This window comes from Pteronotus mesoamericanus, unplaced genomic scaffold, assembly GCF_021234165.1.
Source record: "Pteronotus mesoamericanus isolate MK-2021 breed Mesoamerican mustached bat unplaced genomic scaffold, CSHL_Meso_final scaffold_21, whole genome shotgun sequence".
Classification (NCBI taxonomy): domain Eukaryota; kingdom Metazoa; phylum Chordata; class Mammalia; order Chiroptera; family Mormoopidae; genus Pteronotus; species Pteronotus mesoamericanus.
In genome coordinates, this window is record NW_026555310.1 from 23,597,974 (window position 1) to 23,886,331 (window position 288,358).

Sequence of the window (288,358 nt, forward strand, 5' to 3'; positions counted from 1 at the left end):
GTCACTTGGAGGCAGGAGACTTCATCAGATGGAAATGGCCTGTACAATCTTTATTGTACTAGAGGTTACATGGGTATATATATTTGCCCAAATCACCCCTAACTATACATTTAAAATGGGTATATTTTATATAAATTATAGCCTGCTAATAGTGCATCTAAAAAAATCTAAATGGTTAAAAAAAATGCAGCTTCCTTGGATACACTGAAGATTTAGTTAATCATAAATCTGGGATGCTGGGGCTCAAGAATTTACATTAAAACAAAACATAATCCTCACAGGATTCTGTTGATCAGCTAGGTTTAAGACATGCAGATAGTTTAGGAAACATGACAAGTCAGGGACATTTTAAAATTTGATCTTAAACAGTATATTCTTTGAGTTTCACCATTTTACAAAGCTAAGTGCACTCTGTCCTTGAGCGCCCCGACCTTCATTGTTCTCTCAGCTTCAACCTGATTACCCTCTAGCCCTTGCTCCTTTCTGCCCCCAACCCTCCTGTTTATATCCTTATTATTGTTTCCAGGTTTTTACCTTCTTGTTTCTTTTGAATTAATTTCACTTTTCTAAGAAGAGATAAAGGGACCATAGCTCCTACCTTCTTTCCACAAAATACACATGCTGATTCCCTCTTTGGTTCATCCACAGGAACCCTATGAGAACCAATCATTATTTGAAAGCAATCACAGACCTCTTTTGAGTTTTCCAGAACATATTGGCCATAGACTTTTCAAACCTAAGGATTTTGGGGAAGTGTAGACTAATGCTATTATTTTTGAAAACAGGACTACTTTTGCCCTGGCTGTTATGACCCAGTGGACTGAGCACTGGCCTGTGGACCGAAGGGTTGCCAGTTCAATTCCCTGTTAGGGCACATGCCTGGATAGTGGGCCAGGTCCTCAGTTCAGGGTACGCGAGAGGCAACCAATTGGTGTGTCTCACACATCAATGTCTCTCTCCTCCTTTTTCTCCTGCCCTTCCCTCTCTCTGAGAATAAATAAAATAAAAAAAAATTACATTACAATATACGGCTAGTTTTGATTGAAAAATGTAACTCTGCAAATTATCTATTACAAGGCCTTAAGTTACTTAGGAACCATCTCATCAGCAGCTCAACAAAGACAATCGCTTGAAACTCCAAGAGCAGCTTGTCTTATGCAGCCACTGCTGAGACTTCCCTGGGGATGACACATTCACAGTATCAAGTTTTACCAGACCAATTCATAAATAACTTTCTACTGGGCGTTCTCACCCAATGACTTCTCTTTGGCACGCTGATCTGTCTTTCTTCAGCATCAGATTCTTTATGATTTGAACCGAGTCTGTTCCTTAAACAATTATCACCTGGCTTCATCGACCGAGCTTTGTCAAACAAGTGAGGATATGCTGGAGCCTGTCTTCTTAGAAAGACAAGTGAAATGTAACAGACTGCAAATGACTGTACTTTCCAAAATGACTTATAGTTTTCTCCTTATTCTTAGTTTTGAATCGACCTTGAAAGTTTCATGGCTAAGCTATAGTGGTCAGAGGGGTGCGGGGCAGGGGGCAGGAGGCCTCATCAAGTAGATTTTAATTGATTAAAGAAGACCCAGAATTAACTTTACCATGTATATCAGGTTTTTCTGTATACATGTATACAAATACATGTATAGTATACACATGTATTTTTAGCAAAATGGAATCCTGTGGAAAATATTTTATAATCTACCCTTTTCACTAAATACACAGTGAGCAAGATTAACCACACCACAGTTAAGCAGCTGCATACAGTGGATATTCTCTTAATTTAGTTTATCAATTCCCTACTGGTGGACATACAGGTTGTGGGCTATTTTTTGCAGATTGGTTCACTCAACACCCACTTCAACTCCCTCCTCACATCCCTACAAGCTGGAAAGATAAACACTTGCCTTCCCAGACACTGTGACAGGTCAGGTGGCCATGTCGTTTGGTTCTGGCCAATCAGACAGAGGGGAGCAGGTGGTAATGCCTCTTGGGCTTCCTGCTCTCCATCGGTGGCACTGCCCGAGGGACGGCGGTCCCTGCCGAGGGCAGAGCAGGAGGAGGGCATCGCGACTCAAGGCAGCGCTGGCCTCCCTCCCACCGTCAGGACTTCTTACTGTGTAAGATAAATAGACCCCTTATTTGAACTATTAACAAAACAAACTACAAAGAGACTCACCAGATAATTTTTTAAGATACATTTCTAAAATTGCCAGAGTATGCATTCCTAATGCTTTTGAAACGTTTTTTAATTGAACCTCCCACCAATTGGATATGAATATACCCTTCTCTATAGCCTATCACTTAGAAAAACAAACCAACCAAGCTTTATTGAGGTATAATTGATACATGTGAAGGACTGCACACATTAAATATGCAGTTTGATGAGTTTGGACAGAAGCAAACACCTATGACACTAACACCACAAGCAATGTGATAGGTGTCTGACCCTTCCCGGAGTGTCCCTGTGTCCCTTTGTGGGTGTAAGAACAGTTAACATGAGACCTACCGCCTTTTTTCCCACCTTTACTGAGACAGCTGACATTATGTAAGTAGACCTCTTAACAAATTTTGAAGTGCCTAATACCATAGTGCATTATTACATTTTTTTTGGCATCATTTCCCAACTGATGGGTTAAAAATGGATTTCATTAATTTGTGTATCTTTGCCACTGACAATGAGCACCTGTCTGAATGTTTAGTAAAAGCTTATTATTTCTTTCGGAAATTCAAGTTGACCAGAGACCCTTCTAGAGGCAGTTGCTTCCCTCATCTTTGCTTGTGGGCAGTTTTGACGGATATGGCTAGAGGCCGATTTGTTTAAAATCCTAGCATCTCTATCACCTCCCTGTCTCTCTGCAGTAGGGTGTGACAGGAAGGCGCTCTGTCTCAGGCCTGCCCTTTGGCAGTCTCCAGATGCCTTCACAATCCAACACACTTGGCGAAGATCTAGGTGAGTTATCTATTTCAAAAAAAAAAAAAAAAAAAGCTGGGGATCTTTGAGCACCTGCTACTCACAGCACATCCTGCAGAAGTTTCTAGACAGCTTTAGTTGCTACTTCAAATACAAAGGAATTAGTTTTTCATTTTCTGATGCTGGGTAGAGCTGGACAGCTAATAGGCAGAATACAGCAATTTCTTATAAATAACACATTTCAAATAAGATAATTTGAATGATGACATGGATATTTTCTATGGGTGCTACTCCATTTTGACATGGAATAATGTACCACTTACTCATTTTAATTGATGTTTTTGTAGTCACTCCAGCCTCATGAGAATAGGGAAGTCTAAACTGGGCATGAAGGCTAGATACAAAATCCAAATACACCCAGTGATCGAGGAAGGGCCAAGGGGGTGTGGAAGCCGACACAGAAAAACAGAGCCTCAGCCTTTCTAGACCTCTGCATGTCTGGACACTGCCTTTCTGAAGTATTTCCTGTGAATGTGTCACAGCCCACAGGACCTAAGAGGGACCCACAGGCTCTGGATGGCATTCAGACATTGGGACTTCCAGTTCAAGGAGCAGACACTATGATTTGCAGGCAGTAAGAGCAAGCAGCATTTTATTGGGAAGATGAGCTGATATCTTTCATTTGCCCCTCTGAATCTGCTATTTTTCAGCTGCACCATCATAGGAGGCTGACCAGTATGAACTATTTGGGGGGCAGGGCATGCTGTTTTCAAACTTGTGGGTCTCAGGATTCTCAAATGTCTAACAACTATTGACTAAGTAGCTTGTTTTATGGATTATATGTATCGGTATTTAATGTAGTAGAAATCAGAGAAGTATTAACATATTTACTCATTCATCTAAAAATAACAGTAATAGATCCACTACATGTTGCAATAAACAACATACTTATGAATAAAAAAGCTTTGCTTTCCATTTCTGTAAATCTTGACTGTCTGAATTAACAAAGCAACTAGATTTTCCCATCTGCTTCTGCATTCAAGCTGTTAAAAATATCACAGGTGAGACGGCCTTTAGGAAAAACCACTATTCGCTATTTAGAATGAAAGTGAAAAAGGCAAATAACATCTTAGTATTGTTATGAAGATAATTTTGACTTCAAGGATTTCATGAAAAGGTCTTGGAAACCCCAAAGAGTTCCCAGCCACATCCACAACTCCTGTGACCTCTGAATCCCAGAGTTCAGCTAGTGGGGGCCTGAGCAAGAAACTGGAGTGATAGGACAGTGCAGAACATTTATTCTCTGGCTAATCCCTGCCAGGCTGCTGAGACCAGGTCTGGCTTTGTGTCTTGAAAAGATTAAGGGCTTCTCTCCAGCAACTCTCTTCTATGGATTCCAGTTCCTTCTCCCCACGTCCCTTTGGGCAACAGGGTGAAACATCTGAACTGTTCCATTTTCTTCCTTAGTTCTTCTATATTCTGTGCAGACCTTTGCGAATAAACACTTGTGTTTATTTTATATCATCACACCTAATTTTATATCATCACACATAAATGAAACAAAAATTCAGCAAACACCACAGCCTTATTCTATGCCAGTGGTACTCAAAGTGTGGCCCTCAGAGCATCAGCATTAGTACAGTATTATATTACCTGGGAACTTGTTAGAATCATATGTTTGGACCACACTCCAGACTGATCAAGTCAGAAATTCTAGGGCTGGGGCCCAGCAATCTGTGTTTTAAAGCAAGCCTCTCGGGTGATTTCAATGCATGCTAAACTGGGGTCCAGATTGAAAACAAACACTGCTCAAACACCTTAATTAATGAGTGTCCACTAAGCTTAGAAACTATGGTTAAATTTAGTACCTTAGAGTTTAGTAATAACTATTATTAGACCAATTTTTGATATGTAGAAAAAATTATACAAAGAGTGTAAGTACCTTGGCCTAAGAACACAGCTAGTCAGAGCTGCTAAGTGGCAGAGCTAGATTCCAACCCAGGCAATCTAGTGCCAGAGTCTGTGCTCCCAATCACTTCGTAAGAAGACCCCAGAGCAGCAAGAAGGGTCTGCAGGGACTTGGGTTTCCTAGCAACAGACTTGGTGGATAATTGCCCGTTCCCTTTCCCAGCACTGGAAGAGCTGACGGGGAGCCCCTTCTTGGGAAGAGCTGAAATGGTGAGTCCTCACTCGAGGAGACTGGGAAGGCTTTTCAGAACCTGGTTAACAGAGGGTATTAAGGGATTTTCTAGTAGATTGTGAGGCCCTGAGCTTGTGAGTTCAGAGCCTCACGAGCTCAGGGTTTTCCATCCTGTGCTTCAGTGTGTTGTCCCAGGCTTGAATTACATGAAACAGCTTTGCTGTTTTCCTGCTGTGCCTCTGACCTAGTCTTTCACCATATGGTTTATGTTGACTTTTCATTGTAAATTATTTCAAAATTAAATTAAAAAAATTTAAATTTATAAGTTACACTTGAAAATGTAAAATTCCTGCTTTTCTAATACAAACCATACACTTCAAAGAATTCTGGGAAACTCGTTCCAAGTTACCTTAGCATAATGAGAAATAATTTGTTCCTGCATTAAGTGAATCAATTTATTCCTCATACCTGCATAGCATTGTTTAAATTTGTCCAGTAGTGTGTTCCTTGGTCATGGTGCTAAATCTATATAAAAACCTTTATATGATTAAAGTGATAAGCATGCATAAATCAATAAACTTGGAAATATTTTAATGGACAAATACTCTAGGGCTGCATTCTTCCAATTAGTACCCTGGAACATTTCCAGGGTATGTCAGCAAGGAGGATTCTGTTGGACTCAGCACCTAGATTGTTGCCACCCACATGAACTCCTGCGTAAAAGATTTCCCCCAAGCTCCTGAGGTCAAGGCACACCTTTCACATTAGCTCTTTTCTCCTTTACGCATAAAAAAATTTCTCTCAATCTTGTTCTTAGACCTTAGGGTATAAAATCCTGCAGAATGGTGAACAAGTGAATGACTGCAATGGCTGAGTAACAAGATTTCACAGAAATAGGTGGAATTGGAAATAACTTTAACATACCATGCTTTGTTGTGATAAAGTATAGTGGGGGAAATAAAAGTGAAATGTAAGTTCAAGGAGAAAATAAATGATGTAAAATATCATGTATTAAAAAAGCTTGTTTGCCTCTTTTAAAAATGGATAAGTATCAAAACAGTATTTAGATTCTGTTGGTTGTTTTCAAAAACTGTTGTAACAGCTTTATTTTAAAAAGTTAATATTTAGGGAAGGAGGGAGGTGGGGACTATTTGAAAGAAGGTGAATGATTAGCCGAAGAGCATATATGAAGGACCCATGGACAGGGACAATGATGTGGGGACGGACTATGCAAGGACCAGGCTGGCTGAACGGAGGGGGGTGAAGGGGGAAAAACTTGGGACAACTATAACGGCATAAACAATAAAACATAAAAAAGGTCAGTATTTACAGCATGCTAAAAATTGCTCCATTTTCAAGTATTTTAACTTACGAAAAATTGTAGATGTCAAATTGAAAATGCACAATGGGGTATTTAATGTCTAAAAATACTTAGCAAGAAAGTTCACAGATCTCTTGTTTATGGTTATCTGTTTAATTTTTAACCACCGTAGAAGTATGACTGTCAACCTTCTATAAATTGGGGGCTGGGAAACATGGGGGACTTGCATGTGCTGACCAAGTGAAGAACTTAACAGGGCACGCAGTAAACGCCCGTGCCTGCTCCCACACCTGAGGGGGCCCCGGGGGCATTTCCCAACTTGGAGTAATCACCCTCCTTACCATGAGCCTCTCAGTTTCCTGGGCTCTGCGCACCTCTCTGAGAAGGAAGGGGGAGCTGGGTAGGGGAGGTTTAGGTAAGATAACAGTACTGATCTAGTTCAAATTTTTGAAGAACTAGGAGCCCCTTTTATTATATCCTGTAACAGCCCCAGAGCTTTCTAAAGTGGGTTTAAAAAAAATTGTGTTTATTGCTGATGGGGAGGGGGAGAGGGGAGCGGGGGAGAGAGAGAGAGACAGACAGACAGACGTCGTTTTTGTTGTTCCACTTATTTATGCATTCATCATTGCTTCTTTTATGTGCCCTGACCAGGGTTCAAACCTGCAACCTTGGCATTATCAGGACGACGCTCTACCCAGCTAAGCTAGCTGGCCAGGGCTGGCTCTCCGAATGTTGACAAGAATTACAACTCCTTTATACTGCTTTTTCCAAACTCCCCAGGCTCCCAGGTGTCCCAGTGTGGGACATGTGTCTTTCTTGAAATACTTAAAAGAAAATCTGTGCTTCATAAAACCAAAGCAAAACACAAACAATCAAACATAAAGACAAAAGCCCCACAAAAAACACGAAACAAAACCCTAAGAAGAGCAACTTTCCCCAACACACTGACAACAAATCTGTAATAATAAGCGTATCATAACTAAAGGGAAAAAAATAATCTGTTGACTATTTACTTTGAGAAAACCATTGTGTGTCATCTTTAGCTAAAGGGGATATGTGAAAACATGCTTATATGGACACAGGGCTAAACACTATCCCCCCATGCAACCTCTTTTCATTCGCCTCCCCCCATACAGACTGTAGTATTTGCATTTCTTTTTGAGTGTTTCTGTTTGGAGAGGATGAATTTTTATACATCTGCAGTTTGAATTAAATCTAAATCCTCTTTAATATAGCATGAAAAAAAAAAAAAAAGGGAAGACTGACCACTGCCAACTGAGTTTCAGCCATTTTATATAGGAATCCAAAAGCGTCAAATTTCCTTGTACTCTGGGAACAATATACAGCATGAACAAAAGGTTATAGAGGGAAGAAAATGTAATTGATTCTGAAGAGCGTGAACATCTGCAAAGAATGAATTGTAAGAGAAAATGATCTCTGAGGGTCCTGCTTATGATGAAACAGTTTCTAGTTACTTGTGTGAGAGAAATAACCCTCGCCTCTCCACAAGCCCCTCAAAAGCTAAACCACGAAGCCAAGTGAGACCATGGATGCTTGAAGCTAGTTTCCACAACATGGGAACAAACAGAAACAGGTATGGAAGAGCACACCGAACTAAATTTACTCAGTGGTGCTGAAGCGACGGCCTTAGAAGACAAGTCAGAAAGACTGTATTCTGGTCCAAATTCTGCATTAAATGAAATGTGATTGTAGCCAAATCAATTTCTCTCTCTGGGCCTCAAAGTTCATCAGCTTGACATGGGAGGGTTGGACTAGATGACAGAAAAGGTCCTTTTATGATGTTCTTTCTCTTTAATAAGATTAACATACTCTGTTTCTTCTTTTAGAAGTTTCTTGGGCCTCAGGCTTTCCATTTTAGATGGAAAGAGTAAAAATTCTAACACAAGTTATTTAAGAACATCAACATTTATTTAACATGATAAAAAAAGAAATGAGATATGAACATTTGCATTTAAACAATAGTAAGTAGCCTTTAATACTTACATTACATGTGCTCATTGTATAATATATACACAATGAACATAATTACATTTGTACACAAACTAAGTACTGGATTTGAAAACCTGCTTATTGCTGTACACATCTATTCCAATGAAGTATAAGCCCAGTACTTCAAAATACCCACATTTTAAATTGTTTTTCAAGAAACAGTAAGCGATAACATTTGTGTTTAAGCTGACAAGAGTGTGGCAGTAACTGCTGACACTGCAATCTGACTGAGAAATAATTATAGCAGAAAGCGGGACATACTTCACTTAGCAATAATAAAATGGCACATTTTAAATATATAAAATTTTTACAAATCAAGTGTGAAACAAAGCATTGCAGTAGCCAAAATGGGAAGGAGAAGAAAAAAGAAAACAAGCTTCATTGGAAAGAACTAAAATGATGTACTGAAAAGAAAAAAGAAGTAACTCCACCTAGACCTCAGAAACACCGAAATCTGGAAATCAGCAACCAAGGGAGCGCTGGCTGTGGACTGCACAGTGAAAAGCGCCTTGACCTCTGTGCTCTGAAATCATAGCAGCGAGCTGGCGTCAGGACAACAACCTGGAGATTAGGGAGTGTACATATGGGCCATTAAAGCTGTTTTGGAATAAACATTTTCCAGAAGTGATAAAATGATGCTCTGTGGCCAAAAGCATCAGAACTATGAATTTCATAGATTTAAAATATACTGTACAATATCTTCTCACATTGCCGAAGGTCCGTGTCCTTAGGTTTGAGTGGTTTCAACAGAAGTCAGGATTGCTGAAAAATAAAGGGAGGGAAATTTACTTTGACACCTGCAAGTTACCAAATGACCATTTCCTAAAGTAACTAAGGGGGACATCCCATGACAATAGAGCTGACAAGCATGGCCGTGAAAATCCTAGAACATAATACAATTAAAGGACATTTTTTCTCCATTTCCATAAACTTAATCCACAAAGCAAAGAACCATAATGCAATTAAATAGCAATCCAGAATAAAAAATGTATCCAAATTTGTGACTGAATCCAAAACATCAATTAAATGAGCAAAGATGTGCATAACGTCACTAGAATATCTAATAATATACTGAGCTGTCTATATAGCAGTGTCATTTGTAAAACTTTCTCAGTTCTGCCAAAACTACTAGTTCAGAAAGATGACATATGTACAACATGAAGATATAAAATAACACACATTTGACTGTCACTAGTTGTTTGTGGTGGCTGCAGGCCACAGGACTGGAAAAAAACCCAGCAATAACTGTACCTCATCTAGTCTAGTACGTAATGCTAGTGGCTCTTGAAATAAAAGTAAAACAAAGCAAAATCCAATAATAACAACTTAAAGAACCTGGAAATGTACTCGAGTTTTAACTGTGAATGGTCTTTATTACCAGAATGGCCTGTGTACAATGAGCTGTAACTTATTTATTGAACCAAAAGATAAGAATGGTTTTTAGTGCACATTTCTCCACTAAGACAGAGGCCGCAGAACAACTCTTTACACAGGAGGAATGTGTACAAATGAGCATAATGCTTATTACTCCTATGTCTAATGTTATTCTGTCTCTAGTGAGAACTGTCACTTCTGATCATACTAAGTTAAAAGCTTAAATACATGAGTGACAGAGGCAAGGCACAGGTAAGACCACAACAAATAGATTGTTTGCAGCTCCAGAATGGACATCAATTCTGCAGAGATACCAATGGAAAGCAAACAAAGGCCTCTTCTGGACTCCAGCCAGGCAAAATCTCAAATAAAAGTTACAAATATGACAGGACAGGTAAACATGAATCCTTTTGGCTGAAAGGAAGGGCAGAGATTATAGCTGTCACCAAAAGGTGTGAGTAGAAGTGGATTCCAGAAAAGCAGCACTACAGAACAAACCCAGTCAATCTGGTATTTGTACTCATTTATTTTGAGAATCTAAAAATCGAGCAATGTGTTAGTAAGACGCTCATGTCTCCAGGTGTTTTTGCTGCTTATAATTGTGTAACAGAAATTGGTGATCACCTTAAGGTATGAAACATTACTATATCTGGTAGATACTGTGAGAAAAAAAAATGCAAAAAAATGCAAAAAAAAAAAAAAAAAAAGGCATAGGTGCTCATTCCATACCTTACAGCTTTTCTGAAAAGTAAAAAACAGTGTATATCTGCATGTACAAAATTGCAGGTAGCATTTAGCAATTGTTTATCAAGTTTAAAAGTAGGACTTTAGAAAATCATCCTCAGTTCTGAAACTGTGGTCCAAGAAACATTACTCAAAGAAAGGCTCTCTTCTCCTTCTCCCTTTCCCCACCCCATGGTTTTTTGAGTAACTACTTCCCTGTCTTAAACATTTAGAAATAATTTCTGTCTGATATACCTTGAAGATTTTAATATTCCATCTATTTTGCTACGCCATAAACATGACTTTGTCTTAAAAAATAATTAACAAACTCCCAATGCGGTAGATATGTCACGCTAACTTAAAAAACATTACTCAATCAACATGTAATGGCTTAAACAGACTTCTCAGATCTGACTATGGAAAGGAACATTAAATGGGAACACAGCTGCAAAACACTGTGAGGCTTGTTTTGGCATAGGATGTACCCTCCAGGTTTTGCTGTTTTTACAGATGAAATAAGAGACAGAGAAAATGCTGTCACGTAGCCAACCACTGGAAGGGCCGTTGTTGGAAATGTGAGTTACTTGCTCTGACAACTATGCCCAAGCATGGCCCAGAATTAATCCCAGTCCCCCCGCCCCCGCCCACCGCCCCAACTAAACCAACAAATTAATACAATTCCAGTCAGGAACTCTAAGGGTGAAGTGCAAAGGGAAACAACGTACTTTCTCTGAGGCTACACACACATGAAATGCGATCCTTCTGTGAGCTGTGGCTGAGCGGACGGAACCGGTGAGGCTGACGACTCAGGAGACGGGGACAGGCTTTTCACTAAAATACACCAAGAAAATGTGTGAAGATAAAAATCTTTAAGACATTTGGGGAAAGAAATCTGATGCTGTGAGCCCACACAATAAGAACATGTTTCGAGAGGGAATTAAGAGTTGCATTTGGGTTGTTCCTTTCTAAATCTAGGAACTGATTATTTAGTATAAAATGTCTCTGGAAGGCTGCTGAAATCTTCTTATTCCTTGCATACCTTAAACTTATGCAATATTATACGTCAATTTTATCTTACGTAAAACTGGAAAAAACTAATGAAAATTTTTTTTTTTGCTTTGAGGTCAGTTTTCAGGTGTCTGTGAATCACTTTTAAAAAACATGATGATACAAATTTGCATGTGATATGTATATGAAATACCAAAAAAATGCTCTACCTAATAACAATCCTCAATAATCGAATTTCATTGTACTTACCCTTCTGTAAAATGACTGGGGGTGGGAGGAAGAGGGAGGATTACTAGGAATGGCTTTTTTGCGCTGATAATATGCACTAGTGGTACAATACCTTAACCCTACCCCTTACCCAAAATCCTAAAGAATAAAAGAAATGTGAATAATGCAAAAAACATGAAAGAAGAAAATTTTAATTTTTCACATGCTATGGATCATAACCTTGAACTATCAAAGAAAATCCCAGATGTGGATTATAATCCATTACTGTAGTGGGTGCTAGAGTAAACGAGTCCATTCTACCAATTTAGGTATTAAGCTTCCAGTTTCCAAAGTGGCAGGTTTGTGAACACCCTGAGAATACAGTCTCAGAGAAACAGGTAAATTTTCCAAGTACTGAAGAATCATCTTCTTAGAAAAAAATTTTGGTATGTGTTAAGATTAAAAGCAAAAGCAAAACCAAAACTGAACACACGGACCCCACACCAGGACAGGCTCTGTGCGGATCTAGCCGTGAGGCAGGGGTCGCCCTTCCCTCCTTTTTTAGCGGCATCCCCTCTGAAGGTGCTTGTGAAAGGCAAAGGTGATTATTCTGTGGCCAAGGTAATTCAGTGGCTCTCTTGCTAAAACCTTCACATGGAAAATAAACTGAGAGGTGCAAAGGAAGCTCCAGAAAATTATGAAACATGTAATACCTACCTGCCATTGTTTGGTTTTCTTTAGAAGCCTCGGGAGTTGGGTCATAAGAAGTGACACTTTCTTCCTGCTCAGGAATATTGTCCTTTGCATTTTCTTCAGGATGGCCTTCTGATTTATGATTTGGGATCTGTGTCTCATCCTGAGGGCTAAATGAAGATAGACATTTTAAAATTTATTACAGAATGCAATTGATTTTTCTTCTAATTTATTATTATTAAATTTTAACCATATAGAAAAGATGCCACTCTCTATATTTAACAACTGCTAATATTTTGCTTGCAGTTAATCCTTTTTACTCTCTTTCTTATGGAAATTGCAAACGTTACTAGAGTGAATAGGAAATGTGTACACTGAGTTTCAGTAATTATCTACATTTTGCCAATCTCAATTCATCTAAACTCCCAAATTATTATTTTTTTCCTGAAAGACTTTATTTATTTATTTTTAGAGAGGAGAAGGGAGGGAGAAAGAGAGGGAGAGAAGCACCAACCAATATGTGAGAGAAACAGGGATAGGTTGCCTCTCACACGTCTCCAACTGGCGGCCTGGCCCGCAACCCAGGCATGTGCCCTGACTGGGAATCGAACTGGCAATTTGCAGACTGGCACTCAATCCATTGAGCCACTCCAGCCAGGGGTAAACTCCTAAATTATTTTTAAAGAAAATTCCAGACATATCATTCAACCTATAAGTACTTCAGTTTATATTTATAATACCTTAATATCACTGAATATCTAATGTGTGCTCAAATTTACCAGCTTTCCTCATAATATTGTTTTAGTTATGTTTGAATCAGGATCAAAACAAAGTCCATACAGTGTAATTTGCCTGAAAAATCTCTTAAACTCTACTTTAATCTAAAATACCCTACCCTAAAAACCCCTTTCAGTCTTTGCCATTTATTTGTGAAAGAACCAGGTTTATCTGTCCTTATTGTTGATCACATTCTGGATTTTGATAATTGTATCCCTCATTTAAACTTTTTTAAAAAGTTTGTTTAATTTTAGATTTTAGAGAGAGAGGGAGGGAGAAAGGGAGAGAAACACTGATGTGAAAGAGAAACAGCAATCAGCTGCCTTTTGTACATGTCCCGACTGGGGACTGAACCCGCAACCAGGCATTTGCTCTAACTGGGAACAGAACTGGTAGGTTTGTGGGACAGCACCCAGCAGAGCCACACTGGCCAGAGCTCTATCCCTCATATTTTTAAAATTAAAAATTTTTGTTCATTTACACTGGACAGCTATTGTTGTATTGGCTACTGTCATTTTAAAAAATTAATTATTTTATTTTTAGAGAGGGGGAGGGAGAAAGAGAGGGAAGGAAACATCAATGTGTGGTTGCATCTCATGCACCCCCTACCAGGGCCTGCAACCCAGGTATGTGTCCTGCACTGGGAATCAAACCGGTGACCTTTTGGTTCACAGGCCAGTGCTCAATCCACTGAGCCACACCAGCCAGGGCCCTCATATTTTTTAAAAACTGGTCTGATGTTGAAGCTTGATCAAAAGTTTTGGTAGAAGGGGGACAGGTTGTCTCTTTTCATGTTGCTAAAAATGATCAGTGAGTTCAGGGGTTATCAGCTTGATTTGTTCAGTATAGAATACCCTGTTAGATTATTTCATTTAATAGCGTAAGCAGCCCACGAGGATTATTCAAATCCATTATTTCCTTAGGGTTAGCAAAACAGTGATATTCTAAGTCTCTCATTCATTAGTGAGTAAAATTCTTCTAAAAAATAAAAAAATTTCCTCATAAACTCTTTGGTTGCAGTTTGTTTGGGAAAGGCAAAGTAAACCTACATACCAAGTTTTGGAACAGTAAGTCATCTTTACAGTGGACAAAAAATTATTTTTTTTGTTTCTAGATTATTATAAACTCATAGATTTTTTTTTTTGGTATTGAGTTCATTGGGGTGACATTGGTTAAAAAAAAAAAAAGCTCAGGTTTCAAGTGTGTATATAACTCAACAAAGTATCACCTGCACAGTGCATCATGTGCCCCTCACCCAAAGCAAAGTATCTTAGATTTCTGTCCCCACTGACCCCCCTTTGCCCTCTTCCAACTGCCCCACCTCCCCTTTCCCTCTGGCTATCATCATATATAAATAACACACTTAAGAAAAATTCAGCAGAGATTTAAAAAAATCAGCTATTGCCAAATATTTTTCAAATTCAATCCTGCTATTCACTGAAGACCTCAAGGCATTGCTAATAATACTAAATCCTAGCATTTCTCTTTTCCAGCACTGCTGACTTTTTAATGGAGGGTGCAACTGAGGATATGCACTTAAGAAAGCAGGTTAACAAACACAACTGAAAAACAAATAACAAATCACTCTAAGTGGAATGCTCATCAGACTTAGACTTCTTTTGATGAACATCTACTAATATGGAGGCAATGTTAAGGTGCTTACTTTGTTATAGTTTATGTGCCCTCGGGCATTTTAAAAAAAGTTATTTATCGACCACTTCCTAGGTGCTAAGCACAGTGTTAAATGATCTACATGTATTTTTCAATCCTTACAACACACTTGTGAGATGGATACTAATACTATCCCCATTTTTACAACCAAGGAAAACTGCACCTGGAGCAGGTAGCTTGCTGGGGACTGGAGTCCAAGACTTTCTGACTGTGAAGTTCACCATTTTTAAGCTGGTATACACAAATTTGTGAATAATTTCTTTGTTTGTTTTCCCTAATTATTACCTGTATGAAACATCCTCGGGCATTTTTTCTTTGTTTCTTTCTTTATCCATCTTTTCCTCAGAATTTACTCCATTTGGCTCAGGTTTGAAAGGTGTTTCGTAAAAAACACTTTCAGTTTTTTTAAACTATAGAATAAGAAGAAAGATTTTCTTTTTCAAAGCATTTCGACCATCTCTAACATTTTAGTATATCTAAAATAATTCCCAAGTAAAAGTTTATTATACAAACCATACCCTGTCAAATATTTACTAAAATGTAGATTTACATTCAACTATCTTTTAAATATTAACATTAAAACATTTTTTTATAAGAGTTTATTTGCACCAAACTGACATGCCACAGAGGAAGATCTCAAATGCTTCTTTTAAATTCTTAAAAAAAAAAAAAATTATTTACTTTTAGAGAGAAGGGACGGGAGGGATAAAGGGAGACAGAGAAACATCAATGTGAGAGAGATACATCAATCAGTTGCCTCTCACATACCCCCAGCTGGTGACCTGGCCTACAACCCAGGCAGGTGCCCTGACTGGGAAATCAAACCAGCGACCTTTGGATTCACAGGCCAGCGCTCAATCCATTGAGCCACACCAGCCAGGGCTCCTTATACATTCCTAAACACTAGGATAAAAAGTTATTTGCCCAAAGGGACAAAGCAGATTACTATTAGTTAGTTGTTTTGGGGTATAAGATTCCAATATTAATTGGGCTAGAGTAATTTAATCCAGCCTTAATTAATCATGTTTTAAGTTTTCAATTAATCGATCAAATTATACAAAACTAATCAATTCACTTAGATCTTTGGCTTCTGTGACAGAATAAAACATGACTTTAAACCTTATCACCACTTGATCTGATCTTCAAAAATCTATCCCTTTGGGATATCTGTCCAAAGCAATCGCCATACCTCTTTGCTGAAATCTGTATTTTGAGGTTCAGCTTCTTCTAGTTGAACAATTTCTGCTGCAGGAGTTTCATGGTTTGTCTTTACATCATTTTCTCTAATGACAGTGTCCTGTTCCTTAATGTTATCATCCTTCCTTCGCGTCTGTCCAAAAGACATACAGCATTCTGAGATTCACGCTAGACAGCCTTCTAGGGAGCACATGTTAATTCTGAAAAGAAGCTGGATCCTCACTCACAAGGTTTCCTTATGAAAATCAAGAGGAGCTAAGTATATTCAATACACACCAATATGCTTATATATTATTTATATATTAATAGATGGCATATTAACATATAGCAGTACTCCACACTTTTTTTAATCCCCATCTTTTATTTTTAAAATCATCTATTTTGCAATTTGTAGAATGCACAGTTATTCAACTATTAATCAGCTGAATCTCCATTAGCAATGCCTGCTTTTGATCAGAGATGAAAACGGACCTTCTGTGAACACAGGGAAGCACTTTCAGCTGACCCATATCTACTAATAGGGAAAGACCAGACTGAAGATACTGAAAAGGTTTGCCAGTTGATTCTGTATTTCTAAATTGGGGTAATAAACAAACAAGTAAGAAATGGAATAGTGTCAACTTACTAAAGTTGAAATGTAGTGAATAGAAATTTTATTTAGAAGCTCTCTCCTGCTACAAATTGAGGTCACATTAAATTAGGACAGAATAATACACATTTTATTGGGAGGGGAATTGGGGACTATCTTGGTAAACTGCATGGCATTTTACATTTGCTGAAAGCACTTTTACCTTCTCAGAATCTCTGAGAAGGAGAGAGGGCAGGCTGAACCTGATTTACAGGGAAGATGAGGTCCACAGCTGGGGCAAGGGCAGCCAACAGGTATTTAACCCTGGTTTTCTGAACACAGGGCAATTTCCTTTACACTGAGCTGCCTTAGCTTATTATTACAAAAGTTAAATAACATAAAATAACTACCCACATCGCAGACATGTGAATATCCATAAAACATGTAACTGATTCTAAGATTCAAATGATGCTAGATTTTCACACAAGAATGATTAAAAGCAAATGATATACCTGGGTAACCCTGAAAGGATTGTCCCTTACATTGGAAGGACTTGGTAAGGGTGACTGGTCTAAAGCACCAATAACATTTAATACTTTTTTCTTTTCCCTTAGGCATGCTTGTTGATGCCTCCTTATTCTCTCCATTTGTTCTTCCACAGTCATCCTAGGTCGAGTACTTTCAGCCAAACAGAGCTGTTCCACTGCACTTCTTGGTCTTTCCTTTGTATTAAAAATAAACACATGAAATACATAAATACAGAGTGACTTTTGAAAAGTATGTCGAAATAAAATACGTTCTCAAATGCATGTCTTTTGTCTTCGAAATCCAAAGTGGGACTCTGAATGTCATTTAGATAACACCAGGAAGGTAAATCATTTTATCCTTGACTGATAATTGGTGATGCACAGTCTATGGTGGAAAGAAAGAGAAAGGGAGGGAGGGAGATGGGAGAGAAATGAATGAGGATGTTCTCCCTCCCTCTCCTTTAAATACAGAAGGTTATGGCAGCTCTGGAATGATTCTACCCCATGGTCCTGAAATAGAAAATTGTATAAAACTCAAACTAGGAGAAAAATAGGGGGTTTATTTTGATGAAAGTGTAATGTTTTCAAGTCACATATTTACCGTGAAAGACTAGTAGAGAAAACATTCTTAGTTTATGATCAATAATAAATCTATGGATATTATCTTTTTTCTATAAATCAGATGGTTATAACCAAAAACATTTTTATGGTTTTATGGTTTATTAAAGGGCTTAAAAATAGTCCTGTTAAACAACCAATTCTTACTTTTCACTTTCTCACTGAAGATGGAAAACAATTTTGGTATAAAATCCAAAATAAAGACTTTAGTAATTAGTTATAAGCAAATTTTAGCTTATTTTATGTAACAGACTTTTTAAAGAGTAAACATATTCTAGAAGCTATGGAATTCACAGATTTTTTTCATGTCCTCTGGTCTGAACTGGTGGAAACTGAAGACGACTCCGGAGGAGTTAGCAGGAGCCTCTGAGAAAACCCAGGGCTGAGGAAGTATTCCTGTGACCTGTGCTCGGTGTTGGGCTAAGGGCTAAGATTCTTTTCTCTTCACTCCAATATGAAAAATGTCTGCAGGGTAGGAGCTATGAGTCTGGAACTACCCCACACTGCACAGAAGAAATGTCTTAAAGCGCTCAAGTAGAACTAAAAGGAAAAGGAAACATGAAAAGTCTTCATGCGCAGAAATAATGATTCTCATTTATTTGTAAAACATTTGCTTTTGCAGAAAAAAAAAAAGTAAATTCTAATACTGATTGGCAAATTGGCTACATTAGCACCCCTTCCATTTTATTTTTAGTAACCCAAAACATGTATTTTTCTTGGTTTCTCTGTTCATACAAAAATGTTACCACACTGCCACTTTATTCAGTTATTGTAAAATCTACTTTTTTAAAATTTACTTAATTTTAAACAATTTTATTTTGAGAGAGGGAATGGGAGGGAGAAAGAGAGGAAGGGAAACATTGATGTGCAAAAGAAATATCAATCTGGGGATCTGGCCCACAAGCCAGGCATGTGCCCTGACTGGGAACTGAACTGGTGACATTTCGATTTGCAGCATGATGCCCAATCCACTGAGCCACACCAGTCAGGACTACTTTCTTCTTTTTAAATGCTGGATATTATCGATTTTTATATATTTCCTCCAATATTATAACTGGAAATAAGTCTCTCACTGGGGAAGCTAAGTTAGCAGTTTAAAAATTATTACTGGGATGGAGCAATTGTAATTTACTTGTGAGCTACTGTTTTGTATCTTTCATAAACACCCTTAAAAATAAATGATTTATATTTATCCCTTGTATATTATGAAACTTATTTTGTTATATTAAAGGTTTTCTTCTGGTATTGTGTATAAAGGTCTTCTTTGGACCAACAATGATATAACTGTAGTTTTCTATACTTTCCCTCCCAGGATTTCATTATGTAGACGTCTTTTCTTCTAGCATTTTAGAATTATATTAAAAAAAAGACAGTTAAAGAATAATAGAAATCCATTAATATCTTTCTGCTAGATCTGAACATGCATTTTTTAGTCCTTTTTGTTTACTTTAGCATTACAATTTCCAAAGAACAGACCCTCTAATCTGCAAAAAAAAGCCTAACTCCATGAACACTCAATAGTATTATAGAACCATGACCACTAATGTTAATACTGAAACATAGCTATTCATTATTTTTATCCTACAATAATTAGTTTTACAGGTCTTTATAATTTTGTACTAATTATAGTTCTTATATATAGATTTGTCAGATTTTTTGGCATATACTTTGTAGTTGTATATTAGTATCTTTCAAGGATAACCATAAACTTATTCATTTGTAGTACCTTTCAGTTTTATAGCTTAAAATGACCTCATAACAAGTAAGTAGAGGCTTTATAAAAATGAAAAGTGAAAGTTCTTTTGCAGCTCAAATTTCTAAGACTACTTGGTCAAAGGGAGGGAAGTACCCTGAGACTTTTCCCAAGAAGAACAGGACTGGACTACCTAGAGCCAGTTTGAATTAAATGGATCTCAGGTGAAAGTATAAAATACAGGACTTATTTTCCATTCCCAATTCACATTTCTCAGGGTAACCAGAGGATTGGAAAACTCCAAATCTACCACAGTTGAAAGGCCCTGCAAACTCAGGTTAGCTTGGAAATTCATTAACTTGGATGACCACAGGACATGTCTATCACTCTCCTCAAAGAAACTGCTGTTAGTGTCAAGAGATGTAATACAGGACAGTTATCTGAGAACAGGTTCCACAGTCTGTGGACTAAGCCTATGTCAAAGGTGAGCAAAGGTAACCTAGGATAGGTATTGAATAGGTCTGTCCTCTGAGGTGCCCATTCCCTGTTCATATATTTTTAAAAGATTAGTTTTCCTTACAGCACATAAAAAGTTTTTTTGATATAACCCTAAAAATGGAAACATCTATAAGAAAGCAACAAAAAGGCATCAGAATTCTTCTATAAATTAATTTCTAGCTAAATACCGTTCTTGAATCCATCATCTTCTTAGTTTTCCTTAAGGTTACATATGAGGCTATTGTTGAAGACTCGGGTGTTGGTGATTTTGTTCTTGGAGGGACCACTCCAACAGGAAAGTGGGAACCTAAAAATTAAAATAGTAGTCATCTCTCACGCAGTGCTGCTGTCTTTGACATGCTGAGTTTCTTAGGCTTTTAAAATCACAAGGCAAATTTACTGTTTGACAAGGGCCATGGAAGATGTAGCAGCCTTCTGTTAGTTATTCTACCTAGTAAGCTAGCCAATCATATTACCAGACATTTTTAAAATCAGGGTTAGAAATAACAGTTCTATAGGTTAAGAGATATTAAAAATTTAGCATACTTAATGGATCATACATCCTCACAACAACCCTGTAAAAAAAGGTTAATGAAGGGCTGCGTATGGGTTAATTTTCTTCCTCAAGTCTATACAGCTCATCTTCTGTGTTAGCCCTGGTTGCTGCTCTGCTTCTGCACAAAGCATTCACATTTTTCGGGGTTGAAAGCACCTTAATCTAATCCTCTCACAAGACAGATGACAAAAAATGGCCCAAGTTTAAGTGATTTACCTAAATGTCCTAATTTTCAGTTGGTCTCTTTCAATTACACTGTACTCACTGCCTCAGTAAAGAACTCACTAACAACGTTAACAATAGTTAATTATAGGTAAGCACTGTCACTTTCTCTTTTATAAGAAGAAAATAAGAACGAAAAAAAACTCGTATCAACTAGAAAAAAGAAGTTAAAAAAAACAAGTTAGGAAAAAAAGAGGGGGTTACCCTTAACCCCCTTGTAAGGACAAGTAATAGGTCAATCATTAAGGGCTGCTTCGTTCAGTTTTAGTATTATTTATGAACTCTGAGTGTATTCATATTATAAAGTGGTATATCTGAGAAGTGAAGAGCTGTCTGATACACAATACATGCAATTTTGCAATTCACACAAAGAAAAGCCCTCTAATGCGCCAGTCAGTGGTCCATTTTTAAAAGTCATGTGCTACAAATATACCACAATTGATCTGTGTACTTTGGACAATTAATTTAGATGAGAACTTGTAAGTAAAACAGCCAAAATTTTAGAAGAGGTAAAACTTTGAGGAAGATTTCAAATTGTAATAGAGAACATGTTTCAGACATATATTTTTTTATGAGTAAATATACACACATTGGTGGAACAAATGATCATCTACTTCTTTACTTTCAGTCATCACCCAGTGTGAGAAATATCATCATAACCTTCAGTAGTCTTTCCTCATGTTCCTAAATCCCTCTTCTTCCCTCTTTTCGCATGGACTGAGTTACATGTGTATCTTCCCCCTGCTTTTCTTTATAGTACTATAATATTTGAATTTCTAAAAATATACTATATTAGTTTTACATATTGTTAACATAAATATATACTGAATTCTATATTATGTCTGTTTCTGTAACTTGATGGTTTCACTCAACATTATGTTCTATTTTTTAGTAAACTCAAGTTTTAGATGTTTTTGTAAATACTGTATAGCTGTGTTTCTAATTTTATCCAGTTTGACAATCTCCGTTCAGGCGATGCATTTAGTTCAAATAGACTTGTTATAATTACTGATATATTTAGATTTACTTCTGACAACTTATTTTTTGCTTTGCATTTTTCCCCACTTCTCTATTTCTTTCTCTTTCTGTTTTTTGGATTACTGTTCAGTTTGCCTCCCAAACTAGTTTGGGAGATAACACAGTATATTTAATTTGTTTAAGTCTAAAGTTAGTCAGGATCATTACAATTCCCTGGAAAAATCTATGTTAATACCAATGAGCCTCTTCCTGTTTCATATGTTACTGTTGTCAAATATTTTAGTTCTTATGATTCGTAGATCTTCCTTATCTGACCACTTTCCTTCTACCTGAAGTATTGTAGAATTCTCTTAACTGATGGTCAGCAAGTGGCAAACTCTCCCGGGTTTTGTCTTTATTGCCTCTCAAGTTTTATCAAAGCAAAATGTATACAGAAGTGCACAGGTCTTAAGTGTACAATGGGTGAGATCTGACAAATGTATGCCCGTGTAATCATCTCACACAAGATGAAGGCTACCCCTACCACCCCACAAAATTTCCCTCCAGTCAATCTCACCCTTCTGCCAAAGGCAACTACTTCTCTATCACCAATGGATTGGCTTTGCCTAGTCTCAAATGTCACATCAAGGGAATCATACACCATCTCTCCCTTGTGCTGGGCTTCTTTCATTCAACATAGCAGGGTTTCCCCCCATGTTTATACATGTTGTTGAGTTTCAGACATGTTGTACATCTATCAGAAGTTTTCTTTAAATTGCTGAGGAGTATTCCATTATATGAAGATTAGTTTACCTGTATTGTTGTTGACTGACATGTGGGTTGCTTCCAGTTTTTAATATTATGAATTATTCATAATTATAATCATAATTATGAATTATTCATAATTAATTATGAATGTAAAAATCCTTGTAGAAGTCTTTTTGAGAAATTATGTGTTCAGTTTATTTAGGTAAAGATATAAGAATAGAATTATTCACTATATTAGTTCCATGTTTAACTTGGTAAGAAGCTTCCAAATTGTTGTTCTACCCTGTACCATCACTGGGAATGCGTGAGTTCCAATTATTCCACACCCTCACACTTTGCCATCTTTTAAATTTAGTCACTCCAGAGTCTAAAATGTGTAAATTGTGATTTCAATTTGCATTAACACAGAATTCTTTTATGATTAATCAGTTGTAAACTTTTTAGATATGTAGTGTTTTGCCTACTTTTGATTGGCTTGTCTGTGTTTATTATTGATTCACATGAGTTTAAAAAAATATTCTGGATACAAAATTTCTGTTAGGTATATGTGTTGCTAATACTTTCATTCTGCTGGGCAGAAGTTTTAAATTTTGATGAAATCCAATTAGTTTTCAATTAGAGTAAGTTATAATTATTCTTCTAAGTGTTTCTGAATTCTCATAACATAACCACATAGTATTATTTACTACAAGACAATATTAAGAACATATTTAAATTTCTGGAATTGCCTCAAAAATGTCTTTACAGACTTTCCCTTCAAACCATAATGCATTCAAGGTTCAAACATGGCATTATAACTGGTCTTTCTAAATTTTTAATCCTGAATAGTCACCCTTCTTCACCCTTTTTCTTTACAACATTGAAAAACGACCAGCACTTACAAAAAAAATTAAGAGTATACACAGTAAGAGTACTATGTCATGGAATTTATTCATTTTATATAAATTGTTTGAAAATTTGTTTCAGCCCTTTATCTTTTACGTACAACTTTTAAATAGAAAAAGGTCTTTAAAAAGTTTGTCATGAACTTATTTCTCAGTGAAACCCAACCCTAACTGACATGAAGCTTTTTAGTCTTTATTCCACTTAGAATAAATCTTCCAGAAACAGCGATGTGTTTAATAGGGGCACTGCCTCATGTCCAGCTGGGAGGACATGTAATACACGGTTTGTGTGTCATTTTTACTTTTCTAATACGTGAAAACTTCTGAATTTAAAAACTTACCACATTCCAAAGTTTTCAGATAATGGATTGTGGACTTGCACATGTACTGGGTCAACATGAAAGCTGAGTTTATTGCTAAATGTTTGAAAAACACAGGAGATAAAATGTATCCTGAATGCTGACCTTTAACCGAAGTTTCCATTTCTGAAACAGGTTCTGATTTTTCTTCCCCATTTGATTCATCTACTTCTGCCACTGTTGTTAACTCTGGCTCACTCTTGTAGAGTCTATAATCTGGACCCTTGAAAGGAAGATAGGTCATTATAAAAAAAAACTGCTAAAAGTTTCTTTTAAAATGTCTCCCTTAAAGACTCATATCAAACTCTAAAAGTTAACACCTCAGTTAGCTGTTTTTGGTACAACACAACTGAGTAGTATGTGTTACAACTAAGGTAGATAAAAAACAGATTTGAAATATTTTTTAACAGGTAAATGTTTTGGTTTTAAAATTAAGAATATTCTTCTTAGGGATAAGGTCATTAGAACACTTTTAGTATAAAAGAGGTCTGAAAATAATATCATAGTAACTCGATTAGCCCTATTGCTTTTTCCCTTAGTTTCTTCTTGCTTAATAAAGTTTACATTTACTTATTTAACCCCAAACCTTTATTCCCAGCTTCCCTGGGTAATGTCTCTCCTTGGCAATGTCCACCCTCTAACAGCTTTCCTAGACAGGACTGAGCACATCCCAACCCTTTTATCATTCCCAATAATCTTCTTTCTTGCTTCTTTCTGATTTAAAGATTTCATTTGTCTCTGATATCCCCAAATGGTATATTTAAATTATGGCTCCTTAAACAAATGCAAAATAACCGCTTTAGAAAAACATTTATGAAAAATGCAAAATTATGAAAGATTATTAAAATTGTGAAAATATTAAAGAGTGACAATGATACAACCAAAACAGGAAAAACAAACAAAAAAGAGAACATTATAAACAAACAGAATTACTGGTTAAAAGTGGTGTTATAATAGAAACAAGTCTGAATGTAAAATAAATTCACTTTAAAAAATGACGGCATGTATAATTGATTATCCTGTGGCTATTGCAGCCACTTACACAGTGAGATCCATTTCTTGTATATCCTTGAACCTGATGACTCTTCTTTTCTTCAGGCAGATGGACTGGGCCCCTGCTATAACAGAGCAAGGAGCTGCTATCACTGGGCAGAGGGGGGATTATGGGAGGCTGCTCTGTAAAGTCATAGGACCGAGGAAGTGGAGGACGAGGTGGGACTACTTCCTCTTCCTAAAGATTGTAGAATAGTCACCTTATTTAGATAAGCATATTGAATTAAGTATATCTAAATTCTTTGCAATGGTAAGTTAACTTAAATTAGCTTTAAGATAATTAAAGGGACACTGCCAAGCAAAAAGTCTCATATTGCAAAGTAAAACCCAAAATATTTATGATAGTCAATATCGTTTTAAATATATGCTTAAATCTTTTTTTGGTAACACACAGGTTAGCTTTACTCTGAGGCTCAACCTCTATACAGGTATGACACTACTGTATTTCATTTTAAAAATAGAAGGAAAAAGTTAATTTGAAAATCATACTGTTTACTTTTTGGACAATTTTTAAGGGGGGAAAAAACCACTTCTTTTTGATTGGCTTTTATACAAATTCAAGACCACAGATGCTTTCAATTAGGTTGACAGTATCTCTTTGCAGTTGCAATTTTAAGGTATGCATGAAACACAGCCAACTTATCTATCAATCATCCTACACATTTTACCAAGTATAACAATATAAATATTCAAATTACTTATATTAGAAAAAGTATGACAATGTTAAAGTTCTAACATATAATATTAGTGATTAAAATTTTTACATTAAGGGAAGAAAAATCACATTTGTTAGAAGTACCAAATTACTGAACCAGTGAAATTTCAAGATCAAAACAGTAACTTAATATATTTAGAAAACACTTTCATGAGTAGAGAAGACAATTCTAATTCATGTTTTAAATATTTAAAGTAATTTATAGTTAGACAAACAATCCAAACTTACCTCATTTTTGTACTTAACTGTTGAGAAAGGCCTTGATACTGCCATACCTATTAAAAAAATTATAAAGCACAACTTACACTAAACATGTCTTTTTAAATTACAGAAAAAAGAAAAACTTCATTTCACTTATTTTACAGAGTCTAGAGAAACACTGATGTGCAAGAGAGAAAGGTTGATTGGTTGCTTCTTCCACACCCCCAACTGGGAAGCTAGCCCACATGCCAGGCATGTGTCTTGACCAGGAATTGAACCGGTGACCTTTTGGTTCACAGGACGATGTCCAACCCACTGAGCCATGCCAGTCAGGGCTCATTTCACTTAATTTAAATTAAGCCTTCAGAATTTGAAATGAATTACATTAAAAAAATACAAATTAAAACAACCAATTTAAACAAGAGTATAGGGAAACAGGTTTTCTCAAACATTTATTGGTGTAAGTACATTTTGATATAATCTTTTAGGAGAGCAGTTTGGCCATGCCTATCAAAATGGAAAATATGTGCTCATTTCCCACTTGGAATTCTTAAGTACAGCATATGTATTTATTTATAGATACAATAACTCGTACAATCAAAAACAATGTTTGTGTTTTTATAATTACAACACACACAAAACCATGATTTGTTTTTGAGTGGGTGAGGTTGCTTTTTACTTTAGAAAGTTGTGTACCAACTACAAAAAAGAGTGCCTATTTTCAGATGTTGAAAATCTATTGAATAAATAAAAGTAACCCAATTCCCTGTGTCATCCCATTTAGATAAACAGTGGTCAATTACCACAGCATACAATACAGAAAAGCTAACCTACCTGTTTCTGTAGCACCTCTTTGCTGTTTGTGCTTACTCAGTCCTTCCATGACGTCCTGGATTCTCCAAAGTTCTTTCTGAATCTGTGCACGCTGAATTCCTGCTGATTCAGTCTGTCAGGAAAAAAACAGACCATAAACAAGAAAAAACTTATTTTTATTTTATTGATAAGAAAACTAAACACCTAGAACTTGATCCCAGATCTGCCTATTTATGAAACTGGATTCTGTAATCCAAATGATGCTATATCTTCCCCTGGCCTAATAATGTATCAGTCAAGATAATAGGCTACATAGAGTTTGTTAAAAAAAAAAAAGATATTTAATAAAGAATGAATTAGATTAAATTTTATATAAAAAGATCAAATATCTATTATTTGATAAATTCATATAATTCAACACCTCAGTACCAAGTGACATATAGTCAGCTAAGAGCACAGAACACTGCAGGGCCCACACCATGTACCTGATAGAATAAAGAAGTTTAAACAATGAAAGGTGGGGAATCTTGTGAGATAATAAGAACCCTAACACTGAAAGCTTTCAATTCCAGGTCTTAGGTAGCTAATATTGGACAAACTGCTATGGGCATACATGAATCCAACAAGGTGGGTAGTATTAATATCAGTTAAAACAATGTAAAAAACATGACACTTTTGTACCTGAACTTCTCCAAGGCGATCTAGCTGCTCCTGCATCTGGTTCCTGGTAACCGTTACATCATATTCTAACTTATCATATTCTCTCCATGCTCGTTCCAGTTCCTGAAATCAAAGAGCTTTCATTATTCTAACGGAGAAAATGTGCTTTTATGTTGTTATTACTGCAATTGTCCAGTATTATAGTTTATATTGGACAAAAAAAGGAAAAAAAAGTTATAACTCACTTTCTTTTATTGTTTAAAGCACTTTCTTATATGACTTGATTAAAATTTCTCCATGAATAAAAATACTAAATAGGCAGTATTTCAGCATGTTAGGTTTTCAATAACACCAGAAGTCTGATATGACTTGACTTAAAGTAATTTACAGTAATGTAATAAACCTAACTCAGCTAACTAAACAAGCCAGTGGATCCAGATTCAATAAAGACCCACCTATACTTATCTCCTCGGGAAAAACCATTACCCTCATACTCAATCTTTAACTACTTGTTATCTACTGGATATAGAACGATTCTACAAGCGCTCAAATTATACCGTCATTTCACTCTGTTTTAGGGGTGCCATTCTGTGGGGGTGTCTGTACTCTTCCATGGGTTGTAGTTAACTCTTCAGATATTTCAGAGAATGATGTGAGGTCCACAAATGGATAAACCAAGAGCAGGGACAGTATCTGATTACTATTTTATCACCCGTTATCTACTGTGGTGTTGGCACATGTATTATAACCAACAAATATTTACTGAATGCTGCTATAAAATTAATTAGTAACTTTTGCCTAAGAGCCTCTCCCATGACCAGGGATTTCTTGCCTTGAACTGCTCTGAATGAGACTTCCCTGGGAAATGTCAGTTTAATAACAGCAATAGTCTGGGCATAGGAAAGAGGGTACTGAGTATGAAAGAAAGGTTACTTAAAATAATTTGTTAAAAAACAACAACAACAACAAACAGCAATATCTCAAGTTCCTAGAGTATCTCTTTTAAAGAGTTATTTTGCATATTCTGCAACTGGCTTAAAGTCACTTTTAAAAATGTAGGTAATGAAAAATTATCATAGGTACATAATTTAAAAAAATTAGAAGTCTTAATTTGGGCCATTCGAATTAAGTGCTTTGTGAATTTAAGATTCTCCTTGAGCAGGTTTTACAATGAATTCTTTTTTTTTAAAAAAGCAGACATAAACCACTGGATAGTTTTTTTTTTTTATCATTTTTGTATTATATAGCTAGCTTAAGGAGCCTACTAAACAGATTTCACAATGAATTAAATTTAAAAAAGCAAAGTGATAAAGAACTACAGATCTTTATCTTATCTATATTGCATAAATATTAGCCTTATTATTACTTGGTTTCAGCCAACGTTTTATATGAATAAACAAGGATATGATCTCTGTTAATAAAAATAGCTTCTAGCCATCTTCTGATTTGTACACATCACAAAAAATGCAAATTTAAATAGTGGGCCTTTGAAGTCTTCAGGGAGGGAAAAGTGAGGATAATAGATCTAATGGCAGCCCAGTGATTACGGCAGGCGGTACTGCCCAACTAACAACCTCTCTTATAGAAAGGCCAGGGTTCGCGCGGAGGGTCGGGTGGCAGGGGGGCGGGCGGGGAGCAAAGGTACTGTAGAGGCATCTAAATATAGGAACATTTTACAATGGTGGCAATCCTTGTCTTTCTTACAGAAACAGATGAGAAATAGAGATTGAGAACTAGAGATTATTTTACCAATATTTTAGGGGTGAAGAAACATAATACTTTCAATTTTCCTAACCTGAAAAGTCCCGCCACAGACATGGCATTGTTTGGCCTGAGTCTCATAATCCTGCTGGGCCTCCCTGCTGCCTTTACCTCCTGCCTCCTCCCACAAGATTACGGGTGGGCAGAACGCAAGCCAGCGGGATGGCCAGGAAAGGGGTGGCATTGGCATAAAACCAGTTTCCTTCTAACACCTGGCTGAGTATTTCATTAAAGAATTTAATGGACTCTACAAGTACAATGTTAAAATCTTTATATATGGTCTACAGTTTCTTCTCAAGAAGACAATATATAGGCACACCAAGGCAATAATAGGGTCAATGACTTTCAAATACACAATTATGTTAAAGTCATATGCACAAGGCAGGAAACAGTGCTTGCAATAAAAATGTGGCGTTTTATGTCACACAGTTCAGAGAATGAACTCTTGTAATCTGGATCCATGCGGATGAAACTCAAAATTAAAAGAAGCCAGAGTACATACTCTATGACCACACTTTATTAAGATACAAAACAGGCAAAGCTAATATATGGTTTAAAAGTCAGGTGGTGGTGTTCTTGGGAAGAGGCAGAGAAGGGGAGCGTCTGACACACTGATAAAATTCAATGTCTCAATATGGATGTGAGCCATATTGTACCCTTAGTAGTATACTTTCCTGAGAATATGTCATCCTAGAGAGGTTAAAAAAATATGTGTGCATGTGTAGGATTGTTTACAGATATGGCAGAAGACTTAAAAAAAAAAAACAACAAACCAACAAACTTAGCCTATATTTAGGGCATGGAACAAGTACATTTTAATAGTGGTTACTTCCTTATGTGTGTACTAAGACAAGGCTTAGCCACCACAGGGGGAAGGTCTGCAACATTTAGATGTAATGAAACCCCAGACTGGGGAAAAAAACAACAACAAACAAACAAAAAGAAATGAAAGAAAGGAAAAAAAAAGAGTTTAAAATCTAACTACAGAGCTGTAACAGATACATACTGTGATCTTTATTAAACAAATTAGGAGTAATAATTCATTTCCAAGCTTTTAATGTAATAAGAACTTTCTTGTTCTTGTTCAGAAACAATGACAATTTATAATAAAATCCACCCGGGGCAAACAGTTACATAATATGCATAAAGAAGTAAATTATTATGACCACATTATGTTTAGAACAGAGACTGGTTTACTTTGGGTTTGCCTTTTAATTAGTGTTTCTGAGTTTTAATCTAAGGAATGTTAATTAATTGGCAGATTTTCAGTTTCAAAATGGATAGAGGGCAATAATATACATGTAGTATGAGTATTAGCTTCCTAAGGTAATCTTCAAGTAACTCTTTTCAATTTTAAATATTACAGATTAATGTCCACTACTAAACCTTGGAAAATTAAAGCATTGCAGTATTTAAACTTACCATTATAATTTGAAAATCTGGCAAAAAATTGTTTATATTTTATAATTTAAATCACTACCATTCAACCATAACAATCTGTCAAATGGGTATTAGGAACAACTGATTTTTGAGATCATTCAAAATAAAGTTAATCTGATTTCATTTTTACCTTCAGGATGTAGAGGTTTCTTGGCACAGATTTTTAAAATGTGCTTAGTTATTTCAATAATTCTTTTTTAAAAAGAGTACTCATTTTCTAAGACTTTATACTTGCCTTACCACATAACTGCATCTCAAATAAAAATCACTATTTGCAAAGTACATGATGTACCTTATTATACTAATGATGACTATTCTTGTGTTTTTTAAAATGAAAAAGATGTTTAAGAAGGACTAAATTGAAACTGCACATTGAGGATCAACTAAGTCAGCCATGGTTATAAGGCTGCCTATGTTTTAAATTTCTACTTTATGGTAATAATTAATAGTAATTCTACTTTTTGGCTATTCATAATCTTTAATGCATATCTTTAGTTTTTCCTTTAATCTTCTCTTTGAAACAAAACTGTATTCTATCTCAAAGGAAGTGGTTACTTCTTACTGTACAATTTTAGGTATAATAAATTTTTATAACTATTAAAGTGGAAAAGGTAGAACACAGGAAAAGGCTTAAAAAAGGACATTACTGTGCCACATATTTATTAACATTTTTGTGGATTAGTTTTTAATTTTTCTCGGACACACATGATGGAAATTTCCAAATACACACAAAATTAGTGCCTGTTTGTTGCCCCAGAACTGAATTCAACAGTTATAAATACATGGCCAATTTGGTTTCATCTCTAATACCCATATTCTAACTCTGTGGGATTATAAAGCTGTCATTTTATCTATAAATACTTCATTATGTATTCCTAAAGAAACCAAAATGACAAAAAAGGGAAAAATTCTTAAGTTTTAAATCATTAATATGTAATCCATTAAAAATATTTTAAATTACAACTACCCCTCCCCTCCATTCCCTTGCTACTTATTTGTTGAAGAAAGTAGACCCCCCTTTTCTGTAGAATTTCTCCTATTCTCGATTTTGCTAACTGAATTCCTATGGTACTGCTTAACATGCTCTTCTGTTTCCTTTATTTCCTATAAATCTGTAGTTAGATATGAAGGCTTGTTGAGATTCAGATTTGATTTTATGGTAAAAATACCTTGGTGAGAGTTGCTGAGTACTTTATACTGCAGTACACCAGGAGGCACATCACATCTGGCTGTCTCTTTTTTGGGGATGTTGTTTCATAATTATGAAATAACCAGAAAATTTTAAGTCTATCTTACAATGTTTCAGAGCGTATTCCATGACATATAATGGATGTTGACAGATCCACTGTAAAGAATCACACTTTGTTGTAACCATGATTCTCAGCAGCTCTTTATCACATTGAAACGGCTATATCAAGTCATTCCAGTGCAAGCTTCTCCCTAAGGCAGTTCACTTACCCTGTTTCCATGCCCCTTTAAGTTTACAATCTTAAATTTCGTTTATCCATTGTGGTCTAAAATCTCCATTTACTCATGGTCCTCCTATCCATCTAAGGATGCAGTTTGAGAGCACAAATAAGTTTAATGGAAGTCTATACATAATACTTAATACATAACCCTGAGAAATCTTTGTCTCAGTTTTTTATTTTTAACACACTAATAATAGTACCCACATTTAAGGGTTATCATGTGGATTAAGTGCATGTAAAGCACTTATAATGGAATCTGGTACCTAATAACAAATCCAGAAATATTAATGATTATTACTATTATTTCATCTATTGATGTTATTTTACAGTGGATAAATGCGTAAGACCTCTGCCAGCATGATTCAGGATGACTGGGAGGCTTTATATTTGCTTTCTGATGTCTGAAATTCCAATTTTAGATTTTGATTAAGAAAATATAAATTTGACTTCAAGTTCCAGAAAGTACATGGGGCTGGCACAGTGAAGTGGAGCAGAAAGTATAGAAGCCCTAGAATTATGTCCTTGACTTAGGTGTTGACTCTGCTCCTCATTAGTTATGTCACCTTGGCAAGCCTCTCATCGGGAAATTCTGAAGCATTCTGCACATTTTCTCAGAGAGCCCTCAGTGGGATCAAAAATCCTGTTGCGCACAATGGTAGCCAACTCAGTAGTGAGCCTTCATCGGCTTTTCCCTCCTCCTGCCTCTCTCTCCACACTCCTGTGCTTCTGTTCCTGAAATCATCTCCCCAAAACACTTTCTGACCCCAGTTCCTCATCTCAGGCTCTGCTTTCAGAAGAGAACCCCAACTAAGACAGTTACACATTGAAAAATGTTAAAGTGCAACCGTTTTAATAATATTTCTCACTCATCAGGTTTAGATAAACTAGAGACAAGGAGAGAACATAAAGGCACTATGTGCTTAAAGCATGTGGGTATCTTGGATGGATGGAGAGGAGATGCAGTTTCAAAAATTAAATAGAACATCAAGGGAACACGGCTTTACATGTTTACCTTGTGCTAATCCTGGTTTTATGCACCTTAGTGTCCAAACAGGTGAGGGGATGTTCTCTGAGACCACGCTTTGATCTAGGGATGCCTTGATGTTATACCTCTGGTGTTATTATATCTTTTATACCACAGAATTTGGATTTGAACCAATGCCCTGTATCAACTGTGAGAGAATCAGAGGACTCCTTTGCAATTCTGCTCGCATAAATGTTAATTCAAATTTAAATCTAATCAACATCCATTGAGTACTCAACATATGCCTAGTATGATGTTATGCATCATTTGTAGCCTTGAGATACAATAATGAGTAAGTTTATATAAAGGCACAAATAACATTGTCTGTATTCTATCAGTAAGATATGTCTTAGAAGAACATACTGAAGGTTTGTAATGATCACTGAGTGGTGAATGTAAAGGAAAAAAAGAACTCAGAAAAGTAATTATATAGGATAACAATCAGAAAACAAATCCACATAGATCTAAGTTTTCAGGACTATGGTTTGAGAACACAGATTTGTGTTCTGGGCATAGTCTTTTGTAATGCTGGGCAGGTGATTCAGTTTAATCATTCACCAGGTTTTTAAAAAGTGATTTAATTTATTTATTTTTAGTGAGAGGGGAAGGGAGGGAGAACGAGAAGCACAGAAGAGAAACATTGATGTGAGAGAGAAACACTGACAGTTGCTGCTGGCATGCGTCCTAACCAGGAATCCAACTGGCCACCTTTGACTGTGCAGGATGACACCCAATCAGCTGAGCCACGCCAGTCAGGGCTCATTCATCAGATTTTTAACGCACACCCTATCATGCTGGATGCCAGAGCTACAAAGATGAATGAGATTTGGTTCTGATTTCAAGGAGATGACGATTGAAAGGATATTAAATCTTTAAAAAAAAAAAAATCTAAAAACATCACAGTGTAAGAGACTAAATGAGGTAATTTAAATAACTATTTCAAAATCAGGCATAGGAATATTAAATATAAGGTATGGAAGAATCACGAAATTTAAGTTTTGCTTTATTTAAAACCATGCTACATTCCTTTAAAAATAGCTAATATTTGGAATGTTATTTCAGTGTTTAGAACTGAGACGCCATGTTGAGATTCTGGTATTTTGCCAGCATGGAAAGACCTCTCTTAGTTAAGCATTAATGCCTGTGGACCTTCTTAAAAGGTAGCTGCTCCCTAAGAGCCCACTGAAGCTACAGACAGTGGTGTGCTGGCAGTTTTCTTTAACAGGTGGCTTTTGCGAGGATTTGTCTTTCAAAGGGCTGCTTGGGCAGGTGCTCTTGCTGTGTTTTGAGATGACTGCATCATAGGATCTAAAGCAGACTGTTTAAACTCTTAAAACAATTTATAAACTCTAAATAAGACTTTTAGATTTGGTAATCCCACGAGGATCTGTATAAAGTGACATGGCTGCCGGTTAAAAGGTTCTGCTAATTATATTTCTTACTCAAACCTATTATCTAAACTTAGATCACATGGCAGCTGTGAAATTTAATGTTGACAGTTTTTTAAAAGCATTTCACAGGTGCCTTTTATTTAAATGGTTGGTTATGTGAACCTAATAACCACCCTCTCAAAATTATCCTAACTCCCCTAAAATCCAAATAATATTTTCCTAATATAATAAATTTTAACATATTTAAGAACTTTTCATTGGCATTACATATTAACAGGAGTATGTCTCTCATAAAACAGCTATTTCACGAAAAGTAAAATGCCTACTAATTAGGGAAATAAACACCACCCTTTATTTTTGATACTATTAATTAATAACAAGTTAATTTCTTTGTATAATCAAGAACAACCTTACAGATAGCCCAATTAAACAGAAATATAAATTAAATAGAAAAAGGAAAAGCCGCATAATATTTCAGTGAGCCTTAGGAGGGAAAAAAAAAATCTGCTACTTACGGCAGTCGCTCGGGAAAGTTCTCGACATGTACTAAGCAGTCCATTTTGTAAATCGTCCCTCTGTAAGACCACAGTCTGAATGGCTGCTGGGTTATCGGCATTCATTTCTATCTCTTGGCTCGCTGATAGCAAAGCTTGCTCAAGCGTGTACTATTATAATAAAAATAATTACACTTAATGTTCTGCATCATCGAATTAACTTTAGTTATCTACTTTAGTTTTTTAGTTATTTACTTTAGTGGACTGATAATAATCATATCAGATAGCATGACTTGTAGATAATAAACATAATTATCCTACTTTCTCCTTGTGGAGTTGCTGAAGTTTTTCTTCCAGAGCATGTACCACTTTATCTTGTTCACATAGACGGCTTAACTTGGCCTAGATTATGAGAGAAAATATTTTTTATTAGCAAACTTTTCCCCTCTGTAATTGGAGGATGGTTAGTCATCACTTCTGTAAATGGAGGTGATTATAACAAGAAAACACATTTAAAATAGCTATGGAATACTGAATTATGTCAATCTTTATTTTAATGAGTAAAATAAAAATTTTAAATATAGCTTATAGATAGAATGCTTCAAAAACATGTATATGAAGTGTAAGTTTTTCAGCTGTACTATTTAACCTACATAATTCAAAATATTCTTAGTAATCAAGCAATCTCATTTGTTAAAAAGCTTTAAACAAATCATTTCAACACGGTTAAGATTTTTCTCCTACAAACTGCTGAATAGAACCTAAGTGATATATGCTGTCCCTCATTAAAACACCAACTAGATTGTTTTTCTATTCTTAAAATTATGCCGTTCTTAGAAAAAAAAATTAACAAAAGATTCCTTCTAATTGCAATAATACAAATAAAAGTACAGCTAGTAGAAACAAATCACTTTCAGTAGTTTTAATGTTTTAAATTTGTTGTACTACATCATTTTTTAAACTATGAAAATATGAGAATGTACTCTAAAAATTTCAATACTATAATAAAACAGTTCTCTACATGTCTGAAATAAAGACCTTGGCCAAACTGTAAATACATCCCAAATTTTATTGCATAAGGACAAGTTAGGAAGAAATGAGATTTTACTTTCTTTGCCATTTATCTATCATAGTAACTGCCTTACCTTTGTTAGATAAAACACAGCTGCACCAAATGGAATACAGTGGTCTCCCCTTATCCATGGGGCATAAGTTCCAAGACCCCCCAGTGGATGCCTGACACTGCAGAGAGTACTAAACCTTATGTATACTGTTTCCCCCCCTCCCTCTACATACATACATTCATACACACACTTTACAGCTTCACTGAATTGCCAGCCTCACTACTCTTCAGCTTTGGGGCCATTATTATAATAAGGGTTACTTGAACACAAGCACTGTGATACTGAGACATTTGATCTGACAACTGAGTGCAAAGCGATGATCAGTAGCCAGGGAGGGTATACAGCAGGGAGACGCTGGACAAACGCATGAGTCACCTCCCAGGCAAGACGGGTGGGATGGCATGAGATTTCATCATAATACTCAGAAACAGGATGAAATTTAAAACTTATGAATGGTTTGTTTCTGGAATATTCCATTTAACATTTCAGACCATGCAAGTTCAGTTGACTGCAAGTCACTGAAATTGCACAAAGCAAAATCAGATAAGGGGAGGCTACTGTATATTGAAATGGGAAAGAGGTAAAACTCAATGAATAAAATCAGGGGAAATGAGGGAAGAATGGGATATAACTAAGTAAGAATTCATAACAAGTCATCGATCTGAAATATGATTACAAAATACTAAATTTAAGTAATAAAAAAGGAAGGAGTGATAAAATTTGTAGAGGCTGATACCTTCTTCAACAGATTTAAACAACTGTCTCCAGCCCTATATAATTTTTAATAAAATAGTCTTTTACTTTCATTTATGTGATTCTATATTCAATTGCTAACTTTGGAGGGGAGGGTGGGCAGAGAATAGATTGGGGAGTAAGCATTTTATGGGACCTAAGTGCAAAAGATGAAAATGCTAATTTATTTGCTATCACTTTGGAGGGCAGAGGAAGAAGGGGAAGTTCTTGTCATGCTTATTTGCCGTGTTTTGGCAGAAAACACAACAGCAATGACAACATACAACATACTAATACTTACATCAATATCTACTTCGTCAGGTCTGTATTTGTATAATGTACCTCTGCATTCATCTTGTGACAGCTATAAGGAAAAATGTCACAAAGCAACTTTAAAATTAATATTTAAGAATATATTTATTTTTGATTCATATAATAAAATGGGATTTACTACTATTTTAGATTTATATAACTAATAAAATGGAATTTTAATGATTCTTATACTTTCAGAAGTTTAATTCAAACACAGATCATTACAAAAATAGAAAAATATTTAACAGTGATACAATATGCAAGATACATAAGAACGATGTTTTAACTTCAGCTTATCAAACAAAATAATAAGCTGGTCAAACAAAATTATACAGCACCTTACATTTTCCATTTGTAAGACACACATTTTAATGAAAATTGACAAATACAATCATAGCAACTGTACTGAATCAAATACTTGAATCAGGCATATTTCAACAGTCAAAACTGTCCTTCACAGTATACACACATAATCACACAACTGTGTATGTGTGCACTTAAATGCCAGCACATTGTAGTACACTTTTACTAACAAAGCCTATAACATATTTTATACATATACATAATATATAAACACACATACACAATATAGACTTATCTTGTTCTTCTGTCTTAAGAACTAAAAGATAATGGAGGAAAAGTATGGGTTTAATTGAAAAGAGGAAAATCACTCAAAAACCTCATAAAACTGAAAGCCTGTTATTATAAATTACAGATAGTCAAATTTCATAAAAAGCTTGTATGTGTTCATGAACACCATTTGTTTTCTTATATATAGTAAAGGATTATTATTCAGTGTATTTAAACATCATTTCTTCAGCTTCTTCTAAGTCTCTTTTGGTCAAATCCTCATTTCCAATTGTGCTTACCAGCGTTTCACTAGCCACCCCCATCTGTTATACACAGATCCTAATAGCCTCTGCAGGCAACATTTCACTCTCTCTCTTGTTTTTTTGACTTTATATTGACTGCTAGAGAATAGCAGAAACACAGTAGGAAAATTTTAATAGGGGCTCACTGCATGTTTACTAAATGATATACTTTTTCTCAAAGTGGGGATGGGAGTAATGTATCCCAACTACATTCTAGATCAGAAAATTGTATTTCATATACACACAGAGACAAATGTTAAGAATGTATAAATTTTAACCATGTATATTCTTTCTTTAAAAAACCTGTTCAACAGTTACACCTTTAGAAGGAGGCATAATCTAGACAGATAATTTTGAATGGATCTAGAAACATGGGAATCAGGAAGTTAAACAGGTAAGCATTCCAAACATACAAAAATAAATCCTGGATTTTGTGTTTCATTTCAAGACATGACTTTCATGTACCTCATGCAAATGAATCTGTGACTACTTAAGAGTATGCACAATAATTATTAACCATAAAACTTTCATATAAATGAACATCACATGAAAAATGAATTTAATGACCAAAGTCAGAACACGTGTGCACTATTTTAAAATAAAGATTGCTGAATATGTTCTGAGGAGTGTCAACTGTCATTCTAAGTTAAAGCACTTAGATCCAAGAAAAGAATTTATACTCCTATCTGAAAAAAAAAAAGCAATGAAAAATAAGTTTTAAAATGTTTAGATCCATGATAAAAAATTGTAAAATGACAAAATCAAATTTTCTCATTTATAAGAAAGATATAAAGCCTTTTGCTACTAAATGTCCAAATATACCTTGCTTATTTAATATTTAAAGTTAAATGTAAAACAGCTTTACTAAACTATGAAATGTATAATTTAAACATAACTAGTGGATAGTACTACATCTAGATTGAAATATGAGTTGTATCCTATACCCCAGGTTCAACAGAAAAAAGACTAGTAATTTAAAATAAAAATTTAGTAATCCATAATAAATATTTAGGATATTGGTATAATTTAGGGACTCTAAATTGCACTTTCATTTTCATATCAGTTGGCATATTATAAAAAAGAAAAACATGTACTGTATAGTTATACTTTTAGAGCGACAGCTTTATAGCTATATACATTATTTACACAAATCAAATTTTTGTTGTACCTCAATTTTTAATACTACTAAAAATTTACATAAACTTTTATCATATTATTCAATATAGGTATTCATTACTAGGGACCAACTAACAGTAATCTTAAAACTAATCACCCTTCCATTATACATTGCTTTTACCTGTCAGAAGAAGAGTATAAGAAAACAAGATTATTTTTTAAATAATTAACTTTTAAGTATGTCTATTTTCATTACTGATCATTATTACTGAGGCTTTTCTTAAGATATAGTTTATTTAAAAAAAATCAATATCCACCTAGAATTGGAAAAGTTTGCTATTTAGTCTCCAATATGAAAATCCTACTAGTAATTTCATAAATATTGTGATTAACTCAAGTTCTGTACAAAATCTTTAATGGCAACATTTCTTTTATCATTTTTCAAACTCATCTTTAGCAAATCCCTCCGTCCCAAACGTTCTGGTTTTGAAGTACTTCAGCAACACTAGAAATGCAAATAAAAATGGCTAGGTAGCAATTAGATAATTAGAGAAATGCACTATCAAACTTTACTGACTGTATAAGGATATGTGCCATGTTTTATTTATAAAGTCAGAACTTTTTAAAAAAGTTATCTAATAATCTTTAAAAAAACTGGATTGGTATTAAGTTAAAACAAAATTAGTTGTGTTCATTAAAATTAAACTTTCTATGGTATCCCTTTTTAAGTAGGTGATATACACACATACTCTCCAAGAAAAAATTGGGGGGAAATTTGATAAAATTGGATATTGTATCATATGTGGACTCAAAAATACTCACAGAGCTGTATTTGCTAATATTAGTGCATATCTTTTAAAACAATTACTTATCAAGTGATTAATATCATTGATTGATATTATAAAAACTGGTACAAAAATATAATTATGAAAGGTGGTAGGATGATTTAATAGGTGCAGAGGAATTTTTAAAACTTGATGCTTACTTCTTTTGCATTTATTCTGATTTAACTTTAGGTCCTACTTATTTGACTAATTTTAAGATAATTACTGCCTAAGTAATTTCTTCTTCTAAGATAACGCAAACATAAAGGTCCTTCTGAAAGCAAATCTGAAACAATGTGATTCAGAATAACAGGTCATAAGACATTATATTGTCATTATATTTTCAGCTAAATTTCAGGACCCATTAACACAGCATTGTAATGCAATGTCAGAAAAAGCACAGCTATGTTCAATATGAAATTTAATAAAATTTTTCTTTGGATAATAACATGATAAATGAACCCTGGAGGGAAATATATCCGATTTCAATTTATGCAAATTTAAAAACACATTTTAAGAAGTGTACCTAACTTTTAGCCACCAACAATGCCCTTCAAAAATTAAGCAGTTTACCAGTGGCTGATAAAAAAAAACACCACCACCTGAAGACTCTCTAGCCTCGACAGTGCTGAAGGTCAACAATGATTACACAGAAACTGTTTGCCCATCTCATGCCCAAGTCATGGCTGTTGTTAGACACTCAGATCTTCTGTACAATTTTATTTTTCTCAAGTATTAATACGAGAAAATGTATTTATATAAATCTATTGCTCTTTCAGTATTCAAGGTCAGTGATGCCTTAAAAAGCAGTCTCAGATATCTCCACATTAGAAAAACAAAAACAAAAAACCTCCAATTAAAAGTTTTTGCAATCAGCAAGGACTACTGCATCATCAATGCTGATTAATAATCAATATAAAAAAGAAAAAAACCAAATCAAACCAAACAGGAACATCCAGGCCAGCACTCTTATTGAAAATATGCAAAATGTACAAAATGAAAACAACCTATTACAGTAAAATGGCTTTGATCTCATATTTATATAAAATGATAAACTGATAGCTTTAGGCACTGAGAAGGATTATCAATTCCAGAACAAGTATTAAGGTTCTCAGTGTAGTATTTTGGAATGGAGCATCAAAATTCTATAATCTGGTGACTTTAAGGATCAAAGATTCCATTTTCTTTTGAAAAGTAAAGCTGTTTAACTTTAAATATTTAATATTTTAGCTCTTTATTAAAAAGGAAAAACTATGCTCACTCATAAAATGTACTTTAAATGTTTTGAAAACTGCTCAGAAATGAGTCACCCTGCCCCCAGCTGTTTCAGCCTCACAGTTGCAAGGTGATGACGCAGACCCCAAGGCAACTAACGCAAACCAGAGGCCTTTAAAGCCAATGTGACCTCAAGGTGCTTTAAAAAAAACAAAAACAAAAACAAAAAACCACAGAAAAAACCCCCCCAGATGTTTTACATATTTTTCATCAAAACATATATTCATTTTTCATGTTAGTTAATTTTCTTCTTCTGTACAATTTAAGTAACTGTAACAGGTCAGAGGCCACAGTAATTTAAGTGTTGAGGTGGAAGAAGCTGATGTCGCAAAACACACAGCTAAGAACATTTAGAACATGAAATACAAAAAAATTGGGATAGGAATGTATAAAATGACTTCTTTTGCAGATCTGCAGATTACTAAGGTCCTATAAAGAAAGCCAGCCAAGTCCATGGTAGATATTCTGAGGTAGGGAAAAGGATGAGGAAAGCTATGACTATCTTGATAACTTCTCAAGAATAAGAGTACAGGGAGAAGACACTCCCAGTATGTTAAGAAATGGCCTTCTTTAGGTTTTACCATATTACAGTACAGAAACTAGATGTAAAGAACTCCCATATAAATATAATCTATTCCTAATAGATTGGGGGTTTTTTGGCAGGGCTGCCCCTGAATGGAACTTTTTTTGTTTTCCCTAAAAATCAGTTATGCTTTTCGAGTTAATCAAAATTAATGGCAATCTAGTAAAAATTTTGCAAATGTACTGCAGACCTCCAAGTACATATCAATCAAATACTCTGCACAAAAACTTCAGGCACAAAAACTTCAGAAAAAATGGCACACTTAATATTCAACAGCAAAATGTTCAGCGAAGCCATGCTAAGAATACTGCAGCATCTTGAAAAGCGTGGATGAATTGCGTTTTTCCAAATAGACATAAACAAAAAATGGAGTAAGAAAAACAGTAATGTTATGAGTAACTCTGAGGAGAAACCAAAACTGTCACTGAGGGATTTTGCAGATGATAAAGCAGTATCATTCACTGTCCAAGACCTTACTTGCTGGTACAGTTGGGGTCTTAGCGCCGAGTTCTCAATCATTGTGTGAACCATGGTGATAATAGGTTCATTTTCTTTCATCTATTTCAAATCAGGAGGAGCATACAGCAAACATCAGTTTACAGCATAGCTAGATTTGAAAGACGACACTGTAAATATAGCCTCTACTTAAATATGTTCCTAATAGTGCAGCTGTTTACATTTTATCCCAAAGTTGTACAGATCTATCTTAGATAAATGATTTTGAACAAGTATTAAATGCTGTAAAATATGTTCAAGGTTATTAAAAAAAAAAGCTTACTAACAACAGTATTGCTGCATCTAGGTTTTATTTCATAAATAAAAGCAATATATTCAAATAATAAATATTCCTACATATATTAGAATAGGTGATAAAGCATCATGACCCAAAAGATAAACTAGAGGGTGATAACCAATGAACTTAAAAAAGAGAAACACAGCCTCATTTAACTGATTACTTAATCAGTAAAAAAGCTTAAAACGACATTCATTTCTTTTATAAAGCAAATAAAAAAATTTGGTTCTCTACAAATACTAAAATTTTATAATATAATAATGTATCTCATCACTAAGATAATCACACATTTTATTAAAGTTAATCTTGATAGACATTTATATATACTCTATTTTGGATTTTCTCACAGTGTAATACCACATGGAGAATTACTTCACAGATAAGCAAACTAAAATTTACTTAGCAAAGATTTAGTGTATCTCTCTAGCTCTTAAAAAGGCTGAAGCCATGTTTCACATTTCCAGCTATGTTGTACTTAATTACTGCCTCTAGAAAAATATTTGTTTTAGCAGGCTCTGGACACAAGAGTTAAAGCATCAAAAGGCAATTATCATGATATATATAGAGTAAAAGACCAGCATAGTTCTGCGCCATTTGTAAGCAGACAAGTCTTTATAATTGTAATTTGTGACATTTAGTTTACATAATTTTCATCCTCCATATTATAGAAAATAAGCATTTTTATAATGGTTAATGAATGCTACTTTATTGATTTAGCTAAATCTACAACAAAAGTTCAATCTTAAGATTAATAAGCACATAAAATGAGTAAGAAATAAATCTTAAAAACTTTTATATCTAGAATATTTTATTTTCAGCCTAGTTACCAATGTTTCATGTAAATAAAATCTGTTTTGGTTCCGGCTGGTGTGGCTCAGTGGACTGAGCGCTGCCCTGCAAACCAGAAGGTCACTGGTTCAATTCCCAGTCAGGGCACATGCCCTGGTTTAGGGCCAGGTCCCCCATTGGGAAGCGTGCAACTGATAGATGTTTTTTTCCCTCTTTCTCCCTTCTTCCCCTTTCTATAAATAAATAAATATTAAAAATCTGCTTTACCCCTCAAATTAGAAACTTCCTGTGACTGGTTTAAGCTACTTTTCAAAAGTTTTATTTAAGATAAATAATTTATTTTTAAATCTACACTCTACATACTAGTTAAACAAGAACTTCTACACATCAATGGAACTCAAATCTACACATCAGTTACTCTCAACCTTCTTTTATTTTCTCCAGTGTGATCCAGTAAGGGACCAGGGCATTTGTAGGTCACATGTCATGCCCACAGGAAACAAATGTGTTGGTATGCAGTACAGAATACAATTTTTACAGTGTTGGAAAATACCTGAAAAATAGAAAACTATTGATATCATACAAGTAGTTTAAGCCTCCATCTATTTTTGATATTATTTAACTTTAGTTTTCAAAGCCATCTCATCTATACTTCTTTTAAAATGCTTAATTTTCAACACCATGCCATGGACCTTAGACAGAAGAGTACATGACTCAGAGATGACTGAAGGTCGGGTTGGGGGAATGGAGGTCAGGAGCATAAACGTTAAAGAAGTAATGGAGATGAGATAGTATCCAAATACAAAGGACACCAAGGTCAAACTGAGATTTCCCACTGAGTCTTGGACATCTGGCACTACAAATGGGCCATGGTGTCAAGTGGCTAGTTCTAGCAACACAGTTCACTCCTTTAAGTGGAGCTTAAATATGTTACAGATTGATGACTAATGTTCACACTCTAGGTCTGAGGAATTTACTTTAAAAAATGTATTTAAAAAGGGAGAAGGGACAACATGGTTTCTGCAGAAGGGTAATGCAGCCTGATTTATTCAGTGAAATACTTTGGGAGAGTAAATATGCATATACGTCTATATATATATATATATATAGAAGCCCTGTGTGTGATTTAAAAATGCCTGTTTAATTTACATGTTAAAGATCATTAAACATCATATCACTGAGAACGGATTATTGCAAAAACACCTGACTTAGGAATAGAAAAACTAAAAGCAAAAATAGTATTTAAATATACTGACTGCACAGTATCTCAGGATTAACTTTCATTGTGAAAAATTTCTAACACACACATCAAATTCTAGGATATTAAAATTAGATGGCCTCGTCCTGGTTGGTATGGCTCAGTGGATTGAGTACCCCGTGTGAACCAAAGGGTCAAAGGTTCGATTCCCAGTCAGAGTACATGCCTGGGTTGCAGGCAAGACTCCTGGGTGGGGGTGTATGAGATGCAACTGGTTGATGTGATTGACGTATCTCTCATACACTGATGTTTCTCTCCCTCTCTGTTTCCCTCTGTTCCACTATCTCTAAAAATAAATAAATAAAATCTTAAAACTAAAAAAATCAGACGGCCTCTTTGGAAGCCGACAATTTAGTACAACCAAGGCATGAAAATGTTAGTAGCAAGTATTTTGAACTGTAGAAATGTGAATTATTATTTTTTTTCTTTTTCTAACTCCTTTATATTTCCCAAATTTTTTCTACTGAGTAGATACTGCTTTTCTAATAATAAAATAAACTTATGGAAATGTCAAGAATAAAAATATATAAACAGGAAATAAATTAAGTTAATGAAATTATTATTCTCTGACAAATACCTCTTGGTGACATAAAGAAGCTAGGAAGCATTTTAGCACCGTATGTTCAGATCATGTTCAGTCTGGAGTCCTCTATTGCAGAGAAGTGTTCTCACACCTTTATTTTGTCCTATGAATCTATATCCACATCCAAAATTTATTGGAAGAAGTGTTAACTATTTAAATAATAAGCATTTGTAGATACATATAACTACTTTATAATACTGTTTCCTTTTTATTATTGGCTACTTCAGAAATCTAAGTTCAAGTTTATTTCGATAGTCGTTCATAAACCAAACCACAATCACTTGAGGACCTCAAAAAGAAGTGTCACCCTGACTTTCAGATAATTCTAACATAAATCTTGAGAATCTTTGATGTTGACAATATCATTAAAACATCAAGGTGGCAGGCTGGTCTAAAGGTTCCTTTGGCAAAAGTAACTATTGATGTTCCCAAGGTGTTAAAAGTAAGCCAAATGTAATTTTATATCAGCTCACATACTCTTCAGGATCCCATTTTACTCAAGTTGAAGAGATGGAATAAGACAATCCAAGGAAAGGCAGAAGCAGTAGGACATATATAATGCTCCATGAGCTCCTTGGAATTTCCTGTTTGAGTTCTTAAAAGAAAGTAAAGGAACATCCAACAAATCTCTTCTGGTTTGAATACAAGAATCCTAGACAACATTATGAAAATGGTGTTAACAGCCAACATGTCTTAAGGAGTAAGAGCATGAGAAAGACTAATTAGTAAGTGGAGGATGTTTAATAACTTACTTGGGAATGAATTAAATGCTTTGCTTCCTGCTTTAATTCCTTCTTTGAAGCAACAGGTAGTACAGGTTTAAGTGTAGTTAATTGCTAAATTATAAAGGGCCCATTATTCTATAATAAAAATGAGAATGTATAATTCAGGCATTACATTATTTTCATAACTCCCTATAGTAATAAACAAGGAATGTGGAAACATCTTAAAAATACATTTAGTTATGCCAATGCAATTCTGTTTACAATAAAAACATCTATTTTTACTTGAATTTGTTAAGTCCAAGTGATTAGAAAAATTACCTAGAAAAATCTGATACTTGACTCTAGCCTCTTTTCTCAGCTTTGATGTACACTGGGTAATTTGAATATAATAAATCATCCTTTGATGTTAAATTGACTCCTCTTATTAATATCATTAGTGGACTTGGCATAATCGAGGGGGATCTGGGAAGTTAGGAATCCAATTTCCAATGGCCAGTTGTTCTCTTATTCTAACAACTTTTAAAATATTGGTTGCAAAGTCTCTATCACTATAGAAATTAGACCAGGTACAAATGCAGAAGGAACAGGATACTGTAACTCATGAGATAAATGGGCCTGAGTAATTTTAGGGGGAATGGCAGGACGGAGAAAGATTAACAGAGAGCAGAGCCAACATGTTCATTCATATAACTTGTCCTTGGAAAAGAGTAATTTCCCAATCCTCCTTTAAGTATAAGAAGTGATTAAGTAGTGGCTTGATTGCTATTTAAAAAGTTTATGTAATAAATCACCTAGAATAGCACTGTCCAACAGAACTTTCTGTGATGACAGAAATCTTCTATACTGGTATAGTACAATACTCTAGCCTTCAACCACGCATGACTCTTTAGCCTTTGAAATGTGGCCAGTGCAACAGAGGAAATGAATTCTACTATTATAAAAACGTAAGTAATTTCAATGTAAATTTAAATAGCTACATATGGTTAATGGCTATTATATTGGATAGTACATCTAGAAATTTCTAAAATAAGCACCATTTCCTCCAGTCTGGGTCTCATCCCCAGAGGAGGAAAACCTTTGCTAAAGCTCTGCCCTGTGAGTTTCCTTGAGTCTGAATCTGTGCGGGCAGCGTGTGTGCGTGTGTGCAGGAGGCAGTCTCGATGATTTTTATCTGTGCGATAGGGCCTTTGTCCTTCCTTGATAACCAATGAGAAGACCCATTGCTGCGCTGTCATTTTCCATTGAAATGGAAATTGAACTATTCTTAAGTTCTTTAGACATCTTAGGAAAAGAATTTTTAGGTTGGGAATCTGTCTTAACAATAGCAAAAAACCATGATAGCCTAATCACTGAAGAATCTGTTTCTTAGAATGTCCTCCTGTGTAGATCAATAAACTCTTAAGATGTGTGGCAAAACTAAAAAGCGAAAGAATTTGACATGCCTAGGGTGAAGCTTTGAGGAATGCAGGGGTCTTTATAAACAGGTCATTTAGACAATGACAATGGAAATGCCTTCCACTCTCACTGGAGGCACATCTGAAAGTCCCAGAACCTGAGATTGAAGGGTCTGAATGACTACCTATTGAAACCACTCACTCTTAAACAGGAAGCAGGGAAATTTGAAGTGACTTTTCAAATAGAAGAATGTAAATAAGTCTCTTTATAACTGATGGGGCAAAGTGTTGAGGCCTATTTGAAAATTTTAAAGCAATCAGAATAAACTATCGATGCTATCTATATTTTCTAAAAGTGAAATTTTGGGAAAACATTACAAATGTTATATATTCAGAAGAATAAACAGTACTTTAAAAGATGTAGTTAGACTATGCAATGTTTCCTCATTTTCTTAAGGGAGAAAGACATTTAAAAAAATGAGTAACAAATTGGTACAACATTATCATAGGAGTCAAACATACCCCACATTGTCTTAAAAGAAAAAAAAAAAGCTTCTAAACTGCTTTGAGGAACACTGATAAAGTACATGTATGGAGAAACATGAAACTACCCCTAACCCAGCAGAATAAAATTTTAAAGCCACCATTGTGAGCTATATACCTGTGTAATATTTTGAAGAAAACTTTGAAGGTGTAAGCTGTTGTCTTTCCAAATCATTAACTTACATAACAGTGAATTTCATCATTTTTAAAAAATCTAAAGGTCTTCTTTTAATTAAAATTCCATTGGCTACAGGATAAATTTTACAGATCTGATTTTTACTTCTGTGGCTTAATATATTTTCCTTGTTTAAGGATTCTTAATTACTGTTTAACTTCTAGTAATATATTATTATCTGATGCTACCTTCTTTATTCCTGGCATTCATAGGCAACTGGAAATATCAAAAGAACTCAAAATCCATTTTGGAAAAATGCTTTATTGTGAATATAATGTTTGAAATGTTCGTATTTTCCTCTTGGCATGTGTTTTAACAGTATCATTTTCAAATGCACAAAAAGATTCCAAAGGTGGAAATCTTCAATCTGTTAGTAAAAAAAGACACGTATTCTGGCCATAGACATCTATTTTAAAATACATCTGAACTTTAAATAAAAATTAAAATATCTTCTAGCTATAAGAATCTGGATTTCATTAATAGCAATTGTATTTTTACCAAGTTATAATTGGTACTGAGTAGCAGAATTCCTGCCATTAATTCAAAGATTTATCGGCTTATGTAAGTAGTTAAGACATAATCATACCCTTAAGTCAATCCTAGAAATGTTTTTGGTATTTATGTTCAACTTTACTTCCTTCCTGGGTTTTAAAAATCACTTAAGAATTCTTACTTTGTAAGCACTAACATGCTGCCCTACACTGAGCTCCATAAATCTCTGCTGAACAAACTTTCTGGAAAAATACGTAAAAATAAGATAGAAGCAAAAGCTACAGTAATTGGGTTATAAAAATACTTCTTTTGCCCTGGCCAGTGTGGCTCAGTTGTTTGGGTGTTGTCCCACAAAGCAAAAGGTCATGGGTTCGATTTCCGGTCTGGGCACATGCCTGGGCTGCAGGCCTGGTCCCTGGTTGAGGATCCAGAGGTAACCAATCAGTATTTTTCTCTCACATCACTATTTCTCCTCTTCTCCTTCTCCCTGGCTTCCTCTCTCTCTAAATATATAAAATCTTAAAAAAAAAATTTGCTTGTGTAAATACAAAATAGAACTGTATAAATGTTACGCATTTTAGGAGAGGCTGGGGGGAGTTCTGTTTTCATTTTCCCATTTTGTTAGATAAATATATAACCGCTATGTAACCAGGAACTGATACTCCTCAGGTAACAAAGATCAGCAACCTGACACAGAACTACTCTAAGTACAAGAACAACTCTATTAATTTAAAAAAAGTCAAAACTGATTTTTTTTTTTTTTTAAAAAAAGAAAGTTCATTAAATACCAGGTATTGACCCTAGCTTTGTGGTTTTTAGGCAAGTAGTTAAAGCAGACTGAATGTGGATAATAGTCATTAAAATAGAACAGGTTACAGGCCATGTTGAGGATATATGGAGGAGAAATAAAGTGGAATATTGTACATGACAGTGCTTTGGGAACTGTAAAGTAACGTTTAATGGATTGGGATGGACCGTTGCCAGGCAGGCGGCACAGTGCAGAGAATGGGAGGGCTTTTGAGGTACTTGAGAAACAGTGAGTCACTGGCTGGAGAAAACAGTTTACAGGGGAAGAAGCGTTTTCGCAGGTTGGGGGATGGTGGTGGTGGACTGAAGGCTTGAATGCCAAATCAAAAAGAAACCTTATTCTGCAGGGAACAGGAAGTTTGTGAAATTTCCTGAGTTAGATGAAAGACACGTGGCAGGAGATTTTTCAAGATTTGGTGACTAACTGGTAATGAGCAGTTTAGTACATGCATGAAGTGTTACGGTGGCAGGTATTATCCTGCCATGCATTTAGGCTAAAAAACAGGTTCATACAGTTCTATAGAATTTCATGATGTTCCCATTCTCAGTTAACTTTTTGAAGTACTTTTAACTCCAGTTTCAAAGTATTTTTAACTTTAGTCTGTGCTGGAGCCGGGCAGATGGAATATGAGAACGTACTACAACTCCAGGAAGCCGACTCAATTCTGCCTTTTTTTATAAATTTGTATAATCTCCACCCTTAGAGTGGAAGAGCCGGCAGGACACCAAGGATCTTCCCATCTTGGGTCCTTCCAGGTAGTCTGCCACCTGATCTTCTTTTCCTCCATCAGATGACCGTGAACGACTGTCAGGCTGTCCCTAGCCACAGCTGGAGAAAACCTGTCTCACTTCCTTCTCTTTCCCTGGGAGCTTAAATTACTTAAAGTTCTAGGTCTAAGCAAACAGCTAAGGCAAAAGTCCAGATTCTTCTCAAAGCCCAGCGCCCTCTTCTCCAAGAATTACATGTTCAAGTAATGTTTGTTGCATCAATGAGGTTAAAGGTGACCAATATTTTGAACCATTTTTGCTTTATTTTTTTGGTCAGGGAACTGAGGGATGATGACTTTAATTTTTAACACATGTTGGGGATGTGCTGAAGGCAGAACCTCCCATGGAAAGCTCCATAAGCAACTAGAAATATATAAATGAAACTGCAGAGAGAGGTGTTTCAGATACCTGTGGAGCATGAGGGCCCACTGGGTGCTCACTGGTTACTCATACGTGTAGAAATCAGTGTGCTGGCAAGTTATTCTTAAGGGGAAACCCTTGGCCAGCAGAGGATGAAAACCAAATGCTTCCCTTTTCTATTGTGCAGGTGGGTAATTCTGCACTATTTCTGTTCATTTGTCAACAAGAATCAGTCAGATGAAACTCAAATTGCCTACTGCATTTGAGAATATATTCCCTCCTTCCTTGATCATTCTCTTTACTCCTAGACCTTGGTATCATTCTCCAGGGTCAACTTTCTGCACATAAGCTGACACCTCGGTCTCTGCTTTCTGGGAAAAACCCAGGGGCTAGAGATGAAAAATAACAAACAGATACTTAATAAAGGGGAATGCTCAAATGAGAGAACACCAAGAAAAAAGGAACTTCTATGGTTAGATCTGAGATGGATGAAAAAAGCAAAAAGGGACAGATTGACTACTGGTAAGAAATAGGAGCACCCACGATAATACCACATAAGCACTGGACAAGCCAAGAGATCAGCGTACTGACCCACATTCTAAATTCTTTCCACATCTAAATTCTAATCTATCCATTGTCTTCTTAGAGTTCTGCCATATTCATTATGATGCCATATTCAGCTTAAGAATTTTCTGAGTGCCAACCCCTCTTCTCCCCACTACTTCTATGATCAGATATGCAGAGGAAGGGGGAGACAGGAAAAGAAAAAAAAGGAGGAATGGGGTGTGAGGGAAAGAGAGACAGTATCATTCTTAACAGCAAGGCATAAGAGAATACAGATAGGTACAATGTAATTAGTTTGGGTTAGCAAGTGTTAAATAGCATACATTCGATTTTCTAGTTTCCTTGGTTTGCTTTTCCCAAATGCCTATTCTATATCTCCTAGAAACATTACCACTTGTAGCTCTCAATCATCCTTAAAATAGAGGCTCCAGGACCCCTTGGAATATTAGAGAAAATGGGTTCTTGCTTAATAGCTCAGTAGAATGAAGTTGCTGAATTGACATGAACAATGAAAGCCATCAAGAATCTTTTCAATCATCTTGTTAGCATTTCTTCCCTTACAGGAAAGCTCTTTTCATGAACACAAAGAACAAAATGCAAAAAAGTCTTCCTGGGTTTTTTACCTCGAATGGTTTCAGTACCAATTACATACACCCAGCTAACTGTTCCTTTTTTGCATTTTCCCTGGCATAGTATGTTTAAGAGTGGTCCCAGTTCCTGTCCGTAAGAGTTTTCTCATTGTTTCTTAAAAGGGTTTAGAAAGAATACTGATGAGGAATGTCGACAGCAACCAATGGTAGACTAGCAGGCTTCTTTCAAAATGCAGTAGTAGCTTTAGTATACAGTTCATAAACTATTAATATTTATTTAAAAATCACATCATAAAATCTGAATGTTACTATAAAACTCTTGCAAGGTAGAAAGTTTGGCTTACTCGTCAAGAAGTTTTAGAAGTTAATATTAAAAATGATTTTCTTATTCTCCCTGCAAGTACTGACTACTTAAACAAAATGTACTGACAAAACAAGACAGAAGGATTTAGCTACTGATTCTTGCAAACCTTAAATATTTTCATGTAACAAAGAACACCAAAGGAATGCTTAACCTGTATTTTCCTTTTAGTGTATTGTGGCAAACTCGTTTGTCATGAGAAACTTCCAACTTCCCCACAAGAATTTAAAGATAAGGTCCCTTAGCCATCTGGTTTTAGAGACTTGAGAAAACAGACATAAACTGAGTCATTTCAAAATGGAGATGGAGCCATCCTCCCAGAGGAAGGCCTCGCACCTCTTGTTCCTTGAGCCTTTGGAATGTTTGAATAGAGCAAAATAACCTCTGACCTGAATCAAACCAACATTGTATTCCAAACAATTGTTTGTAAAGCTAATGGCAAAGCAGACATCCTGACTATGATGGCTGAAAATTAAGGCTATTCTTAGAAGTCACACCACTATATATAGGCAAAGAATACCTTAGCTTATTAGCATCTATAGAGATTTCTTCCTTTTATTCAGACAATCATTTCCTTTCCCCTTCCAATAAAACCCCCTTGACTTTCTACCATAACTGAGACACAATTTGGGTTTCTGCCTGAATCTATGCCCCGAGATTGCAATTCCTTTTGATCTCAAAGAAATGCTTGTTTCGTCTCACTTTGGCTTTTAATTTTTTAGTTAACAGGATATACTATTTAAGGCTATAGTCAGAAATGACTTAAGTATGTCCTAGCTGCAGGCAGAGAGCTTCAGCTGGGTAGAGACAAATGAGTGTCATTAAATGATGGTAGCACAGGCATTTTCTTTTCCCAAAGAACATCTGAGTACATTGGGCACAGGCAACCCCCCTACGTAAGTGTGGCCAACTGAGGTGTGCCCATTCCTTTCCTGTTCTCATGCAGGTGTTTTTGATGCAAATAACTACATCGACTCATGAAGGGAGGGGGGTAAAGACAGAACACCATCATTTAAAGGGGAATTTGCTAAAGCACACTCAATGTTACAATACAGTTTTACATTGAAAAGATGAAAAAGTACCTGCTGCAGTACCAGTGCAATTAAAGCTCAGGTTTGCTGAGGTGTAGAAATTAAACTCAATTAACCGTAGCAGGGGTTCTCAAAGAGGGTGGCTGGCTACCGAAGTGCTGTAATCACAAAGGCAGGGGCGGGCAGCTGGCGTGCATTACCCACGAGGCAGCATGCTCACAGGAGGCTTGTGAAGCACCGCTCCAAGTTTCTCCAGCCTTCTGTCCGTCCCTACCTGCATGTGCCTCAGCATCTCCTTTCTGTCATCATTGCCTAACATGGAAAACTGGCAGGAAGGTTTTAGGAAGAAAAAGGGAACATCACCTAAATTCCCTCATAACCGCTCTTCAATCACTAATGGGGGGGAAGTCAGAAAGAGAAGCAAGTGAGGCAGAAAAAAACAGATGGAGGAAGAGCTAAAACACAAGTGAGGAAAACAGATCAAGGGATGGGACGTGCTCTAATTGGCTCGTCCCCTATTAAGCCTCCCTTCATGACTGATCAGAAAGCTCCAGCTTTTGTTCCACGTCTTCATCCATGGAGAGGACTTACCTAGTTCCTCTCTTTAGCTCCTGGTCTAGTTTCTAAAACCCCAACCTCACTGCCTTGCTCAGTCCAAGCAGTCCCGATCCAAGCTACAGGAGCCAAGAGCTAGACATTACTGGGAATCCTTTCCAGTGACAAGATTAAGAAACTTGAAGCCCCTACTTGCGTGTTAGATCTGCTAAAGAAGGTATCTAGGTGCCAGAGGCCCGGGGTTGGCACTCTGAACATATTTTCTGAAAGATGGCTTTTCCTAACACAGTTGGGGCATATGATACTGTTAGTACAGTTTTTAGGTATACTAACTAAATACAATGTTTTATGGCCTGGACTGGGAATTTAACCAACAGGGGTACCATTAAAAACATTTAATAACCAGTAAGGATATAGGAGCCAAAACAACCAGTATGCCCTTTCTGTATCTTACAGGTGAACACCAGATGGTTGACTACAATAAACTTCTATGGAAACCCATTACTTCAGTTATAAACAAATGATTTGCACCTAACTTCATGGAAACATTAGGAACTCCTAATCATCAAATACTGGGTTCAGCAAGGCCATATAGTTCTAAAAATCATGCTCAATATGCCTTATTCTGAGAAGAAAATATATCATTATATTCCCTTTTCCCTCACTTTCAAGAAATGAAAACACTGTTTTCTGGGAGATACCATTGTAAATTCTGATAATCTCAAATTTATTTCTGACTTCCTGAGAAGTACAGGGCCATCTCAAAATTCTAACTAAAGCTGACCCCAATCCTCTCTGTACTCTGCTAGGCAGAGGAATAAACACAGGGAAAAATTCCTAATAAGTGTACTTTAGGATAAAGTTTGCAAGTTTCACTTAAACTGTAACCAAAAGTTCCTCTAATATCTGGTGATAACTAAGCTTAATGGGAAAAAAATTAATTGCTTATGTATTATGTACTTACTCATTTTTAAAATAGAACCTGGATTAGGTACATATAAAGTTAGGATTATTGTTATATTCACAGGTAATACTTTGGGGCCATGTTTCCTTAAAATTCACAAAAATGACAAATAAACCTATGCTAGTCTTAATAAAGGTAGGCTTTGCATAGTCTACTGAGCTGTAAAAACATAAACAAGCTGTAATAGGATACTTCAGAATGAAAAAAAAATGCAGAAGAAAATCCTATCACAGCTTTTGTTATTTCCAAAAGCACTTCAGTTCATGACTTGTCCTCATGATGGTGAAAATTAGACACATGAATTTACCTGTGTAGCAACTCAGAGGCTATGGCTTGGTTTTATTTTTCATGAATAGTAATAAGGATCAAGGGAATTTAAATAAACTAAAATTCTTCTTTTGATGATGGTGGAATGTGACAAGGCGCAGAAGGAAGGCTGCATTTTGTTACTGGCCTTAGGTTGTTCTGATCATTTATTAGAGCAAGCAGGGTCAAGTACTATATGTTCATTTGGGATAAATAGTATAAAATGGGACCAGAGCCTTCGCCTTTCACTTTAAGATTTTTAAATCTACTTTCCAATTTGTAGTTACATAAAACGAACAGACCTGGTAATCTAAATTAGGCTACTGGCAGTAACAAGATTTAAAAGCTGGAAATGTTTGAGCTGAATAAAAACTTACTATTAAATTTCAAAATTATCAAGAATTCTTTTTATATAACTTAGTAACCTTACTACTGATATGAAATATAAGACACTGCAAAAGTAGCAATATTTGAAACCATAAAAATTTCTGATTTAAAGAGAGATTTTCTTTAGGAAACCTTAAGGATATGTACATTTATGATTATCTGAGTTTCTGGGCAAACCCCTCCCCCCATGCTTTTTGTAAATTGTCTAATTATTATCTAAAAATGGTCCAATTTTTTTCCTTCAGAAAGTCTTATTTCAAAGCCAATTAGCTTTCAAGCAGTCCCATTCTGTTAATTCTTTACATAAGGGGTGGAAGGACTGAGCAAAAAGGAAAAAGGGCTCATGGACATGGACAACAGTGTGGTGATAGCTGAGGGGAGGGGTGTATAAAAGGACTAAATGGTAATGGAAAAAGTACAATAAAAATTAAATAAAGAAAAAAGTTTGAATAATACAACTTTGCTTCAGGATCTAGTTGTTTTTGTTTTTATTTTTTTTAAGGTGAATTACTGGAAAACCTCTGCTGACATGTTGAGAGAATAGAGAAGCTCAATAAATGCTGAGACTTTCAGTGGCCCTCAAAACGCATTCCAAAGCATAGTGCAACAGGGCAGGCTCAGCAGAGCACGCTTGGAGAGCCGTCCCGGTGATAGAAGCCTCAACCGGGGGCTGGGTCACTTCTGAAAGGGAAGGGAGGGAGGGTGACTGGGAAAGAGTCAAGGAGAATCATTTCAGCAAATGGTGCTATTTTCTCTGTATTTACCTGTCCTTTCCTAATACTTTCTCGAGTTCTATGCCTCTGAAATTCCAGTTTTGATTACTGGGGTGAGTAATAAATTACAGCAAACCACTAGGTTTACTTCCAGAGATTCCAGATAACTTCAAATTCACATTTATATCACTGTTTTTTAAATCTAATTTTTGTAACAATCCATTATTTTCTGTAACTATTTCTAGCTTTTTAGACAAAGGGGCTTTTAAGAAAGTTAATTCCTATTATTTACTCGTTTTCTGGCTGTGTGGAGCTTTGAGGGAAGACTTTCCGTATTAGACTGCTTTCAAAGTGTATTATAGACACTGTGGTTAAATGTCAGTAACACCAGTCTCTGGAGTGAAGACCTGAATTTTGGAGTCATGAAATGCTGATTTCTAAAGCATTCCAACTGGCAAAATCATGAAGAAAACAATTTGTGGAAAAATAAATAAATTTTACATTAACTGAAATACATTTTTGTAATTAAAAAAAGACTTGATATCTTTTAAAGGGTTATCCTAATGGAAAATCCCTCTTTAAATTAGAAAAAATAATTTAAAGCAGTACATTATTTTGTTTCAAACAGGCAAATATAAATATTATTTTCCACAGTAACCTCTTTCATTTGCTAAAATATTCAAGTTTGAACATTTTAAAACAAGCTCAAAATGTATTCACTGCAGAAATTCTATGTGTAAGAGCATATCAAAATTCTCATCAAATTAAAATTAAATATTAATAGAGAAGTTCATAAAAACTAAAATACTGAAGTGTCAGTCCTTGTTCACAAACTGCCACTCTTGAATGTTTACCTTAACCAGTTACACTCGTCGCCCCCACTGAGGGAACGCTGGGAACTAGATATATGTCACTGTAAAATTGACCCTGGGGGCTTAGCAAAGACTAAACACTGGGAGGAGATGACAAAAAAGGAACAAGGACAACATTTAAAAAATTATCTTTATGACACATTTCACTCATTTTTGAGCTCCCACTGGGGAACACAGGGCGTGCTACCCCTGCCCTCCAGGCCTTCCAACAAGGCATTCCCAGCTTGGTGTCTATCTCTTCACATGGGTCAATTCCAAGCTGAGCGAAGCCTCTATGAGTAGGAGTTTTCTTGGGATATGAAAGAAGTCTAGAGAACTCGGGCTCTCAATTTCAGGTGGCCCAGCATTTACATCTCCCCCTTTCCTCTACCACTGTCCTCTTACCTGTTTATTATGGTATTCTGGAGTTTACCCGGTTAGAGATTTCTTACTCTGTCACTTGTAAAAGTCATGCTATCACCTCAAAATGATGGAAATACCTGATTAGCCTGAAAAACTGCACTACATTTGAAGAGTTCTATTAGGCATTATGTGTAAGAAAATTCTCCAAAGCCCACCTGATGATCCAAATATATGGTGTTCCTTTGAAGATGATGCAAAAGAATTTCATTCTAGTAGGCATCAATCAAACAGAGGAATAGAGAAAGAAGGTGCAGAATTCATGAAAAGGTCAATTTTGAAATAAGAAAAACAGGTAATTTACCACAACCTCTTATATCACAGTACATGGTAACTTTCACACACATGCTCCCCCGTGAATGGTGCAGATAACATATTCAATCATTATACAATCGTACTTTATTTTGTAAGAGATTAAACAGACATGCATCCAAGCTGAAATATTAAGCAGAAAAATTCTTTAAATGGCTTTAGCAGATGCCATGGTAAAAGCTTCACAAGTTAGTTCTTTTCTGCAATACAGTACAACTTCTTTGGATGTTTTGCATATAATTAGAGGCTATTAAACCCTTTGAGAAATGTTTCCATGTGTTCACTCTTTTTAGTCAAGAACAGAAGAGATATCTTAAAATTAATCTTTGACATTTAATAGGTAGTATTATTAAAACCGTAATCAATTTTCAACTTACTACTTTACAGCAAATTTTAGGACTTTTTAATATGTTCGACCAGTTGCAGAAGTTACAGTATTTGGTAAATGACAACACAATTTAAATCTGTATGCAGTTCCTTCCTCGCAACCAGAAGTCGGTAGCTAAGTGGGTGGGTGGAAGGCTAAGAAGTGCATCCTGCCTGTGTTTTCCTTCAATAATGTTTAAGCAGGTGAATTCTCAAAGGGTCAATAGGAGATCCTACTGCTGTTGTTGCAATGATGGTATGGGCTCATGCTCAACACTAATGACACTGATAAACTGATTAATGAGTAGCTCAAAATAAGCGACAATGGCAGACGACACAGACAAATCTCTCCATAGCTGACCTTTGGGCAGTGGGCCTCAAGCTTTAGCTGCATGAGCTGTGCTAACGTATGCTCCCGGATACTACTCAGTTCAGCTTGCTGCCGTCTCAGCTTTATTAGCAGCAGCGTAAGCTCCTCTGGCTGAAGGAGTACAATTTAAGAATCCAAACAGTGGAAAACAGATTAATTGTTGTCTTAAGTGACAGATATTAAACCAAGATTTCTTGGCAAGTTTCCTCTTATGGTTGACATCAAACATAGTGCCTAGGCACTATGATGATAGGTCCTACATAAATGCATAGATATCTAGAGAAATAGAAGGAACAGTGTTACTTTAGAAGACACAGCAAAACGACAGTATATTAAGGCATTTTCTCAGAACTCATGAGAGAATTTAAACGTTAAGTATAGAAAAGCATAATGCCAACAAAAGTATTACAAAGACTTGGACACACGAGGCATTAGGAGATTATTATAATAAGATGTTTAAAAATGACACCTAAGACTTTTACACCAACAGAACAATACTGGCATGTCCAGCACTCTATTTTAGAGGACAGAAGGTAAATAAAAAGAATTAAAGTTCATGTAAAACTTGGATAATATTTTTACTACCATTAAACTCAGTACCTGAAATCTGTTCATTGCTTCCCAGTCACATTTTTAAAGCTCACTGTTAGTGCTTTCAAAGTATATTTTATATGACCAGAAGATCAGTTTTGACTTTTAAAAAAATACATATATTTAATAAATATAGAAAGTTTTCATGGGTACAAAACCCTCCTTCTACCTTCTAGGGAGAAAAGAAGCTTTGGTTCCTGATAGTTATTATGATCCCTAAGGAAAAGAAAATTTCAAAGGTAAATAAAATTTCTTAAGAGGCAGATCTGACAAATTTTTCTCTGTTAGAAAAGCAGTAAAGTGTGAACGCTTGGCAGTGTAGTAAGCTGTAATAGAGTAAAACTTCCAGGCCAAAAAGCATTCTTGAGATTGATTTGTTTTGCCTACAGCATTTTACTGGTACTCCTCTATTTTGTTCATTTGCTGTTGCTCTTTTTTTTTTCCCTTTCCAGTTTTTTTAGGGACAGAAATGATTTTAAACTATCATTTAAAATTACATTAAAAACTTGGGCCTTCAGGTGAGAAATACGTCAAAAGTAAATAAACAATTACTACTGGATTCTTTAGATAAAACTGAGTTACAGATGAGACAAGAATCTGTTAATAGTAAATGGTCTAGGAATGTGTGTATGTGACTTAAAAAATGTCGTAATAAAAAGAACAGCTGCTTTTCATCTGATGCCAACCACATCTTGGGACCTCATGACTGTCGGTAGTTCATGTCTTATGATTAAGCCCTTCTGGTCTGGCCAGGGAGAAGGTAGGGCAGGATAAGGTAAACACTCTTAACACCCAGAGTGCTATTTGACAGAAATACCAAAAGAAAAAATCTCGAAACTCTGGTTTGTTATTTGTGCAGTTAAAAAGATAAAGATATTTCCAAAACGATGAAATATTCCAGTAAGTTTCTAAGATCTGAATTTTGAGGCAAAATAAAAAGAGGCACATTTGACTCCCTCAAAAGTAGGTGGTAAATAAAATTTTATCCTAAACATCCACTAGAGGGAGTAAGGCAGAAGAGAAAATTTTGTGGTGTATTTAGTTATTACCTTATGGTCAATGTCTATTAGATTAACAATTCAATATTTTAAAATCACAACATTTAGAAGTTTTTAGTTTTAGTCAAGGAATATTTTTAACCTTGAACAAATAAACAGTAAGTAATATAAAGCCAGGAAATCTTCCTTATATCTAAGCATGTAAAAGATAAAATATAAGAATGTTTGCAAAATACATGTTAGATGAATTTGTTTTAATTACTGCAGAAAGAGAATTTTAAATAAGGAAAACGATATAGGTCCTCAAATCACATCTTCACAGAAAGTGAAACTATCTACTGGTATTAAAGCATAGTTCCCCTGATAAAAGAATGCCATTTAAGTAAAATGAAGTAATAAAAAGTCATCTTTTCTCTTAATTTGAAGAGTAATAGTGTCCTGATGATATAACTCCTCCTCAATTTGAAGTTTAACATTGACAATAAAATGTTAATGGTAAGGGTTTTTATAGTCTCTCTTTCTCTTCATAAATATGTAAATTAGTTTCTAGTCTGCTCTATAGTAGTTAATCTATCTAAAAATCCACAGGAGAAACTTCTTAATAGGCTTGTAGTTTGACTACACATGGTTGCTTGCTGAATTTGTTCCACTAATGAACCACTCCAACTTCTGCTTTAAGGATGAGGGAATTAACATCCAATGAAATAAAAAAACCCACCCAGGTTATACAATTAACCTTGAAAATATAATCTTATATTTAGGCAGTCAAAAATTTAGGGAGAATTATCCAGTTAAGGCTCTGAAATGGCTACATGGTTCCAAATTCTTCTGATGAGCATCTCTTCCACCAAAAATAGTCAAGTTTTTGATTTGGAAGGCACCAGTCTGGAAATTCAAACTTAAAAGCTGTGTCAGATATGTGCTACCATGTCTAGCACATAAATAAAACATGTTATGGTAAATAAAGATATGGTACTCACTGTTTTGCCTTGGAGGCTCTGGGGACTAATAGGCTGTAAAGTCAGGCCAGCTGGCATTGACCTCCTGTCAGGCACATAGACATGCTAGGAAAATAAAGGCACAATATAAATTTCTGTGGTCAACGTCGGTGATGAGAAATCTTCAATTTATATTGTAAAATACCACTTAGAATTTGCTCTTAGTGCTTATGAAAGAAGATAGGTACTAAAATTTCATGACTAAAACATGGATGCCAATGAACAGACTTAGCTCTCAACAGTCTGGCTCAGTGGTTCTCAGCTGTATTCAGTGTGTTGTGATTATCTCTTTAGTGGAAGTACAAAGAAAATCCACCCTCTCTCTCTATACATAGAAAAGGAAAGAGAGCTTTAATAGCTTTTTTGGGATAATTGTAAATATTTATCCTTGATATTATATCAAAGCTCGAAAAGCGGTATTTTCTTAAAGGTTAGTTGCACATTGGTATCTGAAACTATATCAATGAGCTTTTCATATTGTTACAGTAACAACCATTATTAGCCTGTTTGCATTATTAAATGAATCTTCTACCCATTCTGATTTTATAATATCAAATATTGGTCATGTGGAAAATATCGGTTCAGTGAGTTATGCAGATGTTTTTAATGTTGACACATATCACTGACAAGTTCTATCAGCAATTTTCCTTGAAGTGACGGGCAAACATTTTACTTTGAGAAGTGTCTGTCAAATACTAAGTCTGAACAACTCGTTTGTCATTCGTTCTTTCGACTAAAAATGGTGCTTCATGGAAACAGCAGCTACTTCAGCTTGCAACTCAAATAATCATGCAAGTGTTTTTGTGAGAGACAGCCATTAGTACTTTGGTATGCAACAGAAATGCTTATGGTATATGGCCCATTTCCTCACAGAGAATACTAAATAATAGAATTATCCTTTACTGTTTCATCAAAAGATTGTTAAGTGAAGCCTACAATGATCTCTAGCATGGTTGGGAGCCCCTCCCTCGATCTAGGCTAAGGTGCCAGTACTTTTACCCACTACTGCTTTTGCACTATTAGAAAATGGTAAACAGTGAAAAATGACTAATAATAGTTTTGACTTGTATACAGGCTCTCTGAAAGGATCATGGAGACCCCTCAGAGGCACCCCAGCTCCCAGAGGTCTGTGGGCCGTAATTCGAGAACCACTAATTACATTAAGAAATATAAGACTGTTTTAAAGAAATTGACAATGTTAGAGAAGTTTTCTTGGGAGGAAGAGTTAATTGGGAACTAGATAAAGAGCACACAAGCATCTCACATTTATGTTAAAGCAGATGATAAATTTTGGCTAAGAATATGAAAGATACTAATAAACATGAGAACACTTTTGAACCACACAGTAATAAGTTGTATTCAATCAGATTTCTCTTAAATACTCTATTTTTTATCAAGTATGATTTGCCTTTGTGTGTACGAAGTGACAAAACAGAAACCTTGTAACAATGAAGTTCAAGGTAAGCCCTTTTTATTTTCCTTTTGGTGAGGCATGTAAAACATCCTCCAATCAGGAAATTCCTTATTGACTTACTAATTTCTTTCTAGCTAACTCTTATTTATGGAAAAGTCAAGGAAATGCTTTATGCAATGATGTAACTGAAAGATTCAGCCTGTCACAATGATAAGAAAAAGTGAATTTTAAGATAGTATAGGGCAAGAAATTGTTTAGAATTAAAAAGAAAATCCCAGGAAAATTCCTTTCCACTTTAGGACAGACAATGGAGAACTGGCTGCATACAGCCAGTGGAGAAATGTCTGGTCAGGACAATTGCTCAGCGTTATGAAAAGCTGACCAATACAGAGCACTCTGAACTCACTTTTAATACTCTATTAAGCAATGCTTTAACTAACATAAGGTCCTAATTAAAACATGATCCCTGTATCTTAATTTTTTTAAAGTATAAAACAGTAAGCATTGTTTTTCTGATATTAAGCTGAGTATCTAAGGAGATACTTCAATATGCTATGTATTCAGCTGGTTAGAAGATGAGGTGACACCTCTATTTTAGCAAAGAAAAGGATGAGCCTGATACAAGCTGGCAGGTATGCTAGGAGGGGCAGGTGTAGGATCTGTGAGGGAAGAGTCAATAAAAATGCATATGCCCTTAACTTACACGGAAAGCTGAGATATGTTGTCAGGCAGAGAAGAATACATAATGCATCCACTCAAAGAAAGTAAAAAACAAAAAATACTGTTCTGGTGCTCCTGAGAGATGCATTGCAAGCTTAGGTTTTAGACATGAGATTTTGACATTGCAGAATATTCTCCCGTAATTTAAAAAAAAAGAAAAGAAAAGAAAAGGAGCTGCCATGACTACTCCTATTTTCTTGTCTCACATTTATAAGAATAGTGTTCTAGGGGGGAAAAAAAACCCAAAGCCCAGAATGCATAAAGTAGTTAACACAAGATGAGCAGACACTTTACCTTAGGGTGATGGGCCCTGTGCCTGCGGTCTATCGTCACATCTCCTCTCTGAATGGGTGAAGACACTTCCGATCTGTAGGTTCGCTGAGGGGAGTACCCCTGATAAGCAGCTATTGACCCATGGGAAGGTGATGTAGGAATAGAGTGCATTGTCTGGTCAGAAATGTTAACCATGGTTTTAGGACTGGTCAAAGTGCCGTAACGAGGGAGTGTGCCCTGCTTATTATAGAACTGACGCTGCTGCCATTCGTACAGCTGCCACATCGTGTCATCTCTCATTGATCTTCGTTTCTCTTCTGCTCCAGGTCCTACCGTTTTGTCATGAGTGGAAGGGGTTACGCTGCAGATGCTTTCAGGCCTGGTCTTGCTGTTTCTTGGGAGTGTTCTATAACCTTCAGGGTATCGGGCCACAATCTGGGCTCTGTGGCTTGGCATGTTTCTTGGTAATGTTTGGTAAGAGATTACTCTAAAGTAAAAAAATTGGAATGTAAAAATAGAGGAGAGAGTTGCACTTCAGAGTCTAAACTAGAGTACACTTTTTTCTTCTGGTCAATAAAATATATATTAAGACTTTTTTAAAAGGTCAGAATATTAAATATTATACAAGGTATAAGTTATTAACAAAAACTTAAATCTTTATGAAATTTAATTTGATGGATTTAATACATTAAGTAAGCAGCATCTATGTCACTTACATAAAAGATGATTAATTCTGCATAATGTACAGTTTGGTTTAAAGAAGAAAAAAATACACTTCTTTTAGAACTAAGAATTTTCAGTATCTAATCCCAAATCTGTCTCCACATCTTATTGGTTGTTATGTATACAAACTCCAAGAATCTCATTCTTATACATCGCACTAGGACAATTAAATAGGGTTTCAGGTTACAGATGGCATACTGATGTTTTGAGTTGTGCTGTAGAACATGAAGACAAGAAATGAACTATTGCAGGTCTATGCAACTATCGTACCATTTTCTTCAGAGAGCATGACCGTGGGAAGGGGTACATCAGTACATTTGTGGTTTAAAAAAATAATTTCCCTTGACTGCTTTTCTTAACTTGAGAAATAAAAATGTTTTAAGCTAAGGCTCAAAATTTAAAGACAAAATACTTAAACATAACATTTCAGACATAAAACTGCAAATCTCAGGAATTTTACAATGTTTCTGGCATAGAAATTAATATTCCACCTCATGAATGCTACCTGCATTTTTGGGAACATTTAAAAGCAATCTAAAACTTCCTCAAATACATAAGCATCTAAAATAAAGTTCTTATAAAGTACTAAATTTTTAGATATCGATATATAATAGCATATTACTAAGCATTCCTAAGATTAAAGAATAGAGTAAAATTTGAGTTTTCAATTAAAAAAAAAATGAGACCTTGATAAAAATATCCTGTGCTAATTCCATGTTAGGCCAGATCCACTATGTAAAAAGAATATTAAAAAGTCAGTTAAAAATTCTAAATAAAGCATTCATTTCCCCATTACCTCTAGAGGTTAAGATATAATTACAATTCAAATTCTAAAAGCAAACATAATCTTTTAATAACAAAACCAAAATCTAGTATCATCTCCATTGGCATAAATTTACACTCTAGTAGTATCAAATGTAATGTAATTCAATGAACCAAACATGGGAGAACTGAGATCCCATAAAATCAGGCTTCTTGACCTTTTCTTTTAATGTTTACTTAACACCTTTCTCCTGTATTTTTTTGACAACGAGAGTATTTTGGAGTTGGGCATGTATAATTGCTAATTATTTGCTGCTTCCTATTGGGTATTAAAATGCCAAAGATGTTGGTGATTACAATGACCAGAGGGAGCCCCATGTCTAATTTGACGTATAAATTACTTGACTATACTCTTAATAATTTGGGAATCTGGAATGTCAGGGCTCTCTTTGACCCAAGGACTTGTTGCCAGTAACAATGCATAAATACTCATGTAAAACAAAGATTTCATTGTGACCAGGTATAATGAATCAGGTGCAACTGGATTATGGGGCATGCTAATAAAAATCCCCACACAATTTGTGTTTATTGGGGCAGTAAAATTATGCTACCATTCTACCAATCTGAGAAAAGTTTGTGTTAAATATACCTTTTGTGGCTTAAAGCACCCACAACAGAGATTAAGGTTGTGAAAAACAAAACAATACAGTAGAAAAAGAATGAAGTCGGAATAAAGCAGTGGATCAAAAATCAGAAAGGTCAAGTTTTGTCTCTTGCTTTTCTACTAAGTACAGAGACCTTGGTGAATTACTTACATCTTCTGGGACTCAGAAAATGATTTATATATACTTATATAATAAATACAACTATGTATGAATGAGTGTGAGAGAGAGGGGGGAGAGAGAGAGGGAGAAAGAGAGAGAGAGAAAGAGGAAAAGGAGGAGGAGGAGGAGGAAAGAGTGTTGGAGGGAGAGGGGTGGAGAGGGGTAGAGAGGACAGGGTGGGGCCAAGACCGACAGATACTGCTCCTTTAATGCTTGAGGTTAGGAGTTCCTGGGCCAGCTAGAGCTAGAGACAGGCCTCCTACTTCCTAAAGCAGCACTCTTCATTACGCCAGTGATTTCCCAACTTCTGGATTTAATGAAAAAGTAAAACAATCTTTCTATTTTTTACATTTTGCCATAAGTTATGGAAATTATTATTTTTTTAAAAATACCTTTTCTGTCACAGTGATGTAATTAAAAATAAAAACACCGCCAAACCAGAAAGGGAATAATCTAGAGCCCTTCGTATGCTAACAAAATCTGCCCAACTGAGTATTTTGGGGATTTGGTTTTCTCATCTACAAGATGATTTCATTACCAAATTATGTTATATAGCTCTAAAATACCACCTCTTACTCTGTACTCAAAATATTTCCAATTCTTTCAACCTTTTCCCTAAATTAAATTTCTGCATTATGCTGACTGTTCTTCAGCTTTTTGCTGTCTCTGCTGAAAACAGGCTTGCTCAAAACTGAACAAACCCCTCTGAATCTATGGCCATACCACCCTGAACGCACGTGATCTCGTTTGATCTCGGAAGCTAAGCAGGGTCAGGCCCGGGTAGTACTTGGGTGGGAAACCCCTCCGAGACAAGAGACGCTCAGCGAAGCCAACCATCTGATGACAATGGGGCTGAAGCACCCGGTACTCTGGTATAACCGTTATAAAAAGTTCAATTCTTTGCTGCTTTCCTTCCATGTGCATTTCATTTCCCATGTTTCCTCTGCATGTTCTCCCTCCCTGTTCCCCCATCTTCTTTGTTAACACATGGAAATGGTAAATGGAGAGGGGACTGATTGTGGGAGAGAGGCGTGGGCTGAGTGGAGGGGGGTAAAAGCGGGAAAAAATTGGGACAACTGTAATAGAAGGAACAATAAAAAAGTAAAGAACAAACAAACAAACAAAGCCAGAAACCGAGCAAAGTCCAGAGTTGGCAACCCATGGCTATCTGCTTAGGAAGTCTGTCCGCCAGGGAATGTTGATTCCAGCCAGGAAATTCTGCCCTAGTACTAATGTAATTTACTTCCACATGCCTTGGTTTATTTGATTATTCATAAATTCCAGAAATAACTATAGTGACCTTGATACACAGAGACTCTGGACTGGGCACTAAACTGTATCACAGAAGCATATACTGAAAATATAAATGATATTAACTTCATATCAAGTTTGGAAATATGTGAAAAAAATCATTTACAATCATATATGGTGGGGGCATACCACTGTCAATCTAAAACACACTGAAAACTGCATATAAACTAATGTTTAAATTCCAGTTTAGAAACTGCAATTGTACCAAACACCTCTGTCAGTGCTCTGAAGCATTCAGAACATGTGGGCTGCACCCTGTTGTAGAGATATGTATTGAACCTGAACTATAAATCCATCTATGATCATTAACAAAGGTGGTTTTTCTACTAAGCTTGACTAATTAATGGCTACAAAGTTTAAAAGGTTCTGCTATCTTTGGGACCACTTTTGGGAAATTTTTAAAAATTAAGTTATTTTCAAGTAAGTTGTTTTTTTTTTATCCCATATACTACTATCTAGCATTTTGAGACCTTTTTCAAAAACTAGTTTCCTTCAGTGGTCTTCCCCAAAGAAATTCAAATTCAGGAAAAATGTGATTTACTTTTAAGTGGAAGCTTAAGAAATGAACACTGTAAGCTCCTTCATCAGGTTTAGTGCTCCATTCACCAGCAGCTGCCTGTCAGGCACCACGAAAACCCAGCCCCTGTGATTCTATCAGGCAGAACAATGGCTTAAGGCACTATGCATCTGAACAGTGCCTGCCACTCACAAAGAAGCTTTAACGCTCTGTTCACAGGTGCAGGGACCTACTATTTGACTACATATTAAACCTGTTTTCTTTCTACCAGGACTTTAATAATAAAAGCAAGCCTTTCATAAAGTCTTACAAAATAAATTATACCATGAATGCCAATAGGCCTCTTTCCACCACTAAAAATTATTTCATTATAAAACATCACAACTATTTTTTTCCAGTATGAGGTTTATATAATAATGTAGATTATGTATCTTAATGGGCCAACTGGACACCAGCCAGTGACCCCAAAGTTGGAAGAGTAATGTAGAGAAAACCTCAGCTCAAAATAACTAAGACCAGCCTTCAGATGCTCCAGATCTGCCTTCAAAGAAAAAAGTCACAAAAAGCCCTTATGTATGTTAATTATACCCATCAAGGGATTGAAAAGTGCTTCAAAACCAATCTTTAGGCTGAACAATTTTTAAATGAACTTCCAGAACTTAGATTTAATGCTGGGTGCACATTTTGCAAGTCTTCTTGCTGGGATGTTTATTGTTTCCCTGTAAATAGTTATAACCTTAATAAGTATTTCCAAAAATCCTCCCTCCCTCCCTCTCCCCCCACCTCGTCCCTCCCTCTCCCTCTCTCTTTCTTCCCAAAACTACCTCTGGCCTCTCTTCTGTCTAATCAAATTTTGTTTCTGAAATAGGAAATATTTCTCACATTTCTCCCTTGGGAAAATCACAAAAGCAAATACCATGGGTGGGAGAGAAGAGCATGGAACGACCAAAACATGACAGGACTATGTTTTTGCAGCCTCGGTTGAGATCACAAAAGTTGAAGCCAAGTGTGGCCGGGCTTCTGAGCTGCACTCCTGAGAGAGAGACTTTGGCCGACAACTGCACACGTCAGCTATCACAACCCAGCAAACTGCTTGAACTTTCCTATACCTCAGGAGTTTCACTATTAAAATAAGCTAATCTTCATTTAATCAAAACATTAATGCCATTGCTTTCTGGTTTTCTGTGACTGAGAGGTAAGAGTTACAATAACTCTTTAATTTTTATGTATGTACACTAGTACTTTCGAGTTTTTAAAAAATTTTTGTATCAAATTCCTGACTAATAACAGAACCCTCTTCTTATCCCATAGGCACCTGCTTTTCCTCCATTTCCTCTGGCTTTCATTTTCGTTTCCTTTGCAGACCGTCCCTTACTCCTTTTTTTCCCTCCTTCAATGTAAATATTCTTTCAGGTTTTCCCTTAGAATCTTTATCTTATCCAGCTTCTCGCTGAAAGAATTTATCTACTCTCATCCTTACCTCTCAGTACTTTTGATATAATAAGGGTGCTGCAACCTTATTCAAGTCCAGATCTCTCTTTGGAGATACGGACTACAGGTACCTCAAATTTAGCCTGTCCAAATCAGTCATTACCTTCTCTCTTCCCAAATCTTTTTTACGCAGTTAAAAGGCCCCAGACAAGCCTTGATGATCAGGCCGAAGAGCAGGGCGTCTTTCTTGATTTTGCCCAATCACTCAAACTAGACTTGAGTGAGAATAGTTTGCAATCAGGCGCATTCAAGCACTCAGCTAGACTTGTCAATTATACCTTGAATACATCCCCTTCCTCTCCTCATTTCGCTTACTCCAAGAGCTTTTGAACTTCCTCCAATTCATTCTTCAGAGTCTGCAGCCAGACCCATCTTTCTGAAATACAAATCTGAATGCATCTGCTTCAGCTTATCTCTGCTTCTCATCTGACATCACAGCAGTTTCACCTAAGCCACACTAGATCCCCTTTCCTGCTCTCTAATTTGGGGTCCTGCACATCTAAGCTAACATAAGCACACCATTCCTTATGTGCGGACTGTATTTTCTTCCTCCAGAAAGGTTTCCGTGAACCCTTAGATTGTGCCGGGAGTCCCTGAATTGTAGCCGTACCGCATCCTGCACTTCCTCCACTGTCAGCACACACTGTACTTGTTTATTACACTCCCCCTCTCCCAGATAAATCTGGGGGCAATGTGGACTATACTTTTCATTATTTTAGTTTCTGGCCCCATGATTAATACATACTATTTAATAAATATAGGAAAGAACAAGTATGTACAAGAGTGAATGAATATAATACTTAGTCATGTGCATTATGAGTTAAGAAGGGAAGGAGATGGAGAACTAGAGAGCATAAGCCATTACTGTGTTTGTTACTTGTTTCAGGAGATCTTTGCATTGGATCCAACTGTACAAGCTACTATTGGAAGACAGACCAGGGTGGTGGGGAGGGGAGGGGGAGGAGGTAGAGGGAGGGGGGAAAGGAAGAATAGCTCTGTTCCCTTCCTCTTCTCAAACAAACATAATCTACCCACAACCTAAGCCTTCTTTTGGGCTGGGCCAAGGGAGAACAACTCTTCATAACGATTAGTACAGTTGGGTGATGATATGGGAGAGAGAGAAAAAAACACTTATATTTGATTACTATAAAAAAAGATACAATAATGAAACTATAATATCTAAATTACAGTGTAAATGAATACTTTTTTGGGAAAAAAATGATTTATTTTTAGAGAGTGGGGAAGGGAGGAAGAAAGAGGGAGAGAAGCATAAATGTGCGAGAGATGCATGTATTGGTTGCTTCTCGCACACCCCCAACTGGGGACCTGGCTCACAACCCAGGTATATGTCCTTACTGGGAATAGAAGTGGTGACCTTTCAGTTTGCAGGCTGGCGCTCAATACATTGAGCTACACCAGCCAAGGCTAAAAGAACCCTTTTCACTGGCATCTTAGAAAACAGTGTCCCCCAACACAGCCTGAAAGAAACCTGGGTTCATAACACGTAATAACAAGACACTCACCCCCTGCCTTCTTCTTCATGACCCCTCCCCTTCTGGATTTTAATCCAGTGTTCCAGCTGTTGCATCGAATTGGTTCTCTGTATGACTCGGTCAGCCTCTGTGTGTGAGGGCCCTGCATTTGGCTGATTTCCACCTTTAAGATCTGCCAGGCTCACATTGACTGTTTTGTTCTCTGAACTATTCACATTGACTGGCCTGTAGTGTCCAGTCTGGGCTGGGCATGTTGACCCATCATATTCAGTTGGCAGAGAATTCAACTTTACACTATTGATTTTTGTTAAAGGTCTATCTTGACCATCCTTCTGAAATCCATATTTTTCAGCTTCTAATGCCTTTTTTTCTTCATTTCTGCTTATTTCCTTGTTTTTCTGGTTATTGTGGGCCTCTGGTTTAATGAGCATTCTGTGGTTGGGAAAGTTATTGATTTCTTTAGCTGGTGCATTTTCAGATGTAATCTTGTCCACTCTGAAATTGGAGAAGAAAATCATAGTAAATCAGATGAAATAACGGACATATTATTGCTGGGATTCAATCTAGGAAAAAAAATGTAAAATTACCTTTTACTTTAGGAAAAAAACTGAAAGGGTCACAGAGGATAAAACTGCACGAATCCCCAAGACTGTGGTACAAAACAAAGCATACAGTGGATAAAGCACTGGAGGGTAAAAAGTGAAGTGATAAGTGTCCCCACCATTAAAAATCTGGAAATAAAGCAAATAAGATTGCCCTTTCGCAGTGAAACCTCAAATTCCCCACTTCAGGACCATGGCATCTAGCCGCCTGAAACAAACAAAATGGCTTCCGGCCAGGAGGGTTAACTCATCATGATACAAGCATGAGTCTGGTTTGTGGAAAAGACTACACCAGGAAATTATAGTCTGGTGCTACCAAAGAGCTGAACCACATGACTAACCAACTCTGTTTGTATTCAAGAGTTTTAGTTAATAGACCCTGGAGCCAGAATGTGCATATTCAGCTCCCAGCTCTACCTCTTACTAGCCACATCTGTCTGTCTTTGGGCAAGATGTAGAAATTTACTGCGCCTCAATCTTTTTGGTAAATGGGGATAACTGTAGCACCAAGGTTCCAGGATGTTATAAGGAATAGGTGGCTGCCACAGACTTTATTACCATTATCACTCCACCTCATCAAACAATTCTGGATTAGAAGCTCACATCCCATGTCCATCTCTCACCATAAGAATGTGCTGCTTACACTGTGCGTCTGGACCACAGGACAGTTTTACTGCTCACCGTTCCAGTTGCTATATCTAGGTCTTTTTGATGAGAATCAGCTGCCCTGAGATCAATCACTTCACGCTCTGAAAAGACCAAGCTGAGTGTCTGAACCTGCATGAAATTGTCAACATCAAGCCACACTGGGAAGCCCTGCAGGCTGGCCATATTACAATACATAGAAACGCTTGTATTGAGTCCTCAAGTGTGTCACTGCTGCCAGTTTCAGAGATGTGTAGAAATTAATCCATAATATATGGCTACAGACGGGCAGTTTGGAATGTCATCAGTGAGCCAAAAATGAAATGGGACTATTTCTCTTGGAGCAAAGTTATGAGCTAGCCATATATTTAGGTTAGATAAAACTTACAGTGTCTAGATTGAAAGCAGTATTAGATGACTGAGAAAGGTTACTAAGATATGCTGCGGAGCTCCTTTCCCTTGAAAGACAAAAGTCAGAGAACACAAAAGTACATTCATCCTTGCTAAATTTGGATGTGGGGAGGGGATTTTTAACACTGAATGTCAAATATTTGAAAAGATTTTTTTAAAACTTACTTTTAGCCTACCCAAAGCTACATTTTAAACCAGACCTGTATTGCCTTTTTCTCTCTATTTATCACTTAATAAATGTAATCAGAAAAGTCACATGCTGACTTTTCTCTGAGTGGAATAAAACTGATTCAAAAATGTGTGCTAGGATAACATAAATAGTGTAAACCTTTGTGAGCTAATTTAAAAAGTGACATTTAACTTATTATAGAAGATACATGGAAGTACAGAAAATGAAAATAATAGACCCAAAGATGGAAATTATTCAGAAAATGTGTATTATGCTTGGATCGTCTCATATATGGCATCAATGATCTGCACAGTAGGGGAGGACTATGTTATCATAGTTCAGACGTCAAACACCTTATGAATTTAGAAGAAATGAAGTATGTAGTTAAAAACTTGATGTTTTATCTCTTATGTAATATGCCCTAAAAAATATTTTTAAGTACTCTGGCCATATAGGAAAGCCCATTACCCTGGGATAACATAAAACCAAGCAAAGAAAATCTCCCAAAACTAAGGAAATGAAATATGATAATAATTAGGTGCTTTCAATTTTAACAGTCAGTATTAACAGGGTAGGATAAAAGTGCAACAGCTAGAAGTAGAATAAAAAGTAATTTCTGCATGGTAACTGACTGACACCAGGCTAGGAACATAGGTGGTGGTATTCAGTAATTCCTGGCTAACCAAGCAAATTCCATCAACACAACTGGCTAAAAATTGTTATAGGCACATAATCATCTAGTAGGGAGTCAGAAATCAAAGCAAAATATTGACTGTAATCTTCATGAACCTGAATTATGAGCAATTATTAGTTTTTAGAATGGGAAGTACCAGAAAATAATAATTATAATTCTGAGATAAGTACAACATATAATGCTTAAATTATCTGGAAATCAAATATTTTAATTATTATATTGATGACTATACTCTAAGTAATTCCCTAATAATTGTACTTGGAAGTTAAAATTACAGTAAGATCTTCAATTAATTTTTTTCACCTGCATTATTTTCTCTAGCAATCAGTGCTAACAACCTCAATGTTATATCCATTCAGGTCATTTTAACAAATGGAATTCCTTTTATTAGCTCTCAACCTAGAATATGCATATGATTGAGGAGGCTTTTCTTAAAAACATGTGTCCTACAGTTCAGTCCTGGCCTTCCTTTCTTTTTTTGTCATACTTTCCCATGGCTCAATTACTAGTGACTGGTTAAGCTACTTTGGAATTGGTATTTTGATAAACAAATAAATATATAGCATCAACTTAAGTCTTTTAACCAATAAGCCATAAGACTATATATGCGTGCGCGTGCGCGCGTGTGCGCACACACACACACACACACACACACACAAGACTAAAGATTTACACAATCAATTTCCTTTTTTCTGAGAAGAAACCCGCCTCCCCAGAATTGTAAGTTAGCATTTTCCATATAATATGTGGTCAATTATTGGTGACTGGGAAAAAAATTAATTTTATCACACATCTTTCTTCAAATTATAGAAATATTTAAAGCACACTATTCAGCTGTTATTTACATATTTTTAGAAACAGACTTCTTCTTATTAGTTCTTAATATAATACAATTTAATATTAAAATGGTCCAAGTTCATGCAGGGGGAAAAAAATATCACACAGACCTATAATATTTTAACAGTACATCTTAGTATTATCAAACAATCTAAGTAATGAAGTTTCAAAAGAAAGAAGGTAGAATTCATCCAGGAGTAGATATATTTAGACATAACCTAAATGCTTGCTGAACTATTTTCTGGAGACAATAAATCAGAATTAAGCAGGAAATGCTGCGGGGGAAGAAATCCAAAACTCATCACAAAATTTTATTTCAATTTATTAAACTTCAAAATATACAATGTAATTTAAAAAACACAATGAAATTAACTTCATGAACATAAATTTTCTTCTAAGAGTCTGGACCTTAAAAAACACTATCTTGTGAAGTTTTAAGATAACAATTAAAAATGTACTTACCGGAAATTAAAGGTAATTCTGTAAGAAGAAAGAACATTCAGTTTGAATGTTAGAATTCTGGATTCACCTCAGCACACTGATAGGTGAAAATGAGTAGAGAAAAGAGAGGAAAGGTGGAATAAAGATGCAGGTGGTATCTCAAACTAACTAAAAGTGTATCAATTTCATATAGAACATGAATTAATCCTCATTTTCTGAGAAAGAAATTATTTCGTACCCTGACTACTAAAATGGTATGCACTATGGTAATGACATACTTACAAGACATGGAATAAAATGTAAGTGGTAATCAGCATTATTTTCCCTACAAGCCTTTACCTTTTCACAGGTTCTGTCTGTACCAGGGCAGCATCTAACATGGCTTTCATCCACAACTCCATCTCCTTTATTGTATCAGTGCAGAAATAATAGGTCCGCATGTTTGGATGGGCTGCCTGATTGAAAATGACACAACTGCTTTAAACAGGAACATGGGATCTGTAAAAGAAAAAGAAAGTTAAGTGGTTCTGTGCACAGATCATTACTATCAGATTTCAAAAGAGCAGAACTGTCTTATCTACAGATACAGAACTAAATGACTTGAGAAAATTATAATTCAACCTTGAAAAATATATAAATATTAATTTCTTCCTCCTAACTTTATAATTTTTCTTTTAAAATGAAAAAAGTGAATGGGAAGGAAAGAAGATAAAAAATGAAGCACGTAGTCGTGACTGTTCCATGTTCAAATCCCTAGCAATTTCCATTTCTACAATTCATACCACTTTATTTAAAAAAGTCCCATAGCAAAAGTAATCAAAATGTACATGTCACACTAGTTCCCCCTTGTTAGTCATTCTGTTAGTTCTCAAAACATGCTGCTATTAAAGCATTTGTCTAATTCTTAGAGATACATGTGTACAAACATGAATGAGAGGTAAAGGGAAGCGAACTAAGTATGTAGTTAGTCTGCTAAATATAAGAAGATGAGAGGAATAAATCTAGAGCTATACTTTACTCCAATATCTTAACTGTCTGCTTATCAACAATGTCAAATTAACTCCTTCAAAATCTTTTACAGAAAGAACCAGAATGTAAATAAATTCAATAAACACAGGGATCAAAATAACTCTATCTATATAACCAACAAATCTCACTTGACCATTGTAAAAGATAAAACTATCTACAGAAATAACTCCAAAGAAAGAGCTCAAGTGCTACACGTTGTTAAAATAATTAAAACCACCAGAGTGTCACTGGATTGTTTGAGAAGGGTTTGGAGAAATAAATAAAGACCACTGCTCATATTTGTGATCAACGGAAGAAACACTGGCTGGTGCTAAGATCCAGCTGTAGCCACGACTCAGACATCATGCTTGCCATCTGTCAAGTGGAAATTCACGAGATGAGGGCAAGGTTCTCTATCTAGAACTGCTTATACAAGTTTCTACTTACCATGGTGATAAGCAGTAACATCAATGTCAACCGGCTTAGTAGTAAATGTGGCTCATAAATTCAGAGGAAACAATCGCAGGAGAGAGGATTTGAAACAGAAATTACTATCATTGTTACATATAAAATTTAAATTAAATCAAATAATTACAGAGGAAATATACTTAACATTATTGCTATTTTAACAATCTAGTATTTTTTCAAGAATCTAAGAACCCAACAAAATGTCCTATGAATAGTACAAGTTCAACAAACATTTGCTAAATTAATAAGCTGACAAATTTTAAACCCTTGACAAATAACAGTGTTAGTATCACACAGGTCTATATGTATATGTATTTTATAAAGCCATTATTTTAAGTTATCAGCATTAAGCTTTGTTATTGAAATAACTGTTTCTCCAGTAACACTGTTAGTGAACTTTACTGCAATATGAAGCTGAAGTGGCCTCTTTCTTGAGGGTGCGCCACAAACCAGCCTATCAGGGAGATAAGTGAGTACCGTCAGTCAAGGGCCGGGGGTGGGGAGGAGGTGGGGGGGGTTTGGTGGTGGTGCTCAGGTCTACTTGATTTAATACATTTTATGTCTCAACTTCAATACTTTCTCTCACAAGTATCTGATGTTCACCATGTACTTAGACCTAAAAATCTTGGCGAATATTCTATAAGATTGTAATTATACATATATATATTAAAAAAGTTCTTGTCTCTCATAGTATTCTCCCCCCAAATTTATTATGAAAAAATTCAAGCATACAGTAATCTTTAAAAGTTAGTAAAATTATTACCAGGATACCTACAAGTATATTTACCAATTATTAGCATGTTATCATATCTGCTTCATCTAGAACCACTTGAAAGTACAGACATGAAGACACTTGGCCCCTAAATATTTGAGCATGCGCTTCCTAATTAAAGGGACACTCTCCTATTCAACCATAAGATTAATAATATATTTTTAAATATAAAAATGACTGTAACCAAAGTAGCTTTTTGTAATAATCTATGGATCAATATCCATTGTTTAATCAATGCAAGATTCAAACACAGAATTAAAAAGTATGGCTGTTTCCTTACCTTAAAAGCATATTTGCGATTAATGTGATCCTCAGAGGTAAGCATAGCTATCTGGAAACTAGGTAATAGTATGCTTCCCAAGATACCTTCTTCTTTCTCATCTGAGAAATAAATGAACATCTAATTAGAATTTTGAATGTACTCATGGAGCAAAATAAATCTTCTCAAAATTGACTTTGAAAAAATCAGAAGGTTCTTTTATATATAAAAGAATGTATTCATGCACTGTTTAGATCAGTCCTTTACAAAGTGTTAAGGAAAAATATTAAATACAGAAGTATATTCTTCTTTATTTTCAACAAGCTTCCCTATCCAAAGCACATCAAAATTGGTCTCACGCATCAGAAAAATGTCAATTAGACATAAAAACAGCATGCATTTATTTGGCACATATACTGCATTTCACAAAGCCTTTGACATGTGATTTATTGAAAATATTAGCCATAAAGGTAATGACCAAACTTCACAAAATTAATCTACCCACATTTCTATGAGGATTTAAATGCCCAGCAGTTTTGGGCCCAGGTAAATGCACAGCTCACTTGCTCACATCCTTCACTCTTGGCTCAGATGACTCACTGGTAAGACATTCCTTTACCCATTTTAAACTGCCCCCACCCAGAGCCATCCCAGAGCCCTCGGTCCCGCCTGGATCTTCACCACCCCGCCCTCAATATCTCTGACACACTATATGTTTTAGTTATTTATCATCTCTCTCCACTAGAACGTAAATTCTGTAAGCAGTAGATGCTCAACATTTTTAAAATAAATAAATATATATGCAAATATATATTTTAAACTATACTATGAAAGTTCTACACTTTTCAGAATATGTAACCTTGAAGGTTTGACTTACCAGCCATTCTGATACACAACAAAGTTACCGGAAGAAGTTATGGGCTTACAAGACAAGCACATAATATAAACTTAGGGAAATGATAAAACATTCATCTTGGCATAGTATAGAGTCAGACTGTTACCTTTCTGTTTGGGGGGGAAGAGATGTTTATAAAACCTGAAATATATAGTTCCTTGCTAGAGACCCGTAAGTTAATAAAGCTATGCATTAGGCTGATAAGCTCATCAATAAGAAAAACTGTAAGAAACAATTTGCTTCTATTTTGCTTGTCATTTTTTTATTGTCATAAACTTAACAAAGGATTTTCGCCCTCATTTCTAGAATATATGGCGAACTTCCAAAACAAATAAAAAAGCTGTATTATGTAGATGTTATTTCAATAGTTTTTCTCATAACAATGAAACAAATTTTGGTTTCAGTATACTGTGCTCATTCAGGTATAGTTCACAAAAAGAGTGAACAAAAGTACAGATTTAGTCTAAAAGGTAAAAAAAAAAGATACAAAACACTCATCAATTATAGTGAATATGACAATTTAAAAGAATGAGTCACATTATAATCTTAAATCCAATTTTATGTTTGTATAAAGCATATAATCAGAAAACAGTTCATGAAGTCATCTTTAGTAAAAAAAAAAAAATTCATTATCAAATAACATAGTCTCTGTCGCATAATTGAAAAAACTGACTTTCCTAAAGTTATTTCACAAGATGCAGCGGCAGTACAGCACAGGGTGACTTTACTGCATTATCATGGATCATTTCCCATCTGGACACTAGCTCTGAGGCCTCAGGCGAGTTACTGATGCTGTGTATTTCAGTTCCATCAACCAACAAATTGAGGAAAACAGGGCTTACCTCAAAGAACTGCTGTTGAGGGTTATATCAGTTAACAGACATGACAATAATGCACTCTGTATCAAGTGTTCAATGAATATTGCCATTATGTATAAAGTTAGATAAAGTGCATATAAACACCTTCATCTCCTGTCAAATGACCATCCTACAAATTCTTCACTAGATTCCTCATTTGTTCCTAATCAGGACATTCTCCTGTTTGGTTTGCTACCAAGACTGACCTAAATAACTGTCTTACCTTCTGTCTTCAAGAGGGTATCACAAACTGCCTAGCAAAGGGCAGGTAGTGAACAATGTTTATAGAATGAACGAACTCTCGGAGGGAATCAGCTGTATCTTTCTAGACAGCACAGTAACCCAACTTCTGCCTCCGCCCATCCAGCTTCCTTCCTGTCCCTGCCACAAGCTGTGGCCCCCAGATCACTCCCCAGGAAGCCCCTCGCAAATTAATTCCCATCACAGAGCTGGCTTCCTGGGAAACACAATAGGAGACAGGAACCAAAGAATCTCATCATTTTGTTGGAGTCAAGTGACATTTTAGATATCCCACTTCTACTTAGCTTTAAAGACCTCTTAAGACAAGAAATATATATAAACTTACAGACTGAAATATTATTAATATCAGCCCTCACCTAGAATACTTCAACACTTTGTTAATTGGTCTCTTGGCTTCTACTTTAAGTGCTGGGGTGATTTTTGTAAAATTGTACACTCGATCCCATTATTATTCTTGCATTCAGGCGGAGTTTAATCTCATGAGAATAGCAAACAAATGCCCTTTATGCCTTGATCTACTTTTTAGCCTTTACTCTCTGCTAGGTCTTCAGACTTAACTTTCATTCCAATAATAGAAGCTCTAGACATAATTTTACAAATATGCCACGTTCACTCATGCTAAGTCCTTTGCCTAGATCACCCTCTTTTCCTGATCCCTCCTTTGTACAGGTGTGGTCAATGCTCATTCAACATAACTGAACACTATGACATTCTTTCTACCTAATAAGGTATGTGACACACCCAAAGGGCTCACTGCTTACTACCACCTTAGTCTAGGCCAGTGGTGCCCCAGTCTGTTTGGGATGGCTATGAATGCGGCCCCAACACAAAATCATAAATTTACTTAAAACATTATGAATAGTATTTTTGTGATTATGGGTCGCAATGTATTTAATGTGTGGTCCAAGACAGCTCTTCTTCCAGTGTGGCCCGGAGACGGCAAAAGGCTGAACTCTGCCGGTCTAGACTTACCATTTCAACACAGTAACTCCTAATAGCCTCTGCTTCCTTCCTTCCCTTTTACTATAACCCATTCTCCAATAGCAGCTTGAATCACTCTTAAGCTTAAAACCATCTAATTTTTTTCTTACAGGTTTAAGGTGGAATCATATTCCAAAGAAGTCCTGCATCGGTGTGACCTCCATTTCTCCCATTTCTCTCCTTCTCTACTGCCAGCCCCTGGGCTTAGTACACTGGGTTCTTTTTGCTCTTCACAACATTTCACTTTCTTAAGTCTTTGCACTCTTGCTTTTCTTGCCTGGAGTACTGTGCTCAGTCTAGCTCCTCCTTGTAATGCAGACCTCACCTTGTTACTAAAAATATCAGCTCAGAGAACTAATCCAAAGAGACCTTCCTCCTAGGCCCGTCCTTCTTAATATGATCATACTATCCTAAAAACACCTATAATGGTCTTTACTTATTTGAGTTTATTTACTATTATCTCTGGCCTCTCTCGTATGTAAGCTTCATGAAAATACTCACACTGCTGTTTTGACACCACCTGAAATGAAGCAGGCCCTACTCAATAAATATTTGGTGACTGAATTAAGTTTCATGGTAAGTTTTGTCGACAGACTGACTACAGGATAGAGCAATCTAAGTGATTTGTTCTAGTGGGTTCAGGATCTGCCTGTTATATTGCAAAGAGCAGCGGCAACGTGGGCTTCCACCTGATATGGATTGCCAACCTACTGTAAAAAAGAGCAAATCACTTATTTTGTCTTATTTTCCCTATCTGTAAAATGTGAACTGATCTATCAAAAAATTTGGATGGCACACTCCATGTGTTAGTATACTAGATGCTTTGAGAAATACAGAAAAATCAATGAGGTCAATGTATTCAGCGTACAGGAGAGGAGATCTCGGTGGGGCTACCCACTTGTGGTTAAGAGAAGTGCCTGGTGCAAATTCTGGCTCTGACACTTACTAGTGGTGAGACCTCAGGCAACCAAATTGACCTCGCTGTTCCTAAGTTTCCTTTGGTGTCAATGGGTATAAGATTTCCCACCTTATCAGATGGCTGTGAGAAAGAGATGAAATAGATCATTTATGTTATGTGCTCAGCATATAGTAAACACTAAAAAAAAAAAAAAAAAAAAAAAAAAAAAAGAAGCCACCTATTATGGTCACCTCACTGGGATCTGATAGTTTTTATGTAAAATCTGGCATTTCCTGTTGATGAAATAGTGAAAGTGTGTAGTATCATCTACTTCTCTCCAACCATCTAAAGAATAGAAGTCAGTTAAACAGTATTTTTTTCCTTTCTATATTTTCATTCTTCTTTTTTTTTTTAAACATTCCTCCTTTCTGGGGAACCATATTTAATTCATTAAAAATACTGCATATGAAGTGTATATAGCTAAACAACAATATGGAATCTCATACTCAACATAGCTTACTTTTCTCAAATTAGGTGAAAAGGTTTTCTATTTTAATAAAAGTGATGAGTATACTTCTATGAGCAATAATAATAATAGCAAATTACAAGAAATTGTGTTGTTTTTGGGCAAATAAACATTAAAAATTTTTACATGAGTAGTAACAAACATTTTCTTATTCTCATTTAAAGCTCTAAACAGTCTATAAATATACTGAAAAAGAGGAAATTACAAATTATAAGCTTAGGAATAATGACTGAGTTACAGCTCCTGACTTTTCTGAAAGACTGGGAAAAGCTTTAAGGAAAATTGTAGAGCATGCTTGGCACTTAACTAAAGCTGATACCACAATCACAGCCTGACCAGCATCTCTATGACAAAATGAAATTTTATAGGTTTGGTTAACTCTGACTCAGCAGTAGTTCTAACCACATTTTACTGTGGGGGAGTGGGGAATGATGACTGTAAGTCTGATAATTTCAAATTTTGAAGGTTAATATGTACTATTATTGCTTTGATAGGTGATTGCAGAGTTTTGACACTTTTTTTGTATAATCATGAAGTAAATTTTAAAACTAATTGGTAGTAAAATGCTATTATATCTTGTCATACATTTATCTAGAAAAGTTATAAATTATTAATTACATGTTGACAATCTAATTCTTTAGTGACTGTTTCCAACCAGACTTTAAAGTAGGGAAGAAGAGGTGGTTGTCTAGATTAATGATTTTATACTATAGCTGAAACCGATTTCTACGGAGCGCACAGCCCACGTAACACCTTTCATTGTTAGGTACCAATTTTGTGCACCTAAGATAGAGCACATGAACAGAGGCTGACTTAAAACTGTATTAATAACTTATTAACCAGAAAACATCAAAAAAAGGAGTTTATGATATCCATATAGGATAAATGAAGACTGCCACTTCATATCTAAGATAACACCTTTATTTCCTTTCCACCAATAGTGATGACCTGGTATGTTTTCTTTCTACTGCTTTCTCCATGGTTCAGGAAGATGTCATTGTTTGTTTAAAAAAGGCAGGGGGCAGTAGGGTTCATAATAAATACATTTCTTCGTAATTTTTTTATTTGCCAATACATCATAGTAGTCTTTGATATTTTAAAATCATTTGCCGTGGAGAACTGGGTGTTTGGTGAATCTAGAGCTAGATCTGACAAAGCTGACATGTACAAAGAATCTCATCAAACTAATGATATTTATCTGTTAGGCACTGTATTCAAGGATAATGGGATAGAGTGAAGATTCGTATGTTCTTTATACATAACAAATGAGATCAGCCCAATCAGATTACAGATTAAGCTGCCTTCTGTTCTACCTCAATTACTCAGTATTGCATGTCAATGAAGAAAAACTGGGCACTTGCATACTCTACAAGTTTCCTTAAAGGTTTTCCAAGTCTTTCTTGATGCTGTTTGTTGATATAAAATAATGAAAACAATTATGTTTTTCTTTAAAAAACTATTCTATACTTATAACACATTAAGACAGTTTATGGTAAACTCACCTCTATAATAAAAGAGACAAAGGTCAGAAAGCACAAACCAGCGTTTCTTCCATAGCTTCATGCCAGTACTGTCCTGCAGTAAATCAGCATATTAAAGAACCTTTTTTTTTCATTTCAAAAAATTAAAATTCATTTCTGGTGTATTTATTTAAAATAAATTTTAAAAACAAGGTGTGTTTGATATATGCTAATAGAAGCCTAACTAAAAATCCAATCAAAATTTTGGGGTACTTTTCTAGGGACTTGCATTATATTAAGATATTCCAAAGTATACTGGTCTCTGAAGGGTAATATTATTATGTAAAAGGAATACTGTTGAAGCATTCTGGCTTGGTATCATATTTTTAAGCAATTCACTCTTCTAAACACATCTGCTGGCATGAGGATAATGTAACCATGAAGCAGTGCGTACATTCTGGTAAACCAGATTTAATAAATATGTTAATCTTCAACTAGAAGAAAAACATGTGAATTGAAATCATTCCAAAGGTAATGTGATTTAAAACGACTGTGCTAAAGGAAACTTAGCATAGAAATACATTTCATAAACATATTTTTCTTCTTACATAGTTTGCATTTTTGCTCATCCTGCAGAAGAGTGTCTATTAGTTTATGAAAATATCATGCTCATACAAAATCACTATTTTAATAAAAATTATCTTCCCATATTTCCCACGTGCAATAAAGCAAAACTGCAAGAGAATATGAAACACTAACACCAAAAAAAAAAAAGACAGAAAAAAAGAGTCTAGTCTATATGTGTATTGGCCAATACTTCTTTATTTATTTCTAGTTGTGACCATTATATAACGACTTTAGAACTAAAAAAAATTATGTGGATAAATATCTCTTGAAGTAAAAGATCTGTCCTTAAAACTGACAGCTACACCAAAGAAAGGACAAAACAAATTTTTGTATGGTATTTTCAATTCCATACTATAGTCTCTTTCTTTAGTACAGTTAATTTAAAAAACTTTAGATGTTTAAGCAGCTCTGCAAACAAGTATTCTCTGTAGATCATACACTTATTAGAAAAAAAACACTCACGATAGAGAAAGGGGTAACATTTTCGCAATACTAAATTAATCAAAGGATCAAGAAACAAGAATCATTTTAAATAAAGAGTTCTGTAACCTCTATAAGACTCAATATTGCACTGAGCTATTTGCACATAATGTAGTTTTATTAGAAAGATTAGTTTAAAAAATCTTTTAGCCTGGGTAAATTTAAGTATCAGATGGTTAAAATATAGTAAATGATTTTAAGATAGCCCTCTTCCAATATATTAGCTTATCTGCCACCCAACTTTCAGAGGGAACAATGTCTAATGAATGCTTCATATCAAATTCGTGATGAATTTTATGAAATTATCAGATCATCTGAAAGCAATTAGCAATACTGGACAAGAGAAATACGCACCACCAATGAACTGTTAACTTGTTCTGTATCATCTGTATATATGTACAATCAGAGAGACAGAACAAAGACAGATAAAGGTCTTAAATGCCAAAATATCATCATCTCAGTTATCTGGTGGTCACTTATTTGAAGCACAGCTGCAAACTAGAATTTAAAAAATAAAATAACAGCCTATAAGCAGTCAAAATAGACCACATAAATAGGACAGAATAGAGTCATAAATAGAATAGAGTCATAAAGCACAATGTATGTGCATCCTTATTAATTATAGAACTAATTTTAAAAATTCCAAAAAAGCTTAGTTATCAGGTTTCCCAGACAATAGAACAATATAAATCCACTTATCAGGGTGTCTGAGAGTGAACCATGTTTCAGAAAGCAGGAAAAGAAAACAAAGAGTAAAAGAAAAAAATGAAACAGCATAAGCACTTAAGAAAGTAGTTTTGAGAACACAGAAGCAAACATCTGAACAAAAATTAGAAAATCTTAAATTATGCTCAGATGTCTATAAATAAAGCACTGAAGTATATAATTATACATTTCTCTAATGATTTTTATGTAAATAGAAAAATGAACAATACTTCTCTATTTTTTTCCCATTTAAAAAATATTTTTGCCCATATTACTTTTTCTTTCTTCATTGTTCCCCTAACATTTTTAGTGGTACTTAGAAGTGAAAAAATCTAGACGACTAATCTACAGTTCCTTCTCCAGTTTACATAACCGTCCTAGGATCATTCAGCCAAAAAGAGTCCCTTTTGATTCTCTCTTTTCTGTATCAAATAGGAAAAAGAAATTACCTGTTTATAAAGCCAACCTCGTCTGACCACAGGTGCATTAGGATTCCTTTTAATTGAATTTGATCTCTTTCCAAAATTATGAACTTTTTTTGAAGCCCGTGAAGTCTAAATAGAAAAAAGCACAATGTGACATTACTGACTAGATATTTGAATTTATTTTTCATTTTCACAATTTTAATCTCTATCCAGATTCCTCTGAAACTTGTAGGACTTAAGTCTTTACAGATTAATTATTGCAATCCTGATTTTGCTGGCTTAGTTCTTTCAAGTGTAATAAATTCTACGCAAAGACTTTTCCCCCCAGGATATTACGAAAGGATACCAAGTTTTACAATCTCTCCTTTAAAATATGGATATACAATTTTTAAAAAGGCATTGGATATGGCAGTATTTTGCCCTACCTGCTATACAAACTGAATAAACCTTGAGTAAAAATTATTAATCAATCTTTAAGAATAAACCAAAAGACAGAACTTCTTGCTTTTTATCTGCATTTAATAGTGTTATTTCAATTAAAGGAAGTTGGAGTCAAGCCACAGGAGAAACACTCAGATATAAAATACAGAGAAACATATAAACAAAACACATTAAGTCAAAACAAGACTGGAAGGATCTGCTTAATGTCATGGACAACACTGAACTCGAATGATACCAGACATATGGTGTCTACTATATTCTTAAAAGTACACATAAGGCAATAAAGTCTTTTAAGATATTGCTATGTTTAGCATAAAGATTTATTTTGGCACAAATGGTAGTAGAAACCAACAAACATAAAAACAAAGAAGCCGAATTTTAATTTCTGTGTGACAGTAAATAATATCAAGTTATCTCTTATTTTTCAATTTATGTAGAACCTTTGGTACAAAAGGACTAGTCTGGTTCCTTTCTCACCCCTGGGCCCCAGCACCCAAAAATCCCCTGCCCACAACCCTCTATAGAGAACCAATGTGTATATGCGTCTAACCACATTAAAAAATGTAAGTCATTCAATTATTAAAATATAATCTTATTACTTTATATTCCAAGCCACTGCTTATGTTAATTACCTTGAATGTAATTAGGTTCATGTAATAATAAAAATGATTATTCTATAATTCTAAAACCCATTAAGAATAATAGTGGGATGCTGATTACCAATTATACCAGCTATCAATAATTAACAGTAAGCAAAATAACTTACCCTGCCTACAGGGCTCAGTGGATGTACTGCATAATCTGAAGTCATGTTATAGTTAGAAGCTTCGTTTATCATAGTTATAGGTCGTTCCTTCTTTTCTTCAGATGTCATAGTTGGAACAGTCCTGAAAATATATGTCAGAACGCTAGAGCTTGCTGTATATGCAAAGTCCTTCACAATAAAGCTTCCCTAGAGTTAACAATGTTGGTGTCCTACTTCCTTAAGAAAGTTGGATACTAAGTAGAGCTTAATGAGTTCTGGAGTCAGGACTTAACAGTTACAACTACTTTAAATATTAACACTTCTAATTACAACATAAGTTAATATCATGTTTATTTTAATGATCATTATTACAGATATTCTACTTGGTCATCCAATGGAAAATTTATAAATTTAATTACAAGTATTCTCTTATTGAAAATAATAACAATGATATCAATAATATTTATGAACAGATTTACTGTATAAAGTATTTTCACACATTTTTCATTTGATGCTTATGAAAAGCCTGAGAAATGGTAATCTCACCACTATCTCTGTTTTAAGGAAGAGAAAACTGAGCTCAAATTACCTTAACAATCTGACCAAGTTTACAGTTTCTGACCTTATACCCTGGGCTCTTGAACTACTGGGAAAACATCTTCTGAAATTCAGTTCTTCACAAAAAAATTATTTTGTCATGTTTCTATACCACACACAGTAAACAGCTGCAATTCTGTTGTTCTACTTGACTGCAAATATCCAGATAAGAAAGCTGTTCGATTCTACTGGGTTAAATAAGGATAACAGCAATCTCAGTGCTTACTCAATTTGGCACGGAGGCACCCCATGAAACTCTTTACTTACTGTTCATTCACTACAAAAATGCAGTTGTCTTGTGATGGTTGTCCTGTGACTGGATGTTTACAGGTCACTTTCCTTTCATTGTGGCTGAAAGAGAAAAACAGAAAATTTATGTATGTACTATTACTGTCAAATGTTTTTCTAATATTCTGGGAGCAAAACAGCCACTTCTTTATTACAACATTAAAGTTAGTGAATAAAGGAGGTGAAATTCAAACCCCCTCCTGCCCCGCTGTTGAAATTTCTAAATACACCTTTTCTACAATCTGCTGTGTGTACGCTTGTAAATGCTACCTACAGTTTTACAATACAGATAAGCTCACCCCTCCAGTTTAACTTCAATTCTTTCTTTTCACTGTTTTATAAACAAAGGTAAGTTGATTTACTTCCATAATCATTACATTTTACATTTGATTGGTGGGCCACAAAAATAAGTATGAGGATCAACCCATCTCCACTGTTTTTTATCTCAATTTAAGCACCTAATACCAAATTCACATATATAAAAAATTAACAGTACTACTGTATGGGCACCAGCACATTAAAAACCAGACAGCACGGCCCTGGTCAGTTGCTTCAGTTGGTTGGAGCATTGTCCTCATACGCCAAAACATTAGATCCCCATTCAGGGAGCACACGGGAGGCACTGATGGATGTTCTTTCTCACATCTCCATCTTCCCCGACACATCCCCACTCTCTCATCAATAAACATATCCTTGGGTGAGGATTTAAAAAAAAAAAAAAAGAAAGACAGTACCACTTGAGCAACAACTGATAGTGTTTTTGTTTTACAAAATAATCATTATATATAAATAATGTAATGGGATTGGTTTTTGTGACACTTGAGGAGAATATGCTATAAAAAAATGGTATCTGAAGGAGAAAAAACCTTAAATAAAATGTACAAATGACAACAGAAACAACAAAAACAATCTACTTGTTATGTTAGCTGAGAAAAAAAAATTGCTTTTAATTAAAGGATAGCTTTTTTTTGAAAGTAAAACCTTTGTGTATGAAATACTTATTCTTTCAAGATTGGGTGGTAAGATTAGGTTGACTGCTATCTTCATGAAATGAGAGTAGGAAAAATTCCCAAACAAAACAACCTATCAGTGGTATGCTTGATCTTAGAAAATTTACTTTCATTATGGAGAAAATTTTGAGATGTCATATTGAATACTGCTTTTTAATCTTAAAAGATTATTACATGTGTTCTGGATTTTGGGAACTATACAACAACAAACCACAAACTTTCTGGCAAACTTTAGATACTTAAGTGCCTTTTCCATACCCTAACTTGCATTAATATTTTACTGGTAACTCAGTATCTGAAATTCTAGCCACTAAATAAAACTAAAACCACACAGAAGAGAAAATACAGATAGTTTCTAAAAAATTATATATTGACTATTGTGACAGTAGACTGATTGATGGAATACAATGTATTTCTATTATTGCTTTAGTTAACCGGTATACTCAATTTTTGCACAGGACCACTAAATTATCAGCTTTTTGTGGTGATTTGTCTTTATACAAACACTCAATAGGTGTTCATGTTTGGTGGATTTTAGATACTTATTTGGGATGGTATTTCTACTACATAAGAAGTATTATGCAAGTGACTTTCTTACGTGCCGATTTAAAAAAGTGCAATAGTGGAAACTAAGGCCTCATGTGGGATATGAGTTTATGTAATAAGCAATCAATTGGTGTAAGAATAACCAAAAATGTATAACCCCTGGAGGTAAGTGGGAAATACTGAAATACTCAAATGTGATAAACATTATGAATGTGCCAAGGTATGTAAATTCTGATATTTAAACAGTGTAAAATACTGTGGGAAAAAGAGGGTAAAGTAACCTGTGATAAGGGATTAGACACTTCAATAATGAGAACAGCTCCTCCCACTCCCTTAAAAGCTTCTCCTAAGGAAGGAGCATTAAAGGGCTAGAGGTGGTTGAGGGACAGAACAGAAATATGTATATTTTTAAAATAAAAACCAATACTACACAAAGAAAACAACTGACCCCCTATATATTGCTTTATTTCCCCTTCCTATGTCATTTTACCTGGAAGGAACACAGTAAACTCTAATCCTAATATTCTAGAAACTCTCAATTATGACAACTATGTTCTGCAATAATTATCGAGCTAAGAGACTACACTGATGTCCTGAACACTAAACAGATTTGAGTGCCCATTAGATAAGGACGTAGGACAATGAAAAATTTAAATAATGAATGATTAAAAAGGAGTCTAACCATTTTCTTCCCCAAAAGTGACTACTATTTCAATTAACATTTTTATAATCACACCTTAAATAAAACTAACGGAAGAACAATCATGGTATTCCATCTTATCTAAAAGGCAGTGACTAAAACCAACTTAAAATATGAATATATTTACATTCTTCTTTTACTACTTAATGTTCTGGTATTAAATTAACATAATTCATATAAAATCTACAATGACGCTAAGAGGTGTCTTTTACTATTTTTTTAATAAAAGAAATAATCTCTCCTAGTATACCTGCCTAAATGCTAAATAAAGTAAACATGTGTTTACTCATTTGTTCTGACTTATACAATACTCCTGGCTCTTGGGTATTAATTAAAAGAAACACACAGTGTATTTTCTAAAACAATAAATCCCAAAATCTGAACCATGACATATTTTAAGTTACAGTTATTCAAGATTACTAGGTTTCTATAAAATTCAAATTCAGAAGAAAAAGATTTTAGAGGTAATTAGGACAAAAATTTGTTATCTCCTATAAAACAACACGCCAAATTGAAAGCCAGAGTAATGTTTTCTAATCATTTCATCAAAAATTAAAATAAGTGAAAATTATGATGTAACAGAAATATCGATTCCAGTCTTAACTGGTATATAAACATGTTAATTTTCCACTACCTGATAGAACTGTCCATCCTCACTGTCCTCTTTTTCTTTTTTTAAAAAATTTTACTTATTTGTTTTTAGACAGAGGGGAAGGGAGGGAGAAAGAGAGGGAGAGAAACATCAATGTGTGGTTGCCTCCTGTGTGCCTCTGCTGGGGACCTGGCCCGCATCCCAGGCATGTGCCCTGACTGGGAATCGAACCAGCGACCCTTTGGTTCACAGGCCAGTCCTCAGTCCACTGAGCCACACCAGTGAGGGCACATCTTCACTGTTCTTAGACAAGTGTATTTTACATACAGTTTTAGTTATTTAAAATATTATTTAAAATATATTTTTAAATTTCAAAATCATTCCTTATTATAATGGCATTTATATTTCACTTTTATAGCATGTTGCATTTTTAAGGACAATACTGGTAAAAGATAAACATAATTTCTTAATCATTCACAGAAACTAAAAATGAGTTAAACAAATACTGACAGCCAATAAACAAAATCAGTGTAAATGAAATTCAAATGAGTCTTTCTGAAAAAATAAATTCCAAAAAGGAACCTGTTAATGTATAGAATTTATTTAATACCTAATACATTAATTCTTTAATACGTGTAGGAACCGAGCACTGTGGGAGGTGGCTGGCCCACTGTTAAATATCAATCCATGACCACTTTCCTTGGCACAAAGGAAGAGTGTCTGCTCAGGACCTTGGGGGACCTCAGGGAAGACAGTGACACCCAGCCTTTCCTCAATTCAACCCTGCATTCCTTACAAAGCATGTTTTCATCCTGCACTTGCCATCCTTTTAGTAATTAACAAGGTTTTTGTTTTCTTTTGTTTTTGTTTTGAAGGGTCTCACAATTCAGATGAGGAGTAGTATGCTCCAGCGTGATCCATGCATTAGGGAACAATTTAATTACTGTGCCCAAAAGAATTCCCGCCACATGGGAGTACACACATCGCACATCTGCACAACTTCAGACACTTACCAGCTACTTGAGTTCATTGCCTGTTTTATGAAACACTCGTCAACATGTAGTGGTACAACTTTCTGTTTAATTTCATATAACTCTACTTCCAACACTTTCCAATAACTCACAAGCTGAAACTCTTCCAATGTCCACTTCCACAAGCAAACTGCAGGTCTTTTTCAAGGCAGAGCATATTCACAGTGTTTTTGTATCTCCTACCCATTTAACATGTGTCAAACCGTGCAACCAATTTTATTAGGTCCCTATGTTTATTTGCATGCGTGACTAATGAACTTTTTGAGTGGTATGCTCCTAAACCCATCTTCCGCAGACGCCCCATGATTTTCATTGCCTGATTTTGCACAGGGGGATGGTTTTTAGGAACACATGTGTTATGTTATAGCAAAACTGACTGTGCTACTATATGAAGGAGTAACATACTTCCTTGGTATTAGAAATACATTTGACGCTTTGCTAGACAAGGTGTCATATTTAAAATCCTTGCCAGGGATTTTATGCACTTCATAAATGAAAAAGAAAAATTGGAAGATACAGTTCTATATAAATTTGTGTTTCTAGAGGAATAGTTATAAAGAAAGGATAAAATCCAGGTGTTGATATAAAACATACTTATGGCCACAGAACAAACTAATTCCTGTCTTGTCTCTGAATTCACTGTGGCACAGCTGCAAGTCCAAGTTTTTCTCAATATAACACTAGGTGTTTACCTATTCTTCCTTCCAGACATCTGTCTGTGACATTTTAATGTGTAGGTTTAGATCGGTGGTTCTCAACTGGGACTTATTTCATCTCCCAGGAGACATTTGGAAATACCTGGTAATATTTTTGAATATCACAACCGGAAAGTTCTGCTGGTAGGTAGTGGGTACATGCAGGAAGCTGCTAAACATCTTACAACGAGCAGGAAAGTTTTCGACATGAAAGAAGGATCCAGGTCAAATATTAATAAGGCTGACGCTGGGAAACCCTGAACTATGCTCATAGCCCTCTAATGATTAACTCTAATGAATAAGCCACATTTATTCTTTCTCTAGAGACAATGGAGGCTGCAGGAAATAATGGCAGTTGAAAGAACAGGTTCTGGAATCAGACTACCCAGGTTTGAATCCCAGCTCCCCATTTACTAGCTATGTGGTGACCTTAGGCAAGTTACTTTACCTCTCCAGGCCTCAATTTCCTCAATTTGCTAACAGTAGCTATGTTACGGGTGGTTGGTTAAGTTTTTCAGAACTGTCCTAGGTACTGGATATAGCAGTGAACAAAACAAAACAAATCCGTGCTCCCATGGAATTTACTTTCCAATGGAGATGTTCATGAGGATCAAGAATGAACAGTATAAATGCAGGTCCTAGGTAACTATTTTTATTATCAACTACAGGACTTTCATCACATGTCTTCGTCATTAGATGAGTGTTCAGTCAACCGTTTAAATTAGCACCTACCCAATTAATTGTTTAAAACTCGTATTATTCCACTACTCATTATATATTGTAAAAGAATAAACATGTGATCTCTCTTGGTTTTCATCCTTCTGGTAAAAATACCTGCCCCTAATATGTCAAAAAGACAGAGGAGAAAAGTAATTCTAATATAAAAGCTCCAGAGAAAGATTACATTTTTATGCTAGCAAAGGCAGTATATGTGAGAAGGTTCTTAAATAGTGACAATACTTAAAATAAATGAACTCAGCAATTCCAGAGAGTTCAGGATTGAAAGAAATAGGTCATATTCACTAGCTCAATCTGAGGATCCTGTTGTATCAAAGGCCCAGATAAAAGGATTAAATCAATGCCATTTTAAGAAAAGACATCAAGAAATTGACAAATAGCAATACAAATTGCTCGTTCTTCAGCATTATGGCCGTCTTCACTATTTACTACCAGACATTTAATCATTCGTTCTAACTAGAAGATCAAATGAAAGACCTGCTATTTAAAGCCTCTGTGGAACAATTTCATTCAATAATAATTTGGTTTTAAGGGATCTCAAGTTGAATAAATCAGTTGGGAATAAACTGGTATGTATTTCTATCAAGTTACATAAACAACAAATTAAAAATGATACATTTATTGGAGATAGATGTTCATTAGTCTACCCAATTGCTTTTCAAATCTTAGAATATGTAGGTAACTGTACTGAAAAGCCATGCTAAGCTATGCTAATTTTAAGCAGTTCTGGGCTTTCTAGTAGCATACACAAAAAGGGAAAGATGACACAGTACTGAACTTCTATAACCTATTTATGAAAACAGCAACTTCCTGAAATTCTAGTAGCAGGTGCTTTTATATAGCTTAAATTGCATGGCGGCGCTTTGAACATAGGGGAGGCTGGCATTTTGTCCTTTTCCAGGGTCACTGATTGGATTGAGACAATTTTTTGTTGTTGCTTGGTCCACACTGCTCTGGTCTTCCCTTGGCATGAGACATATAAAAGAGGATGCCAGTGGTATCTCTACAGAAAGGATGGTCTGGCTCCGCCTCCACAAAGTAGATGCATTAAATATGCATCATGCACATTTCAAATATAAACCCCAACAAAATTATGGACTTAGAAAGACAGAAAAAAAAGGATTTCTTTCCTAATATATGGCATATTATATTTACAGTGATAAAAGTTAGTAATACTTAAGTAACTATTTCATTGTTAAATGAAGTGTTATTTCAAACTACTCAAGGAAAAAAATGGAGTATTCAACACAACAATGGGCCGACAAATGAAATTTGGTTTAATACTCCTGCTACTCAAAAATAGGACAAAACTATGCAACCTTTTGAATTTTGTAAAAGTAAGCATGGTACCGAGTACTGGATTAAAAAATTAAAATTAAAAATTAGAGTAACGCTACATTGATTAGTACATATCACATTCTTTGACACAGTATAGAAAGGAGCTATTCCTGATTTTAAAATAACATGATTTCAAGGCGATATGATTATTTACAATCACGGAATATAGTAGCACTGATTGGCTTGTCTTAGGTAGCTTCACAGTCGCCAACTGACTGCTGTAGTCTAAAATACCACACACAGCCCTGGCTGGTGTGGCTCAGCAGAGTGAGTGCTGGCCTGCGAACTGAAAGGTCACAGGTTTGATTCCCAGTCGGGGCACATACCTGGGTTGCTTGTAAAGTCCCCAGTTGGGGGCATGTGAAAGGCAACTGACTGATGTATCTCTAGCACACTGATGTTTCTCTCCCTCTCATTCTCCCTCCCTTCTCCCCTCTCTAAAAATAAATTCTTTAAAAATAAAATATCACATGCAGACCACAAGGTCCACAGGCCAAGGAAAGTTTGTCTTTACACATAAATTTTCAAAAAATCCCCCAAATCTCCCTGGCCATCTTTTTCTAGAATGTCATTAGCCAGATGTATGAGTCTATGATTAATTCAATCAATGGTAAGTGAACTTACACCAACCAAGAATCTCAACTTTGCCTGTTGCCCATCTAGAGGAGAGTGAATGAGGTCATAATAACAAGAAAAAAAATCGGGAAGGGACAGGCTAGTAGCTAAGAAAACACCTCATTTTTCTTACTTATTGTTCCAAGAATATACCTGCATTAAAATATTGAAAAGTAGATTTCTCCATTCTACCTGGTAAAAGAAAAAAAATGGTTGTATCTATTTTTTTTCCTTTGGGAAGCTCTGGAAAGGTAAAGAGTGTGATTTAACCTAAAGTTAAAGAACCCTTGGGGGTTTTATTTTCACTCTTGGAATATTTTCAAAAAATGTTCTGACCAATTAATAATTATGTCCTGGCTACTTCTTAGCATTGCAATTCTCTCATGTGGGAGTACTTGTATTTCTGTGTGTTAAAAAACAAACAAACAAACAAACAAACCAAAAAACCTTTATTTTATTTTATTTTAACAAACCACTTTATAGAAATATTCATTGTTTCCTAATTTAAGAAACAAATATTAACATACTGTCATTAACACCAAATATTACTCTTCTGAGTAATATGTTAGACAAAGCAAGCTTTATCAGGTAGAGTTTAGTATGTATAACTGTGGCAATGAGGTTGAAAATTTATCCACCAGGCATAAAAAAATATGTATTTTAAAAACTCATCCCCACATAAATTTTGGTTGTCTCTTATTAAATTCAGATGCAAACCATTTCCATGATTTGCTCTGAATCATGGATTTCCCATGAGAAAGAAAGGAGGATTTAATTTAGCGTAAGAAACATAGGGTATCATAGTGGTTTGGCAATTCTGGCAACCCTGGTAATGAAGCCAGCATCATGACTCGAACTCCTACAAGGACCTAACCCACACAGGCGGCCACATGTCCACAATGCTGCCAGACTGGAGCAAGAGGCGAAAGAAGGTGGAAACTATGGAAGCTATTGTATGCCTCAAATCTAGATGGGAAACTATACAGCCAACAGCTCAGATGTGTACTTACAACTCTTTTGATTTCAGTATCCTTCTACTCAAACCAAAAAAAGCATTGTACATTCTCAATTTGGCCTTGGTTTTATTATACTTTATACGCTCCAGTTTGTTTTAAAATTGAATAGCTTGTATCCATAGAAATCATAAAGCCATGTAACTTTGAGACTCAAATGGTGTCAAATTAGGTTACAAAAAACCATTATCTGTAGCAGTGACTTAGCTGTCTTATTAAATAAATCAATTGGTTTTATGGTAGTCCAAGTAATTTTTAAAATGCTGTTAAATGCAAAATTCACTAATGTTTTTACAGGTTAACTATTTTACTTCATTTTTATTTTTTTAACAGAAAGGAGGAAAATGTGCTGAAATCTGATGACCACAGTGACCGTTTCTGCAATTTATTTTTAAACTCAAAATATGTTGGCATGGAAAACTGAGCCTACAATTAAAGGCAATGTTTTAAGAACAAAGGAAAAACACTAAAAGCGCCCTGCCTCTTTTTTGAGAATCTGAATTCTTGAGTCTTAGCTATGGGAAGAAATAACCACTGAGTTAGCAATCTAAAAGATTGCAATTTTTTTTTTTTGCAAAATATGAAAAGTATATAGTTCCTTTCCCCACATTTAGTTCCTTTTTGCCATTTGCCTCTAACTTAGAACTAACTGCTTCCAGACATCCTGCCCAAACCTCAGTGATTCACTTACCCACCATCTTTAAGTTTTCCTTAAGGTCTTAACCCTTTATCTTCTACCGTTTCTTTTCTCCTTTTATCTTTTAGAAAATGGATAATCTCACATTTCCTGGGGTAAAAGAAAGGACTCACCAGGTGGGAGCACCTCACTCCCAACATTAAATTTTTAAATCACCATCATAGTAACTCCCACTCGGGCACCACACACAGTGCTGCTTGCACACTCAGTTGTCACATCCTGTGCCTGAAACTCGGCAATCCATCCTCATACAGAGCCTTTGAGGCATTACTATTTTCACTTTACAAATGGGTAAAATGGGCTCACAACATCTACAAAGTTGTTTGAAGTCACAAGGGTACATGGAAAAGATGCTTCCAGGACCCAAGGTGCATCCTTCTAGAGCCTCGCCTTTCAAAGGCTGCCCCTTTCTTGATTTGTTTTTTTTTAACTTATTGTTTTTTATTGTCCTTCAGTTACAGCTGTCCCCATTCCCCCTGGCCCCCGTTGCTCTCCCCTGCCCCATCCAACCCCTGCTCCCGACAGTCCCTACCCTACTGTCCTTGTCCATGGGTTCTGTGTACACGTTCCCTTTCTTTCCCCTGTTATCCCTCCCCTCTCCTCTGGTCACTGTCAGTTTGTTCCTTTCCATGTCTCTGGTTATTTTTTGCTTGCTTGTTTTTTGTTTTGTTGATCAGGTTCCACTTAGAGTTGAGATCGTATGGTATTTGTCTTTCGCCCCCTGGCTTATTTCACTTAGCATAATGCTGTCCAGTTCCATCCATGCTGTCAGGAAGGGTAGGAGTTCCTTCTTTCTTTCTGCTGTGGAGTATTCCATTATGAGAATATACCAGAGTTTTTTGACCCACTCATTTTCACACGATTCCACACCAGGAAGACAAACAAGCCAATTAAAAAATGGGCAAAGGACCTGAACAGACACTTCTCCAAGGAAGACATACACAGGGCCCAGAGACATATGAAAGGATGCTAAGCTTCACTAGCCATCAGAGAGATGCAAATTAAAACCACAATGAGATACCACTTCACATCAATCAGAGTGACCATCATAAGCAAATCAACAAAGACCAAGTGCTGGCGAGGTTGTGGAGAAAAGGGAACCCTAGTGCACTGTTGGTGGGAATGCAGGCTAGTGCAGCCATTGTGGAAAACAGTATGGAATTTCCTCAAAAAACTAAAAATGGAACTGCCTTTTGATCCAGTGATTCCACAGCTGGGATTACACCCTAAGAATCCTCAAACACCAATTCAAAAGAACCTATGCACCCCAACATTCATAGCAGCGCCACTTACAATAGCCAAGTGCTGGAAACAGCCTAAGTGCCTTTCTACCACAACTGACAATACTGTTCAGTTCTGCCCTATATCTTCTCCCATGTTTCTGCTCAATGGTACAAAAAACAGACAAAACAAGCACTATACTTCCCTTAGAGGCTTTGCTCTTCCTTCTTCCTTGGACCATAAACATGCCGCCTCCCTTGTGGCTCCTCTTCTTTCCATCTCACTGCCTAGTGTCACCTCAAGTCTATCTCTAACTGAAGCACGGTAATGACACCTTTCCTTACTCCAATTTAATGATAAACCCAGTATCTCTTTTCCGTCTTCCTAGTCTCTAAGGCTTCACAATCATCTTCTACTCAAAGCTGCTCAGACAAAATTATCACAACATATTTATAAATGTTACTTCTTATTTCCCTAATTACAGGTACCAAAGACTTTAAGTACAAATAACAATTGTAAAGAATGGGTTTCATAAAAGCACCCATAAGGAACTGAAAATCTTGCTTTTCCCAGTGGGAAAGTATCAGTATGATGTAATGCTGTAAGGATAAAGCTAAAAGCATTATTACAGACTAGAAACAATACAGATAAAACATAAAAAATTCAGCCCTGGCTGGTGTGGCTCAGCAGACTGAGTGCCAGCCTATGAACCAAAGGGTGACTGGTTCAATTCCCAGTCAAAGCACATGCCTGGGTTGCGGGCCACGTCTGGTAGGGGGCATATGAGAGTCAACCACACATTGATGTTTCTCTCCCTCTCTGTCTCCCTGCCCCTCTCTAAAAATAAATAAATAAAATTAATAAAAATAAAAAATTCAAAATATGAGGCTCACAGACAAATTCATCTGTTTTAGTTTTTGGTTATTTATAGATAATTTCTAAATCATTTCACACAAAAAAAGCCTTCTTAAATAAAAATCAACATACACATTTAGATTATAGAAAACAAACACCTGATAACAGATTTTAAAGAATTCTGTAAGTAATGCAAGACTAATTCAATTAACATCATGCTGGTTATGAACAAAATCTACTTATTACATTCATTACTGTTACCCATCCTGAGGGTCACAGCACAATTGCATTTTAGATCACCTGCAAATTACCTTATAAGCAAAAATGACTAAGATAATTTTGTTACCTGTAAGTCATTTTTGAGTGGTCTTAACTTTTAAATGGGAAATGCAAATGTCACTATGGTTAAAACCTAAATATGATTCTTAGAATATATACAACCACCAAAGTAATCTGTAATCTACCAAAATAATTTTCTGCCAAGAATTCAAGAATCAGGTGACATTTCTGGCTGCCACCCAGATACAGCCCCATGACAGCAGACAGCTAACAGCATCTCCATCATTGTTGCAGTTCAGGCTCTTAAGTCACCAAGACTCTTCAAGACCCCACCTAATATTAGCTAAACTTGAATGGGCTGGCAGAATGAGATTTCTTGAAAAGAAGTAAAATTATGTTACTTTCTTGCTTGAAATAGTCGTTGGCTCTGTGCCTTATCTTTAATGTAAAACACATTGGTGTATATAACTATAATTTAATAAATGAGAAGGCTGATTATTTGATCTAAGGTTAAAGTTTATTATTAAATGATCTATGCAAAAAACCCTTGTAAAACCATGTAACAGAATGAAAATGATCACAGGGCATATTTTAGTGGTCTAAAAGAATTTTTGAAAAATTAGCTACCTGTATAAAAAATATACACTATTAATTGCAAAAGTCTATTGAGGTTTTAGAATAAAACTGAGCAGAATCCCAAACTCAGAAATATGTCAGTAGTAAGAAATGTCCTTCTTGGCGTTTAAAAGCAATAATGCAACATATCTGAATTAATGAAATTCTAGGTATATACCCTTATACTCCCTAATTAATGCTAATTAGTAATGTTTTATTGTAACATTAAATAAAGGAAGCAAACAAATTTAAAAAGTTAAATTTAAGCATCATGTCTTTGAGGCATTGTCATATGATACTCTAACATTAACCTAATTCTAACCTACACATGAATAACCACACATTTTTCAGAAGATACAATTTTATTATAGATGAAACATTCTTCTGAAGTCAAATGGATAGAATAGCTCAATTCAAATAGAAAAAAATCAGTAGACATTTAATCTTACTATTCTTCATTGCAGAATATTTAATCATTTTAATACCACATGAGCTGTATCTAAACAATCACTTCTGGAACAAAAAGATTGTTGCTAATAAGTCAAATGATACCTCCACAAAACAAAAAAATTTTGCAAAAAGAAAAAGTAGACTTTCCTTCAAAATGGCTGTACTGCAGTGCAACTTAAATACTTTCATTCGTTCAATATGAGAAAGGCATTGGTGAGATAACCTTAAGAATGTTATAAACAAACACGAAGAGTAATAAACAAAAAGGCAAAGGGGAGATCTGATTAGGGATTGATGTTGATTAGAAAGGGAAAAGCAGGCAAGATGTCACCGAAGTGGCTACCATTTGAATTCAGCCTCAGGATCAGAAGGAGTAGTCAGATGTGGGAAGAATTTTAGCACAGATTCAAGGGAAGGAGCATGGAAATGGGGCTGAAAATCAAGGCTCTGAATAACAATATATCTGCATATAAAATTTGTAATTTAAGTTTTGAAACAATATATTTGCTCCACTACTGTCATTTCAATTGCAAAATAATACATATGTTTTTTTTTTTAACTCTGAAAGCATCCAAATACTTAATGTAGTTATGTGACGAACACAGCACTAATTAAGGCTCAAAATCAGCAGCAAATCATTATTCTCAAGCACTGAGAAATCTCTCAACTCACAGGAGAGGCAAGAGTGAGACAGAACTCTGACCCAGAATAGCAGGGAAGGCCCACTTTCTGTAGCAGAGACACTGATACAGCACGTAGTGCCAGCAATGAAATCCACTGGCCCCTGCAGTACCCTGTGATGGAAGTATTATGCCCCAGAGACACGTTTCCTTCTAACTGAATACGAGGCCATGTCATGCTAGTAGTTGGTTAGATAACTAGCAGGTTTTCGTAATCACAGGGAAGGTGAATCTCTGTAACACAAAGATCAAGACGTATTTCCCTCAGTCATTTAACTTGATTAATCAATTCATTTGTTTATGCTCAAATATTTATTCAGCATCTAACATACACAAGGGTTTGTAACTGTCCACCACTAGGAAACAAAAATATAATTCAAGACAATATGCAGCTTAAAGACTACTATTCCATATGAGCTTACTAACCTAAATTCCAAACTCAAAGAATAAACAGCACAATTATACTTTTCCACAGGCTTCAGTATTGGTGGAAAGGTTCTTCAGTGCATATTTTATGCATCAGAGAACGGACAAGCTGTTCACCCATTTAGAGCTTTACACTCGACTAAAACCTATGTCAATTTCAGGTTCTTCCCCTGCAGCTCTGCTCAGTTCCTCCTTGTTCTTCCCCCGACCCCTTGCCATTTATTTAATTTGCTCTCCATACAAAAAAGTTTAAGTAGCTTCTCCTCACTTGAACTTCAGTGGTATTTAGGTCAGTGACCTCTGATGTCATAATGCCTCAAAAACATCTTTGTTTAAATGTATAGTGATATATTCCAATTCATCATCATTACATAGTTTACTGATTAAGTTTAAAATATAAGCTCTTTGAAAACCATGATAAAATATTTTAAGTGGATTCAAGATTAATTTTTAAAGGGGATAAAAATATTCATGAGTTCTCCATAAACTTGACTTTTCTAGCTCTGGGCACAATTTTCAGCTTCCAGCTGAAAATTCTGCAACATAAGGGAAAAATTGTGGATCTTGAAATAAGGCCATCAAGTCAAATAAAATGAACTTGAAACCCTACTTCTATATTTCTTATGCTTCTAAATATAGAAGTAGTATAATGTACTAAGAATCATAATATGAAGCAGTTACTCATAATTCCTCAAATGTGCTATCTTTGCACATTCACATATAAAAAGCTGATTTAGATCATCTTCCTTCAACACCTAACCATCTATTCACATACAATATACGTAAAACTAGTCTTATTCTTTAATTGCTCCAGAAAACTGAAGTGAAAATATTTACTGTTTTTATTAAGAATTTCTATATTGCCTTCTCCTCAGCTGGACTTTAAAAGTACAGTGTGTCTGTTCTTCAAGAGAAAACTTTGTTTGAAATTTCCTCTAAAGGTCCTTGAAATCACAAGACTGCTACTGAACCTGCAGGAATAGAATTATGCCTAAAATGGCAAAATGTAAAAGATTTTAAAGGCTTTGGTTTGTACTATATAAATAGCATGAAATTACAATAGTATCATGTATCCACTCAAAATGGAGAAAAAAAGTTCTAAGAAAAACAGCTACATAAAAAAACTCACTCGATAACCTAATTGTCAAACTAATACTTTCAGAACAACTAAAATTTACAACAGTGCAGTTCAAAGAGACATGAATTAATATTGTTAAAAATAAATCTTTAAAGACATGTTACTGAGCCTTTATAATCAGTGACTGCAATAACTTTCTTAATTTCTTTAAATGCCAAGCTGTTGTCTACAATAAAATCTGCTGTCATCATATTGCTCTTCTATTTTAGGTTAATGAGGATTCTTATTTTGAACTACATTACTCAAACAGCCCAAATAATTAAAGAATTAAATAAATATTAGCAGCCTCAACAAAATGTTAGTTTAGACTAATATTTAATATAATTTTTAATAAAAACATGATGTAATGGTATTGTTAGCACCTCCATAGAAACTTCTGAGAATTATTCATTTAGTTCTCTTTATTTTAAAAAATCAAGTTTTTCCTCTAAGTTAAAAAAATAAATAAGATAAATTAAAAATTTTTAATGAAAATCTTTAGGCTTTAAGGCAATTTGCAACTACCATGCATTAGCTTATAGTTAAGGAGAGACTCAGAGGAAGATTACATCTTAAAATGCCAAAGTCATTTGAAAACCTAATAATGCATTACATTTCTATAAAAATATAATCTGTTATAGAAACATTTATAATATGTAAATCCTTTGCATGAGGCACTGAGCCTGGCATTAGGGCTCCAAGATTACTTACCACAGAATCATTCACAGAGGAAAAAAAGGATTACTGCTTATTTAGCCATTAACTATTTACATCTAAAAGTAACAAGAACTACTCACCAGCCTTCAACAAAATCACATTTGTAAACAGACATTCAACTACAGGCAAAAAAAGGATACTGGAATTCGAAAAGAACTCAACTCCTTTGTCTCTGAACTGCTCCCAAATGAGCACCGTGGACTAAGCACTAAAGAAATGCTCCGTGCTGTCGGGCGGGCCTGCCACTCTAAGGCTGACACCACTGACGTCACATACTAGCATGTCACTGCGGCCGCAAATTAAGGCAGCTTCATCAGGAAGCATTTGTTGAGATTATGCATGCTCTCCAGTCCTAAGAGTAAAATGTGACTTCAATTCCCTTAAAGTTGGCATGATGAAATTTCCTCTAAATAGGGTAAAATGCTATATATGTTTGCAAACAGCTCTGGAAGAAAATATTCAGGGAGAAACTTAAAATAACCTTAGCTCAAATAAATACATATTTCCTGTTAAAACTGTAAGCATTAACAATTTGAATGACTCCTTTAATAATATTTTGTTCTTGTTTCTGAAGCTGATACATATGTCTTTCAAAATTTTGACCAATAAAAGGTATAAAGAAAACTAAAATTGCCTGGAGTTCCACCACTGAGAAATGGTAACAGCTACTCAGATTTATCAATCAGTTATTAAGTCACGCACTTTACGAATGATACAGGTTCTGTAATTACCTTCATTGTACTAAAGAACCTGAGGCACAAAACAGTTAGGGACCATGTCCACGGTCACAATGCTAGTAAGTAATTCAGCAGGATTCAAACCTGAGTAGAGGGTCTCCACTGCCCATACACTTATTCGCTCAGTTACACTGCCCAGCAGTAAAGCTAACAGCTGCTAACATTTGGGTGAACATCCTTTTATACCAGAGTTTGTGTATATAAAGATATATTTATTCAACGTAGGGAAAGCAGACTATATATATTGTTTTGCAACTCGTTCTTTTCATTCAACAAGGTGTCATGAACAACTTTCCATGTCAGTAATTATATTCCTAACTTTTCCTTTTTTGATGACTGGCCATCACAGTTATCTAAACCTGTTTACCACTGAACACTTAACTTTAAGTTTTTGTTATTATAAACAATATTTAATGTATATAACCATCGAGGCATCTTTGTGTTTTCTGTGTTTCGCTGTGCAAGATAATCCTTAGAAGTCAGGTTGCTAGGTCAAAGCATGTGTTTTCAACATTTACATGTTTTGTCTTTCAAAAAAAAAAAAAAAGTAACACCTTTTATTTGTACCTCAATACATCAGATTTTTCTTTTCCCCACATTCTGGGTATTGATAATTATTTTTCTTCTTTGCAAACCTAACAGAAAGTACCTGTCATCACACAGATCTAATTGTGTGTGTGTGTGTGTGTGTGTGCGCGCGCGCGTATGTATGTATGTGTGTGTGTGAATTCCAAGTGAGGTTAAGCCTTTCTTCGTATGTCTGTTCTCATGGCAGTCCAGTTTAATATTCACAAGGATGTATGTGGGTTCTAGAGTCTGATAATCTGAGTCCAAGCCCAGCTCTTCTCAACAGTCCTCTTACCACAGGCAAGTTATTTTGTCTTTCCATGCCTCAGTGTCCTCATATGAAAAGTAAAGATAATTTAATTCTCATGGGATAATAGTGAGAACTGTATGAGAAAAACCATATAAGCAAATGGAACAGAATCTACATGTGTTTAATTAAATGTTAACTCATATTTAATAGCCGACTATATTTCTTCTGCATTTCATGCATTTCAGCCAAAATGGTGTGTCTACACAAAGTATGGACAAATGATTTTACAAAACACTATTGTACATATCTCGTTGGGGGAGGGAGGTATAAGGGGGTTAAATGGTAATGGAAAAAAATACGATAAAAAATTTAAAAAATAAAACGAATGAAAAAATCTCATTTAGAATGCTAATATTGTAAAAATGTTCGGATACCTCAATGTGAGTTGTCTTACAACTCAACCTGGCATGTAACATAACTGGTGTTAAGCTACACCCTTCATATGATACTGCTATAACAAAAATTTACAATAGCATCGAGTTGAGAAAAGAAAATTGTTTCATCATGTAACTTGAAATACAGACAAGGAAGCCAACAGTTTGCTATAACCAGAGGGGTTTGCATATGTTTTAGACAAGCAGTGATTCATGATCTTACCCATCTTTTTCTAACATCGAGGTTTTGCTAGTCTCAACTATGTTCAGTTGAACCTTCCCACACTAAAAAACACAGAATCCAATCTTGAAAACTTCGAAAGAAGTCAACAAAATCTTCCCACAGTTCTAAAAGCAAAGGAGAGACAGCCCCTTTCAAATGACATAATCTATAAACTGAATATATGATGGTTAAAATGTGGCCAGTTTATTATTCTTAACCCCAAGTCATAGCTGGCCTGTTTTAATCATCAGGACAGTTATTACTCTAGCAGATCTGATTTTGGTGTATTCATTATTTCATATGCTATAAGATCATCCCATCTGAAGGCAGACATTTCTGTAATAAAATTGCAGCATAATATGTTTGCAGAATCACACAGTGCCATACGGGTTTTGCATACTGCTGTCAGGAGAAAAACAATCAATAATGAAGCAGCAGAGATCTGTCATGAGAGTGGAAGAGATTACCAGGAATACTGAAAACTAACAAGCTGACCAAATGTTTGGTGCATGAAATGACCAGCACCCTCATTATTCCTCTAGGACCCGGTGGGTTCAGGCCCCCTTCATCACGCACCCAGTGATTATAGGAGTTCCACAGGGAAAACACTGTCGTCGGGCAATGAACATAAAAGGGGGAATAAGATAAGGTTCCTCCTCTCCAGGCCGTAACAGCTTCGAACTGACAGTTTATTAGGGAAGAGAGTGCTGTAAACAGATCATTATAACATAACCTGATTTGTGCAGCACCGAAGAGGAAGTGGCTAAATGCCTGGGGAAATCTGGAAAAATGATTATGAACCATGTAAATGACAGCCGGCCTGACTATTTCAAGAGATTTCAGTTAGCGATAGCAGTAGTTGTCCAAGTACAAATTTAAGATGCAATCTAAAATTTACACCTATAAAAAGAGAAATTATTCATTGGAGGGAAAAAAATGCATACCAACAGGGCAATTCTCACAAATGCCTTATAAAATTCTGCCCTGCTCTTCCCAAATGTCAGCCGATGGCTAGCTTATTAACTTCCTCAACTCTGCCCAAACCACGTTTTTAGTAAACAAAGCTGAGGCAGATATGAAGGGGTGCTCCACCTTTGTTGGACCTAATAATAAACTTCCTTAAATCGGTAGTGACCCTAAATCTCAATTAATCATGATTCTCTTTTCATGTACCTCCATGTTATAGGGCAGGAATCACACTAAAAAGGCCACATAAGAAAAAAAGGCCAGCGAGGGCTGCCAATATAGTTGCCAAAAATAACATGTTTCAGTGCGCACCTCAGGTATGTTTGTGACAATGACTGAGGGTCAGGTGTGACAACTATCTTTTTTCAGTTTTTAGTGTTATTTCACTTCTCAGTGACATTTAAAGCTCCTGACCACTCACTTCTTGAAAATTCCACCCTTGGCCTTGACTTATGTGGCCCGGTTCCCCAGTGTTCACAATGTAAATAAAACAGGCTTTAATCCAAATTACTCAGTCCAGTACCCAATAATTTGGTGCCAATGTATTCATCACTAATATCCAATATAGAAATTCTTGATGGGTAAGAAATAGCTCTCCTACCGATCTCTTTTTCCATATAGTGTCCATGTGGTACTCTGTATAACATGAAGTACTCAAATGTTGCATCAGTTGATTACTGATGTTTATCTCCTAGGTCATTTAGTACCATTCTTCAGACCAGAAAAAGGAAAAAGAGCACAAGTGCGTATTTCCAAAGTGTGTTTTTTCCAATACCATCAAATAATGAGCTCAATTCTCACACCCTCTACTTGGAGACAATATCAGACCTAACAGGAGAAGGGCTCAGTCCTACAAGACTGCCTCCACTTTAGACAGGCCAGTCGCAAGTCCAGGGTGCTACCTGTCCTACTGGCTGTGAACTGGAGGTTCCCATGACTTCCTCCTTGGATTTGATTAATATGCTAGAGGCGCTCACAGGACTCAAGAGAACACTTAGTTATGTTCACCAATATACTATGAAAGACACAGATGAATAGTCAGATGGAGAGGTAGGTAGGACAGGGTCTGGAAGGGTCCTGAGCGCAGGGGCTTCTGCCCCCATAGTACTGGGGTGTGCCAACCTCCTGGCAAGCAGAGGCATTCACAACCAGGCAGCTCATCCAAGCCTTGCTGCAGCCCCGCCCTCCACTTCCCCTTCCCAGAGGTCAGTGAGTGAGGCTGAGCATTCTAACCCTCCAAATACGGAGGCTACCTAGGGTCCCCACTCCAAGTTACTTCATGAATGACAAAAGACACGATCATTCAGGAAATTTCAAGAGTCTGAGTAGCTCTGTGCCAGAAACTGGGGGCAGAAAACAAATAAATTTCTTATCATAATACAATATTCAGCTACAAAGTTGTACAGAGGCAAAGTAGTGGTTGACCAAAAAAGTCTGTAAGGTTTTTTCTGTAAAATAAAAGATTCATTTTCATTTTCACCAATAACTTTATCAATTTGGATATTTTGAGTGTGTCAGCTATCTCCCATGTGGTATAACATTGATTGTTCTTAATTAATGTCTTGACTTGATCGCTATCAACTTCAACTGGTCTACCTGACCATGGAGCACCATCCAGAGAGAAATCTCCAGCACAAAACTTCACAAACTGTTTTTGACATGTTTCATCAGTCACAGCACCTTCTCCATACACTGCACAAATCTTTTTTTCGTTTTAGTTTTTTTTTCACCTTTCTTGAAATAAAACATAATATGCCAAAACTGTTGCGTATTTTCTTCCCTCTTCAATATTAAAATGACTACACAAAAATTCACTGACTTTGAATTTTTTTTTTAATGCATCCTGGTATGGCAGCTGTCACAATACAATCTAACAAAATTGTTTTGAATGAAGTTAAAGCCAACTAAGTGTTACTAGAGCCATCGTATGGAAAAAAACCAAATGAACTTTTTGGCCAACCCAACAAGAATGCTGATAGTCTCCTTTTCTTTTCATCCCAAATTTCCAAATTCACTTATCTTACCATATTACATACCGTATCTTCATGACTTAAATAGTAACACCAGGGCAACAATAATTACAAAAGTCTAAAATAATTCAAAAATTTGGTCTCTCACACCCTCATTATCTTCTATTAATAAGCGGTAATCAGGTAAAGAGTAATCAACTCACAGAAATTAAACACTCACATCTGTTGATAACCTCAGACAGATTTTAAATATACTTGCTGTACTAACCAGTACATCAACTGCAGTTCAGTGGAGAAACAAACTATGCCTCCAAGCAAGACAATGTTAAGTGTCGGGCCAACAATTTCTAAACACTCTTGTTAGTCGTCCTCACTTGACACTTGACATAACAGTTCAGATATTCTCAATTTACTACCCAACAGATGTTCAAGGGCTGTTTCATCTTTCTGTTCTATTAGAGCTAAAATTTCACAATGTGGCAAACTCTTGGAAAATAACTGGAAGAGTTGCAGGATTTAAGCATCATATTAGTCCATAAACTTCTCTTTAGAAAGGACCCACTTATAATGGGAAATCCTTCATATCATTAGAATCTTCTTCCCCAGGAGTGGCAGCTACTGAAATATGCTTGTGTCTTAATGGGACTCAGAAACTTCTAATTTAAAAATAGGCCATTCTCAGGACATCAATGAACAAAGTTGGCTCTCTAAGGCCAGTTTAATAAGGCCTTGACTTAGCCCATTTTACATTCCCTTTATTTCCTTCTCCAATCCTTTTTGGGTTTCCCCCATCTTTTGTGTGAGATTGACAGTGACTTTCTCCTTTTAAAATGTCATAAATTGTGTACATCACTGATTTACATGACAGAGGGTCCAGCACAAACATTACCTCCTCAGAGAGATTGCGCCCATTCCCTCACACAGGTGGTTTCAATATTACAAACGAGGAATAACTGGTGCCATCAACAAAATGGCTGTCAAACACACTTACATTTCAAAGAATCCGACAGCAGGGATGTATATAAATTCTTTTGCACAATAAATACAAAAGTAAATACTAACGGAGAATGGACTACTTCTAATAAGTTCATTTATACAATGAAATACAAACGAAAGTGAGACAATCTAAAAGACAATGGTGAGGGCATTAAAACCGATCATCTTCCTTCCCTTCGCCTATTACCATATGAAATCTCTACTTCTGAGCTCTAGGTGTAATGTCTGCTTATATTTATATCTCCTGTGAATATCTGAACTCTCTCTCTGGGTGCTCCAAAATAATTTCACCTGGTAGGAAAAAAATGTATTCTGAGTAATGAATTTGTAAATAGGCTCTGGACTCTGTGTTTTCACTGTAGCTGTTACATTTCTAGAAAAATTTCAAGTAAAAAAGTGTGCAATAAATATAGTATGGAAACTTTTAATTTACTTTTGTATCTAAATGTAAAATAGTAACTAATATGAAATTTAATTCGGAAATACAGTTCACCCTTTAACAGTGTGGAGGTTCAGGTGCTGACCCTCATGCACTTAAACATCCACCTATAAATTTTAAACTCCTGAAAACTTAATGACTAATAGCCTACAGCTGACTGGTAGCCTTACCGGTAACAAACTTTTTTTGTTATTCATAAACTATGATTAACACATTTTGTATCTCATATGTATTACATACTGTATTCTTACAATAAAGTAAGCTAAATAAAATATTAAGAAAATTATAAGGAAAATAAATTTACAGTAGTGCACATATGTATTGGGAAAACCCCCAATCTGTGTATAAGAGGATCTGTACATTTCAAACTGTGTTGCTTAAGGGTCAAGTGCACGTGTGTTTTATGAAAGATAATCTTAAATTCTAACACAGGAAAGAAATTCAGACCCAAGAACACGTTGATCAATATGAAATAATAAATCAACAACCATGGTATATGAATAAGAAAAGTAAGGAAACAAATAGAAATTCAGTTCTAGTTTCTTTGCCTGGGTCCCAGTTTCAACTCTGGGTGCATATACATTTTTGAGTGATAGTTTGTGACTATATCTGTATATAGATGTATTTTCATTCTGAAAAAAATAAAATCTAACGGATTTTCTACAAAGAGTAACTTAACCAATAGAATATTGATTATTCAGGTACTAAGTTGATTCTACATTTGTACCATCCGCCTCAAAGATACATGGCCTGTTCTTGATGAAGGAATAGAATCAAACACATGACAGTGTTACCAGTTTCCTTGAACAAAAAATAGGCCTCAAAGAAACTATTATAATGGTTGCTTTGTGTACTGGCTTAATTTACTCAATTAGAAATTATTGCTTACTTTCTTTCAAGGAAACAAGAAAATATGCATGTAAAAAAAATTTTCACTACCACACAATAGGACAGTATAAATTATGAAAACTCATGACTGAGATACAGCCTTGGGACTTAAGACACTTTTTATCTATACAACTGACTCAATGAAAAGGTCCTAAGAAAGAAACTAACTCCATAAGTTGTCCTTTCCTCCTCATATTACATGACATAATCCGGAAGTCTTGTGGCAACAACTACAACCGAGACCATTTGCCTGTCAAGGCCAGGTTTTATTGAGGTATAGTAATTATCCCTTAAAACCAAAACAAAACAGGTTTGAACTTGCCACTTTTCTGTACTCACATTTCTGGCACTGGAGGCATAATTTCTTTGACTGTTTTTACACCCCCTTTGTATAAATTCCTTGAACCATGAACTTTACTGGCAATGTTACACATCTTGCTGCCTAAGTGTTAAAAAGAAAAACAAACAAACTTGGGTTGGGATTTACTTTCCCTAACTACTAGTAATAGTCTTTTCTTAAAAAAATTCATTCAACAAAGATTTATCAAGAATATTGCTTCTTCTCTAAAAGAAGTATTTGCCAGATCCTGTGGAAAAAAGATAAAAATAAAGTAATATTCAAACTAGTTGTGGGAAAATAAGTATACAACTCAAATACAAATAAGAATATGATATGCTATGACGTGAATAAATTCTGGGACCAGAGTCTTGGATCAGGCCTTCAGAACACTACTGTACCCCTCTGTGCCTCCTCAGTTCTTCATCTCCATCTCCAAAGTGGGAATAACAACAACATCATCATCATCTAACTGTTATGAGGATTAAATGAATGGAAATATTAGTCCTTACAACAATATCTGATACATAATTAAAGCTCATTAAGCAATAACTATTAGTGCTCTTAGCTCAAAACAGCTGAGATAAGCATGAGTGGGCTTTGCGCATGAAACCCCATCAGCTGTAGGTGGGAGGATCTGGAGAGCAGGAAAAAAAAGTCTTGATGAAAAAACATTATAGTAAAAATGAGATGGCTAGTTTGGCTTGGTTACAATGCAGTGGCTTAAAAAGGGCAGGTGAAGAACAGGGTGGAACTTTGTGAACATTATACCAAGGAGTGAGGGTGTTACCTGGTTGGACACAAGAGCTACTAGAGAGTTTTATCAGCAGAGTTTTATTAAGTCACAAAGAGGGTTGGTGAGCACTTGAATTTTTCAAATGCCCTTCAGAAAGTTGATTTTCCCATAAAGTAGTGTTGCTTACTATAAAGCAGAACTTACACTGAAAACCTCACTACTACAAATAAAAGCACGAAGCAGGTATCTCTTAGTTTTCTGTCTTGGCTCCTTCCACGGTTGCATCAAACGAATCACTGGTGTAGGAAATAGGGCAGCCTTCGAAGAATAATTATTACCCATACCCTGGGGCGCAAGAGGCTCACCTTCCCAGGGCGCCTGGCAGACAAACCACCAGGACAAAAGCTGGACTCTTTCCAATGGGAAGAAAGTTTAGAGGGCAGGGAGGATAGCAGTTTGTTAAGCACAGAGACTGGCCCACCTCATTCTATGACAAATCAATAAACCATATTTAAATCAATCAAATTCTAATTTAGTATAAAAAAACAGTTCACTGCATTATGTAACTGGAGAACATTAACCACCAGCAACAAAAGGAAGGCTATGGTACCAAAACTTTTAAGTTCTGCACAGCAGAAAAAAAACAAAACAAAACCAAAAGATACAGCCAAAGGAAACTGGAAGGACATAACCCACTTTCTTTTATGCAGTAAAATAACTGTCAAACAAATAAAAAAAAAATCTTGTAATCTATCTGTGTATTTAATGCTGACTCCTATGTTGGCTAAATATTTCAAAAATATTATTTACATATTAGAAAAAAAGACAAAACAAGAATAGATAAATGGATCAGTTTCATGGACTGCCTTTGAAAAGTTTCATAAGACAATATATACTACTGTTACTAACAACAACAAAAATTCCTGATCGCTCAAAATGTAATCTGGAAGCCCCAGGGCCTATTCAGAATCCCAGCATAAACATTTAGTGTTGGCACAAATGTAAAAAGAACGAAGAACTAACTGATAGATGCTACAACATGAGCGAACCTCAATGTCATTCTGCTAAGTGAAAGAAGGCAGGCACAAAGGTCACATATTGTATGATTCCATTTATAAGGAATACCTAGAATGTGTAAATCCATACAGAAAGAACGCAGACTAATGGTTGCCAGGGGCTGTGGGGAAGGGAGAAATAGGGTGTGACTGCTTAATGGGCATATGGTTTACTTTTGGGGTGATGAAAACATTTTGCAACCAGAAGAGGTGGTGGTTGCTCATCACTGTTAATGTATTACATGTCACTGAACTGTACCTTACAGTGGCTAATTTTATGCTATATGAATTTTACAGCAATTAAAAAATAACTGATGAAGCTGTAATACGAAATATGTAACAATCTGAATTTACTTTGGAATTTAACCAATCCTGGTCAGTAGTACTTCAACTTGCTTGTATTGATACAGTAGACTATTTGATAATTCCTCCTTTGACTGGACATAATCTGGGATCTTCTTTATTACATACAGGATTCTAACATTTAAAATGTAAACTTACATACTAAAATTCAAGTTAATTCCCACACCACACACAGAACTGCCCACTCAGCTTGTTCAGGAGAGAGAATTAGCACAGCATTCTGATGTAAATCACAAATGAAAGAGACCTTAATTGTTTGATGTTATGGAGATCTTCTGCGGAAATTCCTTGGACAGTTAGGACCCTTTGACATCATTGTCTAAGGCTTCCCCCCCTTTTTCTTTTTCTTTTTGCTTCTCACAAGAATATGACATAACAGATTGTTTACCACTGCTGTTGTTCGAAAGCGAGGTTCCACAAACCTGTAAGAACAGTCCTTCCCAGAAGGCAGACCATATAGGATAAGGTAGCAAAGGAAAACCACCAACACTTGCAATTCTGTACTAAAGTTTATATTAAAACCCCACAAATTCTGCCAATTAAAACTTTGTGTAGAAATTTTACTTGTTTGCAAATGTTGTAGATGTGGTTAGCAAGTTCTTGCAACGTTCCAGGATTTCTGTCCTGAGGAAAGTAATGCAAGGAGTTGCACATTCCTCCCCTGTGCTATGGGAGCTGGCTGGGGTTGAGGACAGGCATCATGTCTCCACAAAGATGGAGCAAACGCAAGCGCTTCTGGGGCCCCTAAGTATTTAGGTACTGAGATTCCCACTCTTGGGGAAAAGGACTGGAATCAACAGTACAGGCAATAGCCAGCTACTGCGAAGCATTCATAGAATGTGGAATAAAGGGAATGCAAAAATCTTTTCACTGGTGTCTGTCCCTTAATGTCCTGAAATTGCTGCCGCACTGTGGCTAAAAGAGAGGTTACTCTGATTCTGACAGATTCAAATATATTTATGAAATGCATAAAACACAAAGTGTAGATATTCCACATGGTAATGACATGAATTCTTTCAGAATGTGTATATACATTTAAAGCCATATGTTTTGAAGGATTATCATATTAATTTTACTGTATGACAATACTGGCTGATAATTACTGAAAATGCTTTAAGTGGAAACAGTCATTGAGGCCAACTGCCTAAAATTCCATGTCAGTCATATTTACTTAGGAATATTTTATAAAACTCTCTAAAACTGAAGAACATTAAGTTTATCTGCAACAAATTCTTTTAAAAAATTTCACACTACAAGATTTGGTTATAAAGAAGGTAGGTATTTTCCTTGGGATGATGTCTTAATCAAGAATTTAGTCCAAAGGTAGACCTAGCTTATCTACCAAACAAGCACACCATCCTCTTAAAACAGAGAGAAGTGAGGAAAGAGGTTGATAGTAGAATTCTGCCCCAGAAAAGCCATTCATTTAGACCAGAGTTCTCCAATTCAGTCAGCCCTGGCTAGCTCTGAGATGATGCCATGTAGGAGGGAGTATCCCATGTACTATGAACAGTATTTGAGAATTATTTTACTTTTAAAAAAAGCAACTTAGCCTCATCCTAAGCAGTATCTATATAATCAGTTTTTATCTATTAGCTGTATTTTCTAACATGTAATAAATATGAAAGTAAGAACATTTTATTCACATACTACCTTGTAACCCTGTCATTAACTTTAAAATTCTTCAATATAAACACTGGAGAATAGTAGCTGGTAAATATATTAATACCTATCAGCGAGCCTCCTGTAAGGCAACTAAGATCATCACACAAGTACTTCCAGTATCACTATCTAAATCTGTACCAGAGGGTTTATTAGCATAAAAGACATTGAAAATACATTTTTTTTAATGGTGAAATGAGGAATGTTCAAAGTATGTGGATAGCTAGAAGGCCCTTGAATACACAGAAAACAAAAATCTGGCTACCCCAGCAGCCAAACACCTTTGGAATAGCGACTCACTACAGAATTTCACTAGGTTCTTTGTTCCTCTCAGTGAAGGATTCTGATGCCTAAACCTGTTACGGTCGCTGATCTCCCTGTCAGATCATCTTCTTGTCAGAGTATTGCATGTAAGGTGCTTGTCAGGATGCCTAAAAAGAACACACAGCAGGGAAGGACTTTACTATTCTTACAAAAATAGGTTAAATGACCGTTTCTGTACCAACTCAGTAATGGGGTGTGTGGCAGAATTCAGTCTTAGACTTGCTGTCATGCACTAACATAACCGGTAGCAAGGATTTGAGCAAGGAAGATATGGGTCACAAAGGCAAATGCCCGAATGGGCTCATCTCAGCTTACAACATACATAAAAATCATCTTATATATGACCAGTGACATATGTACCATGCTTTGAGAAATCTAACAAAAACTAAAACTAACAAGATAAACGACCATGGCTGCAGACTGAGTCCCAGAGTTCCTGAAAGTGTTGTTCGTGCTCAAAAAGCGGTAGCGTACCGCCTCACAATAAGAATGAGCATACAACCATGCGTGGAGTGTACCCTATTTCATGTAGTCTCAGAAGCACTTTTTAAAAAGAAAACATTTTAACAGCTCTGAAATTGGGAGGCTTCTCACATCTCATGGCACTTTATGATTGCTGTCCACCAGGTGGCAGTTGTGATATTTTTATTACCTGTGTAATCTCAAGTGTCAGAAGTATTGTGTGCCAGCGGCTTAGGATAAAATCCCAGAGGAAAAAGCAGAGCAGAGCGCTACCTCTAGATCCAGTGGTTATGAGGAGAGGGCACTCAGCAATATTCCAGATGCAGGAATCAAAATGAGGCTAGGACCCCTCTTGGCTGGGAGAGTCTCTCAGAGTTCCTTTGCTTTTGATGACTTCACTCAAATGTTTATTGTACAATATCTTTAGACTCTCTTTAACTTTACAGACGTGCTCATTTCCAAAGTTACATTACATTAGGTCAGCACCTTGTTACCCCATGTCCTCATGCAAGGTTGTGTCAAAAATCTGTAGTAGATTCTTTTGTCACAGTCTGCATTCTACGCTGGGACGGAATGCTTATTCCAGAATGTCTGTGGGAGCTTTACACGAGGTAGACTTTTTAGAATGGCTTCTTTCATTTAGCAATACGCATGTAATACCCATCTGTATCTTTTCAATGCTGAGTCACATTCCGTTATATGAATGTGCCATAGTTCGCTTATCTATTCACCGTTAAAGGATATCATCTTGGCTGCTTTTAGTTCTGGCAATTACAAATAAAGCTGCTATGAACATTCATGTGCAGGTTTTTGTGTGGAGGCAAGCTGTCAACTCATCTGGGTACATACCAAGGGTCATGACTGCAGGATCGCATGGTAAGACTATGTTTAGCTTCATATGAAAATGCCAAACAATCTACCAATTTTGTATTCCTACCAGCAATTACTGTAAACTCCTATTGCTCCACAATATTGCCAGCAAAGGGTATGGGCAGTTTTTTGGATTTCAGCCATTCCAGTAAGTCTGTAGTAGTATCTCACTGTTAATTTAATTTGTAGTTCCCCAATGACAAATATGTGGAACATCTTTTCATATGCTCATCAGCCATCTGTATAGTTTCTTTGGTGAGATGTCTGATCAGAGCTTTTGCACATTATTTTTTTAATTGTTTCTTTTATTGTTGAGTAAAGACATTTTAAATGAAGGCAGTATTTTAAAACAGATTATAAATCAATACTAAAAGTGGAACCAAGAGCAAACTACTTGAGTCTAGTTTTCTCTTTCCTCCCTTCCCCACCCCCTTCCTTCTTTCCTTCCTTCCTTCTTAAAGCAGCACATAAAAATGAACAGCCCAAATGTCACAAACTTATGGAGAAATGATTAGCAAAAATAAGAGGGTGTGTGTCTGTGTATAGAAACAGTGTATCACAGAGATTTGAACCTGCTCATTATAAATTATGACCACATTTTGGCTTTATAAAAAAATCTAGAGTTGTACTGTTTAAAATACAAGCCGTGTAAAATGACAGTTTAGGCAAACATCTATGTTCACTTTCACATCTCAGTCAAGCTCAATGATACATAGAGACTGCAGATTAGTTCACTGATAAATCTTCTCAAGTGGTGTTGGGCATTTTATCGGAGATGTGGCTGATAACAATGTAAAGAAAATCAACTTCTCTATTTTTAGTAGAAATTTTAACTACACAGAAGGGGTCCATGTGATAGAAACATTGAACCAAAGGTTGAATAGCTTCTTTCACTTTCTCTTTTGTGTGAATTATTTCAAGAAGAAAAAACCTTCAGCAAGAATACGTATTACCTGCTATTTTATAGTGTCTGACCCAACCAGAAAGAAAACTGCTGCTACTACTCCTGTTTTTAGTGACCCCACTTTCATAACCACTGAAACAAATTACATAAGCACACCTTAAATGTACACAATGCTATGTCAAATTTATCTAATTTTAAAAATTAAACATTTCCACAAAATTTTAAACATTAAAACAAAAAAAATTAAAAAATTAAATAAAACATTTATTTTGGTGTTTAACACTTAAATCTTCGTCCTCTAACATTCTCTCCCTTTTTAATCCTCATTCAAGGACATGCTTGTTGATTTTAGAGAGAGCAGAAGAAGGGAAAGGGGGAGAGAAATAGCCATAGGTTGCCTCTCATACATGCCCTGACTGGGAGGGGATCCCCAGCCTGTGCACACGCCCTACTGGCAATCAAACCTGCGCCCTTTCCGGTTTATGAGATGAGGCTCCAATCAACTGAGCCACACCAGCCAGGGCAAGCATCCACGGCAAAGAGATTAAATACAATTTGGATACTTAAAAAAAAAAACCCCACCAAAACACTGGTATCCCCAATTTAAAAAAATTAGGAGCTGGGATTTAGGTGAAAATAACTCATGTGACACTACCTGAGTAAACATTTTGAGCAAAAAAATCACTGGTAACCTCTGTTGGAACTGTGTCTCTGATACATCTAAAATAGTGTTACTGGACAATCCCATTCCTCTAGTTCAAGTCCAATCCCAGAGAGGCTACTTTACTAGTCTCAAGTCACTCTCAGTAAGTCCCAGCAGCTAATGTTATTTTCTGATTTACTGAGATAACTGACATCATCTGACATGTGTCTTCTCAATTAATCGCTAACCATCTGTGGGAGTCAGTCTACAAGATGCACCCCATAATCCTGAGCCAGAACCATCCAGCCAACTTGTAGCAAATCCCTGATCCACAGAAGTGTTTATTGTTGTTTTAATCATTATATTTTGGGGCAATTTGTTCTGCAGCAACAGATAAGTAAATAGAATTTGTTTAATTTTTCCTAAAGCTTGCTAACATTATTGAAGGTTTCTCAAATGTAAAAAGCACTCTTCCCTCAGTTCTTGAATCTTTCTACTTCTGCCAAACCTCTCTAGAGGTCTGCCCCAATCATGCTACTAAAACTGCTTTCTCAAAGGTCAATCAATAGTCTCATAATTGCTACATCAATGGCCTGTTTCTTTTTCGTCCCTTTGATGTCTGAGTGGCTTTTGACAACGGGAAATCTTTACATCCTTGGCTTCCATGACATTGAATTCTCCTGAGTTCTGACCCTAGCTCTCTGCACAAATTTTCTGACTTTCTTCACATGCTATATGCTCTTATTCATGTCCCTTAAGCACAGGCATTTTTCCAAGATTCTGATTTCAGTCCCCATCTTTTCCAACAGATATGACAGCAACAGAAGCATTGATCAGTGCAACTAAAATGTGTGAGCACTAATGTGCCCTCTGCCAGCTCATGTTAACATATCCTATTTCATCCTATACATGTTTAGCCTTCCATTAACCCCTAGATGCCTAAACATATCCTGCAATTCTGGATAGTCTACCACTTCAGTCAAACTTTCCTTGTCTTTCCAGGAGTAAACTGCATTCCAGATGCCTTATTCTCTCATTTACCATAATTCCCCCAGCGTTCAGAATAGGGCTTGACCTAGACTAGGTGTTTATGGAGCACATGGTAGCATACTTATTACATAAATGATCGGAAAACTCACACATATCTCATCTTTTTTTGAGGTGGGGGCTGCAATAAAAAATATACTGGCTTAAAGTAGTAGACCATATTGTCTCACTCTTCTTGAGAAGATTTCTACAAAAAAACAATGTTAAGTAAATCTAATTCATACCAAACTCAATATTATACAACCTTTTCTAATACATCTTATTTATAAGATGGGGATTAATTTTCAAGTTATCATTTCACCTTTGGAGATACTAATTTAGACAGAAAACCAAAATCTAAAACAATATTTTTGAGCTATAATGAGATCTGCTAGATGAGCTCAGCTCTTCAGTAGCAATTGGTTAGAACAGATTTTTTAAACCTGCTAAATTATTTGAGAGTTTTTAAAAACTGCTAAATACATTTTTAAAGTCAGTCTCAGATTAGGACTGCTCCTTACACGGCTTATTATGACATTTTTCAGAAGAATATGAATATATGGTTTCAAGTACAAATATGTTTTTAAAATGTTTTAAAAGTAGGGCAGGATGGGTGTTAATTAAACTACTGATATGCAACCCACACATGTGGCTAAATCTCATCTGATAACATGTCAGAGTTTCTATTTCCTTGGCTATCTAGGCATGGTAGAGAACACTAAACACTCCATAGTTACTCAATGTCTGGATTCTGTTATAGCCTCTGCATTATATATAATTCATTATATAGTTTTATATTTAACATAAAAAAACTTTTGGCTAACCCAAACAAGTTTAAACTGACAAAGATTCCAAGTATTACAAAAGAAAAAATAGTTTTTAGTAAGCAAATAAATTTTGGAGGGAGGGAGGGAGGGATGGAGAGAGGGAGGCAGGGAGGCAGGGAGGCAGGGAGGCAGGGAGGAAGGGAAGGAAGGAAGGAAGGAAGGAAGGAAGGAAGGAAGGAAGGAAGGAAGGAAGGAGGGAAGGAAGCCTTTTAAATGAAAACCAGCATCTACCCATGCAGATTGATGTGATAAATAACTCCTGGCTTCCAGCTTCAGATGACTTCTTAATACCACTTGGCAGGCAACTTTTTAATTTGCTTTCATTCTTCTTTCAGCAGCTATTTTAAAATTTCTGTCACTCTCCTTAAGCCACCTATCCAATCTCTCTAGTGCCAAGTAAACTTTTGTTGCCCTATGGCTCAAGTCTTAATAGTAGTTTAAGCCCATTCTTATCTGTCTTCACCTCTCAAGAAGCTGAAGTGCCTGCCCTCCATTCTGTTCTCTCTTACCTGTTTTCTCCCCAGTTTTCCTGGGATCTTGTTCTAACAACTGGTTTTCCTTGTTCCTGCGCCTTCAGTCTTCTCTGTATTGGGCTCATGATACCAGGTGAAAAACTTTAATTTTTCCCATTCTTTGAGGCATTGCGTAAATTAATTTCTTCTTCTTGGCCCAAAGACTAGCCCCCACTGGTTGTTTGCACTCCTTCCCACTGGCTTCGCTCCTCTACTCACTGTAAAATGACTTCTGTCCTCCACATGCCCTCAGTCACGGCCACTGACGTCTTCCTAAGAGCCACAAGTCAAAGGATGCTTCTTGGTCTTCACCTCACAGGACTGATGTGCAACACCTGACAGTTATGCTCCTCTCTCGGTTTCCCTAATCTGACGCTGGTTCGCTCATGTTCGCCATTTCTGCTAGGGTTCCTCTGCCCACATCGCCTAGACACTGGGTTCCTTTAAGGTCCTGTTCTTCAGAGCTGTGTCATTTATGCCTTTCATCCTTAAGTAATTTAATTCAGTCCTTATTTAACAACCCCTGTTATTATTTAATAATAATATTGGTGTTTTAATACACCTATACATTCTAATCTGTATCTCCTGCCCTAGTATTTTTTTCTTGCTCTGCAGGGACCTACAGTTCTAATTTCTGCTCTCTCAACAACAGGAATACCCTATTCATATTTCAAATTCCACGCGGCCATACCTTCTTTATTCCCAGTTAAACCTGTTTACATCCTAAATTTCTCATCTCAAATATAATCCAAATGCTAGCAAGTAATCAGCACTTAATGCTGCTCTGATCTATGTTCATGATGTGCCTACGCACCCTGTCCCCAAGCACCTCACACCAAGCACTCCAGCAGCACTAAAATAAGTTAACTGGTCCTTGAAGAGAGCTTTAGGTCTTGCTGTTCATTGCCTAGTGTTACCCACCCCTGCTTAGGAAATTCCTAATCATCCTTCAAAACCCAACACAGACACCATCTGCTCTGGGAAGCCACCCACACTCTCAGATCCTTGGGCAAGAGGAACTGCGTCCTCCCTGTGCCGCCCTCCCTGTGCCGGCCCGCTTCTCCCTGTCCTCAGCACTTGTCCCCGACGGACCCCACCCATCTTTGGAGATCTTTTCAGATACTTAATCTTTGGCAAAGTGTGTATTCAGATATTTTGCCCATTCTAAAAATTAGGTTATACGTCTTTTTATTACTAAGTTGTAGGAATTTTTTAAAAAACATATTCTAGAAACAAGTCTCATTAAATACATGACAGGCAAAATAAATTTTTTGTATTACATTTGTAAAGAGAAGAAGAAAACTCCATCTCTTCCAAACACTCAATTAGCAAACATCGTGGTCATGGAGTATAATAAGGTAACGGAAATTACAAACAGCTTCAGTTAATGTGAGCAGCATTTTATAATGTTCAACCTAATTCTCATATGGACTGGTAATAAAATATAGGTCAGTTTCTGAGGTCAAGAATCAAATGCCTGTAGAGGTAAAGTGATTTATTCAACATCTCTCCTGACTTCTTGTTTTTCTATGCCCCCCTTTCTTGTTTTAAATTAATGTTCTCTCCCTATGTTGTTTTCAAATGTGTAAGCAAGCTTTCTTACACCCCTTTTAGAACAATGCAGATATATTTTACACAGAAATTTCTCAAAGTCTCAAGGGTAAGTAGGATTAATATACCCAGGTCTCTGGGTACCTGGTACAGGCCTTTCTCTGCATGCAACACAGTTATCAGTACACACTCTGATAGTGTGATAGGTCTCATAGAAGTAACTGTGTCGCCTGACAGAGTTGTGAAGGTTGACGTGACAAAGGTAAAAGGTGAAGTGGTCCTAATAAACTCAGTATTGTGGGGTTGTTCTGGTTTCCTATGACTACTGTAACAAGCTACCACAAAATCAGTTGCTTAAAACAATAGAAATGGATTCTCTCTCAGTCGTGGAGGCCAAACATCAGTTTTGCTGGATTGAAATCAAGGTGCTGGCATGGTTATGATCCCTCCAGCCTCTGGTGGCCCCTGTCATTCCTTGGCTTGTGATTCCATCACCTCATCTCTCCCTCTGGAGTCACATTACCTCCTCCTCTTGTGCTCAAAATCTCTCCCTGCTTCGCTTCCCTTACAAAGACACTTGTGACTGTATTCAGTCCCCAGCCCCAGGATCACGGATAATCTCCCATCTCAAGGTCCTTAATCACACCTACAAAGTCTTTGCCTCAGAAAGTGATGGGTCCCACAAATTAGGACATTATCGCCATACACAGTGGGTGGGGTGGGGATTAATCCTATAAAACCAAGGACAAAGTGTCAAGGGGCAAAGCTCCACTATCTTTTGTTTATAGACAGTCTAGTTAATTTAGGTACAAAAAAAAGCTCCTACAGTTATATTCTTTCTATCTTAGCCCTGACAATAACCCAACATATTGCTAGAAGTCACCATCTTAGTTACCCAATCAAGATCATGTATATTCTACTGCTCTTAAGAACAATTTTATACAAAAGAAAACATTACCTGAAAATATCTTAAACGTAGTTAAAAATATATCATACAAATCTAACATTAAAGTAGGAATTAGATATTTAATATTAAATCACTCCTCAGTTACCTAAAAATAATGGAAATGTGCAATACAGTAATAAATGGTTCATATTTTAAAACGTACTGGCAATTTGTTTTGTCTTATACTAGATAGTGAGTATATATGGGTATTCTTATTCATATCCTTTGTATGTCTGTAATATTTTTACAATATTATTTTATAACCTTTATATATTAAAAGTGTACAGCATTAATAATCTTCCTCTGTTAAGTGCTAGAAAACATGCAATGTACTAAGCTTAATGTTAATGTCTAGAATTGCATCAGTAACTATGAAATGCCATTGTTAAAATCTATAAACAAATCTACCCTTTGAGTACAAAAAAAATTCTTGCTTCCTTATAAACTCTTTAGGGAACTGGGGAAAAGGTAGTGAAACTGAGAAGGTCTCTGACCAACCAGGAAACATATATAATTAAGTTTCGTTCACAGCCTTTGCCCTACAGTTTCTACTTCTTTATATGGAATGATATTTGCATTATTTCCTAGGATTAAGATATCTATATCCCAGATGGATATTGCTGGATAGTTGTTAACTGCTGCAATCCTCCCTTTTTTGCCATAAGCAACTTGGCCTCAAAGGAAAGATAATGCTTCTGACATACTTATCATATCACTTTTAGTAGACAAATTACAGCTTCTCATTGATTTAAACTGTAATTTGAGATTGATTCTTATGGAAAAAGTATAGTCTCGAGCAAAATTTTGGTTAAGTTCAAAGCATACTTTCTGACATGACAGTTCACCTGAATTGGAAAAACTTAACCCAAAGATGAGTCCTGGAGAGCAGACAAGCTATGATATTGCCTGTCAATGTATCAGAGCTCCAGTTTTCAAGTAAGCCTTATTTGACTTCATGACCCTAAGCACAAGAGTAGCAATGCTGGAAATTTGGATATGCCAAAGAAAAGCTGTAAAATGCCTACTTTCAGTGAGAAGGTGAGTACAGTAAAAGACATTTTTGAGAGAAAAAGAGACCACATTCAAATGCATTTCATTGAATTGTTATAATTGTTCTATTTTATTATTAATTATTATTACTCTTACATTCCAAACTTATAAATTAATCACAGGTATGTACGGATAGGAAAAACTATAGTAAAAATGGGCTTTGGTTCCATCCATGGTTTCTGGCATCACACTGGGGGTCCTGGAACATATTACCATGGATAAGAGGGGAACTACTGCACATACTTTTGAGGTATCTATCTTAAGTCATTTCTACCCCCCGAGATCGCATTTTAAAATAAAGTAGTTTTATATCAAATTAGCTAACTGACCTTGAATTTGTTAAAAAGCTAGTCTTACACCCTGGATGGGGTGGCTCTAGTCGGTCAAAGCGTTGTCACATACACCAAAGGGTTGTGCGTTTGATTCCTATGCCGGGATTGTGGATTCAATCCCTGGTTGGGGTGCTTGTTGGAGGCAACCATTTGATGTTTCTCTCTCACATCAATGTTTCCTTCACTTGCTCTCTCGTTCCCTCCCTCTCTCTCTTCCTCTTTCCCTAAAAGCAATGAAAAACTCTTCCAGTGAGGACTTTTTAAAAAATTAAACAAACAAACAAAAAAAAACTAGTGTTAGAAGAAATGCCCTAGAGGAAAGATAATGTACACTAGCAATGGACCTAAAGGTAGTATCTGAGGTGTTTTCCCAATGCTAACCTATGTACCCATTTAACCTCTCATTTGGGCCAGATTTCACCAAATTTTCCTGTCCCTGTCAATGCACATTATCAGGTCACTATGGAGATTATATAACAGAATCTAATAATTTAAATGTTTTTTTAAAAAATAACAGTATGAAAAGGGTTTTGTTTTTAAAGCACAGCAATCTTAACAAAAACAGAGAACAAAGAAACAAAAAAAAACAAGCTCTTAAATGGTTTTGTTCATGGATATGGATTGAAAAACATGATAAGAAAAATTTAATTATTAAACATTTAGTGAGTACCAATTGTGTTAGGTACTGTTAAGTTTCTACTAATTTATGAGTTCATACTTCACTAAATGTGATTCTTATTTAAAATTGCTGGTATAGTAATAAAAACAAATTTGAGGTTTTTTTTTTTTTTTTAGCCAAAATATTCGCCACTTTGTCTACCAGGCCCAAAACAGCTGGAACATAGGAGCACTTAGCGATTACTGTATTTATAAAAGTTGGCCACGCAACCGAGTCTTTTAATGTTTTATCATTTATATATTCTGCTTAATCTATTATCATACAGAGATTCTAAGTTGTTATCATTTATAAAGCTGTATACTCCTCAAGTCTGGTATTTCAAAAAGAATTTTGAAAAAATGAAATTAAAAGAAATTTGAATACAGAAAATACATAATTGTTTGGAAAGGAAATTAAGAGGACAAACATTTACTGAACACCTACTTTGTGACTATACAAAAGTCAATTATCATAAATATAGAAGATGTGTATTGATATTTCTGTTTACTATTAAAACAGCAAATCATAATAGACTAAATATATTAGAATTTAACTTTTAGTTAAAATGATTAAATTAGCCCTTCTGAAGAGTCACAGATCCACTGGAATGCTGTCCTGTCCTTAGGCCTCAGGTCTGCCCATAAAACAACCAGGGACCACCTGGCCATCGTCACATAGACCCGAACAGAATGCTCCAAGAGCTGAATATTTCAGACCATTAAGCTTGCATAAAAACTCAACAGAGCCCATGACCCTGTTCACCCCCTACTCATGATTAATTCATGATTTTTTGCCCTTAAAAGCCCAAATTATTAGACTAATTTCTTCATTGCAAAACTTGGTATTTAGTGTTAGGCTCTGCACTGCACTTGGGAGGGACAAACTCTATTAGGTTACACTACTGAAAACACAGAGAACAGATACATAGGTGGCGAAAGCTGGAACTCAGGCCCGCCAGATTACAAATAAGTGAACACATCTCCCAGTACGAGCCTTATTTTAAAAATTAATTTGTTTCTCTGCAGGAGTAATCTAGGAGTAACTTTAAGAGAATGATTTGAAACTTGTAAAATTATCAAAGCTCTACATGGTCATAATGTGCCCCAAATTCCATACATATATTTTCACTGCTTACACTTGTAGAGTTTGGGGTTTTCAGAAATGTTAATTTAAGCTTACATTACTATCACTATAACTAAATCTAATCATATGCTTTATATCCCACCTACATTGTAATTATAAGACTGTTCTTCTAAATGAAAAATGACAAAAGAACTGAGAAAATTTTCTAGAAGATATAAGCAAACCCATAATTCTTCCTTCACTTATCCAGGTATTTCTTTTCTTTTTTTTTTTCCTTTCTTTTTTTTTTTTTTATTTACTTTTTAAATACATTTGTCTCTGCCTCCCCCTATCCAGGTATTTCAATATGAGTTCACAGGCAGAATTATTAAAATGTTTGCTAAAGTTTTAATATCACGTATTGATTTTTCTTCTTGAAAGTAAACCATATTCCAGAAAAAAATTAAGTCTATAATAAAGTTCTGAACAAGATGTTAAAGGCCAAGAAGTTCTGCTATAAACAAGCCCTCATGGCCCCTTATTCCCCAAACCTACACGACCACACAGACCCTATTTTCAAGTAAGATCTTGGAATATTTAAGCATTACTGAAGTTCATGAAAGTTGGGAAATAAATGCTCCTTAACTGGCTACTGTTAAGTTAAATATGTGAGCTGACGAACTTAATGATTTGGAAATCAACAAAATATACAGGTGTACACCTAATTTTTACAAAGAAATTCTTGTCATGATTAATTTTTATTTTCATATTCCTCTCTTTACTTTTCTTCAATAGGTTCCATTGATTATCTTTTTAATTGAATATATTGGACATATAACATTGGCAAATTTAAGGTATACAACATATTACTTTGATATACTTATATACTGTAATATATATAGCCTTTGTAGCTATATTATATTACATAATTATAGGACAATATTGCTGCTTGATTATTTACCTTCTATCAAAGACCTATGACGATCTATAATTAGAGGTAAATGGTACAAAGTACATAAGAGAAAAATGGTATAAAGTATAATGTTGCCATGAAAATTTCATGACTATCCATAGTCTAGAATAAATACGGAGAAGGTAAAAATCTGTCATTTTTTTAATTATATAACATACATGGAAAATGTATTTCTGGTAAATTAGTTTCAAAGACTACAGAGGACTTAAAACATTTTAAGTATTTTTAATTAAAAAAAAATAAAGCAGTTGATAAGATTCCATAAAGGCAATACTTGTTTTTTTCCCCGCACAGCAGCTATCTGTGAATGACTTATGGCACCTCATAAATTTTGCAAGAGGCCAAGAAATAGTCTTATTACTTTAGAAACCTTAAATAAGCCTCCTTTTACCATGGTAGAATACTTTATTTTTAAAAAGTGGAAATAAACAGAGCCCAAGGTCACACAAGTGAGTCAGTATTTAGAAGTGGGAACAGATTTCTTGAGTACTGTCACCTAGGCCTCATCTCTAACTGTTAACCTTCCCTTTCCAATGAATATACAAGCTGAAATATACACCCACTTCCCTTACATGTGCCAACCCTGGAAAATGACACAGTGGGGGCAGTTCACAAAATAAAGATATTTCAGGAAAGGATCACATAATTGCCTGGCATATGAAGGCACTAAGCTTTTAGTATTCTCTTCCTGTTCTTCCCCGTCCTACCCCCCATCATTTTTCTAGAACTCTTTAAAGCACTATCTATATCTCAAATTTCCTACCTGACTCTCCTGTTTCAAACACTATTTTCCCCCAAGGAAATAAATATGGTAATTTTATGCCTTTCCTTCAGATCTCCAAAAACACAAGGATTTATCTCAAGCAGAGTATGCAATTTTAATTTCCAAGATAATACCCTGAAGATTTAGTTGCTAAGTTTATCTTTTATAAATATATAATAAAAATCATGTTCATTATAAAGTACATATGGATTTTAAATATCACTTGATACTGTGAGAATACAATATAGGAAAAAATGCACAAAATACTCTCCCTTCAATTTCATAGTAAGAAATGTACATGTTGGATAATAAAAATAATCCCAAAACATCTTTCTAGCAATCACCATAATTTGAGCTCAAGGGAAGTAAGAGCACCAAACAGCAAAACTATAATTGTGCTCTAAACACTTCTGTAGCTCACTGAGTATCTAAAAACAGACCAAATTATAAATGTGAATGATGAATAATTATAACATATTTTACAAATATGTTGTCAATCTCATTTTTATTTTAGAGAATTTTAAATGACCAATTATAATTTGTAATAATATTACAAAACCAACTTATTTTTGAGCCACCATTTGAACACTAGGTACCTATTACAACATACCCTTCTCATTTTCTTTAAAGAATTCTTGCTCTTATACTAAGTGGGTCTTAACCACTACTACTTTTTGCATTTAGTGTAGAAATGTGAAAGAAAAAAATATATAATTTCATTAAAATACAAGAACAAAAATGCCAAAGTGTTCCAACAGACAAATCCTGAACTCCCTCAGCACATAATTCTGCCAGAATTATTCAGCACCAGTGAGCAAATGAAATTTGTGAAGAACACGAAGGAGTATCAGCATAGCAATTTATGAACTTGTCACCTCAGAAATGTACAAATGTTCTGGAAATATTCAAAAGAAAGACCTGGACAGCAAAAACAATTTCTCCCAGTCTCAGCCAAGTTACTTTCTACATAAAGCTTCAGCTTAGTATAAAACAAGCAGCAGATGTTAAGACATACATAGCCTTGCTAACGATTATAAAGTAGAATAAGACAGCTAATCAACTCACCACATAGCCTTTTGCTAGAAACCTGGAATCTTCTCTTTGTCTTAGGCTTCTGGCTCCCCAGGACAAATTTACATGCTCTCTGACAGAATGACGACGAAAGAGCACACTATGATCTCTTTTCTGCTCTTCTAACTAAAATAAAACTGAACTACACTGCAGCCTCCAAAAGTACTTCCTATGAGCATGCTCGGTTTCTAATTTAAATGACTTGGTGTTTCATCTCGGCGTGTGATGGCCTACTTCCAAACAAACTCAGAGAGCTGCACATTCAATCGAAGATCATTAACTGCAATAAACTACACGGAACCCTCAAATGATAATTGATTTGTTTTTAACTTCCTGATCTCCATGGTTCATTTAACTTGATGTGACTGGAAATGATTATTTCTACACTTTTATTAAAACAAGTTCTTAGGTTTCAATATTTCACTGTGCCAACATAAATATTCCAAAAAGCGTTGGCATGAACTGGAAATGTCATGTCATTCAAGATGTGATCCCTACCAGGGTAAGTAAACCTGACCACTGATAAATAAACTACAAGCCATTCATATTTCATTTTTTAACCCTTTGTTCTGTCTTCTTGCCTATTCAAATAAAACCATCTGCAAACTAGCAGTAATTTAATTTCTTCTATGGAAATATTAGAAATATTATAAAAATTAATAAACTGAAATGTTCAGTATCTTTAATAAAAATGTCTGCTGTCTTTAAACTATAGCAATAGAATTTTTCTTATCTGTGCATTACACATAATAGATTATATTGTTTATACAACAAACCTCATCCCAATGCTGCTGAAGCTATAAACAGGATTTTTATTTTTTACATTTTCAAAAATAATTTTTACAAAATGCTACACATGTACACACAAATAAACCAAATAGTTTACATATGTATGTCTGCATCATCAAATAACTAGTTATTCTGGTAAGATGCTGCCAGTACCACATAGTTTTGCATGATGGAAATACGGTGAAGAAGCTTATCCTCTGCTCACTGCGACCACTTCAATGTTGCTGCAACAGAAATCTGGCACAGCAGATACGGCCCCGCCAAAACCACCAGACAACTTACATAAACCCACTTCCCGCTTTCACCTTGGGCAAACAAGCAAAAATAGGAAGTGTTCATGTACTAGACACAACAAGCTTGGGATAGCAAACCACCACCAGAGCGGGGCTAATCCATCTTTAAATGGGCCCTTACACTAATTTATGATATTCCTTCCTTCACAACCCTCCCTGGTTGCTTCTATCACTTCTCTATAATAAACTCCATACCTATCCACTCCCCTCATACAAATGTCTCATTTTGTGAATAGTAGACTTGTTTACCCCCCTTTCTTCCCAAAATTTAAGTAGAAGGCCTGGGAAAGCAAGAGGGCATAGAACATAGACAAATTCCACAGCAGCAGCTAAGACTGGTCCCTCACAGATGATGTGGCAAGACCATTAAAAAGTTCAGAGGTTGTAAAAAATAAAATGTTAAAGGAATTAAAAAAAAACAAACACAACACAGAGAAACATTTATGGGACCACACTTAATTCCAACACCTTTTGGGGAGGGGGGGGTGTGTGCACGGTGAGTTAAGTTCAAAGAAAACTACCAACACACTAACATACCATTACTTTAGCATTCTAACAAAGCAACGGACTCTTATTGACAATGAGCAATAGGTAGGTAGGTATAACTGCAAGGTCGATAGCTACCGTATGCTATTAAAAAAAAAAAAGCCCAGGAAAAGAGGGAGTACACAATAAAGAGCAAATATCAAGAGCCACAGGAGTATCAAGAAGTGTAAATATGTATTATGTTTTGTGTACTGTATGTGTGAAGGTAGGGATTCTATAGAAAGAGTAGGTTACCAAGGATACTTACAGAAAGCTGTAAATCCCTGAATGAGAAAGGAAAAGTTCTTCGATGGAAACAAACAAATCTACTGTACTTCTCATCTATAATCATGAATTGAGAACATGTTATCTATGAGGCATGGCGCAAGGCAATGTACAATGGGAAGAAAAACAAGGAGGACTAGGTCTGTCTTTAAAAGACTTTAGAGACAATGAGGCAAGAGTACACATAGGCACTGGCTGAGTAGCTCAGTTGATTAGACCATCATCCTGATACACCAAGGTTATGGGTTCAATCCCCAGTCAAGGCACATGTTTCACTTTTTCTATAAAATCAATTAAAAAAAAAGAGAGTACATATAACTAATATAAGATTATCACAGCAAAAGGGAGGTGCTTCAGTGCTCTGCAGAGTGTAGAGGGAAGTGAGAAAGCATTCTCATAGGGGAATTCAGAAAAGTTGAACCTGAGGGGGGTGGCCTTTTTGAAAAGCCTAGGTGAATACTGAGGACCTGGAGCAGAAAGGAGAGGGAAGGGAGAAGCAGCAGTCCAGGAGGAGGCGGCGGAGGAGGGTGGCAAGAGACCTGGGGGCTGGTGGGGGCGCCAGTGTGGTGGTGTAAATGCTGGAGGGTAAAGGCTGTCAACACTGGGAAGAGAGGAAAAAGAAAAGAGAAGCTAATTAATCTGGAATGAAATCTGGAACCAGATATGGCAAGAAGCATTTCACACCTTGAGTAATAAAAGAGGGTCATGTGTTAAACAGCAGAATGAAGGACACAGCTTTAGAAAGACAGATACAAAAGAGGTAAAAGAGGCATTCATACCAGCACACTGGCACCAGAGGTCCCTTTTTCTAATTCATGTTTTGAATTCTTCCACATCATTTAATTGCTCTTTAGCCCAAATTTCCTCTCTTACACATTCAACAGCATTCTGGTTTAAAATCCAGGTCATCTTGCTAATTACAATTACCCTTTGATCTTAATTAGAGGTCCTATTTAAAAAAGAAACATTGATCTCTCATCATTCATTCCTTAATTTACTAGCTTACATTTTTTTCTACCTACAAAGCCTGATAAAATAGTTCTCAATGCTACTCCAGTAACTATGAATGAACTTACAAAAGTTCAATGAAAAATATAACCTATTTCTATGACAAGTGACCTGACACAGTTCCATTGCATGTACACACATAAGGATGGATGACCACAGGGAGGGAACGGGAGAAGGGAGAATGGAAGTGAATACATGCATCTTACATTGCAATTTGTTGTTTTGCCTTTTACCACAGGCTCACCTCAAAATCATCTGGGTAACTAAAAACACACTCAAGCGCATGTGTTCAGGGTCCAAAAAGCTTTCAATCTAACCATTCAGCATGGGGCCAGACAATACGCAGACGTCCTCTACATGACTTTGTGGTTCCTAAGAGCCACTGCTCCAGGTACTCAGTAGTTTGCAGGGTGAGATGGACACATAAAGAGTCAAAACGCAATGTGAGAGAACAGGGAAGGAAGTGTGTCTGCTAAGAATACAATGATTTTGCAGCATCCACAGATCAGGGAGTATTTGAGCAGGACTGGCAGAAGAATGAAAGCAGAAAGAGGCCAATGAGGAGTATTTTATGAAAGACTTTTCAAATAATCTTAGAAGTTACTGAATACATGAATGAACAAATTTATCACTGCTAAGTATTTCAGAGGCACTAAGTATTTTTAAATAGTGCAATGACACGGTCCTATTTATGTTTTTATATAAAATGCAAATGGAAACTTGTACAGGATGAATGGAGAGGAGGGACATTAATGCCTGGGGAACTGATCAGAATACAGGAATGACAGGGAGGCTGTGAAGCAGTACAATAAGGGAAATACAGGAGAGGAAGTTATAAATCAGGGACACTTAAGACAGGATTAATAGGATATGGTGCTGGACTGCATGCAGGGGTTAAACAGACAGAAAAGTAGATTACAACTACAAGGATCACGGTTCAGGCAACGGGGTGCAGTGAGTCTACTAACTAAGCCAGAAAATGCAGATGCAAGAGGCAGGTGGCAGGGCTGCACTTCAGGAGGTGTGAGTTCAGCCCAAGGAGAAGGAACAGGAAAGGAGACAGCTCGGTTTCAAACAGGTGGGCTTTTGGTTGCTGAGTCACCTGGTAATATCTACTGCAGGTCAAAGGAAATAATACATCTGGGGTTCAGAAAAAAGCATCAGAGCCAAAGATACAAGTTTACAGAATAGGAGAGGCAAACAGACAAAGGAAGATGGCAGCATCTGTGGCAGAGAAGAACCAAAACCAGATAAAGAACTTGAGCAGGGAGAGGGGACAGTTAGAATCACTCATTAGTAATAATATCAAGGAAACCGAGGAAAGAAACTTCTAGGAAGTGACCAATCGTCAAGGACAGAATGAAAAAGGCTGATGGATTTATCTACCAGATGCCACTACAACCCTTGTGAAAACTGTTTCAATACTATTCAAGGGTCAAAAATAGGTTTACAAAAGGCTTATTAGGTGGGACTGACTTAACCTAATAAGTCAGACTTAATGAACATGTGTTTACTTTTGTCATGAACTGTGCTAAAAATTTTATGTGGATGATTATCATTTACCTTTGCAACAATCTTATGTGACTTTATTTAAAATTTCCAATAATGATGAGAAAACAAAGCCAAAGAGCTCTGTTACACCTTACCTACGCTCACACAGCTGGAAAGTGCAGAGTTGTGCTCTGCTTCCACACAGCGGGATTCCGGTATGTGTTCATCACCACCTCGCTATACTGCCTCAACTGTTCAGTCTTTTTAAAATGGCAATAAAAATAGCTAACACTTATAGAAGGTTTCAGATATAGGGTTTCATGTAATAGTGACAACATCCCAAAGTGATGAATTCTATTACTATTCTACCCGTTCCAGCCATTTAGAACCTGACGCTCAGAGAGGCTTACCCAATATCACACAGATAATCATTGATGGAACTGGGTCCAGATTTTGGACTCCAAAACCCATGATCTAAATGTGATCTCAAGGACAATGAGCTTATGAAGGAGGCAAAATTACTGAGAAAAGTGTCAATAACTAAGGAAAAGGGGGAAAAGGTGGGGAAGGAGGGGAGAATACTTGTGAAAAGATGAACTTGCAAGCAAGAAGGAACCCAAGGCAAAGGGGATTAATTCAGCTTTTTTTGTTTAGTGTTATTCAAGTTAAATTTACATTTGTAAAACCTACATATGGCAAGTGTACAATTCAATGATTTTTAATAAATGTGTATAGGGTGTGCAGTCATAACCACATCCAGTTCTATAACATTTTCAACACCTTGAAAAATTCCATCATTCGTCATTTACAGTCAATCCCAACTTCCACTCCAACCTCCAACAAGAGGATCTTGAAGATGAGAAACAAACCCAGTCAGAAATATCCATTGCCACCACTGTCACCACTTCCTTCTCTGGGACAAACCAATGACACATCTCAGTACAACACAGTAACCATCAGTCACGAAGCAATGACTCTTGGTGGTAAAGAATCCTTATTTATATTTTACTGCTTTCTTGCTCAGACCTTCAGAGGGCATTTAAAAGAACAAGGATAAAAGTAGATGCCCTTTGATTTTTAAAAACATTTAATTTACTGTAGTAACAGATATAATTCCCCCCTCCCCCAACATAGGGCAGAAAGTAAGCCTCCAGATGTGTACAATGAAAAGGAAATATTAATATGAAGAAAAAATCTGGGGCATATTATTTGCAAGAATCTTGGGCAAAGGAGGTAAGTAAATTCTGCATAAAAATTTGTTACTGTTGCCCTGGATGGTGAGGCTCAGCGGACTGTGCGCCAGCCTGTGACAAAAGGTTGCCGGTTCGCCCAGTCAGGGGACATGCCTGGGTTGCAGGCTAGGCTCCCAGTTAGAGGCAACCGATTGATGTATCTCTTGCATATCAATATTTCTGTCCCTCTCTTTCTCCCTCCCTTCCCCTCTCTCTAAAAATAAATAAGTAAAAATCTTTTTAAAAATTTGTTAATGTCTGACAGAAAAAAGAATTGTAAATTTTACAACATATTTTCATAAAATAAACTTAAATATCTCAGTGACTTTTACTGCAGTGATAAACCCTTAGTATCTATTTAACGCGTGGCAAGATAATGAATAGGCTTAATTATACATTATTCTGGCATTCAAACTGTCAATGCCTTTACTAGAGGCATTCAAACTGTCATGCTTTACTAGAGAAACAAAGGCTCACACATAACAATTTTGCTTCCAAATAAAGATATTGAGGAAAATATTTTCAAAAAATATTGTACTGTGCAAATGAAAAGGAAAAATGAGGGTGAGGCAGGACTATTTTCTGCATTTTACTAAGATACAAAAAAGAAAAAAAACCCCAATTTGTTCCCTTTGTTCATTCTTCCATTCTTTCCCCAAATATTTATTAAGCATCCCCTCTGCACCAGACATGTTTCTAAGTATCAGAGATACAGTGGTAAAAGGGTCTCTGCTTGTGGAGCTTACATCCCCATGGCAGTGGTCGGGGGGAGGGCGTGGTGAGAGAAAAGCAACTAATAGGAAACATGTGAGACAGTGGGAAAGGGTTATGCCACGAACCAAGATAGGCTAAGTGCCTGAGAGAATGGTGGTCAAGAAAATTGCTGAGGGGACATGTAAGCACTGGCTCCAACAATGATAGAAAAGGGGAAAAAGAAATCCAGACGGAGCAGGCAGTAAGTGTAAGGGCCCTAAGGCAAAGCTACGGAGAAGGAAGTAAGGCCCCGTGATTCGAGCAGGGTGGGGCGAAGAGAGGACAGTTACCAGATGAGGTTTGAGAGGTAGCAGGTCAACTAGTGCTGAATTTATAAGCCAGAGAATGGACTTCGGATTCATTCTATGTGTTACAGAAAGCCACTAGAAGGCAGTAAGATGATCTGATTTATGTTCCTACATTTTGAGAAGATGCCTCTCACTGTAGTGGGGAGAATCAGTTGTAAAGGGTCAAGAGTAGAAGCAGCGGAACAGTGAGAGGCTATTACAATTGTTTGGGTGAGACCATTGTGGCACGAAGGGGAGGTATGGTAGGGACAGGGAGGAGTGGGCAGATGCGGGCTACTTTTTGGAAGGAGAAAACATCAATAGGGCCTACTGGTAGACTGAAGGTCGGGGTGGGAGGTGAGTGAAGGAAAGCAATAAAGTAAGGATGGCTTCAAAGTTCTGTTTCTGTTTTTCCCCTGACTGTGTCTAGCAGATGCTATGTGGAGAGGTCAATGAGTGGAGACAAGGAAAAAGGTCTGGCTTGGAGAAACAGATTTAGGGATGACTGACGTATGGTGTGCAATCAGCCTTGGTAGTAAATGAGGTGATCTAAAGGAGATCACATGATACGTGCTTCCTTAATCAATAATGCCTACTATGTGCTAGGCCCTATGCTAGGTGCTTGGCGTGAAAGACAGATCTTGCCCTCACGGAGCGTACACTTTACCAGAGAAGACAAACACAAACATAAATGAATAGACTGGACAGTATGACAAGTAAGTGCTATGGAAAGAAAAAAGTAGAGGAGCTGGTGGCGTGGACAGGGTGATGGAGTTAAATGGGGTCATCGTGAGCCTCACTGAAAAACTGAGATGTGCGCAAAGAGCCATGTAGAGGGAAGGTCAGCGCTAAGGCCCAGAGATAGGGATAACTGAGATCTTCCAAAATAAGCATGACCAGTATGGCTGAAGCAGAAGAAAAAAAGAGGTGTCAAAGGAGTGGCTAGAAAAGTAGCACGAAACCCAGGAGTATATGAAGACAAGGGGAAAAGGTGTCAAGGATCAACTAGGCTGAATGCTGCTGGGAGGATGAGTAAGATGAGAGCAAAGAGGTTCTTAACGTTGGCAGAGCAACATGGAGTCGGAGGAGAAGAGAGCATCTCTATGGAAGGGAAAGGAAGGAAATCCAGCTGGCAGGAGGTACATTTACCTCTAGAGGTAGTAAGACAAGTTAGCTCTCAGGACTAAATTCTTACTCTATCACAGCCAACAGGCAAGGGTTTGAAAATGTTAGTAATGCCAACATCATCAATCAACTCTGGAATCCAAAAAGCCCATTTAGTTTATTTTCTCAATTAATTATAAACCCACCCCAAAATCACTACTCTACGCTATTAAAAAAAATGAAGAAGTAAATTTGAAAAGCACACAAAAGAGTAAAAACTCATAAACCAGCTTCAGCATCAACACAGTACCAACTACCATTTGTTGAGAATCACCTTAGGTATTGTGGATAGATGTCTGCTCTAGCAGTTGCACAAGAATGCTCTCAGAAAGGTTTATTCTTCATATAATATATGAGGAAAGGGGACCAGGGTTCCAGTGTTCGGAAACTGAGGGCGTGGATTAGGAGGAGTCCGTGTTTCTTCTACTCTGCCACATAGCACCTCTTTCTTAGCCACACTTACCTAAAATGAGAGGGCAGACGGGCAGGTTTTCTTCTTGCTTTGTAAGACAGTCTTGCTAGCTAGACATGGTAGATTTTATTATTTATAATCTACTACAACCAATAATTTGTTGGTCCCTTCCCTGAGCCTATTCATCCATCCATCTCTTCATTCATTTATAAACAGGTATCGGCATCTACTATATACAAATAGACACTCTGTACATAAGTTTGGTTTCATTTTAGAAAAGTTAGTTTTCTAAAACAAACACAATACATGTCTGAAATAAGCCTTGCTGTTGTATAAAAAGCACAATTAACCAATATAGTTAACAGTAATGGTAAATGGTTAAAAAAAAAAAAAAGACATGAGGAATTAGGTTATTTTAATGTTCCATTGTGGAAACTACTTCCCAACAATTTGTGGCTCAAATTTTTTCACTATATATACTTAAAAATATATACGATTTTAGTCTAATGACCTCTGAAGAATCAATGCTAAAATAATCTTTATGTGGTAATTTAATACACTTAATTGAAATAGTGGACCCTTAAAATTTTTAAATCAGTACTGACATATGAAATACAATCTATTGACAATTGAGCAAAGAAGGAGACGAACTTTTTAAGAGTTTAAGGGTCACAAGACCTCATGATACAGAAACAAAATCCTATTCAAAATATTAGACAATAAAATACCATTAAGGTCATGGAAAAAAAAATACAGCTTTTGCTTTTAAAAAATACTCTAAGTTGATACACCTCAGTCATCTTCACTGGTACAGGCAAGGCAAATACCAGATGCACTTTCGGCAAAGTTATATAAACAGCAACAAAAAAAACAAGATGCCAAAAATGAAGAGAATATCAATAGGAACAGCTGCCCAAATTTAAGTGTATCTGTTCTGTGAATGATGGGACATAGCCATTACAAACAATAAGGCAGAGCTGCGTGTCCTCTCAAGGAAAAGATCTCCGAGGTACGTATATTTTCTGGAGTAAAAGGAGGTAAGAAAACAGTACATGTAACCAGTATGGATGAAGGCTACTTTCATGTTTATATATACACTTTTGTGCTACAAAAATTGTTCTGATAAGCTTGTACTGTTATATAATTAACAATTTAAAAAAAAAAGGAAATGGGGAAAAAGGGGTGGGAAGGTTCCTTTCCAAAAAATGGAAAGGAAAATAGGAGCCAGGAACAAGATGACAGGTTTATGGGCCAGCAGTGTGACGTGGAGACATGCGGAGTGGGGTGCCCTCAGATTCAAATTCTAGCCCAGCTACTAACTTTGGGCAGATTAAACTCTCTAAGGTTCAGCTTACCTATGCATTGAGTAAAAATGACACTATTTCTTATCCTTTGGAGTTACTGTTAAAATAAAATGAGCTACTTTTGAAATGTGCCTAGAACACGGTAGCTGTCCAATAAATGGTAGCTAATGTTACTTTCTTAAATTGAAATGATAAAATAACGTCACCTCTAAATTGTTTCCTCTTTATACCACAATCTTAAAGTATATTTTATTTGGTAAAAACCCTTTATACTTGTTTGGAAAGTAGATTTTAATAATGACCACCAAATCAATCTAACGAGAGGATAAAATCTGGTGGCACTGTTAGAGATACCTTTCACCTGGGATATCCTTTTCCAGGTGCCTCGTTCCCTGTCCCTGCTCATTCAACGCTGAGCCCTAAACGTTCTGCTTCTTACCCAGAAACCTAACATTTCAATTTGTCTGCAGTATATCATAAGACTGGTAGGTACCTGCACCTCTTCAAGCCATTCTGCAGTAGGTAAGTAAATAAAGGATATTACTCAGGGGCATAACATCAAGACTATAGACTTCCATGTTAAGAAGAAAAATAAATCAAAACTCTAAACCATAAACCAGAACAGATTTCAAAGTAGCAAATAATAAAATTCCTAACTTCCAATTTAGAGTAAGAAACTGATTAAAATTTTTAAATTACTTTTTCACAATAACCTAATTCAGTCAATGTAATGTTCACATTTGTTTTTCAAATGTTGGCTTCGTATTTTCCCACTGGGCCCTATTCAAAGCTCATGAATTATCATAATAAACAAACTCTTGCCTAATGAAGCATTATTATTGTGAATCTTAGTAATTCCTGTTCCTCTTCTAATTATTAAGACTTCTAAAAAGAAATTTAAAAATGCTGTTAAAACTGTACCTTCTTTTATATTTAAAAGTTCACTTACATGCTACTGTCCTTAGAGTTATGCATCTCATCAACACTTCAAAACCTTATCTTTTATTCAAAAGTCTAAATCTAGAGCAGGGATTAACAAACTTATTCTGCATATGACAGCAGACATCTTAGGCTTTGTGGGCTGGTCTTGGTCACGGCTATTGCCTCTGTCTTTTTTACAATGAGAAAACAGTCACAGACAACACATAAACAAGAAAGCATGGCTGTGTTCCAATAAAACTTTATTTACAAAAAAAGGGAGGAGACTGAATTCGGTCTGCAGGCTACTGTTGCCAACTCCTTCCTAATCAATCATCTACTTTTGAAATGCTTAGTAACTCATGTCTCTGACCAATTAGTTGATAGGTATTTTACTTATTAATGTTAGTATTACTGATTTTACTAAAATTATTTTTATATTCTTTTTAAGTTTATTTAGTTTCTTCCCAAAATTTAAGTAATTTTTCACAGTTCTGTACTTAACTACTTAGAACTTGCTTAACCATTCAGAATTTCCTTTTGAATCCCATTTTCTAAAATTTATTATTTTTATACATTTGAATTTTCCCCAGATTTCCTATGAAAGATAGAAATGTAGAATGTTGCAACTAAATGCTCTGTAAGGTTGAAAAATAAAACCACCATTTATATGTTTACTTTTCCTTAATTAAAAATTCAAGCCAATTATTAATAAAGATAGCCTTTTAAGGTATGGTAGCCAGCCTGTAAGACGGCCCCCCAGGATCCCAACCTCCTGGTCCGCACCCCCTGAATAGTCTCCCCCACTGCAGCTTCTGTCTTGGTCGTCTCTTGGCTTGCTCACTCTGGACAAAGGCAGCGGCCATGTCACGAGGGCCACGTAGCCCTGTGGAGGGAAACCAAGTAGCCAGCCCCAACTTGCCAGCCCTGTGATCCTCCAGCCCCAGCTTTCAAGCTTTCAGACGCTGTAGCCCCAGCCAGCACCAACCCGAACCTCCTAAGACACCCTAAGCCATGACTGACCAAACAAGCGGCCCCAGAATTCCTGCCCCACGGCAACTGTAAATGTTAAAAATGGCTATTACACTAAGTTTTGGGGCGATCCGATGGCACCTGATGAGGTAACAGTTTAGCTTATTCTGCAGAGCTAAATATTTTGGTTAGTGGCAGCAGCAGCCGCTGATAAACGAGCATCTCCTGTCTTGCAACAAGGTGGGCTTAGGGGACAAGGCTGACATTAGCAACAGCTAACTGGGCTGCGTGGCCCTGATGACTGCTATGCTGTTTGTTCAAAAGTACTTAACGTGAACTTGATACATGCTCTGTGGAAAGGTCTGTGCCAGGCTATCAAGGCAGTCTGATTCCTACACACTGGCACATTATCCACAATAACAGTTATATGCAAAAAAAAAAAAAAAAGAAAAGAAAAAGAAAAAAATCCTTTCTTCATCTTCATTGTCACCTATGTAAATTTCACTGCTGCACAGCACGGTAGTTTTAAACCCTGGTCTGGTCCATTCGAGGATAATGAAGTACAGTTAATGGGATGCTTTCTACCCGCACTTTTAAACCCACCTCCTTCTCCTTTTCCCACTTCTCTGTTGCCTGCCTGTACAATTCCCGGGCTTCAGCGCTCATTTTGTTTTCACATTGGTACTTTAAAGCCTCTGAGGCAATTGATTCTGGTCCAGTTGCTTTTCTCCTGATCTCAGTCCTGTCCATCCAGAGGGCTGAGAATAGGGAAGTCCCTTCACTTGGGGTCACCCGTCTTAAAACATACTTAGTGGCTGTCTCCCAAGAGCAGGGCAAGCAAAAAGAGGAAGATCATACAGGGGACCTGAAATGACCCTGAGATCGCTGAAATTTCTCACTACATGAATCTTCTTTATTTCTCCAACATGCTAGAAATAATTAGGTACTATGTTAGCTGCTGCTAGCTGGTTTATATTGTAAGGTTGATTTTTAACTCTATAATGTCCCAGTGACAATTCTATTTTCGACTAGGTAGAATTCCCGATTGTTAGGACAGGCAGTAATAAAGCTCCTGGCTTTTATGACAGGGCATGCAGAAACAGGAAGTATCTTGAGTGCAGGAAGCCTTTCCTACCTCTCTCTTCTGTAGTGTCTGGCACAGACTTTGCATTCAGTTGATAAATGAATGCATAAATATTAGGAAAAAAGGTATTTGGGGGATTAAAAAAGAAAGAAAGAAAAGTACTCATCCAGTCAACTATAATTCATTTCCTTTTTTGTAATGCTTCAAGGGAGAGGCAATTATTTTCCATCAAGAAGCCTTCTTAGCCTAAAACCACTCTTTTGACCACTGAAAATATGAATACTAGTAAATACAGAGACAGTTCTTTTCTTAAAACTGTCTAATAAAAGGAGGAAGGATTTCCAAGATTACTCCAAAATGCGAAAGAATAAAAAAGGTCGGAATGAAGGTTCTAGTGTGCACTGCTGGTTTTCCATCAAAAGGACACAATGAAACTTACGAAAGGCCCTGGAAAAAATGAGACTAAGAGTAAGACTCAGCAGATTAGTAAATTCTAAAAAACACACTACAAGGCAGAAATGGGGAATCAACATGTTGTGACCAGATCTCAGCACTTAATAAGAAAATGGACTGATGTCTTTGGAATAGCACAGAAAAGCAAGTAATCAAATTCTTCCAGAATGAGATCAGGAGTGGGGGGGTTGATTAAATCACAAAAAGCTCTAATGAAAGGAAAATTCAGGCTCTTTCCAATAGCCCTTTTTTCTAAGCAACATTCCTAATTTTTACTCATTATTTAAAAAGTAGTTGTTTTTCATGGCAATAAAATTTTAGCACAGTTGTCCTATCACTGGTACAAACAAAAATTAAAAATATATACCACAGTCTGTTTACTGGCCTAAGTCATATAAAATTGTTGACGTTGCCAAACTTATTTCTCTAACCCACTCCTCCCAAATTTCAGACTAGTATACTCAACTGCCTATCTAAAATCTTCACTTGGCTTCCCAATACCACCTCAAGTTTCCTACCAAAAACTAATCTCTTGGTCTCCATCCTTCAATCCATGACTCTTCTCCTAATCCCCACCTCACCCCACAACCCCCAAAACCAAACTGTTTTTCTCATTCACATACGGAACTTCCATCCAGCTGCATAAATCATAAATCCTCCCATGTAACCTGGCAAATTGAGTACAGTCTACCTCCCATATCTCTATCCAACTAACCTACTTCCTTCCACCTCTGCTGACACGCCCTTAATCCATCCACCAGCTTTCTTACTTGGAGAAATGCAACAGCTTCTTAACTATTCTACGTTTTCTGTTCTACATTGCACATCATTTAATTCTTCACCCAGCAGCCAGATTAATACAGAAAAATTTTATTCCACTATTTAAAGCCTTCGATGGTTTCCCATTGCACCTGAAATAAAATGCCAAGACCTGACTTGGGCTACAAGATCCTGCACCTCATGGCCCCTGGCCATCTCTCCAGCTACAGCCAGTGGGGCACTGGGCCTGATTTCAGATCTCTGCAGCCTAGAAAGCTCTTCTCATGCAAACTAACTCCCCCAACTCATCGTTCTAGTATCAGCTTAAATATTTTAAAATATGCTTACATATTTAACTGTATGGTTATCATTCTAATATCCACGTCTCCCCTAAAGGGGCAGCTGCAGAAATTCAGTGACAGTGTCTGTTTTGTTCATCACTGTGACCCCGGAGGCCATCAGACAGAGGCTGTGGCATAGCACAGAAGACCAATAAATAAAAAAGCACTTCCTCTTAAATTTATCTCACTAAGTATATATAATGCTTTTACACATAAATTATAAATGTAAATAAATTACTCATTGTAAAGTACATGATTCTGTAACTACTATGCTGCATAACTGAAACTAATACAAAATAATGCTAATGTAAACTGTAATTGAAAAATAAAATTTTTAAAAATAAAAAATAACAAGATAAAATAAGAAATGAATACATTAAACTTATTAAAAAAATATACTCCAGATGAAATATGTCTCAAAGGAAATAATCTCAAGATATAATGTATTACAAAATCTACCCTTTTGCCTTTGGGGATTACAAACTTATTAATATATCAATTTCATAAGTCAGATTTGCAAAATACCAAAGACCTTAAAGACAAACAGGCTGTTACAGTTACTCCATGGAAATATTTCCTCTAGGTTGGCTATTACCGGAAGCATCAATAAAAATGCAGAGCCAGAAAAATCATTTCTAATATGATTTGTTTCTAAAACAGTATTGAAACCATTATATGAAAAACAGATCGATATAATTTTAATCTTTTAAATTGCTTATACCCTCCAATATTGTTTTCTTATATATTCAAATTCTGAAAGTATCATTGTTGTATTTTCGAAATGAACATACCAACCTGAAAACAGACTTTTTTTATTTAAAAAAATGTATTAAGATAGGATGGAAAATAGAGGAGGAAAATAATTTGGGGGGAAGGTAGGAGACAGCAGCAACTTTAATTCTCCTTTCTAAATTTACCTCAAAGCCCTGATGTTGATAGTAAAGTACAATTCTGGTCCAGACATTTTATTCTCAGCTCTGTATCTTTTCGTAAAACTCTGGCAATGTTTAAATCTGCACGTGCGTGAAGTGGCCACACTCCCCTTACCGCCCAAGCAACTCTACTTTTTCCATTTTTCATCATGAACTTGATGAGACTAGCAGTGTTCTGACAGGCTATAGACCAAAAATGGCGTTCACTGCTCCAAGAAAAATATGTAAGTGACTTGACAAACAATCTCTGAAAAACAAGCAGTCATGTCTGTGAAACGTGGTAAGTCATCATCTACTAAGCATTCTCTTTGCAGAAATATCTCTCACCACTGAGTGGCACAGAAAGTAAGTTGTAATAGATCACATTTTAAAGAATTAATGTGTTCCAGTCTCACTTTCATAAAAGTGTGTTCTCATAAAACTCATTTCTATTACTGTTCTTTTCCTACTTCCCTAAGTGCTGCATTTAAAAATGTCAACTTGGGAGCACTGAGAACTTACTGACATTCTCCCAGGGGATGGAAAAATGAAAATTAACGTGAAGATGAGCTGGTCTAATTTTTCAACCCCCTATTTCACTCTAAAATACTCCCCCTTGAAGATTTACTTGTGTCTTCATATGGACCCAGATTCACTGACAAATGCTCACAAACACAGGGTTACAGTGTATGGTAGCCAGTATACAAGGCGGCCCCCAATGAGTCTCTCCTCCTGGAATTCAGGCCGTTTATGTAACCCCTTTGTACACTAAATAGAGCTGATTTTTATATCCAATAGAGTACTGCAGAAATGACAAAAGCGTGACTTCTAAGGTGAGGTCACTGAAAACACTGGCATCTTCTTGTTCTCTCCTAAATCACTCACACTGCATGGAAGCCAAGCACCATGACCTGAAGAACTGTGGCCTCCTGCCAGCCAGGATCAACGTGGAAGTCAGCCTTCAAGTCTTCAGACGACTGCAGCCCTGACTCGTATCTGGACTGGAATCTCCTAAGAGCCAGAGCCAGAACCACCCAGGTGAATCACTGTCACAAGTCCTGACTCGCAGAAACTCTTGAGACATTAAATATTTATTGTCTGAAGCTCATAAATTCTGAGGTTTTTTGTTGGGCAGCAAGGGAATAAAGACACACTACTTCCTCATTTTTCACCTGCCACATGTACAACCAATATGAAGCTCACAGGTCTAGAAATAGGAAAACACCTGGCTACCCAAAAATGGAAACCAAGACATCATATCTAGACATACCAGGACCATGCTTTTGGAATTCCATTTGTAAGACCTCGCATATGTTAACTATCACTGCTGAAAGCCAGAATGTTACTCCACCAGATAAGGCATCTTTAGAGCACTAGCAAAGGTTGTGATACAGAAGATATTCAACGCATGCTTGATACAATAAATTAGTGAGCCAATAAATGCAGGAGGAATAAAAGAAACGGATGATAGCAAGGTTGGTAAGAGCCTTAGTACACTTTAAAATGGCTTGCTGCAATGTCTCTTTCAACCACCAGAGGGCAAGCATGACATACTGTTCTTTGACCTTAGCATTTCTAACCAAAAGCACGTCCCTAGAAGGGATAAAATAAAAAATTCAGCACAAATGGAAGCGGGGAAGAATGTTAATAAATGGGAAGATAGTAAGTCTGATTAAAATGCCCCAAAATCTTCCTGGAGTGTGAGTTGATTCAGAATACAAACTTCAAGGGATGGATGGTATTCTAGAGGAGAACACAGCAAAGCACTTAGCACATGAGGAAATTTCAAGAAACACGTGACCACAGCTGGCAGTGTGGACTGGGACTCCACTTTATTCTCAACCTTTTACTCTCGCTCCTTTTTTTTTTTTTTGACCTACTAATTAGAAATTAATTGGCATTATTCTTTTTTCAACAGGTGATTATAATCCAACTTTCTTGTTTTATGTTAACCCAAATAAAGCATCACTGTGTCTCTGTTGGAGGTACATCTACTGCAGGTGTCGTGCCCAGAAAGAAATAATCACCCTCCATGTGGCCAGCCTCACTAACTGAAACCTATTAAGTGATGGCAGATGTCACAATGTCCCCTGAAATCTTATTATCATGGCAGTATTTTCCAACTGCCCTATTATTTTATGTTACCTTCCGGCAAATAGCCTTTATTAAATTATATTTTTAAACAGCCATGATTATTAAATTGGAGGCTTACTCTGAATGACAAATACAGCAAAACCATTTTCTCTTTTTCTTTTCAAGTTACTTAGCTAGTCAGGGACAACCTCATATTTGTATGTTACAAGGCCTTTGGCAAATTATATTGTTTTCATTATTTATGGTCTGACTCCCAGACCTAAGATTTTAGGATAGCAAGAATACTGATGAGCCTAAAGCAACAGATAATTAATACAACAAATCCCAACATTTCAGAAAGTATATCCTTGATGAAATAAATTGAAGATAAAGAGTTTAACTCTTGATTAATATGCATTTATAAAAATATCTTATTTCCCTAACTAAAATAAATAAAAAGGTGTTGTGTGTATGTAATAAAGATCAAGTTGTTCAAGGACAGCTACTAATTAGTTAAGGGTAACAATACTGGACCTAGATTTGTGGCACAAGCCTTGATGATAAAATAATGGTGAAGAAAGCAGAGGCATTAAATTCACTTCAGCGGGCCTCCACATATCTGTAAACCCCTAAATCATTTGCATGCCTTTAAATGTAAATACACAGGCATTCTTCAGGGGAATGAGACTCAAATGACAGAAAATCCAATTCAAAATATCTTAAGCAAGAGACAGGAATTTATTGGCTCAAATAACTGAAAAATCCAGGAGTAAATTCAGGAATGGCTGGATTCAGAGACTCAACTTGCATGATAAATTTGTGTATCTCTGTCAACCTCTCCCTCCTTCCTCCCTTCTGTCTCCTCCTTTTCTGTCTCAGGGATACCACTCCCATGAGGACAGCTCAGGAGGATTTACATGTTTCCAGCTTCACATGCAACAAGAGAGAGATTCTCCTCCTCTAGGGCCTAGGGAAATCCCAAGACCAAGCCTCACTGGCCCAGTTTACTTCATGTACACTGCCCTGAACAATCACTGGGGTCAGGTCTGCAATAAATACACCAAAGACCAGGCCTGAGAGGGAGGAAGGAGTTCCTCTCCAGGGAAAATACAGGTCGGATTCTGCAGGAAAGAGAGGATGATGCGCCAGGAATAAAATAAATGTATGGTATCTAGGCTTGTGCGGAATTTCAGTTAAGGTCCCTGAATGCACTCTCCAAAGTTAAGTGTAAAATAGGTTTAGAGAATAGGTAGTTTTAAAATGCTACCTGAAATCTAACATTGCATACAAGGACTTACAAGTTCTGTCCAGAAGGTATCCAGCCATGTAATATGAGAAAGAGACATTTATTGAAGATAAAAGAAACATTGTACATAGGAAAATGATGCCTCAGTCCCCTTCAAACTAGGCACCTTGAGACCTCACATAGTTCTTCCAGTGGCCATCAGCTGTCCTACTGTATTTTCCTGAATCTCACTGTCAGTCTGCAATCTCTTCCCTTTCAAAGGCGACTTTAGTTTTGGGAAAAGACAGAAGTCACAGGGTGCCAAATCTGGGTTATAGCAGGGAGTTGAGTCACCTGGGTCATTTGATGTTTCGCCAAAAAACTACATGAGACATGATGCATGAGCAGGCGCATTGTCCTGATGAAGTTGCCAAACACCAGTTGCCCAGAGCTGTCACCTTTTGAATCACCCAAATAATTTCCATGGAGGAATGTTCAAGCTTAGCGCAAAATCTGATGCCGATTTGTCGCTCTACTTGCTCCGTCATTTTGAATGCAACTGCCACACAGTACACACGCTCACTCAATGGTGTCCACTGCCTCCACTGACTAGTACAGCCAAGTCATCATTGTTGATGCACGCACATTCCAGTCCACTCTCCTTGGCTGCCAGGTTACAATGATGTCACACAAAATGTTATTATATTAAGAATGGAAGGAATTTTTTCAGACAAACCTTGTTTACCCAAGTGACTCTTGAATGCTCATCTCCAGACCAAAAAACAAAAAAAGTCCTTTAAAAAACCCCACCCATTTCTAAAGGCCAAAAATATATACCTCAAAACCTAGGAGCCACACCCAAAATATGCAAAATAAACATCTCTTTAACAAATCCAGTCCTTCCTCCCTCTCAGGTACCTATCTGAAAAATCATCTCATCACTTTCAGCTCAGAGATTACATCTTCTGCGAAACCTTCCCTCCCCTCTCCTCCCCAGGCTGGAGTACTTCTTCCCCAGCACCCTGCCCAGTGTCAAAGCACCTTCCCACCTCAGAGTAATGACTAGTTTACTTCCCGAGCTCTCACACTGCACTGTAAACTCAATGGCAAGGGCACAGCTCTGTCTTACATCTGTGTCCTACATCTGTGTCCAATATGCCCAGCAGAGTGGCTTGCACAGAGAAGGCTCCCAATGAATGCTTCATGAAAGAGAGACAAAAATTTAATTTTTATTAAAGATCTATAATTTTCCTGGTTTAAAATATATACTATTTGTTAAAAGGGGCTGCTGGGAAAAAAATCTTTTGGTTTACATTTAAGACAGACTTGAATCTTGGTAAGGTCTAGGCAACAAGATTGGTACTTTTAAAACTTATAAAATACAAAGTCAGGGAACAGAATTAAAGTAAAAAATCACTGCTTTCTTCTTCCCTTTTTCTTAGCAACCCCCTGGATTAAAAATAAATAATGGTGGTAGGTAAAACACTAGGAAACTCTTTTTCTCTTTAAGGGACTAATAACAATACCCCCCAGTAGGACCAGATGCACTTGGTGTCTGGGCCTTAAAACATCTTCCCTTACAGGCAGCAAGCATCCAGCTGCTATTCCTTGACACACCAGCAGATGGCCTTTTGCGATAGAGAGAGGTGACTGGGAACAACCCAACCCTTTTCACCCCAAAGCCCCTGATGGCCTCCTGATGATATTCCTCCTAACTTAAAAGTGTCTTCAAGCCTTATGATCTGAATTTGGTCTGAAAATTCACTATTTACTAGTTGCTGAGACACCCGATGTCTCTGAGCCTGAATTTCCTCATGTTTAAAATGGGAATAGTAGTATCTGTCCCACAGGCTTGTTGACATGCAGCTGACGCATAGCTGGCACTCATGAGAGGGGTTATTACAGCTGCTCCCTGGCATTAATAAAGGGCACTAAGGTTTGCCGGCTTTGCTCGGCTGACACCCCTTCCAGAGCCGCCCGATAGCAGCTTCCTTTAACCTACTCCAGGGAGGGATTACTCATACTCATCTTGTTATATACATATTTTTAAACCAACTCATTTCTTTTCATGACTCCTAAAATTGTGTACAATTTTAAACAAACTCACTCTCTGAAATCATCCTTGCTAGTTTTCCTCCTTTTTAATCTTCAAGTCGACCCAGTTTTGATATTTATTTTCATTAATATTTTTTCAAACTGTAATAAGCAACAGTTCTGTTTCATTGCTGTTCAGAAATTTAACTTTCAAAAAAAGTTGCGAGTTTTGTTTGTCTATGGTGAAGTGACAACAGTTTTATCATGTGGATCCACTAAAAATAAACCTCACCATTATTCTGTCCTTGCTCTTCTCCTTACATTATTCACGTCAACACCAAGCAGTTGCCATCTGTGTTGTTTTTAATATCCCTACGCAAACCTTGGAAACCTCATCCTGCTGCATCTATACTCTGACGGCCATCACTACAAATAAAGTTAAATGCCCCGTATTTCTGACATTTCGCTTAAAGGTGTTGGGCTGTAGTCCTTACATTCATTTTTGTTTCTTGTTTCTTTGTTCTAAGACAAAATATGTCTGGTATTTTATTTCCTCTCTACTGCTTCCGAATGGTTTGGATAGCAATGCAAAGTAAGAGTGATTCAGTGGAAAGCAGGTATTACAAATCTGAGGAGGCAGAGAGAAGAAGTCAGTGCCCCCTCCATCCTGCTATGAACAAACTGAGAATACTTAAATTACATTAAAAGTAAATTTCAACTTCTATTATTAATTATAAGCAATTCTAAGAATTACACATACCTTTGTTTTCTTAAAACTACCTTGTTGCACAGAAATTGTGTCGCTCATTTTAAAGTTTCAGTATATAAAAGCTTTGCAAGAAACCGAAGCTATCCCTCCTGGGGAAAGATCAACCTATAAGAATGCAACACAACCAAAATATTAAAAATATCAAAACTATTTCTCTCACTGGAAATAATAACACAAAGTAAGTAACAGCTTGGATGAGGAAAAACAAATCTGCTTCACAGCTCAAACTCTAGAAATGTGAAGAAAAACTGCCCTCATCTGGCCAAACAAAAAATTTAACATTTTAGGCACACACATTAAGTCCTGTTTCAGAGTAATTTTCAGGGCTTTATGAAGATTTTTTTTTTTTTTAAAGCAGCAATCCAGTGTAGAAAAATTTCTGCTGCCTTTAACAAATATAACTATTTGCTGTTTAAAGACAACTATTGAAATCATAAAAAATAAAGCAAATTATATAATACATAATCTCCCCAGTGAGCTATAATCTTACATGTATAACTGGTCATAAGGCCTAAATTGCAATAACTATCAGTTTTATTTAACAATGCCTTATTGCTTTGTATGCATTAATGTCTGGGTGTGGAGACTGTGTGTCTATCCAACAGGGAGCCACAGTATTTAAATCGGCCAACCTGACATTACATACAATTACTTAGAGGTGGCCAAACGTAAACTAAAAGCCTTAATTAAAGTGGTGCAATTTTGTATAACTTAGCGTCTGTTCAATAAATTGGGATTGCCATGCAAGGGCTTGCATTTAAAAAAAAATTCTTCCTGAGTACTAATAAAAAAATAATACGCCATTTAAAATTAAATGTTGGTAAATGACATATCATCAGATTGACATGTGTGCCAAACAGACCCAGTAGAACCCTGAATGGAAATACAATTTTCAGCAGCATTGTGACACTAATGTTACAATTGAAATGCTAGGGATGAGCAATCCTATCATTAACAGTAATAATGATCATTACAATAATTCTAATCAAATTAGAAATCATTCAAATGTTAGCTCTTTGACAGGTAATATGGCACTGTGGGAAGCAGGCAGAATACCGTGTCCACCCCCGCCCAGCAGTAAATCCGTGCCCTAACCCCTAGAATCTGTGATCGTGTTACCTTACTACTTTACAGGCAAGAGACTTTGCAGATCTGGCTCAGTTAAGGAGGGGAGATAAGATGGACAGGTTGTTCTGAGTTTTCTGGGTAGAAGACAGCGAGGTCTGACTGTGGAAGAGGCCTTGGAGAGAGACAATGCTGCTGGCCTTGAAGATGGAGAGAGGCAAAAAACAGTCTCCCTGAGAGCCTCGGGAAAGGAACGCAGCCTTGCCAACAATTTTGATTTTAAGTGAGTCCTGTGCCAGATTTCTGACCTACAGACCTGTAAGATAATTAATCTCCATTATTTTAAGGCACAATGTGGTAAATTTTACAGCAGCAACAGAAAAGTAATACACTGAGCTAAATTCAGTTACTTCTCACACTACTGACATGTTATTATACTTTATTGATTATGCTGTTACAGTGGTCCCAGTATTTCCCCCCGCTCCACCTGGTACCCCTCCTTCCCTCCAGCAATCCCTCCCTCAATCATGACCATGGGTTGTGCATCTAAGCTCTTTGGCTTCTCCCTTTCCTATACTATTCTTAACATCCCCCTGTCTATTTTGTTCCTACCAATTACACCTTTGATCCCTGCACCATTTCCCTCTTTCTCCCCCTTCTCTCTCCCAGCTGATAACCCCCCCAATGATTCCCATACCTATGATTCTGTTCCTGGTCTGGTTGTTTGCTTAGCCTCTTTTCGTTTTTTAGATTCAGTTGCTGATAGTTGTGAGTTTGTTGTCATTTTAATATTCATAGTTATGATCTTCTTTTTACGTAAGTCCCTTTAACATTTCATGTAAGACTGGCTTGGTGATGAAGAATTCCTTTAGCTTTACCTTGTCTGGGAAGCATTTTATCTGCCCTTCCATTTTAAATGATAGCTTTGCTAGAGAGAATGATCTAGGTTGTAGGTCCTTACTTTTCATTACCTTGAATACTTCTTGCCAGTCCCTTCTTGCCTGAAAAGTTTCTTTTGAGAAATAAGCTGACAGTGTCATGGGAACGCCTTTGTAGGTACCTCTCTGCTTTTCTCTTGCTGCTTTAAAAAACTCTTGGCATTTTAATTATGACGTGTCCTGGTGTCATCCAAGACATCAAGTTGGTGACCCTCTTTGGGTCCAACTTGATTGAGACTCCATGCTTCCTGGACTTGAATGTCTATGTCCTTCACCAAATTAAGGGAGATTTCTTTCAGTATTTTTTCAAATAGATTTCCAATTTCTTGCTCTTTCTCTTCTCTCTGGCACCCTTATGAGGCAAATATTCAACCTCTTGAAGTTGTCCCAGTGGCTGCTTATACTACCATTATCTTTTTGGATTCTTTTTTCTTCTTGTTGTTCTGATTGGTTGTTTTTTTTGCTTCCTTATGTTCCAATCAATGATTTGATTCTTGGCTTTACCCACTCTACTGTTGTTTCCCTATAAATTGTTCTTTATGTCAATTAATGAATCCTTCCTTTCTGACTGGATCTCTTTTATGCTGCTGAGGTCCTAAGTTCTTTGAGCATCCTTATAAACAGTGTTTTGAACTCTGCATCTGATAGATTGTTTATCTCCATTTCTTTTAGCTCCTTTTCTGGAGTTACGATCTGTTTTTTCATCTGGGCCAGGTTCTTTGTCTCATTTTGGAAGCTTCCCTGTGTTTGTTCCTATGTATTAGGTAGAGCTGTTTTGCCTCCATTTCTTGGTAGTATGGCCTAATGTAGTAGGTGTCCTGTAGGGTCCAGGGGCACTACCTTCCCTATCACCCAAGCTGAGCATTCGAGGTACACCCTTCAGGTGGGCTGAGTACACCCTCCTCTTGCAGTTGAGCCTTGGTTGCTGTTGGCAGATCAATGGGAGGGATTCACCCAGGCCAGTCAGCTGCAAGGTTGGATGTTGACCATTTACCACCAGCCTCCTCCCTCCATGAAGGACCAGCTGTGCAGAGGCACAGTGGCAGCACTCTGAAGTGGCCTGTAGCTGTCCACTGGGTGCACTCGCCCTGGAGTTTCCCAGGTGGTGCAGGCCACGGTCAGCCCCCACCTGTGTTTTGCTGTGGGCCACCCTTCCTGAGCTAAAGTAATCTGAGATGACTGCTGTTTGTGCTGGGCTTAGAGAGTCCCAGGTTTGAAGCCAAGCCATGGAACTAGTCTGGCTGCTGCTAGAGCCAGGCCTGGAGATCACAGATGGCAGCTGTTGCTGTTTGATAGGATTTACGAAGTTGTGAAGCATGAGCCAAGACCAGCCATTCATATGGAAAAGCAGGCTGGGAGGACTCTTAAATTGCGTGTGGCGGAGTCTCTGGGGGCCTCCAAGGCAGGTTAAACAGTGTTAGCCAATTTGATGGAGTCTCAAATATGGCACCTGCCTGCCAGCTCCATGATTCTGCAGGGGGAGGGCTAAGAAAAGGGACAATGACCTCTGTTGGCCCCAATGCCAGACACTCAGCCTCTCCCAACAGGCCACTGGTGTTCTTCAAGCTGCCACCCCTGGTGCCAGAGCTCAAAAGGAGGGAGTCTGAGTAGGTGAGTCCATGTATATATTCTTTAAAAACAACTGCTTGAGGCTCCAGAAGTTTCTTCCACCAATTCAATCCCCCATAGTTTTTGCAGCCAGAAGTTGTGAGACTTATCTTCTTAGCACTGGGATCCTAGGCTGGGAGGCCTAGTGCGGGGCCGGGACTCCTCACTTCAGAGATATCCCTCCCAAATTTTTATCCACCACATGTGGATAAGAGACCAGCCTGTTCCATGTCTGGGTCCCTCCTACCAGTCTGGATGGATGTGGTTTCTTTAATTCCACAGTTGCCAGACTTCCATTCAACTCTGTTTCTGTCAGTTCTGAGTGGCAGTTGTTCTAAATTTTAGTTGTAATGTTGATGTGGTAGCACAAAGAGGCGAGCCATGTCTGCCTAAGCCACCATCTTGACTAGAAGCCAGTTATTATTACTAATCCTATTTCAGCAGAAGGAGACTTGCTAGGTACATAAACTTCAGAGTTGGCTTTGTCAACCCAATCTCCACATCATGTGAGGATGATGCCCACTTCCTAGATCACTGTCTTCAATCTATAAACAAGATACTAATGACCTCTGGGTATTGAATGTGTTCCACTAATTTCTCCTATTCTCACTTCTAATGAGATCTTCTCCCCAGTTGCTGGTTTTTTAAAAGAACTGAATTTACTGGGGGTGATAATGGTTAATAAAATTATATAGGTTTCAGCGGTACAATTCTATAACATGTCATCTGTATACTGTATTATGTGTTCACCACCCAAATCAAGCCTCCTTCCCACCATCAGTTCCTATACTCTCTTATTCCTCCCCCTCCATCCCCTTTCCCTCTGGTAAGCACCATGCTGTAGTCTTTGTCTATTATGTTTGTTTTGGGGGGTTTCTTTTTCTTTTCTTCTTCTTTTCTTTTGCTTAATCCCTTCACCTTTTCCACCTGCCCGGCAACGCCCCTTTCCCTTCTTGATGGCTGCCAGTCTGTTTTCTGTATCCACGAGTCTGTTTCTATTTTGTTTGTTAGTTTATTTTGATTAGATTCCACAAAGGAGTGAAGCCATAAGGTACTTATCTTTCTCTGACGGGCTTATTTCACTTAGCATAATGTTCTCCAGGTCCCTCCCTGCAGTCACAACCTTCCAGTTAATGTTGTTTTAAACTACTTATCTCATCTCTATCTTTTATTTTCCACATCCACTGTGGCAAGACTGAAGCAGGAACAACTCAGATAAAAATAATATTCTAACTCACTTCTTATTATTATAGTTCCATAATCATGTAATGTCCCACTCAAAAGCTTTCCACAGCTCTCTGTAACCAAGTAAAATTCTAGTTCCTTTAGGAATCTGATATTTAGGCCTATATTTTCCCAGTCTCACTTCCACATCTTGTTACACCAAGATGTGCGTCTTCCAAAAAATAAATAAATAAAATCATAAAGCCTTACAGAATTTGGCTTATACTACTCATTAGTCCCTGCTAAACACATAGTTCTCAGTTTAATTTTTGTTACCAATCAACAAACGTATCTTTTTGTTTATCGCCCCTCCCTCCACCAATGGATACTAAAATAAAAACAAATACACGCTTCCCCTTACTTAAAATTAGTTTTTAAACGGCAGGTACCTTTACACTTCTCTTAGGTTTTCAGTGACGTTTCTTTGCATTAGCTTACTTTAATTATCTTAATGTACTAATCTGTTCTTTACAGGGCTTTTTAAAATATCAAAATAACAATGAATATAGCCACATTAATGCTGTTCGGTATCATCTTTTTATACCGAGTTAGCGGTATCTTAGGCCTTCAGAGTCTATATTTCAATACCATGAAATTACTGTGTTGCACTCAAGAAGAAACTTCAATTATTTTAAAAATGACCCAGTATTACTGATCTACTTCATGACTTACATGCTCTCCCTTAATCTTAGCTTAGCTAAGGTGCTTGATAATCTAAGCTTAATTCAATACTGATCTGAAGCTATCAAATGTCCTACCACCTTTTATTTTGTTATGTTTTGTTCAGGTCATCGCAAGTAATAGTGAAATTTTATTAGAATGGAAGGTGTTCTTGTTAATCCGATATTTTCCAGGATATTACAAAACTAAAATTGATTTTTTTTCTTTGCTTTTACAATTACTACAAGAAAACTAAAAGATTTCTTTTGCCCTAGCCAGTGTGGCTCAGTTGGTTGGAATGTCATCCTTAAACCATAAGGTTGCAGGTTTGATCCCAGTCAAGGCGAGAGTGAGAGACAACCGACTAATATGTCGGTATTTCTCTCCCTCTCTCTCCCTCCCTTCCCCTCTCTCTGAAATCAATAAACATGTCCTCCAGTGAGGATTTAAAAACATTTTTTTTTTAAACCACAAGATTTTTTTCAACTATCTGCCTTTCCATGTGAAACATACCACACTTCAGAAGAGTGGTTTGGAACCCTGACTGTGTGCCATAATCGTCTGTGGCCTTCTTTAAAAACAGATCCCCAGGCCCCTCCAGAGGTCTGACTGCCTTGGTTGGTCTCTGGTGAGCCCAAGTTTAAACACTGTTGCTGGTATTTTTTAAAGAGTCATAGTGCTTAAGAAACACAGCCTGAGAAATTTTTCTTATCTTTAAATAAAAATACTACACTTCAAAGATTTATATAGATATATATTAAAGTGTGTGTATATATATATATATATATATATATATATATATATATATATAGCATGTATAAGCAATCATTTAATTTAAAAAACTCTAACCAAAATTTTAAATCACTGTATTGTTTGAGTCCTTGAAAAAATTGCATGATTATTGTCCAATTCCAGCCCATAATCAGTTCACATATAGGTGATTTTCTTTTTCTTTTTTTATTGTTATTCCATTACAGTTGTCCCAATTTGATTTCCTAAAATAAACTTTCTGGTGTAAAAATTTTTGCACATCAAAAGTATTAACACCACTCATTTCTAAATACCTTTAATCTTCGGTATCTGTCCAAACTGCTCCCTACATGCTTGTTGCCAACTTAAAAGTCACTTTTTCTATTAGTTTACAAAACAAATCCCCCTCTGTTTTATTATTATTTTTTTGTGTGAGGTACGCCCAATTCAGTATGCCTCGTCCCTAGCTAGGAATGACTCCCCTCCAGGGCTGATGGCAGCGGTTTCTGCTGGGCCTGCAAAAACAGTGATGGGAATGAAAATGCCCTTGATTACTGTCAAATGACCTAGTCTTTCAGAGTAAAAATTTAAATCCCAATGGTGATTTACAGCCCATATTCAGCTGTTAAACCCTTCTGGACTCAAACAGTAGACACACATAGTATATCTCAGAAGCTGACAGTTTGAGATTTGCTTATTACCCCTGGCACTCCCATACTAAAAAAAAAGAAAAAAAAAAATCACTGCCATATTGCACTCTGATGCAAAACATAAAATTAATTATAACATAACTATGTAAGGGAGAAGGGAGGCTCTGAAAGACTTTTGCTTAAATAAATTCTGTATTTCTCATATAAATTTATCAAGTTACATTTTACCTCATTCTTTTTATTTGCTCTATGTTCCTTGTTTATCTCTTTCACACACACAAAAATTTATACCACTATTGTGTTACAAATAAAAGGCTAAATTTCAACTACTCTGAAATTAACTTTACTGTTGTTACCGCTGCAACAAGCCCACTGCTCTACTGTACACTAAAAAAACTTATTCAGATCAATTCTGTATTTAATTAATGTCATTCTTTTGTAATTCCAGTTGTTTTTCAGGTTCCCCTCCAGTCTTCACCCTTACACATAAATTTACAAAACTGCATACCGTGTGTCACTGTTTGCATTTAACAGTAATGAAAGGGATTGAAAAAAGTGAAATGGAAAATCATTCAAGAACAATTACATATAACAGTCAACTTCATATTAAAAAGAAAATGTACCCCTAAAACTGATTTCACAGTGCAAAGGAATTAAACGTCTTTCTTTAAAATGTCATCACTAGAGTCTTAAGAATCGTAAGAAATTCTGAAAGAGGCAATGTGTGTTCACAATGAAACAAGATTGTACTCTCTTTCTTCTAAATATCTGGCTTCTTTTCCCAAGAACAAACCAAGTAAGATGCTCATGGATGTGCGCATTTCCATTAATCAGACTAACATATCAGGTGTGTCTAGAAAAAGCTGAGCTGTTTTTAATATAGTGAGAAAGGTTTGCACATCCACATAACATGGCAGGCAAAGAGGAGGGACTGGTATGCACATGCATGAACAATGACGACTTCACTGTGCTAGTTAGTGGGGACGGTAGATACCACTGAGTAAACATGGGTACTGTGTGGCCATCGCACTCAAAATGAACTGAGCGAGTAGAGCAACAAATCTGCATCAAATTTTGCGTTAAGTTTGAACATCCCTCCAGGGAAACTATTCAGACCATTCAGAAGGTCACAGCTATGGGCAACTGGTGATTGGCAGCTTCATCACAACACACCCACTCATGCATCACAACTCGTGCAGAGTTTTTTGGCAAAACATCAAATCACCCAGGTGACTCGACTCCCCTACAACTCAGATTTGGTGTCCTGTGTTTATTTCCCAAAACTAAAAATCACCTTTGAAAAGGAAGAGATTTCAGACTACAGATGAGTTTCAGAAAATACGATGGGGCAGCTGATGGCCACTGGGAGAACTTTGAGAGGTCGCGAAGTGCCTAGTTTGAAGAGGACTGAGGCATCATTGTCCTATGTACAATGTTTCTTTTATCTTCATCAATCACTGTCTCTCTTTCTCATATTACATGGCTGGATACGTTGCGGACAGACCTCATATATCTCCACTTACTATAAATAATTCTGCTTCTTTTTAACTGTTCTTCTTCCTTTTTAAAAGAAAGCAATTAACAAACATCACCACATTTAAGCCCATACCTCCTCTGTGAAGATGAAAGTGATGATGCAGTGAAAAGGGAGAAAGCCTTAGTAGTTCCTCCTACCCAGGATAAACCTGTATCAACCAGAAAATAATGCCACCAAACACACCTGAGGAGACTCCAAAAAGCTACCGACTACTATCATACTACCTTTGTGCAACAAACATCATTACAATTTATTTCGTCACTTGGATTTTGTAACTTCAATCATGAAAATTAAAAATAACATGAACTACTCACTTGGAAAACGAAGTCAAGCATTTTACGGCACGTTCCACTCCATGTAAACCATACAGCCACGATCTGCCTCTCCAGGCCTTGATTTCCCTGTTTTTTCTATAAATTCAGTGTGCTGGCTTAGAATAATCCCTGAATGTGCTAATGTCTTCAACTAATGACGGGACCACGTTTGAGCTGCACTTACCTGAGGAATAATGAAATCCAAACAAAATGTAATGTGCCAATGAAAAATCAAACCAGTTTCTGCATTACACTTTTATAAACACGCGGTGCGCTAGCAGCGCGTCCTAGGCTTTCATCATGCCACAGTGCAGGAAGGAAACGCCAATACCTGGGCAGGGCACTGCAGTAACGGGCCGAGGAGACTGCGGGCGGTGGATGGGGCTGGTTCAGGCTCTGAAGATGGGGTGGGGTGGGGTGCTCAGTGCCTCCTGAAACCTGATCACCGCGCACCAGAAGCTATATCCTGTAGTATGGAAACGATGACAACACTATCACAGGCTCAACTGCCACAATGAAAGATTTGCTCACTATCAAAGGGCCTACTATACCTCTAGAGTTATCTTACAAAGGTATATGTCATTTGTCTGATAGATACTGATCATCAGTACTGTCCAAATCACAGAAAATTAAAATGGCAGCAAATGTTCCTAACATCAGAAAGACAAGAATGATTACCTTTATAGTTTTTGATATTTGTACTTCTTAGATATCCACATTTCCTAAATGAAGACTGGGATATACTATATGACTGAAGCAGAATACTACTTGTTTTGAAACTTTGCTGGTTGACTCTCAAATTACTTTAACTGAATCTTGGAACTAAATATGCTTTTTCTTTAAGAGAAATTAAATTAAAATCATTTTAACAGTAACCATACCTTACCGTTTTAACTTTTCTTTAGCAAATACAACTATGTGCATAGTGCATTCGTGTACATCTTTTTTCACAAAATACAGAATTTAAAGTGAAAGGGAAAGTCTCTACTGCTCCATCCTCAATAGTCCTCATTAAAACCCAATGAAATCGAGAATCATTAACACTCTCATTTGTATCCTACCAAAATTTCTAAATGTTAAAAGCATAAATATGGCCCTAGCCAGGTAGCTCAAATGGTTAAGAGCATCATCTTGAGACACCAAGGTTGCAAGTTTGATCCCCATTCAGGGCACCTACAAGGATCAACCAGTAGATGCATAAATAAGCGGAACAACAAATCGGTGTTTCTTTGTCTCAAATCAATTACTGGTCTTTTTTTAAAGTATAAATACATATACCTCAATTAGTATACAAATTGCTCTAAACTTGCTTCCCCCACCCCAACAAATCTTGGACTTTAACACATACAGCTCTACTACTACATATATTCTATTATTTTCTACTGTTGTATCATTTATATTAAGTATCTCATTATTAAAATACTTGAGCAATTTCCTCTTTTTGCTACTTTGGTGAATGTATAAAAATGAAACTTCAATAACCATCATTTTATACATTATAAACTATATGAAAGATCATCCATCCATTAATACGGCTACATTTGTAGACAAAGCTGCACTTAGAAACCAATGGCTCAAAAGGTACAATCACTTTATATTTGACTATTTTTACCAGTTTGCATTCCCACCAGCTGTGAAAGAGAGTGACTATTTCCTTTTGCCTTCACTAATATGAGGTATCACCACACTTAAAGCTTTGCCAATCTGATAAGTAAATAAGGTATCACACTCCAGCCGGCATGTTTTTTTAAAGTGGCTATTTGTATTTCCTTTAGTGTGAGCTGACTTACACTGTTCCCATCTTTTCTCCCCTTTTCCACTAGCTTGCTCATTATTTTCTTACTGGGAATCAAATATTTTAAAATCTTATGTACTCAATGTCACTTGATAAAATTTCTCTCATCACAAAAATTATTCTGGGAACTGCAGTTTTCTTGTGCTATCTGAATTACTTAAGAATTCTTTTAGTTACTCCTGTCCCCCTCCAACCAGATGACTGCATGTAGATTTGTTTTTACATGCATACGTCTATTATAAGGATCAAGAGGAAGACAGCCACGTGGGCTCTGGTGTGGAAGGAACTGACAGGACACAGCACCAAGCAGGTGAGAGGCCCAGAAGCCAGGGCCCATCAATTCTGGTTTCAGCTCTGCCGCAGGAAGCTGAATAACCCACAGGTGTTCCCTCAGGCTCAGACTATAAGCCCCTCAATCAATGAAATGAAAAAGTTGGGCAGAATAGCCCTAAGGCTGTTTCCAGGTATAAATCCTAGGAGTTTAAGAGGTTTCAACATTTTTCTTAGGATCATGAAACGTAAGTAGAACAGAACTTGGATTGTTTTGAAGTAAAAAAATGAGTAAGAAATAAAAATAATCAGAAACAAGTATGCTTAAAAAGTAAAACTAACTCATAACAAGATTATCAACATGGTAATATCCTGTTTCTTAGACATTTTGATTTTTTTAAGTCCTTAGACATTTGCTGTTAGGACTTAGGAAAACATACACGTATATGCAATATATTCAAGGCACTAACTTACCAGCTTCCATGTGATTTTCTGGTAATCACTGTATGAGTAGTTCAGCAGAAATAAAAAATAAAACAAGAGCCCACTGCTATTAAAAGCTTCTTGTTGCTGGAATAACGCTTACTGACATTCATGTTATTTTAATTTTTCAACTCTTGGTTTAAAAGAGCCATATCTACAACTCAAATTAGACTTGTATTTGAGTTTATATGTTCCCACCCATGAAATCAATTGAGATCTGTGATCAAGTTTTCAGTTCCACTCATGGAATTATTAAAAACAAATCACCTTTCTCTCATTTAAAGAAGTATTTCAAGGCCACAATACCTACGCTTATTCATTTTATAGTTTTAAAAACTGTGTTTAAGGAAAAATTGTCTCAAACACAAATTTTATGTAGGTGGAAAATCATTGCCTAGCAACAGCAGCTTTCAGTTGACAAGAACTGAAAGGTGAAAAATTCACATTTCCAACACTTCACTTAATTATTTGATTTTTGATGGCTGTGAGCACAGAGTGGTAGGTTGTTCCTGACCTTTCAGTACAACTGTCATGAACTGGAGCCCCATGAGACTTGACCAGACTCGAAAAACTATATGGTGCCTTCTTGAATGATAAAGTTATCTACCAGAAATCAAACACAACACTTTAGGCCATCCCCCAGCCTTTGCTCTGCCTCCTGTTTCCGGGGAGCCAAAGGAGTTAGTGGGGTAGTGACAGCCTCCGAATGCCAGTGATTTGTGTCTCTTTTGAGGTCTTGCTGCTAATAAAAAGTACTCGCACCAAGCTACAGCTTTGTTGAGCAGGGGGTGGGGCAAGCACTGGTCTCAGCTAGAAATGGCATCTCCACCCTCAATGGTGGCTGGCTCCAAGGACAGAGCTTGTCTCCTGAGGATCCATTCCTTGCTATTCTGTTAGGCAGAGGCTAAAACTAGCAACAAAAAGCAATTAAAACAGTATTTTTTCCTAGAAACAGATGGCAAAAATTTCATGTGTATTTGAGTGTATGTATGTAACAAAGGGCAATCAGTAGTTTTCTTTAAAATTTTTTTTTCCCTATTCTATTGTCCAGGTGCAACACATAGTACACGACCCACTGAATATGCTGAGGTAATACAGTGTTCATGTACTTCGGTACTATTTTCCTGGCTCTCCCATTTACTGTGGTTTGACTGTGACCCGTTTATTTAAGTCTCAGATCCATCATCTGAAAAACTGGATAATGATGGTGGTGTTCATCAGCTGTGCTACAAATGAGCTAATACACGTGAAGCACTGAGAACCATCACTGATAGGCATGCACTGAACCTAACTGTGGTTTTATTATAATCTGAATTTCTCAAAGTATAACTGATATTGAGCTTCTTTTCATGTATTTATTTGTAATCTGTATATAGTCTTACTTGAAGAGACTTTTCCAATCTTTTACCCATTGGATGGCTTGTCGTCTTATGTTGCGTTTTATGAGTTCTTTAGGTTATTTGGATACAATTTCTTTTTCAGATACATGATTAGCAATTTTCCCAGTCAGCTACTTGTCTTTTCTTTCCATTAAGTCATTCACAGAGCAAAAGCATTTTTAATTTTGATGAAGTTTATCAATTTTTTTTTTTGTGGATTATGCTTTTGTTACCATCTCTACGAAACCTTTGCCTAACCCAAGATCACAAAGATTATCTAATGTGTTTTGTTCTAGAAGTTTTATAATTTTAAATTTAGGTCTATGATGTCTTCTGAGTTTTATATTGTGGATGAAAAAAAGGGGTTTGCCCTGACCTGGTGGCTTAGTTGTTGGAGTGTCCTCCTGTGCACCAAAAGGTTGTGAGTACAGTTCCCAGTCAGGGCACACACCTAGGTTGGGGGTTTTATCCCTGGTCCGGGTGCATACAGGAGGCAACTGATCAATGTTTCTCCCTCTATCTGTCTCTTCCTCTTATCTCTAAAATCAGTAATAAAATATCCTTGGGAGAGGATTTTTTAAAAAGGGTGGGGGGAGGGAAGGGTCCTATGAAAAGTAACTTCACTTGGGGATCTGAGCATTAATTCCTAACTGGGCGGGTCATGTTTGGTAGTCATAACTCAGGCATATAACTTTTTAATAAGAGGTTTATCTTTGTCTTAAGCAAGCCCCGTCCATTGTTTCTGTGCATCTAGGTTAATATACCTTTGAAATATCAGAAGTAATACACCTGAAAGGAGATACTAATCCTCAAGAGAGCACATAATCTTAACTATCTTGCATTCCAATTTCCACCCTGATTTCTCACCCCCTTCACATGTTCCCTCCTTAATTTCAAATACATAAAAGAAGTTGCAAAACTGTTGTGTTCGGGAGCATTTGAGATCTTGCTCTTTGGTATATGTCGTGTTTGGCTCAAATAAACTATAAAAATTCTAAGTTTGTAAGTTTCTTACGTAGACAATATAAAGTATAAAATGCGTCAAAGTTCTCTCCTTTTTTTAAACATGTGAGTGTCCAACTGTCACAGAACCACTTGTTAAAAAGACTAACCTTTTTTCATTGCAGTACCATTGCACCTTTGTCAAAACAAAACAAAACACAACCCCACAGGGTTGGGGGGAATCAACTGACCATATTTGTATAGGTCTAGATCTAGATTCTATTTTGTCCCAATGTTGTTGCGCGCTGTGTGTGTGTGTGTGTGTGTGTGTGTGTGTGTGTGTGTGTGTGTCCTTTCTCTGATGCCACACTGTCTTGATTACTGTTGGCTTACGAGTGAGTCTTAAAATCAGAGAGTTTAAAAGTCTTTCTCCTTTGCACTCTTTAAAAATAGTTCTGGCTATGTAAATAAACATGTAAATATAAAATATATAAATTCACACAAATTTCAGAATAGCCAATCAAGCTTTTTAAGCAGGGTTAAGAAACACTAAAATCTTCCCAGAGGCAGATGACATTGCTGATCCCCATGTTTCCCAAGCCTTTGACAAAGTATTGTGATGGACTTTAAATGCTAACTCCCTCCATAGACTTCTTAATAATCTCAGTCTTTTCAGGCATAACTTGGTATCACAGTCCTCAAGCTATAAATAAAGTTGTTTCTCTCTAGCGTGCCCCTCTATAAGTCATGCCAGGCTGTTTAGGATTTTTCCTGCAGTAGGGGAAAAACAAAAGGCTAGGAAACCTCTCTCTATTCTAGCTATTATTTTCATTTTACATCTCAAACTGCAGGAAAAAATTCACTTAAGATTTTATGAACTTCCCGCAATTCTTATTAGCCAAACACACACACACACACACACACACACACACACACACACACACACACACACACACAGAGAGAGACAGAGAGACAGAGAGAATCAGAAATCAGCAATAGTAGCAGACTACAATTATAAATGAGGATCTTCCAACTGCGGTTTTTGTAAAGCACGCAGGCTGTGCCACAGTCATCCTCCCAAATAATTCAACCACCCCCAGCCCCCAGCCAGGCAGGCCGCTCCCTTTAAACTAAAGTATGTAAGGAAAGAGAGCCAGTACTAAAAATATATGTTGACTCCAGAAATGAAGGAGGATAAGTTGCTTATACAATCATTTCTGGGGCATTCCAATCTCATTTTGTATAGAAAGTTAATGATCAAGTTACTGATCTGTATTAACAGGGTTTAAATGTCTTAAAACCCTAGATAATCACAGCTACAGACAACATTTTTTTCCTTTATAGTTTGTTTACAGGGACGAAAAGGCTCTGTAAACATATACAACTGAAAAATCAAAATTTAAACATAAATGAAAGCCACTAAATTATTTGTTCAATGTTTAACATGTGTAAGGCCAGGTTTAAAATCAACCTCTGTAAATATACACCATACCACCTACAGTAAGTCAGATGATCTATCCATCTTCCCATTTTCTACTTCAGAGGTTAAGAACAAACCTTCACAGAAAGGAGTGCAATTATTCACTTTCTAACCTGAGTTTCCAACAATTTAATTAGGCTAAAGCCAATGATAAATATAAAAATGCTGTCATTAAGAGTCTTCTGAATTGTTACCTCACCTATCTCCCACATACAATTAAATGTTTTTATTTCACTCATTCCTACACTCTCAACAAAATACTTGTAGAAACCTTAGTACCCAAGTACAGGTTTAGTATAGGGTTTATTTTTTAATTTGGGCTGGGGGAACACTTCAGATAAGCCAACCATAAGAATTTTTTTAATCATATGGCAATGGTCATACACTTGAATTTTACCAATAAATGCAAACAGGCAAGAGAGGGAGTCCACAACATTGGAATCAGGTTCGTACCCGATCTTGCTTCATATTTTAATGCAGGCTGTATATGCAGCCTACTTCCTGATATGGTTCACTTAGGCCTAGCGGTTGCTAGGCAGCTTTAGAACCGACCAAACACACATAATTAACAATGCATAGTAAGTACTGATAAAATATTAATTTCTTTTACATGCTACTTTTTCTCTACATATAGAACTTAACATTCATTTCTTACTTCACACCACTGAGTGAGGAATGAGAAAATCACAGTTTACAAAAAGGTGAACTATGATGGAGGAATGTTGTAATAAACAAGGGAGGCTATGCATGTGCAGGGGCAAGAGGTAGATCAAAAAATCTCTGCACCTTCCTCTTAATTTTGCCGTGAGCCTAAAGTTGCTCTAAAAAAAAAAAGTAGTCTTAAAAAAAAAAAAGAGTAGAGAAAGTTACTCAAAGTAGAAGAAAAAGAGCTGCAAGTTATCAGTAATGATCCAGAAAAATGTTCAGTCCAAGCTCTGTCTATGAGACTGCGGCCCAGCTAAACCTTGACCTGATTTTTACAGTTTTTTACAAGGAGCCATGACTGTCTAGTAGGATGCAGAAGACAGAGGTTTGGGAAGACCTTAATTGAACCAACACATACAAGGCCATAGAAAAAACTTACTAATATGTTCTTCTAAGTGCATATTCCCTGGGTTTATACATTTTGTTTCACATTTTAATGTTTACAAAATTGGGTTCACCTTAGAATTATGTAGTAATTTGTTTTATTCCTAGAGAAGTTGGTATTAAATCACTGGCAAACCTTTCAATCCAAGTGCCTTCAGAAGGCAATGTGAAAACGCAAATCTATCACTCGTAGACAGAGGCAGACACTTAGCCGTGTAATACAAATCACTGTAAAGTTGGATGAGTGAAGGCCAGAAGGTGTGGGAGGCCCTGCCAGTACTGAACAGAAAAGGGAGGGCTCTGATTCTCTTCAATGTAGTATCACTAGAAACCAACTAGGCCAGCGACACTGACTTCATTTATCTGTGGTGGTTTTAGTTTACAACCACAGTTTCCTACTTTTTTTATAGCAATGAACAAACCTTTACTTATGACCAAAGATAAAACTAAGTTAGTTGCCTGAGTCTAAACTAGTTGTACAACATTAGCAAAGCTACTAAACCTGTTACTGTTAACTCAATTTTTCTTTAAGGTGAAAAGAAATGGCAACAAGCTTTGAAGGACTATGATCAAAATGAATTAAATCAAGCAACTTGTCTTATCTTTGATAAATTATTTCAAAATAATTATTATATCTTATTATTTACCTATCTACTACTAAGTGCCAGCAACTTAAAAGTACATTACTTTAATCTTGTATGGTAGTTGTTAATCTCACTTTAGAGAAAAAGAAACCAGGGACTCGAAGAGATTGTATGGCTAGAATCAGGTCTGGGATTCAAAGCCAAGTCTGGCTGATGCCAAAGGCCAACTCTTTCCACTTCATCAAGTTGCCTTCAGTATATTGATTGACCAGTTTACCATCATTTACTTACCTTTAACTGTGTAATCTGGCATTACTTACTACTATTATAGTTTTTCCCTCATTTGAAGAGCTCTTTCTTATTGATGTGGTTGATTCTAATAAAGCATTATGAAAATGAGAATGTGTGCATATATGTGTGCTTGCAGGTGTGCAAGGGGAAAGGGAAATGCAAGGGAAGATGCAGAATTTTAAGTAAATTTACTGTGCAATCAAACAAAGGCAAAGATATTGGTATCTAATTTTTATGTCTCCCTCCCAAAAGAAATTGCTAGATAGCTATTTCTTTGTAAATCACTGCAATAAACTGTCTTCAATTCGTAACTTGTGGTTTCCACAAATGTACTTGCCAAAATTGATTTGTTTCATCTATGGCATAAATATGGCGTAACTCACTTTGGCTGTAGAAACTCTGGTTTATTTTGTATTAGAATAGCCTATTTACACATAAAACAGTATGTTTTCCCACTGATGGAATCTAAATACATAACCTCAATGAAAAGTAAATTTCAAAAACCATTATGTCAGCCAAGGACAATACTCCAAAAGAAATAAAGCAAAATGGCAGCCAAGAGATGGTTCCTTCTGTTTATCTAAAGAAGTTTATATCCTGATGACAATCAGAAGGTATCTCTAGTCAAAAGACATGGCTTCAATGGGTTGAATTCTATGATTCTAAAGTAATCAAGAACTCCTTCAGGGGCTGACTGGTGGTAGGGAAAACAAATAGAAGCTTTCAACCAGTGTGAACTATTATGGAGTAGTCTTCTCTTCCTTAATTAACTGTACTATACTGTTAGACCAGAATGGTAACGCTGCACGCAGTGAAATACAGAATTATCAATGACCAGAAAGAGTGCATGCTGTTATAGCTGCCCTTCAGAAAGATGACAACTAGGAAAATCTCAGCTATCCAATGACAAGTAGACAAGGGCCATCTCATGAGTTGTGTCATTTTCCCCAGCAGTATTTACTTTCTTTCTTAAAAAAAAAAAAAAAAAAAAGAGGGATTTCATTTATTTCTTAGAGAGAGGGGAAAGGAGGGAGAAAGAGAGAGAGACAGAAACAGTGATGTGTGAAACACCAACCAGTTGCCTCTCACATGCCCTCAGCCGAGGATCCTGCCACAACCCAGGCATGTGCCCCAACCCAGAATCGAACCAGAAACCTTTCAGTTTGCAGGTCGGTGTACAACCCACTGAGCCACACCAGCCAGGGTTAGTTTTCTTGCACAGGGAGCCTGATCCAGAGTTGCGGTTTTTCTGGGGGATGTGTAGCAAACAACATGGAAAAGAGTATGAGGAAATCAAGATCTGTGGAGCTGCCCTGGTCAGTGAGTGTCAACCCACAGATGAAAAGGTCACAGGTTCACAAGAAGGCAACCAACCGATGTTTCTCTCTCACACTGATGTTTCTCTGTGTTTCTCCCCCCCCCCCACAGCCCCACCACCAATGAAAAAATGTCCTTGGATAAGGAACTTAAAAAAAAAAACAAACAAAAAAAAGGATCCATGGCATTGAGAGGATCAAAGGAAAATGTAGGTAGCAGACACTAGTTGGGGAGGCTCACCGCCTCACAATTCTTCTAACACTTAGAAGAGCCCCCAAAGCCATGTCTGTGCTGTTTAGGTGAAACATAAATTTGCTTTTTCTGCATGGCAAGAACAGTCCAATACCTGCAAATTAATATGATTTAATCTACAACATTAGGCTCGATCTTCCCATCCATCAAACAAATAAGATTCTCTCTGTTGGTAATTTGAGACTTCAGTGGAGACGCACGGAGCTGTGCCATCTTAATGAAAGGATCCCGGGGAAGGCTCAAGACTCCCCGGCTCGAGGCCCTGGGCTCCTGTCCCGTCTCAAGTGTAGCTGTGCAGCAATTCCTTTAAGACTGCAAGCTCTCCAAGAATGCTTTTAATAACCAACTTTAACAAATAACTTCTTTTGAGGAAGTTAGACTTAGTTTCTGTCTTTGTAACTCAAGAAACCTTAACAAATACTAACTGTAAGCCTGGGAGGCTGGACAGATGGTCCCGCTGGACCTCTGAGTTACCAGTTCAACGCCCAAGGGGTTTTCCTGCTGTGGTCACAAAACCTGAGCACCACTGCTGATTGAGCAAAGTACTGCAAGCAAGCAAGCAAGGCTCCCTCTTCCTTCTTTCAGAGACCTTACAATTGTTGCACACATACAGACTTATTCAACACGTATTCTGTAAACTGAGGGAGAAAACTGTGTTAATAAAATATATAGCTAGGCTCAAAGATCTGGGTTATTCTTAACCGTAACTTTAACAATCACATGTTAAAGAAATTAAGATGATATAAAGTGTTCACTTAAAAAGAAAGTCCCTAAAGTCATCATGATCTTGATTTCCATTAAAAGGAACCTATTTTAGCATCAATCAGCACTCAGCCTGGCAGGTATATTCACCTTCCCCCCCGACTCAGGGTGAGATGGCACAGGGCACAGGAAATAGAAACCAAATAGAAACTCAGGGAAATTACATGGTAAACCTATATAATTGGGGACCAGCTAGGAGTACAGGGAGGATTGTCCAAATCTAAAAGCACACCATACCCTCTGAGCCAATACAAGGGACTTGGCCTTCTCCATGATACAGTGTTTAAAGCTTCATGATGCTACCTTCTGTTTAGGGCAATGTGGCTCTCTACTTCAAGTGGCCCAGAGAATTGATACTTTCCCCCTTACTCCATCCTGATCACTAATTATAAGGATATTTTAAAATACTTTGTAATAGTTTTATTTATGTTCACACATTCCTATATATTAGTAACAACTGATGCTACTGTGACAACCAACCATTTAGCAAAAAAATAAAATTCTATACGCAAAATAATTTCCAAGTTAACTAGAAATGTAAATATAAAGAATAAAAACATAAACAAATAGAAGAATATATAGTTATTTTTATGCTCTAAGGGTAAATCCAAGTATGACACCAAAAGCAGAAATAAAAAAAGGAAAAGACTGAGATTTGACTACAACAAAACAAAATTTCTCTAATAAAAAAATGACAGTTGAAATATAAAATAAAAACTTATTTAACAGTAATAAGAAAATGACTAATACACTGAACAATAAGGGACACTGAGGACCCTGTGCTCAGTTGTTGGGAGCACTGTCCTATAAAACGAAAGGTTGCAGGTTCAATCCCCAGTCAGGGTGCGTAAGGGAGGCAACCAACCTACACTTCTGTCTGACATCCCCGCCCCCCACCCCTCCTCACGTTTCCTCTCTCTCTAAAAAATCAGTAAACATGTCCCTGAATGAAATTTTTTTCTAAAAAAGGGGACAATGAGGGCAAGTAATCTGTAGACCAATATAGGAAAGTGTATCAAAACTTTAAAATGGGCTTACACTTCCCTCCCCAATCAATTTCTATTTCTAATAATATATCCTACAAAAACCATGTTCTTATCAAGGATATTCACACGTCAGTATTATGAATAGCAAAAACTAAGCAAACAAAACTACTAACATGAGCATGTTAAATCATATTCATTATGTTCAATGAAATAATTTACTACCATTAAAAAGCAGAACAAGGGTCATGGCCGGGCAGCTCCACTGGTTAGAGCACTGACCCAATACACCAAGGCTGTTACGCTAGTTCAATCCCCAGTCAGGCCACAATCAAAAATTGACCAACAAATGCATAAATAAGTGGAACAACAAATCAAGTCTCTCTCTCTCTTTCTCTTTCTCTCTAAAAGCAGTAATTTTTTTAAAAAAGAACAAGATTTATATTCACTAACATGAAAAGAGAGTCACAATGTCCTATTATGTGGGAAGAAAAAAAAATTATACAATAGCAAAAAACAATGTGCATGGCAAGCCGGCTATCAAAGTATGTTCTTCCTGAGCACACAAGTGAACTGTATTTCCACCCCCCTCTCCCCTCCGGACACACTCACAGTTGGGTATGCCTTGTGATTATGTTCTCTACAAGAGAAGGTGAGCAGACGTGTAACCTGGGAGCTACATTTTGAAGATGGCAGTGACAACCCTGGCCTGGGTTCCTGAAAAACTGCAAGCAATGGAAAAAGCCGTTCCCCGAATCCAACCTGGACCATCTACCCTGTGCTGCGTGAAAGAAGAACAAACTTCTGTTGTGTTTGTGCCATTCCATTTAGGGCCCATAGTCAGTAACTAGGTAGTTTTATTTTAAAGAAATCTCTATGTGCATATAAATACTTTTAAAAGTCTGTAAAGATATGCATCAAAACTTATCTTCCAGATATCTAACCTGTTGAATGCACTTGTAAACTGTTTATTCTCATTGTTGTATAGTGTTTTAGTGTGTAAATATACCACAGTGGGCATCTGGGTAGTTTCCAGTTTTTGCTATTATTATAAAACTAAACCATGAATAGCCTTATACATGCCTTTTGGTGAACATACATTCATACATCTTGGGTGTTTAAGAGAGGTCTTAGGACAAGTGTACATTCAGCTACAGTATATAGCACCAAACAGCACTCCGAAGTGATGGTACCAACGTGCACTCCTACCAGCAGCATATGGGAGTTCTAGCTGCTCTACATTCTTGTCAACACTTGCTATTTTCTTTTGTCACTGCTGTCATGTTGGTGGGTAAGTGCCATACACCTTCAATTATTCTCAACCTAAAATATCTAAATATTTAGCTATTTATTATCTAAAAATAGAAGAAGCTTAATTACAGAGCACCTCTACAATGAAATAATGTGATTTAAAAACTATATATAAAATGTGCTCTCAATGTTGTAAAATAATGTCTAGAAAACAAGAAAAGGAAAATGGGTTGCCGCTCTATAAAGTGAATTGTAGACATTTGCAACATGACCTCCTCAACTTAAAGAAAACTATTCTCCTGATGCCTATAATTCACTGGGAAACATCACATGAGCTCTGAGGGTAGAAGGAGTGAGTGTCTGAGCTGGAGTCCTTCTTCCATGACAGATTGTGCAGTGGGACCTTGGGCTCTAACTCCTCTAACCTACCACTTCAGATTTCACCACTTAAGGGATGCTAACAGTGTGGGTTCTAGAAGTAAATTGCCTGAGCTCAAGCCCTGCTCTGCAATTTCATAAATCTCTCTGGTCCTCATGTTCATCTGTAAGTAGGGAAAATAAAAGTTTCAAGACCTCATGGGACTGACTATATGAGAAATAAATAGCTGTATATATGCAGAACACTCAGGACGGTACCAGACACACAAACAATATATCACTACTACTGCTGCCATTACCACTGCCACCATGAGTCTCATACCTAACAGGGGAGACAGGGAAAGAGAGAGAAGCAAATGGAATCAAGAAAAGGCAATACAGCACGTGGACCTCCATTCACCTGAGCTTATTCTCTGAGACTGGCCATTGATCATCAGACTAAGTGGTCAGATGGCTCGGGGGTGCCCTGTAACCTTCACCTTCACTTACTTCCAAGTACACTCTCCAGGTCTTCTGCAAGGCAGATGAAAGATAAGCTTCCACCATGCAAATCCCAAATACAAAGCACAAAGGTGGTCAAATAAAGGCACAATTTTTATATCTGAAGATTCATTAAAATGACATTTGCAATAACCTCTTAACTAATTTTCCTTTATCCATTCAGGCCTCGCTAATCCCTTTTAACAGGATGAATTTTCAAAAAACAGAAGTGTGATGCTGGCATCCTTTCACTCCGAGGATAAAGGCAAAATCTTTCACCTGGCCTTCGTGGTCCTTCTCGGCATGATGCCAACCTTAGCGGTCCCACCTCAGCCTGCCCCAGACGTCTCCGTCTACACATTCCACACACACAGGCCTGCCTGCCTGCAGTTCCGCCACCCCATCATGCTTCCTCCCTCCATAGGGCTTTTCAGCCTGAGTAACTCCCATTTGTCCATGGATCTGGATCTCAATTCAGTCAACTCCAGTCAGCCGGAGTCTTAGGACATTGTGTGCCCCTCCTTCAATAAGCTTTTCACATTTGTAATTTTGCACTGATGTGCAAAATTTATAATTAGGTAGGTGGTTATTTCCCTCACTACAATGAAGGCTCCACAAGGACATCTGTGTGTGCTCACCACATTAAGCCCAGTGAAGAACCCACCACCTCCTGCAAAGTAGAGGCTGAATAAAACATCTTTTGGTTGGCTGAATGAATAAAATGAATGGAAGAAATGAGATGAAGAACTAAGTAAGTAACACAGATCAAACCAATAGGGAAAAGATAGGATTTCAAAACCTAAAAGCTATCAGCATAGCAAACAACTACAAAAAAATTTATCTCAGCATCAAGACTGAATCTGCCCACAGCCATGTTTCCAAAGGGAGGAGAGAGTCTCAAAAGACCTGCAGAGCCTTAAGTAAGTGGGGTGCCAACACCAAATCAAGACTATTTTCTGCATAGTTTCCTAAATCAAATAAGTTATTGCATCTGCTGCTACTTTTGTCCCTGAATAACTACATTCAGTTCACCCCTTTTGAAAAACACTTTTAGCACTTGTTGGTTTCTAGAAGAATCTGAGATCAGATTACTGCTCCAAGGTTACCCTGGAGGTTGCTTTCATCACTGATCTACATGCAAAGTATGGATTGCAAAAGGGAAACAACCTTAAATAGATATAACAACTGGACTGGGTAAGCAAGGAGGTGGGAAAGGTGGGGCTCCAATGTATGAATAGTATCAGTCTGTTAAATTCACAGGCGGTAGGTATACATGTCTCGATAAATACATGCTAACAACTCCTTTCACTTATTTTTTGGTGGTGTAAAGATTACAGAAGTTTGAAAGCCAATGGCTTATAAAATAAATTTGTTAATTCCATTTAAACAAAATATAATGTGCAGCACACAATAGATGAGTCACAAAAAATGACAAAGCAAAGCTCAAATGGTTCAAATAATTAGGAAAAACAAAAATTATGCTGTTAATGTCACTACTACTTTCAAAAGAAAAAAGGTAAAACATAACAGGGTTGTTTGTTGTTGTTTTTTTTTTTTTAAGTTCAGCTTATCATTTCTCCATATAATAGCTACAAAAGTGGAAACTTGGTATTTAACTAGTAAACAGTAGAGACTAGCGAAGTCATGATCTGGAACTTGTCCTAGACAGCTGACAGCCCTTGGCGCAGGTGCCAGGGAAGCAAGTCCCTGGATCACAGCCTCTAGTCAGCTAAGGTATGCGGCAGACCATTTATGGGTAATAATCAATAATGTGTGAAAGTTGAGTACAGACACAAAGATCCTACCCAGGAAATGACAAACACTGGAAAGAAGGAGAGGCAAAAGGAAAAGAGGTAATGATGTAATACTGTTATCTTTTCCCACTTAGGTATAAAACATTAAGTATAAGACATTTAGTACCATGATGTGTTTATGTAACTGCACAGTTTCAGTGAGATCAGTATTACCTGGAATAAGCTAGATAAAATGAAGTGTTAAACTTAGGTTACACTTTCCTCAACCCTGCTCTAATTCTGTACTTTTTTCTTTCATGCTTTGGCATTAGTAAAGAACTGCTATTTTTTTTTTTAAAGCCCATGCACAATTTACACAAAAATGAACACAGAGGAGAGGATGCATAGTATAGCACTAAGAAAAGGGGCTTTAGAACCAGACCCTAATTGCACCACTTGACTTTGGAAAATCATTGATCTCTTTTTGCCTCAGTTTCCATCTATAAAACATCATGAGTAACAGTACCTACTGCACTGTTATAAGGATTAAATGAATTAATACTTGTAAAAGTACAAAGACCAGGAAGATGATATGCCTTATATAAGTACCTAAAATAAATATCATATACGGACTTCTGGTCAAAATGGCAGTATAGGCAGACATGGTTTGCCTCTTCGCACAACCGCATCAAAATTACAACTAAAATTTAGAACCATCACTCAGACCTGACAGAAATCAAGTTCAACGTAAGTCTGACAACTAAATAATTAAAGAAACCACATCCTTCTAGGCTGGTAGGAGAGGCACAGACACTGAAAAGACTAGGCCTGAACCCACATGTCGTGGATAAAAATTTGGGAGCAAGGAGTCCTAGCCCAACACCAGTCCACCTAGCCGGGGGTTCCAGCGCTAAGAATATATGGGCCCCATTCCAGCTTCAAAAACCAGTGGAGATTGAGTCAGTGGAAGAAACGTCTAGAGCCCCAAGCAGTTCTTAAAGAACCTACACGTGGACTCATCTACTCAGACTCACTCCCTCCAAGCTCTAGCACCAAGGTAGCAGCTTGAACGGCACCAGTGGGCTACTGGAGGAGGCTGACATGTCCGGCATCGAGACAAGCAGAGGCCACTGTCTGTTTTCTAAACTGCTCTGCCCCCACGAGACAGAGCCACAGAGCCAGCAAGGTGGTGCCATATCTGAGATTCCATCAACCTGCCTAACACTGTTTGACCCGCTTTGGAGATTCCCAGAGACTCTGCCCCACCCAACTTACTGGTCTACCCAAGCTGCTTTTCCATATGAATGGCTGGTCTTGGCTCATGCTTCATAACTTCCTAAATCCTCTCAAACAAGCAACAGCTGGCCTCAGTGAGACCCAGGCTCAGAACGAGCAGCCTCCATTCACAGCTTCACTTCCCCTGGGAATCTCCAAGCCCAACACAAGCAGCAGTCATCTCATATTGCCATCTCACGCAGGGTCGCCCTGGGCAAAACACAGGTGGGGGCTGATCTTGGCCTGCACCACCCAGGAAACCCCAGAGCCAGTGCACCCAGTGGACAGCTAACGCCATATCAGAGCACCACCACCCTGCCCCTGCACAGCTGAAAGAAGTTAGTTACTTACAGCGGAGTTCCCATAAGACTTATCAGTTGATTTCTCAAAAGAAACCACAGGCTAGAAGGGATTGGCAAGAAATATTCAAAGCCATGAAAAGCAGGGAACTATAGCCAAGATTGCACTACCCAGCAAATCATTTAGAATCAAAGGGCAGATAAAGAGCTTCCCAGACAAGAAAAAACTAATGGAGTTCATCATCACCAAACCATTATTATATGAAATGTTAAAGGGACTTCCGTAAGAAATAGAAGGCCAAAGCTATGAGCCATAAAATGGGAAAAATACGTAACTATCAACAATTGAATCTAAAAAACAAACTTAGCAAAGAAAAGAACAGAGACAGAATCATGGATAGAGAGTGTTCTGATGGTTGCCAGATGGGAGGGGGATGTGGAAGAATGGGTGAAGAGGTGAGGGGATTAAGAAGCACAAATGGTACACTTTGGGAAATGGAGCAGCCAAAGAACTTATACACATGACCCATGGACATAAACAAGGTGGGGGGATTGCCTGAGGGAGTGGGGGGTGCTGGGTAAAGGGGAGAAAGGGAGGAAAATCAGGACAACTGAAAAAACATAGTCAATAAAATATAATTTAAAAAATAAATAAATAAAGTGATCATGTTTTACTCCGATTCAGTGTAACAGATTCCCCCCGCCTCCAGAAAAAGATAGCTACTGCTTATTGAGTACTTAATTTATGCAATGGATGTAATGTTATGTAGCCCTTACAACCAACCATCCTATAAATAGATGTTATTACCCCTATTTTACAGATGAGGAAACGGAGATTCAGAGAGGGTAAATAACTTGCTGAACAACACATCTAATAGGGTTAAAGCTGGAATACAAACCCAGGTATTTTTGATTCCAAAGTCTACCTTCTTAATCCTGAAGTATCTTGTTTCTAAAAATAGCTTTGTTTTCCACTGAGTACAATGGTCTTTAAATATTTAGTTTAATTATAGGCAGACTTTCAAAAAAAAAAAAGGGGGGGGTTAGATTACCTTAATAAAAATTAGGTTTTTAAATAGTAAATTGGTATTACAGAGCATTAGCCCCACATCTTATAACTACTTCCAAAATGAAACTAACCAACTGAAAAATCCTTGCACTAACCAATAAGTATAGCAACAGTTAAGTTTAAAATGCTGGGTACCATAATTTTAGAATATTATATTTCTGGAAAGGGTGGAAGGATATTTTTAATCCTGACTTGGATAAACAGGGCCCACTAAATGGCTTCCTCTTAATACCTGAATATCAAGGAGTCCTTTTGTCCAAGCTCAGTATTAATTTAGTTGGCATCAGTATAAAGGAAAAAGTTGGAATTAAAATGCTTTAATTTCTGAATCATATTTTTATGTTCAAATGAGTCTTTTATGTACAGTGTAAAATAATTACAATGGGGGCATTAATCACAATAGCCCATATTCCATTCCTCTTTTAAGGGAAGGAAGGGAACAGTAGGAGGGGTAGTGCAAAAAATCGTAAAAGCCTTAGGTATCCAGGGAACATAACCTCTAGTACATTGGTGAATAATGGACAGACATGTTTGGATTTACACTAGATCATCCTGGCTAACAACTTGTTCAGAATGCAATTGTTTCTCAATTAAATCTAATTTCCTGGTTTGTAAATTCATCTAGCACATACACGTCCCCTTGGAACCGGGACCTTTTATTCAATGTTATATATATTCTCCAAGGAGCCTATCACAGAGCCCCCAGAGTTGGCCTTCAATAAATCTTTACTGCTGAAGCAGAGTTATTAAATCTTCCACATTTCTGTATATTGTACAAATTGAAATCAAAGTTAAATAATGGTACTTTGGGCACTGCTGGTTACGTTCCCTTTTGTGAACCCTCTTCCAAACTGCTCGTAGTGTAACTCTGATGCAGCTGCCGCCCCTACACTGGTTTCTGTGTTTGAATAGATTGACCAAAATACACAGAAGTTTTAAAGGATAAAACACATTACAAATCACTGAGAGTAGGGAGTTCCCCAAAGTGGATCCTGCGGAGAATCTGCCCAGTCTTGGTTCCAGCACAGGCTGAACAGGTATTTCAGGTTTCTAGTTTGAACTCTTTTACTTACTTCACACTCCAGCCCTCATCTCTGAATGTTGAAGATGTTATCACTGCCAATTTAAAACTGATTAAGGATGTGGGTGAACTAAACATTGTCCAAAGATCTGTAAAAATGATGTCTAGGATACTCACATAAAAGGTTCCTATCCAGAAATAAGAGTCTTTTGATCCTAGATTTACTATATGAACTGAAAGAAAACTAGATTTAAACAACCAAGAAGGGAGGTACTTACATCTTAGGTTTCTAATTAAAACAGAAACGTTTGCTGAACATCAGGTATGAACCAGGTAAAATGATGTATGTGTGGAAGCTTGACCTAAATAATGTGATACAGTGAATGGTCCTTACAAAGCAGCTTATAGAATACTGAATAAGAAAAACAAACCTCACACAGTACTTTTTAGAAGATCCTGCAACACATCCATCATCTTCTCCCCATCAAGATAAGAATTTTAAGCAACTCCAAAACTGTAACCTCTAAGGTGTTTTTGCACAATCTGAGTGGGTCCTCTGGAGAACAGAACAAGGTTGTTTTTGTTTTGTTTGAGGGGGGAACTGGTTTGCTGTTTTTGAAGAGAAAAGTGGAGGAAAAAAATGGGCTGAGATGGGAAACGGGGAGCAGGTGTTTACTTTGGAAACCTTTAATTTATAGTGTTGGTGATACCCCCAGGTAGAAACAGAAAAATGGGTTTAAGCTGGGGAGAGAAGATTGCTAGAGATAAAAATTTAGGAGGTATCAACTATGGCTATAAATGTTATAGTGAGAAAAACAAGATCACTCAGGGATAGTGGCTCTATCAAGGAGAAAGACATGGGAAAGATAAGACTAGTAGCCACCAGTATTTAAAAGGTTTAAACATAAAAGAATCCCAATGAGGACAATTCTGAGCCAGGCAAATCAGGGGCTGTCAAAGGGTGGGAAAGGGTGTCAAGGAAGAAGGAGAATAGCCACACTGAAAAGAAACTTATGAACCTGACTATTAAAAAATGATTAGGAGAGAAGGTGGGAAGAAGTATCAATAATGAGAGCAAGTTAAGGGAAGCCTTTCAAAAAGGAGCAAGTTAAGGGAAGCCTTTCAGAAAGGCTTGAGCAAGTTTTCTGATTTGAAGAAGTGAAACAGAGGTAATCATTTAAGCAACATCTTAAAAAAACTTTGGAGTTATTGTAGGATCAAAAGCAGAAGGAGAAGAGTTTCTTTTGTAAGAAAAAATAAAAATACTGATCACCCTTTTAAAACTAAGAGAATGGAAGAAGAGATGAGATAAAACTATCTCAATTTGGATGGTGGCAGAAAAAGAGGAAAAATGAAGTTCTCAGGCAGCCTCACTTTTCTCTAGAGAAGGGATGGGGTTGTTGGATAACCTCTGCCGAGGTGATTAAGGACCATTTAAAGGGTCACTGCGTATTACTGAGGACCTAGGTGAGAGCTGGAAATCATAAATTTATAGTAGCCATAAACAGCAGAGTTATTTTATTTTTCCCAAGACAACAGAAAGAGCAGATGGGTGCATACCCTGTAAAAAAACAAAAAAAAAACCAGGAATAGAAAACATGAACAAGAAGTCAACCAGTCTTACAGAGAACACAAGCTTGTTCGCAGTAAACATCAGAGATGACAGTTGGAGGCATACAGTCTCCTCTGAGACAGTGTGACAGAAAGGTCAAACATTAAGTGGCTTCAAAATCTGCTTCCTGGTTGACCATGATGGTGGTCAAGCTACTATTTTTTTGTCAGGCATGAAAAAGGGGGAAGGAGGCTGTAACACCTACTTTTACAAAATTATTCTGAGTATCAACAAAAGTAACATGAAAAGACCCAGTGTTGTTAAGGACTAAATTTTAGGGGTTCTTTTTCCCCCTGCATAAAATGAGGACACTAGACCAGGCTAGAGTTCTATCCCACTGTAAAATTTGTCTTCACCTTAGTTGTGTTGGCCTCTTTGAATTTTGTGAGTTACCTTCCACACCACCAGGACTAATAATGATGCCATCTTATATTTGTAAGGTGCTTTGCAGTTTAAAAAGCATTTACTTTTGTTATCTCATTCATTAGTCCAACAACCACCATTTCAGGTAGACAGAACAGTTAACAGCCATCAATTTGTCTATGAGGAAACAGAAAGGCAGGAGATTAAACAACTTGTCCTAGGCCAATTTAATGTTCACTTGGTTATCTTTGTAAAGCTGCTGATGTTCATTAAAAAGAAAGACAATGTGTCTGTGTATAGAAAATAGGCTCCCTGTGCCTTTTTTTAAAGCTCATTTCATTTGCATCTTATTTTGAATAGTGCTTTAATCTGCCAATCACTTCACGTCTTTTTTTTTTTTTTTTAAGGTACTACCCATAGTTAAACACTACCCATAAATCAGAGAAAATATCTAAAATAAGGTATAGGATGTAAAATTACCTTAATGGGTGTCTGGCTAGATGTTTGCTGATATGCAAAACACCTAATAGAATCTTAAAAATTCCTCAATAATTTAATACATATTTCAATCTTTCCTGCATTCTATATTTATAGGTATAATTTATTCATTGAGGGGGAGCTACAATTTTAAATGAAGATAGCCTCAAATTTGCCTTCTTCCCTACAAACAAATAGTACCCCCAAGGAATCAGGGAGACTAGAGAGATGGGGGAAGAAATTCAGAAAATCTGTTAAGGTAGGAAAGAATATATTCTTCATCTTCACTGATCTCTAACTAAAATTTAGCATTTCCTTCAATTACAAATGCAGGTAAGAAGCCACACTTGTATTAGCAGTACCTCTGATTTTTATCAAGAATAGAATTCAGATATTTTATATCACACTATAGTCATTGCAGGTATCTTGACATGTTTATACCCATCACCACTTCAAAATTACCATAGTTATTATACTTACTTCTAGACTCTATTTAATGTTAAAAGACATTGCTATATCAATAATTTATTCAAAAATTGTCATATCTGTATTTCTATATGATTGGCCTGCTTTGCAACTGTTTGTGTGTGTGTGTAACATAAATCCACTTCCTCTCCTAAACTCTGAAATGTCCTTTTTGCTCTTTGCTCCCTAAACCCTAACAACAACATCAGTGATAAAACGTCTAGCGTAAACAAACTACAGCTTGTCAATATCCAAAGACCCATAACCTGTGCGGCTACACAAGTGATGGAACATGGTCTACCAAAAGAGAGAGAGAGACAGCCAGGATAGGGAGGTGGGATGGGGGGTGGAGGAAATGGGCTGGGAGGAGAGGTGGGCTATAGAGGTTTTATTTATTATTTGCCTAGCAATTAGAAGGAAACAAAGAATGAATAAAGGAAAGCAAGTACATACACATTCACATTCATGGAAACCGCCATGTGGGCTGTGACACTGCTTTGGGAAGGCAGAGGAAGAAATCAGACTGTGTCCCCACTGGATGAAAAGATGCACAGGCTGAACTGAAAAAACAGTGAAAAAAGAAGACAGGCTGACTGGTTTTTGTGGTAGAAGAGTCAGCCACGCTCTTAGTTCAAGACTGAAAAGAGTCCAAATAGGAAGCCCAGGTTTACTCATTTTCATATAGTTCTCCTCCCCAGCTTCCACATACCCAGAATAAAACTGCCACTAGAGGCCCTCCGCCAAGCCCACAGGAGCTATCTTCAGAAGCTCAGCACTAGAGACACTCCACCCTTGCTTAAAAAGCGAGGGAAAAGGCAAGATAATAGTAAAGGGATGTATTTGTCCAAAGAAATACTGCAAATGAATTTAAGTTTTCCAGTACTGTCAGTTCTATACTTAATGAGTTGGCTGGTTTAAAGACAGATTTACCTACACAATATTGTTTATATGGAAAACCGTACTGCAAGTTCTAACGAAATGATTTATATAAAGTAGGAACATGACTCACAACTGACAACTACTTTTATTAATTATCCTCCGAAGCACCAAAAAGATGACAAACGTAGCAAAAAAAAAAAATCAGTAAAAGTTTAAGAAGTGATAGAAGCATTAAGATGCCCTGGCTGGTGTGGCTCAGTGGAGTGAGTGCCAGCCTGCAGACTGAAAGGTCACTGCTTCAATTCCGGGTCAGGGCACAGGTCTGGGTTGCGGGGTCAGGTCCCCTGCTGGGGGCAAGCAACAGGCAACTGATCAATGTTTCTCTCACACATGTTTCTCTCCTGCTCTTTCTCCCTCCCCTCCCCTCTCTCAAAAAAAAAAAAAAAAAAAAGTAAAAAATAAAAGAAAAAACACTAAGACGGCAAAAAGTATATTTTAATAGAAATTAGGATTACTTTGATATTTTACACAAATTTTAGTTGGTTACACTTAAATACTAGGATACACAAAGCATAAGTCAAGCTTAAATTTAATATATAAATTGAATGCTTTAACATAAATTTTGAAACACAAAAAATGGGCTATTTTTCTATGCTATTACTCTATAAAAACATTTATCAATAAACCTCCTCTTCTTTTTTCATAAATAAAACACATTCTCAACCAGAAAATCAAAATGAGAAATAGTATCTACATACTATAACAAAATGTTATTTTAAAAAAAAAAATAAAGCAAAAACTGTAGGTATGACTTATTTTAAAAAAAAGCAGAATATGTTGCTGACATAAGCAAATATTAGCTTTAAAAACATTTTGTTATTCTTATCATTAATGTTCAAATTAATGTAAATTCAAGTTAATGTAATAGCTTACTGCTACTTGAAAACGCCAGAATGAAATGACACATCAACTATAAACTTTATTTTCTTATTGAAGAAAATAAAAAGGGCTACTATTCTCTACCAAAGTAATTATGAATTGTGACCCATCTGTACTTCCAAAATTGTTACTTGCCTAATTATACTGCCTTGTTTTTACCTCCCCTATAATTTCAAGTTATTATTTCATCACTTCCTTGCTAATATAATACTTGGAATGAAATCTCTACCCATTTTTTTTTTTCCCGTAAGGTCCACATTCTTACAGGATGAAATGTTTAAGTGCTTTGTTTTTTAGTTAAATCCACAAAGTAATCCAACAAGACCTGTATTGAGATCCTAAAACTGAATGGCTAGACTAGAAAATATATATAAAGAGGCTTCCTTATAATTTTGGTTCCTTTACACCTTAAAATTACATTATAAGGGAAAAAAACTGTCTTCATAAAAATGAGTTGAAGAAATTAATTATATCTAGCAATTTCACAACCAAGAATAATCTATTTTACCCACAAATAACCCACTTTCCCTGCCTACTTACTGCAACAGAAAACATTTCCCACAAAAGTGTTCAATGTAACACTCTTAAATGGAGTCAAAATTAAGAAATCCATTTCTTATGAAGAATAATGCAGTAAATTAATGGTTATTTTTTAAATCACCTACCAAAATGCTGGCCGGGGGGGAAAAAAAAATCAGAGTTCACCTGGCATATATAGTAGGAACTCAATAAGCAATTTGTTGAATAAAGGCATTTAGTGTTAAAAACCTTCCAGTGGGAATAAAATGAGAGTTGGAATAGCAACTTGTTCCTTTCATTCAAATTACTTAAATGTAAGTTCTGTATTAAGGAAAAACTTATTAAACTAAAGCAAATGTATAATCATTCCATTATATATTAAAATAAGCTTGTGTTTCAACATAAATATAAAGCAATTGCTAAAGCAAGAAACCTAATTGTGAACTTCCTGCATTTTCCCAAAAATGACTGCATCACAGTGTAATTGCATTTCAGAAGTTAAAAGACCTGATTTACCAAGATGAATAATGCCGGTTTGGGTTTTTTTGTTTTGTTTTGTTTTTTGTTTTTGTTTTTTGCCATTTACCGAAATGGTGTGTGCAAATTGATAATATGGAAACAAAAGTAAGGCTACTTTATGGCCCCAGGAAAATCTACTCATTTTATTTTTTAAAAGAGATATCTAATTTAAATATCAAGATTATATTTCTTTCTTTTGCCCTGAAGGAAAGAGTATTTCTCAGTTGTTTTGAAGCTGGCATCCACATACTCAATCTTGGTTAATTTCCAAAAGCACATATGTTATAGTAAATCCTCTTCTTTCAATGCCAGAAAGTTTTTGCTCCTAGAAATTGTTTTACTGGCACATTCTCAGCATATCAGTATTTCAATACCTGCTAATCCTAGAGAAACAAGAGTGGCCAACACACTCTAGAAAAATAAGAGTTCTATTTTAAATCTAAAAAAGGCTGACTTTTTTCTTTGACCAAGATCTAATCTGTTAAATCTGAGAGTTTAAAAATAGTAGTTCTCAACCTTGGGTGCCACATTAGCATCATGGAGTGAGAAAGGGGTGTTGATTGTGTGTTCTAATACATAGCTATTAAATCTGTTAGCTCTTAATACATAAGGGATTTTCTTACAAATGCGGTAACAACATTTGTCTTAGGCACGACAGAGAAACATATTTTGGCCAATTCAGATGAAAGCTTTATGACAGTTACTGAAGTGTTTTTCCAGTGAAAACCAATGACTAAAACTAATGGGGGGGGGAGTGTGCGCCAATTTGCTTTGCAATATATGGATCGTGTATTATGGAAATGTACCCTTGAAACCCATGATATCCTATTAACAAATGTCACCCCAATAAATTTGATAAAAAATTAAAAATAAAAAAAATTTTCTAGGGACTTCTAGTCAAGATGGTGGCACAGGCAGACATGGCTCCTCCCCTCTTTCCATAATCACAACAAAATTACAACTAAGATATAGAACAACCATTGATGAGAACCTACAGAAATCAAGTTGAATGGAAGTCTGACAACTACAGAATTAAAGAAACCACATATATTAAGTCTGAGCCAGCAGACAGGTGACTGATGCCTTATCTAAGATTCCATCAACTTGGCTAACACTGACCCACTTTGGAGATTCCCAGAGACTCTGCCCCACCCAACTTACTGGTCTACCCAAGCTGCTTTTTCCATATGAATGGCTGGTCTTGGCTCATGCTTCATAACTTCCTAAATCCTCTCAAACAAGCAACAGCTGGCCTCAGTGAGACCCAGGCTCAGAACGAGCAGCCTCCATTCACAGCTTCACTTCCCCTGGGAATCTCCAAGCCCAACACAAGCAGCAGTCATCTCATATTGCCATCTCACGCAGGGTCGCCCTGGGCAAAACACAGGTGGGGGCTGATCTTGGCCTACACCACCCGGGAAACCCCAGAGCCAGTGCACCCAGTGGACAGCTAATGCCACATCAGAGCACCACCACCCTGCCCCTGCACAGTTGATTCTTCAAACAGGGTGGAAGTTGATGGTAAGTGGTCACAGCCAATCCCTGAAGCTAACTAACCTGGATAAATCCCTCCCATTGCCATGCCAACAGGAACCAAGGCTCAACTACAAGAGGAAGGGGTACTTCGCCCACGGCAGTAGGGAGAGGCTGTGCCAATAGACCCTACAGGACACCTACTACATTAGGCCGCACTACCAAGACATGGAGTCAAGGCAGCTCTACCTAATACATAGAAACAAACAAAGGGAGTCTGCCAAAACAAGGACAAAGAAATATAGCCCAGATGAAAGAACAGATCAAAACTCCAGAAAAAGAGCTAAACAAAATGGAGATAAACAATCTATCAGACGCAGAGTTCAAAACACTGGTTGTAAGGATGCTCAAGGAACTTAGTGATGACCTCAGCATCATAAAAAAGACCTAGCCAGAAAGAAAGGATACACTAATTGAAATAAAGAGCAATTTACAGGGAAACAGCAGAAGAGTGGATGAAGCCGAGAATCAAATCAATGATTTGGAAACAAAAACATAGGGAAACAAAAAACAACCAACCAGAACAAGAAGAAAAAGAATAAAAAAAAAAAAAATACCCCCACCCCCTGCCAAAACGAGGATAGTGTAAACAGCCTGTGAGACAGCTTTAAGCAATCTAATGTTTACTTCATAGGGGCACCAGGAGACGTGAAAGAGCAAGAAATTGGAAATCTATTTGAAAAAATAATGAAAGAAAACTTCCCTAATTCGGTGAAGGAAATAGACATGCAAGTCCAAGAGGCACAGAGTCCCAAACAAGATGGACGCAAAGGGCACACACTCCAAGACACATCATAATTAATATGCCAAAGGTTAAAGATAAAGAGATGGGGGGTGGGGAGGGTGGCGGAATGGGTGAGAGGTGAGGGGATTAAGAAGTACGAATAGGCAGTAATAGAATAGTCATGGGGATGTAAAATACAATATAGAAAATGGAGTAGCCGAAGAACTTATAGGCATGCCCCTTGGACATGCACAAGGGTAGGGGGATTGCCTGAGGGAGAGGGGGGTGCTGGGTCGAGGGGAGCAAAGGGGAAAAATGTGGACAAGTGTAATAGCATAATCAATAAAATATAATTTTAAAAAACATTTTTAAAGATTTCATTTATCTTTAGAGAGAGGGGAAGGGAGGGAGAAAGAGAGGAAGAGAAACATCAATGCGCAAGAGCAACAGTGATCAGTTGCCTTTCTCAGGCCCCCAACCAGGGACAGAACCGGACACCCAGGCATCAGCCCTGACCAAGAATCAAACGAGCAACCTTTTAGCTTGTGGGTCAGTGCCCAACCCACTGAACCACACTAGTCTGGGCAAAAAATTTAAATGGAAGTTGAAGACTGAAAGAAAAAATTCCATCAAAATACTTAAGTTTTCCACCCTGGCTGGTATGGCTCAGTGAACTAAGTCTTGGCCTGCGAACTGAAAAGTCACCAGTTCAACTCCCCGTTAAGGGCAACATGTCTAGGTTGTGGGCCAGATCCCCGGTTGGGGGCAAATGATGTATCTCTCACACATGGTTCCTCTCCTTTTCTTTAAGAAAAACAAAAGCAAAAGACTTTAAGTTTTCCTACTCTCTTTGGGGAATGTTCTGAACATTTTTAACATTAAAATATTAATATATCTATCCCTACTAATAAGGGGCTTTAAACTTGTAAAAGCTTAAACAGGTTTTTGAAAGACATAATGCAATATACAGATGATATACTGTAGAATTGTACACTTAAAATCTCTATCTTATTAACTAATGTCACCCCAATAAGTTTAATAAAATTTAAAAAACAAATGACCACGTGCCATACATTTCAATGAAAGACCGTTGTTTCCATTATAAATCCTTTGATTTAAATGAAAATAAAAACCTGTTTTCTTTTATAAATGAAATGCAAACTATTATTGTTAATGCTATTATTATTATTGATTTTATTTTAGTGTTGATTCATAAAATTTGAATCACAAAGAAAAAAGTATTTCTTTGGACAATAGATTATACAGCTTTTGTACCCACCCCGAATTAAGGTTCAATTTAAAAAGACTTCATTATAAAGTGTCAAAAGTTTAAAATTCATACTAGTTGACCCATCAATTCTACCCCTGTGAACTTATCTGAAAAAATGCCTTAAGGAATTTATGTTCAAGGATGTTTTTCATAGAATTAAATTATTTTAATAACAAAAGAATTATTTGATATTATATTGTTAACTAACCACTGAAAATAGGAAATCAGTGGAATATGTTATGATACATCTTTATGTTACAAAACAGCAGTCACTGTAGGATACGAAATTGTCAGCAGGAGTTGGTAAAAGGAGGCTCAACGTGGCAAATGTGGAGGGCCTATCACTCTAACAGTCACAGCAGTCAACTATGCCTTACCTACCATAACTTCTCCTTAATTCCACTAGACAAGACTGTTTCCTGAAGGAGCCACGTCATCTTGCTATAATAAACAGCTTACCATTGTCAATTATACATAAATTGCTAAGTATGAACATGCAATCCTGAAAGATTTTCATCTGAAAAAGATTTTAAAAAATAGAGATAAGGCAATTTTTCTAAGCCTAAAGGCCCAGTTTGCTTCTTTTGAGATCCAGATTTTAAGTAAAGAAATAAAGAATAAAACTGAATGCACAGCTGTTTGTTTCTAGGAATACAAACAGGAGGAAATAGAGGGAGGCTAATGTCTGTGAGACTGGGCTAGCTACTTCATTCCCAGCTGTGTTTCAATTTGTATTACTAAACAGTAACAAACCCCTTTTATTTTAGAGGCTGAGAATTTCCATTTATGCCCAGTGAAAGTTAGAGGCACACTAGAAAATACTTGGAATGTTAGAAATCAGTAATTTACTGTCTGGTCTATATTCTAAATTGTACAACATTAGTTGAATTATTCAGGTGTTAACTCTAATTTAATGCCATTTAAAAGCAGAGATGAGGACTCTGGTCAAGATGGAGGCACAAGTAGATATCCTTTGCCTCCAAGTGACCACAAGGAGGACCGCAACTAACCTTAAAATAAAAAACACCCAGAACTGCCAGAAAACTGAATTGCATAAAAGTCTTTGCAACAAAGGTTTTAAAGAAGCCATATTCAGCCAGATGGATAGGAGGGGCAGGAGAGGACATGGTGTGTTGGTGGCGAGGCAGCAGCCTGTGGAACGGGCAGTCCCACATTCATGTGTGGTGGATAAAAATCAGGAGGGACACCTTGGGAGTGAGCGATCCCAGCCCCAGGCCAGACCATGCAGTCCAGCATTCCAGCACCAAGAAGATAAAGCCTCATAACTTCTGGCTGTAAAAACCAGTGGGGGTTGGGGTGGCGGATGAAACTGCTGGTCTCTTGGGAGAGTCCATTTAAAGGGCCCACAAAGTCCTAGAATGTACGTAAACCCACCCACTCTGGGAACCACCACCAAGGCAGCAGTTAGAAGGGCGCCAGTTGCATACAGGGAGTGGGTGAAGTGACTGGAAATGAGGCCAGTGCCAAGTAAGCCTCCAGCAGTCAGGCAGCAACACTGCCCCCTCTCCAATCCCTCCCCCACATACAGGGTCACAAAGCAGTGAAGCAGGTTGCCCTACCTTAGCGAATACCTAAGGCTCTACCCCATAAAACTTAACTGGTGCTCTGAGACAGGGAGTCAAAGCAACTCTACCTAATACATAGAATCAAACACAAGGAGTGTGCCAAATGGAGGAGACAAAGATATATGGCCCAAATGAAAGAACAGAACAGAACCCCAGAAAAAGAACTAAATGAAATGGGGACAGCCAACCTTTCAAATGCCAAGTTCAAAACACTGGTGGTAAGGATGCTCAGAAAACTCATTGAGTATGGCAAAAGCATAAGGGAAGAAAGGAAGGTTACACTAAGTGAAATAAAAGAGAAATCCGCAGGGCAACAACAGTGAAGGGAAGGAAGCTGGGGTTCAAACCAACAATTTGGAACAAAATGAAGAAATAAACATTCAACCAGAACAGAATGAAGAAATAAGAATTAAAAAACAACAACAACAACAACAACAAAAACTAACAACAAGGAGAGTATAAGATTCTGGGATACCTCCAGACATGCCAATATCTGAAACATATGGCTGCCAGATGGAGAAGGAAAAGAGTAAGAAATAGAAAACCTACTTGAAAAAGTAATGAAAGAAAACTTACCTAGTTTGGCAAACGAAATAGACATACAAGTAAGTCCAGGAAGCACACGAGTCTCGAACAAGTTGGCCCTAAAGAGGACCACACTAAGACACATCATAATTAAAATGCCAAAGGTTAAAGATAAAGAGAGAATCTTAAAAGCAGCAAGAGAAAAGCAGAAGGTTACCTACAAATGAGTTCCCATAGGACTCTCAGCTGACCTCTCAAAAGAAATTTTGCAGGCAAGAAGGGACTGGAAAGAAGTATTCAAAGTGAAGAAAAGCAAGGACCTACAACCTAGATCACTCTCTCCAGCAAAGCTATCACTTAGAAGGGAAGGGTAGATAAAGTGCTTCCCAGACAGTGTAAAGCTCCCAAAGGAGTTCATCATCACCAAGCCATTATTACATGAAATGTTAAAGGGTCTTCTTTAAGAAAAAGAAGATCGTAACTATGAAGATTAAAATGACAACAAACTCACAACCATCAACAACTGAATCTAAAAAACAAAAACAAAAACAAACTAAGCAAACAATTACAATAGCACCAGAATCTCATAGGTATGTTCATTTGGAGGGTTATCAGCTGGGAGAGGGAAGAGGGAGAATAGGGGAAAAAGTAGAGGGATTAAGAAGCATAATCGGTAGGGGGATGTTAAGAATAGTATACTAAGTGGAGAAGCCAAAGAACTTAGACGCACAACGCCACAACGCGTGGTCATGACTAAGGGGAGGGATTGCAGGAGGGAAGGGGAGTACTGGGCAGAGGCGGCAAAGGAGGAAAAATTGGGACAACTGTAATAGCATACTCAATAAAATTGTACTTTAAAAAATAAATAAATAATAGCAGAAATGATGGCAGAGATACCAGATCAATTATAAGTGACTTAAAATATAAGAAGGATAGGCAAATGAAAATCAAACTTATTGCTGCAGTAAGACAAGCGAATAAATTAAGCAAGCTGGCTTAGACTGAGGTCAGTTTATGCCGCTGGATCATAATTGCAAATAGCCCTGTTCTTTACACTTCAAAAACTACAGCAAGATTTCTATCATAGCCACAGAAATCACAGAGGCAAGGATATATTCAAATAGAAGTGAAGCAATACATTAGCAGGTCAATGTCTTCTTCATAGCTACTTTAGACACTAGGTTCCCTCTTCTTTTTTTCTTCTGTTTTAAATGAGAACTGTAACATTAATGGAAGCCCAGATCCATAAAAGTCAAGGGGACATGCAAAAATTTACTACAAAAACAGGGATTCTTCAAGTTATCAATTTTTAATGCCAGCAGCATGAGATGACTACTTTTACACAGGACACCTGATTGTAAGAAAGTATGTACACAAGCAGGACAGAGGTGGTGGGATGGAGGGGATGAATGGTACTGGAAAAAATACAATAAAAAAAGGTATTAAAAGAAAGTACACTGATTTTCAACCTAGTTTTAGAGACTTTTTAAAAATTTTATTATAAACTTGATCCCCGATTTGTGACAACAGTTGTAGCAGTTAAAATGTGTTTTGTTTTGGTTTTTTGTTTTTTTTTTACAAAAGCTGGTCGTAATAGATAATGACATAGGTTACATAAAAGGACTGATAAATTCCAGATGTGGGTATTACTTAAAACTTGTGGCCTTTTTTTTATGCCTAGTTTTTTTACAAAAACTAGTGAATATTAAATAATCTGATCACCTATTATTTATATTGCAGATGAAGTGTTACCATAAAGCTTAATTGCTCAAAGATGTTTTCCAGTAGCATACAAACCCACGATTGCCAACCCACCCCCCAAGCCTAATTCCCAGCTTTGCCAGTTCTCTAAGGTTTAGGTTCATCATTTCTAGGGAGATGAAATGCTTACATAGTGAGAGGTACATAAATGCTCAACAACTGGTGGGCATGGCATATGTAATAAATGACTGAATGCATAGAAAACATTCAGCAGTGCCTAGAGCATAGTTAAGTGTTCTATAAATAGCGGATAGTACATAAAACAAGTAGACAAGAACTTAGAACAAATAACATGAATGTAGTCTCTAAATCAAACATGTTTTCTCAAAAATCTTAAAAAGTACTTAAAAGTACCCACTACTAGTATGCAGTCTAGCACCATTCCTAGATACTAGGTATAGGATAAACATTGTTACACTACTAAATAATAACTATCAAAATCAATTATGAAGTTCTGAGTATTACTAGTTTGTAGACCTTATTTATTTCATCTTCACAGTCTAGTGCCTGGCAGGTTATGTACCAGAGCATTCAGCTTCTTCTTTTTTCATTTGATTTAAATATAAATTTACTTGAATTTTTAAAACTTCAAAGCCAATGCAGGAGATTTCGTGTTTGGACTATGACATTCACAGGGTTAAGGGCCAAGTCTGTCTGGTTCATTATGATATTCCTAAAAGACAGTCAATGTTTAACACATATTAAGGGCTCAAATATTTTAAGTAAAAGCCTGGATTATTTTCATGTTCTGCAGAAAGAAGAAAACAAAATCATGACTCCTAACCAGAGTTCATACCAAACATATGAGAAGGCTATAATGAAAAAAATAACTGCTGGGAAGCTTTCAGAAAAAAGTCTTGGTTTATGTCCAGTATATCTCAATAAAGGTAGGAAAAAACAAAAGTCCTGAAGTGACAAGTAGAATAAAAGCTCACCAGAGTATCAGCCCAAGAGCAGTGTTTTCATTTTAGATCCCAGAAACATTTATTCTAAATAGCATACTGAATTTTTGTGTGCTCTCTTAACAAAACAACAACAATTCAGGGTCGTGTATAGTTTTACCAGTAATATGTTGTTCATTTTTCCTAACCTGAGAAGCTCCATACAACCAACTTCCTAAAGTAAAAAGCCAATTTTTCACAAAGCTCTATAAAAATCTCTAATTATTTCCTCTTCTATTTCCCAGAAATTGTAATAACTGGTTTGGTTCTATGCCCTAAAAGAAAAAACAAAGCAAGGAAATGCTCCTATCTAATCTTTTTGACCTCTCTGACAATTAAAGAGCATACTCCTAGGGAGGTCCTTGTAATACTAACTATGAGAGATAATAAATGACATAGGAAATCTCAAAAAGCAAGATTATGAAACGGAAATTATTTTTTAATACAAATAATTCTCTTAAAAAGCAAACAAAGTAAAAGCCACAATAAGGAAACTCAGCCCTGGCTGGTGTGGCTCAGTGGTCTGAGTGCCAGCCTGTGAACTGAAGGGTCGCCAGTTCGATTCCCTGCCAGGACACAAGCCTGGAGTGCAGGCCAGGTCCCTGGGTAGGGGTGTGTGAGAGGCAACCAATCGATGTATCTCTCGTGCATCAATGTTTCTCTCCCTCTCTTTATTCCTCCCTTCCCCTCTCTCTAAAAGTAAATAAAGTTTAAAAAAAAAAAAGAAAAGAAAATTTGACAACCACCAAATTGGCAAAAATATAAAAGTTGGACAGTATCAAGTACTGGCAAAGATGTAAAACAAGAACTCATGCTGGAGGGATTATAACAGTACAATGACTTTGGAAAATAACTTAGATTTATACAATAAAGCTGAAATGCACATACTTTGCAACATCAGTTATACTCGTAGTTATTTTTCTAGAGAAATCCTTAAAAATGTGTTTGAGGAGACATATAATAATTTTCACATAATAGCCATAAAATAAAATAGGAAAGAAATATCCACCAACAGGAAATGGTTAAACTATAGTATAATATTACACTAAAATGCTACAGACATAAAAATAAACTACATCAATTGTGGATGAATCTCATAAGTAATCATATTTAACACAATAAGCAAATCACATATAGAGTAACTTCACTTTTGCAAAGGTCAAAAAAAGAAACAGGAAATTAAACCATGGGTTGTATGTGTACCCCAACAATATGTGGTAAAATTTAAAGAAAACCATGAGGATGTTTTAAAACAAAATAATGGACAGAGGTTACCAATGAGGGAGGCAGAAGAATGGGGTCCAGGAGGGGCAAGAAGGGGCTTCAAAGGTTTGAGCACATTCTATAGCTAAAGCTGACTATCAAGTATAGTGGTTATTCATCTTGTTTTCTTTATCTCTGACAAGTTATATTTATTTGGTATGTATTAAAATGTCCATAATGAATAAGACACATACTCAAAAAAGGTCTTAAAAATTCTTAGAACAGATAAAGTAGTAGTGAAATATTTCACCCACAGAGATTAGACTATTGCTAACTGCATAAAATATACTTACCTGTATTGGACAGTTTAAATTACATAGATTATTTTAACCTGCCTGGCACCTTCCAACAGAACAAGTATGACCAAAGAGTTTAAGGCCAGAAAGTAATTATTGATAGTTATTCTTCATGTTACAGAGTCCCTACCTTGAGCTTACAGTCAAATTATTTCCAGGTGGTTCTGGGAATCTGTAAATCTTCCACTGTTGTCATTCTTATTCTGTTGCCTATTAGGCAACTCTGTGGTTTAAAGATTATGAAATTTTGCTCTGGTTCACTACACAGTTTAGACTTTGAAAATGACTAACAGCAAAAAGAGGAGATTAAATATTTACACTTAAATTTCTATTTTATTAATACCAATGTAAAAAGAAACTTTATACACAAAAATTAGAAATATTAACCAGGAAATCCTGATCCTTGGATTTTAGACTTGATTTAGAACTTGTTATATAGCACTACATAAAATAATTCATTGTCCGTTAGCATCTGTATATATCATTAATGTTTCATATTTTCAAATAGTTTACATTTGGAAAATGTCATTTTTAACAAAAAGATACTTAAGATATTTTGGAAAAACCTACAGTGAAAATACCGGAGCAATAAATGAGTGTATCCCTGTCCAGTATGTAAGCTCCCAAGGGTTCACAATGTCTCCCTAAACCCGCGTTACGCTGGCAGAGCCCAGAAATTCCTGGGCTAACCACTACACGGCAAGTCAAATGACATCATGGCCTCCATCTGTTAGTCTCACGATCACTTTTCTCTAACAGTCTCCTGAACCTCAATCCATTAAGCCTCTCAATGTCGTCGTTCAGACCACCTCTACTCCATTTCTCAATCCATCCCTTGAACCAGCATCAGCCCTACGAGGTTTTGCTCTCTCTGTCCCTGACCTAGCCTCCACCCCACCTCTACCTGGTAAACTAAACTACCTATGGAAGTGGTGCTTCATCCACTAGCAAACTCCTGTATCCTCAGTCTCTTCCCAAAGCACTACCCCACTATCCTGTTAAATGAAGGTAAAGACTCCTCCCTGAGGACAATAGCTGCCCTGCTGCACTCTCTCAGAGAGCAGCTATTTATTCCATACTCCTCAAGACTCTTCAGACATCCTCATGAGCCATTCATTCCCTTAATCCCAGGAGCCTGTCATAACCATCACATAACATGGCACAAAAGAAATCCCCACAAGGGTTACAATATGTTTCCAGTGACTCCTTTGAACTGGCTCTGTGACTTCCTTTCACCAACAGAAAGCAGTGGACATGATGCTGCCCACATTCTGAGCTCAGGCCGCAAGAGGTAAAACACTTGTGTTCATTCACTTTTCTGGCATAAATGACACCTGCTTTCACCACAAGAGCAAGCCTGGGCAAGCCTATAGGTGGACGAGAGATCAAGCAAAGAGAGCCAAGGACAGATAAGGCCGTACTACACCAGCCACGATGAGTAAAGTCTCCTACTTGACCCACAGCTGATCTCAGACAACAGTAAACCCAACAGAAACTAGAGATATTGCCCAGGGATGTGTACGCAATAGTACAGTTCTTATTTTAAGCCACTGTTTTGTTTTGTTTTTTAGATGGTTTGTCATATAGCAAGATTAATTGCATTAATTAATCATTATCTACTCAACTTGGATTATCTATTCCATTTCTCCTCTAATGTTTTTGAGGACTTGAAGCCAAAAACTGTGAGGTATTTTAATTTCAGTGTCTTCTGCAAACGAGGCTTGAATGGCAGGCCAGGCAGGAAGTACAACTTACAGAAAAGGATTTAGAACCCCATGACTGGACTATATTTCTCCTACCAATAATAGTGCTTGTTTTCAATTTAGAGTTTCTTTTGCAGCTCTGCTGAGAAAGAAACAGCAGCTGGACTGAAAAGCATTCCTATTAATATTGTAAAAAAATCTGGATTATTAGGGAAATGTTCAAAACCGACCTGGGATTCCTTTTTGTAAGGACAAAAATAAGTAGGTGATTTGCCTGTCCTTTTATCATTCTTAAGTGCAGAAATTTCTCAGTGTGAACTATTTCTGAGAAACATTATCTATTTTTTCAAATTTACAAAGGATTTCATTTCTATTTTGCACACTGTCTTGCACCTCCTCCAAAAGTTTAAGTAAGCAGGATTTTACTCTATCTAAAGCTTAAATATACACACAGCCTAACTCAGCAATTCTATATCTAACAACTATTTTATAAAAATATTTGCATGTAGCCATAAAGTTTATGTGTATGTTCACTGCAACACTTTTAGAAATTAAGGGAAAAAAATCTAAATGTCCAATATGAGTATAACCAAATTATTAAAGCTTATTTTATACTTATTAAAGTGAGGGTATTGACTTTAACTACTAATATGAAAGGATCTAAGATGTTTAGTAAGTAAAAAGGACATCAAAGAATAGTACATATAGAACAAGCTCATTTTTGTAAAAATACACATACATGTATATGGACGTGTATGTAAATGCAAAAACAGTGGATTATAAGGATAAACCGAACTGTTGATATGTATAACCTCTTGGTGGGATAGGGGGCGGTGCGGGTAGGGAAGCATAAAGGTTCCACAAACTGAGGAGCAAAAGTAATATTTTCCAATAAATCTTCTTTGGTATGCAGAGGCCTATAGTGTCTAACCTTAAACTGTCACAGATATTACTAGTTAAATCATATAACTTAATCCAAAGGTCAAGTTAACAACTCAGTCAAGCACTTACAAATCATACATTCACATATACATATCAATACATATGTGACTCTATCCATCCATCCATCCACGCATATGACTCTGGGCTGCACTTTCTTGATCACTATTATAGGTATTTTGATCCTCACCTATGAATTCTGCTACATCTTTTTCACTCAGCAATGGGAAACAGCACCAATCCTGGTATAAAATATGGGTATTTTGCAAACTAATCTGGCAGAAGATACCAATTACAGATATCTTATACTACCAATTGTATCGTCCATGTGAAACCAGGATGAACAAAGGCTTAAGACTCAATTTAGTCAAGTACTCAAATGTTTTTAAACCACCTGGGTTTACATTCAAGCTTATGAACTGTTTTAATTTTTCAGGTTTATGACTTTATGGTATAAATTCATACATATTAATTTAAGGATGATAAACACTTCCACATCCTCACCTAAGCCCCTGCAAACATCATGAGCTTATCACAATATGCTTTCTTACTGATCCAGAGGTTGGTCTCCAAATCTGAATACAGTGCTACAAACTGCTACTGCTAATCAATTAGAATTGCTAGTGAAATGCTAGTGAAACTCACTTACCACCTTTGGTACTCCATTACATCAATGGTCTGAAACAAATCACACCTCCCGGTATTTACAGGCTTGTGTAGTCCTCTCTCACTTTTTGTTTGACTTTGGTCATGAGACCTGCATTGGCTAATAGGATGTAAGCAAGCATGATGCAAGCAGAGATTTTATAAGCACTAGCACACTGGGGTTTGTCCTCTAAGAAGTCAGCTGCCATGTTATAAAGAAACGCTAAATAGACAGTAGGTGATAACAGGCCACAAGGAGAGATACACAAGGAGAGAGCCACCCCCAGTTTCAGCTGAAAGTATCTGCACAAATGACCTCATTGATACCATGGAACAGAAGAACAGCCTAGCTAAGCCCAGTAAACCCAAAGGAGGGTGAGGAATTATAAATCATTGTTGTTTTAAGCCATTAAATTTTGGCGGCAGTTGGTTATGTAGCAGCAGATAACTGAAAGACTAACACTGTTCCAAACCATCTGAATCACTAATAATTCTCTATCGGTTACCTTTAAATTTTATCAGTCCATTTAATAGTGTTTACTGCAGGTATAGACAAATTGTGGCACTTTCATACACTCTCATAAACTGTGGGAGAGTACATAAATCTGTACAAATCTTTTAAAGAGCAACTTGGCAAAATGTTCAGTGATGAACCTTTAAAAAGCTCACATCCTTTCCCAATAATTCCAAGTCTATGAAATAGACATGCATGTTAGAATGTTATATAAGAATTTTTTGCCCTGGTTGGTTGGAGCACCAGTTGGTGAACCAAAGGGTCGCCAGTTCAATTCCTAGCCAGGACACATGCCTGGGTTGTGGGCCAGGTCCCCAGTAGGGGGCATGCAAGAGGCAACCATACATTGATGTTTCTCTCCTCCTTCTCACTCCCTTCCCCTCTGTTTAAAAATAAATAAATAAAATCTTTAAAAAAAGAAGAATTTTTACTCATAAGACAGATCACAGTAAAAAATTCTACTAAGTATATAATGACATGAAGACACAACATAAGTTTAATTAAAATAATATTCAACACAGTATTAGCAATAAGATGCAAATCTTTTAAAAATATACATATGATTATGCATATGTACAGAAATATTAATAGGAATTCTCAGTGCATAATACAAGTGGGTGATCTTCATTCTTTTGTTCTTTACACTCTTCAGTATTTCCCAATGTTGTATTATAAAAATGTATTACTGCTTTGACTGGTGTGGGTCAGTGGACTGAGCACCATCCTGTGAACCGAAAGGTCGCTGGTTCTATTCCTGGTCAGGACACATGCCTGGGTATTGGGCCAGGTCCCAAGTTGGAGGCGTGCAAGAGTCAATAGATTGGAGTTCTCTCTCTCTCTTCCTCCCTCCCTTTCCCTATCTCTAAAAAATAAATAAATAAAATCTTTTTTAAAAAAATGTATTACTCCTATACTTAGAAAAAACACATAAAATAGGTTGGGAAAAAAGCACCCACACAAACATTTTGTTTATTCGATAGTTCGATTTGGAATTCTCTGTTATTTCTTTACTAAATTTTTTTAAATGCTATCATTATTAGAATGCATCTGTATTCAGTGATGGAGCAACTTTTTAAAAATAAATGCAATACACCAGATGAATTTTCAACAGACAGAAAAAAATGACTCTAAGTACAATATTACTTTCCCTCTATCATTGTTTTGTACTGTAAAAACTGGGCAAGGAGTTCCTTATTTCTTTTCAAAACTCTCCTATACCGTCTTATTTTACTGAGTTTTGAATTTAGGTTGATCAGCTTTATAATATTTAATAAAATGGGTATTACATGCACCTTCAACCAAGTTCAGCAAATCCTACTGGAATTGATTCAATACGAAGACTAAAACTGTTTTTAAAAAAAATCCTCACCTGAGGACATGCTTATTGATTTGAGAGAGAGGGAAAAGGTGGGAGAGAGAAGAGGGAAACATCAATGTGAGAAAGGAAAATATAAAATGGTTGCCTCTCACATGGCCCAACTGGGAATCAAACCAGCGATCTTTCGGTTTACGGGAGGATGCTCCAACCAACTGAGCCAAACTGGCCAGGTCAAGACTAAAGGTGCTTTTCATCTCAAAGGTAAATATTTTCTCCTCTTCTTCTCTTTTCTTTCTTTCTCTCTTTCTCTCTCTCTCTCTCTCTGACCATACCTATCCAAAGAAATAATATGTGTAATGAATCTAAGTCATTTAGAAGGGGCAGGGAAAACAAAACCCAGGACGAACACTTGACGGGAGGTATGTAAATAGCAAGCAAGTTTCAGTAGCCTGTGACTCAAGCACCGACACTGGGAAGTATTCTCTGAAGTGGCCAGTGATTCCAGAAGAACCAAAAGGCATTCTTGGCCCACCCTGGCAGGGTGGGGTTCTGATCACAGTGAGGGTCTACCACCTCAGGTTTCATCAATCTCCCTTGCCCACGACAGCAATAAAGGATTGGTTTCTATTGTTTCTTGCTCAGGATTAAACAATTCCTCTTCATTCTGCCAGGTCCAGGCCTAAACCACCCTGTATATCTTCAACTACTGCCTCTGAAATATAAGGCAAAAGCTTCAGTGAAGAACAGATGTCAATAGCCCTGAGGGCTTCTCTTGAGTGCTTCTAAGGTTACAGGCCACTTCACCAAATAATTCCCAAATAGTGCAGAGGTTACTCCCAAGTGGCCCAGGAGTTCCTCAAGTGCTTCTGGAACTTCTATTGGCTGTATAACAAGAGGACTACTTTCTATTTCTTTCAGGTTTCTATAGGACCCTCTGGTTTCAGTATTTTCAGATTTGGTTTATATTTACTTCACTCATGCTATTTTTTTTTTTCCTTTTCTTTTCTTTTATTGATTCTAGAGAGAGGACAAGGGTTGGGAGAAAGAGAAGGAGAGAAACACTAATGTGCAAGAGATACATCAATCGGTTGCCTCCTGCATGCACCCTGACCAGACCCAATGCTATTCTCGACAGTGTAGACGTCAATACCTCCCTCGTTCTCTGGAAACCACAGCAGCCTGAACTGTGAAAGTTTCTAAAAATGCAAACAGCAAAGTCACTAGCAAGGCCTGGGTTTCAGCTGTCTCCAAATAGGCCTCACAGGTCTCTGCTCTGTCTTGGCATTATCTCAGATCTGGTCCTACCCTCAGGCCTCTGAGCAGATCCTATCTGTCGCTAAGAGGAGAATCACAGAAGCCAAACTTGATAAACAACCACATGGAGTGTGTGCAAACAGGCATTAAACTAAGTGTTACCTTGATTCTAACACATACTTTTAAAACACACAGTTTCTGAAATAAGGATTGAGGGGTTATTTAGTGTAATATGGTCATGTCTCTCTTTCCCCCCGAAAAGTTGTTATTAAATCAATGGTAACTGATAATCACTGGCAGCCTAAATGAAATATGATGATTATATAATTAAATATTTAATCATAATCCTGTTACGTACTAAGAAGCAGCAGAAGGAAAGAATCTGACGGGGCACAGAACTTCCTCTGGAGGGGCTCCATTAGTCCTCTGAAACCCCATCGATGCCCGTGAAGCTGGATCACATGTCTCCTCCTCTGCCGGACCTGCACTGGCCATCTCCCTGATAACAGCCAATTACATCCACCAATGAGGCCCCCACACATTCCGGGCCATTACTGCCCTGCCGTCACCTCCCTTTTCTCTCATACTCCTACCTCATCACTCACTCCTCTCCTCTGCTGATTCTCTTACCCTGATTCTCCAATTGATTGGAGCAGGGTAAGAGAACTGTTTTTTTCTTATAGCATTTATATTCTTATATACTACACAATATGCTTGTTTGTTTGTTATTGTCTGACATTTCACTCCCCAGAGGGACAGAGTTTTTTGGTCTATTTTGGTTAGTGATGTATCCTCATCACCAAAGCATGTAATTATGAGTTCAAACGTGGTGAAGAGAAAGGAAAGACAGACTGCGTCGGGGGTGACTGACTGGAAGACCCTACCACTGGGACTGAGATAGTAAGATCAGCTGGCTAAGCCTTGCTCTCTATTCAACAGCAGACAGTAGCTTCAGTAACTTCTGCTGCCGCTTTGCTCCTTTTCCTAAATATCCACCTCACACCAATCCCATCCCAAGTCTTTCTTTAGATGTGGCAACACTTTCCCTCTGGTTATGGTCCAATCTCAAGACCAAGATGATATTTATTTTTCATCTCTGCATTGCTCTGTTCTGATCCACTCTGTGGGGGTTTCACAGTGGAACCTTCAGGGGCAGGCTCATCTCTTATGTTTGTGAGAAAGTCCTCTTACTATAGCTGGTCAAAGCATGATGTATAGTTACTTCACAGCATATTATCACAGTCCACAATGGCATATGTGTGGTTATTTTATTACTGACTCTTCCACTAATTTAAGTATAAGCTTCTTAAGACTAAGGTCCATGTCTGTTTCACTGACAAAGCCTAAATCACTTGGCACACAGTAAACAGCTCAGTAAGTGTTGAATAAATAATGGCAGCTCAACTTGGCTCTAATTTATAGTGCATTAGGTAGCTAAGAGAGGATTTTTGGGGGGAGAGGAAGGGAGTTGTGCTTATTGTTCATAGGGAAGGAAGAGAAGATAATGCTGGGAGTCTGTAAAAAAGGCCAGATTTTAGCCACCTAAAATGCTCTGCCCAGCAGCTCAAATGTAAATCATCAGGAACACCTCCACCTAGAGTTCTTCCCAACCACCTTCCTCACTTGTTCTGGTCAAGGGTACCAATCATTCTTGTAGCCACTCAGACACAAAGGCTTTGAGTGGCTTTTCACCTCGCTTTCTCTGTGAACATCCTAGCTCGGTAAGATTTCTGAGGCCAGTCAACTCCTTCTTATTATCTTTAATCAATGGCCTCCTTCCTTTCTATTCCTGATGCTACCTGGTTCAAGCAACTACCTTGTAAATTACAGCAACAGACCCAGAACTGGTCTCGTTGATTCCAAGCTTGTTCCTTTCAAATCCATGTGGCCTATACTAAAATCTCCCTTAAAACTCACCTTACACTATTAACGTAGTGGCATGCTAGAAAACATACAGCGCTGCCTGACATTCAAAGACCACGCACAACATGGCTCCAAATAGTATTCTTAGTTTTACCTTCCATTATCCTGCCGTTTTCTATGCTGCCATCATTTACCAACACGGTAGGTATCACTATCCATCACACACATTATACATAGCCCCATCCCTATGAATTTATCCTACCCTTCCTTTATATCAAGTCATGGAATTCCATCCACACCCCCAGGCCTAGGTCAACCCCTACCTTCTTCCTTCATATGTTTCCAGGATAGCAGGCCAATCTGCCTCTTCCTCCTCTGCTTTCTTCTGACACTACCTAACAGGCAACTAGTATCATTTTTTCACACTATTACTCCGTTTTACACCTACACATATATACATGTAACTTTTCAATATTAACACCAACTTATGGCTATCTGTTACAGAAAAATGAAAAAGTCACAAGAGAAGAGCATTTGTCAACAAATGCTAAAGAACTCAACGTCTTTTCACAGGACAGACAAAAGGTGGGTACACAGGCATGTTTGCCTCCAGCTTGCTAGTCTCCAAGGCCTCCAAATCTCACTGTTATGACCAATTTTTATCTTTTTCTACTCTTCATTTCTTCTCCCTTCCTAAATGTACACCAGCTTTGAAAATAAGGAAAAAACACACACACACACAGAAGGGTCCATCCAGATTAGGAGACAAATCATTTGAGAAATCCAGAAAGGGTTCTCAAAATGCCACCACTTGAATGGGAGAGACTCTTCTTGCTCTATCCCAATTAGCTCCTTCATTATCATGGACTCAGCTTACTCAGAGGGTGAGTGGATGCTAGGCCTTAAGCCATGCACGGGAACTCCAAGGAGAGGGACACTGGGCAGACCTGGTCTTCGGCAGTGGTTCTGCGGTTAAAAAGACGGACAATGGGATTCCACAATAAAATTCCTACCTTTCCTTTGGTTGGAAGCCCTGGTATCCCAATCTTGAAGGCCTACGTCTTTTATTATTGAAACACTGTTACTTACGGTAAACTTTCCTAACCTGTCACAGAATACTCTTTCCCTTTATGAAAATGGCATTTTAAAATCACATGGGTTTTTCCGCCTTTTCTGTTTTGTTTTGTTTTTGTTTTAATGTCTTTCTCCTACTAGATTGTAGGCTCCAGGAAGGAAGGGTCTCTGTAGTGTGGTCACCTGTTAATTTCTAAGCCCCTAGAATACTTGTGAGTGCCTGGCATTTACGAGGCACTCACAAGTATTCAACAGATAAAAAGAAACAACCAAATTCCAAGACAAGTTTTTAGGTTGAATAAGCTTTTACTTGCAGTCTCATCTACTAACCTAATCACTGCACTTGTTTCTCTGAAAGAATACCTCCAGTCCCAAGCAACCAGTTTATGGAGATATACATATTATAAAACCTGCTAATACTCCCCTGTACTTTTAGGGATAGAAGGTTTTAGCCGAGAGCCCTGAATTTGAATGCCAGTGACTAGTAGTGAGGGTATATGACCTACAATAGGTCCTTAACCTCTTTCAGTTTTAGTTTCATCATCTGAAAAAAGAAAAGAAAAAGAATAACAAAAGGCTACTGAAGATGACATTAATGCTATGCTGAACTGCCTCACACTCAGTCAGTCCACGTTTCCTACACCATCTCCCTCTTTTAATACGTAACTTTATACTACACACTCCTTCAAAGTTTTTCATAGTTGTGCCATACCTTCTGAGTTAGTATAAAGTGCTTTATACAAGAATTACATATTACAGTCCAAACTCTGTTATGAACATAAAAAAGAAATACAATGTCCATGAATTGTTCTGAGCAGTATAGAGTTATTGCTTAAGTAACCAAAATCCAATTATTATATTAAAGTACTACCCGGTACACCAAACAACTTTCAGTATCAAATACATACTAATATATTCTAACATTCCTGGGGCAATTTTGTTATATTCCCCACCTTCACTCAATATTTTGAATTGAAATAATCTATGAAGAAACATTTTTTTCCACTTATATCCTTGAATGGCTACTTCATATAAGAATTCCCCTCATTGCAGGCTAGTCTGAAATTCTCAACACACATTAGATCCAGCTAGAGCAGAAGGAGAAATAAAACTTCATTAGTCAAAATCAAACACTGATCTGTTTGCATATCTAAGAAAAAGTTCAATTTTCAGAACTTAAAAAATTTTAGGTCAAGGAAAAAGCAGCATGAAAATACAGCCTCAAAATTTACATACTATTTTATTATCTTGCAATGGCTTTTTTTCATCTCTTATCCTGCCCCATAAAACAGTGACCTTTAAATAATCAGGACAAAGTTTCTCCCTATTCAGAGAACACTGCTTTAAGATTTGCCTGGCAGTTTAAGGTAACCGTCTTAAAGCACTGAAGCACAAAGGAGCAGTCAATGACACATCCATTTGAAGTTACCATGACCTGTCATTACAGAGTCATTAAGTGATATTTGCAAGGAGTAAGCAGAAAGCTTTATAACTTTTAAATATATAAGATTATTTACTGTACTTTATGGGCTAAGGTATTTTAATATTTAAAGCTACACTTTATAAATTATAAAATTCACTGACAATTATCCCTAAAGATAAGTAGCATGAATGAAGTTTTAAAAGCATCATAGAAACTCAATAATCAAATTCAAACTCTGTGCACATATATTTACACACACACATAATAAAATAATTTAGAGGCTGGCAAGCTTAAGGTACACAGGAAAACTACCTTTCTCAGAAAAAAATTAAAGTATTAAATATTTATATTTAAGATAAAGAATTAATTTTAAAATATTAACATTTTGGGGCCAAATGGGTATTAGAGTAAAATACAGTCTCTATATTATATAGTCTGTTATCTAACTGTATACTTTTATTAAAAACCAATTTGAAAAAGTGTATGACATAAACTGATTATCCAACTCATATCTGCACAACTCTTACTCTAATCAAATCCTTTGTTGACATTAGCACTATTAACTGTTTCATGCAGTTCTGAAGGGAAGATATGCATTCGAAGTATAAACTGCAGCAAAAGGACGAAAGAAAGCACACACAACTCTGGCCTACATCCTTCATACTTATCTGTGGTTATCTGTAAAAGCTTCAAGAGTGAGACTGAAATAGTTAAGCAAGATAGGAAAGCTAAGTAGTTTTCCCAGTTTCCCACACCATCTCTTCTTGGCACTGTGAGTTCATTATTTTGTAGACTATTGTAAATTTCCAGAACAAAAAAAAAATAAAATTCAAAGAAATTTAAAAATGCGATGGAATTTAGATGTTGCCTTTCTTGGCCAGCCTAATTTAAAGATGTGAAGACTGAGCTCCAAAGTGTTTAAGAGGTTTAAGACCACTGCCTAGCTCTTCTGACTCTTCTCCATTTGGATGCCTTACCACCCACATTGACTCAGTTGTCAATACCAAATATTATCCAAAGATAATTCTTTTTGGTAATCTACCATTCTGAGCAATAATCCCTAACCACTCATAACAACACAAGTAAATAAAAAGTTTCTAGGAAATTAGAGCCTACATTAGGAACTTAATTCATCTTTAATTAGTCTTCTGCCCTGGGTGGTGTGGCTCAGTGGATTGAATGCCGGCCTGCAAACCAAAGGGTTGCTGGTTTGATTCCCAGTCAAGGCACATGCCTGGTTGGGGGCCAGGTCCCCAGCGGGGGGCATGCAAGAGGCAACTGATCCATGTGTCTCTCCCTCTCTTTTCTCCTCCCTTACTCTCTCTCCAAAAGTAAATAATTTTTTTAAAAAAATTTTTTAATTAGTCTTCTAATATAATCCAGAAAGGAAAGGCAATAGGATCTATCACTCAAAAAAATCATGTATTTTACATAAAAGAAGTTTAATGAGTGATGTTTCTATAACATGCTCAATTTTAGAACAAATTACTTTCATAACCTTAATTATTTATTGTTACTTTTAGACACAATTATTAGCTGTCTCTTTAATACCACATGATTAAAAACCACCAGTTAAAAATGTGCTCTGAGTTAAAGTAAAATTACAGCTTTCTTAATATTGTCCTCATTTTCCTGAGAAACTTACTTAGGCATGACACTCAAGTAAGATGCTAATTTGTTTAAGTCAGCATAAAAGAAAGTCTAATCAAAATAGCTAGTAATACAGAAGAAAACTCAATCTAACATCTTAGTTCTGAATTAAAATATATATATTCAGCCCATACAGAATAACATTTTGCACTTTCAAACATTCATCTACAAATACACACACAGAAATTAAAATATTACTAAGAATTGGTGTGTAACTCCTATTTTTGTAAGATCACTGAGGCTTATGTAGTTAAAATTACATTAAATAAAAATAAATGAACTCCATCTTCAGAAATATCAAGACTGTATCACAGGAAGAAAGAAAGGAAGGGAGGGAGAGAGGGAGAGGAAAAAGCAGCATCCCTCTTCATGGCAATGAAAATTCACTTTGAGATGAAAATAACAACTAGAAAAAAATACTTGATGACTATGCACTTTACTCATATCTTTAGTTTTTAGGCCATCTACTAACGTATAACATAATCTCCTAATAAAAGCTGTAACTGAGAAATATCCAGAAGTACCACACCTGTGCTTTCTCTATTTCTACATCCAAAAGCAAGCATTTCTAATACCTATAAATATCCCTTGACATTTTATACAAATATCATTCTAAAAAATGTTAACACCAAACAACCAATTACAATTTAGTGAAAGTATGGCATGGTCTTAAAAACGTCACTTAGTAAAATACATTACAGGGCCAGATGAAATAAAGGTAACTTTTGCTAGGTATCTGTAATTATTAATGAACTATTGCCATCTCAGCCAAATCTTCTATTCTCTTTCAAACTTCAGTTTCTTAAAATTAAGCAAAATTTTTTAAAACACCAAAAAGAAGCTCTTAAGTAAACAAACTTCTAATTTAAAGTGAAGATAAAACCACCTTTATCGTCCCTTGGGGAGTAAAAATTTTTCCTACATAATTTGACTTCAAGCATTGTATTTGTCTCCACGTACTACCAAGTGAACTGTGACTAGAAATTAGTTCAATATTTTATAGAATTAGTTTAAAAGTTCAGACTGACTGGTCACCTCCCCTCTGCAGGCTCCACTGAAAGCCTTTTATTCTAACACAAACATCAGTAACACATTTAGATATATTTTAAAAACTGAGATATTTAAACAAACAGAGCAAACAATACTCAACAGATGCTTGTGGAAAGACCTGTTTTTACTTTCAGCTCTGTCATTGTTCATCATACTGTAATGTAGCTTTACATCACTTTTGTTACTTAATAACAGCTACAATCAAAAAACACATGAACAAAATGCACATAAAAAGGAAAAAAAGATAACATGCTAAAGACAAAAATATTATGATGCTGTACCACCTAGGAATCAGAAGGACTAAAAAGGTGATTGTGGCCATTGATGATCCCATGTCCAAATCAATGAATGAATGTCCAGGCAAATTACACAAAAAAACTAAAAGTGTTATCATTTCTCTCAAAATTCCAACATTATACAAAGGATGATGTCAATATTCTATAATAAACGTTAAGAAACCATAATCCTATCTAGACATACAACTATTCAACTAAACATTAATCACAACATTTGAATTACCAAAGGAAAAAAATAATTAAAAAACTCACTTTATGTAGTATCTTGCACCTTCAAAAGTATATGCTTCTTCCCAGCCAGTAGGCAAATCTAAAAAACATACATTTCACAATTAATATTATTTCAATAGGACAGCAAAGTAAGTTTCAATCCTTTTCATGATCAGCTATTTTCATGTATTAAGTGGGTTTCTAATAAAAAAAATGCTGAAATGGTAATAAAACTCACAGTCGATAAAATATTTTTGGGAAAATAGCAATTCAAATTGAAAACCATCATAAAAGTATCACAATCTCAGAGATTATCTGATATGATCATACACTTTAATGATAAGAATGTAGGGACCAAACAAAAGCCTTCTAATTCTAGGTAAAATACCTATGAATGGTGCCCCCCACTCCAAAAAGCGGGCAAACAAAAAAATAAAACAAAAAACCTGTGCATTAAAATCAACACCTGCTTCTTCTTAGGTATAATGTTTTCTATTTAAGACCATACCTTTCAGCTACATAAATGAATCCATCCAGAAGTTTCATTGATGAGAGAACTTCCTAAGTACTAAATTAGGGGAAAAGAAATCTGACATCACATACTTATACATGTATGTTTCTAATGAGTTGAGTTTAAGAGATGTGAAGTTTCAAGTAATAAACCTGGGGATAATTCAGATGAGCCACGGTAACTTTATTACATATTACTTACAAATGACTAGTAGCTTGGATTTAATCACTGTACCTCTCTGAAATAAAAAGCCATTAATGTGTGTACAAAACCAGAGTCACAGGAAATAAACCAAACCTGAAAAAAATCATAATCATGTTTTTAAAAAATTAAGGTGAAATAATATGAGAATAAAAACTCTCTGTGATGTCAATATTATCAAATCTATGGGGGTAAAATGGGATACAAATTTACATTACACAATGGCAAGAAACAATTCCACAAGATAATTAGGTTAAATAATTTAAATATTAGACTGTCTTCCAAAATAAACCTGTTACTATCCATAGGCAAAGAGGCCAGCAAAGTTGAAATATACATGCAAAACATTGAAAGGTACATTTAAGTCAAGGACTGCTCAGAGGAGTTAGGAAATATGACGGTGTTATTAGTCAGAAATGCCTTAAAAATGTAATCTCATGTTTGCTACACCAACCTTCCCTTTCCTCCTCCACCTTTTTGCAAATTTAGAGACATTAGTCACTTTAGTGAACTCCAGAATTTGAAAGAAAAAGCAGGTTTAATATCCTGCCAACTTTAAGAGAGTCATAGAATCCCAGAGTTGGAGAGAAAGTAGTATCCTGGAAGGCAGCTGTAAAGAACTGCTGAAGCCGGCCTCACCTTCGACCCAAACAGTGCTCAAGCCTCTCCAATCCTCAGAAAGAGAGTCAGGCCAGTAAGAGAACACATGTTACATTTCAAAGACAAACAAGTTTCACGAATGTAAACAAAGAACGACAAAAGAAAGCCAGACCAGCACTGAGGCTACAACCAGCCTTTCTCCAGCTCAACTCACACATTTTAGCAAACAAGCTACCCAAGGCACCAGAGGGATCTGCTTCCCCGCCGATCCCCTCCAATTAGGGCACAAATGCCCACACACGGGACACCCCCTTGCACGCCCACCGCCTCCTGGCAGTCTGTGCAACCTCTGTGCGGCTGCCGGGGACTTTGAATCTGGCTGGCCAGCAAGTGCGGCTGCAAATGCCTCCTCGGCTCCGGCTGCTCCTGCCGTGGCAGAAGGGAAAGCGCCCAGCATTTCCTGAGCTGTTCTCAGTCATAGAGGATCGCAGCACCCCCAAACTCCTCTCTTCCTCACCTACCCACAAATCCCACCTAGGAGGAGGAGGAAGCTGCACGGCAGGAGGCAGCTCTCCCGGGAGGAGGAAGAGGATGGGAACACTTTTTCCCGGCGAACCAGTGGCAGGGTCCCAGGCTGCAGGGAGGAGAGTGGGAAGGGTCTCCCTAAAGGTTGAAAGAGGGGCAGATTTTGAAGGGGCGGGGGAAGAGTAGGAGGATTCAGGAGTGGCTGCTGGGGGTAAAACTCAGGATTCCAGAGGGAGGGGAGTAGGCCACCATAGGGGCGTGGGGGCTGTCCAGGTTGGGATGGGGAGAGGGCACAGGAAGAGGGCGCCGTCTACAAACGGTGATCAAAGGCTGCGGAAAAGAGGGGCGTCCAGAGACTCGAAAGAACTCCGGCGCCGGTCCACCGCCAGCCCCGCCTCACCTCGCCGCCTCCCGGAGACCGCAACTCGGGGCAGGTTGCCGGGAGGCGGGCGGCCCGAGATCTGCCGCCTCCTCCCGGTGAATCCCAACTCCGATCGGGCCCGGCCGGGCTCAGCGTTACCTGTACTCTGCCGACGGTGTCCGGTGACCACGGCCTCGCCAGTGACAGGATGCAGCCAGGTGGTGCTCTTTGCCTCCTCGCTGCAGGGGTGAGAGAAAGGGCAGAGACCGAGCGTGAGTGGGGACGCAAGAGAAGCCGAGGGGGCTGAAGCGGCACAGACCGGGCTCGCTCTCCCCATCTCGCCAGCCTCCCGCACCCTCCGGGCCCCCGCGCCGTCCCCAGCTCCTTACTTGATAAAAAAGACCCGGCCGCCCCTGGTGATTCCATAAGTCCACGACCGGGGCAGGGAACAGATACACTCCAGGTTCAGATCCGCCGCCATGTCTGATCCCCAGCCACCGCTGCCGCCGCCTTCTCCTGCTGCCGCCGCGGGAGGAGGGAGCGAGCGAGCGAAGGGAACGCGGAGCGAGCGCAGCCGGAGCGCGCCTCTCGAGCCCGGCGCGCCCCCGCGCGCGCCCTACCCCCTCGGGCGGCGCCTGCCCTGCCGCCCCAGCTGGGTCCAGTCCGCGTCGCCGCCCCTCCGCATCCTCCTTGGCCGCCCGCCGGCCGCCCCGCCGCGCGCTCGGGGGATGGGCGAGCGGCGCCGCGCCCCGCGACCAGACCCCTCCCGCGCTCCCGCCCCCCGCTCCCCGCCTCGCTGGAGCGAAGGTTCCGGGATCAATATAAAAAAAAAAAAAAAAAACCAAAAAAACAAAACAAAACAAAAAAAAACCAAAACGCGCTCTGCCCCTAGAGCTTTGCCCCAAGGCTTCCCAGCCGAGAGCGCGACGCGAGAAGAGCGTAATCCCCACGGCTCTGATTGCTCCCTCTTTTAAAACAACAAAAGCACAGCATATGAGCTTTGTTTTATAAGATCTATTGGCTGTCCGAAGAGATTTATATATATATATATATATATTTCTATCTTTAAAATAGAAAGCTGTTTTTATTAAGCACCCGGAAGGCTTCTCCTGTTTGTATTTTGTGCGCCATATAGCAAAGGTTTGACTAGTTACCAGACTGGTGAAATGTAAGTGGATTCAGACTTGACAAAATAAATTTTTCTCCTTCCTTAAACCATATAACGTTTTATAAAAACTTGCCTTTTTCTCTTACATTTTTTAAAAGGTTCACTTATTGTCAATCTGGATTTGTACTGACCCTTCTCTCATAAATTACACTAATAGGTAACTTGGAAGAGTCCTTGAAAGGGTGTACCTTTTAAATGGCCCCAACAACGCTAAAGATGCTATTATAATCCCCATTTAACGAATGGGAAAAATGAGGTTCATAGAAACAGCAACTTCCCCAATGTCATAGTAGTAAGTGGTGAAGCCTGAATTCAAACAGGCTCTAGTATTTCAAATGTCTTTTTGTATAATAGCCACACTGCTATGCTAATTTAAAAAATCTTTTTTACCCTCCCTCCTCCTCAACCCACCTTTTTGTTCTTCGAACTGGAGGAGGGCAGAGTTCACTGCAAAGATCTTCCTTAACACCATTAAGAGTCCTTTCCTCTTCCCTTCGTGTCTGGTCCTTAGCTTCACTTGGAATTGCTTAGGCATCTCTTTGCAGCAAGATGACTCATTCCAACAGAATCCACGATTCAACAATAATAGTACTACTGTACTTGGTATTCTTATAGAACCTCTTTTTCACCAGTTTTTGGGTGCCGCTGAAGCATTATCTCATTTTCCCAGTAGGCTAAAGACGCGAGTAATATTTTTAAATAGTTAAAGAAACTAAGACACAGAAAGGGTAAATGACCTTGGCCAAAGCCATATCCAGTAAATCAGGTGGGGTCTGGATGACAATGCACTTTTATGGACTTTTTCTCTCCTATTCCAATTCCCCAAGGCCATTCTGTCTTTGGTGAAAAGGAGTCTGCAATTACTGCTATAATTTTCCTGTCTATCTGCATACACAGGGAGAAAAAATAATGTCACTTTAATGTTTTATCTTTTTGGTTCCTTTGCATTCCCCTCTTTCATTTTACTACTTATTACTTCTTGACATCTTATCTCCTACCCAGTCTCTGGGGGGAAAATAACCCTTTTTTTTTTTTTTTAGATCAATGAATAACTAGCAAGAAACGTTCCACATTACCATCAGTGGTCACTGGATATAGCATAGAAAGAAAATCAAAAGCTATTGACTTTATATTGTGCTATCATTACAAATTTTAAAAACCTAAAGTGAATCTTTTAAATATTATAACTTTAGAAATTTGGTACCTCTTAGTCCAGCTATAATGTTTGAGTTTTTGACTATGTATTCCTGAGAAGTCTTTAAATTGGCCATATGCTGTATGAGGATTTCTTTTAGCAAGGAATATTTTAGAAAGTACAAGAAATATGTCAAAAGTGATATTCATTTAATAAAAACATGTATCTTAAGAATCTCCATTTGCAGTGTTTACATAGTAACCTAAAATCTTCAGTACAATTCTATAATATGTCCCAACATTTAGGAAAAGCAGTAAATAAAAAATGTAGGGAATTACATGCAAAATGAGGCATGCTTCTGGTTTGGGGAAATAATAGTCCTCATGGCTTCTAGGGACTAATAAAAGTAGCTTCATACATTCAAACGTCAGGCATTCTGGAAAATTTTCACCCTTAATGAGGAAAATTGTATTTTCTTAATTTTTCTAGAATGTCCATTTTCTGTAACATTATTACCTTATCCTGGTCCGCTTTACCTGTCAGTTTTGTGTGTGTGCATGCATCTCCTTCACTGCAGGAGGCTCAGGATCATGTCTTCCCAATCTCTGAATCCTCCCCAACCTTGAGTCAGTACTTGAATGGTTATTGAATTTCATTTTCTCCCCATGCCTCGACCTCCCAACAGAGTTATTTCGAATAACATCTCCCCTTTTTATCACCCCATACCTCTTCAATAACTGACTCGGACCTAAACTCATATCTAACCTCTTCTTTTTATTGCATTTTTTTAATATATTTCCATCCTGTGAGACTTTTCAGTTTCTTATATCATGGCCTGCCTTTTTGAGGTGTATTATCTCATGACTATTGCAGCTTCTCTGAAAAAAAAGAAGAGGTTTAAAAAGTACTGAGCACTAAAAATAAATATCACTCTATGCATAAAAAGAGGGCAACCCATGTTCTAAAGAGCTTCCAGTTCAAATATTACAGAAAAATACACAGTGACAAGAAAAACGCAAAAGAAAGTTTCTTAAAATATGAAAAAGGAGAGAGAACCAGGTGACATCTAAGAAAACAGCCAATCAATACCCCCCCTCTTTTAAAGGGAATGAAAAAAAATATGAGCTCTACAAAGTGGAAAAGAGACTTTAGAGAAAATTCCCATTCTATCAAGAAACATCTCTTATTCATATACATTAGTGTTCATTAAAATCCACCAACAAAGTGTGACTTTGATTAGGTCGTCTTTCCAAATATATTTATATAACTTTATATATTTTCTTACATTATTAGTTCACAAAATAAAGAATATATTAGACACTTCCTTAAGTCAACTGTAGAGTATTGTATGTTATAATATGTAACATTATTTTCATAATGTATACCAAATGGAAAAGGTATAAGGAAAGCCAACGTAGATGATCCAATTAGCTTAGTGGAACTCTAGGCAGAAGGGAGGGAGACTGAGGGTCTAAGACAGGGTAGAACAATGAAATGTGGGAGTCAATTTATTAGGGATTATTTTTCTGTTAAAGAATTAAGTGATCAGAGAACTACAAATAAAATAATTTCACTCATTCATTCAACAATCATATATAAGATCCCTGCTGCATGCCATACATTCTTCTGGGTAATAGGGATTAAAAGATTTGGCCAGTTTTGGGTATCTTAGAAAGGGAAATGGAGATGTAAATATTTAAGTGTACTGTGGGAAGTAGCATTTCTATCCTTGTCATAGAAATAAACCTTCCGTAACAGTTGTTTTTCAAGCTTGTCCTGGGAACTACTCAAGGCCTGTCTCAAACAACAGTCTCTGTATTGATCTTTGGAGAGCTCTTCAATGATGAAAGGAATCATTGAAAGAAATATGTAGCAACACTAACCCTGGTGCTGGCTGATCCTTCTACTACATCTGGGGTTCTAGACTAAGTTGGCACCTCTCAGGAGGCTTGAGAATAAGAGAACAGGAGATAGTTCCAAAATGTATTAAGGAGCTAACACTTTGAACACCCAGACTTGTTCAAATTGAACAACTCTTCCTTTACCCCAGTCAGCAAAGATCCAAATCATCTACATCTCTCTTTGCTGTAAAAGACCAAAATTCAAATGGTAGGAATTAAGAAAACAAGTATGTTATAATGTAGGTTTAGGTGGCTGGATGGGGTGAGGGTGTATTCAGTCAGGAGACTGACCAAATTTTATATGTGGTTTTGCCATTGATTAGCTCTATGATTCGGAACAAATCATTTCGTCTCCATTCTCCATGTAAACCTCTGGATCCTCATCTGTAAAGTAAGAGCACTGGTCTATTTAAGACATTACATATGATTCTTTTCCCTTTAGAGTCCTCTGCATTTATGGGGCAAGCGCTCCAATGACTGAAATTGGAAATGTTTTGCCAAAGTGGATGAACACAACTAAGATGCCTGCTGCATAGAGCTCTTTAGGATTTTCTGCCTCTTAATTTGTTAATATTATTAGAAAGGCTTGAAAGAGCAATTTACAACATTCTTTCATATGAATATCATACTTATACAAAGGACTCTGTAACAGACATTATTAACATATTAAAAACAAGAAAATGGGTTTTGTGAAGATGTATAATACAACCATTAAGTGTCAAGCTTAGAGCCTGAACTAGGTCCTTTGGCCGATTGATTTCAAATTCTGTATACAGGATATTTCCTTCCTTCACTCATTCACTATACCCTCCTCCCTACCCCAATCCCTCTTCTACATACTGCAGTCAGTGTCTACTCTCCCTGCCTCACTGCATGTGCTCTTCCAAGTCACCAGTGCCCCTCTGTAGCCTGCCAAGGCCAATGGATGCTTCAGTTTCAAGCTTTCTTGACCTCCTGGCTGGATTCACATCACCACTTCAACTCTTTGAAACTTGCCACTTTTTTAGTATCCTGACACCACTTCTTTGCAGTTCTCTTGCCCTTGCTATAGACCACCTGCAATATAGTCATTGGGGAGCTTGTTTAAAGCTTATTTGAGTATTGATTCCTGGGCCTCTTTCCAGACCCATTTAACCAGAACCTCTGAGGATTAGCCTGAGGAGCTGACATTTAACAAGCGCTTTGGTGATTCTTATATACTCTAAGACCTGAGTCTTATATATACTAACTACTACTCCATATGATAATACAGTTGACCCTTGACCAACAGAAGCTTTGAACTGCCTGCATCCCTCCTGTATGCAGATTTTTTCCCAATAAATATACAGTTGGCCCTGAAGTCCCCAGGTTTCAGCTTCTAGGGATTCAGCTAACCATGGATTGAAAACAGTATTTTTGATCCTTTGTCAGGAATCCCAGTATGCAAGGGCCAACTTAAGTTATACATGGATGTTCCACTTTGTGGAAAGAGGGAGTGGTTGAAGCCCCTAATCCCCACATTGTTCAAAGATAAACTGTAATTATTGAATCTACATTTCAACCTAGATGCGCTCCTGAGTTCTAGATCATATGTCAAATTTTCTTCTAGACATGTTCCTTCTGGATATTTGTTAACTCAAACTCAACAGTCCAAAACAAGTCACTTTTCCTTCAAATACATGCATTGCCCCTTGTATTCACCTCTTAGTGAATGATACCAGCAACCAAACAAATATCCACATCAGAAACTTGGGAATCATCCTCCCACAATTAGTTGGGTAATAAATTATACTAATTGTCCATTAAATATATCACAAAGTCATCTTTCTCATTTCCCATACCCTAATATGAGTATTCTTCACTATCAGAAGGATCTTTTTTAAAATGCTACTCTGATTATGTTCCTTTCTTGCATAAAATCCTCTCATGGCTAAAAAAACAGAATTAAAATCCAAAGCCTGTTGCCTGGCATTTTCAAGGCCTTTTTTTTGTCTCAGCCCTGCTCTCCTACATATTAACCATATCGAATGGCCTACTGTTCTTTGAACAAGCCAGGCTCTTTCAAACCTCTGTGCATGTTACTTTTTCTGCCTAGAATATTCTCTTCCTTGCTTACCTAATAAACCCCTACTTATGATTAAATTTTTAGTTCAGAAGTTGCTTCCGTTCAGAAACCATCCCTGATTCCTTTGGGCCCACCAGTTCCTTCCACAATAATCCCATATCTTCTCCATTGAGTTGTTATTATGGCCTGCATCTCTCTCTTCTCCTTAGATTTGCTAAATGAAAATATTTCAGCCCTGGCAGGGTAGCTCAGTTGGAGCATCGCCCTGTACACCAAAAGGTTGCACGTTTGATTCCTGGTCAGGTCACATACCTAGGTCGGTTTCATACCCAGTCTAGGCAGGTACAGGAGGCAACTGATCAATGTTCCTCTCTCATCAATGTTTCTCTCTGTCTCCTCTGTCTCTCCCCCTTCCTCTTTCTCTAAAAGCAATAAATACATCCTCAGGTGAGGATTAAAATATATATATGTACTATCTTTATCATTTAATATATGTTATTTACATGAATGAATAAAAGTACTTATATTCACATAGTGCCCCACATTTTATAAAGCCGTCCATATTTAATTCTTATTTCTGTTTGTATTGCTGCAACTTGCTGGTGAGTCATGTTTCTATCCTTTCTTAGATTTAACCTTTTCTTTTGCTTTTTATAGACTATTCCATACAGAGCAGAAAAAAAAAAAGGCATGGGCCCAGGAGCAACAGAGCAGAATATGCAATATTTGCTTTCTATAGAGTGTCTACCTGGCTTAAAAAAATACCAAGATCTACCGTTGTATTGAATGAGATATTGAAGGACAGAAAAGACCCAGCACTGTAATTTGTTAAAGGGATATATGGAAACTTCTTTTGACCGTAAATTCTTTCTAGAAATATTAATATTGATAAAAACAATATGTAGTACTTAGAAAATCAAATACCATTGCTGAATGAATTGGGGAGAGAATAACAAATAAGCTTATAAATCACTAATGATATGTATAGCTATAAGTGAGGAAGGTTATCAGATCACATGCCCCCAATCCAAGGTATAAATGAAAGAATGAAGGGGAATAATTTTCTCCCTCATTGCTATTGTTTTATATAGGGCACCAGACTCTCTGAATAGATGATTTTTTTCCTTTAATGCTCTGAGACATTTAATTTTTTAAAGTAAGACAATCTCATCTGACAGTTCATATCTCTTTATTGAAAATTATATACATGTGTACTTGTCATATATTTGATTTTAACCAATTGTCTTCAGTTTCCAATCCACCATTTGTTTCAGTTACATACAAAACTATATAATAAATAGTAATCTAAAATAGAGTATCTGTAGTTAATTGTAACACATCGTGTAGCCCAAATTAAGGAGAATGTAATGTGAAAGCAAGTTTTTTGTATTATCATAGGCACTGCCTTGTATATATTTAGTATACAACAAATATTTATTAACGGAATCATAAAATCACAATGTACAGTGCCAGGGGAAAAGACCTGGAAACTTTTTAACAAAACTCTTCTATTTTGTATACATTTTTCTTAAAACCAAGCAGTTGGGAATTGACAATTGTCTCATCAGTTGAATTTCTGAAAAACATGTATGTTTTACCTAAGAAAATCAAGAAAAAATTATGAATAATTATAATAGGAAATGAACAGGTTTAAAATGAAAAGACCTAAAAAAAAATCACAGCTTAAATTTCCTTTTTAATAGAAATTTCTTTCTACTTATTAATTTGAGAGAGAGAGAAAGAAAGGAGGTTATATATGAGTAACAGACAAAAGGAGAGACTGAGCTGTGGAAGTCTTGATTGTGAAAACCCTGTTGCCCACTAGAGGCCTGCCCCTCTAGATATGTGTAAACCTAGGAAACAGCATTTGGCATGTGTGTCATTCTATTCCAGTTGTGTCATTCTGAGCCCAACATTACCATTTATATAAAACGGATAGAATTAGCTATTTATATTTTTGACTAGAGTATTTTAAGAAAAATTTTTGGGGGGACGATCTTGATAAAAAGTTGATTTAAAAAAATTTATTAGTGCCCTAATATTCATCATCAACTAAATACAATTAATTCTAAGTTTGTCAGGAATATTTCACATGCTCAGAAGATCAGATGATATTCTAAACATTGATGAAAATAAAAGAATCTCATGTTCATAAGCAAAAAATTTGGTGCTAGATATTTTGATAGCTGTGAAAGTTTTGTCTATGCTATTACTTACTCTGTAGAAACTATCTTTACCACATCTGATGAGAGACCATTTATCAGAAATTTTTTTATTTATCCAATTTAAGCAGCACAAACTTTTTATGAATCTAATATACGAATACTGGAAATATAAAGAAATACAAAGAAATTCAGGTGTTGGTTCTCAAGGCATTTCCGTCAAGTTGGTGGGGGAGGAGTAGTGGGGAAGAGATAAGTAGGTAAGTACTGTATCAGTAATACATGGTATGATTAATATTGCATAAAATGGAAAATAAAAGCTTGTAAAACAGCATCCAGTCTTGCAACTGTGAGAAGAGGTGGCTAGGGAAGACTTATTGGAGAAATAGACAACTGAGTGATATTGTTAACTAACATTACCTCTAGAAGGATTTCTTGAAATTGATAAAATTACACTTTAAGCTGAATCCACTCTCCTCCTTTCCTCCTTCAGCTCTGTTAGGTGTATTAGGTACAAGAGGTCTGGGGTCATCTGTGCCAGAAATAAGTTGCTTACCTCTAACATCCCTTCTCCCCTATTAGATAGTCCCTGATTTTTCTTGGATACATAGATGCCTGAACTAGAGATATATCTCCCAGGTACCCTTTTAACCTGGATGTGAGCCATTGGATTGGCTGCTGGTAGATTGGATGTAAACAGAGCCATTGGATATGGCAGATTATGGAAAATATCTTTTTATTTTTAAAAATGTCTATTAAGTTGAGAGAGAAAAAACAAAGGTAGAGAGATTGACTTGTTGTCCCACTTAGATTCTTATGTGGACTCTGGATTCTTGTATGTGCCCTGACTGGGGATCGAACCCACAACCCTGCATAGTGGGGCAAGGCTGTGACCAATGGAGCTACCCGTTGCTTTTAATTCTGTTGCTTTCCCTCTTCCCCGTCCTGCTGCTTGAAATGTGGACAGGATGGCTGTAATGAATCTTGAAGAAAGCAAAGGCCACACCCTAGGGCTGGCAGAGAAGACACCTGGATATAGCCTGGGTCTCATAAGGACTTCAGGCAGGTCTCTGAACGGCTTCCTTCAGACTTCAAAGTGAAGGAGAAATGCTGAGATGTAAAGTCTATTATAAATTCTGAGTTTCTCAGATAAAAATTCTGTCTTGATTAAGCTAATGCTATTTTTTGGGGTGTGGAGGTTTTCTGCTATTCTCAGCTAAACTCATTCTTATCTGCTATTTCATGTCTACCTTACCAGCACTTAGCACAATGCCTAGTATGTCAGGTGCTCAGTATTTGGAATGAATGTATGACTCTCCACACACACATCAAAATTATATACATAAAATTTGCCTCATGCCTCAATAACTCCTAATTATTTTTTAGATGAATCAGATATTCTCATTGCTTACCTTATTATTTCCTGAGAGTAAGACTGATCTTTAAGAATGCTGCTTTAACTTATTCTGGTAATTGGACTATTAATTTCTTTGATATCTTAATTTGAACTATGTCAGTCAAAAGTTAGTTGACCTTCCAAGTAGCCATATTACTCTACTCTCTTTACAGACTACACATTGGCAATATGTGATCATAGTATTACAAAAACAAAAATAACAACAACAAAAAAAAAACACCTGACAGAAAACTTGAACCAAAATAGGTACTTTTGCCAATTGTGCACTGGTGGACATACATTGTATTGTGTTTATGTTCTGTCTACCCAGCTCACAGGGAGATGCTCAGAAAACCAACCATGCCAATATTATCAAATTCTCTCAAACACATGCTCTGTGGAGCAGCTCTACTTATTAGGGGCAAGACAAAATTGTCAAGAAAATTATAACATATAGTTTGCTCTACATATAGTGAAGTCTAAAGAGTAAACATTTCAGAAAAAAAATACTTTCAAATTGTCCCAGTCCAGCCCTGAGTGGTATGGCTCAGTAGGTTGGGCATCGTACTGCAAAGTGAAAGGTCGCTGGTTCTATTCCTGGTCAGGGCACATGCCTGGGTCGTGGGTGAGGTCCCCGGTTGGAGGTGTGCGGGAGGCAACAGATTGATGTTTCTCTCACACATCCATGTTTCTTTCCCTTGCTTTCTCCTTCCCTTCCTCCCCCGCCTAAAAATAAATAAAACCTTTTAAAAAATTATTCTTGTCCATTTCCTGGTAGCGTATTTTTATTTCACATTTTGAGGTGCAACAAAAAGCGTAACATTCAGAGGTCTAAGCTCTGTGTAACTTTGGTGCAGGTTGTTTTTACTTTCCATCTCTTTGTAAAATGACGGAATGTTTACCCACCACATTTCATTATATGTGTTGAAACAGATAACATCCTGAAATAGCTTGAACTGCTCAGATATAAATGTTTTAAAATAATGATGGCGTTTTTCTAGAGTCCTTAAAAAAAGGTAATTTAAATTAGTGTAATATGCTGTTCTTATCTCTAAGCAGCTTGCTGTGATTTTTTCCTCGGTTGTCCATTACTTATTTTCAAAATGATTACTCAAAAATAAAACTGGAGTAGTATTTATTCTGTTCTGAAATAGTTTTCTATTAGAATTGCCCTCTATGGTTCATTTAAGGATGGAGATGAGTTGCTTTTAGAAACAGTTAAAAGAAAAAGGAGAGGAAGGAAGGTAAGAAGGGAGGGAGGGAGGAACCATAATGTACCATGATTCTGTTTATCTAGGGGATAATTCTTTTGAAGCTCAAAGTGATTTTTTCAGATTCTTCTTTTTTTTCTGTTCATTACCTTCATTATAGACAACTATGTTTGATAATTCTTTCTTTTCAGGCCAGGAAAAAAACGATCATCAGAAGTAACTTTATCTCTCTCTTTTTTAAAGACTTTATTTATTTTTAGAGAGAGGGGAAGGGAAGGAGAAGGAGAAGGACAGAAACATCAGTGTGTGAGAGACTCATCAATTGGCTGCCTCTTGCACACCCCAGCTGGGGACCTGGCCTACAACGCAGGCGTGTGCCCTGACTGGGAATCGAAGCAGTGATCTTTTGGTTCACAAACCATCACTCAATCCACTGAGCCACAGCAGCCAGGGTAACCTTCCCTTTTTCAATCCCTTCCCAGTTCAAGATCAATGGGTACAGTGCTGCAGGAGTAAATATAATCCCATGGCATTATGAAGCAGAATCAGAGGGAGAGACTGAAGGAGACTACTGGCGGAGACAGGTTAGAGAAAAGTGCTGAGCAAGTCACAGAAGGAAGAACTTTCCCCAAGCAATTAGAATGGCTCTCAAGTTCGTTCCAAGGTTTTTACGTACATAAACAGCAGCGTCTTGTGTAGCATCCAGGAAGACCTCATTGAATGAGAATTGCTGTGGCTTGAATAGGCCTCATTTTTAAAATCCTATTTTACAGGTGAGGAGGCAGAGGCAAGACACAACAAAATTTGCAGGGCCCAGAGCAAAATAAAAATGTTAGGCTCCTTGTTCAAAAATTCTTAAGCATTCAAGGATGACAGTGGAACATTAAACCAATCACAGTATGCATCTGAGAGCAGGACCCTGTGTGCCTGACTGCACAGGTTGTGTGCCCAGGAAGCCACTCCTGAGGAGAGGTCCGGTCAAATTATTTGCCAAAGATCATAAAACTGGTTAGGAGTGTACCTAGTCTTCTGATTCCTTGTTTAGTTTTTCTTCTTTTTTCCCCCTCTGCATTCTGTTATTTATTTATATTTGCTTCCTGTTTAGTTTAGAATAATATGTATTTATTCATTCATTATTTAATTTAATAAACATTTCTTGAACACAGACTGTGTGGCAGGCACTATATTAAGAACTGAGCAAACAATTATAAGACAATGTTTTTCCTTAAATACTGCTTTACACTGGGTGCGGAAAAGGGACTTGGGGGGACATCCATTTCTACGGAGGTTGTGGGGAGATGGGGTTCTTACATATTACCAGTAAGAATTAAATAGGTATTAATTTTTTGAGGGCAATTTGGCTATACAAGATAAATATATTAATATAGGTCTCTCTTTCTTCTTCTCTCTTTCTCTCTATTTTATCTTTTTATCCTTCTTCCCTACTCCACTCTGTTTCTCTCTCCCTCTGTGGCTACCCTTCTGGTACCCTTTGGCCCAGAAATAACAATTTATGGAATTTATCCTAAGGTAGTAATAAGAAATGTGGGCAAAGTTATACATACAGAGTTGTTCATCACTGTGATTTTTTTTCCTCATAAATACCCAAGAATTTGGGTTTTCTTAGGCACATTTTAATATTCCTATGTTGTCAACAAATGGCCATTAAAAATGCAGTTTTAGAAGATCGTTAACATGTAAATGTTTACAATATATAATTAGTAAAAAAAAGCAAGATTTAAAATAATATAGCATGATTCTTTTGGGGGGAAAGTTAGAAATATCTGTTTGTAACAGATATTTTGGGAAGGATAAATACCCAAATGTTAGCAGTGGCTAACATTTTGTAATTAAATGTTCTTTTTGTATTTGCTTGTATTTTCCATTTGTTTTTATTGAGCATATATAATTTTTTTAACAAAATTTTAGTTCCACCTTTATTAAACTACGGAAATCTATGTTTTCTTTTTCTTTTTTAAATTGTATTGAATTTATTGGGCTGATGACAGCCTGAGGGGAGGTTAAGGAGCGGAGGGACTGAGCAAAAATGGAAAAAGGGCTCATGGACATGGACAACAGTGTGGCGATTGCTGGGGAGAGGGGAGTATAAACAGACTAAATGGTAATGGAAAAAATACAACAAAGTTTAAATCAAAAAAGAGAATTTATTGGGATGACATTGATTAATAAAAGTATATAGTCTTCAGGTGTAGATTTCTATAATATACCATGCGTATATTGACGGATTGATTGTGTGTTCACCACCTTAAGTCGAATCTTCTTCCATCACCATTTATCTGTTTTCTTAAATGCCTAGAGAAAGGCAGCAATTCCATGTTTTCCTGCAGAAAAAAAAATTAACAATTAAATTTCATATATCAAACTTCATGATAGATTAAACTAAATGTCCATCATAAGCTTGAAATATTCCCCTTATAGTTGAAAGAATTCTTACAGGTTATATAATCTAATCTTCCGAGTGATGCACATATTAGCTCTATAATATCTTGTATAAGCAATATAAACTTACTGAATTTAGAGAGAGATTTATTTTATTCATGAAAAAGTGGTTCTTAAGTAATTACAACAAAGAAAAGCCAATTTGGAGTCAGAACACCAATATTATGTAACTACACTACAGATACTTAGGTGTAATTGTGCACAGGGAAAGAGTGGTGAGTGTGTTACTGAATAGACGCGCTTTGCAAAATCCATCAAAATGCGTAGTTGACTTTTGGCCACTCTACTTGTTATTAAATGCCCAGATAGAAAAATTAGGAGCACTTCACTAAGAGAATTCTCACAGAAACTTGTCTACCAGACTCTATCCATAAATATACTTAGGACAAGGGATTAATTTAGCATCTCACTTAGTAATTTATTTTATATTTGTAACTGTATGGGCGCAAAATTGTTTTTATAATTATTACATTTTGTAAAGTGAAAAGGCAACTTTCAAAATGAATGTGAAATTAAAGAAGCCAGAAAAGCACATGGAAAAAATATGGAAAATAGTCATGCTCACAGAAAAAGAGTAGAAAAGTGTTTTCCAGGGACTGGATAGGGGGAAATAGGGAGGGGTTAGTAAAAGGTTACATACTTTTAGTTATAAGACAAATTTCAAAGATCTAATATATAACATAGTGAGTGTAATTGAAAACACTGTATTCTATACCAAAAATTTGCTGTGTAGAATTGAAATATCCACACTAAAAAAAGAAGAGGAGGTGGTAAATATGTGAGGTGTTAATTAATGATATATTTTTATATACTAAGATATCTGATACCTGATATCTGTACATATATCAACTCATCACATCGTACACTTCAAATATCTTACAGTTTTATTTCTTGATTATACCTCAATAAAACTGAAAAACATAAGATGAATAGTCTGGTCATTTTTAAACCCAAATTTTATAAAGAAAAAATATGCAATTAATGAGAATGATTAACTTCAATGGCTTCCTATGCAAACAACTTTGTTTCTCCATGTCCTTCCTGTGATTCATTAAGAGAGCTCAGGGCCTCATTTGTGTCACTTGCAAAAGGTTCTCATGATATGATATCATCATCTTTTTTTTAAATTATAAATGAAAGTTTCTTTAGAAAGTCACAGAGGTGGAAATAAATAAGCCAACTGGGTTGCGTGGGCTCCGGAAACAAGTTACAGAGGCAAAGAAGGGCACTTGGGGCTTAGGGGAGAGAAGGGTAAAGGTAAAGGTAAAGCACCTGGGGGAAGAAAAGGACGAAGGGAAAGGAGTGGCAACCCAGAGGGGAAGAATACCTCATCGTCTTCTGGAAAAGTCATCCTCCCAACAGTGGTGTTCTTCTCTTCCTACCAGCTTTTTTATTTCCATATTCCCTTTGATTTGCAATGCAGAGAACATCCTTAATTTGTTCCTCACTGATATTAAGAGTGTTTATTAGGAGATTCAGGAAAACTCTACCTGGTGTCCTTCTTTGACTACCATTCATTATTAGAAGGCCACCATTTTGTTTAATTTCAGCAGTTTGCATCAGAAGTTAAATTGCCCTTTTGTTCCCAGTTATACTCACTACTTGGGCTATCAGATCTTTCTTTGGTTCCTGCAACCTGAAAGTAGTTTCATCAGCCACTTTCTTCTGAGAATAGTCCTCTGTAATCTCATACCAGCCTTACTAGTTCATTTGTAATCTGTCCTCTAGCCTGTCTTTGACAGGTCATTTCTGTTTGAGATGATCTTGCCTATTTCACTCTTCCTCTGAGCCTGTTTTCTTGCCATCTTGCATATATTCATCTAGCTCTGTGTCTAATTCTTTTGTGTATTCTTGTGACTCCCACTTAAATTTCTTAGCAAGGAAATAATTGTAGGTCTCAGATTGTCTGCTTTTGTCAATAGTGCATTCCACTTCCAAGATATCAAGTTCAGTGGCCACTGCATCTTAATTCTACTCCTGCAGCACATCCCATATGTTGTTAACCTTCTTCCCTCCAGCAAAAGGTGGTTTCTGGCTGCTTTGGCTAATGGCACATCTGCATGGATTTTCAAATTATTCATTTTTGTTGAGGATAGAAATCTTTCTAAAAATAAGTTACTTAAGAAGTTCCAGGGGTTGAGTATAGTTTACAAAATAGATTAAACAGAAATATGTAGGGAGTTATATCACAGGTAGACTATCTCTCAGATTGAGAAGAGTGAACGGATAGCCTGTATGTGTTTTTAAAATTAAATTAATCCCGGATAAGTGTTGCTTTTTTAAATTTTTTTAAAGGGTTAGTCCTTGACCACTACTTTGATATCATCTCTGCTTTGGGTGACCTGTTTCACTAGCAGGCCTGTTACTCTCCATGACTAACTGAATAAGGGTTTGTAATGGAATAAATTGCTTTCTACATAAACAATACATATGTAGGAAGCAACTTACAAGCTATTCTTTACAAGCAATGCACTTGAACTCAGTAGGTCCTGAAATACATGATCAATGAAGTTGGATTTAAGGATCTAAGGGGGGAAAGAAGAAAAAAAATACTTTATTGGTGGCTTTTTATTCATAAATAATGCAAAAATAAAGTTAATTTTGGCAGGCCTTAAAAAAGAAAAATATGCAGGGAAAAATGTCTAAATGATTATAAGAAAGTGTTAATAGTACTTATGTCTAGGAAAAACTTACAATAAAATGTTATGATTCTTAGTTGCTATACCTACTCTATGCTTCAGATTTCCAAGACAAATGGTTTAGGAAGTAATGTTCTTTATCTTTTAGTGTTTGGTACAAAAAGGTGGTTTAATACACCGTACAATGATAAAGATGGTGGTAAAACTACTTTTCCTTACAAATGACAACCACTAAAACAATCACAGAGATCTGTGTTCTATAGCTTAGAACATTTTTATTCTAGAAAATATTGTGAAACTTTTTGTTCACTACTGGTCTCTGAATTCTTTGAAATATACAACAATTCCTATAGCGCTTATTATAATCATTTACTTGACCAAATTTGTTATAATGCAATTAGATTGAGTTTATGAGTTAAGAATTATATTATGTTAGTTTCTTTTTCTTTCCATTTTTCTTTCCTTCCTACCTACCAAACACAAAAACTAAACAAACAATGAAAAGTCTCTTTTTGGTATCAGTGTATCTTTCCTCTCTTCTCTGTACCCACCTGGGGGAAAGGGAGCAATTTGCAGGAAGGGACTGTGTACAGTTTTTTCCATCTGGTTTCTAGGAGTAGTTTTATGGACAGATCAACTGTCAATTAAAATTGAAACTAAAAAATTTTGCCTTTAAATGCTCTTTTTGTGCTTGTCTTTCAATTCTTATAATTACAGCATTTTGGATACTAAGCATCATCACTGCTGTCTTCTGGTCATAACTGGGCCTCCCTGCCCTTCAAATTACCCCTATTCCAAGATTAATTCTTCCTCCTCCCAAAACACAAGAATATTTATACATTTTAAAATACACCTAGGAACTAAAGAGTTAGTTCATACTTTCATAGTTCATACTAAGGTATGAATGACTGAAAATCTGCCCTAAACCTCTAAAAAGAGATTACTTGTTAGCAGAAATAACATGCAATTAGTAGAGTTTCAGGCAGGGGGGTAGATGTTTTTGGATAAAGGGAACAATTTGATAATTGTGGGTAAATTTAAGAGGCCTACCCAGCTATGCTATGTTTAGGTTCTAGAAACTAACAGAATTTGTAAGATTCCGGGTCTCTGCATATAAGTGACCCTAGAAATAAACTACCACGTACATATTTTAGATCATTTCTTGCCCTTCCATTAGGCCCATGGTCAGCAATGTTTCTTTGTCCTTCAGGGAATTAGGCTGTTGCTCAGTTGACCACTGTCTGTAGCTTATATCTTATAGATTCCTTTTCCTAGATCTTCTGAAGAGAAAGTTTATATCCAGCTTTACCCCCAGTCCCAGCTTGGGTAGTTTGTACCATTCCAAGATATTTTCTTGAACATTCAGCAAGAGGATCTATCCCCAATCCATGAACTAATATTATTTAATATAAACTCCATATGTTGTAGCATTGTTGCTCACAGCAAACCCAGAAAAGTTCTGTTGGCTCCTGTCTTTAGGTCTTTAGAATGCAAGCACTCCAAGTGTGAACAGCACTTTTGACTAATTTACACTAAGGTGTTAGTAATTTTTTTTTAATGGCTTTTTTTCCTCAGAAGAAACTTAGGGAGGTCAGAGAACGGAGGAGGGAGGATATGGAAAGGGAAAGGGAGAAGGAAAGAGGCAAAGAAGGGAGAAGGAGGGATAAACATCATAGAAACTGATAACACCTAAAGACTTCGTAATTTAGCTACTTCATGGTTTTTACTTCGGAGACAACATTTTAGAATAACATCTAGAGGAAATTCATTAAATGAGTTTTCTCTGTAACTGATACTTCTAAGGAACTCAAGGAGACCAATTGTGATTTCCAAATACAGATTTTTAAATAAGTATTGATGCAAACATTTCATGGTATTTATTATAGAGAGACAATCTTTCATATTCTTGATAAATAAAAGTTTTCTATTCATATATCTATGGACACTGAATTCTTTAAAGTTTGTGAAATAATGCAAAGTTTTCCTCAAAGTGTGACAATACTATACATGCCTTAGGACATGTTTGATATAAGAAAGCAGATTTCCTCTAAGCTATCTAAAGAAAAGAAAGATATCTTATAACAAGTCAAGGTATCTTACAGAACTCAAGAGTAAGAAATAGAGCCAAATCTCCCAAGGGACTGGAACTGACAACTGAAAAGTCATAAGAGACCAAGGTAACTCTTTGTACATTTTTCCTTCCCCTCCATCTTTTCCTTTCCCCCACTGCACACTCACCATAATCTTTAATTTTCCTTATCTCTGTTTCTACTCTCTTTTTACAGAACAGCTTTCTTCATTCCCTTTTACATGACACATTGTTGCCAGATTGTAAACCCAATAGGGTTGCCAGATTGAACAAATAAAAATACAGGATGCTTGTATTTTACCTGGCAACCCTAAAATCATACCTAGCCAACCCAGCACCCTCATTTCCTGGGTCTACTGATCTATAACTAGAGCCAATGTATAAGAGTTTCTGTGCCCTCATTCAAAATTCTGGATTGTGGGCGGTGGGGAGGAGGGGGTAGGGAGCGTTTGGTGGGAAGGGTGGGAATCTAATTAGTTCAGCTTGGGCCAGTGACCAGCCCCAGTGAGTAAGGCAGTCATAGAGCCCAGCTCTCCACGTGAGAAGAATTGTCAGCAAAGGGGTAAGTGCTAATGAGTCAGCCCCAAATGTTACCTAATAAACATAAATGTAGGCTATAAGTAACTCTTGTTATACATATAGAAGTTGCTCCTACAAGTTTCTTGAGTTCATAAACAAAGTATTTTATTGGTCTTTGTATTCCCTGGTGTCTGGCATCTGGTACTTTGTACATGCTGGTTAATTGAGTTAAACAATTTTGACAAATTTCAAAAATTGTTCTATTTCTCTATTTATTTGAATACCTGAAAATGTCAATAGAGACCAGAGCAATTTCCAGAAGTGGTATTCTAAGTTGTTAAACATGTTGCTTTTAGAGGATAACATAATAAGGGATCAAATGGAGAATTTTGTTGTAATAATTTATACAGGAGTCACTAAAGAGTCACTAAAAAGCTTAGTGACTAAAAAAACTCAGTAAATATTTATTTTTTGACACATTTTACCAAATAGATATTTTAAATTTTATTTTTTTATTTATTTTTAGAAAGAGGAGAAGGGAGGGAGAAAGAGAGGAAACATCGATGTATGAGTGATGCATCAATCGGTTGCCTCTGTGCCCCCAATGGGAGACTTGACCCGCAACCCAGGCATGTGCCTTGACTGGGAATTGAACCAGTGACCCTTTAGTTTGAGGGCTGGCACTAAATCCACAGAGCTACACCATCCAGTGCCCAAAAAGATATTTTTAAAAAATACATAAATTACTCCAGGAAGGTTAATACAGGGGCCTGGAGCAAATAACACCCTTTTTTTATTACAAATTTTTTTTTATTACAAAATCATTTAATAAGTATGTATTCTATAACATAACAATGTCACACTCAAGCACACCATATGGCATTATAGGTGAAATGTTCAAATTAAAACTATAAATTATTACACCCATGTTATTACCCCGGCAACCACACTCAAGCAGGCCTTACTTCTGCCAGAACCTGTATATTAGCTAATCTCTAAGATGGTCATTATTTCATTAAAATTTCAGACGAAATGCTTTTCTCCTAATAAATAATCTTTAAAAACCTCTTTTAATGGACCATTGCCCTTTTATTTTCTTGCTTCTTTTTTCATCATTTATAACTTTTTACATGATGATTTAAACCTATTTTTCAGGTTGCTTTATGCACAGTAATAATTAGTGGCTTTTTATTTATTACCTATCACATATATGATGCTAACTAAAGAGTGGATAAAATTATCTATATTATCAACATCTATAGCACAGATGTATAAAAGTCATAGTACTATTAATCCACTCAAGGTCATAATGTCATAGGAAACAGAGCATGGAGGGGAGGAAATTGAGCCTGGATCACATGACCTGGGCTGAGTGACACATGGTCTGGGTTGAAATCTTAGCTCTCCTTATTATTTATTGTGATGCCTTAGGCAAGTTTCATAACCTCTCTCTGTCTCAGTTTCTTTAAAGCAGGGCTAGATAAATATATCCTGGCCACCTGCCAGGGTTGTTAATCAAATGAGATAATGTATGTGAAAGTGTTTTTAAATTATAAAACACTTCACAAATATAAGATTTCTCTTATTGTTGTCTGATAAAAGATGCTTATAAATCATGTTACTATCTAGGAAAAATGTCATTTGCTGTATTGATGGTTACTATGACCTAGAGCTATAAGCTATAAAGGTAGACTTACTCAAAGAAAAATAATCCTTTTGAAATAAATATCACTTTATAAACCATTTTTAAGGACAAAACTATTCTTATTGCTTACTATTATTTTTAATATATAATTTAAGATGAATGGAAAGCACACTACACTTGGGGAGAATGGGAGCCGTAACCAAAAAAATATGGGTAACAAAGCGCTCATGGGTAAAACATTGTTAAACGTAGGAATCTTGGAGGCTTTCCCTGTTTGATTTTCATCCTGTGCCACTGTCTCATCCTTTATCCTCATTTTGTTAGAATTTCCAGAGGGAAGGAAGGACAGAACTGTTAGTGCATCCCTGGCCCCACATAGAGACTTCAGTATTGGTAACTACTCTCTTCTCATTTCTTTTTTCTCCAGGATCTCCAGCCTCGCCATTTAGTGAAAATGAAAAAGACTTCTCACAAAATTGTGGGAAAAAAAGGTTTTTCTGTTGTTGAAAGTTCTCTTCTTTTTCTAATGAGTTTGAAACATATTGGTCTTGTCTATGATGATTTTTAGGTGCTAACTAGAACCCAATATACACAGATGCCCAATAAATGAGTATCAAATATTGACTGATTGTAGCTTGGCTGAGTTATATTCTCAAGAAGAAGAAAGAGAAATATTTTTAAAAAATATCTTTTTGTTAAATAATTCATTTAACTATATGAAAATGATATTACAAAGAATTTCACTTTGAAATTGTCTACAGATACAATCTTCCAATGTAAAGTAGTTGCGGAACAGAATAATATTGTATTAAATCAAATACTTGTGACTTGATTTATTTGGGAACACTTGCAAATATCCATTTTGAGTAACAATAAAGCAATATCCATAACTTTTTTTGTATTAATGATTTTATTAGCTTTTTAAAGTCAGTTAAAATCATGTCTGACCAAACTGAATTGAATTTCAAGTCTACTGTAACTTGGAAATGTCTAACATTTACAAAGGAAAGACAAGCAGGCTTTTTGCAGGCAAGTTTTATGTTTACAAGTTGTGGAAAGATTGCTTATTTTAACCAGTGGGATTGATCTGGGGTGATGAACTTTTAAAACAAGATGGACTGTGGCCAATTTGACCTAGAGACACAGAAAACGAGTTATGAAAACAAAACATAAGCTGGATAGAGTCGTGCCTAGGGGCAGTTTTTAATATGGAATTTAAGCACTAGTTATTATTCTGTTTCTTTTGTTAGATTCATACATTCTGTAGTTGGAACACTTCAACTAGCTAATGTATCAGGTTTGCTCATAAACTTATTGTGAGTCTGGAATTGCTGTTCATTTCATGATGTTTTGTTTCATGCTGCTGTTCACTATCACCATCCAGGCTTCCAGAATTCTGCCCCTTGTTTACAGTGTTAGTTTTCTGTCCTTGTGCTTGAAAAGATTATCTCCACTTTGTTGCTTTTCTTCGTGACTTGTCTCTTGCTTAGGTCCCAAGTTTCTGCCTAACTGGTTAGAGGAATATTTCTGGGCTTGCCACTGTCCTTTGTTTAATCAGGTCCAGGTCATGGGAACAGAGCAATGATTCTGAGAATGATTTGCCCTCCGCTGAGGTCTGGCCACCCCAGAGAATAGGCTTAGCAGGAGGGGAGCCGCAGCATCCTGTCCCAAAGCAGGAGTCACAGAGCCCTGAGAAGTCACTCTGGGAAAAAAAGCTGGAAATTAACCTGAAAACAGGAGATGGTGGGTAGACCGAAATAAAATATCTGCCATGCTTCGATGGCATTTGCAATGATTATATACCTTAGCTCAGTTGTCTTTTCTTACTTAAAAGAATGAATGTAATATATTTTTGCTTCTATTTATGAGTGATCACATATAGATATCAGTCAAATCTTTCCTTTTGGGTACCATCACAACTTTTTCTGTCAAATTTTACTAAATCAAGTTTTGGATTACAATTACAAATTCACTTATCAAAGTAATCTCTCTCTGTTAGAGAAATAGATACGACCTTAAAACAATAACAACAAATACAACCAATCTTACCCTATAATAAAGGGAACATTTTGATGTTCTCCAGAGATTTTCCAAGTATTGAACATGAAGACAAAACATTGGAATAATGGTACAGTAACATAATAGCTCTATCTTTATGTTTGCTTACTTATATAATACACTTAATAGTAGTATAAAAATCTTTTGCCTCCCATAGTTCAACATGTCATGGAAATTATGTAAAATTACATCTAAGAACTACTTTTGTTCTATCTGAAGCAAAAAAAGAAAAAAAAAAGTCCAATAGAAGGTAATTAAAGTTTCCTTTTTCCTCCCACAAACTTTTTTCTTAAAGAATGACTTTAAGACCTACCCTTGACTCCCAGCCTTTAAAACCCTCAAAATGAAAGTCCCAGGGTGTGCACTCCTTTGCCAGAGCATGCCTGTGACTTTTCTTTCCACCTTCCCTTCTTCTTCCCCCATATGAGTGCATCTCCTAAACTGTAATGGTTCCTGCTCACCCCAAAAGGATTTGGGAGACAATAAGATTAATCATTTAAAATGGACAGAGTGGCACATGCAAATAAAACCAAACTTTTGAACTCTGGGTTTTTGGGTTTTGTTTTTTGTTTTTGATATTTTAATTTTAAATATGCTTGTTTATATTCAGTTCAAAATATTATTAAGATAAACCTTATCATATGCACAGGATTCCTGACTGACTTGTGATTGTTGCAAATCTGGCTAGAACATACTATTTGGAAAATTTGATCTTTATTGGGCAATACAGTCAAGCAGAGGGGTTGGTGTGGTAAGAAATAAGGTTCTCATAATATTCTCATGAAAGTTTAGTGGCCAGAGGAAAAACATAAGTCTTTCGTGTCTTTATCATGTTTGTGCCAACAGTTAAAAAAATTACTGCTCTAAAAATTGTGCAATAGAAAGTAGTCATAGTTAGAGCTTTATAAGATTGCAATACTCAGGACACAGATGTCATTTAATTATGTGCTGATTTACCTGTTCAGGCATATCCTCCTGTCCCTGAGTATTCATCAGAATTTTAGGTATAATTACAACTATGATTTTAAATACTTGGTAATGTACATATACAGCATTTGTATAATAATTTCTTTTTAGTAAAAATAGAACACTAAGGTTTGTCTTAGAGTTAGGTACCTAAGTATAAAACAAATGGCATTTCCTAAAATTACACTTCAAAGTGTTAATTTTTTAGCCAAAAAAGAGAATTTAACTTTTCCAGTAAAAATTTATTTTTTATCACTAGTGTTGAAATGTATAATATATTGGATTATCAAATTTTATCGGAAATTTCAGCATGTCAACAATTGGCTCATTTGTAGGTTGCACAGAAACTATGAGACAGAATTTGAAATATGATTAACATGTTGAGACAGTGTTCAAACTTTTTTACCTTCATTTGGTGATCTTTCAAGGAACATAATCATATAGATATGCATGTATGTGTATATATATGCATATATATGCATGTATATATGCACGTATATATGTATGTATATTATACATAACATTATATATGATATATCATATCAAACAAAGCAAGTTAGCAAGCCAGGACAAGAGGAATAGGGAAACTGTGACTGATAGTTAAACAAGCAGTTGGCAGCCATCTAGTATACCCTATCTGTCCTAAACCAAGGACACTTAAGAGTAAATGGTTTGCACTTTTTCTCCCCAACTAGACAGTAAATACTGTAGTTTAAATAACCCTACTTAGGGAGAAAGATAGCAGAAATCCAATCAGTGCCATTTGTCAACCACGCTCAAGGACAGATGAAGTTAAGGGGAAAAAAATCTCATTTGGTACATCAGCATGAAGCTGATAAACATTCTATTGAGATCCTCTCCCAAGACCTACCCTTGACTCCCAGCCTTTAAAACCCTCAAAATGAAAGTCCCAGGGTGTGCTCTCCTTTGCCAGAGCATGCCTGTGACTTTTCTTTCCCCCTTCCCTTCTTCTTCCCCCATATGAGTGCATCTCCTAAACTGTAATGGTCCCTGCTAGACTCGCAACCAGGGGAGCAATGGGCAGTTCATCCCAGACTAACCCCTTGACCCTGTCCCCAAGGCCACCTTTACTCTGACTTCTTAGTGCATTACAGTAGCCTGGCCAAGGTTCATTTCCTTTCTATAATGTTACCAGAGAGCCAAGGCAGCTCTGATTAGGCTCTTCTGTTGCTTCCACTGTCCTGAGCCCTTCCTGGTTTCACTGTTCCCAGCTTTATTAAATGTAGTGGGTTGGTGAAAAGTTCACTTGTTTTTTTTCCCATAAGATGGCTCTAGTAGCTCTTAGTTGTTTTTAACTTCATTAGAAAAAATGTTGTTAGATTGTATTGTGACAGCTGTCATATCAGTGCATTTAAAAAAAAGTTATCAAAATTGGTGAATTTTTGTGCAGCCATTTTAATATTGAAGATGGAAGAAAATACTCAACATTTTTGGCATATTATGCTTCATTATTTCAAGAAAGGTAAAAACATAACTGAAATGCAAAAAGATGTGTGTAGTGTATGGAGAAAGTGCTATGACTGATTAAACATGTCAAAAGTGGTTTGCAAAGTTTCGTGCTGGAGATTTCTCACTGGATGATGGTCCATGGTTGGTAGACCAGTTGAAATTGATAATGATTAAATGGAGACATTAATTGAGAACAATCAAAGTTATATATATCATGCAGGAGATATTCAATATACTCAAAATATCAAAATCAATAAAACTATTGGTGAAAATGAAAAATGTGTCTTTTCTTTTACAGGAAAATTAAACAGACTTTTTGGTCAACCCAATACTTTCAAAAATCACCTGGACTCATGTTGCGAAACCTTTCCTGCACAAAGTCTAGAACCCACATACTTCCAGCCAGCTCGCAGTAGTCACAGTCAGAGCCAAGTCCCCTGCCCAGTAACAATATGTCTGTCTACCTATCTATCTATCTATTTACCTTTCTATCTATCTATATCCCCCTGCCCTCCTTCAGCTCTTACAGACTCGGTGTTAAGATTCCTTATATAAGAATATTTGTAGTACACAAAGAAAGTAGTTAAGATAATAGAATACTACCTCTGTATTGCAAAAATAGCCAGAATTCAAATAAAGTAGAGAACTTCTTGAAGATTTTTTTCTTTGTGACTAAACCTACTTCACCCATCAGAAGAATATAAAGTTCAATGGGTGAATAAGCACAACTTTCCCTTAAAACAATGGCTCACAGATTTTTTTTCAAAGTGACTCTTTTCCCAACAAAATGCCACATATGACATTCCCTCTTTCCGAGTAATAAGTGCTTTTCTGAAATTTACTTCTTTTTTATTTTTAAAGATTTTATTTATTTATTTTTAGATAGATGGGATGGGAGGAAGAGAGGGAAAGTAACATCAATGTGTGGCTGCCTCTTGTTTGCCCCTCACAGTGGACCTGGCCAGCAATCCAGGCATGTGCCTTGTTTGGGAATTGAACCTACGACCCTTTGGTTTGGAGGCCAGTGCTCAATCTGCTGAGCCACAGAAGGCAGGGCTGAAATTTACTTCTTAAGTGATCATAAATCAGTCCCTTACTAACTTAATACCAACTGAAGCTTATAGCAGTTCAGTGCTCCAAGAATACAAATATGAAGGCTCTTAGGAATTGTCCAATAAATTTCATTGTGATAGGATAGTGTTTAAGTGTAAGAAAAGATGGAAATACAAATCTTTAAAACTCTTCTGTATGCAAAAGGAAAAAATATTATAGAAATGACTATGCTTAAGAAAAAGAGGGTTTGTTATGCCCTTATGGAAGTGATTCAGGATTGTGGATCTTAATATTTCTAAATTCTTGATGTTAAGAGAAAAAAATAACATGTTTTAAACCACCAAGCATTTCTAACTGCCACTCCTTTGCAAATGTTGGAAGGTGAACTTGTTTTAGAGTATCACCTTCCTTTGTTTCAGAAGCACTCATATTTCATGAGTTAGATATTTATGAATTAGGTAAATAATATTTCTTTTAGTTGAGTATCTGTAAATTAAGCACTGATTATTACCCTTACAGAAGCCCATTGATAATGTCATAATCCCCCAATATAGATCCCTAAATCTGCTGATTTCTCTGCAGGGTGTGTGCGCGCACGGAAGACCTACATGTTTCTCAGAGGAGATTTTGATTATATGACCTGGCTCTGCTTCCTCTAATTGGGTTTGAGACAGGGGTGGGGATATGGTACTTGAGCAGAAGGGATTAAATGGATTCTGTGAACAGGAAAGCTAACGGGGGCCAAAAAGAGAATCCCCTAGGTGATTCCATCCTTCAGCATAGTAAGTGCTTTTCTGAAAAGGCAAGTCAGTCAACCCTGCACTCTTGAGAGAACATGTCACGTCACTGTTCTAATTTTCCTTTTTAAAAATAATAATAGCTTACAGCTTCTTTAAGCCTTAGTAAAGTAGACAAAAATGTGTTAGCTGTGTTTTTCAAATTCAAGGTAGGGGAATCCATTTTTATCCTTCGGGGGTAACTTGTGTCTACACTTTGGGAGGCTACGGAGCCTGGATAGCTACAGCCAGGTGTGATCGTTGGAGAAATCTGAAGCAGCGGCTTGGAGGAGTCCACACAAAACTTCCAGGATGGATTTGTGAAACATGGAAGAACTTGCTGGGTGTCTTCATAAAGTCTGAGTGAAGGGATAGATGCCCTGCACTCCCTTGAATAGAGGCTCTGATCCTTCTTAGTTAGCTTTTAGAGAGAAAAGTGATGTTGAAAGACTAGAGAAATTGTTATGTAATTCATTTCATATGAACACAAGAAATGAAATCCAATGTGACACTGATGTACTAGCGTCTGGCAGTAAAGTAGCAAAATTGTATCAGCCAATTCCAGAACAATTTGGAGGGTAAAGAGAGCAAGCTTTAAATATAAAAGTCTATTACTTCTCCATAAAATGTGACACCTTTACTCATGTAAGCACATATACCAAAATAAATAAATAGATAGATAGATAGATAGATAGATAAATAAATAGACATGCAAAGAGAATAATTTTAAATCCACATTAACAAAAATGTATAAAAAGCATACTGTTCACCCATCATGATGGGAAATGCAAAAAAGATAGAAAACATAACCCAGTCCTCGAGAAGTTTACCATTATAAAGTCTAATTTGCATTACAAATAGAGAGACAAACCTGAGAGACCAAAGAAGCACATTCAGGAATCCATACCTTTCTACCCAAACAGGATACACCTCCTTGGGCAACCAATGACTGGAAGACAAAAAATATGGTGACTATGCTCAGACCAGATTTGGTATGAGAGCGCGGAGAGAGCAATGGGAGTTCTAAAGATCAGTCTAGATACCAGTGGGATGCAGGTGGGGTCTCTAAGTTTGTCAGAATTCAGTAGAGGAGGGAAGCCGCACTTGTTGCCCCTCTGTGTGGAGAGAAATGGAGTGGTGCAGTAAAGCAGTCTCTACATTTTGTAAATTTGAGTAAATTTACAAAAGTCTGGAGCAACGACTCTAGAGCCACACTACCTGAGTTCTAATTTAGGCAAGTTTCTTCACTAATCCACACTGTTTCTCAAAAGTTCACCTTGTTTTCAATTGCAAGAATCAATTCTGGTGAATCACAAAGAGGTGATGTTTTAAGACTCTACCTGAATATTTCCACCTAGGCTTAGATGAGGTCTTACGTGATGATTCTGGATAGCAATTGGCTTCTGCCTATCCTGGATTCATTTTAAAAGTAAAACTTAATTTTGGTTAAGAGCAATGAAAATATGTCAAGGTGGATTCATTCCTCTATAATTGAGGTGGAAGCCTGCTACATTCTAGGTCTAAGGTGCAGGTGGGCTTAGAGGATCTCCAAGATGATTAGCTGCAAATATGCTGGTTAGAGAGGAATCGTTTCTGTAGTCACCTGGGTTTTTCTGCTACTGTCTACCACCTGGTGGTAGTCTCACTGAGCGAAGGAACCAACTGTTGAAGAAGAGCTGATAGATATTTCTTTTCTGATGGGGATAATACCTAAACTGTGTTGTCTGGTTAATTGAGAAGCCCTAAGGAAACAATGGTGTAATAATATTTCTAACAGGAGTATTCTGTAAAACTAAATGAATTCCCTTGAGATCCTAAACAGCCTTTTTAACAATGGTGATGTTTTATTAAAAATGTGGCATTTACATTACATTTCATTTCCTTCTTTTACAAAGAATAGCTGTTATGGTGGTAAAATCATTCTGTACTACATTTGCTTTGTTTAATGATAATCAGTTTTTTTCTGTATACGGTATTTATATGAGCTGGCATTAAAATATGAGGTAAGTCCAGGAAAAGAAAACTAAGAAAAGTGCAGATGATAGTATAATCAGAAACAAATAAACAAACTATACTACACAGGATGGGGATACTTCGAGAAAGGGCACATATAAAAACTATACTCCACATGCTTTTATAAAAGTATAGTTCTCATACATATACTTGAAACCATTTAGAGTTCCATGTACTATACAATATTCGACCTTTGGCTCTGACCAGTGTGGTTCAGTTGATTGGGCACTGTCCTTAAAAGCGAAGGGTCGATGATTTGTTTCCCTGTCAGGGCACATGCCTGGGTTGTGGGTTTGACTCCAGTCGGGGCTCATGTTGGAGGCAACCAATTGATGTTTCTTTCTCATATCGATGTTTCTCTCCCTTTCTTTCTCCCTCCCTTCTCCTCTTTCCAAAAATAAATAAATAAAATCTTTAAACAAACAAAAAATTAGTTCAAATTTTCTTGAGGATATCACTAACTGCCCTTAGCCTTTAAAAAAATTGATTTCAGACAGAGAGGAAGGGGGAGGGAAAGAGTGAGGAAGGGGGAGGGAGAGAGAGAGAAAGGGAGAGAAAGAGAGAAATATCAATTTGTTGTTCCATTTATTTAAGCATTTATTGGTTGCTTCTTACCTATGTCCTGACCAGGGATCAAACCCACAACCTTCGTGTATTGCGACAGTGCTCCAACCGACTGTACTACTCAGCGAGGGCCAACTGCCCTTAGTCTTACAGACAATATAAATCAAAGATTAAAAAAGAAATAATGATAAGAAACAAAGCCAGAACCTGACTCTTGGTTCCTACTGTAGAGACTCTCATCTGAAAAAGTTCCAACTGTCTGAAATCTTCACTTTAGAATCTTAACAGGAATAAGTCTCTCAGAGAGATGTTACTTTTAGAATTATGCCTTTACCATGGCTAGGGTAAAAATCTGCTTTTGCACTCTGCCACTTTTATTTGAGATTGGCAGGTGAGACATTGCAAAATTCGGAAATTTGCAATGACGGCAGTTTGGCCTCCTGGTCTCGTTTAAAGTGCCCTTTTTTCCCAACACAAACCTTTGAATTTCCATTTCCCCACTGAACTCCTTACAGCTAGGGACTCTCTGCTGAGAAGTGTCTCCCTCATTTGTAATTAACATGTCCAGAGTCACTCGAGATCCTGTGGTTGGGGAAGACTTAAACAATGCACAAGCCACAGGGTGCCAAGGTTAGGTACTCCACCTTCCCCTCCCTCCCAAGCCTCACTGCCGAATCAACTTTGGAGCAGCATGATTCTTCAATCAGCAGCAAATCTTTGAAGTTAGAGTCTCCTTAGTGCTCAGTGCACACAAAGTACTCATCTGTCTCATTTAGTCTCAGCCTTGGCTGAGAAACAATGTAAAAATAGCAAAATTTGTTACATTCCTTCAAGTGTCAAAGGCCTAGGCACTGAGGCTCTTGATCCTTAGTGGGATGGTTTTTCTGACCTGCAGAAGGACAGCTGCCTCTATGTAATAAATTGTAGCAGTCTGCATCCTGGAGCCGCCCTTATCCTTGCTAAGGCTCACCTGGCAGGCACATTTCCTTATAAGATTAACATTAGAGAGTCCTGCAACCTCTGTGAGACTCAGTGGTCTCCTCAGCGGACCAAGAGGTGCCTGCTGAAAGCTACCCATATGTAGAGCCTCCTGCGGCCCAGCCTCTGTGTCTATGGAAACAGCTGTTCGTCTCTGGACAAAACCATCATAAATTGCAGTCACCATTCTGCATGAATGGAAATACAAAGCTTCACCCTCAGGCAATAGCAGGAGTCACCTGTTAAGTCAGCTTGGCTAATATAAGCCTCTGCATACCACTGAGGTCAGACTATCCCACCCATACACTACCTAAAATATAAAGCCCAAAGTCACCTGTCCTGACCTCATCAAAAGCCATTCCTTTGTATATATATGTTCTCTGTCCCCTACTTCCATTTCTTTTGCTTTATTTCTCAATGTTAGCAGACAATTAAGCACTTTTTGGAATCTTCTTGAAGGTCCATGAAATAGTGCCCTTCTCCTTCTGGTTTCCAAACACATTGAGAAATAAAGTAAAAGAATAGGATAGATGACATGTCCAAATGTCACCATGTCTGCCGATAAAGGCTTAATTCAAGATCCAAATGGGCTTTTTTGTACTGAGTCCCACAGTGGAAGTCACAGCACAGCTAGGCCCTGACACGGAGTGTTGTCAATTGTGACATCTAATGGAGGTAAAGAGAAGGCAGTAGTACTAGCTCTACTTAGAAGTACAGTATCAGATTAGCCTCATCATATTGCACTGTTGCACAATTTGAGGAAACATCATTTTGCCCACTAAACTAGAATTTAGCAAGAGTTCAACAGAACCCCTTGTCTAGAATAAGAAATGTCAAAGGAATCTGCCCTTTACTCTCCTTGTTAGGGTGTAACCACTACCTTCTGTTAATTACAGAAGCTCCCTTTCATTCTTCCAGAAACACTGGTTAGGTCTCTACTATATCAGTAGCCAGTCGGCTGAGCTGCTGTTGGGAAACATGGGCCAGGTTTTGCTTTCTGTCTGGCTAGATTTCTGGAAGCAATTGAGTGGCATTCAGCCTGGGAGATCTCATTTTTGTTGTTGTTGTTTTGTTTTTGTTGTTGTTATAGGTGGTGGCGATGTGTGTGTATGTAGGTATGGCAGTGGAGAGGGAAGACTTTAATGGGAAATATCCTCTTAAAAAATAGTGAGATCAGAGCTACGGTAATGGAAATGGGCCTTTGGTTAGCAAATGTGAAATAAAAGTAAAGGCACTGGCTGAAAGTTTGAGGAGAAAACTAGGAAAAAAATAAGACTATTGGAAGAAAGTAATAATCTGAATAGAAGTGTGGACGGGGAAAAACAAATATCTAACACTGAAAATTTGTAATATACTAAGAAAATGTGACCTGAACTTTTCTAAATAGAAAAGGAACTAAGGAAAGGCAGAGATTTAGAAGTATGGTATCTTATTTAAGAAAAAAAGTCTGCAAACAATAGGGAAATAAAGGCAGTGTTCCTCTTACATGAAGGCTGAATTAGACTTTTCTTTTAATAGTGAATAGTCTAAGGGATTTTTTTTCCCCTCCAATTTTATTTTATTTTTTCAAACACATTTGTCTCTGCCCACCCTCCATCACCCTTCCCTGCCCGCTCCCTCCTTCCCTCCCTCACTCCTCCCCCCTGTCTATGGCCTAAGGGATTTTGAACAAGTGTGTAATTTAATAGACAGTTTTTTTGATGTGCCAAAAAAATGGGAGACATTTTAAAGCTTGTTGTTATTATTTTTATTTTCAGTGAATGAAGACTTTGCTTTCCAGGTGCAAGCCTTTATCTTAAGTCAAGTCCCCATAACTGCAGAAGGCAAATTGCCATCCAACTCTACCAAGAAAACACAAAAAGTAATTATTTAGGGGCCAACCCATCCGTAGTCTCTGAAAAGTTAAGCATGGTTTTGCTATTGCTCCTGCATTCTCATCGTAAAATCCCATTGATGTTTATTGTGTAATTTTAGTGTTCTGCAAAATACTTATGTGTGTGTAAATATATGTATGTATATGAATTCCTACTGCAAATTAACATGCTAGATATTTACTCCTTTATTCTTCATATTCCATTTTCAAGGTCAAAAACAGCATTATTTTAACTTCACACTTTATTAAATGTTCTGTTGCTGCTCCAGATCCCCCATGACCCCAACCCTAATCCTTTCCATGCTCAGGAATGGCACAGATTACAATACCAACAGTAATGTTTATTTATAACTGAAAATGAACCACACCTTGGAAAAAAGGATAAAAAGAGGAAAAAAGGAAAGAGAACACCACCCCCACCAAATAATTAAAATAAAAAATCTAATCATGTCAAAGATGGGGGAAAAAGTAACAATAAAAATTTTTTCTTAGAAGGTAAAGAATGGAGGTAAAACAAAGTCCTCTGAGGGGAGCGAGGGAGCAGGATCAGCCCGTCGCTCCAGAGCTGACCCTGATGCATCTTCCAGAGGCAGCTCCTCCTCTGGGGCAGGAACCAGAGCGGGTCTGAGGGAGGGGTCTTCGGGCAGGCGCGGCCAGGCCTCAGGCAGGTCAGGAGCTGCTGCGCAGGCGCACCCGGGCTCCGGAGCCATGGCTAGAGCAGCTGCTGGAGGAGGCATGACCCCTGGAGGCGGACAACCTCCGGGTCCGGAGGTGCCGGGAGCGGCCTCCTGCTGTCCTCCTGCATCGGGCTCCTCAGCCTATGAGACAGGTGTTACAGCAGGACCCGGCTCTGCCTCCTGGGCTCGTGCTGGTGATGCAAGAGGGGAAAAGATCACCCACGTGCCCGCATTTCCACGGGCCCCCCACAGACACGATGCAGCCAGCGCCTTCCAGAGCAGCCGCAGCCCAGGACCCAACCGGGATGACCTCCCCCGCAGCAGCTCAGCAGATGGGGGATCTGAGGCCAGTCTTTGCTTCTGGTCAACCTCTGTGGGTGCTCCCTGTCTGGCTCCGGCCCACCCCCATAAGCTCACAGGCACCTCCACCCCCTATCCCAACCCCACCTTCTTGCCTTTTCCCCCCTGGGCTCTGCCTCCTTGAGCTCCAGCTCACCTGGCTCAGTTCACTTAACACGGGCAGCGTGCTCCAGGTTGGAGTGGGAAATCATGAGCTGCCTGGAGATCCTGGCTGTCTTTGGAGAAAGAGTCCTTCTCCACCCCCGCCCTGGGCCCTGGTTTCCCAGACCCCAAGGTGGCCAGAGTCACTTTTGGCCTGCCCTGGCCCTTCCTGGTGTGGGTCACCTGCCCCTCACTGGTAGAGACGGGGCCGGGGTCTTCATCAACCAGCTGCTGCACCTCCAGGACCTCGGGAGTCGGGCAGGCAACAAGAAGACATCCTCTGCTGTAATGTCTCCAACCCCGTGAGCTGGGCAGGGACCGTTTTAGAATGTTACGGTTCCGGGTAGGAAGGTAACTGATCATCAGGAACTGAAGTCACTGCTCTTGTCTGAGGAGATGCTCGGGCTAAGGGACCCAGGCAGTGACTCACTCCCAAACAACAGAGCCCAACGGAACGTGAAACCCTGGTAACCAGGAAGCCACATACTCCAACTGCCTTGCCCTGCTCACTTGGTAAGGGAATTTGGAAGGAGAAGATGTGATGTTGCTGCTTCTCAAAGTCCCAAGGCCAAGGCCTCTCTAAAGAAAATAAAAAGAAGTTACCAAAGGGACATGGTTGGCCAAGGGTTCGCCCGAGAGCCCTGTGTCCCTCATCCGACAATACCATTCAGGTAACAGAGGGAGGCCCGGGGTGGTTTTCTTCAGGCCAGGCCACCACTTAGATCACACCTGGGCAGCCCTAATCACCAACTCATGTGTGAGTGCGCGTGATTAAGGAGGCTCACAGGGGTAGGCCAGGTCCAAGCAGGAGCTGATGAGACCCCCGGTGGGCCAATCGGGCTCACGCTCCAGCTCAAGACTGGCTGGTGGATGGGGAGAATGGATGGGGTCGTCAGAATACTTTTCACCCGCGCCCTGGAGGTGAATCTAATGTTCCTCGCTCAGGTCTGTGCAAACACAGGCCTGGGCCTGATCCTGAAATGGGAGGTTCAATAGGCAGAACCAGCAGCAGCTAGTGCCAAGCAGGGCCCAAGGAATCCCCACTCATCCCAAGTATCCCCATTGCAAAATTCACAGGACATGAAAGATGACCCAAAAGGGGAGCAATGTCGGCCAAAGCCCACAAAATGGTGGGGGCAATGGTGAAAAAGGAGGACTCCTGTGGCGCTGGCACAACAAGATGACATCTTTTGTATCGCGGAGCTACAGGAGGGTGAGGCCCAGGGCTCTCGGAGAAAAGGTAAGTGCCCACGGGAGGCCGCAGTCGGATGGCTGAGGGCATGGTGGCCAATCTGGATGTGAGACTGGCAGGAAACAAAGAGATACAGCAGAACAAAGGGGCTGGGGCGTGGACTGGCCTGAGACCACGAAATCCGCTGAGACTGCTGAGGGGAGGGCCTTCCAGGGACGACCAAATCGGGGGTCTCTGGGAGGCTCTGCCTCTGTTCGCGTTTGCGGGGCCACTGCCACGGTGGGCCGGTGAGTGAGATCCCCTTGTCTCTGCCCTGCAGGCCCTGGCCCACAGGACAAGACCGACAGCCCAACGGCCTGCCACCAACCAGGCCCAGAACGACAGGGGGCCCCGAGGACCCAAAACTGCTCAGAGGACACGGCCGAAGACAGAGCTGAGCCGTCCCGGCAACCTGGGCCGACGACAGAGCTGAGACGTCCGGGCAACGACGGCACCCGGAGCGCTGACGCCGGGCAAGGCTCCGCCGAAGCCCGCCCCCCCGCCCCCCCCCGCCCCCGGCCGAGCCCGTAGGCCTCCCGTGTCCGTGGCGCCGCCCAGCAACAGCACGGCTGAGGCCAGGCCACAAGAGGGAGGCGCCCTGGCCGCGGGACCAGAGAGCCAGGGACCGCGGGAGATCGTGGTGGGATGGCGGACGGCTGAGTGGCCACACTGGCTGTGAGAGTGGGTGACAGCACTCAGCGTGGATTGTGGAGTTATCAGTGGAACAGACTGTGTGCCCAGAGGGATGCCCAGACTGTTAGCTCAGTCCTTTTTTGGAGGAACCAAGTACATGCATAGGGCTCACGGTAGTTCAGTCATTAACTTAGGTAGGTGGACTGATACGGTCAGAAATATGTCCAGTTCCTTACATTACATAGGAGAATTAATTCCAAATGCATTAAAGACTTTAATGTGAGACCCGGTACCATGAGAATCCTAGAAGTCCCTCAAGGCAGTAACGTCTCAGAGGTGGTTCTTGGTGATGTGTATCTGCTATAATTCCAGCCAAGGAAATCAGTGATATAATTAAAATTTTAACACTATTTGGAGGTATAATTACATCTTCAACTTTTTGATGAGATTTTTTTTTATTTTCCTCTCTTTCTTAGAAAACACTTTGTGAAATATTGCTTTTAACTTTAGGCACACAATTAAAACCATGTGTGAACATATATTTGATTCTAAAAGTGGTTTTAAATGAAATGTCCCTTTCTTAGCTTACATATTAATTCATGGATGTTCAATATCTTTCTATGTGTTTATCTTCAATATTTTCATCAAAATCTTATCACTTTCATTGTGCAGACTTTTCACTTCCTTGGGTCAACATCTTCCTAAGTATTTTATTGATTTTACAGCTATTGTAAAGTGGATTGGCTTTTTTAAATTACACTTTCAGAAACTAGAACAGAATAACTAGCCTAAAGTTAGCACAATGGAGGGATAAAGAGCAGAGCAAAAATAGATGAAATAGGGAATAGAGAGTAGAGGAACGATAGCAAATATTGGTGAAATTTAGAGCTGGCTTTGTAAAAGATAATCAAAATTGACAACCTCTTAGCTAGACTAAGGAATGAGACAGACTCAAATGTATAAAATCAGAAATGAAATAGGAGACATGACCACTGATACCACACAAATACAAGTAAGTATACAATACTGCTATAAACAGTTATACACCAACAATTTGGACAACCTAGAAGATATACATAGATTTCTACCACCACACAACCTACTAAGGCCAGATCATAAAGGAACTGTAAATCTGAACAGACCAATAACAAGTGAGGAGGTAGAATCAGTAGGCAAAGCCTCCTAACAAAGAAAAGCCCAGCAGTAGATAGATTCACTGGTGAGTTCTATCACACATTTAAAGAAGGTTTATACCAATCTTTCTCAAATTCTTCCAAAAAATTGAAGAAGCACGAGCACTCCTAAGCCTATTTTGTGAGGCCAGCATTACCTTGATACCAAAGCCAGGTAAGGAGGACACTACTAGAAAAAAAACTACAAGCCAAAATGCCTGATGAGTTTACAGCCAAAAATCCTCTACAAAATATAGCAACCAAATTCAGCAGGACATTAAAAGGATCATACGCCATGATCAAGAAGGATCTATGTCTGGGAAGCAAGGGTATTTCAACATACACAAATCAATGACTATGATACACCACATTATTGAATGAAAGATGAAAATCAAATGCTCGTCCCCACAGATGCAGAAAAGTACTTGACAAAATTCAATATCCTTTCATAAGACTCTCAGCAAAATGCATATAGAAGGAATGTACCTCAACATAATAACAACCAGATATGACAAGCCCACAGCTAACAACATACTCAACAGGAAAGGCTAAAAGCTTTTCCTCTAATATCAGGGACAAGAAAAGGGTGACCACTCTCACCATTTCTCTTCAGGGTAGTACTGGAAGTCCCAGCTGGAACAATTAGGCCCGTGAAAAGAAGTAAAAGGCATCCAACTCAGAAAGGGAGAAGTAAAATTGTTTCTGTTTGCAGATGAAGTGGTCCTATATATAGTAAATCTTAAAGACTATATCAAAGAACTGTTAGACCTAAAACAACTTGGTAAAGTTGCAAGATACAAAATCAACATGCAGAAATCAGGCATGTTCCTATACAGTAACAGCAGACTATCTGAAAAATAAACAGAGATGAATGCTTATTTCAACTTTGCCATTGTGTCTAAGATACTAACGTGGTCAGGCCAGTCAAGTTAAAAAGTTTAATAAGGAAGTAAATATATAAGATAGAAACTAAAAGGAAGGAATGGCTATAAGTCAGGAGTTATAAATAATATACATAAAATTTATATTTATATGTGTAGGGGTACTTGATATATACATATGCATGTACACACAGTCTGTCTCAACAAAGTCCAACTATTTTTAATACAGTGAGCATGTGTACTGTGTGGCTATCATATTCAAAATGACTGAGAAATTAGAGCAACAAGTCTGTATCAAATGTTGTGTTCAGCTCGAACGTTCTTATGCAGAAATTATTCAGATGATTCAGAAGGCCACAGCTATGGGTAACTGGTGATTGGCAGCTTCACGATAACACGCCACTAATGTAACATGTCTCGTGCAGAGGTGTTTGGCAAAACATCAAACCACCCAGGTGACTCAGACCCCTATACTCCAGATTTAGTGTCTTGTGACTTCTGGCTTTTGCTAACACTAAAATTACCATTGAAAGGGAAGAGATTTCACACTGTTGATGAGATTCAGGAGAATAAGACGGGGCAGCTGATGGTGAGTGGGAGAACTGTGACAGGTCCCCAAGGGCCTGGCTTGAAGGGGACGGAGGCATCGTTGTCCTAGGGGCAGTGTTTCTTGTATCTTTTATCTTCCTCCATGAATGTCTCTCTTTTTCATAGTGCATGGCTGGATACCTTCTGGACAGACCTCTGAGCTCTAACTTCCCATCTCCTCACTGTAGTGGTAGGCAAGCATCATACGTTGATTAATGAAGTAGAAAAGGAATGGGGGAGGGCAGAACAAACCCTATTTTATGCTCTTGGAGATTATTGGGCTGTACACACTTATACAAAATTATTGAAATGTCAGGTTTTTGAGTATGATAACTACTGTCTGTCTACAGAACCAAAAGGTAATATAACATAAAAAAGAACTGCAGTTTGTTTTACGGTGAGGTTGGCATATCCCCCCGGGGATGGTATGGAGCAGTTGCATTCAACAATGGCCTCCCTCAGCCTGCCTCCTCCATGTGTAGAAGCGGAGCGGAGAAACCCAGTGCGCACTTTAAGAAGCAAGCTGGTGTAAAGGTTTGCTTCCCTTTTTAATATTTTTTTTTTTTGCAATAAAGTAAAACTGTTTATTGTAGAAAATGGGGACCATATATAAGGTAAAAAAATTTAAAATCACTCAGAATTTGAACATTTAGAGGTAGAAATTCTTCACATTTTGATGTTAAAAGTCTTCCAGTGTGAAAACATCTTCCAGTGTTTTCTTTTTCAATGTAAAAATGAATGTGTGCATAAGTCTGGCAGCATCATGTATACTATTTTGTAACTCTTAGTCTGAGTAAGGTCTGAGATTCTTCTATAAAAAGATATTTAATGGCTCCAAAGTTGATTAAATCAGCAATATTAGTTGCTAAAAATCCACTAAGCATTGCTGTGTATGAAAGCTAGATATACTTTAAATGCTCATTTAGTCCTCACAACAACTTACCAAGGCTATTTTAACACGAGGAAGCTGAGGCTTAGAGAACTTAAATAACATTGTCATTGTCACGCAGGCAGTATGCGACATGAACCCAGCTTTGTATCACTCCACATACTAAGAATTTTGTCACTATTGACAACTGGCTCATATACGGAAATAACACAGTTAATAAATTTTGCATTCTTTAATATTTAGGTGATTTTCGGTGATAGCTAATTTGATGATGTAAAAAAAAATACTATGATGACCCTATTTATAGGGAAATTTATATACACAGGGAGATTATTTCTTTAAGTTAAATTGCTAGAAGTAGAATGGCTCAGTCAAAAGAACTGCGCAATTCTAAAAGACCATTTTTAATGCTTACTGCCAAATTGCCCTCTAGAAATAGTGAAACAATTTACAGTACCTACTTTCCTGAAATCTCTTCAACACTAGATATTGTTTTTTTCCTGCAGTTTTTGGCATAAAGTTTTCAAGCTGTGCCCAGAAAAGTAATAATTCTGTACCTTTGAGGGAGTAGAAGATTGTCTTTTTTGAAAATTGGGCAGACAAGATCTTGATTTTGTCTACGTGGTATTGCACTGAGAAATTAAATCAATAAATAGTTTGGGGAGGATTGGAATCCTAAAATCAGAATAGACTTCGAAAATTTATGTTAGTGAGAGTTTTCCCCTCTGATTTATTTAAGAACGTAAAGCAAATGCAAACTGTGAGAAGGATTTACTTTGCTCGGCCCAAGGGGAATTCTAATGGCACTGCATCTTCCTTGTGATATATTACATCATGTACATGCACACAAACTTGACAGAAAAAGAGTGATTTTTCAATGTCATTTTTAGCTCTGTGAATATTGTATTATTATTTGATCTTAACAAATCTTTTCCTCTTTTCTTTCCTAACGTCTTTAGGTAGCCGAGGTCACAGGACTGAAGAACTGAGGTCGGATGAAAATCAGAGAGAGCTAAGGGATGGTGCACTCTGATCAGAAGATGGCTGGGAGTCTCATGATTTGGATTTTATCCCCCAGTTCCTTACTTCTTGGGGGAAGATTCTTCACTTCTTTGGGCTATATTGTTTACTTCTAAAATAGGTTTTGACCAAATTAGTTGTTTTCATATAGCTACAGGCATTCTAAGAATATGTCGCTGCAATTTCGCTTTCAAAAGGCATTTTGACTATTAAAACATTCAACCAGTAAACTAAAGGTGTTAAGCCCCCAATTTTAGTATGTTTGAGACCACCCAAACAGTTACCTCAGCCTTTTTTTGTGTTTGTTATCCCTGGAATAAAGCTTCTTGTTCTTGTATTTGACTGCCTAATGAATGTGTCACTAAGAAGAAAATAGTTCTGGGAAATATTGCCAATGTAGGTCCAGTTCTTCTCACAGAAAACTCTACCAGTGAATACAGAGGCTGCCATCACAGAAGTGACACATTCCAGGCATACTCACCTGGCTGACCTGCTTCTGTTCACCATCCGTGGTGTCGTTCCAAGTGACTGCTTTCTGCCTCTGTTCTTGGGAATGCATATGGCAGCACATTTTAATGCTAGGTTATTTAAGATGCTTGTTCCTGGTCTTTGTGTTACACATTTCAGAAGCTTTGTGCTTAACTTTTATGTTCATATACATATATATGTATTTTAGGTGAAGTAGAATTACCCCTGCAACCAGAAATTTTCTAACCAGAAATTAATTACTGGTTAGAAGAACATTAAAAAGCAAACGTGAAAATGGAAATGATAATATGGATCAGGCTCACATTTTTGGATAGATGTGCTATATTGATTATACCCAGAATAAACCAAATCGTATTATAAACTACTTAATGCATCTTCAAATTTTATCAACCAAACTGACAACAGTATGCAAGTGAAAAAAATATGCAAGAATTCTCTTTAAAGTCACTAAAACACAAGTTTATATTTGGCAATTCAGGGTTTCAGTGAATTACAACTACAGATTAAAGTGTGAGCAAAGAAACGAAAACTTAAAAATGCTATTTTTAACCATTATTTACCATTGGGATTTGGTTTTGTGGTAATAGAAGTTACAACACCATTTTAAAATGAAATGTTGTGACTGAAAAATAAGAATTCCAGATTCTTTCATCAGTACTGTGAGTTCCTCCTACCCAGAGATGTAATATATTTTCCCACTTCTTGAGTCTGTGCTTGCTTCCCAACTTGCTCTGACTACTAGAATGTTGCTGAAGTCATAGTGTTCAGAGGCAAGGCTTGGAGGTCTTGCCTCTCTTGAAATTCTCGGGCTACCACGAAAAGAAGCCTAGTAACCGAACGGCGAGGAATCATGCAGAAAGAGTGGCTTCGCTAACAGTCAGCACCAAGGCCCAAGACAGATGCGTGAGATCAATTTAGACCTCCCGGCCCCAGGCAGGTCATCACCTGATCTATGCACCTACGAGAGTGAACTCAGGCAAGATTAGCCGAGTTGTGAAAAACAGTAAGTTATTTTTTAAACCACTGATATAGCAACAAGTATGGGAGCATATCATAACATTTTCTGATAACACATTCCAGAGAGTATTTAAGAATGTATATTAAACTTGTATTAGTTAAGAAGCTGAAATTACATGCATTCTTGACAATTCCACTGATGATAATGAAAATACTCTGGATCTCTCAGTTTTGCCTAGTTTACAGTGTGCTCTGGCATACAGAGGTAAAGATGATCTAATACTCTGTCATGTACATCTTTCAAAGGAGCCAGAAAGAAACGATGAGTTAAAAATCTGTTTTCAAACACTACTGATATAGAAATGGCTATGTTGACTGTGTAAGAACAGCAGTGGGGTAGAAAACCTGTCAAAGAATTTGTGGCTCAGAAAAGCTGTTGCCAAAGTGTATGTAATTAGTCGTCATATGCTTTATAAGATGATCACTACCTATTAAGAAGTCTCCATCCCCAGATGGGGCGCATGCAAGAGACAACTGATGATGTTTTTCTCATATTGATGTTTGTCTCCCTTTCCCTTTCCCTCTCTCTAAAAATAAATAAAATCTTTAAAATAAGATTCTAACATCTTTGCAGTGTTAGATAATTTGCCATACAAATCCCAATTTTTATTATAACTTAAATTTTCATTTGTAGGATCTTCAGGATTATTAGAGGTGATATGGGTAGTAAGTTCTAAAACCTGAATAAGCTCATGTTTGTCTAACCATCCAAGATTCCAAAAATTTACAGCTATAGATGAGAGTGTCAGTAAAGAAATGGAAACTTTAGACTCAACATACAAAATACTTTGATTATCTTAAAATTTAAGGAAATATTTGACAACATATTTCCTTAAGTCTCTGGGATTTTTAAAAAAGACACCATTAACCATGTCATAATTTAACAATATATGTTTGAAAATTATTTTTTCACAAACCAGTGACATTCTGAAGAATCTGTTCTTTTATTTTTTCCACACTGTACATTTGCCATTTAAGGAACGTCTGTAGATATTGTTACTTATTAAATATTGAAATAGCACTTTACTTTCAAATGCCTTGAATAGTTTCCCTGAATATGTTAGCTTCTCTCTAAAAGGGCCACCATCAATTCCTTCAACTCCTTGTGTGCACATGGCAGAGTCTATTCCTCCCTCCTCTCGTTCCTGGGCTGGACTTAGTGACCTTTGTAGGATCAACAGAATGTGTTGGAAAGGATTTTCTGAATTTCTGAAGCTAGGTTACAGGAGATTTGTAGCTCCTGGACCAGATGTGTAAGTTAAGGCATTTTGGTCACTCCAGAGCAAGTCATCTGCTGAGTGCCATTCAAATGTCCCATGGAACAGAAAAATATCAACCATCCAAATTCTGCCCGAATTTTGGACTTTAGGAATTGTGATTTTCAAGTCACTAAGTTTTAGGATTTTTTTTTTTTTACATTGCAATGGATAATTAGGGTGCTGAAGGATATCTGAGGTAACAAGATAAACTGTTAGAAAGTTACTACTACTACCATCTATTCTATTTATCTTGTAAATCAAGCAACAGAAATGGAGAATACAAGATGCTATTCTGTTCCCCTGCTAGCAATAAACTATGCATCATGTTTGGTTTAAGACCAGGTGTCTGATTTAAGACTACAACTAACACCAATAAGCTTCCATTTTCAATGTCTTTGCATTGGTAAAATAGCTGTACTATTTTCACTGGTTGTTTTTTTTATAATCAATGCATATTATAAATTTGAATTAAGAATAAAATTTTGTGACTATAATATCACTTTATCCCTTGGAGTTTTTAATAATGTTGTAATATTCTATCTGGGAAATAGTTTCTAAACTTAAAAATATTTGAAAACCACTGTGAAAATATTCTTAGTGTCTTTTCCTAGCTCTAACATTCATAAAATGTGTTGCAGTGAGCATGGCAGATTTTAAATGGATTGCGGTTTGAACCACAACCTTTCTTTGTCAGTGGTATTAAAATTTTCCTCTTGTTGTTTAGACAGAATATTTTTCTTAAAAAAGAAAACAGAGTCTCCAGTTGGTTAGAGCATCATCCCAATACTCCAAGGTGGTGGCTACAATCCCTGGTCAGATCACACACAAAAAACAATGAATGAACGCATCAGTAAGTGGAACAACAAACCGATGTGTGTGTGTGTGTGTGTGTCTCTAAAATCAATTTAAAAAAAGAAAAAGAAAGCAGAGTTTCTTAGAAACAATAGTGTCCTGTATTGGTGAAATCATTTCCATTTTATATGTACATGATGTTAGAAATCTCAGTCTACAGATCACAGTATGTAAGAAGTGTACCTTTATTTTCCAACAACTCCATTTAATTCTGTATAAACATCCATTCCTATACCACTTAGCGATGGTTAATGTGGTCAGTTTTCTTATACCTCTATTTACCATTTCCTTGGGTTTCATTTAATATGTGCAGGACTTACGTAGGTCTTAGCCCTCAGGCTGAAAAGGACATTTGATCACATATGCCTCTCTGAGATACCTGCTGCCCCATCCTGTTCATGCACCTCATCATGCCTGCATTCTTTATTTTTGCCTGAATGAGGCCTTCAGATCTGGCATGGCTCTTACTTACCTTCACACCTTTTTAAGGTTCTTGAAAATCATATTGCTGCTCCAGTGTCACTCTGGGATTTGTAAAGCTTTGTAGATGCTGTTAAGACCCTCTACGTCAATTTTTAGGGGCCTGTTCAGAAAATAGGGCTCAGTCTCCTTTGCTCTAAAGTCTTGTAAACTCATCTAAAAGTTGCTATCTCAAAGGAGCTTGGTTGTAGAAAAAGAGGGCTAGGTCGTGATTCCATTACCTCCCTGTGCCAAGGAGTCCTGCGATAGTCAGGGGCCTATGAGAGGGACTCTTACACTTTATATTTTCTCTGCAATTGTTCTTATGCCATGCATCTTTCTTGGCCTATAGAGATTCCCTGCCTGTCTAGGTTCATGGTATCCTGAATGTGCCAATAATCTTTTCATGGCATCTTTACTCTTAAACAGCAAGCAACCAAACACATAAAATACCAAAAACCTAATGGTTTCATTTATTAAACAGTTAGATTAAAAAATTTAATAGTAGTAGTTAGTGCACTGACAGCTCAAAAATTTAAGTACACCACGGTGATCTTATAAATTCACTGCAGTCCCTAGGCTGCTGCTGGTGTAGCTTACTGAAATGCAAATTCAAGCAGACACCCACCCTCTGCCGCTCAATGCCTTCCAATGCTTGGAGCTCAGAAAGGCCTACCTGTTTGATTGGCAGCTGTGAGAGGTGGGCTGCTAGCAGGGAAACAGAATGAAGTTGAAAGCAAATGCCATAGAAACAAGTGAGTTCAGTCAGGAAATCACCCATTGTAAGTACTAGTGGAACAAGGACATATACTGTAGTAAAGGGAAGGAGTTTGAAGAAGTGAAGGTTTGGAAGGGAGGAAGGAGAAGAGTAGGTACTAACCAATCTGTTGTGACAAACCTCAGACTGCAGGAAAATCCAAGCCACACACGTGGATTACAAAGCGTGAACTTGTGGAGAGGTCAGTAGAACATTTGGCCCTATGGGTGTACAGCCAAGTGTCAGAAGGTGGCAAAGCAAAATCTTAGAGGAAAAATATGTCTACATATGTGCAGTGAGGGTGGTCTGAGAGAATTAGGAGGAAAGTTGAAGGAATAAAGAGTTTTATTTGGGAAGACCAGGAGACGACAGCCTCCTCAGACATTTAAATAAATAGCTTTAAAAGAGAAAAACAAAACAAAACAAAATAAAAGAAAACATAACCTACATTGGATCCTAGGGACTGGAAAGTTTAAAGACAGAATAATAAAACTAAAAATGCTCTCTTGAGAAGGATCCCCTATCTTGCAATAATTTGCACCTCTTTTATTGTCATTACCTGTAGTAAAGTAACTATTAATGTCCTCAACAAGAATGATTGCTGTGTCAGGGCTAGAATGAGGGAAATCAGGAATAAATGGTGTGAGGAGATTCCTGTTTCCAAGTTTATAAGTACAAGAGGAAACTTCCAAACACTCTGGTGGTCACAGGAAAGGCAGTCGGTTACTATATGGACATGTTTCCAGTTGAACTGTTCTGTTTGAAACTGTCACAATTGTAAAAGCCAATGAGCATAAAAGGAACTTACCATTCCATATAACTCAACTCTGACCTTAATTACATGGGGGTATATTATACTTTAAATATGAGTTAAGTATTTATTTATCTCTTCAAATCACTTTACTGGTACTAAAACGTTGGTCATCTATTGGTCTAATGCTATAATGAACTGCAATAATGACTTTTTGGTAGTTGAAAATCATAGATTACAGTTCTCAATGCATAAAATCCTGATGAATTTAAAAATTTTAAAATCCTGACAGATAAGAGTCTGCAGAAAATGTGCGCTAGTCAACTAATGCTAGATGAAAAACAGTCATAAAATCTAGTGGCATACAATAAGCATTTACTTTATGTTTACCTGTTTGTGGGCCACCTGGAGTTCAGCTGCTCCAAGTTCTTTCTGGCTGAGGATTGGGTTGAGGTCTCCTCTTGAGTATTCATTCCAAGGCCTAGGTCAAAGGGGTAATGGCCACCCAGTAGAAGTTTTCTCTCTGGAAATAAGGAGTGTGAGAGAACAAGCCCAGTTATACAGGCATAGTTGAAGCCTTTGCTCATGTCATGTACGCTGACATCTTATTGGTTGAAGCAAGTCACATGGTCAAATCCAACACCAGTGGGATATGGAAGTATATTTCTACCATGGAAAGGGAAGAGTGACTATATTCTTAGCAACAATCTAATCTATCATAAGATTCTTTATTTATTATTTTCTATTCCTCAAATTTTACATTAACTAAGGTTAGACTCAATTTTAAGTGATAAAAACACTTTGGATAATAGTAGCTTAAACAATAAAGAATTTTATTTTGTACATATGAATGAAGTCCATGGAGAAGCAGCTTAAAGTGTGAGGGCCTCTCCACCGTCTTCAGGAACCTGGTGCCTTCTTCCTTGCTCTATTCCAATTTCTAGGCCACCTCCTGGTCCAAGATGCTGATCAAGCGTTAGCCATTAAGTTCACTTTCCCAGCAGCAAGATGGAGAACAAGATGAAAAAAGTTACATTTTCTCTCTTCCCAGAGGTTGTACACAATTCTTTGGCTTTCATCTCATTAGCCAGAAATTATTTGCATAATTATACTAGCAAGGGAAGATAAAAATTTACACATTATTCTTGGAAGTCTCTAGGTGGCCATGTTTTCTGTGAAAAATAATGGGTTTTATGATGTTAATATATGATTAGAGAAGAACAGCTGTTAGTGCAAACAGTTGATAGTCTTTGCCACAAAATTCCCAAAATGCTGCATTCTCAGCACTTCCTAGACTTTAAATGAGATACGTATTTAATTTCTCCTTTCCGGTTTTTAAAATAAAAATATCATTATTAATAGGTTAATACATTATAGATATTGTCCCTTAAATTAAATCTGAATTGTTTTTAGTTATCGCTGGCAAGCTGCCAAAAGAAAAAGGCTGAGGAAATGAAGTTTCTATCATGTGTGTTTATTCTCAAAGGAGTTATCTACATCTACTACCCTCAAAATGAATTGATCCTGAAAATGAATTCCAGGGAGAATCATACTTTATCTTTTTCACTGTAATATGTTAATTCTAGTACATAGGTTTTTGAGAGATTTTTTTAAAAAAGAGAACATTTCCTGTTACGAAGAAATGGTTAAGATTGAATTAGCCCACAGACATTGATGGATCACTGCTTTTTGTTATGATCGTTAGCCTGTAAGGAAGGTTATCCAAGATCTGTTCCCAATATACCTTACTATACCTATCACACCCAACTATTTTTCATTTATCTTTATAAAATTTATGGCATGTTACAAAATGTCAAGTATTATATATGATTTTCTCAAACAAATTAGATGAATTGTGTCACCCGGGTATATCCTATGTCTTAATTTTTTGTCTATGCTTGAGTCATCTCAGTGAGCCACCCCCATCGTACCCACTCTAACTTTATCCAACCATTTAGGGCTTGACACAAAAATCTACTTCCTTAAAAAAGCTTCTCTAGAATCTCACAAACACAAGTGATTTCTCGCTACATTCAAAAATAACAGGATATCATACTCTTTCTTTCCTTTATTAATTCCCAATTAATATTTGTTGAACACTTACTATGTATCACTGCGCTACGTTTTATTCATGGCATTTATTGCCCACTATGAAACATTAACCATCGATTTTCTTATATGTACACTACGATCTATCTCACATGCTTCTATTGTTCATCTGGGTAACCTTGCTTTCAGTGCTTATAAGCACTGAAAGAAAAATTGAAAACTGTGTCTGATCATCTGTATATCCTTTTGACACCTAAAACGACTGTTAGTTATGTGTTTGCAAAAGTATTTGGTCAGTGAATATTCTTAGTGTGTTTCGTGTATTGCCTTCCTCCTTACCCCAGAGAAGCAGTTCAAAGGAAGTATTTTACCATTAAGTTAACTGCTATAGAAAAATTCATTTAAAATTGAAGCACACACTTTAAAATATGTATGTGTATCTTCATTACTGGAGTGGTGAGGATGTAGGAGAATCTGCAAGATGAAATTCTAGCATTTGCCTTATTAGAAATGCAAAGTGTCTGAGTATAATATGTGAATTTCAGGAGACTGTCAAGTATCCTATGTCCAGACTTGCAAAAAACCACATAGATAAAAGCAAAACTATCTACTCTGCGCCTGCCTTCTGTGATTAAAAGACAGAAAGAGCAAACTATAAAGTGGTATATATTCAGGCATTTCTGGAAATACATGCATCCTGCTATAGTCATTGTAAAACATGTTTTCTTGCTCAGGAGCCTTTTCCTTGTTTCTTGTTTCTTCAGGCTTCAGATCTGCGGAGAAGATCATAATTAGGAGTCTGGTCATTCTTTCTCCAAGTTGGATTCAATTAGCCTTGCCATATGATATAGCCAGCACACACAGTGGCTGTCAAACTTCAGTGATTACCAAAGGGAAAAGAAGGTTGTGGGGTCAAACTCGTGGACTTATAAACAGCTCTTGAAGTGCAGACAACTCCTGATTATGGAGCATTAACGAGAATTTTGTCTGGACACTCACCAGTCATCTCTGTGGACCAGTTCTGGAAATGGCAGCCTCTTATACATGGGGACAGAAGTGTGGCATTCTTGGAGCAAAGGTATCAGAAAATGAAATGAGTCAATATTTAGTTCTGTTTACATTCTTCACCTCAACAATGAAGAAAAATCTATAGCCTTATAGCATGTGGCAGTTGCGCTTTTAAATGAAGGCTCTGTAGACGCTAGTTTTTTGTTTTATTTTGTTTTTTAACTAATAAGGGCTGATTCCAAACAAACGATGTACTTACTACTCAGTGTGGCTGTGCTGGGTCAGCTCTGCAGTGGGTATCTTACAGTAGAGGGTCACCATTAAATTTGTTTTAGTTGGAAAAGCTGGCATTGAATTTAAGCATTTGAAATAAAAAGCTGTGTTAGTTCAGAATTTTTCTTCTCTGTTACAATCTGTTACAGAAAGGAGGTTGGGAGTCCTGGGGGTAGATACATTTAAAAATATATATTTAAAAGAAAATGAACATTGAAACATGTTCTGGAGGACAAACTCATATAATTAGGTGGGCTTTGTGAAGAGATCCACTGCTTTAAAACAACTTATTAATTTTTGGGTAACCTACCTATTCCCGCTCTTCTCCAAAGAAGAAACTGTTACAATCAGCCATACTTAAACTAACATTTATTCAACAGCAGGTCTGCCTCTTAGGCATATTTTCTCCTAGAAAAGACCTATTATAAATCCCAGTAATATTCCCATGAGTTCTACAAGGAGGATTTCTTTGTGGTGGGCTTGACTATTTTATGCACTATGATTTAAATGTCTCAAACGATGTCATTTCAAATCATTTATCTTTGGAGTTTGCTCTAGTCTGAAAATTATCTTCATTAACATATTTCTTTAGTATTTGACCTGGAATTTTTTTATTCTGCTTTATCTGCTAACAGAAATATATCCTTCCCAGCTCCCCTACTCCTAAGGCTTGACAACAGGCTGTACTTTATTCAAGGAATCAGTTTGTTCTAGCATGATAAAGGTGGTTGCAGTTTCTTAATAAAATAATTAATTTTTTGCTCAATTTTACTGAGCACATGAAAGTTCCTTTTCGGTTTCTTCTGCTCTACATTTATGTCCTTGTCTATAGATACTAGTTCAGAGAATTTGGTAAGGGAAAGTTGATGTTTGGTTGTGGGAGGGGAAGGGCAAGTGAAGAGGATTTTGAAATATAAATTTTTATTTTCTCATATCAAATAGAGGTGTTTTTTTTTGTTTGTTTTTTTAAACATCGACAAGTTGAGTTTTAATGTGGTGCCATGGACATTGAGGAAACCAGTGAAGAATATAGGTGTGAACCTTTAGAAATTTTTTTTTTGAGGTGAAGTATTGGAAAAGCATCTTGCTAAGAAGTTAGAACACAGATTTCTGAGTCCTTTAAGAACTTCTACCAAAATGCCATAGCTTTAAGCACTTCTACTTTAATTTTAATAACTTAATTGGAATGACAAAGGAGGTGAGGGTTGCCAAAGCCAATACATTAAATGCCTGTCAGGACAGCAGGCTGCTCTGTGGTAGCAGATAATTCACTCAGCAGCAGCGCTTGCTCCTGGGAGGCCGACCACAGGGATGAGAATCTTGACTGCTGACTCTCATTGGTTTTAAGTGTGTGTACATTATTGACAGTCCAGAGAAAGCAGAGCAGTCCTGTGGAGGTCCTAGAGAGACCAGAGAAGGAGCAGCAAAACAGAATTTGTTCTTCTATTGGGAGAGTTTAATTAAAACTGCTTCTGGTTTGAAATGGTTACTGTTCTTTCTCTTCTGGCAATCCTTACAAATCATCTTACACAAAAAGAAAACTCTTAGGTCCTTCGTTTAAACATGTGAGATGATAGTGTTAGTAAGAATTGCTGCAATGGGCTTTAACATAGATTACTGAGGGTGCAATACAAAGGCCAGGGCTAAATTTAACAGGCCATTGGCTGTAAGGTGCAGTGTCACGGGACATCATCAACCAGTTCATGTGGAAGTTTTCTTTGAATTTTAAAATTTTGAAATTTAAAACACATACCATATGTAACAACATGGATGGATCTTGAAGACATGCTAAATGAAATGAGTCAGACAGAGAGAAAAAAGTACTATATGATCTTACTTGTATGTGGAATCTAAAAAAAAAAAAAAAATTCACCCTATAGATACAGAGAACAGATTGGTGTCTGCAGAGGAGGGGTGTGGGCAAAATGAATGATGGGGGTCAAAAGATACAAACTTAAAGTTATAAGATAAATAAGTCCTGGGAAAGTAATGTATAACATGGTGACTATAGTTACCATACTTTAATATATATTTGATTGAAAGTTGCTAGGACAGTACTTTTTTTTTATCATTATATTTTATAGATTATGCTACTACAGTTGTCCTGATTTTTCCCCTTTTGCCCCCCTCCCCCCAGCACCCCCCACTCCCTCAGGTGATTCCCCCACCATTGTTCACGTCAAAGGGTCATACGTGTAAGTTCTTTGGCTACTCCGTTTCCTCTACTGTACTTTATATCCCCAAGGCTATTCTGTAACTACCTGTTTGTACCTATTAATCTCCTCACTTCTTCACCCATTCTTCCCCACAGTCACCTCCCATCGGCAACCATCAAAACACTCTCTGTATCCATGATTTTGTCTCTGTTCTTCTTGTTTTCTTAGTTGTTTTTAGATTCAATTTTTGATAGGTATGTATTTATTGCCATTTTATTGTTCATAGTTTTGATCTGCCTTTTCTTAAATAACTCCCTTTAACATTTCATGTAAAAATGGTTTTGTGATAATGAACTTTCGTTTTTTCTTGTCTGGGGGGCTTTTTATCTGCCCAACAATTCTAAACGATAGCTTTGCTGGATAGAGCGATCTCAGCTGTAGGTTCCTGCTTTTCATGACTTTGAATATATCTTGCCAATCCCTTCTAGCCTGCACAGTTTCTTTTGAGAAATCAGCTCACAGTCTTATGGAAACTTCCCTGTAGGTAACTAACTGCATTCCTCTTGCTGCTTTTAAAATTCTCTCTTTATCTTTAACCTTTGACGTTTTAATTATGATGTGCCTTGGACTGAGCCTCTTTGCATCCATCTTGTTTGGGACTCTCTGTGTTTCCTGGACTTTCATGTGTATTTCCTTCACCAAATTAGGGAAGTATTTTTCCATTAGTTTTTCAAACAGGTCTCCAATATTTTGCTCTTTCTCTTTTCGTCTTGCACACAAATGATGTAAATATTGGAATTCTTGAAGTTGTCCCAGAGGCTGCTTACATCTTTATCCTCATTTTTTTTTTGTTCTTTTCTCTTCTTGCTATTTTGATTGGTTGTTTTTTTCTTACTCTTCCAAATCATTGATTTGATTCTCAGCTTTATCCACTCTGCTGTTTCTCGTAAATTGTTCTTTCAGTTAGTATATACTTTGTTTCTGACTGGATCTTTTTTCTAATCTTAAGATCCTCACTAAGTTCCTTGAGCATCCTTATAACCCATCTCATAGATTGCTTATCTTCATTTTGTTAAGTTGTTTTTCGGGATATTTGCTTTTTCATGTGGACTATGTTTCTTTGCTCATTTTGGCAGCCTCTCTCTATGTACTGAGGTTGGTAAACTCAATACATAGTTTGCTTCAATGTATTAGGTAGAGCTGCTATGACTCCCTGTTTTGGTGGTATGGCCTAATGTAGTAGGTGCCCTGTAGAATGCAGGGACACAGCCTCCCTTACCAACCAAGTTATGAACTTGAGGTGCATCCTCTGGGTGGGCTAAGTATACTCCCCTCTTGTAGTTGAGCTGATTGCTGTTGGCAGGTCAATGGGAGGGATTTACCCAGGACAGTCAGATGCAAGGACTGGCTGTGGCTACTGACCACCAATGTCCACCCTCTGTGGAAGATCAGCTGTGCAGAGGCAGGGTGGTGCTGCTCCAATGCAGTCTATAGCTGTCCACTGGGTGCTCAGGTTCTGGGGGGTCCTGGGTAGTACAAGTGAAGGTCAGCCTCTACCTGTGTTTTGCCTGGTGCCACCCTGCCTGAGCTCTAAAACAATCTGAGATGGTTGCTACTTGTGCTGGGCTTAGAGATTCCCAAGTGAGCCAAGCTGCAAATCTAGGCTGGCTGCTGTTAATCCCATGACTGGGGCCAGTGAGCAAGAGGTATGGAGGCTGAGTGCTTAGTGAAGCTTGTTTGAAAGGATTTAGAAAGTTGTGAAGCATGAGCCAAGACCAGTCATTCATATGGAAAATCCATCATTAACAGCTCTAAGTTGGGAAAGACAGAGCCCCAGGTGATCTCCAGGGTAGGGCAAACAGTGTTAGCCAGGTTGATGGAGTCTCAGACATGGCACCTGCATGCGGGCTTTGCAGTTTGATTTGGGGGGAGGGTTCAGAAAAGGGACAATGGCTTCTGCTTGCCTTTCTGTCTGGGAGAAAGCTGTCCCACAGCTCTCATCTTGATGCCAGTTGCTCCAGTTCCTCCCTGTATGACACTGGTGCCTTTCAAGGTGCTACCCGGATGCTGGAACTCAGAGGGAATGAATCTGAGTAAGTCCATGTGTGGGTTCTTTAAGAAGAACTGCTTGGAACTCCAGAAGTCTCTTTCACTGACTCAATTCTGCTGGTTTTTGCATCCAGAAGTTATGGAGACTTATCATCTTGGCACTGGGACCCTGGGCTTGAAGGGCCTGGTGTGGGGCTGGAACTCCTTACTCTTGGATATCCCTCCTGAATTTTTATCCACCACATGTGGATGTGGGACTAGCCCATTCTGCATCTCTGCCCCTCTTACTTGTCTGGATGGATGTGGATTCTTTAATTCTGTAGTTGTCAGACTGCCGTTCAACTCGATTTCTGATGATTCTGAGTGATGATTGTTCTATAGTTTAGTTGTAATTTTGATGTTGTTGTGAAAGGAGGCAAGCTATGTTTACCTATGCCGCCATCTTGACCAGCAGTCTGACAGTAGATCTTAAAAAGTTCTTAACACAGGAAAAAAGTAATTAAAACTATGTCAGGTGATGGATGTTAACTGAACTATTGTGGTATTCATCTCTTGAAATATACATTTATCAAATCATATTGCATACCTAAAACTAATACAATGTTACATGTCAGTTACATCTCAAGTAAGAAGCCCCCCAAAACCATTAAATAAATTAATTACATTTCCAAAGATACTGTTTGAACAAAAACTACAAAATGTATAAAACAAAAATATGTGACCTAATGATTTATCATAAAGCAAATGTTCATGTAATCATCACTCATATCAAGAAATAAAATCATACCAGCAATTCTAGAACCTCTCTCATGACCGTTTCCTCTCCCCTGGCTGTTATGGTCTACCTCCTTGCTTGCTTTATAGTTTCAATGTATCTCTAAAAGCTATAGTTTGTCTATCTTAAATTTTATAGTAAATGAAATCATACAGTATCAATGCTTTCATGATTGGCTTTATTTGCTCAACGTATTTGTGAAATTTATCCAGGTTTTGATTGTAGCCGTGATTTTCACTCTTTTGTAATCTAACGTTGTAAAATTATACCTAAATTTTGTTTATTCATTTTACTCTTCTTTAAAAGACTTTATTTGTTTATTTTTAGAGAGAGGGAACGGGAGGGAAAAGAGAGGGAGAGAAACATTAACTGCTTGCCTCCTGCATGCTGCTACCTGGGGACTTGGCCTATAACCCAGGCATGTGCCTTGGCCAGGTATCAAACTGACAACCTTTTGGTTTAGATGTTGACACTCAATCCACTGAGCCATACCAGCCAGGGCTATCTATTTTACTCTTAATGTGCATTTGAATATTTCCAGTTTGAGATAAAACAACCAATACTGTTAATGCTCTTCTACATATCTGTTGATGCACATGTGCACACATTTTTGTTCTATCTGGGTCCTAGGGTGTCCTTGTATTCAACTTTATAGATAGTGCCAATCTTTTTTTGAAAGGGTGTTATCCTAATTTACTTGCCAAATAGCAGTGAATGAGAGTTCCTGCTGCTCTATACTTGTCTCAATGATTGGTATTACTAATCTTTTAAATTTTAGTCATACCGATGTGTTTGTAGTTAAACAAAACCTTCCTGTACTCACAGCAGGTCTGACGCAAAATGTGTGGGTTTTCCACACTAAGAAACTCTCTTACTATGTATGGACACCAAGAAGATATCATGTAATTTAGTTCAATTTTGACATTAATTGTCTGGAGTTAGTAAAGACCCTGTATCTTAAGGCTCAGGCCCCCAAAACTGCCTCCACTTCAGATGCCAATTTCAAGTAGTGGGCCCAGGTTACCCACACTTCTCCCTGGCTTGACTGAAACTTGGAGGTTCTCACAGCCCCCCTGCTCAGGTTTAATACTTTGCTATATTTGCTCACAGAACCCAGGAAAACACTTTATTCAGTATTACCGGTTTATTATAAAGGATGCAAGTGAACGGCCAGATAAAGCGATACACAGGACAAGGTAAGGGGAAGGGATGTAGTGTTTCCGTGCCCTCCCTGCTGTACCACTCGCCTAGCACTTCCTTGTGTTCACCAAACTGTGAGCTCTCTAAATCCTGTTGTTTAGGGTTTTTATGGAGGCTTCATGACATAGGCATGCTTGATTGAATCATTGGCCTTTAGTGATTTACTCAATCTCCAGTCTCCCCTCTATGTAGCTCAGGGGGAGAGGTGGTGGTTGTGGGGTAAGGGCTGAAAGTTCTAACCTTTTCATCATGTCTTGTTTTTCGTGGGGACCAAATACCAAACTGAAGTCATGTAGGGACTCAGTCACCAAGCATCTCATTACCATACAAAAAGACACTTCTGCCCTGACTGGTGTGGCTCAGTGGGTTGGGCAGCGTCAAGCAAACAGAAACGTTGCTGGTTCAATTCCCAGTCAGGGCACATGCCTGGGTTGCAGGCCAGGTCCCCAGTTGGGGGCATGCAAGAGGCAACTGATTGATGTTTCTCTTGCACATTGATGTTTCTCTCACTCTCTGCTTCCCTTACCCCGCTCCCCCTCTCTAAAACAAGCAGGCAAGCAAACAAACAGGTACTCCTATCACTCTTGAGACCCAGAGTTCTTAGAAGCTATTGTGTCAGGAACCAGAGAATAGACCAAATATTATTTTAAAAAGATGGCCTTATTATTACTCAGGACATTACAAGGGTTTTAGGAATTTTGTGCCAGGAACTGGGTTCAGAGACCAAATAGATATTTTTTATTATGTTATAGTAGTGTTATCTCATTTAGTATTAGTTTACATTTCCCCTGGGTTTACATTAACTCACAAGTAGAGTGCTTTTCATATGTATATGTATCATTGGCTATTTGGATATCATCTTCTGTAAAGTAGCTGTTTAAATCTCTTGCCCATTTTCCTACTTGGTTATCAGCTTTTATTATTATTATTATTGATTTGCAGCATTGTTTATGTATGTCAAAATACTGTGTCCCACCCTGTGGTTTATTTTTTATGCTCATATTTGTGTCTCGATAAACTTAATATAATAAAACTTAATATAAATTTTAATATAAATGAAATTTTCTCTTATGATTATGCTTTTGGAGTTTTGTTTATGAAGACTTTCTCTACTCTAAGTCATGAAGATATTCTCCTATCTTCTAGAATATTCAGAGTTTTGATTTTCACATTTAAATTTGTAATCCATCTGGAACTGTTTTTCTGAATGGTTTATGACTGAGTTCAAGGTGAATTCTACCCCTTTCTTCCAGGATAGCCAACATGTTTAGCAATATTTATTGTAAAAATATGCTTTCCCTTCTGAAGTGCCATTTTAGTCATTCAGGAATCTATATATGCATACTTCTATTTTGTAATCTTGTTTTTATCTCATTGTTTTATTTGTCTGTCCTTTCAACATTACCATATTGTCTAAATTACACATTTAGGGAAGTATCAATGTCCTGTAGACTAAGTCTTCTTACCATGAATTTCTTCAAGAGTGTCCTCACTACTCTCAGTCTATTGCATTTCCATGTATTTCCATTTTGGAATCTCTGGCCTATTACATTTTAATATATTTTCTAGAACCAGGTTTTTGAAGTGCATAAAACAACAACAAAATACATATACATAAATATACACAATATACATAAACATATACATAAAACAAATGTAAAAACTGGGATTTTTTGCTCGGAATCATTGAATGTATAGCACAGTTTAAAGAAGATTGACATCTTTATATTATTTAGTCTGCACACTCATTAACATGGCATGTCTCTCTATTTAGTTTGGTCTCCTTCAATGTCTCTCAGTAATGCTTTATAGTTTTCTGCTTAGAAGTCCTCTGTATATTGTTAGATTTGATATTTGATAATTTGATATTTTCAGTTTTATTATAAATGGTATTTAAAATTCTTATTTTCTGTTATTTGGTAACATAATAAGTATATTTTAGTGCCCCTGTAGCTTCTAGAAGTGAACAGGGGAATATTCTTCATGACCTGGTAAAGGAAAAAAATATTTTGTGTATTTTCATGTAATTTCCTTTTTGAACTCTCCTGAACTCTAGCTGTAATTCTTCTGGAATTTCTTTTTTTCCAACTTGACTGAGGTGTAATTGATATAAAACATTTCATAAATTTAAGGTGCATAATATCATAATTTGATATATGTATATAATCTGAAATGATTACCACAAAAAGATTGGTTAACACATTTATCATCTTACACAGTTACAATTTTTTTTGTCTGTTGAGAACTTTTAAGATTTACTCTCTTAAGAGCTTTTAAATATAAACACATTATTGTTAATGTAATGCCATACATTGCATTCACAGAAACTAGTCATTTAACTGGAAGTTCCTACCCTTTGACCACCTTACCTATTTTTTTCCTTGTCCCTGGCAACAAACAATCTATTTTCTGTTTCTGAGCTCGGTGTTTTAAGAGTCTACAAATAAGTGAGACCATACTCTGCATAAGTCCTAGGTTTCATGCATATTGTTGGATACAATAGGATTTCCTTCTTTTTTGTGCCTGAATAATATATATGTATATGTGTATATATGTATACATATATATATTCATTGCATCATTCTCAAAAGCCTTCTGAGTCATCCAAATAGTTTCCGTGGAAGAATGTTCAAGCTCAAAGCAAAATTTGATGCATTTTGTTGCTCTGCTCTCTCAGTCATTTTGAATGTGATAGCCACACAGTACACATACTTTTTCAACAGTGTCTACCACTCCCATTGATTAGTACAGTGAAGTCATCATTGTTCACACATGCACATTCCGGTCCTCCCTCCTTGGCTTCCAGGCTACACTGATGATGTACAAACCATTTTCATTATATTAACAATGGCTGGAGATTTTCTGGACAGACCCCATACATATGCATGTAAACGTTATGTATATGTACATATATATACACATATGCATATAGATATAAAATATTTTTTATCCATTCGTTGACAGACACTTAGGTTGTTTCCATATCTTGGCTATTGTGAATAATGCTGCAATGAACCTGGGGATGCAGATATTTCTTTAAGAAAGTGATTTTATTTCTTCCAGATATGTATACAAAAATGAAATTGCTAGATCATATAGTATATCTATTTATTTATTTATTTTTAAGGAAATCCCATACTATTTTCCACTGTGGCTGAACCAATTTACCATTTTCTTTTGGAATTTTTATGAACACATGCACACATCATCTATGAATAATGAAAGTTTTATTCATTTTTTTCCAGTGTTTTTCCTCCTCTCTATTTTTTCTTTTTCTTTTTCTGCAGTAGCCATGTTCCCTTTCTGTTCTGACTGGAACCTTCAATTCAATGTGGGTGATGATAGTAGACATACTTGTCTTGTTCCAAGTCTCAGCAGGAAAACTTTCATTGTTTCACCACTGAGCTTAATGCTTGCTTTATATTTCCTGTTGATTTTTCTAAAAAATAAAAAAATTCCCTTTTTCTAGTTTGCTAAGAATGTTTATTACAAATACATGTTGAATTTTATTCCAATATATTTTCCAACGAATATGAAACAAAATGAGAGATGATCATTTCATTTTGTTCTTTTATTCTAGTAAGGTGATAAATTCCATTGACTAATTTTTGATTTTTCAACCAGTATTGCATTCCTGGAATAAACCAAATTTTTATTTTTTTAAAATTTGAGTTGTTAATACTTTATTTAGGATTTTTCAATCTGTGTTCTGGGTGATATTGGCTTGGAATTTTTCCTTCTCTTAATGTTTTTGCCATGTTTTGATTTCAAGGTTATGAAGCTTCCTCAAAAATGATGGAAAATAGTCCCTCATTTACTATTCTGTAGAAAAGTCTGTTTAAATGTTTGGTAGAATTCACCAGCAAAGCCATCTGGGCCTGTCGTTTCTCTCTGCGGGAAGGAATTAAATTGAGAATCCAGTTTCTTTAATAGTTATAATTTCTTTTTAAATTTTTTTATTCCTGTGTTAGTTGTGGAAAATTATGTTTTTGTCCATGCATCTAAATTTTAAAAATTATTAGCATGAAGTCTTTCATAACATCCTCTTAAAATCATTTTAATGTCTGCATGATTTGCTGCCAGAGTCAGGAAATCAGAGCCCACAGGTCAGATTTGGCCCATGGCTTGTTGTTTGGACCTGTCATCTATGAATGGTTTTTTATATTTTAAAGGGTTGTTAAAAATAAACAAAAATATACACACACACACACGAATATTTGACATAGACCTTAATTCCTGCTCCTTCTTTGATTTCCTTCACTTTTAATTCTTTGATTTAACTTCCTATCAATTATCTTCTTGAGAGACCAATTTTTTGTAAAAATTCTATGAATATTTGAAAAGGTGGTTTGCTATTATGTTATTGAAACCTTCTATATCCTTACTTCTTGACTCCTTACACTATTACTAAGAGCTGTGTTAAAAATCTCTGTTTTACTGTGCGTTTGAATAGTTCTCCTTGTAGTTCTAATATAATTTTGTTCCACATACTTTGAGACTATGTTATTAGATTCATATAAATTTAGAATTGTTATACCTTTCTTTTGAATTGAATATTTTATCATTATTAATTGGGATGAAGAAGTACCTTCTCAGCAATGGAGCACTAACCAAAGCATAGATAAAAGAAAATATGAAATATATTTTGGGAGAGGAAATAATATCATTTAATTGCATTGTAAGGTCCACTTGGAAAAAAAGGGAAAAGAAGGCTATAAAATTAGAAGGGACCATCAATCTACTGGATATAATTGACTTCTAAAGATTATTTTACCTAGGAATAAAATACACATTCTTCACAAGCTCCCATGAATTGTTCATCAAAGTAGACTAAAACAAACCTTAACTAATTTAAAGAATAAAAATAATACAATATTTTCTCATAGGCTACAATAGAATTAAACTAGAAATCAATAACAGAAAGATCACCAGAAAATCCTAAAATATGTGGAGATTAAACAACATGTTTTTAAATAACACTTGGGTCAAGAAAGAAACCTTAAGAAAAAATAAGAAGTAATTTGAACTAAATAAAAGTGAAAATACAACTTATTAATATTTGTGGGATGCAGAGATAAGCACTGCTTAGAAAGAACTTTATAGCATTAAATGCATATATTAGGAAAGAAGAAAGATGCAAAATCAATTATTGGAGCTTCTATTTTAGGTAACTAGAAAAAGATCAACAAATTAAATCCAATGGAAGCAGAAATCAATAAATAAATAATAAGGAAAACAAAGCCGGTTATTTGAAAAGATCAATAAAATCAATGAGCCTGTAGCTAGGTGAACTAAAAAAAAAAGAGGACACAAATTACTAATATTAGAAACAGAAGAGAAGACATTAATACAGATCCTATGAACATTTCAACAATAATAAAGAAGTACTATGAACAACTCTATGCCCACAAATTTGATAACTTGAATGAAATGGACCTATTCCTTGAAAAATAATAATTTGCCAAAACTCACACAAGAAAAAAATAGACAATCTGAATAGGACTGAATCTGTCAAAGAAATTGAATCAATAACTAATAACTTTCCAAAAATTAAGCACCAGTCCCAGGTGGGTTCACTGGCAAATTCTACCAAATATTTAAGGAAGAAATTACACCAATTCTCTATAATGTCTTCCAGAAGATAAATGCAGAGAGTACTACCTAATTGCCAAAACCATTTTAATTACAAAAAAGAGAAAACTACAAACCAATATCTCTCATGAATATAGATGCAAAATCTTGAGTGAAATATTAGCAAATCAAATCTAAAAATTTATAAAAATGGGTCACAAACCTAAATGTAAAGTGTAAATCTCCTAGAAGATGACACAGGAAAAAACCTACATGACTTTGTGTATGAAATGCCTTTTTAGATACAATGTCAGAGGCATATCTGCTAAAAAATAATCAATAACCTGGACTTCATCAAAATCAAAAACTCCTGCTCTATAAAAGACACTGTAAAGAGAGTGAGAAGACAAATTACAGACCGGGAGAAAATACTTATAAAACATACACCTGATAAATGACTGTTACTCAAAATATACAGAGATATCTTAAAATTCAACAATGTGAAAAACAACTAGATTTCAAAAATGGGCTTAAGTCCTAAACAGAGATTTCACCAAGAAGATATTTAGATGGTACACAACATATGACAAGATCTCAGTATCACTTGTCACTAAGGAATTGCAAACTAAGACAATGGGATACCACTAAACACCTACTAGAATGCCCAAAATCTAAAATACCTACACCACCAAGTGCTGGTGAGGATATGGAGCAAAAGGGACTCTCGTTCATTGCTGATGGAAATACAAAATGGGACAGCCACCTTTGGAAAACAATTTAGTAATTTCTTACAAAACTAAACATACTCTTACTGTACAATCCAGCAATTGTGCTCCTTAGTATTTAACCAAAGGAGTGGGAAACATATGTCCACCCACAACCTGCACATAGATGTTTATTCATAATTGCCAACACTTGGAAACAACCAAGATGTCACTCAGTAGGTGGATAGGTAAATGAACTCTGGTTCATCCAGACAACAGAACATTATTCTGCATTAAAAAGAAAGGAGCTATCAAGCCATGAAAAAACATGGGAGAAAGTTAAATGCATATTACTAAGTGAAAGAAGCCAATCTGAAAAGGCTACATCTTACACGATTTCAACTATACAGCATCCTGGAAAAGGGAAAACCATGGATACAGAAAAAGATGTGTTCGCCAGGGGTTGAAGTGAAAAGGCTGAGTACAGAGAATATTTAGGGTGGTGAAAATACTCTGTGTGATACCACAATGAAGGATATAGCCAATATAATTTGTCTAAATTCACAAAATGTACACCACCACAAGTCATTGGTAACATAAACTAGAGACTTTGGGTGCTTACATGATGCGTCAGTGTAGGTTCATCAGTTTTGCCAAGTGTGCCACTTGGGTGGGGATGTTGCTAATGGGAGAGGCTATACCTCTGCAGGGGTAAATGGGAAATCGCTGTTCCTTCTCCTCAATATTGCTGTGAATCTAAAATTGTTCTAAAAAAAGTCTTAATTTTTAAAAAGTAGACATGAACTTTCTTTTGGTTTGGTTTTATGTGTCAGAGGGAGGTATTTGTATTTAAACCACTGACAGAATTTTGAGCCCAGTTTTTCTAACCTAAATTCTAGCTGGTCATAATCGTAAGAAATAAGAAAGATGTTAGGGCTTTAGACATCTTTTTTATGCTTATGTAAAATAAATGGTCTTCACTATTTAATCTTAGGTATTCAGTTTTAACAATTATTTTATCATTTCAAGTTTCTCAAGAAACAATGAAGATATTTTTTAACAAAAAATAATGAAGGAGAGCTTCTTTATTGTCCTTACATGAAAATATTCACGCTAGATTTCCCTTTGTTTTCTTCTAAACATTAACTTTTGAAATGAAAATAACTGATGGAAAAAATAGTGAAAGTCTTGCATCAGAACTGATTCTGTGCCAGAGCTACATGGGTTCTAATTTTTACCTTAAAGAATGGCTGTAGTGTGATTCTGGTTTCGTGGGTGGAGATTCTAGGTTAAGATTCAATTGGACCAGAGTTGCAAAGTGACTTGCTTAATAAGACTAGGTTGAAACCAACTAACAAGGGAATAGTGGGAAAAGCAGCAGAAGAGGGTCCCTGAAGGCTTTATGTGCAGTACGCAGATGCTCATCTAATGAACAGAAAACTACTCGGAACTTTAGCCTCATCGCATATCTTATCTAACAGCCACTGAATCCACAGCAACCATAACTGCAATGATTTATCGGAAAGACTGAACTGTTCATTTTTTATTTCTCTTACTGGGACCCCATCTTCCCAGCCTTCCATCACTTGGTACTAAGGGTTCAGAAAAAAGAAGGTTTCAGCTGGGATGGGATGCTAGTGTCCTTATCTGACAGGAAAGGTATCTATTATATGACCAATTCTATTCCTTTATGTGTAATGAGACCACAGATAAATGCTTTATCTTTCTCTGCTTTCTTTCTGTATCTGTAATCTGAAGATAATAGAGTTATACCTCCTCCTTACACACTTTAGTGACACATTTGTGAAGATAAATTGAGGCTGAATTGTCGTGTGCCTGCAAAGTCCCAAGAGCTGGGAATAAAGGCTATGTATAAGTAAAAATATATTATGAATGCCTGAATATTAATACAGGCTTTTATATTTTACCCTTATGATGCTTTATAAAGTCATAACTGTTGAATATCAAGCAAATCTCACCGCCCCCCCGCCCCACCAAATAACACTTTCCAAACTCTCTAAGTTAGTCCCTAGAAAATAACTATGAGGAAGGTAAAATTTATCTCTGTGCTCCCAGGTTCCCCTCTTCATTCTCAGGATGATACATCTACACCAGTTGTGCCAATGAATTCAGAGCTTTCGAGGACTTTCTACCGCCATCAAAATACACTCTCAGCCAAAGATTTCATAAATGTTCCTATGGAGGTAGAATGGCTGACAAACCTAATGTGTTATTTTTCAGTATTTTTTAAATTTTAAAATAGCACACAGTCTTTAGCCAAATGGTTTTGTCTAAAGTGGGAATTTTCAGGATTCAATCTGAGTATCAGGAGGAGGATTTGTTTTTTTCTTCTTGATCGTGGTAGGGGTGAGGAAAGAGGGGAAATAGCAAGCTGGAGCTTCTGAAATCTTGCTGCATAGGTACAGGTATTTTAAAAAAAAACTGCAGTACTAAACACTTTATATATTATCAACCATATTTATATACTATCAAATGCAACTCTCAGGTAGATAGGATTTTTTTCATTTTATACATGAGAGTATAGTAGTTCTTTCTTATTCATGAGGAATACATCAAAACCCCCAGTGGATGCCCGAAACCATGGATAGTAGAACCCTGTGTGTACTGTTTTTTCAAATACACATGGTATTTTGCTGTATATAATGCACACTCACATTTTGTGTGCACTATACGCGGGATTATTATATCCATGGTATGTAATCATTATGCCCATGTATAAAGCATATCCTTATTTTTCCCTCAAAATTTTGGGCAAAAAGTGCTCATTATACACATACATACCTATGATAGTTAAATTTGTACGTTAAGCAACACAAGAGATTAAACACGATGGATTATAAAATAGAACAATTATAACAATAGACTCTAATACACGTTATGTGAATGTAGTTCTCTCTTTCAAAATGTCTTATTGTATTGTACTCACCTTTTCACTAAAAGGGAGTACTTTACCACTCCTCTTTGGTATATCCGAGTTGCCAGCATCACTACTCTTGCACTTTGGACTCATTACTAAGTAAAAGAAGGGTTATTGAACATAAGCACCATGGCAAGACCATGACAGTCAATCTAATAACTTTATGGTTACTAAGTGGCTCACACACAGGGATCATACACAGTGTGTAGATGCTGGACAAAGGATAAGTCCCAAGCAGGACGCAGTAGTACAGTGTGAGATTTCGTCACCTTACTCAGAACCACCTGCAATTTGTTTATTTCTGAAATTTCCCATTTAATAATTTTGGACCTTGGTTGACTGTGGGTAACTAAAACTTCAGAAAGGGAAACTGTGAATAAGGGGGGAACTACTATACTAGCGCCAGAGGAGATTAAATAATTATCTGAGGTCACGCAGCTAGAAAAGAAATGAGCTGAGCTCAAATTTAAACTCAAAATGCTTTCCTTTAACAAATCATAATTATGTCCTTCCATTTCATTCTTGCTGGTTAAGCACACATATTTTGATGCCATGTCCCTGACTCTGTAATTCTTGTATCTAAAATAGACACGTGTACTTGCAGCATGTTCTCCAGAAATAATTATGTTGTGGTGAAATGTCATCGATAGATCTTCGGTATTTTCCAAATGGTTTTCAGTATTTCATCAAATTTAATGATGAATCTGTTTCATTATAAATCAGAAAAAAATTAATGCTGCAGTAAAACACTTATGTATGACTCAATCTGAAGGCCTTTTCCTTATTAGTAATTTTCTGACATGTGCGCAGCAAGTAGCCTGCATTTCTCTTTACCTTCATTATAATGTATGTTTTTCGTTCCCTTGCTTCTTCTTCCGTCTTTTCTCTGGTTATTTTTGCCTGCTCTTCTCCCTTTAATATGTATGTCTTCCAGAGCTCTTCTGTAAGAATTCTGTTCTGTTTTTCTTCCCCAGTTTTCTTTAAGTGTTTGCAATCTTTAGGTAGGTTTTTATTTCTTTCCAGCATGAATCTTGATCCAGACAATTGAGACCTGAATTTTCATTCATTCTTTCCTCTTGTTTATCTGTGTACTTACGCTCATCTGTCGCACACACTTAAACACATACACCCCATTCAGTCCAGTCTCTGTGGTGCCCAGAGGACGGTAAATCACTGAATCGCGGAACGCATAAACTTTGAGTTGTTTTCCTTATAACTTAAAAAAAATAAATATTGATATATAGTAAGGGTACATTCATGATAAAATTAGTGATACATAGTAAAGTTTATCAGTAAATTAATAACTAGTATTAAGTGGAGCCATTATCACATGTGAGTGAACAGTTGATCTTCTCTCATTGGTAGACGAGGCTTCTCTCTACTTCTTCACAGTTATTCCCTCACTATCATGTCATGACTCAGCTGCTTGTCAACAAAAGTATTAATTGGGGCCATTGATGACATGTCCTCTTGTTATATCCACCCATTCCACTGCCATTACTCTGATCATTTGGTCTTTTATCCAGAGCTCTCCCTAACCTAGAGAAATTTAAAAATTTTTCAGGCTTCACAAAATGTCAAGTTTAAAACCCTGAGTTTTATCTATTAATATCCTTCTCACTGGCTCTGTCCTAAAGCAGAGGGACAGTCTCTCACATCAATAACTATCCGTTTCCTTTTAAATTTGGCTTTCGTTTTCTCAGAACATCCTGAAAATATTTAAAAGAGAAAATAGTTTAAAAATGTTTCTTTACAAGTTGTGTGGTCTATTTCTCCATGTAGCAGAGAAACACCCTATTGAATTTCCTTTCACATGTAGCTCCATTGAAATCAGAAATAATTTGAAAGTTGTCTTGTGAGGACTCACTTTTATCTCTAGGGTATGCTTTGAATTACCCTAATTATGATCAATAGAAACTGACTGCTGTTTTCTTAAACACAAATGCATTTATTTAAGGCTACAGCAGCAGGGATGGGGATAGATATGGTGCTTGTGTATATACAGATAACAGGTTAGGAGGCTAGGCTTGGTAACAAAGAGGAGAAAGGACAGCTTTAGAGAACTAGGAATCAGGAAGAATAGCAACTAACCCATGGCAAAAAAAAAAAAAAAAAAAATGTCTGGTTAACACACCTTTTCTCTTTTGCTGGCACTGAAATGAAATTATTGCTACAATATTTCCTTAATTCTTGCATCATTCACTCAAGATTCATAGGCTCAGGAGAGAGATCCTGGTTGGCCAAGGTTGTTACACATCTGACCCCTGGGTCTGCCAAAAAAAGGACCTGAGTCCCTTGGCCTCCAAAGAGAGGTAATGCTCTTCCACCATAACCATGTACAGTGAAGGAGAATAGTTTCTTGAAGGAAAATCAAGGGAAGATGAATGGAGTGGGCAGCCAATAAAGACCGATGTCCACAAAGAAACAAGTATTTTGGATTGAGTTGTTTACCAGTTGAAAAGCCATAAGGAAGTGGAGTTTAAAGACAACTTTATGAATCAGTCAATTAATACCTATTATGTACTTGGTTGTTGTAGGAAATAATTCTAAGTAACATTTTAGTATGTCTGCCCAATTAGAATTTATAATAATCTACAACAGTGATTTTCAACATTTTTCACCTCATGGTATATACAAATTACTAAAATTCTGTGGCACACTAAAAAATATATTTTTTGCTGATCTGACAAAAAATGACATACTTTTGATTGATTTACAAAAAAAAAAAAATAGTAATTACCTACCTTTTTAGCTCCAAAGTGACTTTTAAAAAAACCAGGTGCCCATACTTGTATATAAGGGTTTCTGGTACCAATGATTAACCATCAGATGCAACCTTATTAGGCAATGTGACCAATAAAATGCAACGCTATTTTATGACCTATATATTTATGGTTCAAGACAGGGAATTCAAACTGGATAGTTATTATTGTGTTGGCTGTTGTCATTTTTTTTTTAATTTGACAATCTAAGGGAGAAGAGGTCAGTGCCCCTGACTAAATAGTCAGGTATTGCATGTTTTAAAAATTCTTTTGGCACTCTAGTTGAAAATCACTGGTCTATACAAAGAAGTAATTCTCAAGAGAGCATAAGAGGTGGTTTCTGTTATTCTACATTGTATGCAGGCTGACGTTGAGAAAGCTGAGGGAAATGAGGAGAGGAGAAAAGGAATACATTTGAATGGGTTGGGGTATAAAGATAAGATCATACATAGAGGACAGATATGAGCGTGTCAGCATTTTACCTATGTAATCTGCAGGTCTAGCTATTTTTAGAAATCTGGAGTTGATTTTAAACTCTTTACAGAACTGGCTTCTTTTGTTTCCTATTCAACTTCCTTCCTCCACTTTAACAGATAGAGTTTTCTGCATAGTGGATCAACCATTTGAATAGGCACAGAAGCCACATATTTTTACCATCCACTTTTCTCTTCAGCAATTTCTCTCCCTGTTTTATGCATGCTGCTCATGGGTTTGAGTAGTAATAAAGATCCATATTTCAGTAGGGAATTAAAAGAACTGTAAAAGCCATTTAGCATCCATCATTCTTCTTATAATTAGCAAGGAATGGGTTGAGGTCAAGATAGAGCGTACATACTTCCGACATCCTTTTTGGTTTCCTCTTTTTTGCCAATGACAAGGAAGACTGGGTTTTTTCTTTTGTCTAATTTGACAAGCTGAATATTGTCAGGCACATGTCTTCATTAAGTCTGTGTAGGAAGGGGGAAGAACATCAAAGGAAAGAAGCAGTGAGTTTTTCTCTTGATACTCGGCATATGGGTCATATATTTTGCAGGATAATCTAGGAGTACAAGAATAGTTTATAGTATTTTATGTGAAATGGTAATTATTTTAGGTTTAAAAATACCTGTGATAGACACTTATTGGGTCTTGACACTCTATTTTATTGTAGTCTTAGGATATGGAGTGTTACTATTCACTTCAGGAAACAATAACAAATGAGACAGACTTTCATTTTTAGGTTTTTTGGTCATGAGGTATAGCAGAGAGGTATATGACAATTAGATGATGTTAATCAAAGGTGGGGAAAATGAAAAATGAGCTGGCGGAACATCTTCACCTATAACAAGTCTTGATATAAAAGACATCTACCAATTGAATCATTTTTGTAAGCACTATCTTTTCAGTAGCAAACTTGTCCATTTTAAGTTAAGGAAATAACTACCAAAATGTGAGTCCTTTTGCCATTTCGTATTCCTCATTTCACTTGCTCTTTCTCCAGTTCTGGTTGGAAGATCAAATAGTCTTCACTCTATAACTTCTTAGATTTGCTTTATTATGTTCCTTAAAGCTTGTCGAATACCCTTTCTCAGGATATATTCTTAAATTCAATTCCTTCATTCTTTTCAAGTTATCTCCCATCTTTCACACTGGTCTTATTAGAATTATTGTTGTTTTTTTTTTTAAGCAGCAAAGAATCTCAACCACTCCTGAGGCAGCTTTCTTTCTCTAATAAATAAGTTACCTCAGCAGGATGGGGTAAAAAGTGGTGTCATAACAAGAAGCTTATTTTGTGCTAGTTAAGTACTGGGAATGACCAGTACTATGCAATCAGAGATTGAAGACTAAACAACAGCCATAGCTATTTGGGACAAATTCCTTCTCTTGTTAATTCAGTTATACCTTGTGATAACTAGTATGCATCCCTAACAAGAAAATGCAGATGATCAAATTATGCCTCTCAATCCTCAAAATAACATAGAAGGACACTGTAAGAACAGCAGCTATAAAATGTCCCATACTATCTGAGTAACCAAAGAATCAAGGTTAAGAAAATAGTGCTGCCATGAAGAGCCATTTTTTTCTTCCCTTCCTCTGCCTTTAAAAATCACTCTTTCTTCCCAAACCACTAGGAAAATGTCTACTATACATTTTTAGCACTACATCTGATTTTCTTCCCCTCCCTAAGTAGTACAAATCTTGAGAAATGAAGTGAAAAAATAGTATCACACTTCTCATGTTATGACTAGATAGTATTGTCCCATTTAAAATTAAATGGACTAATAGCAGTAGGTACAAGGGAAGGAAGAATGGACAACAAGGAGTCACTTTAAAACACAGCATAAAAAAAACATGGAACAGCCTTGACTGGTGTAACTCAGTTAGCTGGGCATTGTTCCACAAAGCAAAAGGTTGCTGATTCGATTCCCAGTCAGGACACATCCCTGGGTTGTGGGCCAGGTCCGCAGTTGGGGCACGTGGGAGAGGCATGCAACTGATGTTTCTCCCATGCATCCATGTTTCACTCCCTTTCTTTCTTCCTCCCTTCCCATCTCTCTAAAAATAAATAATATATAAAATCTTTTTAAAAATATGGGATGAGTAAATTTAATGTAAAGGTTCTCATTTCAAATTACTTCCAGTATGTCAGAGAACATTTACCAGTTGATAGATGTCACACAAACAATTAAAGATACTGTGTGTTACAATATTAACACATCCAATCAGTAAGAACATATTGAATGACTCCCTGCTAGACACAGTTCTGGTGGCTGGGAAATACAGCAGTAAACAAAGCAAACTCCTTGCTCTTATGGAGCTTCTATTCTAGTGATGGTGAGAACATAGAGACAATAACGAAACAAGTGCATAAAAAATATATTGGATGGTGAGGTGGTTAGAAGCCAGCTATTTTTACAGGATTATCCAAAAGAATCCTTGATGAGAAGAAGCAATCTGAGCAGTGACATGAAAGAAGTAAGGTAGCCATCTATGTGGATGTTTGGGCAAAGCGTGTTCACACAGAAGAGAGAACAAGTGCAAAGTCTCTGAGGAATGAGCATATTTACTGTGTGAGAAGGAAAGTTAGGAGATCATAAGGCTGGACTCATGATAAGTGACAAGGAGTGTGCTGGGAGATAAAGTCAGTGAGATATGTGGTGGGTGGGGCGGGCAGGTCAGATCAGTGGACTTAAAGCTTTAAAAGATGGTCTGGCTGCTGTGTTGAGTATACACCTCTGGGGCTGGGAAGAGAGAAGTAGGGAGACAAATTAAGGGATGTCTTAGTTCCTTAGACTGAGTGGCTTATAAACAACTGCAGTGTATTGTCCACTATTTCTGAGGCTGGAAGTCTGAGGTTCCCAGCATTGTCAGGTACTGGTGGGGCCCTCTTCTGGGGTGCAGAGTGCTGACTGTGGCACTGAATCTTCAAGTGGCAGAAAGAGGGAAGGTGAGCTCTCTGGGGTCCCTTTTATCAGACCACTAATTCCCTTTAAATGGAGTTCCGCCCTCAAGTCCTAATTACCTCCCCAAGGCTCCACCTCCAAGCACCACTGAAACTGGAAAAGCCAGCGTTGTTCCTACTTCCCATCACTACCAGACCTGCCACTACCAGACCCAATAAGAGAAGACAGGGGTTAAATCTTTAATGGCTGCTTTATTCAGATGGCCGGTGATCTGAGAAGAGGGTGGGTTTGGACCCTCACGGACCATTTTAAATTCCATTTGAAATCTACCCTTTTTATAAGGAGAAGAAAAGTGTAGGTAAGGGGTTTGGAATTCAGGGAAAATGTTAATCAGATAAAAGCTGCAGCATTCTTTCATCTGTGTTGAGGGTGGTCGACATCTCTCCTTGGAGCACAATGGCTCAGATACCATCTTGACTGCTTGCAGTCCTCCTGAGGCACAAAGGTGGAACTGTTTGTGGTCTCCTGGAGTTAAGATGGACCATACATTCCTGGAACAAGGGCTTTTACGTGCATTGATTACTAAGCTTATTAACTATTACCTAAACTAAAATTTTCCAACTCTTGAGCCCCCCATCACCATCACTTTGGGGGTTAGGATTTTAACATCTGAATTTTGAGGAGACATAAATAAATATTTAGTCCATTGCTGGGAGTAAATAATACAGCTGGAAAATGTGATTTGGACTATATTTTCTTGGAAGTGGTTGGCTGTTACAAATGAAACATCTATGAACATTCATGTACAAGTCTGTGAAGGGACATATGTTTACATTTCTCTTGGGTATAAATACCTTGGAGAGGAATGGCTGGGTCACATGGTAAGAGCACATTTAACATTTTAAGAAACTACCAAGCTGTCTTCCAAAGGCGTTCGTCCATTTTGCATTTCCAACAGTAGTATATGAGACCTCCAGTTGTTTCAGATACTTGCTAACGCTTTTTATACTCTTTAATTTAGCTATTCTAGTAAATATCTAATCTAATAATATCTCATTGTGGTTTTAATTGACCTTTTTTCTACTAAGTAATAATGGGTGTCTTTTCATGTGCTTATTTGCCATCTACATTTTTTATTTGTGCAGAGTCCATTCAAATCATTTGCCCTCTTTAAAAAACCAGGTTATTTGCTTTTCTTATCATTGATCTTTGAGAATTCTGTATATAATCTGAATTCAAGTTCTTTATCAAATATGTGATGTGTAAGCATTTTCTCCCAATGTGTTGCTTGTCCTTTTATTCTCTTAATATCTATCTTTTGAAGAGCTGGAGCTCTTAATGTAAACTTTTTAAAAAATTAAAAAAAGAAAGAAAAGAAAATTTGGGTCCAGTGTTCAATCCAGGACACAAATTTTAGGTTGTTAGGTTTTGTTTTCTTTCAATACTTTAAATATTTCACTCTACTTTTTTTTTTTTTTTTTTTTTTTGCTTATATATTGTGGTTTCTGAGAAGTTGGATGTTAAGTACTTATTTTTCTTCTGGCTTTTTTCAAGATTTTTTAAAATCTTTTATTTTCTAAAGTTTGAATATGACATGTCTATGTATAATTTTTTGTTCTTTTAAAAAATATTTATCCTGGTTGGTGTTCTCTGTGCTCCCTGGATCTATGGTTTGATGTTTGACATTAATTTAGGGGAATTCTCTGTCCCTGTTGCTTAAAAGATCTTGTGTTCCATTATCTTTTGCTTTTCTTTCTAGTATTTTTATTAGGAATAACTTCTGAGTTGTCCCACAGCCTTTGGATATTCTGTTTTGTTTTTTTCAGTCTACTCTTTGATTTTCAGTTTTCGAAGTTTCTATTCATCTTGATTCATTCACCCTGGACAGCTATTGTTGTGTTGGCTATTGTCATTTTTTTATTAGACAATCTAAGCGAAAAGAGGTCAGTGTCCCTGACTAAATAGTCAAGGATTGCATATTTTTAAAATTCTTGTGGCACACCAGTTGAAAATCGCTGAGTTAGACAATAAGCAATTTATTGTGAAGTGAATGGAGCTTACACTTCAAAGTCCTTCCTTGCATGGCTCCCTCTAAGGCCTTGGGTATGGCCCTAGCAGTGTGTCTATGTGGTCAGATGACTTTGTAAAATGAGCAAACTTTTATCTAGACTTGGGTAAGACTCTTGTCTCCACTCAGCCTTTCCTAACCTGTCAGGCATTTTAGGAAGGCAATAACTGATCAGGAAACTGCTGCCCACCTGGCATTGTGACACAAACATGTAAAACCAGAAATCATATTGTGACATGAAATGTGTCCTAAGGTGGACAGTGGAAAAGGAAACAGTTTAAAAAATAAGAAGCCAGAGCTAGTCTATGGAAAATACTGTTAATCATCTGAAGTGTGGAATTGTAAGCAGAGAGTCTACTTCTCGTGATCACCTAATCAAAATTATTGTTTTTCTTCTGTCAGGAATATAATTAATGTTTAATGCAGTGCATATGATTATAAATGTACCACAGTTTTTTTCTTTGTTGGAGGAGAATCACACAAAATAAAATTTATTCAATCATTACTGTATTTATAAGTTATAATCTTTAGGAATATTCTAAGTCTCTTGACATATTGCAGATGGCATTCTAATATGTCAGATTACTTCTTAGGAAATCTAACACATCTTGTCCTTAAAATTTAAGTAGGGCCTCACTGGTGTACCTCAGTGGGTTGGGTGTCGTCCTGCCAAAGAGAAAGGTTACCGGTTCGAGTCCCAGTCAGGACACATGCCTGGGTTGTGGGCCAGGTCCCCAGTTGGGGGTGCATAAGAGAGGCAACTGATTGATGTTTCTTTCCCTTTCTTTCTTCCTCCCTTTCTTTCTAAAACTAAATAAATAAAATTTAAAAAAAGAAAGTTAAGTAGTTCCAGATGAAATCGTATACAATATTGCCAACAATGCAGACACAGACTGAAAAAATAAGTGCTCTGATGACAAAGTATGTACACATATTCATCAACATAGTTAATTTAAGTAGTATAAGAGTAATTTGATTATACATTTATGGAGCACAATATAATGTAGCAGCAACTTAAAACTGTATTTTAATTCCTTTTGTGTTACAATTAATTTTGTATATTTTTTCAGAGAAGTCCATCCCCCAAAAAACCCAGAAAAAGTTTATTAGAGGGGTTTATCAGGCAATTAATAATTAAAATGTTACATTATTTTTCTGTGTTCTGTGAAGTTTAATGTATTTATCCATTTTTAAATCGCATTTTGTTGTAATTTATTGTCTCTTTCCAAATATATATTCACTTTTGTTCCTAATATATTTGTAATTTTCTTTAAAAGTGCCCTTTTTAGTTGGAGAACTTCAGGCCCCACATAAACTTGATCTTCTTATTTGTTTATTTATCTATAGTGATTTGAGAGAGAGTGAGAGAGGCATTGATTTGCTTTCCACTTATTTATGCATTCATTGGTTGATTCTTGAATATACCCTGACCAAGGGTCAAACCGCCACCTTCGTGTATTGGGATGATGCTCTAACCAGCTGTACTACCCAGCCAGGGCCAACACTTGATCTTCTTAAGTTTTGATAAACTAAAAATGTTTCTGTCCAATAAAAGTCAGGTGTTTTACTGTTAATCGTAAAGATAATTAAACACATAAACATATTGCCTATTCTCAACTATATTCTCCAATATTTATGAGGTAACCATTCAGCTTTTATTTATGTTATGTATGTTTAGATTATGAATTGACATCAGTTGGGCTAATGGTGAACTTTTATTCCCTCCTCCTTTCAGAGATGGTCTTCTTTTTCATTGTGAAGGTAGGCAGCATCCAATGGAAGAAAGTCAGTAGTTTTGAGCCCCTTAGAATAACAGAGGATGATGGGGCTGGAAGAAGGACTACATTTGAAAAAGTAAACATAGCTAGAATCTTACTATTGATACTAGTATCAAAAAATATAGCTAGAAGTAGTGCACTAGGCCAGTCAGAGAAAGACAAACATATGATTTCACTTATATGTGGAATCTAAAGAAAAAACAAACAAACAAAATTGAAACAGACTCTCAGATTCACAGAACAGATTTTGGGTGAAAAATGTGAAGGGCTTAAGAAGTTCAAATTGGCAGTTATAGAATAGTCACAAAGACATAAAGTACTGCATAAGGGATACAGTCGATAACATGGTAATAATTATGTAAGGTGTCAGGTGGATACTTTGAAATATTGGGGGGAAATACTTTGTAAAATGCATGATTATCTAATCACTATGTTGCACACCTGAAACTAATACAAATAATATTAAATGTAAGCTGTAATTGAAAAACAAAATTATTTTTTTAAAGATCTTATTTATTTATCTTTAGAGAAGGGAAGGGAGGGAGAGAGGGAGAGAAACATCAAGGTGTGGTTGCCTCTCCCGCACCCCCTGCTGGGGATCTGACCAACAACCCAGGCATGTGCCCTAGGCTGGGAATCGAACTGGTTAACCCTTGGTTTGTAGGCCAGTGCTCACTCCACTGAGCCACACCAGCCAGGGCAAATTTTTAAAAAAGAAAGCAAAAGAAATCAGAAGAAAAAAAATTACTCATTTAATATATATTAATACATTTATATTATATAACATATATTACATATTAATATATTTATATTATGTTAACATATAATATATATTATATAATAAGTATATAATATATGTCTATAATAAGTATAAATATATATAAATATAAAATATATAAGTATATATAAGTATATAAGTATATTATATATATTTAGACCATATCAGATAACCTACTGAATACAAAGAATCAAAAGAAGTTGGAGTTTGAGAAATTGTGAGAGGCAAAAGCTAAGCATTTCTGCTAAAACAAAACAAAAAAATCCCCCAAAGAAATAAAAGGAGTAGAAGACAAAAGATGAACTCAATGGAGGGTGTGTCATCAGGTAGAAAGCTCTTTTGGAAATTACTTGAAAAGAACTGCTGGTTCCCTCCTGACCAAGTACAATATGGGAAGTCAAAGCCTCTGGTACTTGCTTTTGTCTAGCCTCAGATTTGGTCTCCTTTCCACTGCGCTCAAATATCTAGTGAGCAGAAAAACATTGTTCTTCCATAATCCTCACAGAGGCTTTGGCATTGGATCTCTTTGAAGCTTCTACTCACCTTTCCTTTAGGGGCTTATTTATTTCTGTTTTGGTGGAGCTAGAAGTTGCATTTTCCAACTGGCAGCTCAAGTGTCTGAAGCTCTTTGATGCTTTCATCGTTGCAGAAAAATGACACTAATCTACAGATTATGAAATATGTGCTACAAGAATACATGGTAGAAAGGATTTTAAAAATCCCAAATTTGAGAATAGGGTACAAAGGGCTAAAGTAGACAAGTTCACAGTATGACTGGGGACTCCAAAACAGCATAAAAAGCTATTAAATCAAAACATTTGAAGTTGCATCATTCATTCCATCTTTTTACTATCTCTCTTACCTTAAATGATAAGCTTTATTAGAAATCTGTACAGCAATCAGCTTAATAATACTGTGTTAAACTCATAGATAAAAAGTTGAGAATTCTGAGCTGCATTAAGAGATAAAGGGTAAGTATTTTAGCAGAATATCCCAAAGTCTCTGCACAAAAAACTACCTCCTCTGGAGACATGCACCAATATTCTGAGTGCCACATGATGCTTGTTTTGAAAATATTTTGCATTTCTTAGATGAAGAATGTGCTTTAACACTTCAGATTAGAATAATAGGGACTTACATTTCAGCTACTTTAATTCAAACCAATCTCATTATTTGGCAGAAACGTTTTTCACCTAGTCTGCATCTGTTCTGGTCACATCGAGAATTATTTTTAGAAAAAGTGTTTAAAAAAGAACCACAAACAGATTTTAAAAGATAATATCTTGAAAGTTATCAATGTTTTTCAGATTTCAGTCTCAGAAAATGAGATGCTAGTGAATTTCTTTGGGAGATCCTATCTTGGCTGGACAGGAAAATAAAAATAAAGAAAAGAAAAAAGAAAAGAAAAAGAAATGTATCCTACAAAACTTAGGAAAAACTTATTCCTCCAACTCTTTTCTTTCAGGTGTAGAGAAAGTGTGAGATTAGAGAATTATTTGCTGTATCCAGCTAGGATTATATTTCATATACTGATTTAAATTTTGCTCACGTCCTTAGAAGACTCTTCATAAAGAAAGAAAAAGCCCCCCAAATATCCAGAAATACTTATTAAATCTAACAGCACACCTGCTACAGATTAAATGCCAATGGGTGCTTGACTCATGACACTTCTTTTTTACATCTCAATATCTCTCTTCACTGAAGTGTATCATTTTTTTTTTTTTGCAGGAAATCCAGAGAAATATGGGAGTTAGACATGCATACCAGTTAAAAGCAGACAAACCTAAACAGTAAAACATTTTTGAGAAAAAGAAGTTTGCTTGTGAAGCCTATAATATTTGTTGTCGTAAAATATGATACTGATTTTTTTGATAACTGCGTGTATCAGTGCCTCAACAACACTGCGACTTTTAGCGGAAGTGTTAAGAAAAATTAATCTTACCTTGCCATCTCATAAGAATAAGAAATAAAGCTTTCTTTTGCAAAAGTGAAGGTCTTCTAGATAAATGCCTCACTACTGTAAGTTATTTATTATAATAGTTTATTTTTATAATCCTGGCAGCCTCAGCCTAGAGGCACTTTTGGAGAGGGGAGGGGAGGGACCAGGTGAGAGCCGTGACCGAGGGCAGAGCTGAAATCAGTGAGGTAATCGACAGCTGAGATGAAAGCAGTTGGCAGACACGAGATCTATTTGGGAAGATAGTGCTGTCCTAAAATGCCAGTCCAATGCATGGTAACCTGCAGATTTTAGGGACTGGTGAAGCTAGGCAGAGGTCAGAGGATGGTTTTAGGAAAAGACTCCTGTATAAACAAAGGAAGGAAAAAAAACGATCCTGAAACAAACAGTAGCTGGCACATAGCCAAGGCTAACATAACTGTAGTGGGGGAAGCTGTGGCCTAGAGGCATGAGACATGTTAGGCACAGGACATCAAACTTAACAGCAAGATACATTTTAGATTCTGCTGCCTGGGGTTCAAGTCCTAGTTCTACATGCAATCTGCTCTGAATGGGACTATCCATGGAACTTAAGTTGTGGGTGTCAGTGGGTGCAACTGAGAAGTTTGGTGAAGTTTCTAACAAAAGCCACTTATGTGGTCTCCCTACATCCACTTCTGGCCTACCCCAATTTGTGTTTCACCAAGAAGTCAGGAAATCTTTAAAAATATGTCTGATAATTTTATCCCCTCTTGAATTTCTTAATTTTGTTGTTCCTTTTGACCAAACTGATCATGGCCTCCCAACCTCTATGTGAGTGCATTTTCCGATTTCATCTAGCCATTCTCCCTATTGATTTCTTCCCTCTGGCCACAGTGAAAAGCATTTCCAGGGTCCAGTGCCCATGCTCTACTTGAACTTCCCTTCCACATTTATTTGCAGAAGAAGTACCATGTCCTTCAACTTGGAAGCCAAAGGTCACTTCCTCATACTAGTGGGAATTAGGTGAGATCCCATTCTAGACTCTCACATAGCTTTCCTTTCATCTTCAAAGCAGTTACCTCAATAGTGATCAAATAATTCTATGTAGTTGTTTGTCACTCCTGCTGACTGAAAGCTTTACTAGACTAAATGCCACGTCTGGGTTACATTTCACTGCACCAACCTAATGTAGACCTTTTTGCAAAGTAGGTGCTTGCTGAATAGTTACTGAACAATTGGATACATGGAATAAAGGTTAAGCATCCCATCACTAGGTCTTAAGTCACAAAAGAGTCAACAGTGTACTGTGCCTGCTTATATGGCCAGTCCACTGTGAGGACAGGTCTTAGTAAAGCATTGCGTCACATGAGATTACGTCAAGAGTATAGCATAACAGCAACAACAAAAATGAACAATATCTATGGCTTACTTTATTTACCACTAAATTCATTTTTTCAAATTTCCTCTTTTTAAGAGTTAAAAAATTACTTATAGAAAATGAAAGAGACAACAAAACACTGCATCAATCTTCTTCAACTGATAATGTCAAATGAATGCAGTATCCATGTTTATCCTTAAGCCACTAAATTTTCCACTAAGTCACATCAGCCAGTAGGCTGTATAACCCTCAATGGTCTCAAAACTTTGGAGTGTTACAAGAGATCCTTATCTCACCTCCTTGCATTAATACATTTGAGTTGAAGCGGAGCAACTCATACTGTACCCATTTACCAACAAAAAGAAAAAATATATATGTTTCTGCTTGCCATGCCCGAACACTGCCAAAAACTACATGTGTTGTAGGAATTGAAAATGGCTGTCTATTCAGTTTCTAAAATGCCTATAGGATCAGTTCTCTCTCCCTACTTCTGTTCTTACTTCTACTATGACTACTTCGGTTTGGACCATTTGTCATTTCTTGTCTCAGCTATTCTCACAGTCTACCTAATGGCTTTCCTGCCTTTTAATTCTCCTTTCCCTAATCTTTCCTCCCACCCTGCAGCCAGAATTAACTTTCTGAAATGTAAATATGGTCATTTAATTTCCCTAATTAAAGATCTTTTATGACTTTCAGTTGCTTATTAGCAGTTTTAAAACTTAGAAAACAATACCTGAGTCCTACTTTTAAATTAAAAATATAAGAGACATGTAAAAGATATAAAGGGTGAGGTAGGGTGGAGAGGACTAGAGATTTGGCCTTTTGGCCCATCCTGCACTCCTGTAAGTGCACCTCTTTAGAACCTGTAGACCTACTGGATAACCTGATTGACCTCATGAAGGTCAATGTCTTCAGAAAAGCATTCATGAGCCTTACGTGACCTCTCTAGCATGACACCTTGCTAGTCCACTCACATACTTCCGAGGCCCCCTGACTTGTCACCGTTCTCTAAGGCCCCGTGCTTTGTCATTCATTTTTGCCTTGACACATTCTGTTAGTGCTGAGCAGAAAGGTCAGTCTCTGGTGATACAAGTTAGGACCCAGTTTGAATCATCTCCTCTGGAAGACTTATCAGACTCCCCCAATCAGGGCCCAGTTCTCTCCATCCCCCAACGCTGGCTTTCTACTTAAGCCCATCACAGCACTTGGCACATTGTATTGCCAGTCTCCTTACTTAAAGTCAGAAAATATTTAATTCATCTTGGTGAAACTAGTGCTTTCCTAACACAATATCTGGCTTTTAAGTAGGTGTTTGCTGAATGCAAGTTGATTTTATCTGTCTCTCTCAGAAAGCAAAATTTCTAGAGGTGAGTGCAACATAACGTTTTCCTCACCACAACTTCCTTCCCTATGGCACTATAGACAGAATGCCTGTGCCCCACCCCAGAATCAAATGTTGAAGTCCTAATCCCTGCTGTGATGACATTAGGAGGTGGGGCTTTGGGAGGTAATTAGGTCATGAAAGTGGAGCCTTCATGAATGGGATTAGTGCCTTTATGGGAAGAGATATGAGAGATGATATCCCCCCCCACCGCCAGCCATGTGAGGATACAGAAGAAGGTAGCTGTCTACAAGTCATGAAACAGCCTCTTGCCAGACGCTTTATCTGTGCGCATCTTGGTATTGGACTTCCCAGGTCCGAGAACTGAAAAATAAATGTTTGTTGTTAAAACCCCCCGTATCTATGGTAATTGTCAAAGAAGCCAAGCTGACTAAGACACATACCTACATACTTAAGGTGCTGCCATTCTTTTGTTCTTATTTTGACTAGATGTTTCAGCAAGACATGAATATCCCTTTCTTGGGCTTTGGAGCAGACTTTGGATCACTAAGGAGAGTCTAGGAGGACAACTGGTCACTCCTGAAGAGCTAATGGAGAAA

General features: G+C 36.9%; 1 protein-coding gene and 1 pseudogene across 11 annotated transcripts; both read right to left on the reverse strand.

Moving 5' to 3' along the window:
- Positions 1–8,373: 8,373 nt before the first annotated feature.
- On the reverse strand, positions 8,374–208,983 carry PLEKHA5 (pleckstrin homology domain containing A5). Of its 11 annotated transcripts, XM_054591389.1 has the most exons (32): positions 208,723–208,983; positions 208,493–208,572; positions 206,178–206,235; positions 86,611–86,694; positions 85,768–85,888; positions 84,585–84,689; positions 82,366–82,438; positions 76,467–76,567; positions 74,278–74,393; positions 73,960–73,977; positions 70,170–70,634; positions 63,040–63,505; positions 60,594–60,677; positions 58,016–58,135; positions 57,135–57,188; positions 42,025–42,105; positions 37,461–37,496; positions 36,867–36,929; positions 35,031–35,111; positions 34,731–34,880; positions 27,152–27,253; positions 26,492–26,603; positions 25,685–25,731; positions 24,731–24,919; positions 23,794–23,911; positions 20,131–20,249; positions 17,119–17,328; positions 16,031–16,171; positions 15,127–15,251; positions 12,418–12,563; positions 11,211–11,316; positions 8,374–9,150 (listed from the first exon to the last, which is right to left on the reverse strand). In XM_054591389.1, the coding sequence occupies exons 1-31, from the start codon at positions 208,812–208,814 to the stop codon at positions 11,222–11,224; spliced, it is 3,852 nt and encodes a 1,283-aa protein (XP_054447364.1). In that variant the 5' UTR covers positions 208,815–208,983; the 3' UTR covers positions 8,374–9,150; positions 11,211–11,221. The 11 variants fall into 11 exon arrangements, 10 of the variants coding, with proteins under 10 accessions (XP_054447364.1, XP_054447357.1, XP_054447354.1 ...); XM_054591382.1 differs by lacking the exons at positions 37,461–37,496; positions 42,025–42,105; positions 57,135–57,188; positions 58,016–58,135 and having other exon boundaries at positions 17,149–17,328; XM_054591379.1 differs by lacking the exons at positions 37,461–37,496; positions 42,025–42,105; positions 57,135–57,188; positions 58,016–58,135.
- Positions 208,984–222,767: 13,784 nt separating this feature from the next.
- On the reverse strand, positions 222,768–238,767 carry LOC129084593 (phosphorylated adapter RNA export protein-like; annotated as a pseudogene).
- Between the last annotated feature and the right edge of the window lie 49,591 nt (positions 238,768–288,358).

What these genes read in the sequence shown, in the direction of transcription:
- PLEKHA5 (XM_054591389.1), bottom strand. Translation starts at nt 208,814, where the DNA reads ATGGCGGCGGATCTGAACCTGGAGTGTATCTGTTCCCTGCCCCGGTCG. An exon ending in GAGGTTGGCTTTATAAACAG is followed by an intron (nt 82,439 to 84,584) that starts GTAATTTCTTTT and finishes GATTTACTGCAG; the next exon opens with GACAGTACTGGCATGAAGCT. An exon ending in CCATATATTTGGATCATCAG is followed by an intron (nt 42,106 to 57,134) that starts GTGGGCTTTGGA and finishes GATTTGAAATAG; the next exon opens with ATGAAAGAAAATGAACCTAT.